A 288,358-nucleotide genomic window follows, 5' to 3' on the forward strand; every position below is an offset into this window, starting at 1 on the left:
TCCCGCCATCGGTCGGCTTTTAAAGTTCCAATGTGGTAGTGGATCTGTTTTATTCCTTATTCGCCTCTTACGACACCCACGGGAAGAGAGGGGGTAGCTATATTCTTTACTACCGTAGCCACACAGCTAATATTTTTAAAAATGTAGTTTTACTTAAATATAATATATTTATTATGCCTAACGTTAATTTACTATGTTTTATCAAACTTTATTAATGTTATAGTTTTTGAAGATAACAACCTCTTTGTTTCTTATCGCTTTTTATAGCTCAACCACTTGATCGCAATAAAAGTAGGTTAACATGTAACGGTAAAACGAATTCGTGATTGATGAGGAATTTAAAACGAACCGAAGCACTTCAATTTTAAGAAAAGAAAAAAACAAAATACAAATTCACCGTTCCTTAGAGATAGATAAAAAAAATACATGTAGTTTGAAACTTTACATAACTACAGTCCGTACATAATAATGAATCGAAATACAAAAAAGTTATTTTAGATAACAAGTCCATTTAAAAATTATGTTTCTGACAATTTTTTTTTATTTAATTTATTTAAAAATTGAAACACGCTAGCATAGTTTACAAAAACGAACTTTAACCATTACAAAGTAGGCGTTCAACACATTATCGATTATATTATAAGTTTACTGTTATCAAATAACTAATTAATATTCTCTTGGTCAATAACCAAAGCAATTAGCAATTACGCTAGATATATGTACATATAGTACGAGTATATCACAAACAGGAACAGGTATGAAAACGACGTTATAATGAAACTTTAATAGAAATTCTTGATTAAAATAAGGTTCTTTGAAGTGAATGTTCGAGATTTATTTAACAAAACATTCTTGTATTTATGTGCTATTTTCACATCTTAATCTATGGAAATATAACTATATGACACACAATATTTAATGAAAATATGTATTACCGGTAGCTTATAAAGATTATCTCACACATAAGTTGCTAATACACGTCACTATCTTTATCAGCAGTCATTAAGATAGAATCTTATTCAAGATGGTCCTGTCAATAGAACACGAAAGAATAAATCTTTGAGCTACTGCTTCCATTGAATCAACATTAAAATTATTCCCAAATTCGTGTCATCTTCAATGTCAAAGTATGAGAAAAATTATGCGTGAGTCTCGTCGGAAATTCCAAGGCAAGTTTATTTAGGCCTTTGTGGGAAATGAGGTGTTATAAGATTGATTGATTGAATCAGCTTGTAAAATACAACTGCTAGGCCTATACCTCTTTCTTCGTATAGGTTTAGGTTTGAAAGTTAATCCACCTGCTGCTCCTTTGTGGGCAGATGTGTTATAAATTAAACAGTAATTCAAAATCTTTGTTAATTTGAAGCCTAACTTAAGATACTTAGTGTTACCTTCACAAACTGATTTGGCGTAGAGATATAGAGTAATTAGTGGTGAGCAAAATCTGTTTTATTCAAGCGCATCATCCGTGTCGATAGGTACAGAAATGTTTCAAAACTGAAAACTAATAATTACAGTTGATTGTGCGGTGTTCTGTTTTAACGAGGCTCTAACTTTGACGCGTGTCCCGACTCTAACTAGACTTGATATCCATATGACAGAAATTTCGAACTCAAATTTTATAAAGTTTTCATCAGTTCGAAATTAAATTTGTGAACGAAAACGGATGTTATTAAAAGTTTGATTAATGTAAAATAGTATATTGCTGTAAAAGGACACAAATATTTTTTTCTGTAGTTGGTAATTATTAAGACATGCGTGATTATTGTAATTGGATATTGCTCACGGTCGTGGACTAAATTCTTAGTAAATGCTTGTATAGACCATATAATAATTAGAATTGAAGTCATAAAAATATTACAACATTTTCCACCAATAGTAAAAATATACAAAATAAGTATTAATGCTGTAAGTCGTCACGGTATGAATATGTGATGTATATGTTGCAGTCAGAACTCTTAACCAGTCAAAAGTACTATTGACTAGCGAAATCAGTCAAAAGTACTTTTGACTGGACAAGTTGGTCAAAAGTGGTTTTGACTGAAAATTATTGGTTATTAGTACTTTTGACTGCAAATTCGCGGTTAAAAATACTTTTGACTGACGCTCTCCGTCAAAAGTAGTTTTAACAGCAAAAAAGCGTCAGTCAAAAGCACTATTAACTCGTTAGATGTGAATAAATTTAGTTAAATGATCTTAATAAACCATAATAAATTTATGCCGCGATCTTCTTGCGACTGCACGTCAATCAGATCGACTTGGCAGCGGCTGTTCATTTCAGTGTGCAGGATCGGTTTCTAAACCTGACCCATCCTTTTCTTGCTTTTCTTCCTTTGGCATACTTCGCACATTGATAAATATATATTAATCATTTCTTTTGTAACATTAGCGTACTTTTTTGCCGTTTCATTCTTAAGTCTATCGCGACTACCATGCCCTATAGAAATATGAGCAGCATCAATAATGTCGTAGATTTCCTCAGCCGGCAAAAATATTTGACAGGTTCTGTGTTTGTAACTAATTTTTTTATACCACAAACTTCGGTGTGTGTTAAAGCGTTGTAGCCTACTGTACTGTAATGGTGTTTCCTTTTCATTAAATTTCGCGTCTTCCACATCCATTGCAAACTTTTCAAATTTTTCTTTTGTCATCACATTGAAATGACTATCTTTCATATCTTCCATCGCTAAAATTCTTTGCAAAAAGCCTTCTTTCTTTTCGTAGTCACTCATTTTTGTTCTAATATCAGCACGTTCTCCACTAATAATGAGTAATATAAAAGTTTATATGTGCGTTTGTCGTTATTTTTATCGACCACCTTAACTTTTTAAGGGTTTTGACTGATACAACCAGTCAAAACCACTTTTGACGGAGTCATTTAGTCAAAAGTACTTTTAACCAGCTCCATTGGGCAAAAGTACTTTTAACTGTTATTTTAGTCAAAAGTATTATTGACTAAAGCAAACGGTCAAAAATACTTCTGACTGATTTTGCTAGTCAATAGTGCTTTTGACTGGTTAAGAGTTTTAACTGCAACATATATATTATTATGGTTCAAATAATTTGTTTTCACAATTTATTTTTTATGTTATCGAGAAGTTCTCTATAAATTGGTGTTGTCTTAGAGATCACTACTAGTGATAAGACTGCCTTTGCACTTTTTAACCGACTTCCAAAAAAGGAGGAGGTTCTCAATTCGACTGTATTTTTTTTTATGTATGTTACATCAGAACTTTTGACTGGGTGGAGCGATTTCGACAAATTTTCTTTTAATCGAAAGGTGGTATGTGCCAATTGGTCCCATTTAAATTTATTTGAGATCTAACAACTACTTTTCGAGCTATATCTAATAATGCGTTTTTACTTGACGCTTTTTTTCGTCGACCTACGTTGTATTATACCGCATAACTTTCTACTGGATGTACCGATTTTGATAATTCTTTTTTTGTTGGAAAGAAGATATCCCTAGTTTAGTACCATGATAAGGAAACCAGGATCTGATAATGGGATCCCAGAGAAATCGAGGGAACTTCTTGAAAATCCGCAATAACTTTTTACTGGGTGTACCCATTTTAGTAATTTTTAATTTAATCGAAAGCTGATGTTTGTCATGTATGTGACCACATATAAATTTCATTGAGATCTGATAACTACTTTTTGAGTAATCTTTGATAACGCGAAGTTACTTGAGTATTTTTTCGTTGATCTACGTTGTATTACTCGTCGATGTAATTGAAGTCGGTTTTTTTTTCGTTTTTTTAAAGTTAGAATAAATAGTGATATAATAGGTGCAAAAAAAAATGCGTAAAAAAATGTCTGTAAGTTGTGTGATGTCCCAAATAAATGTGTTTCTTTCTTTCTTTTTTCATATGGTATCCAGTTGTTCATTTGTACAAAAACGTCACTTTTTGTCACAAAGGGAAATAATTGGCAATGTTTTATATTCGTAGACCTCCTTACAATGGCTACTGCAGCATGCAACTCCACTATACGGCTGTGCTTACATCGAAACTACGTTTACAGATAGATAAAAATTAATAGCACAGTGAGTGAAACAAGCAAACACACAATGGTGTACCACTGAATCTACAAGTTGTGATTTTGTATAAAGTAGTTTACCATTGTTAATCTAGAGTAGTAATCAATTTTAAAGAGTATCAATGAGTCCACAAAATTATTTTAATACTAGCTGCCGGGACAGATTACGTTCTGTCAAAAGTTAATAATATTTTTTTAATTTTTTTTTTAGTATTAAAACCTTCGTGGGCCTTAAGAAACATATAAAAAATAAATTAGCCAAATCGGTCGAGTCATTCTCGAGTTATGCGCTTAGCAACATTCATTTTTATTATATAGACTAGCTACCCGGAGAGACTTCGTTCTGTCAAAACTTAATAGTAAAAAAAATAATATTTTTTTAGCATTAAAACCTTCCGTGGGACTTAAGGAACATACAAAAATAAATTAGCCGAATTGGTCGAGCCATTCTCGAGTTATGCGCTTAACAATATTCATTTTTATTTATATAGATATAAGGATTTGTCTAACAGTCGTAGGACTAAAATAATAAATGACACAACTCATAAATATCTAAGAAATCTTACACTAAATTCGTTACGTTTTCCATTAAAAGCCTAAGCTTTAAATAATCCTCAACGTCTGCGATCACGGTGTTCAGATAGTTAATCTTTTAATGTACGGATTATATTTAAGGCAGGTGCTATCTCTTAGATCCCAGCTGAAAATATTGTGGGATCTTTTAGTTACGATGTCTTGATTAATACATTGTAAATATTTAATACATTGCGTCTGTTTTTTTAATCTTGAATGAAATTTACTTTAAGAATTATGTATGTACCAATATTAACCATGTAAAGAGGTCTAAAATAGTCAGGTAAGTCAGTACTAATTAGAGAAGTTTATAGACTTATGCCCAGCAGTGGGCCTCCGTGAGCTGATGATGATGATGATGATGATGATGATGATCATGATGATGATAGGCTATGAAAGATCATGCAAAATCTCACGGTGGCAAATCAGTTAAAAGCTCAAAAGTTGTTTTGTACGTTTCCATGATATTTTCGTATCTATAAACATAAAATAAAAATGTTAGAAGATCAAATTTGTTTTTGCTTGTAATATTTTGTTTATTTCACTTCAACAATCTATTTTGTGTTCCAAACGGGATTATTTCACGCTTGTATTATCAAACGTAGCGCTTTAAACTATTCCTGCTTAGTCAGATGTTTAGTTTGACGAATTGTTCAAATACTTCACGCCATTATGCCTTCAATAAACCTATTGCGTAAGATATAAAAATAATACAGTTTAACGTACTAAATCAATATGAAATACTGTAAGCTGTTATAGTAAAGACATTCTCAATCGAAATTTGTTCGACCAATGCATAGTAGGTAGTAGTTGTGTCGATACTGAATATCAAAATTATACACAATTTGATAATTAATTACTTGCAGATAGTAAATATTCTCTGTTTACCGATGCAATAAAAAAGGTAATTAAACCTTAATTTCATAAATATTTATTTTTTACATTGTCAGTTGTTCATACCTTATTTTTCCCGAATAAGTTTCTATTACAACCACGTGTGTATTAGAAGCGAAATCCCAATAATTTGAAATTATAGTTCCCATATTACACCGGTCAGCAGTTCGAAGGGCCAATAAATATGACGGCGGAAAATTGGACGAAATCTGCTTATTCTGCGCCATATCCGTACCAACGATATTACTGGTTAATAATATCAATGATTTAAAGCTCACCAATTTACGATTCCTTTTACGTAAAAAGGTATTTTTACGTTCGATTAAGTGACCTACTTTTTGGATAGTATTTCTTTACCTGACGGTTAAATGAGGATTACACATTTCCAGCCTGAGTATGCATACAAATCTTGAATCGATTTCTGGACTAAGCGATTTTCAGACTTTTAATATGGGTGTCATTAAATTTGTCACTGAATTGGATCCGATAATATTTTTATTTTTTGTTTGTTTTGTCTATATTTATATATTGCATAATTTATAGCAAAAACCTAAAGTCAAATAAGTGAATCAGGCGAAATTCATTCTAATTTCTTTTTTGAACATATCAAGTTTTTTTGTTTTATTTCTTTCAAATTGTTCTTGTCCTGATTATAAAGAACAAAATATATCTATAAATAAATAAATAAATATATATATATAAAAACTTTGGTGCAGTCGTTAGTGAGTTAGGCGATTATTTTTTATTAAAGCAGATGTTTTTTTCTAGATAACTCATCATCATTTCAGCCTATCACAGTCCACTGCTGGACATAGGCCTACAAAAATTCACGCCAAAATGGTGTGAACTCATGTGTGTTGCCCATATTCACCATACTTCTATCTAGATAACATATTCTAGATAACTCAATCAAAAATAATTTAAAACGATTTAAGGCATTACAATTACCCCTCTTTGTGTTGAATTTTTAAAGTGAACGAATTTTTCTATTGTTACGTCGGAATTAAAATAAAAAATAAACTTAGGTCAGTACAATACCTCTTTAATTAAGTTCTGGTGACTTTTATAAATACCTTTCCTTTGTAAGAAATTTTGAAAGTCTGCTTTTATCTTGTTGAAGAATATTAGGAGCGTGAAGAAGGGATTTAAAAGTTGGACTTAAAAACTTATTGAGATAACAGCGCCGTATTGTGACAGCTGATAAACTTCCTACTCCTGGACAGAGAGATCTACCATACTATTTTGATGGAGTAAGATGGATTTGTAAAAATATAATGGCGGTGTAAAACATAATAATTAGAAGCATTCTACATAAATTATTAAAATTTTATATTTTATAAGAAATCGAGTTGTAGGATATTTCCTATTATGTAATCCTTAGTTCATCTATATCATACCCCTAGTTTATTATTGTATGAAATAATTTTTTCGTCAGTTTAAATCTGTTTTTTCAAATCTTATCCAAAACAGTTTTTATTATCAATACATATAATAAAATGTAACGGGTCGCTGTCTGTACATTTAAAATTGACGAGAAAAAATATCATCGGGACCTTTCTCAACATAAATAGCAACCAAAATAATGTTTGTCAGAATTGTTGTCTGTTTGTCTGTACGGTTGTGCATGCTAATCTCAGAAACGGCTTGTCCGATTTAGATGTGGATTTGGTTGGTTAGATGTGGTTAATATATTGCGGCAAGCTTAGCTTAACATATAGTTTTTGTTTTATGTCAATAGGTTCATAAATAACAAAGTTATGCCAATTTAAACAATCACGTTGAACATGTAAAGTCACTATTCCACGCGGACGAAGTCGCGAGCACAGCTAGTAATAAATAAGTTAAAAAATATATAATTTTGTAAACAAAATTTAAATGTATTACGTTATGTGAAGTTAACCCACTTTCGGTTTTACTTACAGATATTTTTTTTTTTTTAATAACTCCACCATCACCCAATTTATTTTGTCGTGTCAAAGTCGTATCGGTGTAATTAAATTTTTTTTTTTGAATATTGAAATCACAATAAAAAAAACAATATAAACAATAATGAGAAACGATTTAAGAAAAAAATAAAGAAAATAATAAATAAATTTTGTTTATTGTCTCCATTAAAATACCGGTTGGGATATTCCATGTCGACTCTTGTAACATGATAATCTTTTCACCTTTTTTTAAATTTTTAGGATCTTTAATAAGAAAATTTGTAAGGAATAGAAAATAAATATCAAAATGACAATTACGTTTGATTTCAGTTATAGTTAATTAATTTAAGACACTTTTGCTTAGTTCACTGTAAAATTATTTTTACATAATACAAGACGTATTAATTAAGTGGTAGTTACAAAATTGTCTCATAAATTTTATTGTGTGTATTTATATTATTATAGTTGATCCGACAGACTGTTTTCTCATACAGACTGCTAAAAACGTAAAAATTTTTTAAATTTATTTCTATAACTTTAATTAATTATTTGAAATTATTGTTTTTAATATCGAGTTGCACTTAGTAACTCATTTAGCGATTCATTTGTATTTATATGTATAGACTAGTTATTTTGTCTGAGTTTACCTGTCTCATCAACACGTGTGAAAGGTCTCTTACCTAGTTTTCCTCTTTGAAGCGTTATCCCACGATAATTGCCTATAGCCCGCGGCGAATGCCTGAATGGGTTCAGAACGCTTTGTTGCTCACTGTAGCTTTACACGTTTTTGAGAGAAATTTTATTTTCCTACTAAGCATTGATAATAAGACTTAATAACATGATTTTATTTTTACCATAACTGAGCAGTCATAGTAAAAGAAAACCAATCTATTGCCAGGCAAAGGATTATTTAAACAGACAATTTGTTGGAGCTTAATCTGCTACGCCATGTCACTGCGGTTTGGTGCATTTTGTCCTATAAATAATAACGATTTTTTTATCAAGTGTTTGTTACAATGACTAGTAACTTAATTTAAATTGTTCATTTTTATAAATTAAAATTAAAACATTGCACCAAACAAGTTCTACTTTTCGTTTTGCGTAAAATTAAGGATAAAATTAAATATCCAATCTCTTTTTAAAGCTCACGAGTTTTTCTTTACAATGTAGCAACAAAATTTTCATCAACCCAACCGTATCTTATACAATCGTTTCATTAATATGAAAGCTAGATCTAAAACGTTATTATCGCAGTATCTCAATAGCTATTAGACCTTAACCGAATCCTGTAAGACACTAATCCACGTCGAGACTAATAACCGGCATCTCTAGAGAGCTCATCAGCGTCTGAGCCGTGCTCCCAAACAGTATAACCTAACGTAGCAAACATTTCAGCGTAATCTTGCAACTGATGAATACGTAGTGTATGCACTAGCTACATACGATACACTTCGTTAATGAACTACGCACATATAAATGTTCATATTGATATATTTATGTTTAATGTTACCGGGATTGTTTTTATTTTTTGGTGTGATTAAGATCTTTTTAATTTTTTTACTTTTTTTGTTTTGATTTAGAGATATCATTATTTAAATAATTAATAATAAAATATAACAAAGCTTACAAATGATAGCTATAATTATTAACATGTTAATTAAAACATTGATTTAATAATAAAATGGTATGGAATGTATTAATGCATCAAAACAATTTTCTAGTGTACCTTAATATATACTAAAAAATTTAAATCGATACTTGAATACCAAATACACGTTTGTAGATCACCTGTTACATCACATAAGCACCACTTAACGTTTCTTTACATACTCTTGTAAATGTGGAGGATGCCTGAGAGGAATTAATACAAAAGTCGATATATCGATAAGACTACCTTTTCGTATATCTTTATTCGTATGTTTTAATTACGCTCTTAAATATTCCTGTAATGATGATGTCAAGTTTTTTTGGAACGAAGTTCTTTAGAACAAAAAAAACTTGCATTTGGCTGGGCGACCGAACTGAAAAAAATGTGATACTAAAACCGTAAGAAAAATATATAACGGAAGTGACGTAATATCAGTCAAACGACTGTATAATATGACGTTTGTGAAACTAAAATATTACTAGTAAACTTTTTTTTTTAATTATTTATGTAATTTTATACTGTCGACAAAAATAAATAAAGACATATGTTTTTTTTATTTCACTTAATAGTTTGAATTATTATTTTGTTTAATTTATTTTATTTTACGGTATTTGTTATTTTCTAAAATACTAAATTTCCTAAATACTTTTATGTATTTAATAAAAACCAATCAACAAAATTAAAAAAAAATAAATAATCAAGAACTAGAAAATATATACAAAATTCAATATTTTTTTTTCAAATTATGTTGCTTCTATACTATCCGAAGATATATATATCCGAAGGAATTTCGTTCCTACCTGGTGTCTCTAGACACCACATAATTTTATTTATTGTATCGACTTTTTTTACCACGAAGGGGTTAAGCAAGGGAGCGGTGCTTCTGATAGTAAGAACAAGAAGTGGGGTTACCGTAGTCCATGAACGTCTGCTACGCCTGAAGCATCACGAGTGTATTACTGATTCCACCCTCGACTCTCCTCGGGAGCCTCAAACAGTCTTGTTTGACTGTAATATTTTGGACAGTTGAGGCATTTCCCCAATGGAACTCAAATTTTAAGTCTACAAAAATATTTCTTACTGTTCCCTACTTCAGAAATCAAAATCTAATATGTACGATTTTATTTTTGTGTTACCCACACATTAGGGATTCTAAACATTTTTTGAATATCATATCAAAAATTGACCGCTCCGAGTCGGTCAGTCGGAGACGCGGGTTCGAATCCCGCTGGAAATCTCTGGAATCAAAATCTATTTATTGATACGTCAGTGGGAGTTTTAAAATTTTACTATGGTTATTATTGGGGCAAAACTGTGTATGACAATAGTACTGTATCTCGATTTTTAGCACGACCAATAATTGGGTTAACATGAAATAAAATAGTCAAAAAAGGTACATCTGAAAAAAATACAACGTTACGTCAATTTCCAGTTTGGTCTGTTGTGGTTCTGTTTGCGTATCGGCCGCTCATCTGACAACAAACAATTGGCGCCTAACGAACCCCAATTAGTACCGTACGGTCAGCAAAACAAAAATAATAACCGTTGGTAAAATAGTTACCTATTTGTTTAAAATATTTGAGTGATTTTTAAGCATATGGTTAGATATTTTATTTGTTTAGTTGTATATTAAAATGTTTTTTTTTACATATTTGTGATATTGCTTTTTATCATATCTTTTATTATGTTATGTACTTATAATAGAAGTCACCTTAACTGTAACATACTAATTATAGAAACTTTATGAATTATTTTTAATCACGAGATCTGTTAGAGTTTAGAAATTACTTATGTTTTTGAAATATGTTATTGAAGAAAGTTAAAAAATACTAGCTGATCCGGCAAACGTTGTTTTGCCATATTTTATTAATCTTCTCATTCCCCCGCCCTCTTATAACTTAGGGGAACGAAAAATAAAAGTTGTTCGATTCTCAAACCTACCCAATATGCACACAAAATTTCATGAGAATCGGTCAAGCCGTTTCTGAGGAGACTAACTACAAACACCGCGACACGAGAATTTTATATATTAGAAGATTACATTACGAATTATAAAAGGGATCCGTAACATCAACCGTGATTATTACCTACCTTACTTTTTATCACAAAAAAAGTCAGAGTTCCCAATTTAAATAATATAAACGTAATTATTTTGGTTATTGTAGTAAAGTCTGTGTATAATAAATATACGCGACACGTGCCGACTCACTGTATACCATATACACATACACATGACGCTTAGTTGTGTACATTAGCTCCAGTGTGTACGCAAATACAAACATTGCTCTATTCGTAAACCAAAAATCACGCGTACTGTTGATACACCAAAAAAATTACTGATTATGAAATCTCTATTCTATGAATTGTCAAAACATTAACAATACTTGCCTTCTAAGCACGAAATCAGCTCATAAAATTGGCTGATGATCGATACGAGTTGGGAAGAATCATTTGCACATTGCGCGATCAAAAGTTACAGCTAATATGACCATATTTGCCGTCACTTTTAATTTTACCGCTGTTCTAGATCACGACATAAATATAGTCTATAGCTTCTGAGCTACACGAAATTATGTCCATACAAGTTTCACGTCTTCACGATCTGAGAGTTAGTTAGTAAACTAGCAAAAATCGCGAAAACTTAGAAGTGAAAGATTTAAACAAATTTTTATCTATACTAATATTATAAAGAGGTAAAATTTATAACTTTGTTTGTATGTAGGGGGTAATCTTCGCAAATACTGAACCGATCATGAAAATTCTTTCACTAACAGAAAGCTACACTATTCAGGAGTGACATAGGCTATATTTTATTGCAATTGAACAAAAAATTCAGTAAATAAGAAAAAGATTAAAATATAATATCAAAATGGTAAATAAACTAGCGCCATCTATCGCTATTAGAAAACAATTTATTAGTCTTTCGACGTTATTAATTTAGTCTTATTTTAGTCAATCGACGACATTTTCTCGATTTTTGATAGATGGCGTTGGAGCAACATATTATTTATTTAATTGCTACAAAATTTGTTCTTGAAAGTATCTTATTTGGTACTGTAATTTAAAATAATAAATACACGGGAGCAACATAATATTTATTTAAGTGCTATAAAATTTGTTCTTTAAAGTATGTTATTTGGTTAATATAATAATAATTCGCCCAACGAAGTGGGCACGGGTCGGCTAGTTATAATATAAAAACCAATTTTATGTAAATTATTGTCATTTTTACTCACAAGTCCATTTTAACCGACTCCCAAAAAAAGAAGAAGGTTTTCAATTCGATTGTATTTTTTTAATGTATGTTACTTCAGAACTTTTGACTGGGTGGACTGATTTCGATGAAATTTTTTTTAATCGAAAGGTGGTGTCATTTGGTCCCATTTAAATTTATTTGAAATCTAACAACAACGAGTTATATCTAATAATACGTTTTTACAGATTTTGATGATTTTTAATTTAATCGAAAGCTAATATATATCATTTAATCACATTTAAATTTTAACGAGATCTAATTACAACTTTTTGATTAATCTTTGATAACGCGTATTTACTTGACTATTTTTTCGTCTACCTACGTTGTGTTACTTCTCGATGTAATTGAAGTCGGTTATTTTTCGTTTGTAAGCAAACACAATTGTTATTTATATTCATCTTAATGAATACTTTTAATAAATAAACTACAAACTGTATTTTTGCAGGTACATATACTCGTAAATGACTTTCAACTAAAGTTTAAAACACAAAATTATCTTCAAATGATTATTATTCAGTTTCTTCTGGCTCTACTGCAAATAAGATCAATGTAATACAAAGTAAATAATAACACCCCTCACATTTTATCGACTTAGGGCACAATAGGAAATATTCTGTTTAAATCTGGAGCAGTGCGACTGAGAAAGTACCTCAATTTTTCACAGCAAAATTATGCAACTCTCAAATAGTGATGTGTCCTTTTGACGAGTAAGCTAGCTAGAGTTCCTGGGGAGGATCGGCGACGCAAGTGTGATTCTTTCGCGATAGTATTGTAGGCGTCCGTCGGCTACGGTAGCTACTTACAGTCAGGTGGACCGTACGCAAGCGTACGGTGCTCGCCACACTATAAGGATAAAAAAATATTTACAATGAAAATGGTCTATATATAAAAATTAATTAGAAATTGAAAGTCTTATAAGGGGTGTATGAGAATCGTTCATGACCTCTCTTTCTAGTGTCAATGATTAAATTTAAAATAACATCTGCCATATATCAAAACCAAATCACTAAGTTATCCAAATACAATGAATCCAAAATTGTATTACAACGTAACGTTTAAACAAATAGGTTGAAAATTGAATAACCTACAACAGGATCGTCCAAACTAACTGTAATAATATCGTACGGGGAAGTTATAAGGATATCCTGTATCATATTGTGGCACAGAAATGGTAATAGCTGAATAAATAACGGACCCTTCACTATATATTGTATCGTTGTATCTCTGAGTTAATTTCTGTACTTTTAAATTAAGGTCCGGTTAACCAATTTAGAATTGTGTTGAAAATTATTTTTTTTTTTTACAAATAAAATTGTCAGGTTTTATTTGTAACATAAACTGTAATATAATTGCTCTGCATATCATAGTGCTTAAATCTCACAGAAATATTCACAGTTTGTACATAGCTGTTAGCGGTTCTCATAAACAATAAATATTATTGTGTTACTGACTTAACCAAAGTAATAAATAAGAATGTCAAATAGTTTTACCAATCAGATGAAAAAATCCAAACCGTCTAGGCAATTTCCGCTGAGCTCATGGTTTGGTAACTCTATGTGGTACTAGGAGTAATTCACAGATGCTACGAACGCTACGAAAACCTACGCCCACACAGGTCATAAAACGCTTAGTAAAAGTGTTCTTAGACGGAGATCTGCATCAAATTAAAACGGTTCATGAGTTCTCATTTATATACTTATAATTTACCCGTAAAATAACTACCTCCATAATAAAATATAATAAGAATTTTCCAGTGAATCACGATTACCATTCCCTTAACGAAAAATTAACCAAAAATCTACAAAGATAGGAAATTTTTGAGTTTAAGGATTAGCGGTCCCATTTCAAGGTTCAAGTTATAGTATACTCCTGGGGGGATTGGGGATTGGGTCGGCAACGCACTTGCGATGCTTCTGGTGTTGCAGGTGTCTATAAGCTACGGTAATCGCTTACCATCAGGTGAGCCGTACGCTTGTTTGCCGACCTAGTGACATAAAAAAAAAACAGAGTAAAGTTGTTTTTGTATATTATTATTATTAATATTACGCTTATTTAGACGCGAGTTACGATTATTGCAGCCGCAGATGCCAAAAAAAGCAATTTACTTATAATAATTTATTAATTTAAATTACAATTAAACTTATAACTATAGAGCGGTGATTCCCTACTGATGTTAAGTAAAAGAATGATTAAATAAAACAAAGTTGAAGAAAGGTTTCCACGGTTTGGCTATCGCTGCGGTGGTCTCTGCGGTGGTCGCCTTCCGTTGCTTGCCATCTTCGTCCGAAATGATGATGAAATCTTGCACATGTGCCGTACAGTGAAATAAGGCTGTGGGCACACCTGGTTTTCTTATATAAAAAAAAATTATTTTAATTATCTTCGTATGAAGTTAAGTCAGAGGCACACTGATACCGTGGGGTTAGGCTAGTGTAATACGCGACATAACATACCAATACACTTTATTGTACACCAAAACATAAATCATATGGTTTATATTAGATTGATTTTAACAGAGTATTATAAGGATATATTTTCAAGATCAGTATTATTCACTTACCAGTTATTAGAAATTTGTCAAGAACTTCATCCTTACCCATTAAATGCATATCAATAAAGACAGTATTACAGTATTATTAAAATAGTGTCATCATTTCCAAAAACTTCGTAGGAAAGCTATAGCACAAGGATATAGTAATGATTTTCAAAATCAAATAACAAAGTATCTCTATTACGAACATTATTTTACCATCACGTCAATTTTGATTCGGTTCAGCTATAAAAACCTTTTAATACCATGCATAAAAATAAATCTGATCAAACGACACACGACACACCCATAAATGTTTGTTACGTTACGTACTTTCACGTAAATAGCTATAAACAATACGTCTATAAACCTTTTTAATTTATTACACTCATAAAGGACATTATTTGATTTTAAGCTTAATGTGGTAGGTACTGGAATTTTTATATTGCTCTTGGATTATACGGTTTTTTCATGAACCTTTTATTTATTTATTTAATTCTTTATTGTACACCACAAATATATTACAAACAAATCATAAAGATAGTTACGGACAGTGACATACAATAGGCGGACTTATGGCTAATTAGCCATTTCTTCCAGACATTATTATTATTATTATCAAAATTGGGTAGGTGTCGTAGATGTATAATAAACTAACATACAAATGGTTTTACCTTTGCTTAGGTTGTGATATTTTTATTAGCGAATTATAAGTCAACCTTACAAAATCTACTACGACGTACTGTACAAGTTGTCGACGCAGCTTATTTAGTTTTTGAAGAGATTCAGTATAGCAGTGCTGATTCAACAAGTCCAGTTTTTTGTACGAAAGCTAGGCCTAGTAAAGGCTAAGAAATCTTGCGTGATAATAAAATGTATATTAAATTGCTTTTATGAAATCGAAAAAGTAATTAAATTATTAATTTGACAAAGATTAGTCCAATCTCGGTATGTATGTAAAATATTATAACTCATTTTTATTATTTTTCATTCATCAGTATTGTAGTTCATACATATCAAATGAAAAATAAATATCATTTATAAAAGCTACTATTTCTCTATATGCTTAATAAAGATACAAAATATAATAGCACTACATAAGTACCGATTCTCTCTCACAATCTAACTCTTATACTGTATCAATGTAGATACTATATATATACGAGTATCTAGTTTTTCCTTAAGACTATCCAATCGTCAAAGATATATTAACTATCTTAATATATATTTCTTCTCTGCGTATGTTTGTCACTCAACTCCTCCTAAACAGCTGAACGGATTTGGTTAAAATTTTGTATGTATATTTCTATGGGTTCATGGACGGTTTGAAAACATAATTGGACCCAATAGGTGGCACTGCTATCGACATGCTAGCAAGCAAATTTCGTTATTGTATTCCGGGTAGAACAATTCTGCCGGGTCCGCTAATATACATAATAAACTTTTGCAACCATAGACTGATTTATAATGAATGTTGTACCTAGAACAATAAGTTAAACGTATTCATAGAACCTTATAAAAATTTTGCATTGTGGCATTTTAGCATCGTTATTAATTTTATCTACTGTTGCTCAACAGTATACATAATATACCGTCGTACCTTAAGGAATTTACGACTTTAGAAGCGATCTAAAATGCTATACATTATTATTGCGTGCACGTCGCTGAAAGGGTACTTCGCTTGCATTAGATATCTTAATTTGAATGAACTCGAGTAGTGAAAATATACTTTGTTTTACTATAGCTATTTCTATAACAATACTTCATTTAACGATAATTATCAACGTAGCCTTTAATAGATCGTCTTAAATTCGTCGAAGAAAATGTTAACATAAGTAAGTATACGTAATTCTTACATAGTTGTTATCGATGATATCAAGATTGATCGCTTTTAATTTACTAATAATAGAAACAATCATTGAAGAGTTCTGTCACAGTACATCAATATTGTTTTTTTCTACAGGTCAACTCAGTTGATATAAATTGTCATACAAAAATTGCCAATACGCCCAAGCATACAGAGCTAAGCGTCATTTTGAGGTTTAGTTTAGTGAATGTTTAAGCGTTTAAACTTTATTTTTTTTAATAATTTAAAAAAATCGAGATAACACAGGCCTTTATGACCATTAAAATACTTTAATAGCTACTACTTTTGATTTTAATTTGAGCTTTAATTGAAAATAGGAACATTTGACTGATAAACTGGAGTTAAATGATAAAAGAGAAAAAACGTCATAACTTTTTATCATCTGGATACCAACTAATACCACTTCAGTTTACACCTTTGACACCACCTACGATAATTATAATAATACAACTTGCTTTTAGCAGTATGATTCACATCTTTAGCTCGTTAAAACTGGCCAAGAAAACAGATTTAGCGCTAATATGATAAACAAACAGAAATTTCGATCAAACTACCGAAACTTAGACAAATTCACGTGAGGCAAGCAACGAAGTCTTAAGTCAATTTGCTGAACAAACACCATTTGTCTTCGAACGACAGCGCCGTAATGCAGCGTAACCGGACTGTGGAACTTCGACTTGGTATCTTGAATTAAATTTAGGGAGTAGAGTTTTTGATTTATTTTGTTATTTACAAAATTAAAAATCATCGGAAATTCGTTAAAACCAATTTGAAATATAGCTATATAATATAATCTGTATTCATTATACTAAGATTGATGACACTATTTGTATAAAGTCTATTGGATCAATTTTAAAATTTCGTATTTACTGCGATTTCTACTTCTATGAATTTTAAAAAAGCTTATTTAATCTACTCAAGTATGCTTCAAAATCACTTTTACTCATTTGACAAATAGAATGAAGTGAAGATACTATCGAACCTGTCCTACATGAAATACACCGCCACTGAAATTATAGATCCTTGTCGTCAATTAGTTAATTTAACTTTTATTATATTCACTTACTTATATACATTTTAGGTACCTATATTCACACTCCATAGTCTATCGAGGTGCTTACGGCGATGAAGTGTGGTTACGATAATTGCTGTATGGTTACGGCAATGAAGAATATAGCCACCCCCTTTCTTCCCGTGGGTGTCGTAAGAGGCGACTAAGGGATAACACAGCTTAACTACCATCTTGGAACTTAAAAAGCCGACCGATGGTGGGATAACTATCCAACTACTGTCAATGAAATACACAGGCCGTAGACGGGTAGCAGGATCTTCGGTGCGACAAAGCCAGCCCTGCGGTCACCAACCCAGCCCAGCGTGGTGACTATGGGCAACATACATGAGTTCACACCATTTTGGAAAGAAAGAAAGAAAGAAAGAAAGAAAGACATTTATTTGAGACACATACACTGCTTACAGACATACAACAAACACAATGAGAGCACAAATACATTAAAAAAGTAAAAAGAAAAAAAAAAGTCAAAATTAAGTAAAAATGTAACTAAAAATTTAAATATTTGATTTAAAATAAGAAAAGTAAAATTTTATCAAATAAAAAAAGAATTAAAATAAAAAATAAAGCGAAAAGAGTAATAATAAAAAAAAAGCAACAAAATTCATCTACCAAAGTTATTTACACCTGTACAGCAGTGCACCGTCACAAAAAGGATGGCCACTCAGCACTTGTGGAAATACGGGGACCATAGTAAGATCCCTAAATTTCACACGCTGATTTTCATTAGCCACCTCGGGTACCATGCGAACGACAGCGGCAGCAACCAATAAATAGCATCCAATAATTCAGCAAGACCATACGTAGTAACCAAACAACACCAAATATTATAAAGTACACATATAATAAATATACATCTATACACAGATACACATATAGATACATCATGTACACCCACATACACATTACACATCACACACTAAACATCCCTTTCAGTCGTTCTTTTATTTTATTAAAAATAAGTAGGTACCGGTGGTACAGTCGTTTATCATTAATCGGCTCTTACAAGTTCTGTACCTGTTCCTTAATTAGGTATTTTTTGTATATTGTTTTAAAATTGACAATCGATGATTTTGGCGTGAACTTGTGGAGGCCTATGTCCAGCAGTGGACTGTGATAGGCTGAAATTATGATGATGATGATGGCCTATCGAGGAAACGTACATACACATATTTTACAAAGTCAAAAACTTGAAGTTACAATGTCATCATTCTTTCTCTAGTTTAAAATAAGTTTTTCTGTTGTTTTTTTTTTTGTTAAAATATTTTAAATTTAATATATATTTGTATAAATAGACGAATTAATACTATTACCACACGAGTGCTACTACTCGTTATTTATTAAAAAAGCACCCTGAAGGATCTCCAGAAAGGTAAGCAGTAATCTTGACGCAGATGAGACCACGTGAATTATTCAGTTTATCTATATACCTAAAGGAAACTTTGCTGACCCTAAAACAACTTTCTAACTAAACTACGCAGCCAAATTATTCAATATTTATCACTTTTTATAATTTCGGGTAGGATTTACATACATTATTATTTATTGATGAACACTGAAAAGTCAGTTTACCAAGTTAATATATAGTGTAATTAACTAATTATTTTCTTTTCAAAACGTGCAACTTTTATATCATTAGCTATATTGCCTCTTTGACTACCCTCACATTTTGCAATTATAAAAATGTTTATTTAACCCTCCGTTGGTCGCGTGGGGTCTTTGAAAGCCCAGGTGTTACAGAAATGTAAAATTTTAACATTTAAAACCATCTCAGCGATTCAATATTTTGGGTACCCTCCTAATTTGGATTATACTTGCTGCGTATACCCATTAACTTCAATTCGTGCGTAAGTGCCGTGAGATACAAACGTGTTTTGTGCGTACGGGCTTTGAAAGACCCCACGCGACTAACCGCGTAAATAAAATTTAATTGATTTTTTTAGATTAGATTTTATTTGTAACATATTTTTATGTATTTTTTTGTTATTTTAAAATTTTATTAACTTGTAAAATGGACGAAGAATAACAACGTCATATATCAAGCTGGTTAGATGATGAAAATAACGATGTTTACGGTGGTAGTAATGATGAAGATGGTGAAGGCAGTATATATCCGGATAAAAGGAGTAAGCATAAAACTGATTCTGAGCAGAAATGTGAAGATGAATCTACAGAATAACATGAGGTATCTCCGGACAAACTGCTTGAGAATTGGGAATCTTTGCGTGAGCATCGTCAGGTTCTGGAATCGTTGGACGAACAGCATGTGTTTTTGGAATCGAATAAACAACACATACATTTGAAAAGTTCGTATAGAGATGATAATGAAGAGCCATTGATAAATATATCGTCACAAAAGTTTTTCATCGTCAAAAAGAGGGAGAGAAATGGGACCTACGAAATAAGTTGCAAATTGATTGATAAATTGCAGTGACATAAAAAAAATTGAGGAAGACACCTTTGCATTCATCGTCCAAGATCAACAGATCGAAAATTCAAATCTGTTTGCCATTATTGTAAGGGTAACATATGCCTAACACGTATTAAAACGGTCTACACCGACTGTGTCCAAAAAGATAATCGGTAAAAAAATGACTGACTTCAATTGGTAAAAGTTTATGTTTTTTTTTTGTTGGTGTTTTCCAAATTTTACGTAACTGTCTTTGTTATTTTAGTGTTATTGTATATATATTTATTAAAAGGAGAAATTCCTGCATTTAGTTACATTAAAACATTTTTATTGTGATTGTGATCTCAAGGAGAGAAATTTAGGTTCCTACTTTTAGATTGTAAGTTGAAGGCAGAAATAAAAGAATATTTTACGTAACTCGTTGTAGTTATATTGTAATTAGGTTAATTACCAATAATTTGCTAAGATAGTTAAGAAAATTTAATTAGATAGCTGTTTTTTAGGCTGTTTATTTTTGGGGTCTTGAGAGACCCCACGCGACCAACCGCGTAAACAAAAAATGCGCGACCGACCGAGGGTTAATATTAAATTTTATTGTAAAAAATTTATTGCCAAAAGCAAGAAACAACTTAAAATTAAACAACTATTATCATGTAATGTATTGAAAATAAAATAAAAAACGATTAAAAGACTAACAATAGACAATCGACGCTTAATTAATTTAAAATTTAATATTAAATGTTTCGCCTCCGATGGGGAACAACTATTGTTCACAAGCGGTTAAGAGATGTTTAACTCGACCTAAAATTTTCTTGAACTGTGTTGTACAAAGTTGAATCTTAATGACCGTATTCAAGCGTCGGCATTTAACGGTAAATAATTGTGTTTGCTCGCAAACGAAAAAAAAAAACCGACTTCAATTACATCGACAAGTAATACAACGTAGATCGACGAAAACATAGTCAAGCAACTACGCGTTATCAAAGATTACTCAAAAAGTAGTCATCAGATCTCGATAAAATTTATATGTAACCACATGATAAACATCAGCTTTCGATTAAATTAAAAATTATCAAAATCGGTACACCCAGTAAAAAGTTATTACGGATTTTCGAGAGTTTCCCTCGATTCCTCTGGGATCCCATCATCAGATCCTAGTTTCCTTATCACGGTACCAAACTAGGGATATCCCCTTTCCAACAAGAAAAGAATTATCAAAATCGGTATATCCAGTAGAAAGTTATGCGGTATAATACAACGTAGGTCGACGAAAAAAGCGTCAAGTAAAAACACATTATTAGATATAACTCGAAAAGTAGTTGTTAGATCTTAAATAAATTTAAATGGGACCAATTGGCACACACCACCTTTCGATTAAAACAAAATTTGTCGAAATCGGTCCACACGGGCAAAAGTTCTGATGTAACATACATAAAAATAAAAAAAAAAAAAAAAAAAAAAAAAAAAAAAAAAATACAGTCGAATTGAGAACCTCCTCCTTTTTTGGAAGTCGGTTAAAAAGGCGCCTTAGTCTCTCAGCTATATCTCAACCTTTAAGAAAAAACCTTTCTTTTTTTTCCTCTTTTGTGTTGTACAAAAAAGTGATGATAAATTCGCATACACTAAGTTGTTGTATTGATTTTCGAAGTTGGTATACAAATATATAGCTGTCATTCTTTTCATTAATTACTTTATTCTTGTAAATATGGCTTGTTATTTAACGCGAACTAGCAAATATTGATTTGTATTAAATTATGAATTGAAATCTGTACCCATAATATAAGCATTATATTACAGGTACAGATTCCATACCAATTGACTCGTAATGCACATGCCATATATACTTCACAGTTCTTGAAAAATGAAAAAATAACTAAGAGAGGATACCCTCTTAATAATACAAATGTCAGCGTCATCTCAAATGATAATTAAATTTGCCTTCTTTCTCCGAAAAAAAAAAATTAAATAAAAACCAAAGTAAATAAAAAATTGTAGGTATATAGAGAGTATTATATTTCTAAGAACATCGTTAATTTAATCACTTGAATAATCTAATATAATCTTCAGTCGAGAACGCCTTTGCGAGAATTCGCAATAAAAATGTAGAGATGTTAAGGTAATATCGATAAATAATTTAATTATATTATTAAAAATTTACGTTTACAATAATTTATAAATTCTTTAGAAAGTACTTTTTACGTAACTGTTTATATTTTTTGTTTTATATTTAGAATATTTCCACGAATATAAATCTACAGATTGGGTTAATTTTTATCTTTATAACTTTGCTACATTATATTTAATACAGTCTTTTAAATAATATGCAAAGGATGTGAAGTTGACTCGTTTGAAAAAAGAAATAATAAATAAATTATTATAAATATGATTTTATAAAAAACACAAATAACAATCAAATCGAATGATATAACTATCGACAAATCGACATCACTAGTGTCATAAGTTCGAAAGCGGAGCGTTCTAACATGATTAACTCAGTGTATATTACGCACTATTCTCTTGACACTGCAGACTACAGCAAGTAATTTGCATCGAAATAGTTAATTTGAATCTGCGTGTAAAATATCTACAAAATAAATTAACGTGTAATACAAGAATTAATTTAACAAGTAGTAATACAAGAATTAAATTAATGCAGGTGAATTTGAGGAATATTTGTATGTCATATTTTAATACACATAAAGAAACTTCAGAACAAAGCCCTTGAACTTTGTGGTAAAAATATTTTTTTTTTTAATTTGGTCAAACTGATATTTATTAGTATACAGCTGCTAGCTTTTATTATTTTTAATGACTTATTAAATGAAGCTATTCCTGTAGTATTTATATTATTAAATATGGCGTTTATTATCTGCTAAAGATATTATTTTCCCTTAACTTTTTTCCCTATGGATACATATTCTTACATAAATCAACTGATACTTTCATAAGGATTCATTGTTTGAGACCAAATATATATATATAATTTATTACTCATAAAATAAGGATAAGAAAACCCAAGGGATAAATAAAATATACCTTGATACACAGCACAACGAAATTGTAACAATATTACAGATACAACAGATAGCAAATATTAATAAGAATAGCAATTATTTCAATAAAAAAGACGCGTTTCCCTTTCCGCTAGCAAAATTTTCGCACATACTTTACGTGATATAAAAACAAAAATGAAACATAACTTTTCATTTAAAACTGTCCAATTAAACGGTTATCGTGTCCGACATTCAACATAATTTTACGTCAGGTCATCGCATCAACGTAATAAACGACCCCGGTGTTATTTACGCTCTACATAATTACATTATCATTTTATGCGGCGTAAACATGATCTAAATGCTTAACATTTTGTAATCCTGTAAAACTCTTTAATAATACAATCAATTTATTTAATCTTATTTGAAATTATTGACGTAGTTACAGCAGGATATATTCTGGTCAAAATCTTTAGCAGCGAGTCTGGTGAAGTAGCTCACAGAAGATCACAGCTAGAGAATACTAATCTCAAACTCAAGTAGTGTTGTATTTCTGTGATAAGTAGGGTGGTCAAAGTTCCTGGGGAGGGTCAGGGTTAGTGTCAGTAATGCGCTTGAGAAGGTTCTGGTGTTGCAGAGATCTATAAGCTACGGTAACTGCTTACTATTAAGTAGGCCGTACGCTTGTTTGCCGATGCTCGACGAATAAAATGTTTTTAAGTTTTATGTTTTTCAAATACTAATTAAAATTATACTATCGACAAGTATTGTTGAAGTTAATAGCACATCACTAGAAGGGGAAGTAGGGGCGAATGCGTCACTAACGCGATTAGCCTTGTATTTGTGTACGCAGAGCTCCCGTTTGGATGCGACACTGGTTTTATTCGAATTAGGTACTGTTGATTAGTTTTCTATGGTAATTGTGTAAAAATTGATTAAAAGGATAGATATAATTAGACGTATATACATACAATGATTACGACTATGTTAAGGTATTTTCAATATTGACTACAAAAGCGAAATAAATATAGCAGTAGTAAACATACTAGTTATAATTTTGTAGTGTGTTGTTACTAAATAAAAAGCGAGTAGATTCTTATTTTAACAATTTATGTTTTTGTGTTATTTGTATGGTTATCAAGATACGACTCTTAAGTTTAAGGAAACCATTTCCATCATAAACTATGTCGAGTTGTTGACAAAATTATTGCTAGATATATTTCCTTTATTACGCAATGCATCTTGCCTGAAATGTACGCTTGTAGGTTAAATTATGCTTTAAGCGTAGCTAAAGTTAGGTTTTCTATGCATTTTTCTATCATCATAATTAAGCAAAATTGCGTTAAATTATTAAAGTTAAAGTAATGGAAAATAAGTTGATTTTTTATACGGTTAATGTAATTCAATTTATTTGTAAATCACTTTAAAATGCTCTGACAAATAACCGGATTTAAGTGTACTATAAAAGTAAGTAAATTAAAATGAATTTCTCTAGACAAAGAAATTGTTTTTATCAATTAGACAAATAGCTTTTTTTATCAAGCAATAAATTTTGCCATTAAGGGTTAGGAGAGTTATTTATTGTTCTGCTAAATTTCTTTAACAGACGTTGTTGTCCTTATGTTTAGGTTTTCTTCGTGATCGTAAAATTTTCATTAATTAAACGCTTCACTGCTACTGTATTAAAGTACTGTATCGGGTACCGGACACAAATATTAGAAACGCACGAAACCCAATTTAAAGACTTCTGTGAAATAATAATGTATTTTTATAATTTTGGTATGTATGCTTAAAATAGGTACGTTTTGTCTTGGTTCTCAAATCTTTTAAGATTTTTAGTAGCAAATTTTGCTTCCGAAAATCATAGTGAAATTTATTGTATTAATAAAAAATTGAATAAAGTAAATAACCATACTATATTAGTACAGATTATTATCTAACAACGATTTAATAAAAAGCTATTAAGGAGACAGTTAAAGAGAGTAAAGTTGAACTCATCTTGACGTACTTTGCCTAGAGTGCGTCTTGTAAAACGTGTTTACACATCTTATTTGTATGCTACTCACGCACTAGTATTTGTCCGAGCTACAAACATTCTTATCTCCTTTCTGCGTGTTATAGCCAATAGACAAAAGTCTTGACATCTTGATGTTCAGATCTTACAAAGTATGTAAGCCTTCCATATTATTTCATGATGCATAGCGATCATAGCACTAGTTGTTGCGCTAATATTCACGTGTTCGATCCCCGCTCATAACAAGCATCTATACATATAATAAAATGGTAGGAAAGTCAAAACTGTACATTGAATATTTTTTTAAAATAATACTTGGGTGAGATCTACAATCCGATACCGAAGCCAAAAATATAGCTTTTAGAATTTTTGTCTGTTTGTCTGTTTGTCTGTATGTATGTCCGGGATAAACTCAAAAAGTACTGCATGGATTTACTTCAAATTTGGCACGAATATTATTAAGAAGTCGGGTCAACATAGGCTACAAATTATCACGCTATCACCTACGGGGAACGAGCAGTGAACCTTTATTTCTTCAACGTATTCTGTAACAACGTGTAATCTAACGACGCATATTTGAATGTTGTTATTATGTTAATAACCATGCTATAAACTAGCTTCATACTATAAATAAAGACATTGTGCAGTATATTTAGTATCAGCATTGCACCCGTGCGTAGCCGGGGCTGGTCGCTAGTTTATAATAATAATAATCAAATCAAACCAACTCAAATCAAAAACAGCTTTATTCAAATAGGCTCCAAGAGCACTGACGAATCGTCATTTTACAAATTAAAACTTTAAAAATAAATTATTATATTCATAATAATAAATTTTTATAAATATAATAATAAATTCTTTATTTCTATTTGTGTAGGCCATATAGGTGTTGGCCTTGGACTTCGTGTTTGTGCTTGTGTATTCTGTGTTTCAACAACCGCTCTGATGTAGTGGTGCGAGTAGCCGCCTAACACAGCGACGGTTTGCAGGTTCGATTCTCACTCAGAAAGGATAATTTGTATTTGTACAAATATTTCTTTCCGGTTTGGATGTCTGTCCTTGTAGATTATATCATAAATACCTCTTTACTGATAGTAGGCAACATATCCGCTGACCTGCAGCGGAGTAGCATTAAGCTCCAATTGTGGATTAAGCTCCAATCCTTCTCCTACACGGAGAAACGGGGCTATAGCCTACAGTGGTATGTTACAGGCTGAATGCGTATGCGTTTTCTGTGTTTTCGGACCCACAAACACTGAAATAAATTAGTTTATTTATAAACATTTTTTGAATATCATATCAAAAATTGACCGCTCCAGCGTCCCCGCTGGCCCGAACCCGCGTCTCCGACTGACCGTCAGTCATATTCAAAAATGTTTAGAATTCCTAATGTATGGGTAACACGAAAATAAAACCGTACTTACATATTAAAAATAGCATGGTGTCGTCTCCTGTCAAAGATTTTCATTGTAATATGAAACTTTGAATAGTTATACGGGTCTCTGTAAAGAACTCACTATAGACGGCGCCACGGTTCGCTTAAGCCGAAAATAAAAATCATCATATCAAAAATTTCGATCTAGCGGGTACATCGTTCCATCCATTCCTTGACACGGTCAGTCGGAGACGCGGGTTCGATCCCCGCTGGAGCGGTCAATTTTTGATATGATATTCAAAAATGTTTAGAATTCCTAATGCGTGGGTAACACAAAAATAAAACCGTACATATTAGTTTATTTATATTTATATACGGTGCTACTTTGATGGAACAGTGAAGAATAATAAATGAATTTATTAATTTAACTGATAGTTAGCATCAGATTATTTGAAAAAAGAAAGAAATATTTTCAACACACATTTTCATGCCTGCATTTTAATATTATTCCAAAGTGTATAAACCCTTTGTGTGCACAATGTGTTGAAACTGCAAATAGTATTAACAGTAAAGTATTATAAGCTCAGTAGCTATTAACATTTGTGGGTACTACATGTAAAATAGTTACGACTACTATTACTAGATCTAGACTACTATAGTATATAATTGCAGGCAGAGAGAATAACTAATAAAAATATCGTATTCTGTTGTATTCAGTCGCATCTCGTCACTTTATTTTTTACTTGTTGAAATATTTCCATTATTATATATTGTTGATCTTTTTATTACCATTATTTAGGTATGTACCGAATATTGCTTTATTCAAATTTTGATTGAGATTTAGGGTTACTTCGTTTATTTAACATATCAAAAATACCAAACCCTTTTTAAATAAAGTTGATTTGTAACTTCAAATATTTACTTAGCTCGAACGGTTACGTTCTGAAATTAAAACGTTTAAAAATATTAGGACCTGGGTGACCGAGCTTAGCTCGGTATTTTTAGTAAATTGTGTTTTTTGAAAATCATATTTAAATACGAATTACATATTGATAGAATATGAATAATATTTTTCGATTTTCTTTTTTTTAGAAAAAAAAAGAAAAAAAACGATAATCGATCTGGAAAACTTGAGGATTCGAACCATGATCTTTTCGGTCGAGCGCGATCGGCCGATTTCCCCTGAGCTATTACAACTTTATTGACAGATGCGAAATTTACCTTCTTATTCTAACGATATTGTAGCCATTTTTTCATTACCTAAAAACAGGGATAAAACGACATTTTCTAAAAATGAATCCTAGCTATATTTATTTATCTCCCCCGAAATCCCCTGCATACTAAATTTCATGAAAATCGTTGGAGCCGTTTCCGAGATTCAGATTATATAGATATATATATACAAGAATTGCTCGTTTAATAGTATAAGATATATGTACTGCTTAAACATACATTACATCAAATATTGTTTTTGTTTTCAACGTGTTGTCATAAAGCAACGAACATTTCGCTTAATAAAATTGCATAACAACATTACAATGTAATCACTCTTTTACTTTCTATCTCATTGTCTAATAGAATGAGATGTTCTGTATAAAAATATTTTTTCCACAATATGCGAAGTTAATAATGTTTACGTGTTAAAACTAAAAATATGTTTAATATAAACTCGTTACCAAACCACAAATACAACCGACCTCAATATACCATTAATTTTCGAATGATCGTAATAATCCGTAAGTTCTTGATATACTGGTTCACAACAAAACTGTAAATCCAATAACTATTGGTAATACAATCGTATGGCGGTTTTATCTCATAACGTATATGTCGGATGTTAAATCAAAATGACGACAAAAGTATTAGGATCAACTTATGCTGAAACGTAACACAAAATTATATACAATTAAGTTAGTATCGCGACTAAAGCGGCAAAAAACCTGTGTTTTTCACAGGGTTCAGTCTTCCTCTACATTATATATGTATGACCACAGTTTTAAGGAGTCAAAATGTTTACATCCTACATTTGTAGAATGAAAACAAAAAAACAAACAGTTACACTAAGTTAATCTTAAATTTGTAATACTTGTATAGATAAAACTGAACGTGTTTCGGTTCAACCCACGTTAAACAACTCATTTTTTTATTTAATATTCAAGTCAATAAACTCAAATTAAATCCAGGTCGTAAAAATATTATTACCTGCTGTGCTGCGCTGCGGAAAACTATACGTTTTATCCTACGTTCATCTTTACACTCGTATTGCCGACTCGTGAAAATAATATTGCATTATCTCGGAACACTTCGACTAATGCGATTATAACTCTTATGACGTCATCTGTTACAATAAAACGGCAATACACAATACGGCAATAACTGGGAATAACTCAGTCTGTTTTATTGTTTGTTACACAACCAGATTTTATTGATGTCAAGAATGGATCAATATTGTGTACGAGAACGAGCTACTAACACTGAAATTGTTTTACTCATTTCTTATCTGTATTTCATACTTATGATTTATATAACATTGTAAATATCATTGCTCATCTTTTTACTAGTACAAATATGGTTATTGTATTATCAATATAATATTATTTTTAGAAATAATCCACCTCAGATCCATTTCGTGGTACAAGTATAATGAAATTATACCATTAAACTAAATTTAAATTAAATGATATAAAATCATATTTTGTTATTTCCAGACTTATGAAGGTATACAAATAAAGACTAAATGAGTTTCTAATATATTAGTAGCATTAAATATCTCCTAATATTTTAATATCTTAAATAAAAAAGCGAATGTATTTTTAATCAGTTTGATCAATGATTTTAATACATTAGCAGAATAGAAAAAGCCTTTGAGGCTTTTTCTAGCTACAAAGAGAAAATTGTTTGATAATTTTGATATGTATAACTTAAATAGTATATATATTCCAGATAACCCGATAGGAAAAATGCTAAACGTAAAATATATACCCTATCCTAGTGACAATCGCCAGATACAAGGTCTAAAGACGACATAGCAAAAATCATGGCCTTCTTATTATATGTAAGTACAGTAAGTATACGTGATCCTTCTATAATACACATTTATAGTTTTTTAACAGCTAAAAGGTATGCTAAATTTTTTGATTAAATTTTAAAACCACCGAACATATTAGTTTGATTATAGAATTTAAAGTGTTCATACTTTTAATTATCACTGAAGAACCCGTAAAGTGGTTTGAAATATTATTATGTCCAAAAATCACGATATCTAAACGAACTTGCTTAAATATATACAGCCTCTTTAATGGACTACATATTACGAGTATATGCCTAAAGTGGCTGACTATTTTAAATGTAAATTAATCGATTGATTCTATTACTGGAATGTTTAATTTTAAACAACTTTTTATTATATTACTTTATGCATTACCTTAGTTTTATTTGTTGTACCTAATATTTAAAAAAGCCGAAGATATAACAAGAAGGTAATGTCTATCGAGACACTAGAATTTAGCGTTTTTTTTTTTTTTTGGAAAAAGATTTTTTTTATGTTCGTTTTTGGAACGAAGTTCCTTACGGCAGGCTTGACATTTGGCTGGGCGACCGACCTGAAAAAAATGTGATACTAAAATAAGAAAAATATATAACGGAAGTGACGTAATATCAGTCACACGACTGTATCTATGACGTTTGTAAAACTAAAATATTACTAGTAAACTTTTTTTTTAAATTATTTATGTAATTTTATACTGTCGACAAAAATAAATAAATACAAATGTTTTTTATTTTACTTAATAGTTTGAATTATTATTATTACTATTTTGTTTAATTTATTTTATTTTACGGTATTTGTTATTTTCTAAAATACTAAATTTCCTAAATACTTTTATGTTCTTAATTAAAAACCAATCAACAAAATTAAAAAAATCAACAACTAAAAAACATATATAAAATTCAACATTTGTTTTTTAAATTGTGTTGCTTCTATACTATCCGAAGGAACTTCGTTTCGACCTGGTGTCCCATGATACCACACAATTTTCGTTAAGTGTTTATTACACAATCACCTTATGACGACTCTAAATATTTATAATTTATTTCTATTCATTTCGTTCTTTTTTTGATATTAATAATAATAATAATATACTACACACATACAACTTTTATACGCAAGAAAATAAAATTATAACAAAAATAATATAACATCAAAATAATAGACCCAAAGCAATATAACCCTTAAATTTCAATAACGCTAGTATTAAAAAATAAATCGATTGTAAAATATAAAAATCAATGTCGCGTTAAATCCAAGCCGGGATTAAATCACGCGTCGCCCCATGCGGGTCAGAGGTCGCTCATGCTTAATCGAATAATCCGTTCGGTAGACAACCAACACCCTTCCAATCTATACTGACCCACCACTCCCCTTACTTCGAAAAAAACTTGAAGGCCAATTCATGAACCTCAGCCTGTTTTACGGGCTCAAAGTTAAATGGAAGAGCTTTATCAGGTCGTAAATTTGCGGGTATCTAGCCAACGTCAAGCCGTTCAAGGACCTTACAAAAATTTCACAAATAAAATAACGTATATTTTAGGGCAGATGTTTACTCTGTGCAATTTTTTATGTGTCTGGATTAAGTGAAATTGATAGGTCGTCTGGAGTTTCTTAAAGGTTATCTGTTGGATTAATATTTTGTTGCGCTTAATTGTGATGAGTAGCCATTTACTCAATAAAGCTTACATGGAGCGATTGCAGACGATGTTCAGCAAACAGAAAAATAAGAAAATAATTTTTACAATGTTCCTTTGTAGAAAACAAAAACGTGAATAAATGAAATCTTCTTGTGATTTTAACGGTGTAGCTTTAAAGCTAGCGGTCGCTAGTTCACTGCTCAGCACTATAAATGTAAGTATGTAATGTAAATGTATGGTACAATGGTGGTCATTGTGAATCAGCCTTTTATATATCAAAAACCAGAAGAGAACCGTTTATGATATTGATTAATTTCAGTTCCATTAAAATAAAATTATTAAGTAACGATTCAAGTAATTGACAATTATTATAAATATGGTAACGATTCGAATTCCATTGTGAATGAGACGAGAAAATAAATTTAAAAACAATAATTACTGCCTGCTTACAGCAGTATTTTATCATTGAGGAAGATTTATCGCCCATAATTTATAATGCTTTCCACGAGATCTCGATTAAAGATTAATTAGCTTAAGTAGTCTTCGATAAAATTCTTTTTGAGTTTCTTTCGATTGTGTATTTTATTTTGTATTTTCGTATTTTAAATCGTATTTTTAAATGAATTTTAAAAGAAGCAATTTCAGTCATATATTTTCAGAAAAATATTCTTTCCTCTTTAATTCCTTTCTGATTCATATATTATTGTTTTCTGTACAAACATAGAGTAAATAAAAAAAAAAAAAAACTTATTCTTACACTCCAAGCTTAATTTAAACTAAACTGGGTCACAAATGTTCGCACGCTTTGACAGCTGGTGTTCCAACTTTAATACTAACGGCAAAAACAATTACAATATATAACTCGAGGAGTTCTGAACTTGCGGTGGAGCGACCTTTATCATAAAATAAATTTTAGTTATAAATATTAACACTCATATGCTTTTGTTCTCTTTTACTTCCTGAATATTTTTAACATAATTGTAATTTTTACTTCTAAGCAGTAAAGTTAAAAAAAAACGAGTGTGGTTTAGACCATACGACTGCAGTAAAACTTCTTCAATCTCTCCCTCCATCTATGTTATGTGTATTACACGTGACTGGCTATGAGAGTAAGAGAGTAAGAAAATGTGTGTCCGCACCTCTCTCTCTCGCCCCTACATTAATATACGAAACTTAAATCTCTTTCTGTTTCTTTCTTCACTAATTTGTATATCTCTCTCAACTTCCGTTCGCCTCTCCTGATCACACTTTTCGTAACGCTCTCGTTACGCATTCACAAGCTTACTCCCCTAGTAAAGCGTGCGTAAAGAAGTATAACTTAAAATAATTAATTTTCTAATGATCATTTTTTAAAGAGGCTATTTTGATTTCTTTTTTGTGTGTACACCAAAAGTTAAGAGTAAAGGAGTATCGACTTAAATAATACTCGTATGTTTTTTTATTCTATTTTTTTATCAAAAAAAATCAGTTTGAGTTTAGTCGACACTTTAGCGCAATGGTCACAGCACTGGTTTATGGCTGTTGCGCTGGAGGTTGCGGGTGCGATCCCCGCACATGGCAAATATTTGTATTGGCATTTTGGATATACAGATGCAGATATAGCAAATATACAGATGTTTACCGGTAAAAAAGGTCATGCTTGTTTAAGTTTTAAAAAAAATATTTCAATCTAAAAAAATACTTTATAAAAAAGTAATATACTGTAGAATTTTTTATTTGTATCAATAGATGGCTGGCAAGCGTAACATTGAGTATACCGAAAATAAAAAGCTACTCTTTTATAAGCAATTGAATAAAACCTTTACACTTGTTTGAATCCATTTCATTTCTTTTTAAGTCTCCATTTCATTTCATACTTAAATTGTTTTTCCATTAAAAAATATATGTGGTCATATTAACATTACAAAGTGGGATCGTTTGTTTGATCGTTTTTTCTTTTTTTTAACCGACTTCCAAAAAAGAGGACGTTCTCAATTCAATGTATTTTCCTTCAGAACTTACGACTCATGACTCATTATAAAAAAATCAAAAAAAAATTAATAAATTAAAAACTGTACAGTATTTCATTATTTCAATCTTGAAAACGATTAAATTCAATACGAGCTTCGGAGTTAAAATACACTTTTGTTGTCACAATATACAATATTTTTATACAATATTTTCTGTAGCTCGGTGAATCAAACAGTCATTTCATACTCAATTTAGTTGAAATAAGCCTGTTATATCAACATCGAAATATACATTTTAGCTAAAGTCAATTTGAAGAAAATCGTAAACTTGAAAAACGAAGAGAGAAATAAAAAAGGTACAATGTATTAAACTAAAAAAAAAAGAAAGTTGAATTCAAGCCATTACTTATCATTAAGGAACAAGTGCGGTTGACATCGTTAGCGACCACTTTTGTAATTTGCCAACTAAAAGGGACCACAATTTATGTTTCACCTGTCTTTGTCAGACCCTTCGACCCTCCGAGCCCATATGGACCGGTCCTAACTGTTAGCACCTTTGTCAGTTTATATAACGGTGCTTTACTAAGGGTCCAGCTTTTTTAGACTTTTTCTTTAGAGGAATTGAAGAGAATTTTATATTTCCTCCCGTTATATTCGCTCCGTTGCTTTAATGATAGATCTATATATGGTGTACTTTGACCGTTAATAAGACTTTTTATAGGTCTAGATTTTTTATAATATTATTTATTTCATTATTTGATTTCGTTAATTTTCGTCGTTTATTTCATTGAATACGTTTTCATTAACGTTATCAAGTTGTGGTAGTTCACAGCTGTGACTCTTCTTTGTTTCTTGTCATTCCGAAAATTAATCCGTAGAGATACTTCACGCATAGCTTCTTCCGTTTTTGCTGAGTAAAGTTGTCTTTTTATGGGGCCCATTTTAAGCCCCATATCTAGCCCGCTAGCGTTTATGTCTCGGAAACTTAGGGCTATGAACACATGTACTGTTTTCAAGCAGTTTAATACTGTTTTCAAGCAGTATTGTATTCCTGTTGGCGAGTAAGGTGACCAGAGGTCCTGGGGGGATTGGGAATTGGGTCGGCAACGCGCTTGCGATGCTTCTGGTGTTGCAGGTGTCTATAAGCTACGGTAATCTCTTACCATAGGTTAGCCGTACGATTGTTTGCCGACCTAGTGATATAAAAAAAATGTAATGTTCGAAGACTTTCGTCTTTAGCTATTGTGGAATATTGATCAGTAAGATATCACTCAGTATTTATACATTACCACAAAAAATTATTTAATAGGTAGATCTTGAGATAGTAATATTGTTTGAATAGCGAAATTTTAAAAACTATTAGTGTTATTTATATTATCGTAGTAAAATATCGACAAAATTATGGACAAAATAAACAAAATAGATGCATAATTTCATTCGTGTTTATTCACAATTTTAGTATATAAAATAAAAAAATTAATTTTTTTAAATAAATTGAGCGGTCATTTCGAAACTACACGTTATTTTGTCTACAATGTTTTTTTTTTCTATTTTGCAAAGGTGAAATAAACATGAAATGTAGATATATAAAACGGAACAAAAGAATAAAAAGTTACAGTCCTACACAATCCAATCACTGAACATCACAGACTACAAAGAAATTGGAAGTTCTACATAAATATACTTTGTATAATATATATGTATCTACACGTATTTAGCGTTCGATTGCAACATAATATGCGATTGATGTTTTACTTACCTTATTGCAAATTTGAGTAACAAACTAGAATATTTTACATTTGTATTAAACTAGTATGCCCGCGACTTCGCCCGCACAGAATTTAACAAAAAAGTTATTGTTCAGTTCGCAGAGTTATAAAATAAATAAATTACTAAAACAAAAGTAGCCTAAGTTACTCCTTATTACATCAGCTATCTGGCAGTGAAAGTCCCGTCAAAATCAGTCCAGCCATTTTAGAGATTAGCTGGAACAAACAGACAGACAGACAAAAAATATTGTTAAAAAATGTTATTTTGCTATATGTACCGTGTATACATCCATATACATTTATTTAAAAGTGGTTATTTTAATAATAATAATAATAGTATATAAACGCTTCACACTCAACGGCCCCCAGTAGGATTTCCTCCTTGGGGGTCCGGAAACACACACAATACACAAGCACAACGCCCAGACTACGACAAACATCTATATGGCCGATACAAATGTCTGTCACAAGCGATAATTGAACCTGCGCCCACCAGCACAACAGCCAGTGCTATGACCGCTGCGCCAATGCGTCATCAATTCTTTTAAATATTACAAACAGATACTCCAATTTTATTCATTTGTATAGATTAGAGGTACTTTTCTTCGTAATATAAACTTGCTCTTATCGCAACAAGCTGTTTTTTTCAGCAAAGGTATTTTTGCCGGACATACATCCAATTCTGCCTTAATCTGCACGTTCCGAAATTTATTTGCTACCATTTCCACCCCACTCTGTTCTACGTTCCGAGTATTGTATCTGTATTCCGACAGAATGAACTAACAATTCAAATTAGACAAGGACACAATGGACTCGTTCAGATACAAACTCTAGCGCCCATTGTTCACGTTCGGTTGCAAACTATGTTTCCAATGAAGGTGAATTATCTCATCTATATTCAAGGTGGATTAGATTAGAGAGCACGTAACGAAATGAGGATCTACGAGATTTTGAGAGCAGATTTTGTGAGAGCGCATGAACGAGGAATGGAATGAATAAAATATATGCATACATACGAATGCTGTGTACGATGAATGTGAGTGCTGTGTGGCTACGGCACTAAAGAATTTAGCCACCCCCTCTCTTCCCGTGGGTGTCGTAAGAGGCGACTAAGGGATAACAAGGTTCCACAACCACCTTGGAACTTAAGAAGCCGACAGATGGCGGGATAACCATCCAACTGCTGGCTTTGAAATACACAGGCCGAAGACGGGCAGCAGCGTCTTCGGTGCGACAAAGCCAGTACTGCGGTCACCAACCCGCCTGCCCAGCGTGGTGACTATGGGCAAAACACATGAGTTGACGTTATTTTTGGCGTAAACTTGTGGAGGCCTATGTCCAGCAGTGGACTGTATAGGCTGTAATGTATGTATGTATACATACGAATCCTTTTCCTACATGAAAGAGGCCTGTGCCCAACAGTGGGACGTTACGGACTAAATACGATACGAATTCAAACAAGTCGATATCTTCAATTGTTAAAATAATTATAATATGGACTCGAGTCAAATATATTGCTTCACGCACTTATTGACTGATATATATATATATATTTACGTCAAACAAGTGTACGACACAACTGGTGGTAAGCGATTACCGTTAGACGTCTGCAACACCAAAAGAATCACAAGCGCGTTGCCGATCGTATCCTCAATTCCCTTAGGAGTTCTAGTCATCTTACTCACCAACAGGAACAGAACACTGCTTGAAAATAGTATTATTTAGCTTTGACCTTCTATAAGGTTGAGGTACTACCTCATTCGGGCGGCTCCATATTTTGAGCAGGAAATTTCCTGCTCTGCTTAGTTAAGTTGAATATCTTCCAAATTTGAAAAATATTACATAACAACTTTTATCTTCATTAAAACTTATAATGGTTACTTTTGCTTGTTACTCATGAACTCTTAGAGACCTATCAGACTAGTAATGATTAAATTTTATGACAGATTTGTTTTTTTTTTTTATGTTGCGTATTTTTATTGGAAAACCATTCGTTTTTTTTTCTAAGCAGTAAACAAGAACCTTGCATCAAGTAGTAGAGAACCACAGTGCTCTCTGTTACAGATCATCATCGTTAGGGAATTTCACACAGAAAGCGATGTGGCCAGGTTCCTGGGAAGCATGCGGATTATATTAAATGTTTTACTGTCAATACGGATAATGGTGGCGACTTTCATGTAATTCACATGTTATTACATAAATAAATATGAATGAATAATACTATATACGATAGACGTCGAGTTGCGGAAAATGGCCCGTTCATCACCTATCACCTGTAATCTACTATATACGAGGTCGTTGCAAAATTTACTATACCTGTACCTATAGTAGTGTACGAAGTAGAGATCATAATAGTAATTACTTTACTTACTACCTATTAGTGTAATATCCTAATTTTACAAGGTAAGGGCTATTCGATAACCAATCAATTAAATATAGTTAGGCTGAAGCCACAACTGATTTGAAGCGTATACACTGTTCTATGTATGATTATCTGAGCGCGTTGGCATTATCTATGCTTCGTGAGATGTCATATTCTATTGTAACAGATATAATAAAATATTTGTCGAAATAAATATAAAGTCTTATTACATACAGACTTTGCTAAGAGAAATTGTAAAGAAACTGAGCAGTTACTCGACTTAATTATTACATACATAATCGTATTACACCCGGGACTGGACCCCATGACACAGATAATCCTATTGTGGGGACCAGGGATATAGTTTTTTTTTAGTGACTAAGTATAAATGATGTAATATGTGTTTATGTGATGTACTAATGTTTGAAGGGATAAAGATTATTATTATTATTATTTTACCGCGCGTCGAAGCTAGCATTACATTATACTACTTTTCGCTACAAATATCAAAATGAAGAAAATGCTCGTCTCAAAAATATTAAAAAAAAACCAACGAATTCTCATTACATGTTATAAATATTACTTATCACTCTGTATCGTATTGACGATAAAGAAGCAAAGGAACGACGCGTGGTTCATTCCCATTTTTTTATCGGACACATTTTCTTCAACACTCAGATCACGTAGCGTGTCGCAGAAACAATATGAGGTCGGCAAATTGCAGGAGTGCCATCACTGTGAATTAGTTGTTTTGTCTCTTCGAGTTTTCTTGCTGCTTCTCATATTGTATTGGCAAAGTATTTTGTATTATTATATAGCAGACATTATTTATTTTTATTTTTATTGAAAGTTACTTTTAATCGCGAAATATATTCAACCGCCCCCAGCCGGATGTCAATTTGTATAGGAGGCTTAGAAACACACACACCAACCACAAGTGATCACAACAAATATCTGTATGGCACAACTGCACCAAAGCGTCGTTCTCGACTTCATATTTGATCAATATAATCGAAATGCAATAAAACTTATAACATTATAGAAAATAAAATTTCCTATGATAAGTTTTCCTCACTTAATATTATAATCTGGTAGTGTATCAGAGCACATAATTTTCTGGCGATAAATAATTAGCACTTATTTCAATGCCGATCAGTTCTAATTCTTTTATCGTCTCAGGTTTACACCTAAATCAATAAAGTGACCTTGAGATACCTTGAAAAGACAGCCACCGTAAGCAAGTCCAGTTCTACTAAAGATATAAACTGGTTTTATGTATCATAAATACTTCGGATTTTAAGTGTTCCCAACTTTATGTCTCGAGTAACGTTGCTCATGTTTTATTAACAAGTAAATTTCTATAATCTTATAAGTTATAACCGCTGTAGTGCTTCTCAAACTATCCCAAACTCGAAACTTTAAAAACGATAATCATGCCGTAAACCTGGAGAATCGAAGTTTCGAAATTCTTCGTCTAAAAGTTATCATGTAGTAGTTGGTGAAGCTTAACTTAATCATCCGATAAAATTGAGGTATTTTAAAACTGCTTGTAAGTTAACACTGTATTATAGTTACTATAATTATGGAGTTATTATTTAATTAAAAAAACAATTTCAAACTATTGCAGGTTTCGATAGACTACGGTAACCACTTATCATAAGGCGAACTGTACAATTTTTTGCTGATCTGGCCTTATAAAAAAATTTAGTGGTAGTGATGGCATTTTGTATTTAATCGTTCAGGAGATAATTTAGTTAGAAGAACAGATCATTTTAATAAAGTTTAACAATATATTTATATTAAATGTAGATTATGTTTTGTTTCAGGACAAAGATCAAGAAAATATGGTGTGATCAAATGCAGTGACCAAGAAGTGCCACAAGATGGTTGTTATCGCTATATTATTGGCGCTTCATTTAGCGGTCGCATCTGCAGGAAATTGTACTACGTAAGTATTCTAATGCTTTTAATTAGTATTGGTAGCCTGGTGGGTCGTCCTCAGTAATTCCAAATCCTGAAATCCTGCAGCATTGTGCAGAATTTTGCCCATTTTCTATAAAGCATCTAATTTTAATTGCTTGGAGTAGTTTGTAGCTCTTTTGTAGAAGAAGAAAATAAAAATATGTATTTTCGCAAAGAAAAGTTATTTGACCTTGCTACTGCGCCGATATCAATCCTCTTATACGCGAATCACAACTGTTTTAACTCTTTTGTGTGGGGGCTTTCAAACAATTTAATATAGACATTCATTTCATAAGAGACTAGCTTTGACCTTCGATAATACATAAGTATGTAAAATTTTTCAATTTAAAATTTAAATTATTTTAAAGTACATAATTCCCTTTTCCCTTTCATTTTTGAGTTCCAAATAAAGTCGTTCTTAATTTTAAATGTACATTATATTTTAAGCAATATTGAATCCATTTTGCTTATATAACTGTATTAAATAGATTACAACTTGAAGGCTACAGAAAGTGTTTTGTAACAGATTAAGTTAAGAGTAATCCGAAACTACAGAAGAAATAGAAAATGATTTTGAAATAACATAAGGATTTTTCCAGAAAATGTTTTCCGTTTTATTTCGAACGATATACTCGTAAAAGCTATACTAATATTTGATGAGACAAAACACAACCTTCAATTTGATATATTAACAAATACAAAAAACAACTATTAAAGCTCGCTTCTAATTACGTTTCACGTCAGTTATGTACTTGATTTAAGATGAAGGTGGTTCCGCCACATAACTTTTTCAAACTATATTCGATTTGTTCTACAATTATATGAATATATCGTCGCCTTTAATCGCAAGATGAAATAAAAACACGTACCTAACACGGTTCTAAATAAACAACCTACACGGAACCCTCGGAAGGGGTGGTAACAATAGAAAAAAGTTTATAGGGGCACTTAAGAGACCTTTGAAACGTTCTCAAAGCAGTCGTCAAGTCACTTCAATTAAATAGATGACTTTCTGAAATAAATCGACTTCCCTTTCCTTATTCGGCCTTTGAAATTTTTTTACGATAATAATTTGTGTGATTTTTCAAAAATAAGGTTTATTGTCAGTATGAATTCATAGGCTTTTTTACGTACAAAAATGTGCATAAGAATTAATACCCTGGTCACAAAATTTATTTGAAAAATAAAAGCGAGTTATTGAGAGTTTCTTTTACAAGTTAAGGCCTGTAATTTATACTGATAATACTAACAATGAAATTACGACAGTATCATAACATTGCTTTTCAACAAAATATTAAATCTTATTAATATGGAAAGCGTTACTTACGTTAATTACGTTTTATGTTATTAAATATTTTTATAAACTTTTCTGGCCTCGTGCATTCAAAACCTACATTATATTCCTGAATATACTTAATAAAGCGTTTTTGAACGTAAAACTTTCTTGTTAAATAGGAAAAATTCATGAGATGAAGTAATTGACGCCCACATTCATATATTTGAAGTAAAACTTCTTTAGAATCGTTGTGATCTAAGATACGACGAATCGAAAATGCATCACGATATATAAAAAAAAACGCATAAATGTACAGGAGAGAATGTGATAGAATACGTTACTGTTAAAACGCGTAAGCGACGCGTTTTGCATGGCGTTTACAACCTTTTTTACGAGATCGTGAATTTTGACGTCATAGAACATATCGCAACGGCCTACCTTCCTATGACTTTCAGAAATTTCACTTCTGCCGTGAGAGCATTGCAAACATACACACACTCACACTCAATCACACACACACACACACACGCGCGCGCACACACGCGCGCCCACACACACACACACACACACACACACACGCGCGCACACACGCGCGCGCCCACACACACACACACACACACACACACACACTCAATTAATTATTTACATGTGGCCGTTTTATGTAGCTTTCTGTGATATGGCATAGTGGAACCCTCAGACACGAGTAAAATACATTACCCATTAAAAAGTTCTGGACTTTGAGTGCGTCATATACACCATGTTAAGGAATAAAGTAATGTTTATTATTTAGTAGCTGCCCGGACAGACTTTGTTACGTAAAAACCTTCCGTGAGCTCTTAAGAAACATACAAAAAAAATAGCCGAATTGGTCGAGCCATTCTGGAGTTATGCGCTTGAAAACGTTTATTTTTATTTATATAGATTCATTTGTACGTTCTTATTTAGTTATGTTACTTGTATATTACGTATACTACGTGCTATATAAATAGTTTGTCAGTAAAATTTATTTCCACACATTTATTCTCACAGTACTAATAAATTCCAGCACAAAAATGAACAAAAAATAACAATAAATCTCATGTAAGTGACTCAATTTTAAAAACGATTTTATATTTATTTTGGTAAAGCTTGTTTAAAACAGATTGTGAAAAAATGACTTTACAATATAGTATTTTTAATGGGGTAGTAACTCGACCTTACAGAAGATCAAAGCTAAATAATACTGCTTTTATGTCGTGTTGTGTTCCTGTGGTGAGTAAGGTGACTAGAGCTTGGGGAATTGAGGGTAGGGTCAGCAACGCGCATGTGATGTTTCTGGTGTTGCAGGCGTCTAAAAGCTACGGTAATCACTTACCATAAGGTTGCCGTAGGCCTGTTTGCCGATCTGATTGTATAAAAAAAAGTTTAATTAAAAAATTACTTAACCGTGTTGTAAATAAACTTTTATTTAAAACTCTTTAAACATTTGCTATAGTAATACATATTTTTTTATTCACAACTTGCTGTTCGGACAGACTTCGTTCTGTCAAAAATTAATAGTAATTTTTTTTTTCTGTTTTTGTTTTTTGTTTTTGTCGTATTAAAACCTTCCGTAGGCTTTAAAGGACATACAAAAAGGTTAAGGGTAGGGTTCACCGGATGTGGATAAAGTTTGACTTACAGATAACTTATAACGCTTCAGCCTTTAATATCCCACTGCTGGGTATAAGCCTCTTTCCCCATGTAGGAGAAGGGTCGGAGCTTAATCCATCACGCTGATCCAATGCGGGTTGGCGGATATATTCCCTACTATGAGTAACGATCGCTATCAGGTGTACATGATAACAACCGGGACAGACGGCTTAACGTGCTCTCCCAGGCACGGTGGGGAGCACCCACAAGGACTGCACAAACACCCAGACCACGGCAAACATCTGTATGGCCAATACAAATGTTTGTCATGTGCGGGGATCGAACCCGCAACCGCCAGCGCAACCGGCACAATCCATGGCTGTGACCTTTGCGCCAACGCGGCGTCGTAGTATAGATGATTAAAAGCTATTAATCTATTTACCAAAATAAAGACACTATTTTAATTATTATAGCCTCGAAGTCATTAATAATGTTAATTGGGACAGCTATTAAAAATAAAAATAAAAAAATTTACTCATTTTTCTACTACCTACGATTTTTTTTTAAATTTACGTTCATCCCTGAAACTTAAAAACTTCCCTAACTGGGTAAATTTTTATCAAAGATAAAAATGTCAATGAATTGTTTTCGTGTAAAATTTAAAGCTATAAATATTTTAATTTGAACTTTTTTGTCCAACTTTTATCGTTTTCGAGTAATTGCGAAAAAAACTCTTTTTAAGTTTATTTTTCAACCCTTGCCGGGGGATGCACACACGGAAACCTTCACAGATTGTTTTTGTATCATTAAAACTACATTATATCAAAAATGCAGTTTATTTAAAAAAAAAAATTAAAAATGTATTTTGATTGGACTAATAAAAAATGACATAAGGAAATAAAAAAATGATACGAAAGAAAAAATGATTGAGAAGTAAGAAAGAGATTATTTCACATAAAGCGAGAGAGATTTGTAAGCTCCTTAATATTAAAGCTTTGGTTTATTTTCTATTCTTATTTCCATTGTACCAACGCGCCTTTTTGTTGAAGTCGCATAACGACTCTTTTATTTTGACGAATTAACTTACAGTTGTCAAGCGCATTCTTTAACAAAGACGTCGCTAAAGCGGCAAATGTCAAGGTCGTTATAATGAGAGAATAAAGTGGAAATGTTCCAGAGGCTGGTATCATTAGCAGTGTCCATCACGACTGACTTTAACGAGACGTACAGATAATACAATACAGGTACTCGTTAAGCTAACGGAGAGTTTTTATTTTTAAGGACTACTGTTTTCTTTTTGTTTACGGAGATTAAATTTAATCTTTCAGCTTTAGATTTTAATAAGGTTTGATAGATTTTATTGGTTGAGTTTGAATGGCTGTTAAATGTCATGATAATCCTAAAAATGCACTCATGCCTTCAAGATTTTTATAACAGCTTATCTTTTAGATCTCCTTTCCTATTCAAATATTACAAAATCACAATATCAGGACAATCTTGTTTATCTGATGACCAGTTTATTATGGGATTGTATTTGTCGAAGTTAGGTAAAAGTAGGTAAATATTACAAGTATAGAATGTACATAATAATGACTGTTAAAATTAAAAATATGTTTCGTGATGAGATAGTGTGTCGTCAAAATAAAATATTCAGTTGGCTTGAAATCAAATTAAGTATTAAATACAACGTAAAATATTTTAAAAATATATATTTTTTAAACAAACACAAATATTGTAATAATAAAAAAAAGAAAAACTATCCGTATTTTAAGGTAGGTAATCATTTCTTAAAAGTCTAGTAAATGAAAATAACGTAAAGTAACGATATTAGATTATACCTCGTAATCCAGTTGAGACACAACAAGACTCAAGTTAAGATGTCATTAAGGGAATGACTTTTCAGAATAAAATTAGTCCTTTGAAGAAACCATTGTTTGCAAGTCGTTTTACAACACCCCATGGCCTTTGAAAAATGATTATCGTCGAAGTTTCGCAGCCATCATAAAGTTTTAGGGTGCCCTGCTTAATGAAACCAGTTTGGTTGGAACTGTAAGTAATGTTTGTAAAAACAAACAACACCACGTAAGAAATATAGTTAGTAACAAAAATATCTATAGCTTGTATCAAGACAAAAATGCATATACATACGTACTAGGTATATGGAAGGTATGTTGTGCAATATATCAAACATTTTTGTATCTCTTCATACTTACTTTGTTATAGTGCTACATATCTTACCTGTTTCAGTAAAAAGAATAAATCATCTAAATTAAATAAAATATCTATTCTTGTCAATAGTATTTTTTGCGCAGTAGTAGTATTATTTTTGTTGTATATGTGCATATGTAGAAGTATCAATACGTCAATAACAAGAACATTTACAAATATCTGTGTTCCTTTTTCAACGTTAAATGTTCTATAATTTTTAACTTTTCGCACGCTTATTAATTCAACCAATGCAATGTCAAAATATCGTCTTAAACGCACGCTTGTGTAATTGACCAATGATAGCGCCCGAATCACAGGCGCGCATGCGCAATCGAACTTCACGAAGAAAGCAGCGCCCGCGGCGGCCAACAACAACAACAACATCTTTCACCTAACGGCACGCGTCGCTATTGCGGCCGTTGAAACTAAAAATTAAACCTGACTGTTCTAAATATAATCCCACTTGAGTAAAATTTGTGTGTGGCGTGATTAGTGGACTATTCATACATAAAACGTGGCCGGCCGGCATATATCCTAAAAGTCGCAACAATATTATCAAGAACCACTCCGTCTTCCGTTCCTGCTGAGCATGGTGAGTTGTGCATGTTATCTCTTGTTCATCTATTCAAGTCGTGTACCGTTTATTTACCGCCGAGTGTATATTTATTTTCGATCCCGACTGTACGCAGATTGACATTGCATTATTATAAAAGAACGATACCTATACGTTTGCGTACTACCTGTATACGAACTATGTGTAGGTAATGAGATTTTAACCTAAACTAACAGATGCAATTTGTAGATAAAAGATATTTAAAAAAATATGTAAGACAAACTTTAAAAGCCTACTTACAAAACACCATCCTAAGAGACTCACTGATACAACATCACTGAATCAAGAAAACGATTTAACAAAGTATTTGAGTTTAAAGGCATTAAATGGGAGACTAAATTTTACATCATTACAGCCTAATACAGTCCACTGCTGGACATAGGCCTCCACAAGTTTACGCCAAAAATAACGTGAACTCATGTGTTTTGCCCGTAGTCACCACGCTGGGCAGGCGTGTTGGTGACCGCAGGACTGGCTTTGTTGCACCGAAGACGCTGCTGCCCGTCTTCGGCCTGTGTATTTCAAAGCAGTTGGATGGTTATCCCGCCACCGGTCGGCTTTTTAAGTTCCAAGGTGGTAACGGAACTGTGTTATCCCTTAGTCGCCTCTTACGACACCCACGGGAAGAGAGGGTGTGGCTATATTCTTTAGTACCGTAGTCACACAGTACGCGTAGCCACACAGTAAATTTTACATGAAATATTACTATAATTTTATAGTTTATTACTTAATATTTTGGATACTTTATTACTTTATGAATTAATATATACATTTTAGTATACTATTATATGCATATTTAATCGAAAGACAGAAACGTGGGTAGTTAGTGAACAAATATGTTTTTTAGAAGTTAATGCATGCCCTTTTTTTTACGTTGTTGAGATTTGTGACAGAATTTTTATAACATTCATCATTAAAGACTTGATCTATGAAACATTTTCATAATAAGAATTTAAGGTGGCTCTACTTTAAATAATTTTCTATATCATATTATACTCATAATATGGTTTAATTTAAAAAAAAAAGTATATTGCAACAAAACACAAATACGAAATAATTAAAATATTAATCGTTAATGCAATAGACTAACTTTATCATTCATACGAAAACGATATTTAAATGAAAGTCTCGCAGAGTTTTTAGCAAAGCAGCTGTATTTTCACTCACACTTGACATATTTTCACTTTCATCTTTCGGTGTTAACCCGGCGTTTTTCATACAAGCGTCTTTCATATTAAAAGCACGGTTTCTCTTTTAAAAGGTCAAGTGTTCTGAATCTGAGCCGTTTAAAAGTAAAGTTACTATTGACGCGAGCTTCAAAAGTATTTCGTTGACGAAATCCGAGCAAGGTCATGAAATGCTTTGATATTCAAATGTTTGGAGACTGAAAGAACTTTTGAAATTCAAGTTTAAATAAAAATTTCACTATTCTCTCATTTCGTTCATTCTAGTTTTATTTGAAAACGTAAATTACATTAAGTCAATAACTATTAAATATTTTGATTAAAATAAATTATTTATTTATTTTGATACAATAGAAAACAATCAAACTTATAGTCATTTAAATTTTACAGCTTAGACTATAACTTTACTACTCTCAAAGGTACAACGTACGTTTAAATTACAGACTTATAATTACAGAAGTAATTGTAGGAAATAAGTATAACAACTTTATAAAATAAATTATTTTATAAATGTTTTAAACAAAAACTGTTTAGACTTAGTCGTAGAGTTGTATTTCAAAAATGAGTAACTAAATGTTAGCATTTATTTTTGTACTTGTCTGATATGTGAATATTGTTATTTGTTTAATACGTGAACCAATAAACATGGCGACGTATAAAAATGGCGACACCGCTTTTCAAATGGTTATTATTAATTTCTGATTAGACAGTCACCATCTTGGTTTTCTGATTTTCAGAATTGTTGCTCTATAAATATTGTTATCATTTAAATTTATGCTTCCGATAATTATGAAAATATTGAATATTATAAGATTTTATTGTTCTTCCTGTGTCAGTCACCATCCTATAACTATTGCGCGTCTAGCGTGGTTATTCGATAAGTGATATATGTACATATAAGTAACATCATTAGGGTGACAACTTATTCAATGCAATTTAAAGTGTGTATTGTGAATAAGTAATATGTACATTTAGAGTGAGAAATAAGTGTTTTATCGAGTATTTCGGTCGTATTTTACATAATGGAAAGGCAATGACAACTAAAATATCGAATTGCAGTCATTTGAGTTGATATTAACAGGCGGTGAGCGCTATCTCCGATACCAAACGTTGTGATGTGACGGACTTGTGACCAGAATATCACACTGAAGCATGACCTATTGTGAAAACAAAAACGGCTTTGTGGATAGAACATATGTAATTGATTTTTTGGAATTGAGTTTTTGGATCGTATTTAAATATCACACCATATGCTAGCGGTCACGGGTTTAATTAACACTTATGACCTAGGTAGGTATAGCGATAGTCTTCGAAATAATCTTAAAGCCAAAAATTGGATTTCTTGTTGACTTAGAATACAAGGGAAAAAACGTGAGTAGAAACATCATATATCGAAAATTCGTTTACATTTTATCAATATGTGTCCCTAAACAAATCTTAGACGAAGAGAAAATATCATTCTTTAAGGAAAATTTAGGGACAAACCGTTTTCTCGCATATCACGTCTATAAAACATTTACAATATACGTTTTATCCACACTATTCTTATAATAAGCACGTAGAGAGCACGTGACGTCATCTGTTCGGTTCCCAACGATACCACAAATGTACGCTAATAGTAAGATACGTTTTGACGATTATTACTATAAAATACATTAAATCCCTACTGAACCGTTCAATTCGATGGTCAAGATTAAACTAATTATTTGAACTTACATTTCTGTTGAAAACTTTGATTAGTTCAATCAGTTTATTACAATTTTATTATTCATACTAAAAAAATATTTCGTAAAATAATATTCTAAGTAAATTTTTGCTTAACACAAATTTTGACTAAGATTTAATAAATTAATATCGTTTGCATTTTTATGGTCTCAAAATTGTATGAAGGATAGAAAATAGCAATAAAAAAACACGTTTCTCATAAAAACCATACAAAAAAACGGGGTAATCCTTTATATCATAATTACATACCCGGTCTCATAGCTTGGCTTTATCCGAAGAATCTTTCCTTGAGAAACCCTTCAGGCAGCCCATAGAATCTGTACCCACTCGCCCGCGGCTCATTATGTCTTAATAAATTATTCATGTACGAGCCAAGTGACCCGGGTTTAGCCTTTATCGACTGCCTGACGTCATCTTTTCGTAGCGTGTACAAAAATTCTTTTCCCAGTCTATACATTGGAACATTTTTTTTTTTTGAGTAGAATTACGAATTAACTTGAATAACCGATTTAATTGTGATTTAGGTTTATTGAACTTACATTTAAACTGATCTCTAAAAGTACTAAGATGCTTCAAAATTATTTTTTAAAATTCAAAAAACTTCTGTTCGTTAATAATAATAATAATTAGTGAAATACAATAATTAATTAAATATACAAAATTATATGATGAATGATGATCAAATAAGCGCGTAATGAAAGTAGAAAATTTTGCTTAGAGGTGAAAAATTTAAAGGAAATACCAAAAGTAGAGATTATGACTGTAATAGCTCAGTTTTAACCAAAAAAACAATCATAGAATATGTGTGCGTCTAGTTAAGCCGCAGAGAAACCACAAAATCTTAAAATTTTGTGGCTTGTAGTAGTAGATAAAATGTGTGTTCTACGTTAATTCTCCTTTTTTTATCCTCTTTTTCCTTCTTCTACCCAGAGTACATTGAAAAAGTACCTTTTAATATGTATATGTACATGTGTAGCTGTGATAACTTACTGGTGGATAAACCACTACTTTGAAGTAACTATTTTGTTAAATAGATATAACAGAATATTCCATTGGTATCAATAACTTTTGCATTTATTTTATTAAAAAATCCCATATCTATGACAAAGCAAAGCCAAGCATCACAATATTTTTATAACTTTTAGTGTCCACAGTTGCGGTTTAGCCTGAGGCAAAACATTGTCGATATAAATCTAAAAATTTTTAAAAAGTTATTATATATATTTTAGCCTCGATAAAACTGCGGTTGTGGATATTAGAAATATTCTGCATCACATTAAAAATACTGTTTGTATTTATAGTTTCCATAAAAAATTACCAAATGTTTCTATGAAATTACCCATCATTGTTGATATCATATCCTGAAATACCTTCTCTGCTATGATTAACAAAATCTTCTTTGATATCTTCAAGGAAAAACGTGGTAGATATTTCTAGAGCTAATAAATCCTCACACGTATTCATCTCGACTTTGCCGTGTAACCTAGTCAAGTGTGTATTGAACTCGAGTATTGAACGACAAAATGAACTCACGTTTATACACTTTTCTGGCTCTCTGTAAGCATGTATGAAGTACATAACGCTGGAAATAGGTCATTTTCCTCAGGCGATATCGGAAATTTTCGATGACCACGCTTATCCAATATATATAAGGCGCCTGTTCGGTAAATATTTTAAGATGTAGGGATTCAAAATTCAATTATATTTTGTGGCTGTTGCACTGGCGGTTGCGGGTTCGATCCCCGCACATGGTAAACATTTTTATTGGCCATACAAATGCTTACCGTGGTCTGGGCGTTTGTGCTTGTGTATTGTGTGTGTTTCCGGACCCCCGGAGATAACCCTACTGGGGTCCGTTGAGTGTGAAGCGTTTATTTTATTTATTTTATTGTGGTCGTAATGGTAATTCGACTAACATTACTAAAGTTGCGATAACCCAAAATATTACTAAATGATTACAGGCAAGTTAAATTTAGATAGTTTTTAACCTTAAAAAAAGTTGCTTCGTCCCTTTTTAAATTACATATTGCAATAAAACATAACTCTTTAAACAAATTTGTGTCACATAATTTTTTTTTTGTTTTTTAATTTAATCAGGAAATTGTGAGATTATTGTAATAAAAAAAGATAAACTATTCGTCACTTTGTCATATTTCACATAAAATATTTGTCACTAAAGTATTTACCAAGTTTTTGTTATTTCATCCCAAAAGACTTGTTAGCTTGTAAACAAATCGCTTTTAGATTTTTCTTTGTTAAACTTTGTAACTAGTCATCCTGCATAGAAAACAAAGGTACAACCGATCATGTCAAATCTTAGAGATTTTCTCTAATGCAATGTTTTACTGTCTTTTCTGTTACCACGATAAGTAACACGGGAATATTTTGTGTAATTTTTACACAATTTATTGGTGTAGCATAACAATATAGGCCATGATTTAGACACCCTTTATCGGTTAGTAATTTTTTTTAAACTTAAACTGCAATAAAAAATATGAGCAGCTATTTACCTAACACGCTAACTTTTAAATTTCTTTATTGAATGTAACAAAATATTCAATGAAGAAAGTTATAAAGGAGAGAAGGTCAAGGGATCAACTATTTGTTTGGTATATTCATCACTGATCGTTCTGGTAGTAACGAATGGTACACCAAATGTATCTGTACAAATAAAAAGTCGGAGCATAAATTCAAGAAATTGTGTAATTATTTAATATTATTTATTTTAATATTCTAAATTAATGTTACAGTTATCTTTACTTAAGATGCACAGCAAACAATAAACAAGCACAACTTAAAGTTGTGTTTCAAAACGGTTTCAATGGATTTTATACAATTATTTTATATTATGTTCAGTATAATAAATTCATAAAGATTACTCTAGAATAAATATATAATATAAATTTACAGAATAAAGAAAATATAACCTCCTAGAAGTTATAATCGTGGGGTACCACGATTATCCACACGTTTTGTTCAATAAACCATTTATGTAGCTTTATAATTTCAACTTCATATCAACTAAAACAAATATGTATATTGTATACGCTGGTTTTAATACACAAGTCTCGGAATGTTCTCGGACAAAAAAAAATTATCCTCGAAGGATATTGATTTCGAGATAAACTTGGCAAGAGTCCATTTGTTGAGAAATTATTTTATACGCAATCGCGGTTTTGTTACAGTAGCATATGAATGAGTCTCATTTAAGATCACAATGTACATTTAAAGAATAAGTTCATGTTTTAATTTTATTTTCACTAACATTAACTGTATTGCTCATAAATGCATATTTCATTAAGTTTACAAAGCTTGACTAAAGTTTCGTCTGGCGAACTGTAACAGTAATATAAGTATATTATATAATATAATTATATAATGATCCCTTATAAGTATAAGGGATTCAAGTATTAGGTAAGCAGAATTTTAGTAATTTTTATCCCTCTCTACACATTTGATTGACTTTACTGACAGTAGACCAATATTGTAGTTTATACAAAACGTAACAAGTTACGCTAAATCAATTACTTGGCTAAGTCAGGTTATAAATAGGAAAACGTACATAGTTGATTCTTTTATACGCACTTAGTGAAAGCAATTTGGCATTGAGCCACTAGGTAATTATCGTAAGACTTCTTTTAGTTACATTACATAAATAGTATATACGAATACTGTAGTATCACCTCATAAAAAGTAACCTTTTTAGTAGTAAATTTTGAGAGGGTATTTACGTATAATATTCATAAAGTAGGACCAAATAGACCACCTTGTGAAATGCAGTACTGAATTTGAGTTGTTAACAGTGAACTTTTCAATTATTACTTGCTTTAACTGTTCGCTTCAGTAATTCTGAAAAAGAACAAACATACTATATTTAACGACTAAGATTTGTTAGTTTTTCATAAACGTTTCCATGAGGACACATTTTACTAAATCCTTATTTTGTACCAAGGCCTTTTTTTAGATTAAGAAAAAAAAAATCAAGAGACTTCACATTATTATCGATACCTATTCATGTGACAGAAATTCATATTATAATTTACGAAACCTTACGTCATTCAACAAAAATCACTATGTATAAAAGCATATTGAAAGTATACCGACTATTGAAAAACATTTAATTGTTGCAAAAATGTTTAAAACCTTACTAAAGGTTCACAGCTTTTTCAAAAAAAAAAAAAACTATGGAGTAACGACAGTTTTCGGAAGTTTTTTTGATTAAAATTAGTTTTTCTTAAATATCTACCACACATATACGTCTGCTCATTACAAATTTTTCACATGTGTACAGATAAATTCATAATTATATTCATCATCATCATTACAGCCTATACAGTCCACTGCTGGACATAGGCCTCCACAAGTTTACGCCAAAAATAACGTGAACTCATGTGTTTTGCCCATAGTCACCACGCTGGGCAGGCGGGTTGGTGACCGCAGTACTGGCTTTGTCGCACCGAAGACGCTGCTGCCCGTCTTCGGCCTGTGTATTTCAAAGCCAGCAGTTGGATGGTTATCCCGCCATCGGTCGGCTTCTTAAGTTCCATGGTGGTTGTGGAACCTTGTTATCCCTTAGTCGCCTCTTACGACACCCACGGGAAGAGAGGGGGTGGCTAAATTCTTTAGTGCCGTAGCCACACAGCACATTATTATATTATATTACTAAAATATAATACAAATAAGATTTTTTTAGAAAATTGTAATGTCACACAAGAACAAAGAGGGATTATTCTTCTTTCATATGGCTATTACACCTTTACGAATTATAAATGTGGGTCTTATTTTAAGCCCGGATTAAGCCGGATCTGTTGTCGGAATCTTTACACAGACGAGCTGTACATCAAATAAAACGTGTCAAAAATTACGTGATATTCGCCACCTTTCACAAAGAATGAAAAGTAGACTTACGAATTCTTTATTTATTAAAATTTCTGATATTTCGCAAAAACATATGTATGTGTATGTATATTGAGTGTTTTATAACATATGCCTTTATTATTTTTTAATCTGGTTTATTATTAAATTCATTAGTAGAAAAAGGAATATATCATGGTTCTTTTACAGAATATGTTAGAGTATGACCCAACAGTTAACATTATTTAACGCCTTAATATGTAAAACAATTTGAATAAAGTTACTGCATCATTATTTGCATTAGTGTTCTCCTAAATTACAAAGCTTACTATTTCAACTAAGTAGCCCTTTTTGAATTACCTAATATAAAGAACTCTTGAAGATCACTTCTTAACCTTTTAAGCATTTATTGTTAGATTTATTTTTTCAATGATTTTCTGAGGGACGCTGGAGGATCGCGGATCTAAGTAATAATAATTCATATAATTTAATTTTTTAGTCACCAATACATTTCAACCTAAGTTTAATTCACATTTTACGTAAAAATTGTTCAAGTATAATCGTTATTTTTTTATTAGCTGAGACGTTTAAAACGGATGCTTAAATAAATTTTGGTAAATGTTAACTAACCATAACGTTAAGAATACGTTATGGTTAGTTAACATTTACCAAAATTTATTTAAGCATCCGTTTTAAACGTCTCGGCTGATTTTATGTTTACTTCGAGAAAAACAATTAGTGATTTGCTCCTAGCAAATGAGATACAAACAGCTAGTTAAGCTCGAGGCTATAATTAACATACATTAAGAACGGCGCTGCTAACGATTCCCCATTCTCAGTGAATCTTAATTGATTCCGTGAGATTATTTATTCAACGAATAGAAAGGTATTTATTTCGAGGAAATTGATCTGGGTGTTGTGAGATCACTCTATTTCTGAAGCACCTAAGTGGTTCAGAACAAATGTGGCCACTGTATCAATCACTCCAATTACTCACGCAATGAACCTGGAATTATTTCCACTCTGGTTTAATCCGATAGTGTAAATTGTTTACGCTATTTTCAACGAAGGAAATATTACCGTCAAGTCTCCATTTTATCAACTTCAAGTCTATAGTTTTTAATTTTTATCGACATTTTTTTTTATATTTAGAAGAAGTAGTGAGTTGTGAAAAACAGTATCCTTAAAAATATTTTTGTTTTTGGTCTCTAAGAACAATCAATATTTGACACCAATTTTTTTTGTATATTGTATTTGAATGTATTAATGTTGTTATGTAATATCATATTTTATACGGACAGAAAAAATAAATCTATGCAACAAACAAAACTTTCAACATGAGTCTTTGAGAGTACTCAGATAGATAACTAGATACTAGTATCTAGTTTTTGACAAATGAGGGCCCAATACGCAGTATTCCGAGGGTCACTTTGATTCTTTATGACGACATCAGATATCCAATATTGCTGACAAAAGACAGGAAATTCTCAGAATACATCAAATTATTCCCATTTGTTGCTCATGTAAATTTTAACGCATTAAGTTTTGATTAGAGTGAATATCATACCAATATATATTTTTTTGCATAATAAAACAACCAGCTAATATCTCAGTTATTGTTAAACAGATGGAGGGTAAGAACTTACTTCGTTATAATATCCAATGCAAGTTGTTGGATAATAGACTTATTAGAACGTTGATGTATGTTTATTTTGTATACCTACTTACTAAAAACCGATTGACCGAATTTCAAAACACAGTTATAGAGCTATTTTTGTTTATACATGGAATATGTACATTTATAAAGTAAGAAAGTATAGCAATAATACCATCAAACGACACTGATAAAGGATAAACGCGTGTTCAGATAGAGATAAAATCCGCTAGATGTATAAATCCCTTACAAATGTGTCAAACTTGCAACCCTCGTCAAATGGAGACATTATGGAGCTATTTGTCTTGCTGAATGACTTCATAGGGTTCCTCAGTGAAATAATCAAATTAAAACTATTATTATATTTACGCTAGTATTTTGGCGTAACTGCTGAATAATAATTAACAAAGATAACTAATGCTAATGCTAAGGTGCTAAAAAATTGCAGAAATTATATAATCATTTATTAATATTCATTTCGGTTTATATTATAATAGAGATCACCTACGACATTGTCTGTTTAAAACCCCAACTCAAGTCAAACTTTCAACTTCCGTCCACCTCGCCCGATCACACTTTTTGTAACGCTCTCGTCACACATTCACCAGCTTTCTCCCCAAGTCAAGCGTACGTAAAGAAGTTTTAATTCAAAAATTAAGCGAACTTCTTTATTTTACTTGACTTTTGTTCATATTTTATTGAAATGAACTTAAAATCAAATTTAATTTAACATAATTTGCTTCTAAGGTAGAAAGAAAATGAATCCAGTTCTGGAACCCGGTGAAATTATTGTTTAGTCAACAGCAAGCAGATCAGTCACAGCCATGTCCACAAAAATGTTATCCTAATTATATTATGATTAAGCCTTAGTGAAATAACGGAACTTTAAAAGCATAATAGAAAGAAAAATAAAAAGTTAGTAGAAAATAGAGCACTAGTAATTAAATTTTAATACACGAACATCTTTTTCAATTTACGGAATTTATCCGCGAACAAACACGGAGAAACTAGATCAAAAACCAAAGTAAACACCCAAATCGGAATTGTTTTGAAAGCACTTAAGAATCGCGCCACAAACTATCACCAGCGTAGAATGTTGGTTACATTGAATAGATCCGACAATAAACTCAATAATTATTTGCTTTTGGTGGAAATTCGTTTATTTACTGCGTAGTGTGATGATTATATGCATCGTATAATTTACTTAAAGAAAAAAAATGTTTGATGACCATTGCAAACCTGTGTTGTACCAACGTTTAAAAACAAAAGCTTAGTAAAACCATGTTAACAGATGAAAATCATCCTTTTTTTTCTCCATTTGAGTAGGCCGTATTAGCACACACAGAATCCTCTACAAGGTCTCGTTGACTATAAATAACTCATTGCATTTATGACTTTTTTAAATTTCTCTTAAAATTAACTATATATTGATTTTGAATGTGACGTTAAGTGACAATATTAACCTGTATGATATATTTACATTGCACATTACATGCGAATTTCTGTAGTCCTCTCTCTCATCATTTAACACTAAATTAAATTTAAATTATGTTCGTATTCGTTATCTGAACAATAGATTTGTACAATCATTCAGTGATAGTGTTTAAACGAATTCGTACAAGAGTACGTCAAACAGAATTCCGTATTCCGTACACATGAAGGAAATACAATAATTTGAACGTGTCCATACGATTTGTCGCATTGCAGCTGTCTGAAGTGGATTTTTCAATATTCGACTATTTCATATTTTGTGTTAGTCATTTTGTTGGCTGCGTGTTTCTGGTTACAAATGTATTCTCATTTAATTTGATGTTTGCTGGCTTTCCTCTTAGATTTATTTTTCTATTCATCGATGGAATATGAAATTCTAAAAACGTTCTCTTCAGAATTGTTTTTTTTTTTTTACTTTGACTTTTTCATGTATGCTTATAGTTTGTGTACTCATTAATAAATGTAATAAAAAAAATTAATCAAAAAGTCATTATAGTTTCTGAACTCCTAAAAACTGTTTCAACAAAATTTACCTGTCACTGTGTTATTTAATTTTATGAAGTAAGAATATTTAATCACTCACTTGTTACTAGCACTAATATTGTAAACGTTTTACACAGTCACTGTCCTCAGTTGAATGAAATACTGTATCGGATGAGAAACCGCACTCAATCCAAACAAAAACACCCAACCTTAGATAAACATATTTATGTACGCCACTTATCAACAGAAACGATAGATGATACAATGAATAATTTTGTTCACAGGGGTTTCTCAGTGGTAGCACCAGAAGTTGCAGTACCAGGAAAAACAACAGCTGTCCTTGTCACTCTTCATGGCAGAGCTGAGGATGGCACACTGGACCCCCTGAACGTAACCGTCAGACTGGAGACTCAAGATGAGGATAATGATGTGAAACTTTTAACCACCGCCAGTCAGATGATAACAGGTAGGTCAAAGCTAAGCTATTGTTAAGTGTTGGGTTGTATCATTACATCATAATATGGCAGCCATGATTTTCAACAAAATAATGTATTTGTATAATCATGATCGAGATACTTTATGTCTCTTATACTTAGCGACGCTGTATTTCATGCAAAAATTATTTTCAAAAGACTAACTACGGAATTTCTTGTTGATTCTTTTCTGGTAAAATCTACATTCCGAATCGGCGGTAGATTCACTTTTAAAAATAATAATTACTTAAAAATCTTAATTTGCAAAATGACGACTCGAAGATGCTATTAAGATAAAAAAATTAAATAAATTTTATTGGTAACAAAAAACTGCTTACGTAAGATAAAATTCAACAAAATTCAATCCCGATACTACTCGTAAAATACAAAGCTTTACAAAAAAAAAAAATATTAAAAATAATGAATTTGTGATGTCACCAATCGGACGCCCACTCAATATTACTGAGACATCGTTGCCCCAACACTGATTTTCAGTGAGCACTGTATATGTAGACACCAAAATTATATACTACTGAAGCCTATTTGATTAAAGTTATTTTCAATTTTGATTTTTCACTAAGACCGGTACCAATAATAAAATCTAAATAGTCCCATATTCTAATTACGAACAGAGGTAACGATGAATTAGGTAGGTACCTTAACTTCGTATTAATATTAATAGAACAAAACTACAATTTATGTATCAATCAATTAATTTGTAAGTATAAACTTAAGTTCAACCTAAGGTTAAGTTCTTGTAAAGTAATATAGTGTGAGCTGCAGCCACACGTTCAAGTTTACTAACTCACTTAGTCGATCGTAAATAAAACTTCCTCTGCAGATATACGACTACTGAATTAATATTACGATCTTATTCATGAAATAAATTCGTATCATATTATCTTTAAAAACCATTTCTTAACAGAATTTTGACATTTGCTGACTCAGTAATTTCATACCGACATTTTGTTTATATACAAACTTTGTCTTGCCTATTACCAACACATAAACACGAAAATGTCAAAAAATGTCTAATATGTTGTAGTCAATTTACGCGCACATAAATTGATGACATTATTTTTTATTTATAGAGATGACACTAGCTGACTCGGCAAACGTTGTCTTGCCGCTAAACGCTATTTAAAAATAGGGGTTGGTGGTAGAAGAGTGAAAATTTAGGGTTGTATGTATTTTTCAACGCCAAATCATAATAAAATAATGAATAAATAATTTATCTAAAAATTAAAAAAAAATTAGAGGTGGACTACCCTTAACATTTAGGGGGATGAGAAATAGATGTTGTTCGATTCTCAGACCTACCCAATGTGCACACAAAATTTCACGAGGATCGGTCTAGCCGTTTCGGAGGAGTTTAACTACAAACACAGCGACACGAGAATTTTATATATTAGATTATTCTGACTACGTCATTTCAGCCTAGTCCACTGCTTGAAGTAGGTCTCCTCAAGTACGTGCCAAACATCCCGGTATTTCCGCAATCCTCATCCAGCAGCAACCGTCATTCATATGTAGATCTGCCTACTTATTTGGTTTTTATTGTGATGAAAAAATCTACGTTACTGCAAATGACTTGAAATAGACAATATCTTGAAATAATGTTTATATAGGCAGTAATGTTAGAGGTAGTAATAGGATACTACTAATAATACTACTCTTATAAACAATAATTAAATATATTATTTTTGCGTTTGTTTACAATCCCATGTTTTTATAACAGTAAGCGTGATGTTTGCCGATATGGATTCTTTTTCTGCCACTTCAAATTATCACATTTAATTAACTACCATATTAAAAAAAATGTAGTATACAGTTTATCACGAAAGGATATAGCTATGAAATTCCTTAGAAATTAACCTGAACAAAGTATCATAGAAATCATTATAATAATAAGCAACAAAGAAATTAACACAAAGCTCAATGCTCCTCAGTAGAATGAGATCCTATGTCGGATATACTGAGAAAACAATAACAGATACAACACAACATCGCAAGTTGAAAAGACCACACTACATCAAATTTGTATATGGCTATAATTATATGACCATAAATATTTTATAAAGTAAGTTTTAGTAAGTAAGTTGCATGGTTTAATTGTCACTTGAATTATTCATCCTTAAGTAAAAGCTACATAAAGAAAACTTCTTACACATAGATATTGAATTAAAATTTCGTCCGAAAATAAAACTCCCCTAAACATCTGAAAACTTTAACGAAATAATTTTGCATGAGTTATAAAGTTCGGAAGAAGCGAGCACCGTAAAAGTGTTTCCAACAGTAAGTTGTGACTTATTGATGTGAAAGTTTTCAGGAAAGCGATGATATCTATGTTATGTGAAGTTGTTTGTGATCCTGTTTTTTAAAAACTTAAAAAAAAGATATTTAAAATTAATATATTTTTTTATTTATTCCTTGTATCAATTTTCTAGCCATTTCAAAATTGGTTTTCTTACCTCTTCAATAAATTATTTTTCTAGAAATGCGTTAGCCTTAACTTGGTAATACGTCGATGTGCCAAAAATCAGAATCTCAAAATGAGTTCAAAACTAATTATTTCCATCGTGTCAAAAGATAGTTTCCTTAACAATTATGCCAGTACATAATGTATGTAGTAAGTAATATTTTATAATTTAAATTTATATATTTTTTACAAATTTTTCGTCAATGAACAGTACCTTTCAAAATATTTACTAAACCGTCGAAAAAGGAGTTCAGTTTGCTACAAAGTCTATACATATATATAATACAACATTTACAGACATTTATTCATATATTATTTAAAGTGATTCTTTCCATTACCAAATATGAAAACTATTTTTATGTCTTCGAATAGTATGCGGTAATAGAAATATTCAGAATAACAATTTACGACGTCGCAGGGAATCATAAAGGCATTTCGTTGTCTAGAAAACTTTAGCAGTTTTGGTATCTCTGAGCGATCGTTAGAAGTTTCTTGAGTTCCGTTTATGTTCCAGTTTTAAAAACCTTTGTAGTTTGTGTCCTCTCATAGTCTATCACCGATTTATAAAAAATATTTTAATCTAGATATTAAAAGATTGAAGTTAATCCATTATAAAATAAAAGCATTGTCTGTATGTTACATATAACATGATAGTAAAATAAAGTAAAAAAGTAATTGGAGATGATATGGTTAATTTATGGCAAAAAGTAATAAAAAATTAATAAATTAAATTGTCAAAACTTAATAATTTACCTAATAATGTATGTATTTTACTATTATTTATTACCTGTGAAAAAAATAAAAAATTTTATTTTTATATTTTTGAGAGAATTCAAATACGGAATCAAAATTAGTACATTCACGAAACATACGTACGTAAAACGATGTGTTCATTATATACGAGTTTCTTAGTTTTTAAATTTTTATCTAGAGTCTCCATTTTCTCTCTGCAAGTGGCATACCTTGAGATTAAGGTAATCTTTCACGAACATTCATCAATGTCCAGATAACATCATGAAGTCCTATGTTGTCTAGCTGGATTTTACTCATTGACCTCAATGTTCTTTTTTATTAAAAAAAATTCGTGTGTCTTAATACATGTTTTATATTTGTTCTATGATTAGTGTGTATATTTTCTAAATGAAAAGAGCTTTCGAGACTCTAATATAATTTTAATAACGAAATATATATATAAAAAATAGTTGTCATTATAATTTTTTTTTTTATAAAGGATTTTTTTTATCAGTGATGAGTCTCTGGTGATGCTGAAACAAGATAAGGTCGTATTTATTTAGTTCTGATTATCTGTTTGTTATAAGTGTATATTTACTGTTCAAAATCAAATGGTGTGATTCTCGGTAAACTTAATAACATAAATGTGCTAGTTTATTTAGCTATTTTAATTTAGGTTCACTGCTTAATATTGAGTTGAACGATTGAGTCAAAATTATGGATTAAATTTCTTTATAAAATTATTAACCTCTTTTTCTAACTATATATTAATGTAATTAATAAATATAAATAAAACGTAAATTAATAAAGAAAAATTAAAGTAATCTATTTATGATTAGTTTAAGTCTTATCGAAATTTACCATCTCCGTCAAATACCACTAGTAAAATTTACCTCTACCTATGAGGATATAGGTATAAATAAATCAATCTTACCCCAGCAGGAAAGTCACAATCACGCGTATTTACCTTGTGGTAAGTACTCTCAGTGTTGATTAAACGAGCAAGGGTACGTTCGAGCGCGTTAATATCTCAAAGCATGCCTCAGCATTCCTAATGATTGAGGATCGAGTGATTCAATCAACGCGGTTCTAAAGTGATGCTGAATATAAGTGTATAAGTAATTTTGAGTTACATTACCCCTGTAGTTGTAAATTAAAACACTTTTTTATGAAGAATAAATTTATTAAGAAACTAAACATAACCCAGTTAATAACAGCTACACAACTGTATTATTATGTCCTCCGTTAAATAGTGTAGAAGTGCGGGTGTAATCTTTGCAATTTATAAAAATGAACCGCAAAGTATGCTGAAAGAAAATGCAAAAGTAGAGTGCAGCGATTAGGCATTTTCTTTTAATTTTATTTGTAGAATGTTTTAATGAAGGAAAAATTACGAAAATTGCAAAGAAATTTGGAAAATTTGATGGTTTACAAGACAAGACAATATCTGTTGAGTCGGATCGTAAGTCAACAAAATATGTTAAAATTAAAAACTTAAGATACTACCAGTATTACCAAATCAAGCAGTACGCCTAATTAGATATAAATTATCTATATATTAATACGTGAAGCAAAAACTTTGTACCCTTTTTTACGAAAATTGCGCGGACGGAGGAGTATGAAATTTCGCACTCGTTATACTCGTTTCGTTCGTAAGAAAAGAAGTTCGTAAAGAAGGAGTGCAGAATGCTAATATGTTTTTTTTAATAATGCATAAAAATACACTAAATCATTATTACAAAAACTTTACACACACTACCACGTGTTTGACACACACTTGTATATATACTCTTTTGTTTATATAGTATAAGTCTTTGACAACAGAACCTCAATAATGCTCAAACTTATAATTTAAATTAATTATCGTCAATTTCGACCAGTAGACGACTGCTAGTTAAAATTAATATGACAAAATGTGTCACCTGTTTTATTTGTCTAAAATAAATAGTATAAAAAGTGTATAATTTGACTAAATTACTTTTCAATCACTAAACAAATGGATGACAGGCCTCAGGGAATTTTGTATGCTTCGCAAATTATTATTTGCTTCTAAAATTAAACATCAAAGATCAATCAATTACTTATTATTCATTGTTTTATTAAAACTTAAGCAAGTAATTATAATTAAATTTTCTGAAGCTTATTAGCTACATTTTGGCATTAACATTGTTATACTTTTCATCTTGTTATGCTTTTTGTAAAAAAATACAGGCATTAACTTGTACTTTTTACTAACCTTAAGAGAAAAGTCCTAACTATATTACGTTCTCTACTTCTTTGTACCACAGTGGTTACACTAAATACGCCCCGCTGTTCCATCTTGACTTGCCCGTGGGCGCAGTTTGTAGTGACCCTGCTTTCTCCTGCGAGGGTTGTGGGTTCGATTCCCACCCCGAGTTTGGGTTGTAACATAAATATTTATTTATATATTTGTATATGTATTATTTATAAGTATGTATATCGAAAAAAAAATGTAGCTATACCGGTCGGCTGTTACCTATAACACAAGCATTAAGTTGCTTACACTTTAGGGACAGACGACGGTGTGTATTGTGTGCATATTTTTTTATTATTATTTATTATCTTAAGTTGATGGATAAGTTGCCAAGAGTAAAGTCCTTTAGCATTAACTAAAACACACACACACAACACAAACGAAACACGCATACACAGACAAACACACACACTCTCACACAAATGCAGGTGCATCTCAACACAGGCACACACACGCGTGCACACACACACACACACAAACACATACACACATACACACACACACACACATACACACACACATAAAAAGCTGCGCTTTTATGCTCACGCGTACAAATACGCGAACAAACAGAGAGAGACAGCTAGACGTGAATGCGAAATCCCAAAGGAGTGCTAATGATAGTAATTGCTAATTCTATCGAAGGAATCCGATTTACTCCGTGTCTAACGAACCGAGCCGTCAACCGGCAGATGAAACGGAAAAATTACATCTCGCAAAAGGAGGATCTTCTTGTTAGACGAACGAGTAAATATGGATTCTGTTTGCAACGCTAACTGGTTGGATTTGATGATTTTTTTCGTACAATTTTTTAAATTTTGCCAAAATGAACTGTGTTTTCAACCGATATTACAAAAGAAAAAAGGTTTCAATTATATTGTTTCTTGATTTTTTATGTTAGAATATAAAATAGTTTGTATATTTATGTAACGATGAAAAAACCGATCACTAGTAAAGTGTACTTGATATGGAAACAAATTTACAAGTGCATCTCCATAAAACTCAACAAAAAATACTGTAATCGTTAAACTCCATCGAATTGATAAAATACTTGTGAAATATTTTAAAAGATGATATTGCATACAATAACTAACAAAATACAAAGCTGTCTGACGTAAAACAAAGAGTAATAAACATATCAAAAGTCGTTTGAAAATTTAACACAAAAGCGCTTACACAGTGAAGATAAAAACGCATTCAGCATTAAAAAACTGTGCGTTACTAAGTGGTACTTTAAATAATTTTCATATTATTCCATTCGGTATATGAATATTTCAATAGTGCTTTCTAGAAATCCTTTGAATGTTTACGAATGAAGCCAATCCTTCTATGCAAAAGGTTCAGCAAAATATAACATAGTATTTTGTGTTATCGTCAGTGGCATAGAGAATAACAAGTCAATTTGAAACTATGGCGTCTTTTGAAATTTTTAGTTATAAGCACGGTCTCGGTTATTTTACTATACACGAGCAACAAAGGACTGTGTAGTGAGAATTGTTTTCATCTACATATATAATAGAATGGTGATAAAACGATAGCTGAACATAATATGTTCATATATAACAAATATTAAAGAATTCTTATTAAAGAATTCTTTATGAAAGTATTGGAAACTATACATTTTTTTTTTTTAATATATGAATGTTTCAGGTATCTTACGGTAGAAAATATCTTGCAAAAAATCTGAAGCAGCTTCACTGAAAATCTAATTAAATACGGTCCCATCCCTTCCCGGTCCCTTTATTCAGTGCTACCATAATGCCTAATATATCCACAAACTAACTGACAGCGAAAACATGACATGGCGCGTAATTTAAACATACCAGGTGTCGGTAAATATTTTGTTCTAGTATTATCACAGTGGGCCATTACTCCAAGTCTCTGTTTTCATACTTGGGCCTTCACTGCAAACTGATTTTGTCCTAGTATTATCACTTTGAACCCCAGGAGGATACAGTAATTAACGCTGCAGAGTTTGAAATGGTGTCAAAAGTATAAAAAGACACTGATTGCCTTTCTTGAAGTAGAAGAAACTTAAAGTAACCAAATACTCAATATATTTATTTGTTGGAAAAACAAAAGAAAAACACGGTAAAATTACACTTTTCATCGTTTTATACTCAAACATATCAGGAATATCGTAACTAATTTACTAAGTGAAATTTAACAAAAGCAAATAAAAAACTTATACTCGAGCATTTTCAAAATATTTCTATGCAACTAAATATTCCTTCGTTTAATCAAACTTCTGAGTGAAGTCATCATCTGTAACATCACTTTTAGTTTGTGTATTCCTCCAAAAGTTTTTTTTTATATATGGGAATGACCTTAGTGAACAATTTATTACAGTAAAACACGAGAGACGGGTTTTATCATACAAAATAGCAATATTTTTTTTAAAAAATAACAAGTTTATAAATATAGTTTTTTAGAAATAGAAAAATAACAAAAGATAACAAATATATTTATTGTACATATCTATAGTGATAATAAATAAAAAAAGATTTTTCAATACAGTTACTAAAACCTCAAAGTAAATGGATATTGTTATGGCGAAATCGGAGTAAAGTGCCCAAGGGAAAACACAGAAAAAAGATTATGAAATATACTTCGAAAGTTTTCGATAGTAGAACGTGCGCGAATTTACGATTGCTTGAATGGGTGTTATTTAAAGGTCAAAAGTTCATAACGTCCTCAGAGAAATGTTTAACGATATCATAAACACTGGAATTATACCAATATAATATACGGAGTCATAATTCTGATATTTTAGAAGGGTATAAACATGTAATGTGAAACTACCGTCATATAGACCTGTTTAACGCGTTTAAGGAATATGAACAGTATTAAAATGGATTGAAGATACTAGATATTCTACAGATGCACGTCAACCCAATGAATAGGTATTAGGTACGTCTTTGTAAAGATTATTACGAAATTGAAAACTATTGTTATATAAGCCTGTCGTAAGAGATTGGCTAGACATTGTGAAAATGGATCTAAGAAACATTAGAAGAACAGAAACATTGAAGAGGTGGGTTTTCGTAAATATTATTTTGAGGTCGACCACATCGCATGAAAACATGTTTTACAGTAGGTAAAACAACAAATATGGCCATCAAATGATGATGTAAATATTTCATCCAAAGTATGTTCTTTTCTCTGAAATACTTATTCGTCGTTTTAATCTATACAAATAAATAAAATTGAAGTGTCTGTTTGTAATATTAAAATAACCGGTTTTTACTAAATGCATGTGGATGTATACATGGTACATATACCAATATAACATTTTTTACAATTTTTGTCTGTTTGTCTATCTGTCTGTTTGTTCCGGCTAATTTCTGAAACGGCTAGACTGATTTAGATGGGACTTTCACTGGCAGATAGCTGATGTAATAAGAAGTAACTTACTCCGCACCGTGCCTTACCATTATTCGATTTTTTCATAAACAAAGAGATATAGATATAGTTAGAGAGTGTAAAGCCTTAAAAATCCAATACGTTCTAGTTCGTTAGTTTTTTAAAGTAAAAAATTTAAGCCAGATTAGCTGGCAGGCAATTTTAGTTTTTAGCCTACCCTTTATCTCTATTGTACGGGTAATTTTCACGATGAATTCTGTACGCATTTGTATTGTATCAGTGAATGTAAAAGTTCATTTTTCAAAGTATTAAAATATTAATATTTCTTACTAAGCGGTAAGCCTTTGCAGAAATAAGCAGATAGAAGTATGGATTTCTAAACCATTTATATGGGACTTTAATATTAAAATAAACAACGTCAAAGATTTTTATTTAATTTAACTTTAATTTAATTCATTATTTTAACCTTTCTATACCCGTGTTAAAAAGTGTAACACATAAGATACCTGCGTACGGTCTGTGGGACCGAAAGTTTTGAATACCGTTTTAATAGATTGTATAGTAAAATATCATCATAAATGCAGTTTCGATATAGATAGTAGTAAAACAAAGGTTTATACAAATTATTTACTTTTATCAACAACTAATAGTCATTACTACTTGGAAAAATTTATAAAAATCTTGGTAGCTATAAACTTCAACTAAAATGTACTTATTTTTGTATAAATCTAAAAAGCTCTGAGAAAAAAAATGATTTACACCACTTCAGACGACTCAACAGGGTGATCCGAACATAATCATAATAGTGTAATCCATACAAGTGTTCTTTTTTTACAATTGATGTAACTATATTGAGTCTTAAGATTGTTTTATAAGCAATCATAATTTTGTTGTTATTTACTGCCACAGTTGTCTCAGAGCCACATAACTTGTCATCAATTATTTGCCTTATTAGTCTGAGTAGGCAAGTGCTCTTCTAGAACGTTCTTCATCCATTTATAGGTTAAATTATGTAATTTAAAAAGAGTTTACGAAAATGTAGCATGATAAAAAATTAATAGTCATGAAAAAAGAACAAAATTAAAAGTCACTAAACTTATTATGAGTAAATGAAATTGAGGAACATGGTCGTTGATCTTTGTGTGAAGTTTTGTCATATTGTTATTATTATTATGGGTGATGTAAAGGAGGTCGTTAAATCATATTCAAGTAGTAATTAGTCTGAAAAAGGTTCGAGAATTGGATTTTAATCTTTCTGAGGAATATAGCAGCTTTATAATGTGTTATAAAGTACCTATAGTAGTGTATATAAAGATGATCGTCGGTCATCGTCAAGTTGACAAAGTCCCCTTAAATAAAGATTAAAAAAAATTCTTAATAGAGAGGTTGTAGCGTCAGTTTAAGCAATAAATTAAAATTTTAATTCGTAAGACGACAATTTGAAGGTACGTTTGGAGCCTATTTGTCTAGTCTTACTGATCCAAATAAAAAATATATATAAAATGTCCATTTCATCTTGCATTTTGTGTAGCGCGGCTTTTATCAGAGAATTTTGTAGATATTTAAATTATTCAAAACTATTTAAATAAAGTTTGAAAAGTTTGCCGCGCTATCAATCAGTTTCGTCCAAGTTTGTGCACTCCCGAGGGGAGTGATGACTATCGTTCAACAATTTCATTCCTTTATATTTAACAATTTTACTTACACTTAATGTCAGTTTTATTTTGTAACTTCGGATATTTTGAAGACCTTACAGACGCCATTGTCACAGTCGACCAAAATGACAATTTTTAGTTTTTAGTTTAAACAATCAACCTTATATGTAAAATATTATAACAATAGTAATTAAAATGCCATCGGAAAGAAACCCTAAATGAACTCTCTTCGTCTTTTTATTTCCAAATATTTTTTTTTTTGAATTTATTTATATAAATAAATATATTTTAACTGTAAGTTCCCAAAACCATAATGTTCAGAATCACTATACTTACGACTGAACTCATAAACTATGAAATACATTTATTACCGATGTCTTAGTAACTGTTTCATTAAATTATCATTAAAATTGTCGAAGCGGGGACTTATGTATTTCATAAAGGAGCCCTCAAATAGTAATCTGTCGAAAGCAGTGTTCTTGAGGAAAGCCACATTTGATCCCCCCAGAAGGCGACGCTGAGGGAGAATTAAATTCCCTTGACGAAACTTTAATTGAATCTACTCAGATCGATGGATACTTTTATAATTACAAGACGTACTATGCCAATCTGAGACATGGCAAATTTTGGAATTTCGACAGATTATTCAGCAATTTTTGATAGCAAATCGTATACTAATGAGTATAAAAATTACTTGCTTTTCTGATCCCAATATTAACGTAAATATTAGCATTTTAAAGTTAATATATATATTACTCTGTAAAGTTCATCTATATTATAGCAAAATATTGCATATAGCTCAGTATTTTTTTTAATTCTCTCGTAACTATAAATAGTGAATCTCGTCAAGTGTACTGTATCACTGACCTATATAGGATGTCAGCAATACATTTTAGAATACGTTCTCGTATATTGTCTCCAATAGTTTGACATACAAAAATATACAACATCACGAATACAAAATTGCTTACAACTAAAAATTAAGTTTCAAACGACCGCTTGGAAATAAAATTTTCTATTACCTAATGCTACGTCAATCACATAGCTTTATAGCCATTACAGATAATCTTATTGTTACAAGCTAAGCACATAGTTTCTTTTAAATGTCTAATGACTAGCATATCGAAGCCTAAAATTCTATGTAATTAATATTTAAAAAAACACACACACAAAAATAAATAAGAGACCTAACCAATGTTTTTATGTTTCTGTACCTCAAGACTTTCCACACTCTCTTGATAACTATTTTTGAACACAAGTATTTTAATTATTTTGTGTTTAGCGAACAGTAAATATTTCATTAAATTAGATAAGTATTTATTGAGTAAGTAAATAACTAGTTGTTTACTAAGAACAAATTTGAAAATCCTTCGATTAACAAATAAAATTAAATATTCCAAGCTTCCGAAGACTACAACCAATTTAATTTTAAATGAATCGAGTCGCCTAACGAACGGAATTTAAATATATTCTTTAAACACTCCAACTTAATAACACCAGTCACTGAGATTTGTTTAAATTTTAAAAGATGTAGACTAAATATTAAATAAGACGAAGATGGTAGTTCGTCCGTGAATAAAATGGGTTTGAATGTTTATTCTATTACTAAATATCTCAAGTGACTTTGAAATATCGGCTGTATTGTAGAGGCAACTGAATCGGAAAACATGGAAAAAGTTTTCTTCAAAAGAGGTGATAGCGTTACTTCAAAATATACTCGTATAAAGATCATAAATACGAATATGTCAAATGACAAACGAGTCAAGAACATCAATCCGAAAATAAAGGTAAAAGTAAGGCGAGACGTACTTATTATCTAGTCTTTATCGTACGAAATTCCCACAATGATAGCACTTGTTTTTTAAGCTTAATAGAAACTCCAAATTATTAATTCTTACCGAAAAAGTTGTTTTCATCAAAGCCCTGAAATCGAAAATTATGAGTAATTTAGGTGTATAAATAAATTACATCTAAATATCATTAATTTATTAAAAGTTTTAAAATTTAAATTAGTAAAATGATAATTCATTTTGTGCTTTTGAAGTCTACTTAAAAAAATATAAAAGTATTAAGAGATTAAAATTTTTAACTATACAATTTCATTAATTTGTTATAAATTAAGAAAGAAAACCTATTTATAATCATGTAATTTTAGATGCGTTACAGATAAACTTGAAGATAAATAAAGTATACGTAAAATGAAAGTCAACATTTTGTAACAAATGTGAAATGTGTCTAATCTGACTAATTTCTCTTGACATTCAGTCAATCGAAAACTTAAAGCAAAAATGATGTCATTTTGACATTTTAAATGCAAAAATATTCAAACAGTGCTATTCATGCGGCCGCTTAATGAAGCAGTTTTAGGGACTAATTCGCTAAATTGTGTACCGCGATTATTAAACATGAACTACGAATATGAGGTACAGGTTCAGATTTAAAAATTCAAAACATCCATTCTGCTATAGTACAACTTTCCTAGTGGTTATTTATTATCTTTCATTCTTGATCTGTTTAATCATGATTGTTAAAAAATCACATTGATATTGTGCGTGTCGTGACAAGTAATCGCACACACACACTTATATATTTATAATTATATGTGTCTCAAATCGCTTACGTCACATTTCAATATGCGACATAATAATTTAAAATAAAGGCAAAAGTAATCAAATTCGTTATCCCATGGGCCTAGAGCTAATTATTTAAAAAAAAAATGAAAAAGTGACAGAGGAGATTCACATTTACCAGGGGACTGGTTTTTTAATGAAACCTCTTTTTACGTAGTCTAAATTTTATCGTTTGCTGTCGATTAGTATTGCGGAAAAATTAATACAATATCGTAAATTGGTTTTTTAATTAAACCTTTTATTACGTAGACTAATTTTCAACGTTTGCTGTCGATTAGTATTGCGAAAAAAATAATACAATATCGTAAATTTTTGTGTTGACCTTTTTGTACGTTTAATTATCATGTGTTTTTTTTTTAATTTCTAAATTACTATTATTCGATGTACGAATATCATATGATTTCACATAAACATAAATTTCATTTGGTTAAAACTTTACTATATTAATCAAATGGATTTATTTATAAAACTATTCATTATATAAAATAAGGAGAACAACTTTTTTAGATTTTTAAATTGTAGATGAGGATATGAAACTGTGAAAAAGCTCCTCATTTCCGTACCTAGAGAGAACGGAGTATTTTTTAATCTGCCTTTAGAATAAAATAAGAACAAATGTTTGAATCGAGGTCGATTATCTATAGAGTTTAAATTTGCGTTAATTTTTGTTTGATAGTAAATATTCAGAAAAAAATATCGAGGTGAAATTGTATTCAGTCTGGAAGTTAATGTTGAGTATGTAAATAATAGATAATAAACACCGCATCCTCAACAGTTTCCACTAAGATTCACTCCCGTGTCGGCGGTCCGGTAACGCACAAAACGTACTGGCACAAACACCCAGACCACTCAACACATCTGTATGGCCTATACAAATGTTTGCCATGTGCGGGGATCGAATCCGCAACCAGCGGAACAGCACTACAACACTAAGCCAGTGCTGTAACCGTTGGGGTAACGCGTCATCACGTATATAGTGATTTGGGACTATTACCATACAGTTTCTATATCTATCATCTAGTATTACAATGTTTATCATATTAATAATCCTTCAATAAATATAAACGAGAGAGCAATAGTGTAAAAAAAGCTCAAAAGATTCACTTTATGTTTTTTTTAAGCATTTTAATTTTTTTTATTGTGATCAGGTGCATCCCAAAAGATAATACACAAGATAACACAGATATAAAAGATAGCACACGTATAACTTTCTGTTCGTCCTCCAGCCCGCTGGACCGACAATCTACGTAAGATTGCCGGTGTAGGCTGCGGAAAACCGGGATGTCTGGCGCGAACTTGACTCCCCAAGTTCGCGCCAGACATCCCTGGATAGACTGCAATAGGCTGAACTGACTGAATGAACTTTCTGTACTACTCTTTGTAAACACATCATACTTTATACAAATATACTTTGCAGTATAAGTTTTTGAAAAATTTATTGTTTTTAATTGTAATTATACCAATCTGTGTTTGCACTTTGTTTTAGTTTCTATGAAAATTTGCGACGAATCAACGGAGCGTATCTTTATCGTTAAGAAAGAAAAGAATTGTGTCTTTACATTTAATTATTAATTACATCATACATCAAAACTACCACGTGAGATGCCAGTTTCACAATTATAGAAGAACTGCCTATCAATATAATCAGAATTAAGGAGAGTGATACAATTATGTCTAATATTATATACAAGCTGTGTGGCTACGGCAATAAAGAATATAGCCACCCCCTTTTATCCCGTGGATGTCGTAAGAGGCGACTAAGGGATAACACAGTTCCACTACCACATTGGAACTTAAAAACCAACCGATGGCGGGATAACCAACCAACTGTTGGCTTTGAAATACACAGGCCGAGGACAAAGCCAGCCCTGCAGTCACCAAACCGCCTGCCCAGCGTGGTGACTATAGGCAACACACATGAGTTCACGCCATTATTGGCGCGAACTTGTGGAGCCCTATGTCCAGCAGTGGACTGTGATAGGCTGAAGTGATGACGATGATTATATACAGTAAAAGTTTGTTTATTTCATACTGTTTGTACTGTGTGGCTACGGTACTAAAGAATTTAGCCACCCCCTCTCTTCCCGTGGGTGTCGTAAGAGGCGACTAAGGGACATCACAGTTTCACTACCACCTTGGAACTTAAAAAGCCGACCGGTGGCGGGATAACCATCAAACTGCTGGCTTTGAAATACACAGGCCGAAGACGAGCAGCAGCGTCTTCGGTGCGACAAAGCCAGTACTGCGGTCACCAACCCGCCTGCCCAGCGTGGTGACTATGGGCAAAACACATGAGTTCACGTTATTTTTGGCGTAAACTTGTGGAGGCCTGTGTCCAGCAGTGGACTGTATAGGTTGTTATGATGATGATGATACTGTTTGGAAATAATATATAAATAGAAATATAATATTTAGGCCCAATACGCCATTCATCGCTTAACAGTATTACAACATAAATCTCAAATTTTTTTTCTAAATATGACGATCTGTTTTTCTTCGCCGTAAAGGACCATTAACTATATAGTTTTTATTCGTACTAGGCAATAATTTGATATAGCTATTCTGTCCATTCACTCAGACTGGTACAACAGGACGTTAACAGTATTATTATGGAAAAAGAACGGAACTTCTCAACGCACGACAGTCTCTCGTGAATGTGTAATGCAATATCTGTTAAGTGAACAATATAGTTTTCAGCGGCTCTATCGATCCTTGTTAAATATTTATTATAAATTTTTTTACTTTATTCCTAAAATGTATGTAAGATTTAGAAATGTTTTGCCTACATTGGTATAAGACTAATAATTATATGTCGTGTAAATGTTAGAGATAGTAATTTTTATAGTCAAGATTGCATTAAATGATCCGGTTAAAGATATTTGCTATACAATGCATTAACTTTATAGATATAAAATAAAATATAGGTGTATGAGTATTTCTCAATAAAGTCTAGTTATATGAACTTACTCAAGAGTGTTGAGGCTTAAATATCGACAAGTACTGCCGTAATTTGTTTCTAATAATTTATAAAACTTGTGTTCAGGAACAAAGGAAATGGTTAAAAAAAATGGTGGAAAGGTTAAAATAAAAATATAGTTTAAAAAATCATAAATCGTAAATAGAATCTAAGAAGTCAGTTAAAAAGCTGTTACCATAACCTCTAATATTATTTTTAGTTTAACCTTCGTTAGTATAAATAGAGTTTCAAATAGCTGTATCGAAGAATATCCAGTTAAGTTTCCTATCCTCCAGTGATTATAACGAAGATGCAAGGAAATTGCTTCAAACCGTGCAGGCAATTGTCGTCTTTACGACCTCCATTTTGTGCAATGCTAATAACACTATCGTGCGGAGGTTGTTACGGGTCACAATGGGATCTGATTTAATTAGGATTCATGCTTGCTGCTTGGAAATATCGTTTTTCACATACAAAAGCGTTATTTTTATTACTACAACGTCCGTTTATAACAAAGATGGAGTCGATTTTGAACTCTTTTATAAAAATAATTTGTATTTTCTTAATACTTAAAATATATCATAGTATTCAATAATGATAAAATAGAATATAAAGACAGCTTGACAGCAGTGACGATATTAGTATAAGGTAATTCAGATGATTGTTGTGGTCTGGGTTGTTGTTCTTAAGTATTTTGTGTGTTTCTATATGCCCTCAGTAAATCCTACTGTAATGTAGTACTATCAATGAGTGTGAGAATTTATTTATTTATTTTTATTATTAATTTATTATAACTAGTGGTCGCCCAGTGGTCGAAATTCGAACATAATTATTTTAAATTATTAGTGTAAATATTATTAAGGTTCTGCTGTCAAAGACTACACTTCCATAATAATAAACAAAAGAGTATATATGAAGTATGTTTGTGTGTGTCAAATATATGGTAGTGCGTGTAATGTTTTTTTTTTTGTTGTTGATTTAACATATTTCTTATGAATAATTAAAAAGAAAATATTAGCATGCTGCACTTCTTCTCTATACAAACTGTAAGTGTGCCGAATTTCATACTACTCCGTCCGTGCAATTCACGTAAAAAGGAGTACAAATATTTTGCTTCACGTATTAATGTATAGATTAATAATTGAGTTAAGTAAAGACTACTCAGTATTAATCTAATTATTATATCAGCTCGTGTGTAACGACATGTATCATTTAATGCGGTAATTAATAATTCAATACAAATATTCCTATCTTATGTTTTGTAGAAACCAAATACATTGCTCATTCGAGATTTCGAAGTCATACCTGTGTTTGAATAAATGAATAAATGTTACGAATATTGTTTAGTCAAACTTAAATTATTTTACATAACTACTAGCTGACCCAGCAAACATTGTGTTGACTTAACTTAGGGGTATGAAAAATAGATGGCTGATTCTCAGACCTATCCGATATGCACACAAAATTTCATAAAAGTCGGTCCACCCATTTCGGAGGAGTATGGTAACTAACATTATTGTATATAGTTTATATTCTAGAGCTATTTAAATGTAAACTTCGTCATGTATAGTATATTTACTATCACACTTAGTAGGGATTCAAATCTATACTGTAGATGGAGATATGAAAGTGTTTTTACTTAAAATTCCTTCATTATAAGGTGAAGAAGCCATTACCTAGGTGTTGAACGGTGACAAAAATCTTAATATATATAAATCTCGTGTCACAATGTTTGTCCTCAATGGACTCCTAAACTACTTAACCGATTTTAGTCAAATTTGCACACCGTGTGCAGTTTGATCCAACTTAAAAGATAGGCTATATTTTATTTTGATATATTATGTTATTATTATATTTCAGAAAAAAATAAAGGTGATACGAAGTTCGCCAGGTCAGCTAGTATATTATATATCAGTCGACTGTTACCATAGTACAAGAATTATGTCAAACAGGAACAAACGGCCGTCTCTGTATATGTAAAAGATTTATTTGTTTATTTATTACTTATTATGTTTATTAATTTTTACCTATTATTATTTATATATTTTTCATAGGCGGCGATCGAACTAGCAACCGAAAATAATATCTTGGTCAAATTAATAATGGAAATAAAAATTATATACGCATATACGTATATAAACATGCGTTAAGGAAGTTATAAATACAAATGAAAACACCAGAGTCACCGTTCCTGTTATCATCCTTATTAATATGTAACAAAGTCTGCGTATTCGTTTGAATTTCAAATGAAATTGTCAAAGAAAAAAGTGGCATTACTTATTCCCATAAGCATATTTATTTATACTTACGTGTGTTTTAAAACGTCGGTTTCATATACTTACATAGAGGCATATTATATATTGTATGTTTCGTTGATAAGGTTGAGGAGATTATTACGTAGCTTATAACTTTTATTAAACATTTTATGCAAAGGAATATACAAAGGAATATATATATAACAATAATTTTATTAAACATTTTATGCAAAGGAATATACAAAGGAATATATATATAACAATAATTTTATTAAACATTTTATGCAAAGGAAGGAAAATAAATAAATTATATGTTTAATACGTACAAATGATATTTTAATTTTTCATGTATATTCTTATATAGAATTCTTTGAAATTACGTAATTAAATAAAATAAAAATGCCACATCAGTATTTAAGATTATGATCCTTACTTATCATCTAAAAATCATATTGAAAATGAAAAAAATGTCTTCTAAATTTATGACTATTAAATACTTCATGTATTTAAAAATAAACAAAAGATTAAATCCGGCAACGAAAAATGTCCAAATGCACGATCAACAACTATTAAATTCGAAAAAGATTTTCGATATGAAATAAGTTTCACAAATCGCTTTCCCATTCTAAGATATAATCATTCTTACCTTTTAATAGTGTCTGGTTCATTTGAGTGGTTGGCGAACGTTCGAGAAATTTCTTCGACATCTTTTCCATTTGGAGGTGCTCCAAGGTCTTTTATTGGTATCGAAGTGTCGAACTTTACTTGGATTTTAATGGAGTACCACTTCTATTCTATTTAAATATTATTACGCTTAACTTAGTGAGAGAAATAACAGACGTAAACTCTTAGCAGATAATTTTGTCTTGGAGACGCTTAAGTGGAAATAACGATAAAATTTGACCTCAATGCTTTTATTTAATACTAGAATTTCCAAATGATTCTACTCATATTTAAGGTTGCCGCTCAATTTCTATTAAACGAAATTACAATTTTAAGCTCTTGTATTCTTATATAATACACCTAAGAGGACATCAGTTCAGTGATTTAAAAAATTAATGATTAAAACACATAAAAATCGCATTCTATTTTCTAGTACTAGAATAGAGAAAAGAGCCAATGAATCTAATCATCAGGGCATAAATTTAGTTTCCTTTTGTTCTAGGCTATGGAATCATTCCGCTCAAAATACCGTCATCACCGGCATCTCACTGCACTCTTCATACAACTGTCGGCTGTGTTGGTAACGACGAGTGTACAGCCAAGAGTCACAGCGTCATCAGATTACTTGGACCAGTTCGAGATGTAATCGTTCGACCTGCCAGACACCATTATCGACCTGGAGAGACAAGTAAGTTGTTATAATAAAAAAAAACAGCATCAAAGTTGACCATAGTCAAATAAGATTTAACAGCACCATTGGATCGTCGTTTTACAAATTTACAATAGGAGTATATAATAGTTTTTAGTTGTTAAAAGTGAATGTGAAGCTCTTCACCATTTGTAAGGAAAGTTCTATGTATATTATTATTTAATTTATTATTTATAATTTAAAGCTACCAGTAATTCAGAATATAAAATCTGCTTAGAAAAAATGGCGAGAAATTCAAAGATTACTTTTTAAAAATACATATTAATACTTATAAATGTATATAGTTAACGTTTTTGTGACGATAAATCTTACTAGAAAATATCTCATACTCATACCTCATTAAGAATAAACTTCAAAACAATCTGGGAATGACTGAATAAATTATGCTTTGAATTAATCAATTCATTGCTCTTTCAGATTTATTTCGTTTTTGTATAAAATATTCTCAGATTCCTTTTTTCCAAGTAAATATTTTTCTCGTAGATGCTTAAGTCGCTAATAATATTAAAAAATATTAATAAATTATTTTTAAGGCGGCTGATTGAATGAGCATCTATTATGTGCGGTCTAAGGTGAACGTTATTGGGCGTAATTAATTAGATTTTCGATTGCCCTGTCAAGATGGCGATTGGCGGCTTCTTTCGGCTAATAAATTTTGTTTGAAATAAGTCTTCACTGTCAACGATTTCCTTACTTTTATTGAAAATACGCTATTTAATTTCCTGGAAATTCCAGTGGCATCGTTATGCGGAAAGACAATTTTTGCTAAGTATAACAAAAAGAAAAATGCTAAATTTGCTCTTTGCTATATTTTTTTTTTGTTGTATAACAAAAAAAATGATGATTTTATATTCACCCTAAGTGACCGTGGCGCCTTCTATAGTGATCATCATATCGAAAATTTTGATCTAGCGAGTAAATCGTTCCATAGCTTAATTGGCTAAAACACGGTAAGTCGGAGATGCAGGTTCGATCCCCGCTAGAACGGTCGATTTTTGATATTATATTTAAAAAATGTTTGGAATTTCCTAATGTGTGGGTAACACAAAAATAAATCGTAAGAATTACAATTATAATACTGCTAAATAACTATATCAATAATTTCCCATTATTGATACTTAACTGTGATAATTTGAATTGTATTTTAATTATTATTTTTTTTATTAAATTTGTTAAATATAAAATAAGTAATAGTCGTTTAAACAGTTTGTGCTAAAAACTACTACTACTATTAGAGCTTATTCCTTATCAACGATTCCATAATTATATATTTAAAACTTAAAATTCAAATTATAACTAATTAAAACAACAAAACTCTTAATTTTCGTAGAGCTAAAATACGTAACGGCCTCACAAACGATCTAAACAAAAATGGTTATGTTGTTAATTTGGCTAGGCAGGGCGGGAAACTTGAGCAGTGAAGGTGAGCGTTGATGCGCATTTCAAAGGGGCCTCCTTAAACCTACACCTAGGTCGCAAGTCCTGGGAACTGCTCTGAGTTTCTCCTTCTGCCACACGATGGACCCGGCACCCGCACGGTGAATCCATGGAATACTAAGAAGTTGTTCTCTTAATACCCTTATCATCATTACAGCCTAAACAGTCCACTGCTGGACATAGGCCTCCACAAGTGTACGCCAAAAATAACGTGAACTCATGTGTTTTGCCCATAGTCACCACGCTGGGCAGGCGGGTTGGTGACCGCAGTGCTGGCTTTGTCGCACCGAAGACGCTGCTGCCCGTCTTCGGCCTGTGTATTTCAAAGCCAGCGGTTGGATGGTTATCCCGCCATCGGTCGGCTTCCTTAGTTCCAAGGTGGTAGTGGAACTATGCTATCCCTTAGTCGCCTCTTACGACACCCACGGGAAGAGAGGGGGTGGCTAAATTCTTTAGTGCCGTAGCCACACAGCACGATACCGTATCAATTGACCTATAACTTACTACAAGTACTAGCGCTGTAAACCGGTACCCACAGCGTAACTCTTAGCGTCACTTTCCAGCGTTACTGCTGTTTCGTTATTTTAAATTATTTCATTCTCCGTTTTTTGTCGTTTCTTAAGAAATAAACACCAAAAATCATCAGTCACGCGTATTTTGGAATACTTAGGCCAACTTGGTGAACATTTCCAACTTTCTGTTCCAAGTTTGAGCGTAACACGACTTGAGTAATTAATAATGGGGCACGGCTCATACATTACTGGCAACTGTTTTAGCTGGATAAATTGTCTTTGAACTGTTTCACGGGGATTTGTGGCGTCGTTTTTATTGATGACTTAACTTAACCGATGAACGAATTGCGTTACGCTTTATGATTTATTTCTAGACAAATTTTTGGTTAAATATTCGATTTTTTGGTTTGCGTGTAGTAGTAAATTAATCATAAAATAAAAAAATAAAAATAAAATAAAAAGCCTTTATTCAAACATTAGATTTACAATTATATACATATATTATACATATAAGACATAGTAAAATTATTCACAAATACGGTGTTTCTTAACTTTCTGTAAATCCGTTTGCCAATTGACAAAAGCCTCTTCCAACTTATTCCATTCTAATCTCTCTCTGGCATCCCTAGTCTATGTTATGCCTGCAACCTACCTGATATCATCGTCCCACTTTTTTTGTTGTCAAATTTATCATAGAATACCTTATATAATTATATTACCTGCCTATATATAACTTTTCTGTAATACGCACATTTGATTAAATTGTTTTGAATTATATCAAAATAGCAAGGATGTCTCTGCTAATGTCACGTTGAATGGAAAAAACACTTCAACAAATTAAATTTTGCTAAATATTAGAGGCATCAATATTGAAATTTGAATAAATATGAAGATTTTCACAAGCTAACGGGTGTAGCTCTTAACAAAAAATAAGAGATTTAGAGTTTTAATTGTGAAATAAAATATCTCAATAATAAAAGATTTAACCTTAAGTGTACCTACTTGTGGGTAATAAATATCCGCTCAAACAAAATTTCGTCCTAAATTTATTATTTCTTAAAATTTCCTGCAACGTTACGTCTTGTTGCTTTCAAATTATTTTACCCTCGAAACAACAGAGCTAAAATTTAGTTAATTAATTAAACAATTTCAAGCTGATTATACTGTTGGTACAATTTGTTATACCTGTAATTACATTATCCAATATTATTAATGTGTCATTTAACTGTTAGCAAACAATATTTTGTACCTTAAACATATTTCAATGAAACGATAGAGGTTTATTTTGGAAATATTACTTTTAAATAAATAAAAATAGATGAAAAGTTATTTTTTAAACCTCTTTTAAGTGACAATTTTACATACATTAAGCAAAACAAACAATATTTTGTAACTTAAACATATAATAATTATAATATAATAATGACTTAGATGTTAAAACAATGGTGGCGAACAACGACGTACTTTTTTATAATCAGAGGAAAGAGTTAGAAATACAAATCATTCAATCAATTCAACAGATTACAATGAGTATTGAATTACTCTACAACATCCCCAATAGATGGCACCATTAGTTTCATTTGATGTTTTATTTTAACAACATATTTCAATGAAACGATTGAGGTTTACTTTGAAAATATTACTTTCAAATAAATATAGATGAAAAGTTATTTTTAAATCCCTTTTAAGTACCAATTTTACGTATATACATTAAGCAAATTAGAAAAACGGCATCTGCTTTCGAATCGTACAAACAAATAAAAAACGATAAGTGCTATTCAGATTAATGTGAGTATTTTATTAAAAATCAGGTAATAAATAAACCGGGGTATAAAATATCGATAATTTTTAATAATTGATTTATTAATATTAGTTCAGCTTATTGCAGTCCACTGATGGCCAACCCAAGCTTGCACCATTGCCATGGAGGGGAAGTCTGGCCTTTTCACCGAGGCCAGCCTATCGCTGGTGGGATCCTGTTGCCTGCAGATCTGGGACCCTCCAATTAAAGCGGTTGAAGGCTCCCGCAGGGTTTTTGATCGGTATTGCACCCTCAAGTGTTGAAGCCGACATACGGTCTAGGAATGCCTACCCGGGAATCCTGGATATCACCCGTAAATGGGTTCCCCTGCGATATCAAAAAAAAAGTTTGCGCCAGACCCGCTTTTTCTTAATTCTCATCCAGCCTACACCGGCAAACTTATCGGTTCAACGGGCTGGAGGACGTCCCACTCTGTAGAATCTACATTTCAAATAAACGGTAGCTTCACTTTGAACTAAAATTTTAATTTGTAAAATGACGATTAAGAAGTTCTTTTAAAGTCTAATTGAATAAAGTAATTTTGATTTTGATTTGATTTGATATTTATATTCCTACGCTGGGTAAAATTATCGACATCGATAAACTTTCACCCGCATATCCCTAGTAATGAAAAAGTTATGAGAGAAATATATAATCCTCCATACGCAACGCGCTGTTTATGCCTTTTATAAGCAGCTTATCGATTATTTATTGCGTTTATCATTCATAATATATTATGGTATTTTTATCACTGGCCAGGATTCTGCTGCGAATTTCCTCATTTTATTATTTAAAATTTTCACACTGTCTATAATATTTAAGTAGTGTTAAAATTTATTTAACCTCCGACGCAAAAAGAGGGGTGTTATTTTGTAAAACTTTATGATTGCACATAGGTACAAAAATTTATAATGATATTTTTGTGTTTTTTTCCATACTAATAAATGATTAACTTCAAAAACGAAGAGATCGTATAATTCTTTCTATGTTCAAGAATTAATATTTATGTATCTGCTTTGTACATGTTTTTTTTTTCTTTGTTCCAGTAACATTCTGGATTCTCGCATTGGATCATGATCTTCGCTTAGTTCGAGATGAAATAGCATACGTGGCGCTCAGCGATCCAGCGGGAACGAAAGTGGCGATATGGGATCAACTGACTATGGACGAAGGTATGTGTATCAGACTATCAGCTAAATAAAGACATTGAAGCTCTTTCAATTTTTCTCTATAAGCTAAGATTCTTTGATCTCTCTCTTGACTTGGTATGCTTGAGATCACTTATTTACGTGAAAATTGTGTAATTAGATAAAACATAGGTACCTGATTACAAAGTTTATACGCACTATTAACCCTATCACTTAAACAGAACATATCGCGACTCTAAATAATAATCGCCGTAACTTTAGATTAAATGAAAATGAACCAGATTTTGAGTTACCTACACCAAATTTTTATTCAAAATTTATATTGCACACACAAACTTATTTGTTTTTATTGATTATAGATATATATATATATATATATATATATATATATATATTTATATATATATAAAAGGATAGGTTTTAACATTAAAAAGGCGTCTAGTAATATTATAAGAGCTAATCAGACTATTCATTCAAAAGATCAAAATATTATATTAAGAGCTAGCTGAAATATTAGCGGTTATTTATGGGCACAGGTAAAACGTTGAATAACTACGGCAATGTCGTTGTTTCTTAAAACTTTAGTTTTGTATTTTAAGAAAATATTTGCATTTTTAGATAAAATTAGTAAGGTTTGATTGAAATCTATTCACAGAATGGCAGACCTAAACAATTTTATTTCAATAAAATACCGAAAAGACGAGATAAATACGTATACTAGCTACTAGTATTTCAAATTCCCAATTAATATTAATAGTATAGAAGCTACGATCAATCGTAACACGCAAATGAATAGACTGACAGACGCACAAAGGAGCGCCGAAGCCTCACTGTCAAAGGCTCCTTTTTTCGTATAATGTATCAATAATCCATCAATTTCAAATAAAAAAAGATCTATTAATATAGAAAATTAGTTTTTATAACGAATAAGCTAAAAAGATGTGCTCAATAACGCTTTTATTTCTTTTTATTTAAACCTTTAAAAATTTAGTAAAATTTTGATGTTTTATTAACTTACATTTGATTGGGCAAAGATATAACTTGTTTGGAAGATAAATCATTAGAGACTAATTCATAATGCTACTCCACCAAAGCCAGCAGAAATTTTTTCAGCCATAAATATTTTTTGTTTTTTGTAACACCCAGGACCAACAGCTTTACGTGTTCCTCAGGGCTCAGCGTTAGATCGGAAACAATATTTCTATCACAAATCTACCCGAGCTAAAATCAAAACTATAACAGGCGTTACCATGGCTTTTAGTCACTTCAATACTCTCACTAATACACCAAAACATTTGTATGCATTCATCACAGTCATCATAGCATCTCTAAAAGTGGAAAACTTACAAACGCAATAGTCTGTCAGAACACACACAAAATCCATAATTCACTTTAACACCGGTCCGTAGATTAAAATTTAACTTACCCAACATGACTCGTACGTCACTTTGTCATAGAGTTAGTATGTTTACCATCTAAAAGGTTTTCTGTGTCGCATCAGCAAGGATCAGCTCTGACAGATTCAATTTCCGATTATAAATAATCTTAGGATCGAGACGGTGTTGGAAATCAGAGATGTCGAAAAAGGTTCACTGTTACAACACTTAACGTGATGTAATGATTTTATGTACGTGAACGAAATTCGGAAATTGATTTGAAAAATTCATTTAAGAATTCAATAGATGATAAATAGTAACATAGTAATTAAAAAAAAATTCACAATTTTCGTATTAGATTCAATATATAAAAGATATTAGATTTATAATTTATCAGAGAATAGGTTAAAGATATTAAATATATTTTAAATCTGAGATGTCTAAATGATTCAACTCAAAAAAATGCTTCGTCTAAAGAAAGTGTTCATCGAGAAAGTTATAGCCCATAAAACAACACGCAACGGCACTTAGAATTAAGATAGTAAACTATTTAGTCACTCATCATTACTTTAATAACATTTTTGGTACGATCAATAAAATAAGGATTTCATGGAATCTCGTACTATGTATGGCTTGAGGCATATCTTGTAGTTTTAATCAATCAAATAACAAAAATAATTAATAACGCTTAACTAAACCAATCAGTTTTTAATTTCTTACAAGAGAGAAATATTTAAAATCGTAATTTTTAATAATCATGACCAATTTATAAGAACATATAATTTAAAAAAAAAAACGAAAAGCTTTCGTTACTTTCTTATATACCTAATATAATCAATATTATTTTAATAAATAAACGTATATAAGATATACATGGTTAAGGGAAATTTTTGTCTACCAGCGTAGCCGATTTAGCTACCAATCCACCTTCTTAACGCGAAAGAAGGATTCCACAGCGACCATTCGGAATTTATAAAAAATTCGAATCTAACAATGCGAATGTTTTCATTCCTGTATACACGATAAATTTGCTAATTGTCAACTGTTTTATTTAATTTCTTGTTATTTATTTCCACAAACAACCTTTTTGGTGTAGTGGTTGATGCGTGTGCCATGTACAAGCCTAAACATCAGCGGTTTCTGGGTTTGATTCCCGCTCGGGATGGAATTTTATATTTATAGAAATGTCTTTCTGGTTCGGTTATCTATCCTTGTGGGTCTTCCAACTGTACATCGGAGAGTATGTTAAGCTCTCAGTTTCGATTTTTCTCATATACCTCTGATAACGATCATTACTCATAGTAAGGAATATATCCACCAACCAGCAGTGGAGCGGCGGCAGGGTGGTGGACTAAGTTTTAATTCTTAGTCTTCTCCTACACGAGTATAGAGATATATGCCCAGCATTGGGATGTTACAGATTGAATCATATCATATTTCCACAAATGGATCATTCCATACGACAATAAGTTTTAAGTTAGCAAAATAGTCAATCAGTCAGTTCAGCCTATTACAGTCCACTGCTGGACATAGGCCTCCCCAAGTTTGCTCCAGACATCCCGGTTTTCCGCAATCCTCATCAAAATAGTATTTACATCTTTTTTTTTAATAAAATAATACAAAAATAAAAAAAGACCTATGTGAGGAAACTAAGAATAGTTAAAGGGAAAGTGACTTAGAGTTAATCTCTATTAACTTTGGCACGCCGCAAATGAGCTAGACAAGTTTAGGAACTATCAAAGCAAACTGTTCCTTGTCATGCTTAGATACCTTTGCAACTTTGAATTGCTTTGAGTCTAGGAGCAAATCCGCTCGCAAAATTAGACAAACAGTAAACTTTCTAGTTATGCTTGGACATTTTATCTAGAAATTAAATTAACACTTTTTCCTTTTTTTAGCACTTCAGATTTAAGATGTTTTTTGCAAATTTCGAGTAACTTTAATAAGTAATATAAATACACTTAATTACAGTGACCTTTCTAAATCTTTTTAACTTTATTCACATTCAGTTATCGTACACAATAGAAGAACTTGCGTATCTTCAGCGACAAGCCCCTATAATTGTGAAGTAACTTTGTTATTGCTGCTCTTCCTGGCTCCAAAACAGGGCTGGATCGAGTAATGCAGGAGCCTTTTAGTAATGTAAGTCTCAGGGCACTTTTACTCTATGTTAGTATTCAAATCTTTTATAATAAAAATTATAATAATTCGTTCCAATATTATTTATTATATTTGGTATATAAAACGAAAATAATACATAGCAAAGAAAGAAAGATTTTACTATATCATTAGGTACAAAGGGCAGCCTTATCGCTCAAAAGAGATCTCTTCCAGACAACCTTAGGCAAAGGAAAATGGTCTAGCGTCAGTATAGGTGTACAAGTTACAATAAACTTATAGTAAATATTCAAATAATTAAAAATAGACGTACATATATATACTCATACATACATATAAATACATAATTATATACTTATAAATTAGTTATTTATTGTTGAGTTTCAAAAGAATGCTTCCTAAAATTCTTTTTAAAGTTGCAAGTGTTTGTATACGTCTAATACTTAAGGGCAAGGTATTTCAAAAGCGAGAGGCTTGAAGTGTAAAAGATTTATGATAAAAAAGAGGAGGAGATAAATTATGGACAGTGGAGTGAGAGTATATTTGGAGATCATCTGCATAGAGGTAGTACAACGAAGTTATCTATCACATTACAAATAGAGTTTATAAATATTGAAAACAAAAAAGGGGGATAGCACGTCACATTGCGGGACACTGGTATTGGCTATTGACCAATTTGAATATGAGTCATTCAATTTAACTCGCTGCCGGCTATTCTGCAAATAACTTAGAAATCAATCAGCAACCTCAGGAGATATGATGATGATGATGATAATAAATGTATATGTACGATTTTATTTTTGTGTTACCCACACATTAGGAATTCTAAACATTTTTTAATATCATATCAAAAATTGACCGTTCCAGCGGGGATCTAACCTGCGTCTCCGACTGACCGACTCCGACTGACTCCCGACGCGGTCAATTTTTCATATGATATTCAAAAATAAATGTATAATTATTTTTTAATCCATAAATTATTTGGGATTAACTAGCCTATAGTATTTATTTTCCGATTGATTTTCTGAATTAAATGTTAACTTTGAAAAGAAAACTATCAATAAAAATGCTCAAATGTAGTAAAGGTGTAGTACACAATAATGCCATTATTATTTTGTGATTTATGTGACCTTTGTTACTTTTTGCGTCACGGTATCTTAGGCATCTTTTTGACATCATAAATTAACTGAATCATACATAATTGTTATTATTAGACATCGCATGGCACAACCTAACGTGCAATGTCTTTGTATTTCCTCTAGCGTACAGCCAAAATAATATATTAATATGAAATTGTAATTTTATAAAACTTTCTTAGTCTTTAGTTTACTTTAACCACTCGCCTCTTATTTAGCCGTTGGTAATGCCCCAATGACAATCTGGCCCTGCTTAGAAGTTACGACCAATAAACGAAGTACTCCATTTTGTTTCGCTCGAGCAAGGAAGTTATTGGACACTTTTATATTCGCTAATCCGATATTGGATTCGAGTATTTTTGATGTTTTCGTAGATAACATCTGCTACTGAGATACGGTGTGAATATTGTATTAAGTGTATAATTAATAATATTAAATATAAAATACAAACAACAATAAACGAAACAAGGTATTTTATTATTTATTCATAAAAGAGATTTTTGTTCAAAATAACCCCAGACAAAGAGGATCAATAACCGTAATCTTCACTAGAAATATTTTCGTATAAATTATGTGCTAAAACTTAATTACGTTTTTTTTCTTACGAAAATCTTATAAAGCGTTCAAAATAAAACTTATTTTAACTTCCGATTTACCGTCAAATTTTCAGTCGCCAGAGCAACGGGTGGGCGTTTTCGTAAAAGCCTTTTCTTGTCACTTGCACTGTAACGAGCGTCAAAATTTTGATAGATTGGTTTCGCCTTACACCCCTCCGACTTAAGAGTATCTTTGACGTATTGAAATTCTGTTATCAATTATTCTTTTTTATCACACAGATAATATACTTATACTTATACTTTTTTTTTAAATTCTTTTAAAAAGTTATTATTAACTTCTTAGACGGTTGGTAAATAGATAACCGATATAAATAAAAATTACTCGCCAAAGTAGATACACAAATCAACTTTCAAAAGACTGTGCTAAATTGAACATTACATTTTTTTTATTGTCAGAATAAGTTTTGTATAAACGAAACATGCAAAAAATATATATTTTTTTATTTACGAAAAAAAAAACATATGACGGTACGAAGTTCACTGGGTCAAATAAAAAATGGCAAAAAATGGCAAGACTCCATCTACAAAACAAAGTGTTCGAGTATTATTATTATATTTTATTAGAATAAAATATTGTTCATCATCTGTTAAAAAGGATTAAAGCCAGTCTTATGGGTTTATGATAAAGCTTTCTTAATTGTAACGATATTTAACAAGTAGTAGTTTATCATACATTTCTTTTACTAAATAAATGATCATATTTTATACACCCAATATTTATATTATTCCCAGCCTATGACTTATATAAACCTATAAAATATAATTCTATATAAGTTTTGTTAGTTCTCTGTGCATTGAACTAACTTTACTGCTTTGAACTAATTTAGGGCTTCAACCACTTCCACTAGGCAACACAAATGCCTTTATCGAAATATAATCTTATATAACACAAAATCATGATATTCTAATAAAACTCATATTTCCTGTTATTTGTTTCCACAGCAATGGATTTATCATAAAACCGTCATAATGTAACATGAGAATTCTTTTACGTAAGCAAGGGATCAAGAAGCTACACCTGACATCAGTATGGGCTCGTGTTAACATTGAAAACCTTTTCGGTATTGTTTTGTGTTAGTTTTATTTGACGTATTATTGACAGGGTATGGGGTATCAATATAATGTCTGGGAAAAGTCTTTTCGTATTTCCTGGTAAAATTTACGATAAAATCTTCTCGATTGTATTATTTGTAACTCGAAGCACGTTAAATATATATAGAAATATACAAATATAAAACCAGACTCAGGTGGGAATCGAAACCGCAACTCGCGGAACAGAAAGCAGGAAACTACAAACCCGCCAACGGGCTGGTCAAACATATATATCATAATTAATCTTAATATTTTATCTAAAATTTTGCCTTGAATTTTTTTTATAAAAGACGAAAAACTTTTTTCCCGACCTTATATATAAATTACCAATTGTTTTGTTGGTTATGTAGGCTGTTACTTGGGACAAAAAACTTTTAAAATCGTTTAAAAATAGGTATAAACCTATTTTCTAAATATTTTGAGTAAAGAATCATAGGTACCTAGCAATGAGCAATTTTCACATACAATATAATTTGGGCCAATAGGTCCAAATTACTCATTTACACAACTTACCGAAATAACAAGTACAACTTACTATTCTGAAATAATATTTTACAAAGTTCAACAAATCTGTTAAAAATCAATATAATAGAAACTCAAGTAGTATTAATTTCTAATAATATAAATAAGAACAAAAAAAAAATACTTTAAGCAAAAAAAACAAGCCATCAAAAGCGAAAATACACAATCATCCGTTACAATGAACGTTTTAATAGGCATTATACGCGAAAAAAGGATTTTGTTAAACAAAATCAAAGTTTCATCAGAGTAATTTCCTCTTGTTTTGATACATTAATAATGGAATGCGTCGTGTCTCCCTGTCACCGAGGGTTGAGGTTTGATTAATTATATTCGTCAACCCTTGGAGTCATGTGTCATATCCTCCAGCAAAAACATCGTGAGTACGGCTCGACGCGTGTCATTGGGTCGAGAGCTGGAAAAAGCGAAAAACTTTGTAAAAGATTTTGTTTTTTAATACGAATATTTAAAACTGGGTCGATTTTGTGTTGCTACTTTTATGTTTTTTTTTTGTATATATTTTAAATTATAATAAATAAGGCCTTAAAATTTGATATAGTAAAAAATGAAAAGTAGGATAAATATTAAAAAAATAGATAGATTATAATTAGATTAAAAGTTGATGCTGCTGAACTGATTTTCGTAATTGTTTTGTCTGTAAAAAACTATAAAACGTAACATTAATATTAAGTTTTCCACGCTGTTTATTCATTGTACACATACAAGTGTACCTAAGTAGTTACATACATAGCGTGCGTGGTATTTCAGGTGAAATGTCAACTGACAATCTTTACAAATAAACCAAGGGATATATATGTATAATGTAACATGAACTTTCCGAATGCTGCTTCAGCCTGTAATATTCCACTACTGGGCATAGGCCTCTTTACCCATGTAGGAGAAGGATCAGAGCTTAATCCACCACGCTGCTCCAATACGGGTTGGCGGATATATTCCCTACTATGAGTAACGATCGCTATCAGGTGTACATAATAATAACCGGGACCGACGGCTTAACGTGCTCTCCGAGGCACGGTGGGGAGACCCACAAGGACTGCACAAATACCCAGACAACGGCAAACACCTGTATGGTTAATACAAATGTTTGTCATCTGCGGGAATCGAACCCGCAACCGCCAGCGCAACAGGTACAATCCATGGCTGTGACCGTTGCGCCAATTCTGAAGGCTATTTTTAATGAAATATTGAATTTTTGAAGTAAAGCTTCTGTACACGCGCTTGACTTGGGAAGTAAGCTAGTGAATGCGTAACAAGAGTGTTACGTAAAGTGTGATCCGGTGAGGCGAACTGAGCTAGAGAGAGCGAGAGGTGCGAGCACACATTTACTTTCTCTCTTCCTGTCATAGACAGTTACGTTTCGTATATCTAAGACACAGTGCAGGCCAATAGGCCTGTGCACAATAGTGCAGGCTTATTATTAAAAAAGAATTACTTCAGTCGTGTGATCTGAAGTACACTCGTTTGTATTATGTTTATCTTATTATTTTGACATTTCATATTCTTATGAAGAATAAAGATGTTTAAACTTAAAATAACTTCTTAAAAGACCTAACTAAATAGAGGTGAATACGCATTCCTAGATTTGCCACGTGATCGTAACTAAGACCAATCACCATTAATATTTATATTTACTTGTCATCAGGTGTCCGCAAACTCAGTGCAATCCTGGCAGCCGGTGCACGCTCAGGTACCTGGCGTATCGAGGCCCACTGCGGTGGAGGGTCAGCTCGGGTGGACCTCAACGTTGGGACTGGACTTGGGAGTGCCAGTTCAGCGACCCCGGCCGCTGAACAACATTACGTGGAGTTGAAGTTTGCTGATAGTATGCGCAGGAGATACAAACCTGGATTACCATTTGTTGGCAGAGTAAGTACATATATTTTTTTATAGAATCTTTTCTTAGTAGTACTAGTATTTGTAATAAGTATATTTTCCTGTAAGAATAGAATCTAAATGACTTAGGGCATAGGAGGAAATATTCTGCTCAAAATCTGGAGCAGCCCGACTCTATGGGAGATCAGAGCTAAATATCACTGCTTTCGAGCAGTGTTATGTTCCTGTGGTGAGTAAGACCAGAGCTCCTAGGGAGAGGCATTGAGGGTAGGGTCGGCAACACGCTTGCCTTGCTTCTGGTGTTGCAGATGTCTATAAGCTACGGTAATTGCTTACCATCAGATGAGCCGTACGCTTGTTCGCCGACCTAGTTGTATGTATATAAAAAAAAAGGCTCAAGGTGTGGAGTGATACGAAATATTAAGTTTTAATTCAGCACGACACAATATTAAGTAATTTTCAATTTACTATCTCGATTTGACGTAGAGCTAGGGTTTCCATCTGTCAAAAAAATTATCTTTCTAATCAGTCCTTCAAGTTTGTTCGAATGGTTCATTAAAGTGCGTTTAAAATTATTATGAACCAAATTATATTACCTTTTTATTTTACTTTACATTTATTTTCTTTTATCTAATTTTTTTTTTAATTCAATGACCTGTTTTACTCTTTAAAAATAACATACACATATCGCTAGCAAGGTTATTTAAAAAAAAATGGAAAAAAACAACGTAAAATATTTGTAAGACCTCATACCATTGTCATGGAAACACTGCACTAGCACTGAATTCGGGTTAGGGAAGTCTTACGGTATTTGTGTCGGAATGACAAAACGTGAACATAAATTCATGTGGAATTTAGAATGGGAACAAAAATAATAGTACTAAATATTCGAGACAAGAGATGTTATAACTACAATTTACATTTATGTATATGAAAGTTAAACCTGCTATTAAGGCAAATATAATGTTTCCATCTACGAAACGAAAACCTGATTTCTTTACCGTGTGGATGATTAGAGTATCCTTGTTTGATTTATTACTTATTGTTTCATTCATTTGTTAATTCGTAATATTATATTTGTATGTATCGCTAAAAGAAAAAATGTGTTGATAAGAGTCGGAGCAAATTGAATTCGCTATATTACATATCATACCGGCATCTATTTATTTCTTTGATTTATTACTCATTAAATATTTGCTCTTTTGCGCATGATTCAATAAAAAAAAATAACGAAGTATCTCGACGTAGCAAAATGTGTCTAAAATGACACCATTGCACCTCTAAACTTTCCCCATCCTAAAATCGTATATCGCATGCAAATCATCCTTATCGGCCATAAAAACAGTAGACAAAAACATGACAGTATATTTAATATATTCATACATTAAAACATGAAACGAAGAACGTTCACAGCTTACATTGACAGTCTTGAACAGTTTCAAGTTTATACTTCAAACGAACATGCATCTATTGTATTCTATTCACAAACTCGAAATTAGTATGCATTATATTTTAACAATTACATTAACAATGCAAGTTTTGTTAAAGTTAGCTCAAAGCTAGAACAAAATCATAACAACTTAACTAAAACAATTAGTACTAGTCACTATTCATATATTGTGATTTAAGTGGAAAAGTTTCAATGCTATGTAACTTGCGCTAATTTGCCTCGTTTTTGTTTAAAATTAAAATTATTCGCATGTAGTTTGAAAAGTACGAGTAGTTGCCATTCAAATATTTTTAAATAGTAATATAATAGGAAATTATTTTGAAGTTATAATAAGCAGCAAATATTAACACTTATTTATTTACACAAGCCTGAGATATATCATTAGGTATTGTAACTATAGACTAGCCTATTGGTGCACTGTACAGTAATCCTGCTTTCTACTCCCAGGTTGTGGGTTCGATTCCCACCCAGAATCCGGGTGTGATATATGTATTATAAGTGCATCGAAAAAAAAGCTATAACAGTCGGCTGTTACCTATTACACAAAAATTAAGCTGCTTACTTTATAAAAAGAATAGTACTAAAATTGATTAATAGCTAAAATTAAGGCTACTTAGTTGATTCATTAAGTCTAATTGAAAACTTTGAGTGCTTTTTGATTTATTTTAGTCCGAAGCTTAAGCTCAATTAATATAATGTGAGTTCATAACATATTCACAATTTCAGTAGAACATTTTTTTTTGTTTTTTGTTACATGCGTACTTTAAATATGTTTATGTATATGTTTGTTATATTATTAATACGTTACCTAATTGACTATTTTTGTTTCATTTATAATTATTGAATAATACCTACTTGGATACGTTTGTTCTATTATTTATTTTTAAATATTAAAAATAAAAATTTATCGTTTGACACCCCAAAAAATGCTCATTATACTCGCATTTATATTTTGTAAATAGATTTAGATACCAATACAATTTCAGTAAATTACTTAAATAAACATGATGACGAGGTCTATGCTCAGCGGAGGGACGTTACAGGCTGTATCATATCGTAATTGTACTTAAATAAAAATTACATAAATGACACGTCATACGTGCAATCATACTAATAAATAAGATTGGAATGTCTGTTTGTAATATAAAAATAACCGCTTTTTACTAAATGCATATGGATGTTTACACGGTACACATACCGAAATATCATTTTTTGCAATTTTTGTGTGTCTATCTGTCTGTCTGTTTATTCCAGCTAAAATCTGAAACGGCTGGACCGATTTTGACAGGACTTTCACTAGCAGATAACTGATGTAATAAGGATTAACTTAGGGACTTAACTTACATTTATTTTAGAAATTTATTTATTTTATAACTCTGCGAACTGAACAATAACTTTTTTGTTAAATTCCACGTGGACAAAGTCACGGGCACAGGTAATAGAACAATATAGTACAATATAAATAAGTACCAACCCTTCACGCAGTCATATTTCTTTTATATCGGCGCAGTTCTTCGCACGTGGTTACCCACTACCGTTAACATAGAACTCATATACATTATACTTTAACGTCTCGAATAACGAGGGAAATGTCCTATGAATATAACATTATGTAAGTGACGAATTATTGTAAGGGCCTGTTTACCTGGTTACTGATAAAATTATATAACAGATAATAGTATCCAACATCTAAAATTTTGTGATATGTGCGGTATTTTTATCGAAAATGTAAAACCGAAATTTTTAATTTATTCGGTGAAATGAGTCTACAGTAAGGGTCGGTTATGCTTCATATGGATATAGTTTATATGAAATTTACGTGTGAGATAAACTTTAGTATCATTCAGTGGAACAGATCCTAAATAAAAATAACCGTATTATGGCAAAGATTGGTCAAATATAAATTTTTATTTATTTTTTGTTTTAAATAAAAATGAGTATTAAAGACATTTTTAGTATGGTTATCGAAAGAAATTTAACAAACTATTTTTTTTTTCACAACATTATTTTAACATCTTGGTATAAAATATATTTAAATATTTTCGCATTTCAAAAACCCCAAAGATAGCACTGTGAAATTCAATTTTACAACAAATATGTATTCAAATTTTATAAATCTGAAACACCGATATCACGGAATAACACATTGAGTAGAGCATCTTGTGACGGTATGCGAAACAGCAACGCTGAATCGGGGAGGTGTCACATATATTTGTTTCATATATTTGTTTTATAATATTTTCTCTTCCGAAACTGTAAAATATTATAATTTTACTGTCGTAAATGTGAACTTGCAGCACAACGGCGAAAAAAATTACAATTTGTAATTTATTTATTTTTTTCAAATAAATACGTCGCTCTCAGTCATCTGTCAAATAACCTGATACGATATATACAACTGGCTGACGTTTCAAGTGTAAACGTATGTACATATGGATCAATGATGCCAGTACAAAAATTAAAAATCTTTATAAGATATTTAAAAAAAGAATTTAAGAAATTCGAAAAAAAAAAATGATATGTTATCCTTATTCGTTAAATAGCGTGTGTAGCGTGATGTCGTACCGTATGGCATCATAACTTCTATTGCAGCAATCATAGCTCTGGTTTATGGTTTTTGTGCTGGCGATTCCAGGTTTCCTACTCACGACAGACTCGTATCTGTATTGCACGTATAGATGATCGTCGTAATCTAGGCGTTTGTGCTTGTGTGTTGTGTGTATTTCCGAACCCCTGAGAGAGGAGAAAATCCTCCTGGGGGGCGTTGAGTGTGAAGCGTTTATTTGTTAGGCCAATAGCTAAATCTAAAGAACGATGTCTGACTTGAGTGTGTTCTTTAAAAATAATAGTGTATAAACTCAAAAGAAGAACAAAATAGGTTATCATCGTCCGTTAACTAACGTGTCGCAGTTCGATGCCGTTTCGTATCACGATGAAAACAACTTGGTAAAATAACCAAGTCGATGTAGCAAGCAAAAATATATAATTTCCTTACAGTAAATATTTAGAATATAATAGGATCAAAACCACAAAGAAAAAAGTAAAAAAAAAGGAAAACAAAATAACAACACCCTTACATCGATTTGTATTCTTCGGCGTGTTCCCTTTTATTCTTTCTTGGCAACGTTACAATATAATAAATTACTGGCTGTCTAACGAAGAGGCTTTATATCATGATCCTTTGTTGCATAACTCTGTTTTGAATTAGTGTAACTATCGTGTTTTTGTGCTTCCATGATTGATTGTCTCATTACTCGCAGAGTTTCTCATAATACTGGGTAATTTGAGCGATAAATCCACAAGTTTCTGGATTTAGTATATTCTAACGTTTTTTATACTGTATTATTTATATTTTTTGAATACTCTTCTAATTAGTATTCAAACACAATCTTTTTTGAGACCCTTTGTAGCATGTATGCATAACATTCTTCATCTTGATAAATGTTACTACTTTTGTCTGAAATTATTTAAAAGAAGAGGGTCTTGAATTGGTTCCTTATGATATGAAGAATTAATAAAATAAATAACTTTTGAATTATCCCAATTAATTTACTCAACCTAAACTGATTCAGATTACAGATAAAAAAATATTCAACTATTTTTAGACATTCAGTATTCGTTTCGAAGCTACTTGATAATGTTTAATTACTTCTCCTATTTCATAACAAGACTGTCGGCAGGTTTTGGAGCTAAGCCAGGTCGGGTCGACTAAATGACTTAATTAAGCCTAAGTCTGCGACGAAATATCGTTCACATTTTAGTAACGACGGCGGATTATTTGACGGAACAGGAAGTTAGCTGTGGTTAGAATTTCATAAATATAGCTATTGCTGAAGTTCATTTTGATGATTACTGTGACATGAATATTAAGTTCCGTATGATTTAAAACGAACGTGAAATACATATATTTTATTGAAATAAATTGATTTATATATAAATATCATAATACAGTAAAGCAGTTTTTAACCAAAAATATATATACGTGTGTCGTAATAAATGCATTCAAATAAACAAGTATGTCGTAATATTGAGGTCGAATTAGTTTTTGAATGAGTCAAAACTATTCCAATTTATTTAGTTTACTGTCAAACCAATCCAAATCAGTCTTCTTCTCAGATAACGAGTATGTGCACTAAATGGTATCAACTACATTTTTAGTTACTAAAATTTTGGAGTAATTAAAAATGATGTGCTCGCTACGGAACAAAACACATTACATTTAGAGATCCGAATTGAAATGCTGAAATATTTTCAATTCCCATAACCCGTGAACCACATATCTAGTGGATCTTCTGTTACACTATGTATGTGATACACTTTTTTTACTAATAGACATAAATATATTAAATAACGTATTTGTGTATTTACTATTTGACACATCAAAATTCATGTAACATCATTAAGTAAAACCTCTCATAATTTTGATTTATTAAATATTACAGTCTAGACAAAATAATGCCTGTTCACTTTGCCTCAATGTCAAACGGCTTAACATCTGAATAGTTTAAAACACTTGTTCTATAACAATCGGATTTAATCTGTCGCTCTTATCTTTGTAATACCACGAAACAGTTCACGTACGACTAGTAAAATATAATTATTTTGTTAGTTATTTTATTCCCCCGGTCGAAACGAAATTTCTTTCGATTTTTGGTAGAAGTTTGCTTTACAGTCATAATTTATATTGTAAAATATCAAGTTAACAGAGTAAAACTGAAAAATTTCTAATAAAATATATTTATTTAATGTAAAGAGTAAAGGATATTTTGTAAAAAAAAAACACAAAGCTCTACATGGATTAAATAAATAAATTAAAATAAAACAGTGATAAAAATTAAACTCTGAATTATGGAGCATAATTAAGTGAATAACAAAGAAAAATTTTGGAACTATATAAATGTTATTTTATTACTATTTTTTTTTAATTTTAGAAATAGATTTTAATTATTATTTATTATAAAATAAATCTAAAGTTAAGATGTATAATAATAATTTTCAATCACACTAATAATTGCTGTATTGTAACTAAAATATGACAGATGTTCGAAACCTAATTTTATACTATAGCAAGAATTGTTGAGAAGAAGTCTTGTGACGCTTTTTTGATCTTGCTCCCATCCCGCTCAGTGCGTGTACCGCAATAAGATACTTCGTTCCAAATTGTGACTATGCACCTAAAAACTTTATTGTTGATAGTAAGAGTTGCCTTAGCTTAAAATAATTTTTAAAACATAAAAACGAGAAATCTAAATCAGTTTTGTTATATATCCTAGTACATATCTACCCATCCATTTTATGTAATATATTTAACTTGGAATAAAATTTATTTTAACATACTCCACTAGAGATTAAAGATAATCATGTCTTCGAATTTCTATGATGTTTGGATGTTTATTATTATGTGATAAGATTGAATATACAGTGGTGTTAAAATATAAGTGTAATTATAACCTTTAAATATTTTGTCATAGGTGGAAGCAGTGAGCACGGAAAAGAAAGTTCGAGTTCGGGTGAAACTTTACGATGACAAAACGGACATCTACAGTCAAGATATAGACATGTCCACTGGCGAAGGAGGCTTCATTGTACCCACTGTGATGGCAGATGCTCCATTTGTTAATTTACAAGTTAGTAAATAATAAAACCTAAATTATATAAATCCATAAAAGAACTTGTTTAGCGTTGTCTTCGAAAAATGGAAAAGACAGTAGGTATATGTATGTCGTTGGTTACTAAAATAAAAAGGTATCTTTCATAAAATTTCATACGATAAACTTTATTTTTGTTTAGTTAAACTTAAGTATTACTTAAAATGTACTTAATGAAAAATATGTGATATAAATTCGAAAAAAATATTAAATATTTGAACTTGAACAATATGAAGCAAAAACGAAACGTTTAAAACGGTAAAAGTAAGTACCGTACACATTACCCTTTCAAATCAACAAAATAAATTCCAAACACAGCAAACTTCTACCCATTCGGATCCAAAAAGTAATTAAAGTAATAAAATCAATTCCAACTTGAAATTCGGTGTAATTTTAAAGTTCTGGATCGAATCGACCGCAATGTGTCACCAACTGTTTAATTCGGATCAGATCTATAAAGATCACTCCACGTCCGAATCGGTCGTTCGCGCCTCCGACCTAATTTAGTTTAATCGCCTCATTAATAGGGCTAGGGACTTGTGAAACTTCAATACCCCGGGATAGTAATCGTGATTCTAGTACGGAATACAAATGGCGATATTTTCGTCCATTAAGCCAGCTCGGTATCGTCTTTGCGTTAATCCCGGCGGTTAAAGGAGTGTTGACTGGGATTAGGTTTTGCGGTATATTGACTGAACCTTTAATGATCATTACTTTTTTCTTTATTGGTAGGATAAAATTGAGATTATCGTGTCTTTTTATATTCAATAAAAACAAATTCTACGGAGCGAACCGTAGACTGTTAATGTTGATAACTATATACATATCTACTAACTTCTTCCATAACATTCGAATTTCGAAACTATTCAGTTTAGCGTCAAACTGTGAAGTTTGACAAAGGTTAAATGTTTAACAAGTTAGGCTTTTGAAAATGAAGTTGTGGTAAACCTAACATGAAGTCTCTTTCGTTTAGTATCAACGCAATTAACTGACATCTACAAAACAGGTACCGTTTTTGTATAATTAATTTTAAAATGACGTCAATTCTACAATTCACATCGATAAGACATCAATCTTTTAAACTATACGTCTATATTAAAATAAGGAAGAAGACTCAAATGTTCCTTGAATACTTTGATTCGCCAAATATATTTGCGTATTACATTAATCTTTGCGAATTTTCCCTTTAATCCTCCCTACAAGACACAAATGGACTCTTGAGGAATAGACAGGTATACCCGCAGACAAAATCTGCATTTTATAATATTCATAAGGATAAAGATTATGCTCAAAGATTTGAAAGATTTAACGAAATGAAAAACGCTTGTCTTTATCTCAAATCGCCGCTGGCGAAAAGTAGCCAAATATGTTAACATATTTCTTGGAAATTCTTACATCAAAACTTTGCAACTTCTGGCCCTTATAATGGAGATTTAATTAAGCAACAAAAAAGAGGAATTTGCTTTATTACATTTTACATGATTCAACTTAAGATTACACTCAATTCTTAATTTTTCTTTAATTTTAAGGTAGGTTTGACAACTTTTTTTCTAAACGTAGTACAGGAACTTAATGTAGTTATACATTTATAATAATTGAAAGTTTTTTCAAAAGAGTAACTGCGGAGTTTTTGACGATTTTCCTCTGCATAATCTGCATCCGAATTGGTGGTAGCTTCACACTATTTATAATTAATTCCCAAAAAACAAATACAATTTCGGATAAATTAATTTTTAGTTTTGTTTTTAAAAGACCTACAATACGACTTCCAAGGAGTGAATTGGCTTAAAATTTTTAATAAAAATGCACTACTCGTACAAGCAATTTTAAAATCCATCTTTCTAACGTCACTCTAGGAAAGCAATTACTGAGTCGGGAGTGGTTATGACATAGTCATCATGCAAATACATCGCTGCTTGAACGGGATTGGCAATCCGGCTAAAGTGCTTTTAGTCCTGATAACTATCTTATGAATTATTTCACTAAACGCGATGATACAGATACCATGAAATTATTATAAGTTTGTTAAAATATCAATGCGAAATAAACACTTATGCGTTAACTGACTGTTGGTTTGCACTTCACAACACACTGATTCGTCTTAGGGTCAGCTGTGACACAAGCATTGTCAGAAACAGTACTAAGAATAATGTACCAGACTAATTCTTTGACATATCCGTACTAATTCAAATTTCAATTCAAATAATTAGTTGACGCCCCGATTCATCTTTAAAATAAAATAATGTTGTTTCTGTTCACCCTACAATAAACAAACACCATACAATTACTTATTGTTACAATTATTTATTATATGGTAAGAGTACAAATTGTGCTTATGTTAAATCCAAATACGTTACTAAATTTTATAGAGTAAAAATTTTATCTTTATAGATTATGCGCTTTATTGTCAGTTAAAAGAGAACATTTTACTAAATAACTGTGTTTGCTGACAAACGAAAAAAATCCGACTTCAATTACATCGACAAGTAATACAACGTAGGTAGATGAAAAAATAGTCAAGTAAATACGCATTATCAAAAATTACTACAAAAGTTGTAATCAGATCTCGATGAAATTTTAATGTGACCATATGATAAACATCGGCTTTCGATTAAATTAAAAATCGTAAAATCCAGTAAAAAGTTATGTGGATTTTCGAGGATTTCTCTCGATTTCTCTAGGATTCCATCATCATATCCAAAGTTTACCACACTTGGGATATTTCCTTTCCAACAAAAAAAGAATTTTCAAAATCGGTTCATAAACCACGAAGTTATCCACGAACATACAAATATACATATATGGTCGAATTAAATAACCCCTTTTTTTAAGGTAGGTAAAAATATGTATGCAGAATAAACATCAGAACGATCTCTTCCAGATAACCTCAAACATGAGAATACATAAAGTTCAAATATTAAATACATCAATCAAGTGTACGTTAACGTATTAGCTTTGTGTTCATCTCAATTAGCATGGTTATTAGCAGTTAAACGTGATAGAGACAGTGGAGATTGGTTTCAATTACAGTGTTAATCCAGAGCAAGGATAACCAAGTTTCCCGGTTATTCGACGCCATTATGGTCCTACGACAGGTTTCCTTATCTGTAAAGTTACCACGTAAACATATTATAACAAAGATCGCTAGTTTGATTAAAGTTTTAGGCCTTATTGCTTAAAGATAAGATTCATTTTAGATTGTTTCAAATTATCTTGATAGTTCATTGGTACGTTATTTATTATTGGTGTTACGAGGTGATAAATAGTTACTGTTTTAAAGGTATAGCTTTATCAACAATTTGAGAAATCCTGGAGATTTTTGATGTAATTTAAAACAGATTGCAGCTGGTATTTCTTTACTGAAAATTTAGAAGTTGTTTTTGATTTTAATTTTGATTTTTTACTGCTGTTTCGTTGTCAATGGTATAATGTCAATTGTTATTATGCTTTTTTATAAAAAAAAATGGTCCTAGTTTTTTCCTATCGGTTCAGAAGTATATTATTACAATTTATTATTCCCATGGTTTGTTCATGTTTCTTTGCACCTGTTCCAGAAAATTGTTTTTGTGTTTTATCGACAAACATTTTTAAAGAACTTCCAGAACAAGTTCCATCGACCAGATAAATTATGCCAAGCTAAAGTCAAATAATCCCATGGTCCATTAAATTTGTTGAAAGCGCACGTCTTAAAAAATCAGTACTAATATTTTTATATATAATCTTTTTTAGTTTTATGTAAGGCGATCTTAAAATTCAAAATGTTTAATATCTACCATTTTATTTTTGTGTTACCCACACATTAGGAATTCTAAACATTTTTGAATATCATATCAAAAATTAACCGCTCCAGCAGGGTTCGAACCCGCGTCTCCCTCCGACTGTCCGTGTCGGCGCTCTAGCCAATTAGGCTATGGAACAATGTACCCGCTAGATCGAAATTTTTGATATGATAATTTTTATATTCGGTTTAAGCGAACCGTGGCGCCGTCTATAGTGAGCTCTTTACAGAAACCTGTAACTATTCAAAGTTTCATATTACAATGAAAATCTTTGACAGGAGACGACACCATGCTATTTTTATGTTTCTCTTTTTTAATCAGCTTCATTCAAAATTCTTATTTATGTTAGAAATATTATAGCATCGTACGCAAAACTGGCACAGAAAGTTTTATTGCAACATAAGCAAAAACTTTATAGGTCAGCCACAAAATAACATCATTAAATATGACGGCCCTTAAGTCGGGAGTTATTCGTTGATCAGCTAAAATCTGGAGCCAACGTCGAAATGCGAAATTTTGGCAACGAGAGCAGTCGTTCACTTTAAATAAGTCCATTATTGGATGGTTTCAGAACTTTTGAACACGATCAAATAAGATGGTTACCATTAAAAGAACTTTCTATCATCAAATTTGACGCCCGTAGGGGTCTAATTATATCGATCGAACTCCATCAGCCTAATAGCCTTTTTATTTTCTCGAATATCGACCTAAGCGAGTTTTTTTTCTCGTATTTCTGAGAAAGTTTTTACCTTAATTAAAGGTACGGTATATATCGTTTTTTTTTTTTGTAATTACTCTTATTGAAAATAATTATAATAGCATTGGTTACATGCATTTTATTTAAAGATTGCAGCTTAGAATTGATTAAGTAACGTTTTATTCTGAGTACCAGTTTATGTGTCTTTATAACTCCTTCGTAATTAAAATTATCTGAAATGAACCCTCTTTTTAGAAAAAAACAGTCAATAAAAATAAACTATATTTGTTTGGGCAACTTAGTAAATATTATAAAAATACCGCAGGTTAAACTTCTTTAAAGATTTTTGATTTTGAGGTTAAAACTTAAGTGAATAAGATACAATAATGATATACTTAGGATACAATATATTGTATGAAATCTTCATTTCCCGTATAGAAAAGTTCATTTCGCAAAGTCTTAAAAATCTCATTAATATTAACAGAAAATTGTCTCTTAAATGAAGGCGATATTCATTACAAAATTTCTAAAACAAATTGAATATTACATAACAATTTATCAAACTTGCTAATAAGAACTGTTATTGGAGTGTTTCGTTTCATTGAAAACTAATCTCTATAATTTAATTTGATTCTCGTCGGAAAACCGACACGTGTCTCAAAGAGTTAGCTAAGCTGAAATTTAGTTGGAAATCAATTCATTTCGTGGATTTTCAGACTGTGGTCTAACCACGGGATCATTAATTGAAGTTGAAGATTCACTTTGAACGGACAAACTTGTTTGTCTAATCCATTACTGAACATGTGTATAAATTTAAAGGTATTTTCTTTTATATGTATATCATAAAAATCTCATTCGTTTATACTAGTTTTCATTTTGTTAGTATTTTTTTATTATTATTATTAGAGTCATAATGATATTTATGAATAACATTTCTCTATGTTTCTTATTCTTCATTCCGATATTAAAGATTTGACAAATATTAATTTTCTTAAGAAACAATATTTGTCAAATCTCTAATATCGGAATACAATAATATTACTATGAATAATATTATGCTTTGTATTTCATAAAGAAGCAATTTAAGAGCAACAGTACCAGCAATGATATGTGATGAATATTTCATGTATGAATTAAATAGAAATGCTCTGGATAGTCGACTTTAGCTAAGCTTGGGGATTAATAGAATTACTCTCAGGGTGGAACTTTGTACATGATGAGAATTATAATTAGGATCGACACATCGAAGAAGTTGTGCTCGTAATGTTAAAATAGGTTATATGCTTATTTTCGCTATTTCACAAATCGATCAAAATGTCACAAAATGGCAAAAGATTCTATGTAAGATGGAAAGATGTGTTCGGCATGAGCATCGACATCAACTCAATAAATAACAAAGACAGCATTAGTTCTTATTATTAATTTTATAAGAATAATTCTTAATTTAAAGATATCAGACTCATTTGAACATAAAATTACCATATCTGTCTACCATAGGTGATCCACAATAAGAAGATATATTCTTCCATAACTCCAATTCCGTTTAAAATATGTATAATTATAAATCTATCTATCTATACTAATTAATGGATAGCCGGTTTTGTTCGGTTAGATTGCGAAAACTAATAAACCGATTGGAATACATGATATATGATATGTTGGTGATAACTTATCGTGTAAAAAAAATTTGGACGGACAGAGGTCGCTAGTCACTTATAAATCAATATTCTGATTCAGTTGAATTGCCGTAGTTGTAAATTCGTACATGGTATTACTTTAGTACAGTGTTCTATTGACTATGATACTAATCTCGTCCAGCTCACGAGATGTTCGTAAGATAACCGCAAGCAAGTTTGCTGAATCGGTCCATGCCAGACTAATTTCATTAATCTACGCTGATTGGATTTGCTTAGCCGAACATTCAAATTACGTTTCAGGCTTCCAATGTTTTATAACACTTTTAATTTAATTTTTAAGTTTTTATTATATTATGGTAAGAAAAATCCATTTAGATTATTTTAGCCTTTCTTTGAAAGATATTTATTGCATAATATAACAAGATCAAATTTTACGAAAAAAAATCTACGAAAATGTTTAGTAATCATTGCTTTAAGGATAGTCATTTGAGTATGGAACCATACAAACTATAACTACACATTGTTTTAAGACAATTTTAGTCGAAATGTGATATAACCAAGTGCGAAGTCTTATATTTTAGATACGATATAGTAGTTTACGTCTTAACAAGTTTTCGAATAGTCCATATCTCCTGCAAGCATTTGTGGAGAGTTTAACTGCTTATACAAGAATTAATGCCAGACACTCCCCTAAATAATTTGCAATTTGCTAATGACCACTTAAAACTGATTTATTAGTTAAATTATAGCGAATTAATTCAGTTTCACGGACTTGTGGCTAAGTTTTGAAGATATTTTATTAACTTCGTACATTTATGTTAGGAAATAAAAATTTCGCTAATAAACTTTAGTGTATTAGTTCAACGTAAATTACGGAAGTTAGGTAGTTAAAAAAAGAACTTAAAATAAAATAGTTTACGAACTTTTTAAGTGTGTTTTTTATTTCTTTAAATATGAAAGTAAGAGATACACAACAAATAAATAAATAATAAATATTTCATATCAACCTTCATTGCAACCTTCTCCTGTTTGGAGAAAGAGAACTATGCCCAGCAGTGGGATGTAACAGGCTGAATGCATAACATACACACGACCATATGTTCGTACAGTAAGCAATTTAATTCTCGTACTGTAGCCGACTGACATCTCAATTTTTTTTCGATAAACCTACATATAAATAATGCATAATATACAAATAAACGTGTTTATTACACCGAGACTCAGGTTTGAATCGAAGCCACAACCCCGGAGCAGAAAGCAGAGCCAAACACTGAGCCACCGGGCTAGTCATAAAGTAATACAGATATGAACACAGTTTTAAAACAATGAAAACATTACCCGTCGAATGTAAATGTAATTTCGAAAAGTTTGCCAAAGATTGAAATTTTATCATCGTTTGTTATGTTAACAAAATTAATAAAGAAAACGAATTTCAGTTCCGCAATACCACTTTTCTTGGCTCACGACCAACACGCTGCTACGTTTCAACGATATTTTTTTTTAATTTTAACCTTTTTATAGGCAAAGCGTATTCATTCGCTTCACAAGAATAACGTTTTAAAGTACCTGCTTAGTTCTACATTTTAAGCTGTTGTAAAATTTTAAATATAGCTATCAATCGTACCTATCTCCTTAATTTATTTCTTTCCAATTTTTGAAAGGCTTGAGTATGAAAGTTATTTCAAAATCGTTTATTTAGTCTTATTTTAAACAAGGGTACATACACATTGTATTTATAACCTAAAACTCACGTTTTTATCTGTGTTTTTTCACATCCCACGGGGATTTCGGATCTTGTACTATCTACGAATACCAAAATTCACTGGAGGCCATTCTGTGTTTTTACGAGCAAAAGTGATATATATTTTTCATACACCTGCACACCTTCACATATATACTTTTAATAGGTGATAGGATTCAATCCATTTGAATCAATAAAAAAAAACATAAAACGGAAAATTCGATTTAAATCATCACATAAAATTTATTGAAAATAAAATTTGTGTCCGTTACATACGTGTAAGCTTAGCTAATGTTATCAATGGCGTTCACATGCGTTTTCAATTGATACTTCATTTACAGAAAATGTGCACTATTCTATAGAATAACGAGCAGATTTTACTCGTAAAACTACAATAGTTGTGTTTTATTGCCAGTGTGTATAAAGTTTTAAAGTTGGCGTACGCTCCAAGCTTTAACATGGCAAGTTCGGTCCGTACTTGGTAAGCATATGTGTTTTCAAAAGGCGTAACTTCTCCTTGCATATAAATTAATGTATTATTTTCAAAAAGTTTCTTATACACTTCAAAATACTTTGTAACAGGAAACTAAGACTTCAGTTGAGTTGTAATTGGTTACTAATCCGTAACAGATATGGTTTTAAAGTTACATTAAAATTTCTTAACTCAGGATGTAGGTGTTATTACATTTCATTTTTAAAATTAAATTACCGTGTTTTAGGAATATAAATTGCATAAATTGCATTGTCTCTGAATACAAAGCCTGTACTCACAGTTATAAATAAATAATAAATAAATAAACATCTACACGATACACACACGGTCGTCTGTTCCTAAAGAAAGCAACTTAATGCTTGTGTTATAGGTAACAGACGACTGGTATAGCTACATTTTTTTTTCGATAAACATACTCATAAATAATACATATATAAATATATAAATAAATATTTATATTGCACCCACACTTGGGGTGGGAATCGAACCTACAACCCTCGGAGCAGAAAGCAGGGTCACTAAAAACTGCGCCAACGGGCTAGTCAACCTAGTTGCCTGTTAGAAATCGCTTTTAGTGTTTGTTATAAGTCTTTACAATGATGTTCTTCAAATAAAAATTAAGTTCTATTATTACTATATTTCTCTGTTTGTTTATTTTAACTTCGACTATCGGACCCGTAGTTTTTATTATTCTTAAAAAGAGATTTTTAAAAATTGTTATATTTAAAAGTTGTGATGGTGGACCAAAAACTTTGTGACTCTCTTTTAATGCAATCTCACAACCATCGACACGTTCTGAAATTTTTATTTTTATTTTAGTTCCATCACTCTACTTCTAGCACAATGCTTTTAAAAGTCTGAAAATCTAAAAACGCGAGTAAGCGAACGCGTATCGTCTAGTCGCTGAAATAATCATTCATTGGCCTGACCAATCAATGAAACCATAACATAATTGAGATATGAGACATGATTTGACGCTAAATTGCATTTGTACGGTTCTCTATAGTTAAGGGATCAATCTGAACATCCCTGACGTCACGAAATTTAATCACATTTAATCAATATCGTGATACGTGACTTGTGACAAATTGTCATTAGCAAACTCACCGACTTACCGTCACAAACGATACGATCCTACAGTGAAGGTAATTTCGTGGTTGTTAATATTGTGACATATAAACATATCTCTAATTTATGATGGTCTCTTTTACTATTCAGGTTTATAGCTTTTGATTTGCAATGATCCTTCAAATTATAACGTCAAGGATTAGGAGCGAGAGAGCGGTCGCGGTTTTGTGCTTGTATTGTTGTGTGTATTGTTTGTTGTAACGTTTTTCTCTCAAAATAGTGACTTAATTTTTGTAGAGATATTCAGAGGCGTTTTTGTATGTTTGTAAAAATATCCATTTCTATACTACGTGTATGTCCTTGTGGATCTTCTTATCGAGCCTTGAATAGCGCGTAATCCTGTCAGTTGTTATTACAAAATCCTAATAAATCCACAGTAAACGCTTCAGCCTGTAGCATTCCACTGCTGGACATAGGCCTCTTTCTCCATTTAGAAGGATCGGAGCTTAATCCACCACGCTGCTTTACTGCGGGTTCACGGAAGCCCATGAATCCGCGAGGTATTAGGAACAATAACATTCCTATGTACCACTAAAATGATTTTAAATATGGAATAGATAATAATCAGAAACAAGCTGATTTTTATACTATGTTACTATTCATTATCTAAAGGATTTAATACTTGAAAATTTTATAAAACTACGGCAGTTCACACACAGTTCTTATTTAATTTTGTATTAGTTGTACTCAGGGAATACCCTGAATCATCTTTGTAGCGCCTTTAATATTATGAACCGTGAATAGCCTTTGAAGCATATAAAGAGACATTTTAGCACAAAGTATACATACGTGTACACAATAGCATCGTATAACTAAACTTGTATATATATTATGTTAGCCTTTGTGTAAATTGTGCACAGGAATATTTCGAGCATACGTCGCAAACTAGTTGCGATGCGGTTTAACATATTGTTGCATAATTTTAATAGTTTGGTGACGTTGTTTTAATGAAGCTTTTATTATATAATTGAGTTTAAAATATTTTAATTTATTTTAATAATAAATTTTCTTCAGTTATTAAAAATTATGACTAAATCAAAGAAAACTTTTGTTACTATTAAAAATATATTTCTATTAATTCTATATAATTTATTTACTTACCAAAAGTAAATAAAAGTTAAAACTAAAATAGAACTTGAGTCTCATAATATATATTTGTCTTTTGTTATTACTTTGATACAAATATTTATAAGAAAATTAAATTAATAAATCTTTATTCTAAAATTTTTAATAAATTCTTTTACATTTTTACCAAATATACATTTTTACAATAATTATATACATTCAAAAAAAAGTATATATAGATATAATTATCTGTTGTATGTTATATTAAATAAAATATTAAGCCTGCCTTACGAGAAGTAGACCGTATTTTTTATAGGATTTTTTTTCTTTTATTTATGTCGGTATATATAATATAACATTAAATATATCACAAAGATTAAAAGTCACGTTAAAGTTTCTATCCGGTTTCATTCAATACACCGCAATAAAGTCGAAGTGAAGATTAAAGGCAAATGACAAATCAAATGACAAGTTACTTTATTCAAAAAAGCTTGAAATTTTTGTGTACGTACGTTAAAATATATACTTAAACATTCCTGGTTCCAAATTACCCTAATTTACTAAAGAGGAATCTTAAAATTCAAGTCATTAGACTGACGAGATTTCGAGGAGTTACGCAGACTCTTTTTTAAAACTTCATCACCTTGGAGTAAGGTGAAAGTTAACGTGATTAAGCCGAGGGTAGGTACGTTTATATTGAATTAATTTGTTATTTTATGTTGTCATCCATGAAATAGTATGAGTGTAAATTAGTAAAAATTAACGTGTATTTATTTAAAAAGATAAGGTGAAATAATATAGTATAAAATAATGTAGACTTTCAAGTATTAGATACCTTGCTATCGAGGGAAATAGTTTCTAATTATAATAGATTAAACAATATGTCATTACAATGTTGGGGAATGTTTGTTAAAATAGAAAATAAAAATTAACATTAAAAATTGCTATTCAATATTAATGTCAAGTCGGTTTTAGTGGGTTAAAATATTACTATATTTTTATATTATAAATATTATATCATAATTCAGTTACGTCCTTAGTTACCGGGTATCTTATGAAAAATTTCCAGCGTTAACAAAATATTACTCGGCCGCTGGCTTAACAAGTGAATGAAAATAGTAATAGCAGTATTTAGTTTACTTAATTTACATTATTATTGTTTAACCACACGGTTAATTAATCACATAACAAAATAACCACATGCTTTGAGTAAAATAATCGACATTCTTTATTTCGTTATGATTTATTTTCTGATATATACATTTACAGAAGAAAAGCATAGCACGAACTCTTTGATAAAAAATTGCAACAGCTCGATGGGCGAAGTACTTAACTCCTATAGAAAATCACAGCCAAGTCGTTACTTTGATATATAAAATACCCATGGTTTCTGAGAAGAAAAAAAAAGCAGCTATCCAGCTCTTATAGTTTAATTACAAAGCGACCTTTAAGGTCAAAGTTTACAGATTAAAGGGGCAATTACTGAAAGTAAAATATCTTAAGTTCGCTAAATGACAAAATAAGTCTTCTAATTTTATACAAATATATGAAGGCTACTTCAGTACCGTACTGGGAATTTCTAATTTTGTTTTTTTTTGTTTAATACACCAAGTTTGTTTTGTTACTTTTCTTTTCAAGTTTATCCTTGCATCATATATTCTGCTATTAACATACATATAAACTGTTTGTTTTTTTTTACATTTTGGGATAATATTCTTAAGCAATAACAATTAATTACACTAATGTAAATTGAACATCTTATCTGATCCTTCTCCTACATGGGGAAAGAGGCCTATGCCCAGTAATGGGATAAACAGGCTGAAGCGTAAATTTAACATCTTATAGATAAAATAGCAAATTATATTTGCCTAATTTTCTTTAAATGGTTATTATTTCATGACTAGAATGTCTAAATTTCCTGTAAATAATCTTACGTATTGAATAATGAGGACAAATACTGCCTATTTTATACTTGCAACAAATGGATTCTAATAAAATGTACTATTATAGATCCGCTGTGATCAGATCTTCGAAATGTAAATATCAGAAAAATCCATCCTATACAAGATACGGGCTTATTGGATGACACAGTGAGGGGACAATAGAAAATCAATGTAGTGAAAGTTACTCACTCCCTGAATAATCCCAGGGTCCTGACGAACAAAAATAAGCTTTCCTTAATCCGTGAGCAAAATGACTTAGAAGTTGATAAGACTCGAGCTAATGAGCTAAGAATGTACTTATTCAACTTAGTGAAAAGTTTTAATTTTGTTACAACTCTTTGTACTTTAATGTTTATTTTCACGTATTTACGTTCGGGGAATATTTTCATTAGTAGGTGTTATTCAGAAGTTCACGATTTCGTACTGATTAATTCAGGAAATAAAATACATAATTAGTGTTGAAAATAACAAGTATTTTTTTATGATATAACAACGCGTTTTTGTTGGTTTGTGGCTGTTGCGCTGGGATCGCGGATTCGACACCCGCACATGGCAAATATTTGTATTGGCCAGATGTTTGCCGTGGTCTGGGCTTTTGTGCCCGTGTATTGTGTATGTTTCCAGACACTCCCGACACAGCAGTTAATCCTAGTGAGGGCCGTTGAGTGTTAGGCGTTTATTATTATATATTTTACGTAAATGGTTTTAACGAAGTCTAATATATATATATATATATATATATATATATATATATATATATATATATATTATGTATATGAATAAATTTGTTTTTAAAACAGAAATTAAATCAGACAAGCTCTGCTGCAAACGAAGGTAAAAGTCTCAAAGATTTGACTCTCCTTACTTTATTCTAATATAAACTCATTCCATAGGCATCTTCGCTATTTCCTCTAAATTCGGCCTTGAATGGAATGTTCTACCGACTTAATCGAGACGAGTTGATCTAAATTCACTTGATGAATCTGATTATTGAAAGCGATACCTTAATTTGCAAACTTATACACTCGTAGAATACAAACTAAGCATTTATTATACTCCAAATAATATTTAAATTTAAAATTGTTTTTAATATAGCGTTTTATTTGATCTTAGCTTTTTTATGCCTATGTGGGCATAAGCAGTAGAATGTTACAGGCTGAAACGTATTAATATACTATATTTTAAAATTATAATCAATATGGTGGTCAGTAAGGAGATACCCGTTCTATTGTAGTAACATAGATAGATATTTAAAGCTAGATACGGACTTTGTACTATTGACGATTTGAGTGCTAATGAAAGAATGTTTATGATTAACTGACTTTCATCTTATAGCGTGAGTAATGTGAATAAAGCACAGCTTACCAAAATACCACCTTTTCCACCAATATCACGTTAGATAGAGCAGCCACAAAGAAGGAAATAATGTATATTCAAATTATAATGTATTAAATAAATATCTTGTCATGAAAAATTAAATTGTCACCCTGAATCATTAAATGGAAACAAATGATTTCATTATCCACTTCATTAATCATAAGAAAAATGACTTACTGATTGTCTAATTCATTTGTGGCATGGCGAAATTTACCGCACATTTACATCAATTAGCCACATAAATCTGTCAAATATTTGTCTATTTTTGAAGATTTGATTGTTTTAAAAATTAAAATAGTACACCATTTTATAGGTATCTATATTGATTTGATTACTTGTTAGTCTTAACGTCCAGCAATGGGGTATTACAGGCTGAATTAATCAGTTGTTAGTTCAAATTTCTTAACAAGTTGCATATACTCAAAACAGCCAGATGAGACATTTTTGACCTCTATAAAATACAATAACAAATTATCAAATCACTGCTTCTGACAGATAGAAGACAGAACTTATTTTAAACAAAGTTTTAAATAAGTACATTAAAACTAGTTGACAATAGAAACTTTACTGAGGGCTAAGCCCTTTTCCCATTGACCCTAATATCGATCATAATCTTTAAGACTGAAATTTCATCCCATTTGCACAAGAAAAGATCTTATGAGGACATTTATAGGATTTAGTCAGTCATTTTATACTAACTATACTGACCACAATAAAATTTCGTACTCCCCTTCCTAAAAGTGATTTCTTTTACAGTAGACTTCCAGTAAATTTGGCACGGAACCCGTTTGCTCGTATTTGCTTTGAGGAAAGATGAACAGCGCTGTTTCATATTCTTTTTCGGTTTTCTATTTTTGCCTGACTGAAAAAAAAAGGTTATTGACCTAAAAATGCTGATGTTATTCATTTCTATTTGATTTTATGTTGTTTTCCATTTTTATTTGAGATTTAAATATGTTGTTAAGAGTCATTTATAAATCGATTAAAAAATAAAGATATAGTTTTATACAAACTTGTGTTGTAATGTACAATGTTTAAATTGAACTTAAAATCTGAAGAAATTAATTAAAATTCTAATGAAACATTAATTAATATTTTGAAGTCTTGACACATCACAAGACAATAATATTAACAAATGAAGGTATGAAAATTATTTATTTAATTTTATAATCAATTTTAAAAATAATTTTGCAGCATTCAACAGTATGTTTTTATATCCTTTATATATGCAAGTGAAACTCAAAGAATATTCAGTTCAATAAATGTAATAAACATAACATAGAAACATGAAAATATTATAGAAATTTTGATATTAAAAACCTTATACATATTAATAGTGCCTCAAGTATGAGAGTCTATTTTATATTTCCACAGTGTCATATTAAAACGGTTAATATATATTTACCCGTCTTGTAATATTAAACTTCTTAGAATACAAATTTATAACTTTAGCTTTTAGCCTTCCGGAATTCGTTACGCAGATAAATGTAAACAACAATAAACTTGAGATACCTAATAGATCATCTTTGAAATCAAATTATTTTCTAAAATTGCCAAATAATTAAAAATTACTTTCGTCAATAACTTTGAAATGACAAACAGTCAGCAATTAAGGATTAATAATAATATAGGATAATTGTACGTCTATTGGCCATACAGAAGTTTGCCGTGAACTGGGTGTTTGTGCAGTCCTTGTAGGTCTCCCCACTGTACCTCGGAGAGCACGTTAAGCCATCGGTCCCAGTTGTTATCATATTTTTTATTTTATTTTTTATAGAAGAAGGTAGGGTAGGATATCATGTACAAATGATAGCAATCGTTACTCATAGTAGGGAATATATCCGCCAACTCACTTTGGAGCATGGTGTTGGATTAAGCTCTGATCCTTCTCCTACATGGGGAAAGATTCCTATGACCAGCAGTGGGATATTACAGGCTGAAGCGTTAAATTGTAACTGTATAACAGTTAAATTTAATTCATTAAACATAAAAAATAATACACAAACAAAAAATAAATAAAATAATAAACAAACCCCATCTTGATATTAAGTAATTCGAGACTAATGAACTCTTGAAAATTAATATATGTTTTAACAACGAAAATAAATAAAGCGATCTTTAATAAAGACTCTATAGGAGATAGAAAATATTTTCATACTCTAAGAGAACGTCCTCTCGATAGAGATGAGCCAATAAACGTAGAAATAAAACGTAATAAAACTCTGTATCAGTGGCAAGCACGCGACTCGAGGGTAACGCCTTAATATTTACGAGTCTCAGAGAAGGATTCGATACACTTAGTGATAAAAATAGATTTAATAAAATGAAATTATTTTGGTGAAACATTAAAAGCTTATTTGTGAGTACTCCTTAGTAGTATGTATTTCTATTATTGTATTATAAAGGTGATTAATATAATTGTTTGCCCGCAAACGAAAAAAAAATCGACTTCAGTTACATCGGCAGGTATTACAACGTAGTTATACGAAAAAAATGGTCCAGTAAATACGCGTTATCAAAGATTACTTAAAAAGCAGCCATCAGATGTCGATGATCAGTCAGAATGAATGTGATCACAAAACGCATCAGCTCTCGATTTAAATAAAAATGATCAAAATCGGTACCCCCCAGTAAAAAGTTATACGTTATAATATAGCTAAGTGGCTACAGCACCAAAGAATTTAGCCACCCCTGTCTTCCCGTGGGTGTCGTAAGAGGCGACTAAGGGATAACAAGGTTCCACTACCACCTTGGAACTTAAGAAGTCGACCGATGGCGGGATAACCATCTAACCGCTGGCTTTGAAACACACGGGCCGAAGCTGGGCAGCAGCGTCTACGGTGCGACAAAGCCAGCCCTGCGGTCACCAACCCGCCTGCCCAGCGTGGTGACTATAGGCAACACACATGAGTTCACGCATTTTTGGCGTGAACTAGTGGAGGACTACGTCCAGCAGTGGACTGCAATAGGCTGGAATGATATAATATAGCGTAAATGGAGGAAAAAATATTCAAGTAAATATGCATTATTAGATATAACTCAAAAAGTACTTGTTAGATCTCAATTAAATTTAAATGGAACTACATGCACACGCAACACCTTGCAAACAAAAAAAAATCATCGAAATCGATCCCCCCAGTCAAAATTCTGAGGTAACATAAATAATGAAAAAAATACAATTGAATTGAGAACCTCCTCTTTTTTTGTAAGTCGGTTGAAAAGGTGAAAAGTTTGTTTGTTTCTTTGAGCGTGCTAACGCGGGAACTACTGGTTAGAATTGATTTTTTTCGTGTTTGATAGTCTATTTTCCAAGCAAGGTTATATAATATTCTGGTATGTTTTTTCCTCAAATTAACGGCGATGAAACCGCGGGGCACAGGTAATGATAAATATGACCTTTTACACCTTTATTAAAAGTACCTGGGTGACCGGTATTTTTAGTACAACGTGTTTCTTGGAAATCATATTTAAATACGAATTACATATTTATAAAATATGAATAATATTTTTTTACGACAATAATAAAAAATATAAGCAAATATAAAAAAAAAAAAAACAAAAAAAAAAAATAATTAAAAAATTATAAAGATAAAATATGAATAATGTTTTTCTATTTTACCGATATAATAATAAAAAATAAGAACTGGCTATTTAAATAAAAAATAACGAGTGCAATAAGAAAAAAGAAAGAAAAAATATAATCGATCTGGAAATTTGAGGATTTGAACCGTGGTATTTTCGGTCTATCACGACCGGTCGATCTCTCTTTCTCTCCGAACTTTATTGACATTTGCGAAATTGACCTTCGTATTCTAACGATATTGCAGCCATTTTTTCATTATCTAAAAATCTAAAACTTTATTTGCTCCGAAATTCCTTCCATACTAAATTTCATGAAAATCGGAGCCGTTTCCGAGGTATTTCTCGTTTAGTATAAGATATGAACTTTATGAACTTTAAAGTACTAGTTATTTTTCTCGATTAAAAATTTAAAGACACGTACTATATCAGTCAAACCGCATTATGCTCTTTCTCCACAAAAAAAAGAGTCCAATAACAGTAAAGTAAACTCAATGTTATAAAATAGTATCTCGGATCACTTGCTCTGTGTCTCAAAATTAAGCTCCACTCGACTGTGAGAGAGTCATAGGATAATTTAATTTGAATACAGATTATCATTGTTAATATTTAACTATATACTATTTCTCAATAACAACTATCGATAATTTACATACACCTAAAACAGCTTGATACATTATTTTTAAGTAGTTTCAATTCGCAGTAATATAATTAGGAGAACATTTTATATAGCTATTGAAAAATTATCAATTCTACAATCAGTCATTACTGGCAATTTCAATATATCATATAATCAATAAATATTATCGATTTCAATTTTAAAACTTTAATTTATGACTATAGGAATGATATTAAATGCGACTGTAAAATGGCGATTATAATAAAATATACTTCGATTTTAAATTTTCTGTTATAAATTTTATGTACCTAACAATTTTGAAAACGTGCATTCAATTTTATTCGTACGACATTTACATTTATGTTATATGGTTAATTCCTTCGTATACCACAAGAGTACACTTCTGGGATATCTAGGGGCTATCTTAGGGAGGAGGATGTTTCTGTTTCGTCACAAATAATCTGTAATTTTAGTATTTTTGATTAGTTTTTTTTTTTTTTTTTTAGAATTCTTGTGATTTGAATTCAAAACTCAATTAAAAGAAAACGTCTCATAATAAAGAAACAAATACATAAATGTATAGGAGAGAATGAGATAGAATAAACTACTACTCAAAACGCTTAAGCGACGCGTTTTGAATGGCACTTACGATCTTTTTACCGAGACGGTGATCATCAACGATAGAACAAATCATAACGGCCTACCTTCCTACGACTTTTCAGAAGTTTCACTTCTGTCGTGTGTGAAAAGCACACACACACTATTTATTTTTGTAATTTTTTTTATTTTTATATTTTTAGTATGTAGCATTAAAACTAATAACTTAATCATCTCTTTATTAACAGGCGGAACTGGTGGCCGTCGAAGGAAAAGAAATAGAGACCCACTACGTATTGGCTCGTGAGCGTATCCGACGCTGGAACTCAACTTCCAAGTGCTATCTACTCGTCGAGAACTTACCAACTCCGCTACAGGTAATACTAATCTAACTTAGAAATGAAATGTCTTTAGTTTTCGTTCGTGTTCATAGTTCAAGTGATATACTCTGACGTTTTAGTTAGTTTAAGGCGCGTATCGTATTTGAGTTATTCGTTCTTCATTCGTTCGTTTCTCCAAACCTTCAAGTTTTACTTGTACAGTACTATACATATGGCATATTTGTTGCGTAACTTATATATTTTTATATTGGGAAACTTTCAATTTACAGTAAGGTACGATCAGCAACTAAATAAGCCTTAATTTGAAAATTGTAAAACGTTAGAGTTTGCTTAAAGTAATTGCATCTGTATCGTTAATTATAGCATTATATATTTTAGAGATATTTTCACATGAAATGTACTTTGATTGGAAGAATCTTATTAAATTATACATCTGTGTGTGCATTGGACTTATAAATTCGCATTTAAATTCAATTGTGTGACATTAGTGTGTGCATAGAACAGTAGATAGAAATAAAATGTAACTTTTAAATAATTATACTTTGTATTTAAATTTGGAAAAATGTGTAATTTATATATTAAAAATGTATCTTAAAAAAACGTTTTGGCTCGTTCACCTGACACGAAATGCAGTCACTTTATATATATGTATATATATATAGTGTATATATATATATACTCTATATATATATATATATATATGACGGATTATTACTATTATTTAAGTTTTTAGAAAGTGTGACGTCAGCATTGCTGACGTCACCATTATTCACGTCACTCATAATCAGCAGACAATGAAATGAAACAACTATACACTTACAATACACTCTGTTTTTTAACTTTCGTTTTATAATTATCACTTTACTTAATTTATAAATTTAACAAAAATCTTAAGTCTACCCTTAATTTATCTTTTAAACAAAAGCAACAATAATTCCAATAGCACAGTAAAATAATTCAGATAGCAATTATTTAAAAAGCACTCACCAAACTACCGTCCTCAGCAGACGTCGCGTGAAAAGTGTGTCAACAACATGGTGGCCTCCCACCATGTTGCTTCTTTACAATAGTTTTTTAATTAATGGTTTTAATACGAATATTTCGTTACAGTAATACGTGAAATAATTTTAAAAGATTATTTAAACACTTATAAACGCAAATCATTTCATAAAATTACACGTGGTTTTTATCACTCATCGTTCAACACAATCTCCAATGAACATTCAAAAAGCAACTATTAAAAATCAACTTAAAGAATTATTAATGATTAAATTTTGAATGTATTTTGCAAATTAAAGATTTGATTTATAATTAATTTTCAACCTAACTTTGTAATTTAAAGTTAACTTTTTGAATGTTCGAAACTTCTAAGGAAGTAATAACAAATGTTGACAAACTCAATTTATAAATTATTCGATTTAGGTTTAAAAATGAAGCTTACCTATTTCATTGGTAATAACATAGGTTATAATCAATTATCATTATTAAGTAGACATAAGTAATAAACCTTAAAATCTAATATAAAAGATAATGTTGAGTGTTTTTGCGTCGACACGGCCATTCTGCGGGGCGGTGCGCGCTCTGCACCAGCCTCGGTTTCCTTTATGTTTCAGTTTCTGGAAATAAGAAAATGCTTTTGACTAGGTATCTGTGTGCATAGATACTCCAGTTGACGATGTACGGTTTTATTGAAAATGTCTGGTATTTGTGCTTATGCTCATACATTAATTTTGTTTGTTGCATTAAATGGTGAAAATAATGAATATAATAAATTTGTTGTAAAATAAGGGAATATAGGAAATTGAGCGTTTCTTTGTAATTCGTGCTTATGCTCCACGCACTTCACACGTCATATTGAACTTATATTATGTAATGCAAATGCTCCACGCATCCTTGCATTTTATCAATGTACTCGTAGACAGGAATGTTGCTGTGGTGCTGGGCGGTCTCGTACGCCGTGGTCCACAGGGGCTCTAAAGGATATGGGAACTAGGTCGACGCTGTGGTGCTAGGCGGTCATGAACGCCGTGGTCCACAGAGGCACTAAAAGGAAGATTTTTATCATTGTGGTTCTGAGCGGTCTTGAACGCCGTGGTCCACAATTTTCATTTATTTATAATTATTGTTATAATTATTATTTACTTTTGTATAAGCTCAAGTGAATGTTGCTGTGGTGCTGAGCGGTCTCGTACGCCGTGGTCCACAGGGGCTCTAAAGGATATGGGAAGGACGATGCTGTGGCCTAGGCCTTTTTAGACCGTGGTCCACAGAGGCTCTGAAAATGATAGGATAGGAAAAGGATTCTAAACATATTTTAATTTAAATCGATTCAATATTGTGCGTGTGTACAGATGTTTCCTTATTGGATTCAGTGGCAAAGGTAACCTAAATGGTTTGCTTTGATTGAAGCTTCGTTATTATCTGCCTCAAAGCAGTAAGAGAAATCCTACTGCTAAAAATAAAATATTAGTTTACTATGGAAGGAACTCACCATTTGTTACAGATTGTGATGGCATTGCAGCATGAGACGTGGATGGCTGTAACTCCTCGTTGTCGTCCGTCGACATGGTCATTTGCTCGCCTGGTCGTGGTGCTCGGCGCAGCTGGTCATGAGCTACCTTACGAGGTCTTCCTCTGCCAGTAACCCGCTTCACGATGTACCGGTCATTATCAACGACTCGTTGAATTTCGTAAGGTTCGCTATATTTGAGATCAAGGCATGTCTGATTTCGAGGATTATTCTTAATCAGAACGTAATCACCTCTTTGTAATGACTGAATCTTGGCTTTGTTCTTGTCAAACCGTTGTTTCTCGTATTCAGCCGCAGTCAGCATTTTTTGATGTACTTGTTGCTCTAGTAGATCAAAGTCGACAGTCTCTTCATCAATATTCACTAACCTCAGGAGCTCCGGCGGGACACAGTGTTGACGACGTGTAAGGAGTGTAAGAGGTGCTACTCCAGTCACACGGTGCGGAGTACAGTTGAATGCTAGTTGTAATGCTTCTAATGCAGTTTGCCAATTTTCGGTCTGATAATTTTTGATCATAGTAAGTGCATTCTTTAACGTTGCCATAACGCGCTCTACTTGGCCATTAGCTCGGCTGACTCCTGGCGATATTGCATGTATATTGATGTTGAAGTTGTCGCAGTAGTTTTTAAATTCTCCCAGGAACTCTCTGCCACCATCGACGACAACTTGAATAGGCGTACCAAACAAGCGTATAGTGCGTTTTAATGCTGCTAGGCTGCTGCTTTGACTCTTATCATTTGAATAGCTCAGGAGCAGATACTTTGTGAAAGAATCTATGGTGACAATTACATATTCATCAAGACCTTCTTGGTTTCTTGTACCGAGTTTTCCCGTTATATCCATATGGATTACTTGGAATGCGGCTGTAGGCTTTTGAATAGGATGGAGTTGAACTTGTGTGGCTCCAGATGACCCCTTTGACGTCTTGCACACGATGCAATTGTCCACGAATTTCCTGACAACTGTGTTCATTTTATCAAACCAGTATGATTCTCTTAATTTCTGTAAAGTTTTCTCCCATCCGGGGTGATGTAGTGCTGTGTGATAAGAGTTGATAAGCGTCCATTGATATGACTTTGGTACAACAATTGCCTTACGTGTTCCCAGTACAGGGTCTGTCAGCCGCCGCTTAAGTACACCTTCATCTAAGTCATACTTATCTACAGGATTTCCATTTGCCATATTGTTAATCAATAAACGTAAGTTTTCGTCTCGTCGCTGCTCTATTTGTATCCATTCAGTGTCTCTGGTCATTAGGTTGACGTTCGTTATAGGATTTCTACTGAAGAAATCGGCGTGTTGGAGACGTTCACCCTTTCTGTACTCTACCTCGAAATCGTAGTTCTGTAAGAATGCCCACCAGCGGTGGATTCGAGGAAGAAGATCCTTCTTATGCTTAGATGCCTTGAGAGCATTACAGTCAGTGATAACCACAAATTTTCGCCCATACAAGTACTGCCGGAAGTGTTTTATGGCTCTAACTACCGCTAGGGTTTCGAGCTCGTACGAGTGGTAACGGCTCTCGGCCTCAGTAGTACGTAAGCTCATATAGGCAATAGGATGACGCCGTTTATCTATTATCTGAACCAACACAGCTCCGTAGCCGAGACTACTTGCGTCCGTGTAGAGCTCTATGGGTGCTTCTTCCTGGAAAAGTGCAAGAGTAGGCGCAGTAGACAAATATTGAACAATGTGATTCCTAGCTTCTTCATGTCGGGCGTTCCATTCCCACTTAGCATCTTTCTTAGTTAATTCATATAGAGGTACCATGAGACGTGAAAAATTGGGAATGAATCGCCGAAAATAGCTAGCCAGACCGTTAAATTGTCTCACTTGCTTTACAGTGGTAGGTACAGGAGCTTTCGTCAAAGCCTCTACCTTTCTTGGGCTGGGACTTACTTTACCGTCTGATATAATATTGCCTAAGTATTCAATAGAGCGCTTAAAGAAAGATGTCTTCTCCACATTAATCGAAAACCCAGCGCTTTGAAGAGCGATGAGTATTCGCTCAATGTGGGAAAGTCCCTGGGAAAAGTCTCTACATTTTGAAAGAACATCATCGACATAAACTTGACAAACTTGCTCTACCGTGTTTGTTAGAGGTCCCAACGCTCTATTTATGCAGCGTTGATACACTGAGCATGCATTACTTAGCCCAAATGGCATGGCGAGGTATTCATAGAGTCCATCGGGTGTAATAAACGCCGTTTTCTCTATTGAGCTCTCTGTGATGGGAATCTGATGAAATCCCGCCGCCATGTCAAATGTAGAATAGTAGAGGCCCCCTGCTAATTGGTCAATTTGGTCCGAAATGATGGGCAATGGATAGTGATCTCTCAAGGTATTTCTATTAAGTTCGCGGTAGTCAACGCACATGCGATCTTTACCATTTTTCTTTTTTACTAAAATTATCGGGCTAGAAAATGGTGATTTGCTCTCCCTAATAATCTTATGATCTAATAATTCATTAACAATAACTCGTACTTTCTCACGCTCTAGAGGACTTAGTCTGTACGGCCTTCGCTCTACATATTTATTATTATCTTTAAGTCGTATTTCGAGAGACCCAGTATTAACTCGAGTGAGTGGATACCCCCGAATAAATAAATGTTCGTACTTATTTAAAAGGATTTTTAACTCATTTATTTGTTGATTATTGGTTAAATCACAATCTAGATTATCAAATTTTTCGTTATGAGATCGCATGTGGCAAACAACTGGTTGGTGAACTATTTTAACACCCTGAGAGGTCACTAGTACGCTAAGGTTTGTGTTATCGACAAGGTCAATACCGATTAATAGATCCGTATTTATTTCATAGTCTGAAACTACATGAAATTTAAGTTCTACGTGTAACTCATCGATAACACACACCGTTAATATTGTCGTTAATGATACCACAGTGAATTGGCCAATACCCTTCAGATACTGAACCTCATTAACCCTTCTACCCGGAAGTTTAGCAGCCACCGACTCACGTATTACGGAACACTCTGCTCCACTATCAAATAAAGCAAATATTTTCATGTTACCAATCATGACAGGTAATAGGGTACGTTTTAACGTACCCACACAATTTATGTTTGAAACTACTGCGCGTTCGCGCTTGTAACAGGTCTCATATGTGTGACCTACTCTGGAGCAAAATGTGCATGTCCGTTTGTCGGTAGCCGCAGGCGGATTCTTTTGATCTTGACGCGGTTGAGGTGTATCGATTTTGTTATTACTAAAGTGACACTCACGGGTGTCATGATTCGTTCTCTTACATATTCGACAAAATAAAGAAGGTTTATCCGGAAACCTTGAGCGTTTACTAGGTCCCTGTGAGTTTACATTACTAGGTGGTGGGCGTTTTACTCGCCGTATTGACGACGCGATGGAAATTAATTCCGGCACCGATTTGGCACGCGCATTTAGTAATTCTATACGCAATCTTTCATCACCGATACAACCTATAACAGCCTCGACCGCGTCATCGTTCGACAATTTATCTTTAGTGATACGTTGCCATAATATCCACGCCTCAGAGAGGAATTGCAATATATCTTTGCTACTGTCATAAACGTGTTCCCTAAAACGAACTATATCGCGTGAGTACCTATTTTCAGGTTCAAAAGTTGTTATCAAAATATCACGTAATTCCTCCCATGATTTCGCAGATACCAGCCAGCTATCAACCCACAACTTGGCGCGTCCTTTTAACAAACTACCCACTTTCATTCTCACATCATAATCGCTCAAGTTGTAAGTTTCAACTGCAGTGGTCACATGCTTACACCACTCACGTATTCCTATATTAGAATCAGGATCGTAGGATGGCAAGAAAATATCATTAATTTTAACTTGAGAAACCGGAACCGCCATACGATCCGTCATCTGTTTCATCATCTGCATCATATGAGCGAAAAACTGGGTCGGCACACCGTTTACAGACGAATTATCTAATACATCAGAATGACCGGCAGAAGAGGGATCTGATCCCACTTCTGATGACGGATTATTACTATTATTTAAGTTTTTAGAAAGTGTGACGTCAGCATTGCTGACGTCACCATTATTCACGTCACTCATAATCAGCAGACAATGAAATGAAACAACTATACACTTACAATACACTCTGTTTTTTAACTTTCGTTTTATAATTATCACTTTACTTAATTTATAAATTTAACAAAAATCTTAAGTCTACCCTTAATTTATCTTTTAAACAAAAGCAACAATAATTCCAATAGCACAGTAAAATAATTCAGATAGCAATTATTTAAAAAGCACTCACCAAACTACCGTCCTCAGCAGACGTCGCGTGAAAAGTGTGTCAACAACATGGTGGCCTCCCACCATGTTGCTTCTTTACAATAGTTTTTTAATTAATGGTTTTAATACGAATATTTCGTTACAGTAATACGTGAAATAATTTTAAAAGATTATTTAAACACTTATAAACGCAAATCATTTCATAAAATTACACGTGGTTTTTATCACTCGTCGTTCAACACAATCTCCAATGAACATTCAAAAAGCAACTATTAAAAATCAACTTAAAGAATTATTAATGATTAAATTTTGAATGTATTTTGCAAATTAAAGATTTGATTTATAATTAATTTTCAACCTAACTTTGTAATTTAAAGTTAACTTTTTGAATGTTCGAAACTTCTAAGGAAGTAATAACAAATGTTGACAAACTCAATTTATAAATTATTCGATTTAGGTTTAAAAATGAAGCTTACCTATTTCATTGGTAATAACATAGGTTATAATCAATTATCATTATTAAGTAGACATAAGTAATAAACCTTAAAATCTAATATAAAAGATAATGTTGAGTGTTTTTGCGTCGACATATATATATATATATATATATATATATATATATATATATATATATATATATATATATATATATATATATATATATATATATATATATAGAGTATTTTCATTATCACTTTATATAAAATAGAGTATTTGCTTAAGACAGCACGGTAGAAGTGAAAACTTCATTGGCAAACGCAATAAAGCAATAACGCATTAAGTCCCGAGTTCCGATCGAGCCTTTAACCATTCAGCAGCGAAGAGCAGCTGTCTGTATCATTCTCGCTCGGGTACACTCGGCGGTCCCGAGTTCACCCGATCGAGCCTTTCACCTCTGAGCGTGAGGGATCAGCCTAACTTACTACCTACGAAAAAATGTGTGTGCGGTGCGCCAAAAGAAGTTATCACTTTAAAAATGTATGCATTCATAGCAACCAGTGTGTAAATGATGTTACAAAATAATATCAGATTTAGTAACAATTATATTAAGCTTGTGATCGGTTGAGTTTAGAGAAAAATTTTAAAAAAATGAAAGTAATTTAGCGTGATATTAAATACCTATAGATAATATTAATGATAAACGAAAGCCGGAAAATCTGACAGAGACAAATAGGCTACGTTATAAGTTAGGATGACAATGCATAAAAACCTAACGCTTAAACTTTATAATAAATACTAGCAAGTAAACTTTGACAGGAAAATGGGCTATCACGCGATATTATTTTATTAAAATCATTTAGTTTTATACTTTTATAATGAGTAAAATGAAAAAAAAAAAACAGAAACATTAACAAATGTCAATAATAATAATCAGATTAATTAAATTAAAATGTAATTTATTCAAGTAAGCTTTAACAGCGATTTCGTATCATCGTTTTGCTATAATAACTAATGCGAAACTACCTACAATACTAAATAAGTTTTACAGAGAAAAACTAGCAAAAATGTAAAAATTATTTTTTTAGGTGTCATGACGTCATTATGTTTTTCTGTACTCTTATTATAACTAAGTATGTTTTGTACCCTATAAAAATTTCTCACAGTATCAAAAATACAAACTGTATTACGAGTTAAATCATTTTAGGCCCACAAGTTCCAAAACTAATATAAGTCACATGCATCACACTACGTATTAAAGTCGTTAAAGTCTGGGCATTGTGACAGTAACAGAAATATACGCGCGTAGACGTTACAGGGAAAACGTATGTATGACATTATTAGACGTGCAATGAGATAAATAGCAAGAAAAGAAATTCCAACCGAAATATAAGTTTTATTATACTATTTGACGTGTCTTTGTTCCATTTAAATAATTATTACATTAGGTATAAACAAGAATTGATCATTTATGAATGTCACATTATTTTTTACTAATAACAAACAATATTCGTTTAAGAATTTCGATCAAAATAATAACAATAATTTAAATATTATAAGTGTGACTAAAATAGTCTTTTAAAAATTATGTTATTCTACTACTAAGTATACGTAATACCCATTTGTCTAAGTCTATCTACATAAAAACAAACGACAAAATGTATTTTAACTACATTCATAATATAATATGTCCATAGGCTGGTGGTATTGCGAGTGCAAGTGTGTGGTCATCCTGCGGCTGTCGTCAAAGGTTACTGGCAGCTGTTACAAGTGGCGGTCGCGCTGTTCACTGGGCCGCTGTTCCTGCACCTAATCCCGCTGTTAATACAGACCTATGCCGTTTCAATTACACGTAAGTCACAGTAGAAATTGAAAATATTAATTATTTTATAATTTATCTGCAACGATTTCCTCAACTTTATTTTGACCGGTATCTTTGTTAAAACGAATGTTAAAAGTATGAAATGAAACACAAATTATTACAGTTTGTATTTTTTATGTATAAGTCAATATTTTTGTGAATTTATGACAAATTTACAATATTTAATCCAATATAGCCAACTAGTCTTTTTTTTAATTTTGACCACATGGTTGCTAAATAATTGGACTTCGATCTTATGATAAAAATAAGTATAACATAGTATTATAATATACGTAACAGACTTGTAAATTATATAACGAGAAACTTTGGTTGAATAACAGGCCCTTCACAATAAGATAGTCATCACAAATGTCAGGATTTTAATTACTAGTTTCGTGGTTCCAGTTACGCCAACGCACACACAGGACCCAATTTACTTTGGGCTATCTTCTATCCTAATGATTTCTTTTTTATTTGGTATATTCATTACCTTTGTCTTCTGAATCGAAAAATTATTTAACGTTTTCTCTGTTAGATCCTTTGGCTCTGTTCAAAGGGGCTGCTTCAGGTTGCTAGAGACTTATTTTGTCTTTGTGTCGTTTTAAGAATGCATAATGATAGGAAAAGTGTGTTATTCCACGCTGTTCCTGCCATTCGCTTAGTGTGATTGAACGAATGTGAAACATTATTCATCTCAGCGACTTCCAAGGCCAATCCTCTATCCTCGTTCATTGTCTAACCAAACATGTGCTATTTAGCACCAAAAAGTGATTTAATAGAATACCTTCAAAATCGTCACTAAGCTAAGTTGATCTTCCCGTTTTAATTTCAATAGCCTCACTTGTATGGCTTTTGTCCAAATGTCACAAAAATAAAGTAAACACTATACGAAATATAAGGGTCGTCCGATTCAGTTGGCGGTCCAATATACCATACTTTCCCTTGTATATTTTATATATAGTTATCGCGAACCTAACATATATGTATTTAAAATATGCATAGCTTGATGCGTTCTTATCTCTTGGCAAACATGTTGCATGCTTACGCAATTTTCTGGCAGATGCTATCATATGTGGCCAAAGTATAAAGCCTTGTCACTGAAACCTTTGTTGCAAAGTCTGATAGCAAATATACATATGTATATGTACATATTTTGAAACGTATATTAAAAGAAAAACTGGTTAGAAAACCCAAAACCTAAAACATTTAAATGATGTACTCATATTGATTCATTCTGCTCCAGGGGTCGCGAATCCCGCCCCGGTATGCGTGCAATACATATTAATTTATACATGTATTATTTGTATAGACATTTATTACAAAAATATGTATCTGTATATCAGCCGATTGGGCTGTTACCGAATGTTCCGAATTAATTTATTATATATTATTTTAATACTTGATACAAAATAAATAAAAATTAAATAAGTTGCTTTCTCGTCTATAGACAAAACAGAATCATGTGGCTTGTCATAAAATTTTATTTTTACAGCGCTCGAAGCACTCGATAGTACTAATTAGTCGCTTGAAATTACTTTGTATGAGTTATAGACGAAAAAAAGACGTAAAAAACACCTTGTAGTCATTAAGAGCAGCTACTTTACTTATGAATGGCAAGGAAGGCGGGAGGTAATAATAATTAAGGTCAGTAACATAATAAATATATTGTATTGCTTAATATAATAAACCACACAGATTAAAATGGTGAAAATATAAATAATTATAATCGCCATGTACAAAACAATGTATATTAGTATTTTAAAATTAAGTTGTACCCACTCGGGTGGATACACTATAGTATCTGGCAGAATTATATCAATTATATTTATAACTGCTGCAAATTATAAGACTAAAATACATATTAAGTTATAACTAACTAAATTAATAAAACCAGCTTTAAAAAATGAAATCATTATCAATATAATTATTCTCAATCAAGATCATCTAATTAATCTGTTTATACCGTGCACCTACTAAAGCAAGGCACCCTTAATATATCCCTTTGCAAAGAAATTTTGTACATACGAGACTAATTCGTAACAAGTTATACTCATAAATAACATTAAACAAATTTTTCAATAATTTCTAATGCAAACGTATTTTTTTTTTTTTTTTTTATATCTGATATGTGTTTGACTGACACCTGAATTTGTCATCACTATCTGTCCAATAAAACAAAAAAAAAATAGCATATATGTATATTTAGCGGAATTCATACGTGTACTATATAAAATTTACAGTAAATGTATTATTTAATCAAAAAAGAAATTCAACAAAAACATTAACATCACGATGGGTAGAAGAGTTGGTGACCGCAGGGCTGACTTTGTCGCACCGAAGTTGCTGCTGCCCGTCTTCGACCTGTGTATTTCAAAGCCATCAGTTAGATGGTTATCCCACCATTGGTCGGCTTTTTATGTTCCAAGGCGGTAGTGGAACTGTGTTATCCCTTAGTCGCCTCTTACGACAGCCACGGGAAGAGAGGGAGTGGCTATATTCTTTACTGCCGTAGCCACACAGCTTAACTGCTGACTATGGGCAACACACATGATTTCACGCCATTTTTGGTGCGAACTTGTCGAGACCTATTTCCAGCAGTGGACTGTGATAGGCTGAAGTGATTAAGCGCTGTGTCGCGATCTGACGACAGTACTCGGAGGGGACTTGTCACTGCTGAGCGTCACCACCGCGATGCTCGGCGACGAAGAGTCCTGGAAGGCGATGGTCTCCTTCTGCGAGACAGTAATGTCTCAGAGAGAATGACGAGCAGATGAGAGAGAAGGCCGCCGACGAGGCCTCCATCCACATGCGACGAACAGGGGTGCGTAGGAGGCGCTACTTAATGCGCCTCCAGTAACGCTACCGTGCCCGTGTAGGGCCGGGATGGGACCCAGTCCTGCTTGACATGGCGTCGTCAGAATTGTTCAGAGGTGAGCTGGACGGTTTGGTCGGAATTGCACCCCCAAGTGCTGAAGCCGACATCCGGTCTAGAACTTCCTACCTGGGCGTCCTGGATATCACCCGTAAATGCGTTCCCCTGCGATACCAAAAAAAAAAGAAAAAAAAAGGCTAACGTGATTAACATCAACACCAATTAATTTAAACTGATAACATAAAATTAATCATATGGGTAACGCGTAGTTAAAGTAAAGTTTTATAAATGACGTTAACAAACATTAATCGGTGTAAAGTAACTCCAATATACTACAAATTCGTACTGTTACAAATAAAAGTAATTAAAATGAAAATATAAACGAAATATATTGTCCAATACGTACGTCATACGGAAACAAGATTATGTGAATGATGAATGCGCCTCCCGGGTCGCAACCATACGATTGCACTTGTATTGCTGATATATATACATCGTCATATCATACGTTAGCGTATACATAAAAATGTATATAGACATTCTATCAGTTCAATGAACTTTACAATGAAATTTTGTATGAAATATAGTGTAATATAGTGCAATTAAATATATGTCACCGTTTAAAAAGTATTATAAACATTATTTTTTATTTTCTTACTATGGAAAAGAGACAAAGAGAGGATTTAAAAAACAACAAAATTTTCGTACAAATAAGTAATATTTTTATTTATTTTTCATACAAAAACATTCGCATCCATCTACAATATTTATTATCTAGTAATTGTATTCATCTAGTTTTTATTGTGTTGAATTATTCAGTATGTTACTATACGAGATTAGAGATTTATTAATAATTCTACTGCGATCCTCATTCTATTACTCAGGGACTTCTTTTGATTATTTAGGATTACCTTATTTAAGGAATATTTTTTATATAATTATATTTACGTATACTTTTATTTCTTTACTAGCTTTGTCCAGGGCTTAATTTTTTCTTCCAAGTCGACAATGTCGATTTTAGGGATTAAAAGTGTCCTAGTTCGCTAACTAAAAGCTGCCTAGCTCTTACAATGAACTTAAATAGTACCTGGTATCATTAATATTTATTTACTAGATCTATCTTGATGGGCGACCAAGTTATAAACAAAGAGAAAGACAACAAAAAAATGCGTGCGTACAAAGTACACATGTCACAATTGAAACTTCTTTGGCAAACTAATTTTTAATTCTGACAAAAACGTTTCCGTTTCATCAAAACGTTGCCGTTTCATCAAAACGTTGCCGTTTCATCAAAACGTTGCCGTTTCATCAAAATGTTGCCGTTTCATCAAAACGTTGCCGTTTCATACGTAAAAAATTTACCCTCATGCGCCTAAAGATGTTTCACCTCAAAAATGTGAAAGAAAAAATAGTTTTGGCTTCAGTATCGATAATAGAATATTCGAAAAACAAAATTTCAGAAAACTTCAATGTGGTTTTTTGTATGTGTTCATTTTATGGTCCTTTATAAATCTATATTTATTTATTTTTGTATTCTACCTTAATTTCCAAAGTAATAATTTTGAACCTATTTTTCTTATTTCATAATTTTGTGCATATGAAAGTGCTTATTGAAAAAAAAATATAAATAAATTCTGTCTACGTGTACTTATATAAATATACAAATCATATACTCGTATATATTCTCATTATTACTATAGCAAACAAAAATAAACATCAAAAAATTACGTACACTTTAGCTAGTTATTATAAGTATGTATAGCTCAGTAAACGAGATTCATTTAGAAGGAAGGAAATTAGGTTACTAGTGCAGATCAAAGTCACACAGCAGAGACATGTTTGTAGAAATAGGTTACCTAAATACAAGGTAACTTATACGAATATATATAACATATAATCTAGTAGAGTACAAGGATTTTAGAGTAAAAACCGTCTCATTGAGTGGTGGAATTTCGCAAATTGTTGCTAACTCTTTTTAATTTATCTTTCTATTAAAAACTTGATGACCACTTTGGTGTAATGGTGCATGAGCCGAGTCGACAGCGCCTAAACATCGAACAGCCACGAGTGGGATTCCTACTCGGAATTTGTGTTTATACAAATATTTATTTCCGGTCTGGTGTAGTCCTTGTGGGTCTCCCCACCGTGCACGTTCTGCTATCGGTCCCGATTAATATATATATAGTAAGGCGTGCTGTGTGGCTACGGCACTAAAGAATTTAGCCACCCCCTCTCTTCCCGTGGGTGTCGTAAAAGGCGACTAAGGGATAACACAGTTCCGCTACCACCTTGGAACTTAAGAAGCCGACCGATGGCGGGATAACCATCTAACTGCTGGCTTTGAAATACACAGGCCGAAGACGGGCAGCAGCGTCTTCGGTGCGACAAAGCTAGTACTGCGGTCACCAACCCGCCTGCCCAGCGTGGTGACTATGGGCAAAACACATGAGTTCACGTTATTTTTGGCGTAAACTTGTGGAGGCCTATGTCCAGCAGTGGACTGTATAGGCTGTAATGATGATGATGATATAAGGAAGGCTCTGGCGCTAGTAGTCAATTTTTTTTAAAGCTCATATGGACATTTGGCATTATTTGAATGTTTGTATTACTACTGTGTATGTTCCTGCTCTATTTATTTTGTTTCTCATCCTACTGAGTATCAAGTATCAAGCGCTTTATATAACATAAAAAATTATAAACAAAATATAATCATTTACACGTACATACATTTATAAATAGGTTCAATTCTAATGTTCAAGTATGCTAGCAGGTGTTAGGGGTTTTGTCATACAAAAAAACAACCTCTTTTTTGTTGTATAAAGAACGGAAGATTAAATTACAACACGTTTAAAATTAATCCACTGTGACAGCGTAAAGGGGACATACTAATGAATCAATGTAATTCGACCCCAGGGGTATCGTTTGCTGACAGGATACAAATTGTTTCAGTACTAGAACGCTTACATTATTGTGTTACAAGGCTGTATTTTAGATAGGCGTAATTAATTGTTACGCTTAGCAAACAATTCATTTTAATGCATTCGAGTTGTTCAAGTAGTAAATAGGAAATGGCAATAGATTTTTTGTGCATTTATTTTAGTGTTGTATGGTTTATTATTAGTATTATATTAGTATTTATACGAAAACAACTTATCTTTTTGATTGATACATCATTACATAATTTAAATGTTATTTCACCATTTTTTTATTAACAACTTGTTTGTATTTAACTAGCTGAACCAATAGATGTATTCTGCTTCAGGATCTGTCAAATATGTGAATAAATAATCGTAAATTATTCCCAAATTTTCATTTTTCTTTGTAATTTTCTTAGTTTTGCATTTCATAAGAATTGTCTACAAAATATTTAAAAAAAAACTTAGGAAAAAATATAACTACAATTGGTAAATTCGTTCTCAAGTGGGTCTCAAGGCGTGGGCAAGGAAAATAGGGATGCACTTTTATTGACATCGATTCAAAATTTGAAATATACGTATAGTATTTCTATTTTTAGATATTTTCTTAAAAAAGTTCAAAGCTAAAAATTTTAAAATTAGCGATGCGTCACAAAGTAAACAAAGTAATATCAAGGTCAAAGATATGGAAGAAAAAAGATCTGTCTTAAGACAAGCATAATTCATAAGGCGGGATGGAGCATGCCCTCGGGATCGTTTCATCTTCTGTCCGTCTAGTAAAGATTATTGGATCTTTTTTACAAGGAAAATATTCCGTAATATATGAATATTGTATATGGAGTGAAACCATTCTTTTGTGAGGTTATAATATTGGTTTTTGCTTTAACATAACCTTTGTTGTTGTTGTTGTTTGTTTTTGATATGATATTCAAAAATGTTTAGAATTCCTAATGTGGGTAACACAAAAAAATAAAATCTTAGATATTAAAAATAGCACGGTGTCGTCTCCTGTCAAAGATTTTCATTGTAATATGAAACTTTGAATAGTTACGGGTTTCTGTAAAGAGCTCACTATAGACGGCGCCACGGTTCGCTTAAACCGTAATTTAAAATTATCATATCGAAAATTTCGCTCGAGCGGGTGTATCGTTCCATAGCTTAATTGGCTAGAGCGCCGACACGGTAAGTCGGAGACGCGGGTTCGAACCCCGCTGGAGCGGTCAATTTTTGATATGATATTCAAAAATGTTTAGAATTCCTAATGTGGGTAACACAAAAAAATAAAATCTTAGATATAACCTTTGTTGTTTTTTTAACAGTTAGATAATTCTAAACCTGCCAGTAATATTTTTTTATCAATTTTTTTCTATCAACAGTAAAGAAACAGTAAAATTAAGTTTTATATTATTACAACGAGCTTTTTAGGCATCATCAATATTTTATATATGATGTAGGTTCTACTATTAGTTTCCATAACTATGTTGAAATTTCAGTATTTAAATTCCCTCGTTACAATAATTATTCTTAATTTAAAAATTTCAAACAAAGTTAAAATATTTACACACTAAAGTTTGTTACACTATATTTATCACTGTACTGGAGTCGAGTCAGAATTCGTAAAATGTGAATTATTTCCATAGTGCAAAGTTACATGTAAACCATTAAGATTAAGTTTGATATTGTTGTCAGCTGAATATATTTCGACTTTCTTTTGTTTAATTTGCTTATTTCTTGTAGCCCTTTTGGCTTTCAAAGCACTACTAGAATGAAGAAGTGGATAGTTATTAGTACCCTTAACCCAACTGATAAACTATCAGCCTACGTATGAGCTAATGAACATTAGTGGTGTCATAAAGTGGACAACAGATTTCCAATTCTGGGTCCTAGGAAAAAACCCTAATAGAAAAACTGTTCCTTAAAAAGCTTATGTACGAGAAGTGGAGTTTTAGTATTAAGATTCAATTGGCATTTTGTAATTTGTAAATCACAAATTATACGTATTTTATAATCTCATTCTATGAAATGATTCGATTTAAAATACATTTAGATTTCCAGAAAAAATCTCGTGATTTGGACATTTTCGATAATCACTCCGCTCCTTCACTGCGCACCGCAATTTATAGTCGCCAAATTCAATTTATATCACAATTAAGGAACTATTCATTTAACTTCAAAAGTAATTTAAGTTAAAGAGACGTCTATAGGCGGCTCAGGCCGTAATGGGGAAAGTTAGCCGAAAGGTCGATAGATCATTATATAAAGTATGTTTATTGCATCTGACGAGTTTGTATTAGAGGCCACTTAGTTTCTTGAAAGTACTTGGTATGATATGACAATAACTTTTCATTTTATCTTTTAGATTAATAAAAAAACGCTTCACATTAAACGGCGTTAAAGAATATAGCCACCAACTCTCTTCCCGTGGGTGTTGTAAGGGGCGATTAAGGGATAACACAGTTCAACTACCACCTTGGAACTTATAAAGCTGACCGATGGCGGGATAACCATCCAACTGCTTGCTTTGAAATACACAGGCCGAAAGAGCCGTTAAAATTAACCTCGTGTTTGGCGGAGAATGATGAAATCGTCAAATTTTTACATTTAAAATTGAATAGTCGCCTCTCTTTTTAACATAAGTAAAAGGTAATTGATCAACAGAAAGATTTTTCTAGAATGTTCCAGTGTAGTACAGTACCCATTCACTTTCTAAAGAGTACAAACCCTTAGTAGACGAATTCAAGCGAATGGATAGCGAAGTCTTATTTATAGAGTTCCGATTTTCACTTTTGCGTAGGGAACCCTGAGATAATCGGTAATACCTACTCTCGATAACAGATACTTTGATTCTTTAATTATACATGGAATCTGGGAATAGAAAATTGAGAGAACCAAAAGACCGCACAGTAAATTCGATTCAGATTAATCCGGTAGCTATGGGCGTAAGAACTAACTCCCACTACGGTGCGTCGAATTTGTGCTACAATTTTTAATTAATGAACATAAAACTCGGCTCTAATCATTTTGCAAAAAAAAATATCGTAACAATTTGTACCACAGTGTACGTGTATTATTTTAATGAAAAGAAAGTTGCAAGATATAAAAAAAAAATCCAAAGATAGTAATGATTTCAAGGTACCTAATATATTTACCGCCAAATTTATTATTTTTTTACTTACTTTCCCACAATCGATTTTGATACTCGTAAATTTAATTGCTTTCCTAAAAACATACCTATGTGGTTCAACAAACATAAACTTTTGACGTTCGTAATATTGCTTCAGTGTAAAAACTCATATGCATTAAGTATAAAATTACAAAATTTTAATTGGTAAATATTTCAAAATATCTCATTTTAAATCAACAGTATTATCTAGAAATTGCAATAGTTCGATATGAATAGGCTATTGCCTATTCCTTGCTATTGCCTTGTAGTAATATGTAACAGAACATTGTTCAGAACGCACTTTTGTGCTGCGCTGCTATGATCCGTTTTCCCGGGGTGACAGCCGATACAGCCTCGTCACTCGTTTGTGACGCCATAACGTTGTCCTAGTTTTTTTTTCTCTTTTTGTTCCCTCTTGTGATATTTAAAATTTTCAGCTTACAACTTTCTCAGTTCAATAAAAATTTTGTTATCAGCTTTTTGTGTGATCACGTTGTTGGGTTATTTGATGAAGTTACACAGTTTTACTAATTTAGTTTAATTGAAGTAGTTAGTATTAGTGATTAAATGAAACAAAAATTAAAAAGTAATATTTTTATTTAATTACAGGATATTATTAAACACAGTTTGTAATAAAATAAATAAACTTAAAAAATATCTAACTTTATAGCTAACATAATAATACAAACTTTTACAACAGATATTTGAGATAAATTTTAAAAAGATGTTATATGTCTACCAGCAAGCCTGAAACACTACCAACTAAGAGAAATTTAACGAACACAATAAAACACGTCCGTTTAACCCCAGGTTCCCCGTGACAGCTGACATGGCGCCGGTCAGTTCCCTGCTCGTCTACTACGTCACAGAGGCTGGTGAACCTGTGAGTGACGTTGCCAGCTTCCACGTCAGACTCCTGCATAAGGAGGTAAGTCTTAGAATCGTTAAAATATGGTATTTTTATTATTATACTAATAAAAATCTCAAGATTTAAACTAGCTTACCAAGTGACCTTTGTACCGAAACTTTTTATTGACTGTTTAATTTTTTTTTTTTCTTTTATACCAGCCTTATTCTAACTTATTGAATCTTTGTACCGAAACTTTTTAGTGACTGTTTAATTTTTTTTCTTTTATACCAGTCTTATTCTAACTTATCCAATTTGGTGCAGTTATTTGGAAACTATCCACTAACATACATTTCAGATATAATTTTTTTATGGATTCGCTAATCTTAAAACTACTTTTCTATCATCTCATTATTAAACAAAGCGGTCATTGAGGATGGTTATATATGTATTTTACGTATGTTTGCGTGTGTGCGTGTATTTTAATATATTTTTAGACTTCGTCCGCGTGGAATTTAGCAAAAAAGTTATTGTTCAGTTAGGAGAGCTATACAATAAATAAATTCCAAAAATAAAAGTAGCCTACGTTACTTCTTATTACATCAGCTATCTGCCAGTAAAAGTTCCATCAAAATCGGTTAAGCCGTTTCAAAGATTTGCCAGAACCATCAGACCGACGAAAATTGTAAAAATATGTTATTTTGGTATATGTACTGTCATCCATTTAAATTTCGTAAAAAGCGGTTATTTACAAACAGACACTCCAATTTTATTCATTTGAATAGATATTAACTTAATGTCTTTTCTTACTCTTTTAAGTTTGCCTGGGCAATAGACTGAGTAGCTTTTAGACCGCCTTTTGTTTAAATTATTTCATTATTGGTACAATTCAAGTGAATAAGAAGTTATTTGAATAAGTTATAAGGCCAGTACAATTATTGCGTTAAAATGTGAATGTTATTGCTCGGTATATAAGCTACGTTTGAATGAAAATATAAATTGAAATAATTATGTTCAATGAATTCAGTTAATTGTCTTCGACTAGTATGTGAATCAGTTCTGATAAAAAATTCTGTGCCATTGTTTATTTATTGCTCACTAGATGGCGTTAGGTGCAATTGAGGGTTTTCTACTTTATGTCCACAAGTATCTATGTAAATAAAAATTAATTGCCGAAATACGTATGTACCCACATTAATATCGAACAACTGAACCAACCAAATTATTATTTTTTGTAAATTTATCAGAGCAAGGTTTGTATAAAACAACGAGAGATATTATATTCAAGACCAAAAATTTGGGATACAAAGTTCGTTAGGTCAGGTATTAAAAAAAAACTCTTAACACTAAAATGACCCATAAATACAACAACACTACGCGCTACGTCTACGTATATGTGACATAATGAATTAATATCCAATTGTGTTACTTATACCCTGCCGCGTTAATGTTTCCTGTTGTGTCGCATCACGTTACGTCACCTAAAACAATCCTGAATGACCAATCACGCACAGCCAAAATACATATCTTGCTTTCACCTTTATCGAATTTATATCTCTATACTCTATCTAAGGTTGCCAGGAAATCACCATTTTAGCGATAAGGCCGCCTTTTATATATTTTTTCTTGTAGCTGTTACTTTATCTTCATTTGAATTAATTTTGATGTACAATAAAGTTTATATAAATAAGAAAATGAAGTGAGCTTTAAGTAGCTTTAGTAAGCTTTAGCAGTCGAATCAAAAAGCGTTCCAACTCCTCGGTGGTATCTATATAATGTAACATGAGCTCTAAGAAAAAACTTTGAAGGCGATATTTTATAATTATGAAACTGATATCATGATAAAAATGATGGCCCTAGTGATGTTTTGAAGGAACGTTTTTTTTTTAAGAATTTTTCAAAACAGACGAGTTTAATACTAGCAACAGTTACGACAATGAGGCGTTGGCGCAACGGTCACAGCACTGGTTTGTGGCTGTTTCCCTGGCGGTTGCGGGTTCGGTCCCTGCACATGACAAACATTTGTACCGTGGTCTGGGTGTTTAATGTTTATGCAGTCCTTGTGAATCTCTCCACCGTGCCCTGTTCAGCCGTCGGTCCCGTTTGTTATCATGTACACCTGATAGCGATCGTTACTCACAGTAGGGAATATATCCACCAACCTACATTGGAGCAGCGTGGTAGGTTAAGCTCTAATCCTTCTCCTACGTGAGGAAAGAGGCCTATGCCCAGCAGTGGGATATTGCAAGCTGAAGCGAACAGTTACAACTCCTATTTTTTTTATTACTCTGAAAAATCTAACCAGAGATCACGACCGCTTGCTGAATCCTTTGCGTATCTAAAAAAAACAACATTACATAACATATGAAAAGTATCACTACTCTTTTTTTGTACCATAATGTAAAATAAATAGCCTTTATTCTCGATCACAGAATTGTTTTCATCTAATTTTAATTTTTTTGTCGGAGATCGTATTTTTATTCTTTAAAAATACGAGCGTTTATATACTTAAGTTAATTGCGTTTTGCCCCTTCCTCTTAGAGGTACTTGACACATCGATTCTTATTATCTGTACGCTCGACCTATTTTCCTCAGAAGGTATGCATCCTAGATCCCTGACGATACCAAACCTTCTTCTTTCTTAGCATTATTTATTTTTGCATTTATTCACCCAACTCTTAGATCCTTTCTACAAGTTTTACTTAAAAATATTAGATAATAAAAGCATTATTTAGAAAAGGGTAGGAATATTCAACGGTTTTAATATTATGGGTACATAGAACACAGCACAAATCATTAAAGTAAGAACACGAGGGTTTAAATCGAGACTAGTATTACTGTATTTTGAAGTTAAAAATTTGTTTAAAAATTCATTCCATGGACGAACAACAGTAAAAGAAAACATGCAGAGAATATGCGTGTATGAGAAAAAAAATTCTAACATTTTATACGAAATTTATACCTTTTCAGTACAATACTAGTGATAGACAGTTACAGAAGTTTGTTAATTTGAACATGCTCATTTTGAATAAACAGTTGATTAATAATCTTATTAAATTATAATCAAACACATAAGAGCAGAGCAATATAACTATATACTTGTACATAAATGTTAAGCCTCTTGGAGTATCGTCAAATACATAATATGTAAATATATGTAATTTAAAGCAAATGAAACCTTATATATATATATATATATATATATATATATATATATATATATATATATATATATATATATATATATATATATATAGGTATATATATTTATTTAAATAAGAGCCCCTAATGTAATCATTTTAAGTGGATTCAAAATTGAGGAAGAAATTTAAATTTGTTGCAACGTCAAAATAATGATGATAAACTTATCAAAAGTTGTCAGTAAGAAAATGGTCTAAAAAACGCCAAATGAGTAAATCTTTAGTTATATTTTTAATAATTCAACTCTTTCAGTCGTAATGGAAAATATGTTGAGAGTAACATGCATGTGTAGGATGATTTTTACCCTTGGAGTAATTTCAGTAAAAATATGTGAAACAAAAAATAGTAATCAGATGACTTAGAAGTATCTAGAACAATTCCTGTCTGTATTCCCATTTTATTATAAAAGTGAAGTTTTAATTTAAAACCTAGGTTTCGAATTGGGGAATACACTTATTTACATATTTTATTCTTAAATGCAATAAAATGCAAATTTTTCCTATATTTTATCGTAAATTCAAATTCGAAATAAAAATACGAAGAAAACAATATGCGACATTCTCTCTCGCCGATTGTAAAATTAAAATGTTGCGGTTTTTACTCTGGAATGTATTTTTGTGTGAAATTGTTTGGAAAATTTGGTACAAATGAAATTTTGGATACTGTGCCAGTAACAAATGCGTTTTAGTCCGTACCTAACATTATGTAGGAATACACAAATATTATATTCTATATTGCACTGGATTATCCAATACTGTAAAAAAAGCATTGTAATATGGGAAAAGAACTTTTATTGTAGCAATTTAAGGATGAAAATAAAAAATATAAATTTTACATAGATCAACATACTATCGGTCATAATATACATATTATATTGTAAAACTAGCTGTACTCGCGACTTCGCCCGCGTGGAATAGACTTTACATGTTCAACGTGATTCTTTAAATTGATATAACTTTTTTTATTTATGAACCAGTTGACATGAAACAAACTCTAAATGTTAAGCTAAGCTTGTCACAATATATTAGTGACCACTACATCGGATAAGCTGTTTCTGATATTGGCGTGCACAAACGTACAGATAAACAGTCAAAAATGGTAACAATTATTGCTTTGGATGCTGTTTACGTTGATAAAGGTCCCAATAATATTTTTTTCTTATATATCTTCCATGTACAGACAGCGACCCGTTACATTTTTATTATATGTATTGATTGATGTGTTGTTTATATGTATCTATGTTTATCAGAAAAAAATGTATCTATACCAGTCAGCTGTTACCTATAACACAAGCATTAAGTTAAAAAATGTATCTATACCAGTCAGCTGTTACCTATAACACAAGCATTAAGTTAAAAAATGTATCTATACCAGTCAGCTGTTACCTATAACACAAGCATTAAGTTAAAAAATGTATCTATACCAGTCAGCTGTTACCTATAACACAAGCATTAAGTTAAAAAATGTATCTATACCATTCTGCTGTTACCTATAACACAAGCATTAAGTTACCTTAACAACAAATGACCGTGTGTGTACGTTGTAGATATTTATTTATGTTCTAACCGACCATTTTTCTTTGCGGGCCAGTGTAGAAATAATAAATTAAAATTACAAGTAGGTAATGAATCAACCGTATAAATAGGAAACTAAGTTACCTAAAAGTAGCTCCTGAATCTAATTATATATAGGTATTTGTTATAGTAAATAATAAAAACGATATAATTCTTCCATAATTTGTAAACAAAAAAGTTGAAATTTCTGAAGTTAATGCTTGAATGACGTCAGCAATCAACCAATTCGCTATTTTTAGATTCAGCGTACAAAGATGCTTGCGTTATTTCAATACTATTTTATATAACGTTAAAGTTATGTATCTACGCTTAAAACTAATAAATGTAATTGCTTCGTCGGCGATTACGTTGAATTTATCAGAGGAAATGGCCTTTCCAAATACGGCTGAGCGACTATTAGTGTTAATTAAAAGGGACATACCAATTAATTTTCATCCTAAACATTTTATTAACATCGCCATTTTACGTAAAAATAATACATTTTTTGACCTTAATCGATTTTTTTTAATCCTAAAATAGTTTATTAGTTTAGTTATATTCAGTTATATTAGATTATAAAAAAATAGATATAAAATTTCAACAGGCACTGTAACAACAGAAATAGATCACAAGTAATGTGTTAATAGACCATTAGAATAATGCTCTTAACCTAACTGGCAGTTATCGAATGGGCATCTAGGTTAAACATGTATTATCTATAAAACATTTTTCAAAAAAAAAAACGTGATAATAAGTAAATTATGATCACACACAATCAGCCCATTAGCTCGGGGCCTTCAAAATTCTAGGACCCGAGTTGTTGTTTTTGTTGAGAGGTGAAAAAAAGTTGAGTTTAAACCGTAACTTTTACAAAACTTTTAATAATTCATTGTAGTTTAATTTAAAATACAATGGAGTTTATAAATGTCAACACTAATTAAGCAATGTAAGCATTGGCTTAATTTCACGACGGACGAACCTGAAAAGCCTTATAATTGGGATAAATATTAAACAAGGACGAGGTTCTCAGTTTAAATTCGGTCTATCTTGAAGATTTTTGCTCGCTTAGTTCAACGAAATTTAGTTAATATGGCGATTCGCTTTGTTTCGAAGTTATATTAAACTTGATTTGTGAAAATTTTTATGAGCATTTCAATATGTATTGTGCCTGCCTATTTGCCTTTTCTAAATTATTTCTGTAAAATTGTAGCGACTCTAATGGCTCTATTTTGTAGCGAAACCGTAAAGTAGATAATCTATAAAAATAAAAAAATAAAAAAATAGAGCGTGTACCAAAATAACACTTTTTACAATTTTTGCTTTTCTGTCTGTCTGTCTATTTATTCCAGCTAATCTCCGAAACGGCCGGACCGATTTTGACGAGACTTTCACTGGCAGATAGCTGATATATCAAGGAATAACTTAGGCTTTTATTTTATATTATAAATTTATTTATTTTATTACTCGGCGAAGTGAACAATAACTTTTTGTTAATTTCCACGTGGACGAAGTCGCGGGCACAGATAGTACAATATATAATATGTATTTATTTACCTACCAAAGTGTAAAATTATGGGGGTATATACGTATACATACACGTTGCAGTTTCACAATAATTTCTAAAATAATACGTAATAGCTGTGTGCATGGACATACCCAGAGTTTTATAACGATGGGGCCAAAACAAATATATAAAAATTCGATCGAACTCGAAAATGTTTTCTGGTTTTTTATCCTTAAAAAAAAATTAAAATTCTAACTTATATAAAATCCCCGGTCTGTATCAACATTTGAATATGACAATAATATACATACTTGGGACTACTCGTTAGAAATTTATTTGTTATTTTACCATTTGACTGTGAAGCATTAATTTATTTATTTTTTACAGACTTATTGCCTCAAATTCAAATTAGGGGGCATTAATTAAGCGAATTATTAAGAATTTAGAGTATAAATAATCAAGAAATTTCTAATGAAATTGGTACTTTTGTACTATTAAGGTTGTTTAGGTATTTTTATTACATATATATTATATTTATCTATAGGTAGCAGTAGCGGTAGAAGAACGACGTTGGTGGTATCCCAGAGCAGCGCTGCAGTTGCGGGTACTAGCTCCGACGGACTCTCTGATGTGCTTGATTGGCGCCCGCGCACCGCCTGATTCACGGTTCGATGTTCATCAAAGGTACCTAAATCTTTATTATAATAATTCACAGTTTTTTTAACTGTTTGTTTTCTTATCTGTTCAAATTGGCCAAATCTAAATACCGAATCAGTGGTTACTCAACATTAATTATAAATCATTTATTAGAAATAAACACGTCACAGCGCTGACTGTTGCGCTGGCGGTCACGGGTTCGAGCCCCGCTCACGACAGACATTATAGGGCATATAGATGTTTGTCGTGGTCTAGGCGTTTGTGCTTGTGTATTTTGTGTATTTCCGGACCCCCGACACTAGAGAAAATCCTACTGGTAGACGTCGAATGTGAAGCATTTATTATTATTCATATTTTTTTCGTATTCCTTGTCAATGACTGTACCTTCTGTCTACAAGATTTTACTTTTTTTAACTAGTTTTCAATATTACAGCATTTTGCTTTCGTTGTAAATTGATAACCGAAATAAATACATTTTTTAAAGTCAATTTTTAAATTGCATTACAATTTTGTATGGTTAATATTATTGAAGGCATATGGCAAAGTAAAATTATTACCATCATATCAAAATATATGATAAAGTTATCTTAGTACGGAAAAGATAAACATACGTCTCCAAGGCGCAACGCGTAGTCATAGCAAGTAAGCTATAGTACTTACTGAACAGCAGTGGTCATCTTTTAGACGTGTTGACCGACGACAGAGTTGGCACAGTAACAAAGCTTTGAAACGCGTCGAATCTGAAAAGAAGATCCAGAGATATTTTTTGTTTTGCATGCGCCTTGGATGCACGCAAACATACGGGCACGTTATTTTTCTAGGGTTAAATAAATATATTATATAATTTTTGAAATGATTCAAGAGTACTTTAAAAGCCTACTAATGAAGTAAATTTTCATTTGATTTCAGAAGATGACAAATTGTAGACCCTGTTTTTTTTTCTTCTCTGTATCTCCGCTGAAATGGTTTTTACTTTCCATATAATAACGTAAAGAATTTTACTTCATAAAAGTAATTGGTATAATTTCTTAAATGCCAATTCCATTAGACGCAATTTACAATATTACAAGATAAATTTTCCTTATTAGTGACGTTTTAATAACTCAGCTACTTAAGAACTTTCTAAGAACGCCGTTTTATATTAAATGTATTGATTTTCCATTTTTCTTTCAATGTTTTTAAGCTTTTACTAACTTATAACGATATAATAAATATTAAGATAAATTGTCTTGGATTATTTACTAAAATATTTGAGCAAAGTGAAATAATGCCAAATTATAGCTTACGTTATTAATACGCTTACTTAATAAAAATATAATTTACATTATAACTTTTTTTAAATATTTGTATTTTGATAAAAATTTTCTATTTCAAATTTAGATACATAACCCTATGTTTAATTGACTTAGTATATATAAAGTATTATTAACTTTATAGAAATATCTGAAATATATACATAGCAACCAAAATTTATTAATGCACACAACCGCACCATATTAATAGCAAGTAAAGACGGGCTTAGTATAACACATCGCATATCACGTTAGTATCGATTCTCAGTTAATCATTCAGAAATCCTTCACAAAGATCCGATCATTTATCAGCTAGTGCGAAAATAACACGTCAAACGTTGATAAATTGATAATTTTATATATTTGATAGATGGAATAAAATGTGTATGACTGTGTCTGTATAAAAAAAATGTGTGTACAGACGATTTCACATTCATGGTCAATAAAATTATATATTTTACGCAATTATGATAATCTATATAATATACGTGAAACAAAAATTTCGTACCCGTGAAATGTTACGAAAATCGCGCGGACCGTGGAGTATGAAATTTCTGTCACTTCTAGTTTATACAGGAGTGCAGAATGCTATTTTTTTTTAATTGTGCATAAAAAATACATTCAATCAATGAAAAAAAACATTTATGTATTTGACACACACATGCATATATTCTTTTGTTTATTGTTAAAGTCTGTGCTTAAATTATGGTCGACCATTAGGCGACCACTAGTCTTCTTAATTAATTAATCTAAAAAATTATAAGTAGGAAATATATATAGAATAAAGAATTTTCTTAACATATCTATTTTCATCCAGTTCAATTGATCACGAGGAACAGCCAGGACCAGAGTTCGTATCAGCGGGTGTGTCTCTATTCGTGGGTGGCGGAGCGTGTGGTGGTGGGGTTCTCTACCGTCAGAAGAGCGCACCAGCTCCAAGAGCCCCAGCTCATCTTGTACCACCGGCGACGCATGACAGACTGTGGATGTGGAAATGCTTTAACTATACGTAAGTATCTTATTAAATAGATATAATACGAAATTTGTATGTTAAATAAAGGTATATCCATACAAATAACAAGTGGAGTAGGTGTATCAAAATTAAAAAAAAAAACTAACAGATTAATTTTTTTTTAAATAATTATAATGCCACAACTAAAGAGTTATGACAGATAAGTTTTTTCAAATTCAAAACAGAAAACGTTTAAATTTTTGTAACATAACATAGCCTTACTTTTCTTTTAGAACATTGTAGTAGGTTATATGAAAAACAAAATTTTAGACCCGTGTAATAAATAAAGTATGTCCATAAATCCATGATCAGCCGAATCATCCGATGGTAATGCGCTAACCGAATGACAAACTGCCCGACGGTCTGGAATGTTCCATTGAGGCAAATTAAAAAGCTACGTGACGTTTTGATAAAATTATGGTCTACGGCGATGTTGAATTGAGAAACGTTTTATATATACTATGTAGATGCTCATACTATAAAGCATAGGCAATAAGACGGATATTTTATATATTGGTTATACAATAGGTAGATTAAAGCGAGAGGAATTAAGTTAAACCATTTACAGGACGTACGAATTTTAATCGTTATTAGGAAAGATCAGTTAAATATATGCAGTAGCTTAGATTATATATATCATTGAGGGTCTCATCATTATGCCTCGAAAAACATGATAAGCCGTTGGTCTTTGTTGTTATCATAATATTATGACACCTGATAATATTCGTAAAAGATTGCAGAAAAAAAAACTTCCGAAACCTTCTCCTACTTTATAAGTTGACTTAGTTCAGTTATTATTATAAACTAGCTTCTACTCGCGACTTCGTCCGCGTTCACTCCGCTCTTATTTGTCTTAGCGTGATGATATATAGCTTATAGCCTACCTCGATAAATGGATTATCTAACACTGAAATAATTTTTCAAACCGGACCAGTACTTCCTGAGATTAGTGCGTTCAAACAAACAAACAAACTCTTCAGCTTTGTAGTATTATTATGAATTCCACGATTTAAATACGCAGAAAGCGTACATCGCGAAGATAAAGATAATGATATATTACTTTAGATGTCTCGTCATTTTGAATGCTTCACTGGTTATTTTAATAAGGCGACTGATCAGACATTTTTATCGATGAATAATGTTATTCCATTTATCACAACACTTTTTAACAAAACAATATTAGTTTAAATACGAGTATTATTTGACAACTAAGAAGCTTAAGGACCTCTATTGTTATCATGTGTAGGGATGTAAGTGGTGACTACATAATTGTATTTACTTGATAACGAATAATTGTGTTTGCAGGCAAACGAAGAAAAACCGACTTCAATTATATCGATAAGTAATACAACGTAGGTAGACGAAAAAATAGTCAAGTATTTACTTGATGCGTATTTACGCATTATCAAAGATTACTCCAAAAGTTGTAATCAGATCTCGATGAAATTTTAATTGTGACCACATGATAAACATCGGCTTTCGATTAAATAAAAAATCATTAAAATCTGTACACCCAGTAAAATGTTATGCGGATTTTCGAGAGTTTCCCTCGATTTCTCTGGAATCCCATCATCAAATCCTGATTTCCTTATCATGGTACCAAACTAGGGCTATCTCCTTTCCGGTTCATAAACGACGGAGTTATCCCCGAACATACATACATTAAAAAAAATATTTATACACGGTCTACTTAAGTAACCTCCTCCTTTTTTGAAGTCGGTTAATAATAAAATCCGACTTCATTTATGTCGACCGACGTAATACAACGTAGTAGGGAAAAAATAGTCAAGTCGCAAGTGAAAAAATAGTCAAGAGTCAATACGCATTATCAAAAAGTAGGTACTTATCAAATCTTGATCATATTTAAATAGGACATGACAAGTTTTCGTTTAAAAAATAATTATCAAAATTAGGTCACTTAGTAAAAATTTATGAGGTATATAATACAACGTTGGTCGACGAAAAATAATCGACTTAATATCCACTAATAGAAATAACTGAAAAAGTTCTTTTATATCTAGATTAAATTTAAATGAAACCACATGACAAGCATTACCTTTGGATGAAAAAAAAATCATCGAAATCGGTTAACCCAGTAAAAAGTTCTGAATTAACACACGTAAAAACCATCGAATTGGTAACGCACTCTTTTTTTTTGACTTCGCTTAAAATGATTATATTATTCTATCCTTCACTAACGCCTGAATGAGATCATCGTTTTAGCGATAATGCCTTCTCTTCTACACCTATTCTTATTATTTGTTTTGGTGTCTCCTTATATGTAAATTTTTTTCGCGTACAAGAAAAAACATAGTAATAAAGTTACTATTTCATTTTTATTATTTATCTATAAAAAAAGAATTTAAGATTGGTAGAATAAGAGAGCAATAAAGTTTTACAGACAAACTGCAGCAATTGTAATAATCACAAATGAGTTAATATTCATAATTACTTTTAAAACAATAAATTCAGTCTCGATTATTCGATAAAAATATTTCCATATTGTTTACAATTTCGAACGTATCATTTAAGCTCATCAAATCTGTTTCCGAAAATTGTTTTTCGATAAAATCATTTCATTCTGCTGTTTAATTATCATACAATACCGGACTGGTAACATGCGTGTATTAAATTATCGTAATACCGTGTTTAACAATATCCACTGTCCGTGTACATGATGTTTGGCATGAAATAGGGAATTATTTAACTAATATTTTAAACCAGTTTTCATTTGCATGTTAACGGGATTTGACAGTGAATATTGTTTTCGACGAAAGGGGAATAATTGTTAAATTAAAAGTTATTCAACTATTTCCCTGAAAATCTATCTATACTAATAAATAGAGACCTGGTTTATTTGTTTAGTTATACTGCGAAAACTACTGAATCGGTCGAAATAATACATGTACCATAAGATGCAGCGTGTTGCGGAGAAGGTTTTAATACATGATATGTTGGTGATAACTTATCGTGCAAAAAAATATGGATGGACAGAGGTCGCTAGTAATATATATTCTATCTACAAAGACAAAATTGACTTTTGTTTAAATTTAACACTTGTCACTTTTATAGTGGATGTCGATTTTTCTGAACAGTTATATCATCCATGTTCACAACGAATTGGACGCGCACGATTGATATATTTTGTAAAACATACGCTATAACTGAGTTATTTATATTTTACTTATAAGTTACCATTGTATGATAAAACTTGGACACAAATCTATATATATAATTTCATAATAGTTTACTATCGTAATAAATATCTCAGAACCAGACATTTGTGAGATTGGTTTTGTGAGTCGATTTTTCAATAACGGTGAGGTTTGTTTACATTGCAGCTTTATGAATTTCAATAATATTTTATAAATTCAAAACTTTCTTAATAAACTACTTATCAAATAATAAAACAACTTCAAATCAGACTTATTCTTGAGTGCCTTCAAACAAATTCCTTACAACTAAACTTCATAACAATAAGCGATCAATTCAGTATTATGCTCCCCACTTCTAGACACAGGCCTCCCAAAGTTTGCGTCAAATATTCCAATTGTCCACAACCCTCCAATCCAGCTTAACGAAGGATGCCTCATAGTTTGTGATTTTAATACAAATATATCATCAAAAATCATATTTGCTACAGGACTCAATTGTCAACTGATGGAGTAACAATAGCAGCGCCATCAGAAGCTGGTCGGTGGTCTCTTTGGGCGTTGTCACTCTCAAACCGTGGTCTCCGATTCTCTGCTCCAAGAACCATCAACGTCTTCCGACCGATCCAGCTTGACTTCTCTCTGCCACCAGCACTGAAGGTCGGAGAAACTGTAGAAGTTGACGTCAAGATCACCAATAATATCAATAATTGTATGGATGTAAGTATTTTTAACGTTTATTTCTCTTTTATCAACTGACCTTATTTATATACAAAACAAAAATCGATAAATGATATTATATAGTATAATATATTAGTAATTTCATGTTTTAATAAGCGTGTAAGGACAAAGAAATTATGAAACAGATTGTATTTATTTAGGACGCAACGTAATACACGGCATGTCATGTTTGCGTTAACTGAAATCATATCTTTACAAATTAATTTGTTCTTTGCTACTGCGTCGGGAAAATTGTGCAAATAAAATGAGACGTTAAGGCATTTATTTGAAAGTCCTCTTTTCCTTGCAGATTTAGTGTTTATAGTGCTAAGTGTAGCTATTATTTATCTTATATATGTATTATTGTGGAATATCTGCACAATATTTCGGAGGTATATTTGCACAGGTAAATGGGGTCAGAGATACACCAATTAGAATAGAATTACAATTAAACGTGTCGGATTATCTTGTAAAATATTTCCAGAAGACGGTAGAACGAGAAATTCTAATTAAATCTGGTTTGAAATTATCGCATTATATATTGTGTTATTGCTTTTAAGACATTATTATTTGCGCAGTTAAATATTAATACTTGAAACTAATATAAACGATGTGACAATAGATTTATTTGTGGTGGACCACATACAGACAGAGTTTTATATATTTATATTATTAATCTGGATTTGAGAAAATTTTAGAAACTTAGTTAAATTTAGTTTTATTACTAATTAAATCATAATCTATATCTACCTATATAGGTCTTTATCACATTATTATTTCATATTTTTATTTGAAAAATGCTGTGTTACTTTTACATGTGTAGATTTCGTATCCAAAGTAACTTTTGTTTTCTTTGGGGAATCAAGAAATGGAAATATTGATGTCAATAACATTAGACTATTTTTTCCTTATTCGTATTACATTAAATAAAAAAATACGTATATCTGAGCTCACAACATGAACGCAAATACTGAAAAAAATATTGCAAAAAATTGCTGAAAGTTTTATAGCTATCGATTACTTTAACTTTAGGCATACATGTGTAAATCTATTTGTATGATACGATAAATCGTATGATATAATGAAAAATAGTAGAATATAAAATTTCATGATATACATTATAATAAAACTTTCCTATAAAATAAATAAATGTCAAACCTTAACATTTTAAAGAATTAATAAATAAGTCTATCAATAGTTGTAAAAATAATAAGAAATCAAAGCTAAATTTTGTCTTCTTTGGGTTCAAATACTCATAAATAATTAAAAAGTATTACATTCTAATAATTTGAACTATGTCTTACTACTTATATGTATAAATATTATATAAACTCACTTTCGTCTAAGTCTACTTTCTAACGTGTGTTTCTGATTTTATGAAATCTATTTTAATTTGTATGTAGGTATGTATTGTAATTTTAAATTTTTAGTTTTAAATTTAGAACACATTTGTTTTTGAATTTAACTAAAGTGTTTTAAACGTATAAATTGGTAAAAAACGGCAATTATAAAGTTAAACTTAAAACATTTTTTTTTTAATATTATTACTATCGTATTCACAAAATATCGTGTTCCATTATATAAAAGATACGATAGAGCACGTGCGTTAGCAATTTGTTTGCGATCGGCGTCGCTCATCGAATCCCAATTGGGGATTCTGAAATATCCACCGACATCCAGCTGAGGGAACGGAATGAAAGACAATTCTTCCTTATTGATCAATGCATATGGATAAACTGTTTGATTCATGCAGCAATCAGTATTCAGACGATTTTGTTTAAGCAAACTGTATTATCATTTGAATTCATTGGAATAGTGATAATATCATCATAATTTTTATAATACATTGTACTTTACATCTATTTCCGAATTTATAAATAAATATAAAATAATTTTTACTGCTGCATCTTTTACCACTTACACACGAAATCTGATTTTTTTTTTAACAGTGACACTCTTGTTGGGTATGTCATTAACATCTGTAACATCTTTTTGAAAACTAGCAAAGGTTGTAAGACTTCTAGTTAATACACACTAATTTAAGCACAATATAATAATTTTATTATTTTAATTCTTTTTTTTTTATTAAATGTTGTCATTGCGTAACTTACAATATTGACATTTTTGCGCCTGTGTATTTATGACATTAAATAACCTTGATTTATTTCTAAATAAACAAAATAATACGAACAAAATTTAATCCGTCTCGTTGTATAAGACCGAAAACTTTTCTTATATCTCTGTTAGCATATAATTACGAAGTCCCGATTGTCTGTAGATGACAGAGGGTACACAGACTCGATAAAAGTTTTAATTTTACAAAATACTCCCTCGCTTCATCGTAGTTGTAATCAAGCGGACTTGCCAACTAGTTTGCATTGTCCCAGTTCGAATGTCTCTCAGGGGTGCAAAATTTCAACAGCTTTACTGAACACTATACATGGTAAATTTATTTAGGTATATAAATTCACGTAAAATATGCTTTCGTTAACTATATCTGGGATATACTACAAATTATTTAAATAATAAATATACTTTTGTATTTATATTCATCATCATCATCATCATCATTTCAGTCTATTGCAGTTCACTGCTGGACATAAGCCTCCACAAGTTCGCGCCTCAATGGCGTGAACTCATGCGTTTTGCCCATAGTCACCACGCTGGGCAGGCGGGTTGGTGACAGCAGGGATTGCTTTGTCGCATCGAAGACGCTGCTGCCCGTCTTCGGCCTGTGTATTTCAAAGCCAGCAGTTGGATGGTTACACCGCCATCGGTCGGCTTTATAAGTTCTAAGGTGGTAGTGGAACTGTGTTATCCCTTAGTCGTCTCTTACGACATCCACGGGAGGAGAGGGGTGGCTATATTCTTTAATGCCGCAGCCACACAGCAAAATATTTATATTGTAACTAAGGAATAATGAAAGAAATAAACAAAGTATTCGGGTCCTTTCTCTTAAAGAAGAACATAGTATTCCTTATATTAAAAAAGGTAAATTTAGTTATTTTTTTTATTTATTTTATTCGAAAATCAACTACTGGAATGAAATAAATAAAGTTCGATTATTTTTTCAATCAAATCACGTTTCATTAAAAATATATAAACTTAATGAAATAAATTAATAAGAGGTTAACTATGAGCAATGAAATATATAAACATTACAAAAATCTGGTACAAATGAAACGCGGAGAAAGTTTCAAACTGATTATAACAAAATTTAAAGTTGTACTGAAAATGTACTGTATTTTGAGATGGAGTTTTTACTTTAATTCGTGATTGCTATTGTTTAAATAACTCAATGTTATCATATTTAATTATGACTTTAATTTGTTAACTTTGACTTGTTTACTACAATAATGTAATATAATTTAAGTTTAGATGATTTGCTGTTGATTGTATTATAACTATTAATTCGCTCATTGACGCTACTAGTAGCAACACAGCTTTCTGCTTCTGGTTCTAGACTCGATTGTCGCCGTACAATAAAAAATGCACCCAGCGTGGTGACTATGGGCAACACACATGAGTTCACGTTATTTTTGGCGTGAACTTGTGGAAGCCTATGTCCAGCAGTGGATTTTATAGGCTGTAATGATGATGATTAAAAAATATATCAGTTAGATGTTACTATTGGAAAATAATAAATCCAGCACTGTTATTTCAATATTATTTATTTCACACAACACTTAGAACACTTGCTATTCTCTTGAAGACCAAAACGCGAGTGTGTCCAGCAAAGAGTATAATAATATATAGGGAAAGTGTCCAGCGACATTCTCTTTTAGCTTCGCTCATACTCTCCCCACCATTTAGTTCCCCTACTAAACGGGTAACAGACCCGTTTAGTCAATTCAGTCTCTTTTAATTCAGTCTTCACGAAAATAAAAAGATTTAATATATATATTTACATTCAACAATAGATTTTCATTACATTTATCGTTATTATTACTAATATAATTGTATAAACATTAGCGTTTAGTATAATATTATTGCCTGATTCTTACAAAAGTTACGATTTAACCTTAATTATGCTTACAGCTCGGCCATCAGACAAATGATACGTCCTCGTATCTATACATGTATTTATTTAGTAAATTAATAACCATTATTTACAACGAAAAATAAAATTAAATTAAACTTACAATATATAATCAAGCTTTGATACTTTACATTTTATAATTCTATTAATATCATAATCTAGAGTGCAATCAGTACAATTATTTAAATTAAATATAATGATTCTTTATTGAAATTACATAGAAAGATAATTAACAATAGAAAGGATCTTACATTATTTCGAGAAATATCAACTAAAAATCAAAATACTAGGTTCCTAAAACAACATAACATTAAATTTATTCATTTGTCAATGTGTCGATTTGATTGTCGCAGTCACTGTCATTGTCATTGTCTGTAGAACTGTTCAGGTCAGTATTAAGGTTTAGCCATGGGCGTATTTTGTCTATAGCTACTATGGACTCATAACGTCGTTTAGTTTTTTGTGTTATGGGCGTATCTTCTATCAAAAATCTATCATTAGGTAAAAGTTTAGCTATACGGTAGGGTCCTTGAAATTTGGGTAAAAGTTTCTTTGACTTCCCATCATTAGAACAAATGTCACGTTCTACGCGTACTAAATCGCCTATTTTATAGCTAATTCCTGACTTCCTTTTTCTATTAAATCTCTCACTATCTTTTTCTTGTTGTAATCTAATCAGTTCCCCAGCCTTTTCCCTCATTCTATCTAATTGTTCGGACGAATTTACTTTAACTGTGTCGCTTATCGCATCATTCAATATACCTTCCGTAGTATTAATTGCTCTAAAGCCAAACAATAGTTCGGATGGACTTTTTTGTGTGGTTTTATGTACAGATGTATTGAGACCAATTTGTATGTCAGGTACAAATTCATCCCAAGATTTATCGTTTTTGCCGTGGGTTTTGGTTGATAAAGCATCTAAAATTGTCCTATTAAAGCGCTCTACTTGACCATTTGCTCGTGGCGTTGCGACCGCGTTAAGTATATGCTTAATTCCTGTTTCTTTAATAAACACTTTAAAAGAGTTGCTAGTAAAACACGATCCCCTATCGGTTATTAGTCTTACCGGAACCCCAAAGTAGCTAATGTGTTCTTTGAGCACTCTTATAGTTGTAGCGGCTTTAACGTTTGTAACAGGTTTAATATTGACATATTTTGTAAAGCTATCTACTATAACCAAAAGGTAACAATTTCCACGTTTACTTTTCACAAATGGGCCTAGGTGGTCAGCGTGAATTGTATGAAATGGCTTATCAACTTTGGGTATGGGGTGAAGGAATCCTTCACGAGGCCCACCTGATGCCTTATGGTGTGCGCATTCTAAGCAAGCACTGACGTACTTCTTTATAAACCTACGCATTTTAGCAAACCAAAAGGAATCTCTGACTCGGGCTAAAGTTTTCTCAAAACCAAAGTGGCCTAAGTCGTCGTGATTCCTCTTGAGAATTTGCCACCGCATTGGTTTCGGTACCACCCACTTAAGACTGCCATCAATTTTTCGATAAAGTCTGTCATTCTTAACTTCATAATTATTTAAAACATCTGCAATATTTTTACTCTCCGGATTTTTGAGAATATTTTTAATAATTTGTACTTCCTCGTCTACTAATTGGGCAGTACTCAACCAGTTATCAGACTCCACATTTAAAACGTCCGAAATATGTCCTTCTACGATTCCCGCGTCAACAGGGTGCCTACTGAGCGCGTCAACATGGGCCATTCTATCACCAGATCGATATTCGATTTCACAATCGAATTCCTGAAGTTGTATCCACCAACGCGCTATCCGTGGGATAAGATCTCTTTTCGTGAGAGTAGTTCGCAGAGCGTTACAGTCGGTATAAATTTTAAAAGGGATTCCTAGAAGATATACTCTAAACCTATTAAGTGAAGATACAACTGCTAGGGTCTCCAGCTCGTAGGAGTGCATTTTTTGTTCGTCCACTGTAGTTTTTCGACTATAGTATGATACAGGGCACAAAATACCATCTTTATTTTTCTGTAATAATATGCCAGCTACGCCTAACTTACTTGCGTCAGTATGTAATTCCGTTGCAGCTTTTGGGTCATAAAGAGCAATAACGGGACGTTCAATCAACTTTTTCTTAATACCATGAAATGCGGCGTTTTGTAATTCTGTCCATTTCCAGTCGCAGTCTTTACGTAGAAGATCTGTTAACGGCCTTGCAATTATAGCAAAGTCCTTAACAAATCTTCTAAAGAAGCTCGCGAGACCCATAAACTGACGCACCTCGTGTTGGTTCTTTGGCGTCGGAAATTGTGCCACAGCGTCTGTTTTTCTGCTACCAGGACGAATACCACCTGAACCTACTTCAAAACCCAGAAAATCAATGTTTTTAAAGAAAAAGTTGCACTTACTCAGGTTAAGAGTCAAACCACCACTTCTTAACAGCTCGAGTACCTCTCTCAATCTTAAAAGTCCTTCCTCGAAATCATGTGCTGGAATGAGAATGTCATCCATGTAGATGACTGCATATTTAATTTTTGCATGGGACAAGATTTTATTAATTGTACGCTGAAAAACTGATGGTGCGTTAACTAATCCAAAAGGCATTCGAAGGTATTCGAACTGACCTTCGGGTGTAACAAAAGCCGTTTTGTGTCTAGACTCTTCAGCTATTGGAATCTGGTAATAGCCTGATGCGAGGTCTAGTGAAATAAAATATTTATGTCCAGCAAGGAGATCGAGTTGGTCTTCTACTCGTGGAATAGGGTAATGCTCTTTAACTGTTTTCTTATTTAGGGCTCTATAGTCGACGCACAATCGCTTTTCCCCAGTTTTCTTTTGTACTAAGACGATAGGACTCGCATAAGGCGATGTTGATTCCTGGATAATATTTGCGTCAAGCATCTCCTGAACCATGCCTTGTACCTGACTTCTATCTATGTGAGACAAGCGATAAGGTCTATACACTACGGGATCAGAGTCTTTCAACCTAATTTCCATTTCTGTCACTGTGGTAAAACCCAGATCTTTAAGGCTAGTAGAGAAACAGTTCCTGAACTCTTTTATTAAAGACTCTAGCTTTTCCTTTTGCACAGGAGTAATGTCGTTGCCGTGCTTAATTAAATGTTCCGATTGGTCCCAAAATGTGGATACTTTGTTTACATCAACGGTCCTCTTAGAGGGCAAAGCGCGAGTTAATAATGAATCTTTAGCTAATTTTAAACGATTGGTTGTTAGATTTTGTACTAATACATTACCTGTTCCATTTAGAACCGTATATTCACCCGGTAGTAAATAAAATTGGTTCGTTAAATGCCCTCTAACAGTACCGTTGATGAATATATTTCCAGTATATTCATCATCTGTACTAACCGGAATTGCCCTAGTGCCTAGTGGGTCAACGTGAATTTCGTCTTTAATTATTAAAAACAATTTTTGTTTTTTCTTAATGGGTTCAAATAATAGCCGAGTTGGTGTTTTTGTAATGAGGATACCGGGTTGCTCAGTGAATGTATGCCCAAGCAGTATGGGATACTTAAGTATATCATCATTAACTATAATAAGCTCAATGGATGGAATAGCTATCCCCTGTACTTCTATTTTAGCAAATGTTTTACCAATAGGCGTAACAGGATTACCCCCTAAGCCTTTCATCAAAGGCAAGTTACTAACGGTAATCGGTAATTTTAACAATTTTGCATCAGAATGACGTATAATGGAGCATTCGCTACCGAGATCTATATAACAAGTTAACGGATTGTCGTTCACTCTAATCGTCATGATGTATTTGTCATTGGAGGAATCGGTCCTATTAATTTCTCTATGGGTGTAAATGTCTTGTTTCAATAATTCAGATGTAGGGGTTTGGTTATTTTGTTTTTGCAAGTCAAGTTTAAGTATACTTTTTTCATTATTAGTTACATCCTTAATTGGAGTTTGAACTCTCGACAACCCTGGACATGTTACAACCTGGTGTCCTAGTCTATGACAATTGCTGCATTTCATAATTGGCTTGGGGCATTTGAAGCTAACGTGCCCTTCTAAGTCGCAGTTAAAACATTTAATAGAGGGCTTTTCGGTACAACCTTGTGCAGTTTTGTTAAAATTAGTCATCTGTGATCGTCTGTCATTTCTAACCCTACCAGCAGAAACTGTAGTAGTCTTTATCTGACCTACCATAACCGATTTCAAATACTTTAACACTTCTTCCGGCGACTTGAATTGAACCGCTTGAGCACCTAATTTTATAGCTCTGTCTTCGATGCCATATAGAATACAATCTACTGCTTTCTTACCGGTTATTTGACAACGGTTGAGGAGGTTCAACTTAGAATAGTAGTAACGTTCTAAGGGTTCTCCGTATTTAACTCTTAAGGCTAACATCTCAGTCAATAACTCGGCATAATTATCACTACACGGGAACGATGCTGTGAGTTTAGTTTTCCATTCAACCCAAGAGAATTTAACGCTAGAAAGACTTTCATACCACAATTTTGCTAATCCTACTAATTTGGGCAAGGCGTAATGTATAACTTCACGTTCGCTCCATTCGTAGATTTCCGCGCATTCGTCTACTTTAGCTAACCAGTCAGTTATAGTCTGATTTTTATTCATAGGGTCAAATTCTGGAATTACATTATTCATAGAATTCAGCTTGTTTCCACCACTATTAATACATTTTAAAGCCTCTAAAAACTGATTAATCACGTGAGAAGATTTTTGACACCCTTCTATAAACTTATCGCGGTCCGTATCTTGCCTAGTGTCTGAAACTCCTTGTCGGCGACTGGGTGTCGTTATCACAGAGTTGCGGCTGTCATGTCGGATAACTAAGTCACGGTTAGTAAATTCATCGTGTCTCAACCTCGATCGCTCACGATAATTATTAATCGAACGTCGCTCAAGCTCATCGTTCGAGTAACGATAGTCGTTAACCGAACGTCGCTCAAGCTCACCGTTCGAGTAACGATATCTAGAGTGGGTAGGTCTAGAGACTGGCCGTTGCTCGAGCTCATCGTCCAGTACTCTATCCCTACGTCTAATATCTCTGATCAAATCATCCCTTAAACGTTGCTCGTGCTCATCGTCATCAGGGGTTGGGGTATGCAAAGATCGCTGTGCAGACTTACGAGTATAACTACGTTCAGGCGCGAGCGGCGCCGGAGCACGTCGTCCCTGTCGTCTTTCACAAGGCAGCGTAATACTACGGCTCCTTGACCGTTCACGAGAATGCACGCTTATCGCCCTTGTCCTCGAAAGACAAGGTTCGTTTGAGCTGCAGCCGGGCTGCGTGTCCAGATGGTCAACCTGAAACTTACAATTATAAGTGTGAAACTGCGTCAATAAATACTATCTATTGTTTATGTATACATACACATACAGTCACATTAATACATCAACGTGGGTATAGATTAATACTAACTATCAAAAAAAAATTATTTACTTTAGAAAATAAAGTTCGAAGGTGTAGGTACAGATTCAATTAAGCTACATACATACAACGACTACTAACTAATAATTTAACTTTCAAGAATGTAAATTTCATTTTGTCGAACATTAGATGATGATATACGACCAAAAGACAACGTCGGTACCTTAAAAATCATCTTGATAATTAGTAAAATTATCACTAATGCTATTCAGTAACAGTCACGAAAAATAGTTAATTATCGCCTCTGGTCTACGAATATATCTACCACGTTGCATTTTTTTTTTTTTAATATTACCCACATATTTATTCAAATAGTTAATCAATTTATAGTATTTAAATTCCGCTCCCGGAAAAAATTCAAATGTGTACAATATTAGGTTATAGACTTAATTTAAATATTTCGTAATGAACGTATTGCCAAATTAAGACTATTGACAAAAGTAGGTATAAAGTAATTTTTTCAATTCATTTCAATCATACTATTACATAAGTATAGTAAAGGTAAGAGTTAAAATCTAAACGATATACAGAAAAAATAAATTCTTTTGTATTATGAATACAACAAAAGTCATAGCAGCGAGGGTAAAAAGCAAAAAAAAAAATTAAAGAAATACTTGTACTTACATTATCCATGTTACGGGCGCTTAAAGATTCTTGCCACTTCTGAAGATATTGGAAAATAATAAATCCAGCACTGTTATTTCAATATTATTTATTTCACACAACACTTAGAACACTTGCTATTCTCTTGAAGACCAAAACGCGAGTGTGTCCAGCAAAGAGTATAATAATATATAGGGAAAGTGTCCAGCGACATTCTCTTTTAGCTTCGCTCATACTCTCCCCACCATTTAGTTCCCCTACTAAACGGGTAACAGACCCGTTTAGTCAATTCAGTCTCTTTTAATTCAGTCTTCACGAAAATAAAAAGATTTAATATATATATTTACATTCAACAATAGATTTTCATTACATTTATCGTTATTATTACTAATATAATTGTATAAACATTAGCGTTTAGTATAATATTATTGCCTGATTCTTACAAAAGTTACGATTTAACCTTAATTATGCTTACATTACATATAAAACAGGCAATAATTTGCTTAGATTAAGAACAGACGATCGAACGACGAACGAAGAATGTATGATAAACGTATTTATTTATTTACTAGCGTCCGGACAGACTTCGTTCTGTGAAAAGTTAATAGTAAAAATTATTTATTTTAGTTTTTGTATAAAAACCTTTCGTGGGCCTTGAGGAATATACAAAAAAATAATAATAAAACAAATTAGCCGAAGTGGTCGAGCCATTCTCGAGTTATGCGCTCAGCAAAATTCATTTTTATTTATGTACATTAGATAAGCAGCAAAAGCTAAGTTTACAAAAATTAATTATCTAATACTATTAAACGAACAATTCTTGTATATAAATATATATATTGAGTTTCCTCCGGCCGAATTGAGTAATCTCCTCCTTTTTTGAAGTCGGTTAAAAAAGACTTCATCCAAACCGGCAGCGAATCATTTTAACTCTTCTACTACTAATCCTTCACGATTTACTAAAAATACCGAGCTGAGCTCGGTCACCCAGGTACTTATGTATTTAAAAGACAAACTTATACTTAAAAGAGCATGATGTTTTGTGACACGTAACTCTTTTATATAAAAGTTCTCCGGTAGCCATAAACACCGGTACAAGGTCACATGGCAAATGCTTGTGTATTGTATCCGGACCCCCGACAGAGGAGAAAATCCTAGTGTGAAACGTTTATTTATTTAAATTATTTAATATTTATTTATTTAGCTGTGAACTCTCTTTGTGAATAAAAAAAACTATAACCTCATTATAGTTAAGAAATGTTCTGCGATATATATATATTTTTTTTACTCGATACTTTCAGATGTTACTACGATACTTCGAAAAAATAGGCAATGATCATTCTACTTATATTGTAACTAAGAACCTGAAATAAGAATAAAAGAATAAAAAAATATATACAAGTATTTTTTTATAGTTACAGATATATCCTTGTTCATTGAAACGAGTAGTTACTTAAGCATTAATTTACTTCGTAGCTCTGACATTTACGATGCCCGAGAGATATCCTAAACTTGCAGAGTTAAAGGACCGACTGTTTATGATCCCCTGGAACGTTATCGTAAGATTGGTTAAGTTTCGAATATGTCAAACATTGAAACTTATTCGCCTGTTATTATATTAAGAAAACAAATTACGCTGCTTATAAAGTGGTATTCGTTAATGAGTGCTTATTTACTAATTAAAAAAAAATTAACGTTCCAATGTTCTAACGTACTTGTCGAGCTACTCAGCTTATCATTAATGACCTGAATTAACAAAAAAAAAATTGTTTCACCCATATTGGTATGATAAAAATAATATCTTTATATATTTCTTGTGTGCGTGAACTCATCCTAGACGGCTGGACCGATTTTGATGAAATTTTTTGTGTGAGTTCAAGGGGATTCGAGGATGGTTTAGATTCACAATTTGCTCCACTGGAAATTGTTATGGCAAAACAACGTTTGCGGGGTCAGCTAGTATGAATATCTATTTGTGATTGGCAATATTGTAACATTTATGTTCAATTTTGAAAATAAATTTACTATAATAGAATCAACCAGAATAACGTAGGCTATAATTTATACACACAGAGCAGTACAAATAAATATCATCTTAGATAAAATCAAGCGTACTTACGATTCTTGCAAAATAAGCAAAGTTAAATGAAAATTAAAATAAAATTAAACTTTTTTTACAAAGGTTACAGCTCTGTTAGCTTTAAGCGCTGGTGCAGCATTCGCGAGTACAGGAGCGCTCTACGTTACGGAGAGATTAAGACTCGGACCTCGCGGAGGCACACAACTTGTTGTACGGGTCGCTGTCAATACACCGGGCAGGAAGAATATTACAGGTCAGTATTACCTTTTGCGTCTTGATTAACCTGTTGTGCTTAAAGTAGAGCAATATAGCGAACAAAGTTTCAACACACAGCAGATTTCCACAGTAGATTACGTACCTATCTTATGTTGTCAAACTCTTTTTAATAATATCAATATCAACTAATGACCAGCATCAAAAAAGGTTTCTCCTGTTCTGTAAAACAACTTTGTCCAGCCCTTTTTCATTGAATCATATCATCATATATAATAAAACTAACATTTACACGCGGCTTCACATGCATTGTTTTTTTTTTAATAGAAAGTATCCTATGTTACTTTTAATACCTCCTAAAATACGTGTACAAAGTTTCATAATGATCGGTTAAGTAGTTTTCGCGTGAAAGCGTAACAAACTAACTTACATTCACATTATAATATTATGTGTGCATATTTATTTAAACTGGTTTTCGCCTAATGGTCGAAATTCACGATAATTAATTTAAATTATAAGTTTGAACATTACTAAGGTTCTGTTTCCAAAGACTAGACCTCTAAAATGATAAACAGAAGAGTATATATTCCTGTGTGTGTAAAACGCATGATAGTGTGTGTAATGTTATTTTATTGATTTAATGTTTTTTTTTTTTATACATAATTTAAAAAAATATAGCATTCTTTACTCCTTCTCCACCATAAACTACTAGCCGACCCGTGCCCACTTCTTTGGGCGTTAATTATTATTATATTAACCAAATAACATAGTTTAAAGAACAAATTTTATAGCACTTAAATAAATAATATGTTGCTCCCGTGTATTTATTTATTATTTTAAATTACAGAACCAAATAACATACTTTCAAGAACAAATTTTATAGCACTTAAATAAATAATATGTTGCTCCAACGCCATCTATCAAAAATCGAGAAAACGTCGTCGATAGACTAAAATAAGACTAAATTAATAACGTCGAAAGACTAATAAATTGTTTTCTAATAGCGATAGATGGCGCTAGTTTATTTACCATTTTGATATTATATTTAAATATTTTTCTTATCTTCTATTTTTTGTTCAATTACAATAAAATATAGCCTATAGCACTTCTGAATAGCGTAGCTTTCTGTAAGTGAAAGAATTTACATGATCGGATCAGTATTTGCGAAGATTACCCACTACATACAAACAAAGTTATAAACTTTACCTCTTTATAATATTAATATAGATATGTATGCGAAATTCCATACTCCTTTGTCGGTACAATTTTCGTAAAAAGGGGTACAAAGTGTTTGCTTCGCGTATTAATGATTTAGATTAACCTTAAAATAATAAAAAACAAAAATATTGAAATTCAAAGTTCTCCTCTAGAGTAAGGACTAAGACCCGACACGTAAGCTGCTATTTATTAGCAAAATGAGTAGCAAAATAGAATAACGACAAATGGTCACAAAGATTTTATAAGTTTATAATTACAACCGAGTAAAATTATTATCCAGTTTATTTTTATTATAGTTAAAACCTTATAACGAATCTCATGTCGCTTAATAATTTAGCTAATTAAAACTTACTTTTTTACTCTTAACCTAAATCTTTTGACAAAATCGTGAGATTTTCAGCAATTAATTTATTATACTCATTTACCCGCATTAGAATAAAAAGTCCTACGTTTCGTAAAAGTTACTTATCAAAAGACAAAGCATTTTCATTCATTATCCTCAAAGAAATTAATACTCTTTGGAACAAAATATTTTAATTAAGTTCATAATAATAATATTCCTCAGCTTTCATATAGCCATTGTTAAATCAAACACAAGTAGTCTCTCGAGGGAATATTCAGAAGGCAAAGCAATTGAAAGGAAGAGAAGGCATGATTTGCAGCGTCGACTTGTAATGAGAAGGAATTTGCGAGTATATGTAAGGATTGTCTTGTCGTCATTCAGTTTTTATTTTTCCCTTTTTTTCTTATACAACTAGATCGACAAACAAGTGTATGGCTCACCTAATGGCAAGCTTCTACGACAGCCTATAGACGCCTGCAATACCAGAAAAATTGCGAGTGCGTTACCTACCCTACCCCGAATCCCACCAGGAGCTTGAGGTCACCTTACTCATAACATGAACACAACACTGCTTGAAAGCAGTATTATTTAGCTGTGATTATCTGTAAGATCGAGTTACTGCCCCAGACGAGCTGCTCCAGATTTTGAGCAGGGTAATTCCTGCTTAGCCCTACCTCAGTTTTTTTCTGCTCTCATAACAAGAATTCCTGAGGATATTGAGATGTTTCTAGTGTTCCTGGCGTCCATGATAGGCTACTGAAACATAACCTTTGCTTTCTCTAAACTTTTACTCTCATTCCTAAATTATAATCACAATAAAATATAGATCACAGCTAAACATTACTGTTTTCAAACAGTATTGTAGTCCTGTTGGTGAGTAAGGTGACCAGAGCTCCTGGGGAGGGATTGGGGATTGGGTCGACAACGCGCTTGCGACGCTTCTGGTATTGCAGGCGTCTGGCGTCTATAAGCTACGGTAATCTTTTACCACCAGGTGAGCCGTACGCTTGTTTGCCGACCTAGTGATATAAAAAAAAAAACTGTAAAATGGTAGAAGTGAAATTAAATCTTTATAGGTACTCCGTACTCAAAAATAAAGTATTCTTCAAACCTCAACCCTTTTTACTAAGCACCTTTATTTGTTATCCATTTTCCCAAATGGAAATCAATTTGTAACAATTTTATGTTGTGTCGTATTCAATCGCAATTTTTTAAATATCTTAGCAATCATACCTTATACTACATCTTATAATATAAAATATATTTTTTTTTTATGCTTTGTTTTATAAATAATTGTGTTTGCTCGCAAACGAATAAAATCCGACTTCAATTACATCGACGTGTAATACAACGTAGATCGACAAAAAATAGTCAAGTAACTTTTTTTTTTTTATATCACTAGGTCGGCAAACAAGCGTACGGCTCACCTGATGGTAAGCGATTACCGTAGCTTATGGACACCTGCAACGCCAGAAGCATCGCAAGCGCGTTGCCGACCCAATCCCCAACCCCCCCAGGAGCTCTGGTCACCTTACTCACCAACAGGAACACAATACTGCTCGAAAACAGTATTATTTTGCTGTGATCGAGTAAGGTCGAGGTACTACCCCAGTCGGGCTGCTCCATATTTTGAGCAGGAAATTCCTGCTGTGCCCTACCTCAGTAACTACGTGGTATCAAAGATTACTCAAAAAGTAGTTATCAGATCTCAATAAAATTTATATGTGACCACATGACAAACTTCAGCTTTCGAGTAAATTAAAAATATCAAAATCGAAACACCCAGTAAAAAGTTATTGCGGATTTTCAAGAGTTTCCCTCGATTTCTCTAGGATCCCATCATCAGATCCTGATTTCCTTATTATGGTACTAAACTAGGAATATCTTCTTTCCAACATAAAAAATAATTATCAAAATCGGTACACCCAGTAAAAAGTTATTGCGAATTTTCAAGAGTTTCCCTTGATTTCTCTGGGATCCCATCATCAGATCCTGGTTTCTTTATCATGGTACTAAACTAGGGATATCTCCTTTCCAACAAAAAAAGAATTATCAAAATCCGTACATCCAGTAGAAAGTTATGCGGTATAATACAACGTAGGTCGACGAAAAAGGCGTCAAGTAAAAACGCATTATTACATATAACTCAAAAAATAGTTGTTAGATCTCAAATAAATTTAAATGGGACCAATTGACATACACCACCTTTTGATTAAAAAAAATTGTCGAAATCGGTCCACACGGTCAAAAGTTCTGATGTAACATACATAAAAAAAATACAGTCGAATTGAGAACCTCCTCCTTTTTTGGAAGTCGGTTAAAAATAGCTTTTACCCGTTTTTCCGCTGAATCCTCATTCATGACACCAATTCAGTTCTTTGTTTAACTATGTACTGTTATAAAATCAGACAAAACACATAAATATTTATTAAGTTGAGATTAAACTATTTCTAGACAAAACCAAAGTTAAGACTGAACGAAATCTCGTTACAACAACAGCGTTCCTACAAAGATTTTCATTCTTTATTGCATAAACCCGTTGGAGCTTATTCGAAGCAATTTTCTCATATATTTGTGTTAGTGAAATACTCGCTAAGATGGAGTTTACTCTGACGACATTTCGATCTGGGTTGCCACATTGCAATCCTAAAACTAGCTTCAGTTTAAAAAAACTATGCTAAAGCTATATTATTTTAACGTAATGAGCTATTTTCAATTATAGCTTTTTTTTAGAAGTTCTAATTATTTGTAGAAGCTGTTCACTGAATTAAAATTTTAAAAAAATGCGCATAAAATTACAATATTTTCAAAAAATTAATAATCAATTAAAATTTATGCGTTTGAAATTTCGCAAAACAGAACTTTTTTTGTCAGTTTAGCTATTTAATTATTATAACTACAATTCTATACGAGTTTATTTTAATAGAACAGCACTATAAAAGGTCTTCCTGCTTTGCTAAGATACGGAAGATAATTAAAGTAGAAAATAACATATTTTATAATTAAAGACGACGACTACCTTGTTTGCACAGAGAATGCCATATGTATTTTTAAAATAAAATACAGCGACTTTGCACTGAGTTTCTAACAACGAAATATTTTTGAAACTAAAATACACATCACAGCAAAAGTAATATGCCTCTGAAGACTTTGCTGTTGTGTGCAAACGTAGAGATTACATTTTATTCACATTGTTGTTTTGTATGTTGTTTTGTAGTACACGTAGAGAATTGCAAAACTAAGGTTTTATTTCTATTAACATTTATTTGTAGACACTGCTTTTGCCCTAGATGTAGTTTGATAGTTAACATGCTCAAATAGTTCTTTAACAACATGATAAACTTATTGAACTATTATTTTTTATCTATTAAATTACTAATATAAAAAAATCATTGTTGTGTATTTATGTGTGTATGTTACACAATGTGTGCTGTTTTAATTAAAATGCATAAAACTATCCTATCGTCATGAAAACATAAACTGCATTATACAAGATTTACAAATATTCCGTCTTCGGTGCGCCACAAAGTCAGCCCTGCGGTCGTCAACCTGCCTGCCCAGCGTGGTGACAATGAGCAACACACATGAGTTCACGCCATTTTTGGCGCGAGCTTGTGGAGGACTATGTCCAGCAGTGGACTGCGATATGCTGACGCTATGATGATACAAATACATCGTAATGTGTTAATTACATTACTTCAGCTAAAAATACGTTTCAATTTGAAAATGTCCCTTTTCAAGATAAACCGGAAAATGAATATCCTTGAAACCTCAATGATAACAATTTTATAATTGAACACTATTTAATCTTCAATCAGTTAAGTCTAACACAAATGATAATTTAAACACTATTTCGAAACTAATATATTATGGTGAAGCACTATTTTGACCAATTTATTGTGGTGTCGCCGATCAGAACACAACTATGCCACAACCGAAATGACTTTGACTTCACTAATAATAAACCACATTAAAGGGACAAAAAGTCAATGTTACATAATTGTGTTTGCTCGCAAACGAAAAAAAACCGACTTCAATTACATCGACGAGTAATACAACATAGATCGAACGTAGGTCGACGAAAAAAGCGTCAAGTAAAAACGTATTATTAGATATAGCTCGAAAAGTAGTTGTTAGATCTCAAATAATTTTAAATGGGACCAATTGGCACACACCACCTTTCGATTAAAAGAAAATTTGTCGAAATCGCTCCACCCAGTCAAAAGTTCTGATGTAACATACATTAAAAAAAAAAAATACAGTCGAATTGAGAACCTCCTCCTTTTTTGGAAGTCGGTTAAAAATATGATTAATTAACTTTACACTAATTTGTATCAATCGGAATAGTAATCCCTACAAAATATGTTTTCACAGTTATTATGTTCGCAGTAACAACGACACGAGTTTAATTTCCTTTGCGTTTTTCTCTATCTTTCTTTCATTGAGGTAGGGCACAGCAGAAAATTTTCTGCTCAAAATTGAAGCAGCTTGCCTGGGGAAGTACGAGTACTCCAACCTTGCACAAGGTCACAGCTAAATAATACTGCTTTTAAGTAATGTTGTGTTCCTGTGGTGAGTAAGGTCAGAGTAGAGGAGGGAACGCGCTTGAGATGCTTCTGATGTTGCAGGCGTCTATAGGCTAAGGCAAGCGCTTGCTGCGAGGGCCGTAACCTTATTTGTCACCATAGTATTAAAAAAATCTTAAGATTGTCTGGAAGAGACCGTTACTAAGCAATAAGACCGCCTTTGTAAGTTACTACCTGTATGCTTCAATGACAGTTCGATGTAAAATAATACATTTGATGTTAATATAATTAATTCTATTTTATTCCATTATCTATCAACTTAATACTTATATACAACATAACTCATCCCGTAATTAATTTAATACAATAATAATCTAACACATAAATCGTAACGTATATCTAAATTATATAACCGAAGCGTTCAAATTAACATTTATTACATACGTCAACACAATCACGTTTAATGACGTCATTACGTGTATTATGCAAATGAGAAAGTAATCACAATTTGAGAATGTATCGATCAGCGCTATGTTTAAGCTATAATTGTTATTTATCTATTTAGTTCGGAATACATATTTTGGGCGTATTTTATTGGTTGCCTTCTCACCCTTTGAGTTAGTACTTCTTATGATTTAAATAAGCCAAAGCTGTAGGAAACGTAGAGCTTATCATTATTGTTAATATTAATTAATTAAAGTAAACATCATTACAGTATTTAACCTTAACTTATCAACTAGTTTCACTTTTACTCATCACTCATCATCATCACTTCAGCCTATCGCAGTCCACTACTGGATATAGGCCTCCACAAGTTCACATCAAAAAAGGCGTGAACTCATGTATGTTGCCCATAGTCACCACGCTGGGCAGGCGGGTTGGTGAACGCAGGCTGGCTTTGTCGCACCGAAAACGCTGTTGCCCGTCCTCTGTGTATTTCAAAACCAGCAGTTGGATGGTTATCCCGCCACCAGTCGGCTTTATAAGTTCCAAGATAGTAGTGGAATTGTGTTATCCCTTAGTCGCCTCTTACGACACCCTCGGAAAGAGAAGGAGTGACTATATTCTTTAATGCCGTAGCCACACAGCATATATACTCAATAATAATCAACTATATACTCGTAGTACTCACATATCTTATGGCCATATTATAAGTTATGTACCTAATGTTATCTTATCTTAACAATGTTACCTCCACGTAAAAACAAGAATTACAAAATGAATAATTTTTAGATTGAGCCTCAGGGACCACGTAAATGAAGGGTTAGCATTAATTGAATCTAATTCCATGAAACGCTGAGTATTTTCGGGTCTTATAATTTGAAAACAATAAAAAATGACTCAGTGTTTTTTAAGCTCTACCCCGGAAGGGGTAAAATGTGAATTATTTTTATAAGTGAATTATTTCTGTAGCAATTAACATGAATTAACTACGAATTTAGGCCATTATTTTAAAATTAATAGTCACCCATTTCATTGTTTAGTAAATCCCATCCCCAAAGGTATATGAGGGGATTTGTATATAATTTTCATTATTTCTAAGTAAAAAGTGTAATATTTTAAAACACACATGTACTGTTTGGTTAACGCAAAGATAACTTAATTGACCGTTTCCTTAACGACTATAGGTTAGACCTCCATTCAAAATATTTCAGCATGTTGAATTGTTTTTATGTCAACTTTTTTTTTTTTTTGATATACAACCAAAATCACTAATTGTTGGCTACCAAATATAACAAAGATGGTTGAAACACGTACTATATGGGTTTAGATTCGATCTGAGCTTGTGCCGGTGTATTTAAGGTACTTGAAATAAAACGAACTATTTATTGAAAAATATCTTTCTAATTACTATATTTTTATTATTTATACTTATCTGTATATTTTTTTTATAAGATATAAATAATTGTTGACGGCTTGTTAGCGCAAGAATAAGAAATTGATACGCTATAGGTTTCGGGTTCGAACCAATCGGGGTCGATACCAACACGTGAGAAATATTTTTATAAGAAATACAAAGGTAACTTTTGTGCTTGTATATTGTATTAATTTCGGAACCCCGACACATTCTACGGGGCCGTTAAGTTTGAAACAACAAACGTAATGTATAAAAAATAAGAAACAAAAAAAAATGTTTTCCTTTAATATTCAACCATATATTTATTCAATAGTATTGGTAGAAGCCTTTTAGATACTTAATAGAATATATGATATATACGAGTACATGAATAAGTAAGTTACTTCATAAAAGCTACTACAAAATATCAAAAGAATATTAAATTCCAAATTTATTCACAATATGTTCTATTTTTAAACAAAAGGCTATTTATATTTTAATGCAAGGACAAAGATGATTATTTTCCAAGCGACTATTGCTTCTCGAACAACATCGTAACATGGCAATAAACCCACTGAAATTCCATTACAGCGGTAGCTCCGTCTTGTTGCGGTGCTCCTAATGTCTGGTCGGTGCAATTTATGGAATGAAGCGGTTACAAAACGATATTTGTTGAAAAAAATCGCAACCAAATTTCACTAGAAAAATTATTCGGTATTAAATCTTATATACAAATTGCTTTAATCTCATTTTAATGCCTTATTTTCAAAAGATATAGAGAGACATTCGATCTTTTATCAATCAGACCAATTTTTATTTTTAGTTCTCTTGATCGTGAGTAATCGATCTTGTTTACGTTTTTGTACTTGTAAGACTGTAAGGTAAATCGTTTTGCAGGAAAAATATATTTATTTGTAAAATTCATATGAGGCAAGAAACAGGCAGGCAGAAACAGGCCATGAAATGGCTTTATTAAATTTAAGTGTTTAAATATTGTAACTTTTTAATTTATGATGGTTGAAAAATAAGTAATATTAAAATATATTATTAAATAAATATAATTTGAGAAATTAAACAAAATAAATTTATAATATCTTTAAAATTAAACCTGTCATTTATACCAAAAAGATAAGCAGAGTATATGAAAATATCTTTTCACTCATCTCTCCGCACCATTAAAGTATTATGAGTATTATGGTAATAAAAAGATTCTATATAAGTACCGTAGTGTCAGATCAGAATATAGGAAATAAAACGTTATGTTTGCCGTGACTAAAATAATTCATGCCATAAAAGATTTCGTAATATATTTTATAGATACTTTATTATACGATTTCGGTTCTCAGTCATTTTGTACCATTGATGTATTTATGGTATTAAGGTAATGGGTCGAGGATATTTATTCCTTACACACGATTACGTGGATCTACTTAAATATTAATACGTTAATAAGTAGATGTATTTGGGTTATAAATCTTTGATATAAAAATAGATCATGAAAGGATATTAAATTTGTGCGATATATTTTCGTCAGGGCTCTTTAAATGTATAGAATAAATATAAACTATATTTATAAATATTCTACTACATTTATAAATATTAAAGTAAAAACTATATTTATAAATATTGAATACATAAAAACATGTAAATATTATTGTTACAGATAAGCGATTCAAAGCTTTTTTTTTCTACTGTCGAAAACTTATAACTGTTTAGAAATATACGTTTATATACACACTACACTTACACACATTTCACTACACACACACACTTAACTATATTAATTTAAAGAATAAACGTTATCATAGTATAAGTTTCTTAATTTGTGTTTATTTTATTCCAGTGGAAGTGACAGGATACAGCGCTGACAACTGCTCCGTGTCTTACACCTCCTTCAACAACGAGACTCTAGTTGGGTCGGTCATTAGATCAGCCAGCGTATTAGTACTTCCAGAGGGCTTGCATAGAAGTGACACGCAAAGCGCATACTTCTGTGCTAATGGTTTGTAAACTCTATGCAATAATTCTGAAAGTAAGAATGTTCTCTTAGTTAGTATACTGAGTATCATTCATAGAAAATGAAGGAAGAAAAATGAGTGTGGAGTGAGTAAAGAAATGAAGAAAAAATTGCGTTTAAGTATATCTTTAATATCCACCAACCCGCATTGGAGCAGCGTGGTGGATTAAGCTCTGATCCTTCTCCTACATGGGGAAAGAGGCCTATGCCCAGTAGTGGGATATTACAGGCTGAAGCGTGTATCTTTAATAGTTTGTTGAATTTGATAAATACACGAAACAACGTGATATCAAAATTATATTTAAATCTTTTAGAAATATGGTATAATAAATATAAAATTTCACTTACAAATTTTGTAACACAATGGTTAAATAATAAATCATAAAAGTATGTCTCACTACTTCGAAAAAGTATAATTCAAGTAAATTTCAAAAAAAAAACAAACATTTTTTCCAGTAAAATTCCTAATTTATCATTATAAATGCTGTAAGCTATAAAATAACGTTTAAATGAAATATAATAACGATTCTCACTAAAGATGAGACCGCTATTGATTACTATTTTTTTTTTTTTTTTAATTATCATATTATTTTATTTATGTAATAATGAGTGTTACATTATAACAATTATAATTATTACATACACAAAAATGTATTTTAATAGGACGATTCAATGACTTTATTTATACAAAATATTATACATATTTACAATTCACAACTTAAGAACTAAATTTTTACAGATAGTTTTGGTATAAATCATCATTACAGCCTAAACAGTCCACTGCTGGACATAGGCCTCCACAAGTTTACGCCAAAAATAACGTGAACTCAAGTGTTTTGCCCATAGTCACCACGCTGGGCAGGCGGGTTGGTGACCGCAGTACTGGCTTTGTCGCACCGAAGACGCTGCTGCCCGTCTTCGGCCTGTGTATTTCAAAGCCAGCAGTTGGATGGTTATCCCACCACCGGTCGGCTTCTTAAGTTCCAAGGTGGTTGTGGAACCTTGTTATCCCTTAGTCGCCTCTTACGACACCCACTGGAAGAGAGGGGGTGGCTAAATTCTTTAGTGCCGTAGCCACACAGCACGGTATAAATCATGTCCGCGTGGAATTGTGCCAAGAATGCTGACAGCATTTCCCCGTTGAATCGCTATGCCGATTCTCTGGGCAAAAAATGCACCAGCCCTCTTGTCACCAGTGGAGGCAATAAGGCGAGATGTTATCTCATTTAAAAAAATTTTAGCACTGTTACTCCAAGGTCCAAGTGTTTCGACTGCAAACGGCACAAAGATGTAATTTGGAATTAGTGACGAATATTTGTGTCGTTTAGTCGTTTCAGCTTTTTCCGCTGCAGCTCCCGCTTTTAAGGCTGTTTCCCTGACATGAGACGGAGCAAGTGTGTCAACGCAGGTTGCGTCCCACAAAAGCGCCCGTCCCCTTTCCCAGGGAACCAACGTCAATCCATCAGGTCTCTTGCCATCATTGCGACTAATTCCAGTTGGCTCGATAAGAGCAGGAACGTCGATGGTGGCAAGAGCTCTTTTTATGGTATAGTTTAGGGAGCCGTGACGGGAAAACCTACCTGAACTCTTGTTACAGGAAAGGCCGTGTAGTCCGAAAGAATTGACCTTTTTTCCGCACGGACATTTGTGTTCAAAGCACAGTGGAGCTCCCAACCGGAGACCGAGAGCAATTCTAAAACTTTCATTACTATTATATTTGCATTTAATATATCCTCATGTTTTCTATTCTTTCAGAACACTTAGCCGTCTCATCCCGTGGTTCATGGGAATGGCAATGGGTTGCTGCTCCTCGTAACCGTGCGGGCTTGGTGTTAGAATTAAGAGCTCAGGGCGCCGCTCATGTTGCCTTATCATCAATACGAGAACCTTCAGATGACATGTATAGAGTTGTGTTTGAAAAAACACGTGTTTGGATTGCTAAAGGAAAGCATGGTAAGCTGTATGTGTACGTTAGTACCCTGAAGCATACTATTTAATTTTATTAAGTGAAATATTTTTACAAAAAACCTTAGTGGTAGTATCATGACAAAACTAGTACGAAAAGAGAAATTGACAAAGCATGCAGTGTGAAATTAATGAGCATTTAGACCCGATGTAGGTAATCGAACTAGTAGTTAATTGTGCTATATTAGGTTAATTGACAATTGTTACGACAAAATGATCATTTTTAGTATTTAAACCTATCTTATAAGTTCTTCTTTAAACGTAACGAAATAAAATTAATATTAAAAAAAAAATGTTTCTAGGTTACGACGTCCACCTAGCAAGTGCTGAACAAACGGAAAGTGACGAGGAATGCGCCGGTGCGGATGCCTGGTGCGCTTGGTGGGTCTGGTGGGAGGGAGGAAGGCTATCAGTGGGGAAAGGTGCCGCTCCATCCGAGAGAAGACTTCTGGTTTGGCCATTGACCTCTGATATGAGAATCAAATATGTGGGCTTTAGTGCTTTGTGGGGAGATAAAGCCGATTTTAGGTAAACTAAGTATTGTAGTAGCTTTTCTAGATTTAATTTTGAAACATGTATGTATAATTATTTTCACTACTTCTAGGTTTAAAATAAAAGAAAACATAAAGATGAAATTAATTGCTGTCTTAATTTTTCCATTGAAAAAATAGTCGTTTTTCCTAACACTAAAAATAGCAAACCATTTATAAGCAGTAAATTTATATATTTTATTTTCTGTAACATATTAGAGTATATTTATATATTAATTAAAAATATAACAATTTGTTTTTCAGAATATGGAACTTCAATGAAGAAGCTGGTTTCTCCCAAGTGTTAGAGCTGGGTCTTCCTCACGGTGTTGTTCCTGGTTCAGCCAGTGGAACTTTACTCGTTTCTGGAGGTTTACACTTACCGCTGTACAGTTTCCAATCAGATATTACTGATCAGTGGGCTGATGTTTGGAAAGACTCACAATTATCCGCTGCATCAGCAAATTTGGCCCCGTTGTTAGCGCTTGATCATATCCCGCATTTAGTGGATGAAGCCGAGAGAGAGAGGATCTTAAAGAAACTACCAGAACAGGTAAATTTTATTTGAAAAAAATATGTAGCTTTAAAAGTTCTGAGATTAAATCACAAATAATATCACATGCAAACATCGGAATACTTATCATTTACACCTAAAAAAAACACATCTGGATTTTTGCTTCACAAAATATTTTAATTATTTCAGGTTCAAATTCTTCTCTCCTTCCGGAAAAGCGATAATTCCTTTAGCGATCATCCAGCCATAAGCAGCCACTTATCTACTATTAAAATCTTAGAAATCCTTAACAAAATACAATATTATTATCCAATCGACCCAAATCTACTACAATCTATTAAAAATTGGATACAAAAGAGACAAAATCCTGATGGATCTTTTACACCCTTAGCAGCTGACAAGGAAGTTGATTACTATCCAGTTGAAATAAAGAATGTTAATAATACTGATAAAGAAGTCGATGTAAATGAATATTATTACTACGATAGAGATGGTAATATGACACAAGATGAAATAGAATGGGAACGGACAGTTGAGGTCACTGCTGAGACTTTAGTAGCTTTGCTGGAAGTTGGTGTGGAGAATCAAGTGAGTTTTTATGTAAAAGATTTGCATTTTTTTTTATTCATAGTGACTAATAATTTTATTACTTCCTTAGAAATAATACTGATTTCGAAATTGTCTTACAATATCTGTATAATTTTCAGTTGGATGCGGATATAGCAAAGAAAGCTCAGAAATATTTAGAAACCAATATATACAATTTAACATCTCCCGCCGCGTTAGCAGCAACAGTATTGGCTTTAGTTTTAGCTCGGTAATTATATCTTATTATATTTTATAATTAAAAAAAAAATAACTATGCTACGTGTAATATAGTCCAAAAGTATAAACCACTGTTTGAAAAGCAACTTTTTTAAATAGTGAGTGATGAAACCCGTAAAACTAATATATTAAATTACAACTATTGCAGAAGTCCGATTGTTCCTGAAGCTCTTGTCATACTACGAAATGCGTCAACTACTGAAGAAGGTGAATTCGGTTGGCCAGCTCCGAGAAAAGATGCCGCTGATTGGCTATTGGAGGAAACTTCCAGAAATATTAAAACAACCTCTTATGGTAAGTATATTTGCTGCATTAGTACTTGATTGTTATTCAAAAATATTTGCAAGTAACTTCAGTGATGTTATGGTAAGTCAATGTAAAATATATCCTACATTTTTGTATTTTACAATGTCTAATACGGAAGATTGTAAATATGGAACGAAATACAGAAACGGAATGGAAATACGGAAGAAGGAATTTTTATAAAATATTGCTTTGTTCCTCAAATTCCTCACTGCAGAAAATCTATAGTTTTTGGCATTTCGAAATTTCGTAACTAATTATTAATATCCTTGTAGCAGATCTTTCAGCCTAACATAGATTTCTAGGGCTATTTTTTAAACAGTACAATAATGAAACTTATCTATCACAAAGGAAATTACTCTAATAAATACCATTTACCTGTAGAAGCAGGTACGTGACTGGGGTCAGAATGCACTATTACTTTGCACTATGTAGTGTCTTAATTTTTCATAAACATAGAATTAATTTCAACTCTAATATTATAGAATAAAGTTTTTTTTTTTAAATAAATCTTCTTTTATCTGTAGAAGCAGTAACAATGGAACAGTACGTGGCTGGAGTGAGAGTGTTACTGGCCGCTTGTGCTCGAGGCGCGCTCGCTGAAGGGGAAGCCGCTGCGAGGTTCCTGTACTACAGAGCGTCTACACTTCAACGACACCCGAGCCTCGCTTACAGCGCTACTAAAGCTGCAGCACAATATGCCGCGTTAGCTCATGATAGGTAGGTACTTAGCTATAAAATAACTTTATTTTTTTATTGTTATTATTATTTATTCCATAAACGCATCAGGACAAAAACACAACCTTAGTTGTAAGCCAGTTTATCTACATACATTACAGCCTATACAGTCCACTGCTGGACACAGGCCTCCACAAGTTCACGCCAAAAATAACGTGAACTCATGTGTTTTGCCCATAGTCACCACGCTGGGCAGGCGGGTTGGTGACCGCAGTACTGGCTTTGTCGCACCGAAGACACTGCTGCCCGTCTTCGGCCTGTGTATTTCGAAGCCAGCAGTTGGATGGTTATCCCGCCATCGGTCAGCTTCTTAAGTTCCAAGGTGGTTGTGGAACCTTGTTATCCCTTAGTCGCCTCTTACGACACCCACGGGAAGAGAGGGGGTGGCTAAATTCTTTAGTGCCGTAGCCACACAGCAAGTTTATCTACAGTCTGGCAAAAACTTACAGTAAGCTTGTCATTTTTGTTTTTTTGTCATTTTTTGGATCAAAATGGAGGAGGGGCATTCATGTTTTCTGTGTATATAGGTTTTATAGGATTCTCATACTACTGAATGTAAAATATTTATTTATTTTTACATAGTTGTAATATTCTTAGAAATACTAAATAAAAAAAATTAGTATGAGTCGGATATGCATATATACTGTTCCGTACTACTGTGTAACCGTTAACAAAAAAAAAATGCAAAAATGTGGAACTAAAAAAAAATAACGGAAACAATTATATAAGAATCAGATTCTTCGATCTCGTTTATTTATTTGTCATATATAATGTATGCTACGGTTATGCTACGATACATCGTGTTAAAATTCTTAGTGTACGATTTATATTTTTGTGTTACCCAGGAAATTCTAAACATTTTTTCACAGGGTCGCTTAGACCGAATATAAAATCATCATATCAAAAATTTCAATCTAGCAGATACATCGTTCCATAGCTTAATTGGCTAGAGCACCGACACGGTCAGTCTGAGATGCAGGTTCGATCCCCGCTGGAACGGTCGGCTTTTGATATGATATTAAAAAATGTTTAGAAATTCCTAGTGTGTTAAAAATCATTATCTTTCACAGACATCGAGCACTCACAGTATCACTCGCAACAGCCGGTATGGAATTAACTGACACATTAGAATTACGGGCCAAAACTCCCCCAAGACCTCTACAACTTCCTGGATTGCCTACAAAAGTCTTTGTTTATGCTACCGGAGCCGGATGTGCTACAGTACAGGTACATCGTAACAATATTAAATAAATAAAATAAAGCAATTTAGCCCAATTAAATTAAAATTAAAGATAACTTTATTCAAATAAGATTCCAAAACACCTTCCAATCGTCATTTTACAAATTAAATTTTAAGTTATCGTTAAATGTGAATCTACTGATTTAGAATGTAGATTCTGTAGAGAATAATCGGCAAGAAACTCCCCAGTAACTATTATAAAAAGAACTATGTTTTAATATAAAATTAATAATAAAGGTAAAAAGTTAAATTTGAAATAGTGGTTACTATTATTATTTATTTATTTAGATACATAAAAGAAAGAAGATAAATTACAAATATCAGTATGATGCCACATCGCTTCAGCATCTAATATTCCACTACTGGGCATAGGCCTCTTTCCCCTTGTAGAAGAAGGATCAGAGCTTAATCCACCACGCTGCTCTAATGGGGGTTGGCGGATATATGCTATCAGGTGTACATGATAACAACTGTGACTGACGGCTTAACGTACTCCCCGAGGCATTTAAGTTTTACATTCTTCAATTTATTTCAGGGAACCATATCATATTCAACGTATACGCCAAAACCAGAGAATGCCCTGCTAAATATTCAGTCTGCTATTATTGAAGAAATACGTCCTGAGAGAAGTAGCATTGAAGACTTACAAGGAAACTTGCCGACGTTGATCATCAAAACTTGCTTTAAGTAAGTAATTATAAAAACAAATAAACAAAGTAAGTAACTAACTATTGGAAAGTACATATTGGGCATGATCAAATCACTCAATAGTAATAAAAGAATCGAAATTAATCTTACATCATCTCATTGTTTGCACCATAAACATTTGAGTACTTGTTTACTAGTATATTAATATTTAAATAGTTATCTACTTCTACATGCATCTAGTAATGTTGTGTCCTATTTAAGGTGGAAAGGTAAAGAACGTTCGGGCATACTTCGTCTTGAAACTTCACTTTTCTCTGGCTATGAGTTGCACTCGGTCAATCCAGTAGTGCTAGACGGCGCTACATTTGCTGACCTGCATTATGGTTCAAGAGGCGAATCTGTATGGTTCGTTTTCACTAACGTGAGTATTTATTGATTATTTAAAAAAAATATATTATATAAATTCTGTATATTAGAATTCATTTTAAAAACTTGAACATATAGTGCCACTTGACATTACTTACTAGAAAATAACTAATATTACTTCTAAAATACAGTATAAGCTTAATACAAGGTTTCTAAACATTAATTAATATTTTTCATTTATCACATTTCATACCGTATGCAAAATGTATAAATATTTAAAAATAATTGTTTATTTTTACAGATTAGTTCAACGTGTCCGGTTTGCGCAACCTATGAAGCAAGATCTAAATTTGTTATTACTAGCTTACGTCCAGCATTTGCTAAAATATATCCTTCTAGTAGACCAGACTTAGCTGTCGAAACCTTCTTCCACGCAAGACCTGGCAGTCCATTACTTCGAGGAATTACCGACGATGACTTTATAACTTGGTTTGATAAAACTCAAATCGCAAGCCTCAAAACTAGCGCAAATATTGATAACATATGTGAATGTGGGCGAATTTGTAGCAGAGATTATGAATTCAGGAAAGATTATGAAAAGATGCATGAACCGAAAACCACTAAAGCAACTAGTACTACAACTGATATATCTGCGTCAACAGAATCTATAAATATTTCTGATGATATTTCAACATCAACAGAGCAAACATCATCGCACTTACCAGCTCACACCGTTACCTCATATGATGTATCGGTTTCTACGTCAGTAGAGTCGGTGACTAACAAAATTACAAGTGCTCCGCTGAATTCATTCTATGAAAATAACACATCCGTAACAACAACCGCAATGCTGAATAATGAATTATCAACAACAACAAGTTCAGATGAGCCAATAATTATTCCAACAGTTACATATGTTAATGACTCGAAAAGTGAGAATATTGATAATAATATTCAACCTAATGTTCCAAAAATAAACGGCGAATTAATAATTCAAAAAATACCAGTGTCTAAAATCTACGTGAAGAAGCCTGAACATAAAAAGCCATTGCCAAGGCGAAAAGGTACATTAAAAGCCACTTATGGTGATAAACATGACAAATTTTTCATCAAATCGAAACCAATTGAATCTACTTCAATAGAAAATGTGGCAAATAATTCCGTACAAAATAATGGAGTAAGCACAACCAAACCTTTGAATGTTAAAAATAATGAAATTACGACACATGAACCAGTTATTTTACGACAAGAAAAGAAAAAAATAAAGTCCGCTAGTAACTCTAGTCTTGATTTACCAGAAGATGAACAAAACAAAATAATACAAACAACAAGGTCTACTGACACAAAAAACAATCCCGAAACTACATCTATACCTCATACAATAGCAGCGATAACCAAGAGCAATATTAAGACAATGCATTTTAGAACAAAGAAACCTAAGCCTAAAAATCAAATCAAAAAGCCAGTCACGCATTCAGATCAATCAGAGGAAAAACGTGTCGATGATAACAAAACAATTAAACCGGATATAGTTGTGAACAAAACAAAAATAAAGGTTATAACTGATAAGTATGAACCAAAACCATTGAAATCAATAAACAAAGAAATTCATAAAATACCATCATCACCTGTTTCCGAAACATCCAAGTCATTTAACAATCCTGTAAAGGTAGACATTGCCCCTGAAAACAGAGGTGGTTTTGAGATATTGGATAAAAATAATCTTTGGGAATTACTAAAAGAAGGCACTGATCATAACAGCTCGAAAATAGATGATAAAATTCAATTTCATAATAGATTAAGTGATGTGTCAAATTTAACACAAAATAATAATAGTCGTTCTTTATAAGCTTCGTTGTTATGTAATATATAAGGCACAAAGACTTCAGCATATTTTTGTAATATTCACTCCCATATTGAAATTGGTAAAACCTAAAATAAAATTCAGATTAAAATCCTAATAGCACTTTTATTGTTGATTGTTAGATCGGTAAAGTTGCACTAATTTATTTATAATTGTTTAGAATAATGTGTGCTGTAAATAGTCGAATGTTTGCGTAATTGGATGAGAAAAATAAAGTTATGCGCTGTGACAGTTAAGATGTGTGTCTGTCTGTAATATTCTTATGCTCAAAGCCTGAAATATATAAAATAGTATCTAAGATTACAATCTCGAAAGGAAAGAAAAGTAAGCTTCTAAAATGTTGAATACAATAAATGAGTAGAAACCTTTAAGCCTTAAAAATTAACAAAGTTTTAAAGTATGATTCATGTAAAACTAATTTAAAGAAGATAATTTAGAAAGTGCTAGATTTGCTGATTAAGTATGTTATCTAAATAACTTTTTTTCTTTAAAAAAACTATTGTAATTTAAGATTTTATTTTAAACATTATCTACAGTATTTTACTAATAAGAATCTTCGACTGCATAAGTTCAATGGTTGTAAAGATATTTAATTTTTAGTATAGACTAATCTCGAATCTAAGGTACGTTTTGTACATACCTTCCTAGTTGCCAAGCCCGATTAATATTAGAATTTTTTAGCTCTATGTCTTCTTAGATAATATTCGTATTTACCCTCTAGAGTATAACGTAGATTTTAGCATAATTATGCGATGCCCCAGAATTTCCATCCGTCTAATCTATTCTTCTGTATCTATTGTATGTAATGTAGACTCTTAATCCGACGCCGGACCTCCGCCGAACCAAGGCAGGGTATTCTCTAATATATACGAATACTCGCACAAACTTAAAATTCGTCGTGTAGGTAGATGACGAAGATTCGTAAGATCTCACGATTTTCACGCGTTTTTGCTCCATAGGCGTCGGTATAACTGTAGCTATTCGTAGATGTTTATGTTGTATTTGTTAGATTAGAGTTTTCATCTGTTCCTAGTATATACTATCTACCTTAACCTCTTAGAAATTCTTAATCGAGTCTTTATAGTGTTTACTGTAGTCTTCGGATTCCATCAAATTCTGTCTTTCATCGTATTTTTATATAATTATCACCCTAATATTTATTTATAGTTTATTGACCTCATATCGCATTTGTATTTAAAATAATAATGTTTCTAAAGAACTTATTTTAAACTTTGAAAGTTAACATCTCACACAATCTGTACTTGAGAAAATAAATATATAATGTCATTTCGATAACATTTATGGCTTGTATTTTTTCACATAGACATATACGTAAGTGACTAGCATTAATTGATAATTTTAAGTGTGATAAATTATAAATCCATATAAATGTACGGTTGTATGAAACTAGGTGCTTGAGCGGTGGATTCTTGTCAATTTAAAATGTAAAAAAAATTGATGCATTACTATAATGATATAGTTTTAACGTTTTAATTAATTTCTGTGCTTACTGGTAAGATAGTCACCTATTTAATAATACATTGATGTACTGACACAGATTAATTAGAATGGATAAAGGATACCACAAAATGACTTTCTTTTATTTGATTTTGTTTCATACCTAAACATTAAAAACAAATGTTCAACACAATCGCAAACCCTATAAAGACAAGAAACGGAAATTTCCGTTCTTTCACTTTTACCTTTATTCAATCAGTGGCAACATAAACTATTTTCTTTTTATTGATCACAATTTTTACTTAGAATATTGTACGTAATAATACAAATGAAAATTTCTAAACTGTATTACGAAAAGGTTAGAAATATGTATTAGTACAAGGAGTCATTACCTAATCTATTTTCATAAGTTTGAAGCTAGTTTAAAAGGTAGAGTGTGAAAAACTCAACTACAGTTTTTATGTGTTATTAAATAAATTTTGGACTAAAACTAACGCAATGGATTTGGTATAATAATCAGATTAATTTTTCCTTGACATAGCGAATGTGTTTAAGCTGGGATTGCTTAATGCTATTTTGCCTAGGATTCAATGTCCGATTATGACATATTTGAGTGGGGCTTACAAATGTTTTTCGGAGTCTGGATTGGATTTATAATTATTTTGTATCTGTATACCTAACTACTTTAGTTTATATCAATTAAGTATGTTTTGAATGATTGTTCTAAAAACGTTAAGATAAAAAAATTAAATAAAACAACATATTAATATTACGTTTTATCAATTGCATGTATTTATAACATTATAATGATTAATTGAAATGGTACAATTAATGTCATTAACTAATTATATCTATCGATATACAATATGATTTTATATACCTATTCCAAGGGATAATACTTATATATAAGAAATACTGAAGTTAAATTTCTTTGAAATGAATATTGAACACAAATTGGTAAAGTTTTATTCCAAAAAATAACTAGTGGACTAAAGCGTGATAAAATAACGAAAAAGTAGCTATTGTAAACCATTTAGTGCTGCATATGATTACATTGTTAATTTAGTGAACTCCTTGACGTTGCGCCCCTCATCTCCTGGCGTAGGCCAGCCACGCTGGTATGTCCGGCTTCTGGAAAGTATATTTTTTTTAAATTTATTTAATCTGTATTTTAGTTTTTTTTTTATAAGGTTTTTTATAACGTCGATTATACAAACGTTGTTCTTATTATGACAGGAATAAAAAAAAAACAAGATTTAGATTTATTAGTTATCTAAAGATATGAAAAGGAATATCTTAATGCAATTTAATCAAATCCTGATGTAAGGTTATTCGAAGATTAGATGTATAGAGGTATCTGCTTTGGTGAATAAAATATTTACATGGAATCAATAAAAGGTGAATGGAACACCTAAGAAAATGTATACTAATATAATAAAGCTGAAAAGTATGTATGTTTGTCTGTTTATTTATTTTTTGTCCTGCAGTTCACACTATGACGCGCAGTGCAGTTTGCATATGCTAATCTCAGGAACGTTTAAATATGAGGACGGAATGTTCAGGATTGTTCGAATTTAATTTTTTTTCTTCTGTTGGATAGTTCATTATACAAAGAAAGGCTATTTTTTCCTTAAATTAAAATGGGTAAACCGCGGGGCAACTATTTTTTGCTTACTATAGGGTAGATACAAATGTCTGTCATGTGCTGGGATCGAGCCAATCGATCAATTGTCTGTGGTTATTGCAACAAGTCTTCGTCAATGTAGTGTTTTGACTTTTTAAAATTAGATCAGTAGTAATTATTCATTTATAGAATAAGCGATATTTTACGTAAAACAAATGTCATTTTTTTTTGTTAAGGACTTCAGTACTCTTTTAAAAATTGAAATTTATCATTCTCAAAATCATTGAATCTTCTTCAAAATCATTGAAGAAGTTTAATACCTAAAAAATGATTTAAACTAAAGTAAAGAAAATTCATTTACGAAATTATCGTTTGAGTTCGTATCGACAAACTAATCAAGTTTATCTTATTAAGATAAAGACTTGATTAGACAGAATAAATGCTAAAATGATTATCACAGAATTAATTGAATTATGTAAAATTTAAAAATTTCATTTGTATTGAACTTTAAATTTAATTTTTCATTTAAACAAAGTCTTAAATAAATTTTATTTTATCCATGTTTATAACTTCTAGGCATTAGATGTTTTTTTTTTCTTTTATGCGAAAGAAGTAACAGCATTTACAAGTGAGTTTTTATTTCCTATTCAGGTTAAAACATTTCCTTTTTAAGATATATTTATTTATTTATTCACACTTCCGCACACCAATACAAGGTTTTTAACAGTATTACAAATGATTTATAAAAATAGAATTTGCATCAGTTGCAACAGGCGGCATTATCGCTAATACAACGATCTTTTCCAGGCAACCTTTGGGCAGAGGACTAAATACGGAATGTGGGATGGGGCGCAAAAATGTTATGTAACATACAACGTGAATATATTATACTCATATCCGTACATATACACCACATATATATACATACATATACACATGCACACATACGTATACATAATATACTTGAAATATACTTTTTATCTTTGAAAAAATCATTGTGTTTCAATAAAAGCATAGCATTATAATTATTAGAACTACTCATATACAAACTCTTAACAAATTATATCATAATATAATTATTAATTGCTGTAAACGACCCATTGCTGGACAAAGATTTCATCTCCTATTAGAACAAATATTTTTACAAATACAATCGCTTCAAAGTTAACCGAATCTGCGGCCGTCACTGTTATATTATGAGTATTTTCGTCACGAAACCAAACCACAGCGTTACATATTAAATTGAGATGAGGTAGTGCACAGTGGGAAAGATCTTATTCGAAATCTGGTGACTGGGGAAGGACCTCAACCTTACATAAAATCACAGCTGAATAGTTCTACTTTCAACTGGTGTTGTGTTCTTGTGGTGAGTAAATAACCTGCTGCTCCGAGGTAGGGTAAGGGGTTAGGGTCGGTAACGCGTGTGTACTGCTTCTAGTGAAGCAGGCATCCATAGGCTACGGTATTCGCTTACCATCAGGCAGAGCATACGCTTGCTTACCACAGACTTAGTATAAAAAACAAAATCCAGTTAAATAAAATTCATCAATAACAAATACCATAACATTAAAAGTATAACGTCTAAAGTAGCTAAAGACGATCAATGTCAAAGTCTAACTCAAGAAACTTCATGGCACCCACGTAATGCGACAATATGATAGTATGAAAAATTATATTCTCCTACAATATCAATAACAAAGCTTATCGCATCTGACGTATCTATAAAATTATTACCTCAATAACAAAGAAAACGTGACTGTATTACAATAAATATTTGAAGTAAATCCTTGTTCGCATAAACGACTGGCGGATGCAATATCGGTTATATTCAATGCGAGCTCATATTGTGGTCGTAAGCTATTTTAAAATCCTTTTGAAATGCAAGTAATGACATCATACGGTATTCATATAAAGGTTTGATATTAATTTGATAAATGCCTTTGCGAATGACATATTTGCAATTTAAACGTAATCAATATTTATATATTACTTCATAAATAGATGACTCGGTTAAATTTACTTAATATCTCGCTATTATTATTATTATTATTTTATGTCACTAGGTCGGCAAACAAGCGTACGGCTCACCTGATGGTAAGCGATTACCGTAACTTATAGACACCTGCAACACCTGAAGCAACGCAAGCGCGTTGCCGACCCAATCCCCAATCCCCCCCAGGAGCTATTAGCGTAATCTTCTGCGTTGCATGATGATATAAATCATAGAAATGTTTTCTTTATTTTCAGCAAGATATTCCCCGATGTACCCGTCTCTAATATACACAAATATTCATAATAGCTCATTTTAGAACGGTCGTGTTAGATAAAAACAATATATTTAGTAGGTAAAAATAATATCATTCCGGGATAACATTATTTTCCCTAAAAAGAAATATTTTGTAACGCATCGTCAACTTTACGACGATGTGTACTTTAGAAAATTAATTTTACTTTGATCCGAAATATTATTCTTAATTTTCTTCGTGTCGTGAAACTAAATTAAATTTTTACACGCCTTACTTAGGAAATTACTTAATTTTTTTGACATTATTATATCATACAAGTACAAGTGGATCCGACAAACGTTTTCTACTTCAGAAAATTTTCTGCTTTAGTAATTAATAATTGTGTACTTGCAAACGAAAAAAAAACTGACTTCAATTACATCGACAAGTAATACAACAGAAACATTGACGCAAAAATAGTCAACTAACTATGCATTATTAAAGATAATTCAAAAAGTACTCGACAGATATCGATTAAATTTGAATGAAACCGCATAAAATTTATTTATTTATTAAGTTTAAATGGTGTATTTTTATTTTCTTTTTTGTGTAAGCTTTAAACTAAGTCTCTGTACACTGTCTGTTTTCCAAATAAATCAAAAAATAATAATAATAACAAGCACCAGCTTCTGCTGAAAAAAGATTAATGATTAATCAAAATCAACAAACCCAGTAAATACTTCTGTCGAAATGAGAACCTCTTCCTTTTTTGAACTCGGCTAGTAATAAGATTATGATTAGTAAATCATCTATTAGTATGAAATATACTTTACGACCATTTCGACACCAACAATTTATACTACGCCAACTCAAATTTTCGATAAGTTGGTTTTCTTAATGCAACTTGAATAAATGTGTTTTTTTTTTGTAATAATAAAAATTGTGAAATTGCAATGAATAAATTAACTATTAAAGATACCAAATTTCAAATAAGTTTCTTAATTAATATAAAAGGTATCCACGTTTTTCCCTTTTATAAGCCTCAATTGTAAAGTTCACTTTTATGAGTTAGCTTAGTATAAATTGCTGGTGTCGATTTCTCGTATCTATCGAATAAACAAAAAAATAATTATAAAAATCGTTTGAGGCATTTTGGAGGAGTGCAACACAAACATCGTGACACGAGATTATTATTTATACCATATATTTCAAGTTATAACAATCTATCTAAGAAATCTATCTTTAACTCCATTCTATAAAAATTCAAATTTGGATCATCACAATTAATTCGAAATAAAAAACAATTCACAATTTTAAAAGATTTTTAAACTTTAAATACTCTCTCAATATCGAAATCCATTTTCCGAGTTAAAATAATTGTTATAAACTAAATATAAACATGTTACTGTTAGTTACAACAACTAACTAAAATGTTTTAGTTTGTAATAGTTTTAAGTCCGTGGTTCCAATTGCTTCCGTTCAGTTTATTAACACCTTTTTAATAAGATTTAGAAATGATACTTTATTTTCGTTCATATCACAAATCTATTACATTCAAATAATCGAACTGCATATACTGATTACAATTATTAATAAATTGTTTTTCTATTTTTTATTCTTTACAAAATAATAAGTTAATTTATATGATTATTAAAGGATAAAACGAGATAACGGTTATTTTTATTGTAGTTATTTACACTTTTATTTTTAGATCAAAGCTCTTCACCCACAGAATCAATTAGCAGATTAAACGAACGAATTTTAATCGGATTGTAATAAATAATGTATATATTGACTCTATAAAAGATTAATTCTGGGCGTGGTATATTTATAAAAAGAATAAAAAAAGTTAACAGTTTAAAAATAAAGTCCGATCATAATATTAACGTAAAAAAGATTATCGTAATTAAAGGTTGATTTTTTTTTGCCGCCATTCCCCGCAGACACGATTTGTGTACCTAATTAAATTTTATAAATACTATATAAAAGTAGTAATATATTTGTAAGTAATATATTTGTTATGTAAATATAAATAATACCGAAATTTTCGTTTCATCGGTAATAAGTAATTTAAGTAAAATATAGATTTTATTCTCTGTTTCTTTTCTACAAAATTTCTATATAACTTGTTCAAGAAGATCCAGTCAACGGAAACAGTTCATTTTAATAACGCCCAGGATTAAAATGAGGACTGTTAATCTTTAAACTTCTTAGTACTTATTCCTATATTAAATCATTTAGTAAACAAACCTTCACATCCTAGGAGAAACTTTTAAACAATATTATCTTTGCAAATTCGTGTCAACGTAATGCTTTTAACATTGCCAAATTATGTACATCTATCGCAAATTGCAAAGTTGTGAGTGGTCTCTATTTGTTCAATAGTTTCATACTTCAAATCCGAACCGAATTATGATTAAATCATTTTTCTGACTAGGAACAGATAGAAGTGTACAAAATAGTTTTTATTAAGACTAGTTTATAATTATATCTGAAGTAATATATCTGATATAATTTATGTTGGACAAACCTTTTTTTATATTACGGTAAAGAGTTTTTTTTTTATTTATAAAAATACAAAAGTAGTTGTAGGGTTACCTAAGTAAAATAATCATCTATACTTACTTCCAGGTCCTTAGCCCAGTTCGAGAAGGCATCAGAGCGCTTACCAAACCTGTGAACAAAATATTTTTATAATAAAATAACTTACATTTTATTGTATAATATTAAATATTTCTATATTATAACCAATTCACATAAAAATGGTATCATGAATTATTTAACGTAACTTTTTGATATCTCGCCTTCATTGTAATTTGCCAATGTTAGTTATTATCTTTACTTCGATAAAAATAAATCCATATTCTGAAATATTTAATTCTAAAAGAAAATAAAGTCACCTGAGACACCAAAATATTATAAAATGTGCTCGTATTATTGTGATTTATCATAATGTTGTGAATTTCCGGATTACTTAATTATTCAAATCATTAACAAAAATAAGTAAGAAATAAATGAAGAATTTTTTTTAGATGTACTCTTACAAATAAAAATTGATACATTCATTATATATTAAAGATCATTTTAAGGTCGTTTAAAAATATACCTATATAACCTTTGTTACACGTTAAGTTTTTATTCATTATAAAGTACCTTTTACATTTCGTGTAGGCGTAGTTGAGACCTACCTAATTAACCTGGAGCATCGAACAAGTTAAAGTAAAAGAAGTAGAGCGACTTTTATTATATGTTGATGTCAGTTATATAAACGGCTTTTATTTATATTAAATCGTTTTCAATATTTGTACTTTGCTCATTATTTTTTAATAATTCATATTTCGTACTTTTTATACCGTCGTAGACATATATGTATGTATTTTTGGAGATATTCATATTCGGTTTTTGTTTTTTAGTTTTTATACATTACAAGTGTTATAAGCACACTGTTAAAATTGTGACAGTGAATAAATAAATATGAACTGAAAGTGAACTTCACACATCTGCTTAATGGACACAAATCAAATAATTATCATCTTCAGTGTGTTAAAAATAAATCACGAAAAAGTTGGCTAGAAAATTTCTGGCCAGGTTATATTGTATTCGGCAACCGACATTCAAACCAGAGTTTTAGCACGCAACCCTATGTCATCGTAATCACTATTAAAAAGTGCTCATTTTGATGTAAGATTTTTTTTATTAATCATGTTTTTTTTTATGTCACTATGTCGGCAAACAAGCGTACGGCTCACCTGATGGTAAGCGATTACCGTAGCTTATAGACACCAGCAACACCAGAAGCATCGCAAGCGCGTTGCCGACCCAATCTCCAATCCCCCCAGGAGCTCTGGTCACCTTACTCACCAACAGGAACACAATACTGCTTGAAAACAATATTATTTAGCTGTGATCTTCTGTAAGGTCGAGGTACTACCCCAGTCGGGCTGCTCCATATTTTGAGCAGGAAATTCCTGCTGTGCCCTACCTTAGTGAAAATCCTCATGTTCGGGAAACTATCTATAACAACATATAGTTATATTAATATACCTGTTTATTCCTGCCAGTAGTAGTCGTATGTTAGGAAAATAATAGACAACCCAACGTTTGCATTTTCTTTCTTTTTGTTGGTAGAGATTCAAATTATTCTTTAAATACGTGCGTTTAAAAATTTTTTTTTTAATAATTTTGGAATTAAATATAGCCCGGCCAGGAATTCAACCAGCATTTTCGTGATTTTTTTTGTCTAATATACTAAAATATATATAAAATATTTTCATTTAGTACATGGAAAAAAGTTCGTCCCCAGTTCGTATATTATTATTAGTACCTGGGTGACCGAGCTCTGCTCGGTATTTTTAGTATATCGTGAAGGATTAGTAGTAGAAGAGAGAGTTAAAATGATTCGTTGCCGGTTTGGATGAAGTCTTTTTTAACCGACTTCAAAAGAGGAGGAGGTTACTCAATTTGGCTGAAGGAAACTCAATATGTATATATATCGCACCTTCGGTCCAACAAAGTCACAATTCAGGACACTTTTAACCGACTTCTAAAAAAGGAGGAAGTTCTCAATTCGACTGTATTTTTTTTTTTATGTATGCTACATCAGAACTCTTCACCGGGTAGACCGATTTCGACAATTATTTTTTAATCGAAAGTTGGTGTGTGTCATTTGGTTCCATTTAAATTTATTTGAGAACTAACAATTACTTTTCGAGTTATATCTAATAATGCGTTTTTACTTGACACTTTTTTCGTCGACCTACGTTGTATTATACCACATAACTTTCTACTGGATGTACCGATTTTGATAATTCTTTTTTTGTTGAAAAACGGATATCCCTAGTTTGGTACCATGATACGGAAACCAGGATCTGATGATGGGATCCCAGAGAATTCGAGGGAAACTCTCGAAAATCCGCAATAACTTTTTATTGGGAGTACCGATTTTAATAATTTTTAATTTAATCGAAAGTTGATGTTTATCATGTAGTCACATATAAATTTTATCGAGATCTGATAACTACTTTTTGAGTAATCTTTGATAACGCGTAGTTACTTGACTATTTTTTCGTCGATCTACGTTGTATTTACTCGTCGATGTAGTTGAAGTCGGTTTTTTTCGTTTGCGAGCAAACACAATTATTTTGTTATGTCTTTTTTTGAAGTTTTTGATAATTTAATATAAGATTTTTAAACTATAGCAAAGAAAGTAAACTATTAATTTTATAACGATTTCAAACCTACTATAAATAGTAATCCAGAAATGAGGAAGTAACAGCGAAAAAGAAATTAGAAGTCTTCTCCTGTAAAATTAAGAAATGAGCTGTTTTGACTTTGTTGCACCGAAGGTGCGATATATATATATCACTATCACTACATAGTATAAAACAAAGTCGCTTTCTCTGTCCCTATGTCCCTATGTACGCTTAAATCTTTAAAACTACGCAACGGATTTTGATGCGGTTTTTTTTTTAATAGATAGAGTGATTGAAGAGGGAGGTTTATATGTATAATAACATCCATTAAATAGTGGAGAAATACTCTCATTTTTGAGGTTTCTAATGTGATGTGATTGTTGATTTAATTAGATCTATATGGCCCTTTACAGCATATAATTTAAATGAATATTTTTGAAGATATTATAGATTTAAAAATTGCGGTACGTAGCGTTTGCGGCAGTTCCGGCCGGCTTTTACTCTAAAGTTAACGCTTGCGGGCCACGGGCAGTAATGAATAAATCAAAACTACTGGATCGATTTTAATCATTTTTCAGTGAATGACATAGGCTATAATTATATTTTATACCCGTGCGAAGCAGGAGCGGGTCGCTAGTATATATATATTTAATGTATGTTCGGGGATAACTTCGTCGTTTATGAAAAGATTTTGATAATTCTTTTTTTGGTGGAAAGGAGATATCGCTGATGTGGTAGCATGATAAGGAAATCAGGATCTAATAATGGGATCCTAGAGAAATCGAGGGAAACTCTCGAAAATCTGCATAACATTACATTAACTACATAATACTTAACATACTACTGAGTGTACTGATTTTGATGATTTTTAACTTAATCGAAAGCCGATGTTTATCATGTGGTCATATTTCTTTGAGATCTGATTACAACTTTTGGAGTAATCTTTGATAATGCGTATTTCTTGACTATTTTTTCGTGTACCTACATTGTATTACTTGTCGATGTAATTGAAGTCTATTTTTTTTCGTTTGCCTGCAAACACAATTATTAATAATGAATTAATGCAAAATAAAAATAAAAAATATCGATAAATTAAAAATTGATATAAAATATACAATTACAAAATTGAGAGTAATTGCTTCTTAAAACTGATAGGCGCTCCAACAAATCGTGTTTGTTTTGAAAATCATATTTAAATACGAATTACATATTTATAAAATGTGAATAAAAAAATTTTTACCGACAATAATAAAAAATATAAATAAATATAAAAAATCAAAAATAAAAAATAATTAAGAAATAATAATGATAAAATATGAATAATATTTTTCGATTTTACCTACATAATAATAAAAAATAAAAACAACCCATTTAAATAAAAAAATATCGAGTTCAATTAGAAAAAGAAAAAGAAAAAAATAATTGATCAGGGACATAGGGATTTGAACCATGATCTTCTCGGTTGATCCCGACCGGCCGATTTCCCACCGAGCTATTGTAACTAAATTGACAAATGCGAAATTTACCTTCGTATTCTAACGGTATTTTTTTCACTCCCTAAAAACAGGGATAAAACAACATTTTCTGAAAATGAATCCTAGCTAGATAGATTTATCTCCCCCGAAACCCCATATATACTAAATTTTATGAAAATCGTTGGAGCCGTTTCCGAGATCCAGATTCTATATATATATATATACAAGAATTGCTCGTTTAATAGTATAAGATAAAGATAAGGTCTCGATAACCATTTCTTTTATTTAGCTTTCTGTCTCTCCATAGAGTTTACTCATAAGTTCAGCCTTTATATAATATTCGGCTGTGAGCGATAAAAAAATATGTGAAAAATAAATATTACTATCTGTAATAGGTACTTGTTACATAACTACTAAAAATACTGGCAAGCGGAATAGTTATCAAGAAATGAACAAATATATTTCTCATATATATATATATGAGAAATATATTTGTATATATATATATATATATATATATATATATATATATATATATATATATTTATTTATTTATTTATTTATTTATTCTTAATGTACACCGAAATACAGACACATGTAAAGAAAGATACAATAGAAGATGTACAAAGGCGATCTTATCGCTAAATAGCGATTTCTTCCAGATAACCTTTGGGTACAGGACACGATACAGTAGCAGCGGTTAAGGTGTGCACAAATTAAGGAGTAGAGATCAATTATAAATAGATAAAAACTACGATATGATAAACTTACATAATTATTAAAAAAGAAAAAAGAAACCTATAAATAAGTAAATATTTTAGTATATAATGTATGAAACACATATATACACACATACATACATACATACATACATACATATAATATACACATACATAATTACATTGAGGCATACATATATCTACATAGTAATATGCATAAAAAACTAATTAGATACATAAAATATACAGTAACAATAATTATTTACAAATAATAATATATAAATATCATATAAATAAATGTTATTAACGATATGTAGATAGAAAATGTTTTTTAACACGTCGTTTAAAAATATCAATCGACTCTGCTTGGCGAATGTCTCGCGGGAGGGCATTCCACAGTTTTACGGCCTTAACACAAAAAGATTTGCTGTAACATTGACTGTGAGATATAGGATGTTTAAGTCTGTTGTCACCCTGAGAACGAAGGCCTAACGTACTGGGCACGTCCGAGCCAAGAAAAGTAAAACATTTTTTTAGGTATGGGGGAGTAGTGGGATGGAAAAGGATAGAGTAGAGAAAAGATAGAAGATGTAAGTTGCGGCGTTCTCTTATTTTAAGCCAGTTAAGCTGTGCTCGATAATCTGAGATATGATCGTACTTTCTTAAACCAAATATGAATCTGATGATCATGTTTTGAAGGCGTTCAAGTTTATTAAGGAGAGTTTCAGACAGGTCAGAATAGCAGACATCAGCGTAATCAAGAATAGGGAAAAGAAGTGTGTGGGCAAGTGATATCTTAGTTTTGATAGGCAAGAAATTTTTCCACTTTCTCAATGTGCCGATTGCAGCATATATTTTGCGACTGATCTCAGCAACTTGAGGTCTCCAAGAAAGTGTGCTGTCTAGAATAAGGCCTAGATTTTTGATACTACCATGAAATTCTATTTTCGAGCCACCAAAACAGACAGGAGGAAGATAGGAAACATCTACTTTGGATATCTGTATAGAATTACCTATTATGGAAATTTGCGACTTATTAGGATTTATCGACAGTCCATACGATTTACACCAAGAACATATAACTGCAAGTTCCTGGTTAACACGACCAATTGCTGTGGCCAGATCGTCAACAGGAGTTGTCAGATAGATCTGCAAGTCATCAGCATATAAATGAAAAGGAAGAGCAAGAATATAAGTTAAAGAATTAATAAATATGGAGAACAGAAGAGGGGAAAGAACACCACCCTGAGGTACTCCAGCTCTGAGACGGCTGCATGAAGAGAGCTTGTCAATGGTTCGAATTCTTTGTGCGCGATCATAAAGATAGGAACGGAACCAATTAACAACATCTGGTGAGAAATTTAAGTTTTCGAAAATTGCGAGGAGAATATCATGGTCAACAGTGTTAAATGCGTTCGAAAAGTCTAATAGAACTATAATTGTGACCTGCTGCTTATCAATCCCAAGCCTCATGTCGTCACATATTTTAGCAAGAGCCGAAACAGTGCTGTGCCCAGGGCGGAAACCAGACTGGAAAGGACTGAGGATATTATTGTCATGTAAGTAGTGCGTTAGTTGCTTATGAACGATTCTTTCAAGAACTTTGGACAAGAATGGTAGCACGGAAATCGGTCTATAATGAGTGTGTGAGGAGGGGTTGGAAAGCTTAGGAATAGGAATGACATGAGCAAGACGCCATAACTCAGGAAAAGTATTAGATGAAAGAGAATGATTGAAAATATTGCAAATGATAGGAAGAACTGTGTTTATAGATAAAGTGATCATTCGTCGGCTTACTCCATCACAACCAATGGCATCCGATTTAATAGCCTGGACATGCTTGTAGACATCCTCTATATCGACAGAATGAAAACGGAATGGAGTATTATTTATTTTTGACCGAAGAGAAATTTCAGCAATAGTATTGTCCCTAACACTAGGAGTCAAAACATCAACAGTGGTGAAATAGTTGTTGAGTGTGTCAAGATCAGTTGATTTACAAATATTATCACGTTGCCTCCCAATCCCTAATGTGTTCAGAAACTTCCAAACATCAGAAGTACTTTTGTTGTTTATGGAATTATTTATAAAATTGCGTTGTGCATCTCTACAGATTTTATTGCATCGATTCCGTAGCTTTTTGTATCTAGTGAGATTATCTTCAGTAGGGTTAAGCTTAAATTTCGACTTGGATGTGTTGCGTTTAACCATAAGTGCCTTAATATCTTCGGTTAACCATGGTGCAGGGAGATGTTTAAGTTTGACTGGACGTAAAGGAGCATGAATATCAAATAATTGAGTTAGAAGAGAATTAAAAATATTAAGTTTATCACTTACGGCTGGAGCGCTTAAAACACTAGTCCAGTCAATGCCGCTCAAGTCACGCTGAAAAGTCTCAGTATTAAAGTTCTTAAAACTTCTTCGCATCACAACAGTTGGCTTTGGTTTGGGTGCACGAATTTTATAAGATAAGTATACTAAGTCATGATACGAAAAACCCTCGGCAGGAAATTGACCATGTAAGTGCACTCGTTCCGGAGCCGAAACAATCATCAAGTCCAATTGCGACGGCACACAGTTCGGAAAAAAATGTGTTGCGTTGGTAGGGAGAAGACAAAGGTTCGCACTGTTAATAATATTTTTTAATCGATGTGCACGGTGATCATTTCTTAATATACAAGTGTTAAAGTCACCCATAATAATTGTGTGATCTACACATAAAGTATACCTTTCCAACAAGCTCTCAAATGTATCAAAGTAGCTAATATGCATAGAAGGACTATAATAAACACCAAGTAAGACTTTGAGATTACCAAAAAGAATTTCAATAAAAATATGTTCAGCAGATTCAGAGTACTGTGATGGAGATTTATCAAGAATGGAAAATGAAATGTGACTGCGCAAATAGATCGCAACCCCTCCGCCACCCTTTCCAGTTCTATCGTTTCGAATTAAGTGAAAGCCTGGCAAAGCATACGAGGTAGAAGGCAAATTTGGTTTCAGAAATGTTTCAGAAATTAGTATAGCATGTATATTCTTGACATTAAAGCTTGCTAAAAGATCGTGATAGTGAGAGGGTATACTTTGCGCGTTTATGTGAACCAGGTTAAAATTTTTGGAAGAAGTAGAAAAGGTAGAATCTAAAAGTGAATCAAGAGACAAAGACATACTATGGAAGCTATCTTCTGTTGTAGTGGATGCACTAAGGGATGATACGCTATCATTAAGATTACTAATACAGTCATCAATAACATTCATTATAAAAAGTAATATAATAATAAAATATAAATGTATATAAATTTATATATATATATATATATATATATATAAATATAATAAATTAAAATAACAATAATAAAAATACTTTTATAAGTTAATATACCAAAAAAAAAATCAAAAACAGAACATTGTGTTACCTACCGGCAGTAAAAGTACTAAATTCAACTAATTCTAAATAGTACAAAAATAACATGAAAAAAAAAAATTCAACTACCAACAATATTATAAAATAACAAAGTGAAACTTTAAAAGGAAAATTATATATATATATATTATGTTTATTTTATTTAATTATATATATATATTATGTTTATTTAATTATATATATATATTATGTTTATTTTATTTCTTTTTATAAAACTTATAAAATGAGAAAAACGATACTGTCAATACTTTCAATTTAATGAATTAAATTTTTCTTTGTATTTTGTAATATATTTTAGATTTTATAATTTTTGTTAAAAATTAATTAATTTTTGTTGATTTCCGCTCCAGATTTCCGCCCGAGACTAGATGTCATATTTATTAATGTGTTAAGGTTAACCATATAGACATTTGTTACATAAGTATTTTAGTATCTACGCTATTACCTAAAACAATGACATTTACTAAGATAGGCAACCTAAGGCTAGCCGTGCGTGAATGTATATCAAATAAAAAATATTATACATCGGTCATGTAAATTCCGACATCCAATTAATCTCCTTATATTGTTATCTCAAGAATCTTTGTAGTTTATTTGATATAAGCATAAATATAATAATTTCAAACATAAGAACATCATTCGGTATCAAATTTATTGATAAATTAATTATTTATATTAATTAATGTATAACACCGAGCATCGTCTCAAATTTAACTAACTTATGTTGCTAATACAGCCGTTAGAATTTTAATACTAAGCTCATTATTAATATTAGTTAACAGATGCCAGAGAAATGAAAATACCTAACACTTTAATAAATAATTTACGCATAAATACGTTTTTTAGGTGTGCAAAGCGATTAATAACTTTTTTTTTTACTTATTAATACGTAGTAGCCTAATACTCTAGACACAAACATATTTAACCTGTACCTATATTATTATGAAAAACAACTTATCTTCTGCTAATGAGATTTTAAACAACCATAACAATAAAAACGAGTCATATAACATCCATCCTACTACAAATGTCTTTGAGAAATAGAATTAGTGATGAGAACGAACGAGGAAGGTCGGGAAACATCGATATCGTACCTTGGTCGGGTGTGGTAGGAGTAAATGCGGTCTAGTTTCTGCAGCTGGAGGAGCCGCACGGCACGGTCTAATAGGTCTGGGTCGACACGGTCCCCATCCGCAACGTCGCGGCGGTCAATCCTGCCAATATATCGATATCGATATGACATGTGATCACAACACTAACGACGACCAAGATACGATAACGATTTCACATCGTTAATTAACATTGTTTTTTGAAATAAGAAATTTGCATATTGTAATAATTTCCCCTACATGGAGTAACGGGCCTATGCCCAGCAGTGAAATGTTACTGGAAGAATAATCGTGAATCATCAATTTGTATGTATAGACTGTCGGGTTAAAATATATAAGAACCAAAGAACGGCTTTCCTTTAAGAGAGTAACAAAAAAAAAAATTAACAATAAAAAATTTTTGCAACATTTTATGCGAATCTCCGCTCCTATCGGTCGATCTTTAATGTTATATAAACTATACATAAACTTTGTAGATAAATGATTTTTTATACAGTAAAAAAAAATATTAGAATCAGTAGCTATTAACAATATTACGTACAAACAAACTGCTGCATTTTAATATTAGTATAGATTCGTCACGGCCTCTTTAACCATTTTGTAATAATGTTTAATACGAGGTTGTTATAATCTAATCAAAACACTGTTAAGTCGAATGCATACATTAATTACGATAATATTATTATCGTAACTCACTATCGATATATTGCTTATTAGAGTGATACTTCACTAACACATTTTACTCATTATGAATGTGAACTTTAGGTGACAGATGTAAGAACATTACAAATGTTGATTCTGAATTCGGAAAATTCAGAATATAGAGAGATTCTTAAGAAACTACACAGTCACTCTTTTAAAAACCTGTCAATAACCATAAATTTAATATTCTTTGTACTGAAAGCATTCGAGTTTTGCAACGCTTTCATTTCCGCTTAATACAATTTTTTCACTACAAAACATAAATTATTTTCCAGTGGTTATGCTACATCCGATCTATAATTAATGGCACAAGTAACTCGCGCTATATTTAATGAGATTTTTAAATCACAAATAGTACACGATTTCCTTGAAGAAGCTAAGAATGGTAAAGCATAACATCAATATTCATTTTAAATGAACACATAACTTTTAATCTTATTAAAGAAAAATTTCCAAACTGCAAAATTCCAAATCGTATAATTGCAAAAATTAATTCTATTACATTTTTTTTTAATTTAATTTTACACTTAAGTCTTAATAATACTCTCAATTATTATTAGAGATAAGCAAATTTGATCCTTTGCAAAGAAACATTACAGTCCAAAATTAAATGTAAAAAAATATTAATGACAATGAAAAAATTAACACGGTTCAAAAAGTTACTTTATAAAATAAACCCAGAATAATGAGTTTTGAAATACTACAAAAAAAAAAAGATTAGTATAAGAATTGGGTTTTTTTTTTATCATGACCTTTTGATTGGATTACTTAATAACCAGCGATTTTGATAACTATTAAGATCAGTATATACTAAAATAAATAGTAATAAGTGTTTTGGAACTAAGTTCTAAATTATATTTTTATGTAAGATAGTCAACAATGTCTTCAAAGGATCCCCTACATACCATATTTACGCGGTGCACATCTTTCTAGTGCTTTTACTTCGCTTTCTTTTACTGTCATCACAACGACGTATAACCTTATTTGATGTTGCAGCCTAGATACTGAGATGAGTTTTTACATCTATGATATATATGTCATAAATACGTGTCAAAAATACTAACGTAATTCCAGGTTTAACTTTCAAATGCGAATTGTACATCAACTTAGTAAGCTTATGGCGAAGCATAAATCAGTTATTAAAACTGTTTTTCATATAAAAGTCTCTTCCGGAAGACGGCTACGACTAGGTGTTATTTATTTCTTCCTGCACATATTGCATAAACTTTAATGTGTAAAAAAAATATTTCATATTTTTTACACTTATTTCAAAATAATACATCAGTACGATATTTATTAATATTGGATATACTTTTAATCATGTTCGTTACTGTAGAATGAAAATCATGAAAGTTTTACATTTTTTTTGCATAATACATTTACTGGTAAAGCCTTTTACATCTTATTTTATTCCTCTTTTATCATCAAATAAATTTAATTTCGAAAAACTCATAAAATATTTCAAACCTTTACTTCTTTTCATCATTACAGCCTATACAGTCCACTGCTGGACATAGGCCTCCACAAGTTTACGCCAAAAATAACGTGAACTCATGTGTTTTGCCCATAGTCACCACGCTGGGCAGGCGGGTTGGTGACCGCAGTACTGGCTTTGTCGCACCGAAGACGCTGCTGCCCGTCTTCGGCCTGTGTATTTCAAAGCCAGCAGTTTTTATGGTTATCCCGCCATCGGTCGGCTTCTTAAGTTCCAAGGTGGTTGTGGAACCTTGTTATCCCTTAGTCGCCTCTTACGACACCCACGGGAAGAGAGGGGGTGGCTAAATTCTTTAGTGCCGTAGCCACACAGCACTTACTTCGTTTAGTTCCCAAAAATAGTCATTGGAATGTTTTCAAAGTCGTAATAAACGAAACAATATTTCTTCATTTGTTTTTATTTTTAACAAAAATTTTGTCGTTAATAACATTTAGAAATTAGATTACGTAAAGATATGTAAAATAATTTTCCAAAAGGCAACTTGAAGTTCAACATTCAGAGGGCCAGAAACTTTGTAAATAACATTTTGATAATTGAGTAACTGAAAATAATTATTGAATAAAGTTAGACCCAATTAAGAGAGTCAATTTCGCGCTCCCGATATCATGATACTTGTGTCAATTATTATTTTTTTCTTTAATTAAAAATTCTCCACGCATCCAATAAAGCTTCATACAAAGTAATGTAACAGATTTTAAAGCATTCATTGAAAGTTTGAAAAACTCCGCTATAATATGGTTTAAACTTCAGGAGATAGCAAGTTAACATAACAACATTAATTGCTAAAACATTGAAATATATTTTCGAATACATAATTTATAAAATAGTTCTAATTATTATAACTCGACGATTTTTTTTTTGTTCATATAATCTTAGATTTACTATAGCGCAAATTACTTTCTTGTATCTTTAAAATAAGCCGATTTAAGTTATAATATAAGCTTTAAGATATCACGCTAAAACTTATACATATACTAGCGTCTCGCCCCGGCTTCGCACAGTTGCAAATACTATCAGTGTTCCTCTACTATATTATGCACTTATTATACATATAAACCTTCCTCTGGAATCACTCTATTTACTAAAGAAAACTGCATCAAAATCCGTTGCTTAGTTTTAAAGATCTAAGCATACAGACCGCTGTCTGTTGTTGTTGGAAGCGACTTTGTTTTATACTATGTAATGATACATATAAGTCGTCATTTTTTTTTCAGACCCAAATTAATATTAGTTTATTTATTACTACATATAATTACTTCTCTTTTGGACTTACTTTTTGTACATGACTTAGAAGTGGGAAGTAGCATATGAGGTTCGATTTAACGCCTTCGCTTGCTTTCAGTCTGTTTATACATCATCTTGTTTTAAAACGTCATATTTCAAATCTTCATGACATACATTTCACAACATTACAGTAATAAAATCTTTTAACATTTACCGCTTATAACTTGAGACCACGACCAGGCGTAACCTTTCGTAATAATACATCCCATTACTGCGTTAAGTGATTAGACTACAAAATTGAAATGTACCTCCGAATAGCAGTTTAGTAGTTTTCAACTGAGGTAGGGCACAGCAGGAATTTCCTGCTCAAAATATGGAGCAGCCCGACTGGGGAAGTACCTCGACCTTACAGAAGACCACAGCTAAATAATACTGTTTTCAAGCAGTATTGTGTTCCTGTTAGTGAGTAAGGTGACCAGAGCTCCTGGGGGGATTGGGGATTGGGTCGGCAACGCGATTGCGATGCTTCTGGTGTTGCAGGCGTCTATAAGCTACGGTAATCGCTTACCATCAGGTGAGCCGTACGCTTGTTTGCCGACCTAGTGACATAAAAAAAAAATAGTATTTTTTTTATGTTTTCAGTATAGGCATTATTAAATAATTCCACAACTTGCCGACGCCGCATTGGTGCAACGGCCATAGAACGGGTTTGTGGCTGTTGCGCTGGCGGTTGCGGGTTCGATCCACGTGACAAAAATGTGCCTCGGAGAGCACTCCGTGTGTCATTACTCATAGTAGGGAATATATCCGCCAACCCGCATTGGAGCAGCGTGGTGGATTAAGCTCCGATACTTTTCCCACATGGGGAAAGATGCCCAGCAATGGGCTAAAGCGTAATTCCGAAACTTATATTTCTTAAAATGTCTGCAAAATTAAAGTAAAATAAAAGATACTAAACTTTCTACTTCGGTTCTATAACAGCCTGTTAGAAATAATTGATTTTTTATTTGTACGTCTTTTAATGTTTCCATTTATTTAAATACTAATATTTTCAGCAATGCTTTACAATGAAACGATATCTGTTTTCGAAATTTATAACTTCAAATACTCATATTTTATAGTAATGTTGTATACATTGTAATGCAAGAGCTATTAAAATATTTATTATTTTTATAGTAGTTACCAGTAGAAACTGTTTTACTTTGACTATTTCCTTTTATTTTCTACTAACTGACCCGGCGAACTTCATGTTAGCGTTTTTGTAAATATAGGTACCTATCCTTTTTAATTTTTAACCGACTTCCAAAAAAGGAGGAGGTTCTCAATTCGACTGTATTTTTTTTTTATGTATGTTACATCAGAACTTTTGACTGGGTGGAGCGATTTCGACAAATTTTCTTTTAATCGAAAGATGGTGTATGCCAATTGGTCCCATTCAAATTTATTTGAGATCTAACAACTACTTTTCGAGCTATATCTAATAATGCGTTTTTACTTGACGCTTTTTTCGTCGACCTACGTTGTATTATACCTCATACTACATAACTTTCTACTTGATGTACCGATTTTGATATTTCTTTTTTTGTTGGAAAGAAGATATCCTAAGTTTAGTACCATGATAAGGAAACCAGGATCTGATGATGGGATCCCAGAGAAATTGATGGAAATTCTTGAAAATCCGCAATAACTTTTTACTGGGTGTACCAATTTTGATAATTCTTTTTTTGTTGGAAAGAAGATATCCTTAATTTAGTACCATGATAAGGAAACCAGAATCTGATAATGGGATCCCAGAGAAATCGAGGGAACTTCTTAAAAATCCGCAATAACTTTTTACTGGGTGTACCGATTTTAATAATTTTTAATTTAATCGAAAGCTAATGTTTGTCATGTAGTCACATATAAATTTCATTGAGATCTGATAACTACTTTTTGAGTAATCTTTGATAACGCGCAGTTACTTGAGTATTTTTTCGTCGATGTACGTTGTATTACTCGTCGATGTAATTGAAGTCGGTTTTTTTTTGTCTTATACGAAACTTGCTCTGCAAATAACGAACACACAAAAAAAAAATTTCCAGCTTAGTTGGGGCAGTCGTTCGAAAATTATTCTCCTACATATATTTCGACAATTAATTTTTATATAGATAGTGATAGAATATAACATTTTCATTAAAATCAGATAAAAACACTTTAGATATAGTGGAATGTCCTTTCCCTTTAAATCTGTCTTCCTATCATCAAATGCTTCATATATAGTTATCAAATAGTTCTGATAACTGCAATTGAAAAAAAAAGTCGTCATCGTTGGACTACTGATTCCGATTTGTAGTTTTAATAATAAATCTCCTGTGGTATGCATTATAATGCATGTTTAACAAAAGGCAGGGGCATTTTAAGCCCGTGGTTGTTTAATTTAAATAAAAAATAAAAAAAAAATTGTCAAAGTAAGTTTGACATAATAAATTTAAATGCCATTTGAATGATTCATTTAGTAAAATTTCAAGTATGAGTTAACAAAATAGTGAAAGCATTAATTTGTTAGAAAGTAAATGTCAACTTGTAACAGTTTAATTGAATCAATATACCTAATTCAAATTTAAAATTCAAATTGAATACTCGATGGAATTTCTGTATAAAATTTTCAGCTAAAATTTTCAGAATACCCTCAGTTTCGAAAATGGAATCCAATAAAGAGGTAAACAAATGTTTCTAATATCAACAACAACGGAAACACAATGGTTAAAGTTTACTTGAGAGTCCCATTTACAAACCATTCGAATTTAAGTTTTAAAAGAAAAACTTTAATTTTATCGTGTTCAAGTAAGTCGAAACTAGCTGTGATAATTACAAGCTTTGTACTTGTAAATATTAAACATATATTGTATGTATACTATTTGTTCCGATAGACATTTTCATGTCCTACGGACCGTCGAACGCGTGATGTTTTAAAATGGTCGTTTTTAGCGTTATTTTCTTAATTTTTCCATTCGTATGAACCATTCTTAGAGCATGGAAAAATAACATAATTAATAACATTCCAGGGGACCCTCCGTTTCGAAAAGGGAATCCAATAAAGTAAACAAAAGTATTAAATATCAACAACAACGGAAAAATTATGGTTAAATTAAAAAAAAAATGAACGGTTCAGCGGTTTTTGAATTTTGCGCTTATTTATTTCAGTACACGTTTATACATAATAAAACTGGTTTCCGTATTATTACTGGGACTATAATAAACATTCTTCTTAACTCTAGAATCTATAACATTCGAGTTTTAATAAGTCTTCGGGATGTTCTAAGCTACAAATTATCATGCTAAAAGACTAATAATGGATCGGATCAATATCGACGAATTTCAACTGATTGCATTGGTCATATTTACCTTGTATATTTATGTGATACTTTTATATAATACTAACTAATTAAGCGACCTTCTTACCACCATGTTTAGGTATATTTCTGTGAATAAATGGATTTCGTTATTTATTTTCTTATTCACTAACTTTTCCTCAAAATAACGATTAATTTTCATTTTTGAAGATAGATTAGATGTATTTTTATAAACTTTGACGCTTTGTTGAATATATCTTGATTATTATTGATGTAGGTCAAAACTTATAAAAAATTTAAAACTTTGTGTGAGATCTTAAAATTAAAACTTATTTCATACCATTTGTAACTTTTTTACTATAAGTATTTTTTATTTGTTTATTATTAATTCAAAAATTAAAATATTTCATATTTTTCATATACTGAATGAAGCTAAATTGAACTATCTTACATTTTCGTCAAAAATACTTTTACTTATTACTAAATACTGGTAAATTAATAATTTTAAAAAGTTATTTGCCTATTTTAGCAGATAAATGCAGAGAGTAATAATTAGATTTAGTTAAAACTTTAACCTTACAAAGTCACTACAGAATGGTCGTTTGAAATTGACAAAAGGTTTTTTAGGTCGCGTGGGGAGATGCGGGTAAAAGTTAAACTGTAGAGTGCAGGAAATTTTTCAACCCGGAATACATTTTATTCAATATACCAAAATGTACCAAGTTGTATAAACATTCAATTTCGTTGAAAGAAAATTCATTATCAAGATATAAAAAACCTTGCTGTCATAACAGATACTAAAATTAATATTAAATCAATAATATTAATAATGAAAATATTTATTATTAGCGTACTAAATATAGAATAATATTGTATGCTTGTAAAACGTGATTAAAGCAACGAATTTTAAATATAAATTATAAATGAAATGATTATATGAGCGTTAACTTTTAAATAAGATAATTAAATATAATCACTCAATACAAGTCTGTAATAAAAAAAAATAAAAATATTCTTGTTCAAAGGTCAATCGAAACCAATTGTCTCATTCATAGAAATGAAACAAATAAAAAAGTCTATCATACACATATCTTCATAATCTTTCATAAAAACATAAATTCGAAAGTAAAAAGAAAAAAAAATTCTACAAAATCAAGCAAAAAAATAGATGACAGCTGAAATAACCGCGCGTCTTGTATTTCTATTACAATTTTCCCAGTGGACAGTGTATTCGCGAACAGTAATTTTCTCCTGTCTGCCCTCTCGTCACGCTTTGGTCAGTGGAATTACTGTATATTTCACATCACGTTGGAGTACTACAATAAGTCATCAAATCATAATTATTTCACTGCCTACACTGAGAGCTTTTGTACGCAAATAGCATTTATCTATACCCACGACATCGTAGAGTTTCTTTTAACTTATATAATGTGCTAAAAATATGCTACGTTTTTAATTAAGATTTCATTCCATGAGTCAGTTTTGTTCAAGTAAATATATCTATGAGGCAGCCAAGGCAGCAGTGAAATCCCAATAAAAAAATATTATTTAAGCGACGCTTCTTTTTAGAGCACTGTATTATGTTTAATATTAATATTACGAAATATACTAGTGTAAATTTAGTAGCTTTTATTTTATTTTGTACATCAAAAGATACATAGAAGTATGAAATTATAACTTATTTTTAATGCCGTAAATATGAGACTTAAATATAAAAGTGGAACAGTTAAACGGTGCCTCCGCGTGCTACATCACGTCAAAAAAAAAAAAACAAGTGTCTGTGACTACTAATGGTCTGGGAATACTCAACTATAACATTATACAAGATTTCGAAACAACAAAACATTATTTAATTTTTATTTATCAAGGAACGAATTATAATGAATTAAGTTATCAAAGAATATGCGTATAAAATTTTAGACTTAGATTCTATATTGTGTTATTTCAACCTTTTCAATTTTCTATACTATTATATAAAACTCTCAATTGAAAGTTGATGCCTAATACCCTTGTTAGCGGTGATTATTGTAGCAATGTACCGTACAAACATAAAAAAATTACTTATGATTAAAAAATGTCTGTAAAATAGCCATATACAGATGATTACCAAAAGTAGTAATAATAATTTAGCCTTTATTTTTATTTTTAATCCATGTATATTTTTAACCAGTTTTTATTGTTATTACAATTTTGGTATATTTTACCGATATTAAATTAAAAAATTAGTATAAGTACAGACTATTATTTAATTTATCATTATCAAATCAAATAACTGAGGTAGGGCACAGCAGAAATTTCCTGCTCAAAATATGGAGCAGTCCGACTGGGGTAGTACCTCGACCTTACAGAAGATCACAGCAAAATAATACTGTTTTCAAGCAGTATTGTGTTCCTGTTGGTGAGTAAGGTGACCAGAGCTCCTGGGGGGATTAGGGATTGGGTCGGCAACGCGCTTGCGATGCTTCTGGTTTTGCAGGTATCTATAAGCTACGGTAATCGCTTACCATCAGGTGAGCCGTACGCTTGTTTGCCGACCTAGTGACATAAAAAAAAAGGTTTATAAATACTTTTTATTTTATTGCTTATTTATTTATTAATGTTTTTATGAACTGACCAATACTCGTATGATTTGTTTAAGTATTATAACACGACCTATAGAAAAAAAATATATATAAACTTAAAACTTTTTAAGGGTAAAACTTCTTTACGCATGCTTGACTTGGGGAGTTAACTGGTGAATGCGTGACGAGAGCGTTACAAGTTAAAAGTGTGATCGGGCGAGACGAACAGAAGTTAAGAGGGAGATATAAGTTAGTGAAGATAGAAAAAGAGAAAGCTACGTTTCGTAAGTTGTACTTCAGTCGTGTAGTGGAGTACACTTGTAAATTTAGTCGTCAATATACAAGTAGTACCCTATATGCTACTTAAATTATAAGAAAGAAGTTTAATCAATATGAAATTTATATTCATAAATAAAAGTATATTTTTTTGACCCATAACTGATGCGACCAATGCCGCCCGAAGCAGCTTATAGTTGATAAAATATCATCATATAACTGTACTTTTATATTATATTGAAGTCTGTGCCCCTATCACAACGTAGCTCAAAGTAAAGGCGAATATTTCTCTTTGGCTAGCCCGCATCCCATTATCGTATCGCCGAAGTAATTTTATAGGGAAACGGTGATGACAGTTTTACCGTAAAAGTTATTAAAATAGAAATGTTGAAACATATTAAAATTTAAATGTAATTTTGTCTGTTAGAATTATATATAAGTGTATAAATGTTGAATTTGTTTTCCTAATATACATATCATGTCTTAATTTATAATTATCCTTTGTATATTAAGGTGAACAATAAAATTATAATTGAGTTGCTCTGACAAGAGAAACAACATTTAAAGCTATTGTTCAACCAAATCACAAATAAAATATACTTTATAGAAATAATTTTATCAGATTAATATACAGTACCTGGGTGACCAAGCTCCGCTCGGTATTTTTAGTAAATCGTGAAGGATTAGTAGTAGAAGAGAGAGTTATTGATGATGAAGTCTTTTTTAACCGACTTCAAAAAAAGGAGGAGGTTACTCAATTCGGCTGAAGGAAACTCAATATATATATATATATATATCGCACCTTCGGTGCAACAAAGTCACGATTCAGGACACTTTTTTTGTTATGTCTTTTATTAGGACTTTTTGATAATTTAATATAAGATTTTTAAACTATAGCAAAGAAAGTAAACTATTAATTTTATAAAGATTTCAAACCTACCATAAATAATAATCCAGAAATGAGGACGTAAAAGCGAAAAAAAAAAAAAATTAAAAGTCCTCTCCTGTAAAATTAAGAAATGAGCTGTTGTGACTTTGTTGCACCGAAGTTGCGATATATATATCACTACATAGTATAAAACAAAGTCGCTTTCTCTGTCCCTATGTCCCTATGTATGCTTAAATCTTTAAAACTTCGCAACGGATTTTGATGCGGTTTTTTTAATAGATAGAGTGATTGAAGAGGAAGGTTTATATCTATAATAACATCCATTAAATAGTGGAGATATACTGTTATTTTTGAGGTTTCTATTGTGATGTCGTAAATAATTACAATTTTTCCGCTTACATTGCAAACGCAGCCTGAACCCTACGAGATTTATCAAAATAATGTACTAAATATTTAACACATTGAAAAGTTCTACAGAAAACTCCGCTATGGTATATATGTCTATCTCTTATGAATATCCCACAATAACATTTTTTTGTCATTTACTTTTTACGACAAATAATGGCTAATTTTGAAAGCGATTTTAATCAATACAGAATTAATCCTTATCTAATTAAATATCTTAAATACATTGTTGATTTAATATAGATCTATATGGCCCTTTACAGTATATGATTTAAATAAATATTTTTGAAGATATTATAGATTTAAAAATTGCGGTACGTAGCGTTTGCGGCAGTTCCGGCCGGCTTTTACTCTAAAGTTAACGCGTGCGGGCCACGGGCAGTAATGAATAAATAAAAACTACTGGATCGATTTTAATCATTTTTTTTCAGTGAATGACATAGGCTATAATTATATTTTATACTCGTGCGAAGCGGGAGCGAGTATGTTCGGGGATAACTTCGTCGTTTATGAAAAGATTTTGATAATTCTTTTTTGGTGGAAAGAAGATATCCCTGGTGTGGTAGCATGGTTATGAAACCAGGATCTGATGATGGGATCCTAGAGAAATCGAGGGAAACTCTCGAAAATCCACATAACTTTACATTAACTACATAATACTTAACATACTACTGGTTGTACTGAATTTGATGATTTTTAACTTAATCGAAAGCCGATATTTATCATGTGGTCATATTTCATCGAGATCTGATTAAAACTTTTGGAGTAATCTTTGATAATGCGTATTTCTCGACTATTTTTCCGTGTACCTACATTGTATTACCTGTCGATGTAATTGAAGTCGATTTTTTTTTTGTTTGCCTGCAAACACAATTACTAATAATGAATTAACACAAAATAAAAATAAAAAATAACGATAAATTAAAAATTGATATAAAATACACAAATACAAGATTGAGAGTAATTGCTTCTCAAAACTGATAGGGGCTCCAACAAATCGTGTCTTTTGAAAATCATATTTACGAATTACATATTTATAAAATATGAATAATATTTTTTTTACCGACAATAATAAAAACTATAAATAAAAATTAAAAATCAAAAATAATAAATAATTAAAAAATTATAATGATAAAATATGAATAATATATTTCGATTTTACCGACATAATAATAAAAAATAAGAACTGCCTATTTAAATAAAAAATAACGAATGCAATTAGAAAAAAAAAGAAAAAATAATTCATCAGAGACATGGGGATTTGAACCATGATCTTCTTGGTTGATACCGACCGGCCGACTTCTCACCGAGCTATTGCAACTGAATTGACAGACTCGAAATTTACCTTCGTATTCTAACGATATTTTTTTCACTCCCTAAAAACAGGGATAAAACGACATTTTCTGAAAATGAATCCTAGCTAGATAGATTTATCTCCCTCGAAACCCCCTATATACTAAATTTTATGAAAATCGTTGGAGCCGTTTCCGAGATTCAGATTATATATATATATATACAAGAATTGCTCGTTTAATAGTATAAGATCAAAGAATCTGAATATTGATCTGATAAAATCAAGTCGATTTTATAATTTTTTGTTACTTTTTGAACAAGTTTTATAAAATCATTCGCGCTCTGGGTTTATGAATGACAAAATATAGGTGTAACGAGTAAAGTGATCTACTAGAAGATGTAAATATTTTTTGGTTGAACGAGCACCACCATATCTTCTCTATGGTATCTATAGACACTATTTTAAACGGATAAGTAGCGGGACATAAGTGAGACATTAATCCAAACTTGTATTTTCCTCTAGATTTATTTTTTATACAGACATCACAGTTTTCGCAAAAGTTTTTTAAATTGTCCAATAATATTTAAGCATGATAAAATGCTTAAACATTATTGGACAAACTAAGACTAGATGCATTTGTATTGGCCATACAGTCCACACCGACTGCACAGTTTGTGCAGTCCTTGTGGGTCTCCCCACCGTGTTTCGGAGAGTACGCTAAGCCGTCGGTCCCGGTTGTTATAATGTACACCTGATAGCGATCGTTACTCATAGTAAGGAATATATCCGCCAACCCGCACTGGAACAGCGTTGTGGATTAAGCTCTGATCCTTCTCCTATATGGGCAAAGAGGCCTATGCCCAGTAGTGGGATATTACAGGCTGAAGCGTATGATAAAATAATATTGTTTTCCATTTGTTGTCTTCCTGTGACAGTAGTAGTAATTATTACAGTATTCCTATGTGACACACTGTTTACATACATTTTTAAAACAAGGTAATTAAATAATTTATAACACTACTTTAATTTACAATTTTCTATTGTAATTAATTAATATTTCGCATGTAGATGCAATGAAAACTCATGCAAAGATACTAAAATATTAAAATAAAAAAAAATTAAAACTACATAAAATAATTGTTATTAAACTATAAATTAAAAAAAAAAACTTAATATTAACCATTGCATTTAATATGACAAATAACAAAATGGCAAAGTCTATTACCGAATAATCTATTACCGGTGCTTGTGTAAAGAATGCTTAATGCGGATATAACGAGCCTTTGACTACGATGCTTTGAAAATTGTATTACTATTAGGCGACACACCACATATGACCTTAGCGTTTAAATTTTAAAAATTATTTTTATGTAAAAAACCAAAAATAAGCGCAGTATTTAATTTATTTTATAGAAGAAAAGGGATTTTGCTATAAGATAGCAAGTTGGTAGTAGTAGGTGATACACAGTTTTTATGAAACTAGGTCGGCAAACAAGCGGTACCTGACGGTAAGCGATTACCGCAGCTTATAGACGCTTAAACACCAGAAGTATCAGAAGCACGTTGCCGACTCCCCAGGAGCTCTGGTCACCTTACTCACCACAGGAACATAATACTGCTTTAAAGCAATGTTATTTAGCTGTGATCTTCCTTAAGATCGAGGTACTGCCCCAGTCGGGGTGCTTTCGATTATAAGCTGGATATTTGCCTACTACTTTGCCTTACCTCAGTAAATTATTATTAAAACTAAATAAAATAGAAAAGCTGTTATAGTTAATAGTACATCACGCTAATTAGTATATTTATATATCTAATAATATTATCATTTGATTTTAAGCTCACCTTTGTGACCGAATAAGATAATAACTAATAGTATATCCAATTAAGAAATAACTATTACTATATACTACTGGGTAGTCGGGCTTTTATTTCGAGGATTGACTGGGCTTCTTTACCTCCGGTGCTCATCAATAACACTTCCATACCATATAGTAAGTGCGTTAAAAATCTTGGCGTTTACATGGACGAGAATATGAACTGGACAACGCAGATTAAAGAAGTGAGTAGAAAAATGTTTTCAACTTGGCATTCGTTAAGACGCTTACAATACATGCTACCGACTTCTACTAAAATTGCACTCGCGGAATCTCTTTTCCTGTCTCATCTCGACTATGCCGATGCGTGCTATCCTGACCTTACTGAGCAACAACTGACAAAACTTGAGAGGCTCCAAAATTTAGCTATTAGATTCGTATTTTCTTTGCGAAAATACGATCACATATCCGATTTTCGTAAAAAGCTCAAGTGGTTGCCAATCCGCTTTCGCCGGAATACTAGAATGCTGTCGCTGCTTTACTATGTGCTTAAAAGTCCCCGGGCCCCAGAGTATCTAAGAGAAAAGTTTGTAGTGCATGAATCTGACAAGGCACTGCGCTCGAATGATACAACTACGCTGTACATACCTATCCATCATACTGCTTTCTACAATTGCTCTTTTACAGTGCAGTCAATCATTCTGTGGAATGCTTTGCCTAAAAGTATTAGGGAGGCTAAAACTCTTACATCATTTAAGAAGCTACTTAAAGATTTTTACCTAAATTGTTAGTGAAAAGCTGGTCTGTGTTAGTAAGTTTACTCGTAGTTATTCGTAAATGTGCTGTCGATAATTATTCAATTTTATATTTATGATTAACTATTTTCTACTTGATAATTAATGTAATAGGTATGTATTTATTTGTGTATTTAACTGTTTATATATTTATAATATATACTATTTATTTATATATTATATATAATGTAATGGGTATGTATTTATTTGTGTATTTAATTCTTTATATGTTTGTAATATATACTATCTATTTATATATGTATGTATATATGTGTGTATATGTATATATGTATATATATATGTATATTTTATTGTATTATTAGATTGTAGGATCTACTTTGTTTTTTTTTTTTTTTTTTAATTTTCTGTTTTGCCTTTTGATAACCCTACTCTTTTTATTTTAAAATCTCCTCTACCCCAAGGTTGTCTGGAAGAAATCGCTTACCTAGCGATAAGACCGCCTTTGTGCATAATATTGTTTTGCAAATTTTATTTTTTAAAGATGTATGTTATGTTGGCTTGTAATATGCACAATAAAGTATATTTCTTCTTCTTCTTCTTCTTCTATACTACTATCCCGTATTGTAAATATTAAAGTGCCATGTCAGATAAAGTCGAATTCAATTGTTTTAAAAGTTGCATGCCTGTTCTTCTAAATAGGATTCTATTATATTTTCTAATTATATACATTCCGAATACGATCATTTCTTTTTCTTATTAACTACGCTAAATTATTACAAATACCTAATCTAAAATTACTATTAGAGCCTTCTTAAACTAAGTAAATTTTAATTTAATTCAATTATTTTGATTCAGTTCAGCTTCTGCTCAATTCACTTAAAAAATAAAATAGTAAGATATATACTACATATACTGATACAATTACACCCTTACTAATTTCATGTTCTTAGTAAGATTACGCTAAGCATTCGTAATTGAATATTCATAATTCATAACGTTAAACATTTTACGTTTATAAAAACTATAACAGAAACGTAAAGAAAAAATTAAAAAGCCAAAATTAAAGTTAAATGAAACCGCGCGTAAATAAAAGAAAATTAGAAATAAAATGAAGCAAGTCAAATACTCTTCTGAATTATTCACTTCTTTCTCTACTTTATACTTAATTATTTTTTTCTTAAACCGTTGAAATACAGGTGGGTTATGTTAACAAACTTTGATTAGATTTTTTAACAGTATTCCTAATTCCCGTTTTATTCGTAATATAATTTTAAGAGCTTGGCCGTAAAATATACACCAAACGAATAAATTACTCCTAAAAACGAGATTCTTATTCAGACTTTAAAACAGTTGTTTCTCTTGATATTCTCTCTATTAACTATCTTGCTCTGTTCTTTTAAAAAAATTCTTAAATCGATATTTAATCGTTATTAATAATTTAAGCTAAAATTTAAAAATTGTTGTTCCAATTGATATGAATTCTTATTTACGAAACATTTATTCAAAATGTATCGATTACATAAATGCCGCTGCTAAAATGTATTGATTACATAAATGCCTATCTGGTGTTTTTTAATTATATTTCATTTAACTTAATCCGAAGAAAACCCCTAGTATATTGTATGAACGGCGTTAGTACAATTACGTATTTTTTTTTTTTTTTAATTTCAATAAATTTTCGCACAACATATTGAACAATCACTTACATAACTATATTAAAAGACTACTAAATCAGTCTTTTTAAACAACGTACTATATATTGTGGTACTACTTGAATAGATGACTAATATAAAAACATATACTAATATAAAAACTAAAAAAAAAAAACGATTTCCTGAAGGCGGAAAGATTTTCAGGAGTTTTTTTTTGAACTATTGTCTTGTACAAAAATAATATTGCTTTCATAAAATAGGTCCAATGATATATTTTAAAACTCCAATAATATAAGAAATGAATAGGTAAGAAAACTTTACAAAATCAATTAATAAGGTTAAGGAACCTTTTACCTAAGCACGACATTATACTCATAGTTCTTTGAACTGCTTCAAGCTGACTAAGGACACTCAATTGTTGGCTGTAATCCAAACGTCATTATCAGCTAATCTCCCCTCGATGATGATCCGCGATAATATTGGGTATGTCAAGCAATTCTTGTTTGCGTAACTTATCAACAACACTAAAAAACTTAACACGTGATATGAAAGCTTTACGTTATAGAAGCTCTTCAACACCCCCTTCCCCTCCTGAAGTGCAGTCAAGTTCAAGAAACAATGAAAAATATATTTTAATGTATTCAGAACATATTTTTCTGTTCTTAATGTTTCCCTATAATATCTGTGAAGGCATTAATTTTTTGTATGATATAGCTAATGATGATATAACTAACACGTTAAATTAAGTTAACGAAAGTTAATAATGTAAATTTTTTTTGTTACTGCAATACAACAATCACGCAAATTAAAACAGAGTGGTTATAATATTAATCATTCTATATGTTTTCACTTACCTTTAAAAGTATTATAAAAATAACTAACTAAAAAGCTAAAATATGCACCTATGACAGGTAAGTACTAAAGTAAGTAACACTGGCTGAGGTTAACGAGTCCATTATTCTTAAAGTTTTGGTTTTAGCTCGAGGTGGCATGTAGACAGGTATCAAGTAGCACTAGACTGTATTCTATCCATAAAAATATTATAAAAATAAAAGATGTATCTGATAGTCTGACTATCGTTTAATGTCACTGATGCCCAAACCAGTATATGTTTTCTAATTATTGAATTTTACCACAAAAACCATTCGTGTATTAGATATTAAAAAAAATAAAAGATTAATCGATTAATTCCTACATTAAGAATTTGGAAATACTTATTTATTCTTTTGGTTAAAAACAAAACTTTTAATATGATTTGAGGAAAGAAGTAAGTCGCCAGCACTAGTTAATATTAAAAATATGTTTAGTTTATTATACTTTTAAAACATACCTTGGTCTAGCAGCTTGGGTGTAGAGACGATCCAACTCTTGAAGCATGCGTAGAGCATCAGCCATTTCATGAGGTCCTTCCTCACGAGCCTCAGCGAGGCAGAACATGGCCAACACCACGGCGATAGCAACAACAATCTTCTTGTTAAACATTGTATCTAGCCAGAACAGAAGAATATATTTAAAGATTATAAAGTTAATAAAGAATAAGTACAGAACTGTTATAACGATTTAACAAAAAAAGAGTCCACTTGATGGTAACAGTTACAACAATTTCAAGCATACTGCTGACCCTACCCTCGGTTTTATCTAGAATCTGTAGCTACCTAACACAACACTATCACTTAGCAAGATATTTTCTGCTGTGCTCTCTATTTTAATAATGAGGTTCCACGATGACGATCAAATATTCTTAGAAAAACTTGCGGCCTTAAAAATCATTACCTTTTCGAAATTTGATAGTCTGTGTAGGAAATTATATTCAGTCAGACATTTTTATGAATTTCGACTTTACTTCTACGCAGTATGTAGCATAGTGCTAAGTGACATTGAAATGGTCACAAATATGTTGCTATAGGCTTAATGGATTGTAAGCTTCTCCTTATCTTCTACATGAAATAACAATACCACCAAAAACATTTTCATGTAAAATGTTGCCAAGACGAGATCATATAGGTCGCACTGTCGAAAAGTTATCTGATCTCATGTAGAGCCAAGCTTCTAACTCTACAAGCCCTAACTTCACAAACTCTACACCTTAGTCCAAATATATATATATATATATATGGCTTGGCCGTTTCGCTACCGTCACGTGGGTGTAAGGTGAAAAATTTATTCACTGTTTATTACTTTTCAGTTATACAATAGTTCTATTAAATAAAAAATAAAAAGAAGAAGAATAATTGATATACATATAATACAAATAAAAATAAAAAGAGAATATATATAAATGAGACAGGAAAGTCGTCATCGACAAGATCGGCAGCTGGTAGTAACGAAACGGCCAAGCCACATATTTTGACTAAGGTGTAGAGTTTGTGAAGTTAGGGCTTGTAGAGTTAAGGCGTGTAGAGTTAGAAGCTTGGTTCTACATGAGATCTGATAACTTTTTGACAGTGCGAGCCATATGATCTCGTCTTGGCAACATTTTACATGAAAATGTTTTTGGTGGTATTTCACTTCTTTTTGTAAGTTGCTTATAACAATATTATAGCTGCATTTTACCTCCGACACATTTTATGCCATAAATATCATCCAATCTTCACCATATTCGGTTTAAGCATGCTGTTTTTGATTTTATGTTGAACTGATATGCAAATGGGACCTCCGCCAAAACTTAAATACCAAAATTACAAAATGTAAATTTTCGACATAAACTAATAACTGATTTTTTAGTTTTTATGTATTTTATTATTATTATTTATAACAAGGAGTAACAAGGAGTCCCTATATCAATTTTCAGACCTCTAGCATCAAAATTTGCGGAAGTCTCATACAAACTTCCATCCCCTAGTTTAAGGGGTTGGGGGGTAAAAGTTCCAAGTTTTAGAATTTTTTTGTTGTTTGTGTACTAATACTAACTTACATACCAAATTTCAGCTTTCTGGGACTTCAGGAAGTACTCTAAGAATTTTGATCATCATCAGTGAGTGACTAAATCGGGGTTTTTTAGATATCAATTAAATCTAAAGTATAAGAGCTATGCGATTGAAACTTTATATGTTTAATAAGTTCACTATTGACATCATATCCCGAAAATTTGTTTATCTGGTAAAATCCAAACCCAAGCTATGAGGGTTCAAAAAAACGACGAAGCGCTTCGAGAAAAGATAGGTAGTGCTTTTCGTTTTTTTTTTGGCTCGTCTTGGCGGGGACACTACCGTGCCCCCAGATTTGATAAACTCGTCTTAGTTAATTTAAATAGCTTTATAAAACTTTAAAATTCTCCGTTCGAAAAAAATTGAGTTCCGGCGACTTCTTAGGATTGTTAATTGAATTAAGCTATAAAGTGGGGTAAAAAAGAAAAAACGAATAAACAAAAATTAAAATTCACGGAGCATTATCTGTTAAGGTATCCGCATAATAATAATTTTCTAACATTTTTCTAAGCGCAAATAAGTTTTGTTAAAATTAATTGAGTATAATTTGTTAAATTTACTAATAAATACAAAAATTTTGAGATTTATTCAAAGTTAAGGTGATATCATTATAGGATGGGTATCACTAAAATTCAGGGCTGTCAATTCCCATCAATGAATTTTACGGTAAAATGAACAACGGTGACCGGGTCCTGGGAATTATGCTGACACTATTCGTCCTGTCCATATTATAATTCCATATCAAAGGAGTCATATAATGTTAAATTTGTAGGTATATGTGTGTGTGTGAGGTCATGTGTATGTGATTTGGTCATTGTAAAGATAAATTATATACCTTTACCGTGTACGATAATTTTTTAATATATAAAATGTAATACTGTGTTTCGATTATACGCAGTGGTCAATACAATTCTTTATACGAGTATATATTACATCATCTAATATATAAAATTCTCGTGTCATGGTGTTAAACATTGAACTCCTCCAAAACGGCTCGACCGATTTTAATATTTTGTGGGCATATCGGGTAGGTCTGAGAATCGGCCAACATCTATTTTTCATACCCCTAAGTTATAAGGGGGGGGATTAAGCGGGTTAACAACATATATGGCAAACCAACGTTTGCGGGGTTAGCTAGTATTCAAATAACTTTTGAATATATATTGAACACTTTTTTTTCTGTAGATAAACAAGTTTATTCCACTTTCATTTAAAATTTTATGGTTAACGCTACAATCTCGCTCACTTCTGTTCCGATCTAAGAAGGTTTCTTTTTATAGGCTTGGCGTTTTTAAAAGGGAAGTATAAACCATTTGTCAATCGCATCAATAGAGCTAAAAAAAACTATATATTTATTGAGGTAGGGTACAGTAGGATATATTCTGGTCAAAATCTGGAGCAAACCGTTTAGGGGAGTACCTTAACCTTTCATAAGATCATAGCCAAATAATACTGATCTTAATTAGAATTGGGTCCCTGTGGTCAGTAGGGCGCCTAGAGTTCCTGGGGTCAGTTTACCATATATGGCAGTTTACCATATATGACAGCTTACCATATATGACAGCTTACCATATATGACAGTTTACCATATATGATTGCTTTATAGCGCTTCAACATATCTGATGGCGGGAAAGTAGACCGGCTCCCCGTGGTCACCGGCTTACTTAGTAGCTATGGACCTTCCCAGGGTTCTTTTTCAGGGTTAGGCTACGGCAACTGCTTACCATCATGTAAGCTGTACGCTTGTTTGATAACCTAGTTGTATAAAAAAATTACACTAACCAGACCGCCACTAACCAAATGTTAACGTATGGTCAATAGTAACGTTTTATAAAATAATTCTTTTCATATAAAAAAATCAACTAAATATATAAAATTAGCTAACAAAGTTTATAATGAACGACGAACAAACTTACGAACGCAACTACCTTCATATCGGCTAAATTGGTAAAGTTTCTGTTCTTCTATGTTAGTAAATCTCTCATTGTTATAAAGCGGTAGATATTAGTAACTGGGGTTATTTAGTTTGTTTATTACATTTTATACATGAGTTAATATGTTTTAAAAATCATAAAATGCTGCTTAACTATATCTAAGATTATCCCTTCAAATGTCTTTGATAGTTTCAGTACAGTGACAAACTGAATAATTTAAAAAAAGTCTTATATAGAGTTTGGTAAAAAAATTTGGATAAAATCAAGTCAACAAATTAATATTCTTTTCTATTTATATTTGATGCCACCATCTCAAATCGAAAAAAAAAACGAAAATTACTACATGAAAAAAAAAAAACTAATACAGAAATTGAAATCATATTGCCTATTTACCATTATGAACCCATTATAAACGCACGGAAATTTTTTAACGTCAATCAATACCCCATGTAATAAGTTTGTCAAAAACCTAACCGAACAATGTCCAAACTGGAGTTATAATTTGAGTTTGGATTACTGACGAATACAACCTCAAACTTTTTTCGTATTAATAAAAGTTAAGGCTTAATTCATTTTAAGTACTAACACATACTGTGACTACGCATCATGAAAATTCATTAAGTTTTTTTTTATGCACCACACGAACAGTAATTGAATACAAAATTGTGAAGTAAAAAAAATGTACTATGTGGCGATATTATCGCTCGGTAGCAATTTCAGCCAGATATCCAATTTAGTGAAATAAAAAAAAAAAAATATTTCGTGTAGTAAATTATAATGGATTTTAAGCTGTTACACAAAATACTTGTAATAATTTAGTGCAATATACAGAATCACAATCATACGTAAACATTTGTAATCTTTTTTTAAATAGTGGATTTGAATCAAAAAGAATTCATAATTGCTTAGCAGACAACTCAAACTAACCTGGGCACTTTAAAAACCGAACATCAGTAGAGTCTGTTTTATATGTAGGATTATTACGACAGTTATTTTCTGGATTTTATCCATTTAGAATTTGGAACATCCTAGAACTTATCAAAAAAATTGTAAATGTGTGTATGTAACACGTTAAAGAACTGATCCGTGACAAAGAAATTGTATCAATTGTGTCTTAGGAATTGTCATAAATTTTTTGACACAAATCAAAAAATTAGTAAACACGGAAGCCTTCATTCTAAGTGACTAAAAAATAATTAAAGATTAAATCCGCTTTACTATTGCTAAACTTCAAACAAACGACTAACGAAGTTAAAACGAAGGTGAAACTACCGGATGTGCAAAATAAATACGTTTTAACAGAGCGAATCAAATAAACGCGTTAAACAAATAGGGAAATAAGTAAATTACTACCATTTCAGATCAGACGTTAAGGGGAGGTATAAATTAATTAGGATAGAGAAATGCAATTCCTTTAGCGAATACGGATTAAATAAATGTTGAGCGTAACACGTGGGTTTTAAATGTCGTTAAGTGTAACAGCTCTTGATCTACATACATTGTTTATTTAACTCTTAAGAAAATTAAGTTTTGCTTTACTATGCTTTGAGCTAATAATGTTTTTGTAAATACTTTTTGTTAAAAAGGACAGTAAACGTGATTATGTACATAATTTTAAGATTCGAATTTCGTATTGGCGGAATCGTCACAGCAACTGGTTGATCTCCGCACGAATTTGTATAGTCCATATATATAGTCCATATGTTTGCCGTGTTCTAGTTGATTTTGTTTACTTGTTTCGTATATTTTAGGACCCTATGTGTGATTTATATTCATTAGTTACAAATACTTTTAAATCTTTTAAATTTTGTCATCTAGCTTAAAAAAAAATTGAAATAAACATCTGATAACAAAAAGATCTGTTGTAAAAATATTCATCGAAAATTTCAACACATAGCCTATATTAAACAATTGACAGTCACTTATACTAAATTGGTCACTATTTTTTTCTATTATTTTATTTGTTATCTATTTAAAAGGACATTGACAATATCTCTGTTAAGTCTTTTCAAGTACTTATGTGTATTTTACTATATACTCTGTATTTATCTATTTTTATGTAACTTATATAATATGTAATGTGCTGTGTGGCTACGGCACTAAAGAATTTAGCCACCCCCTCTCTTCCCGTGGGTGTCGTAAGAGGCGACTAAGGGATAACAAGGTTCCACAACCACCTTAACCATCCAACTGCTGGCTTTGAAATACACAGGCCGAATTCGGGCAGCAGCGTCTTCGGTGTGACAAAGCCAGTACTGCGGTCACCAACCCGCCTGCCCAGCGTGGTGACTATGGGCAAAACACATGAGTTCACGTTATTTTTGGCGTAAACTTGTGGAGGCCTATGGCCAGCAGTGGACTGTATAGGCTGTAATGATGATATATAATATGAATAATAGCCGTTAATGCACAATCAACCAACTAAGTTTATCCATTAATATACTACTGTGCTTATGACGAACCCTATTAGCTCTATACACGAGTATTAGATGTATCATTCCGAGTAAGTACATAGCTTTGAGACAGCCTAACACTGACCAAAAGCAATTAATTAAGGACATGCATATATCTAATGAATTGCAATAGTAATGCTTCGTAAATAGTTACCCTGTGTTACCTGTGTTTGTAGCTTTTGTGACGGTATAAAGAGTCGTTGTGTGATGTTTATTAGCCTATCTTTGTTAAAATTATATTTTTTATATTATGTAATATATATTTATATAAGATTTCAAATATTTTTTACTATTTTTTTCTATCTATACATCTATAAAAACTCTACAAAGAGTATTTACTACTCCCACTTCCCTAAAATTGTCTGAAAGAGATCATTACATAGAAATAAGACAACATTTTGTAAAATGTTTTAGTCTATGTACAATGTCTTATTATCAATTAATAAATTGATCTTTTAGCTTAAGGAATTAGTGAAGACAATAAGAAAAACAAATCTTTACTCTTCACAAGATAACTTTACTAGAATAAGTGAAATCACTCGTCCATAAATAGTTTTTCAATAGTTCTTCCTTTTGTAACAACCAAATCGTACTTAATATTCCGTCTTGGATATTTTTTATTTTATTTTATAACTTAAAGATTTAAATATTCAGCATGTTCTGTGCCACCACAATATACCAATAAAAGGTCCCATTAAGTATGTACGTGATAACGTTAAGACAAAATGTTACAGAAAAAAAGAAGGATAATAATATTGTATTACGATCTTATGGTCATATATGTTGTTGTTGTTATGTTGAGGAAAATAAACATTTAAGGGGTTCATTGTGATGTAAAGTGATGAAGAGTAAAACATTAATAGAATAAATTTCAATATCCTTATTTTGGATTAGTTTAATCCTGATTATTTTATGTACCCCTTAGCAAAATTAAAAAAATAATATAACCTAACCTAACATTAAATTTAAATTACTTCTTAACTTTTAGTTTATGACTTTTACAAATCATAGCATTGCTTCGATAAATTAATACCTAATCCATTTCTAAAACAAATTCAAAAACACAAAATATAGCCAATGCAACCTAGAATATTATTAATCCTTCTAGGGATAGTAGTCTGTAGTAGACTGTAAACTATTATTAACAGATCCATCGCTCCTAAGTATCCCCAAATAACTGTTAAAAACCGTCGTCTAAAAGTTACAAAATATCATAAATAATATCAACACAATGCTATAGTTGTAAATCTTATTTTCTCCTGAAGGCAAGTGAAACGGACTTTTTAGTATTTATTTGTACGAAAAAATATTAAAGTATCCTAAGAGATCCGTGATAAATCACGATATCAATAACTTAACGCATTATATATATATATATATATACTAGCAGTGCCCGCGGCTTCGCCCGCGTCGAAATCAGTGTTTCACAAAGTTTTACCAGCAAACTTCCAGTGAAACTTTCATCAAAATCGGCTTAGTCATTCCGTAAACCTTCCTCTTGAAGCACTCTCTCCATTGGTGAAACCCCATGAAAATCCGTTCAGTAGATTTTGAGGAAATCGACCACATACGCTTTTGGGGACTTTGTTTTATAATACACTAACTGTTGCCCGCGACTACGTTCGCGTGGTTATGAAGATATGCATTACTATTAAGATGTTTAACGCAAACTATTTTTTTATTTCAGTCACTTGAAATGCTTATCATACTGAGTAACTTTTTAAAAGGCACAATTTAGTATAATTTAATAGTTATTTTTATAAAACCTCTCTATACACCACATTTTTAGCTTTATTTTCAGGCTGCAGTATAAATAACCTATCAGGCGAACTTATAGCTGCTGTTCATGTTTCGTACAAACTATAATTCCCAATTAAACCCTCTTAGCGGTGGAATATCGCAAAATCCGTTCTTAGCAGACGTCTACTTACTATAATCTACCTACCTACTAAATTTTATCTTTGTCCATCCTGGATGGATTAAAAACCACTGGATGGTCCCAGCGTTTTTGAGTTCTCGTGATGAGTGAGTCAGTGACCTTACTCTTTTATATATATAGATTACGATACATTATTTGAACACCTTCTCACCAAGCATACATTTTAAATTTCAAGTCTCTTGCTCAAAAACATAGTACTTTCATATAAACTTCCAACCCCCGTTTTATCCCCAAGGGTCGAGTTTCGTAAAAGCCGGTCTTAACAGATGTTTACATCCTATAAGAAACCTACCTGCCAAACTTCAAGTTTGTGGCTATTATAGTTTCGGAGATTTCGTGATGAGTGAGTCAACCTACCATCCCCCATATTAACCCCAAAAGGGAGTTTATTTCTAAAGATACGTTATTTGGATGCTTCCTCACTATCTATAGAGCACACATTTTAAATTTCAAGTCTCTTACTTCAAAAACATAGGACTTTCATATAAACTTCCAACCCTCGTTTTACCCCTTTAGGGGTCGAGTTTCGTAAAATCCGTTCTTAACGGATGTTTACGTCTTATAAGGAGCCTACCTGCCAAATTTCAAGTTTGTGGCTATTATAGTTTCGGAGATTTCGTGATGAGTGAGTCAACCTACCATCCCCCGTTTTAACCCCAAAAAGGAGTTGATTTCTAAAGATACATTATTTGAACACCTTCTCACCATATATAGAGCATACATTTTAAATTTCAAGTCTCTGACTTCAAAAACATAGGACTTTCATATAAACTTCCAACCCCCGTTTTACCCCTTTAGGGGTCGATTTCCATAAAATGCATTCTTAGCGGCTGTTTAAGCCCTATAAGGAGCCTATCCGCCAAATATCAAGCTTGTAGGTGTTATAGTTTCGGAGATTTCGTGATGAATGAGTCAAACTACCATCCCCCGTTTTAACCGCAAAAGGGAGTCGATTTCTAAATATACATTATTTAGACACCTTCTCACCATCTATAGAGCATACATTTTATATTTCAAATCTCTTACTTCAACAACATAGGACTTTCATATAAACTTCCAACCCCCGTTTTACCCCTTTAGGGGTCGAGTTTCGTAAAATCCGTTCTTAACGGATGTTTACGTCTTATAAGGAGCCTACCTGCCAAATTTCAAGTTTGTAGCTATTATAGTTTCGGAGATTTCGTGATGAGTGAGTCAACCTACCATCCCCCGTTTTAACCCCAAAAGGGAGTTGATTTCTAAAGATTCATTATTTGAACACCTTCTCATCATCTATAAGGTATACATTTTAAATTTCAAGTCTCTTACTTCAAAAACATGGGACTTTCATACAAACTTCCAACCCCCTTTTTACCCCCTTAAGGGTCGAATTTTATAAAATTCGTTCTTAGCGGATGTCTACGCCCTATAAGGAGCCTTTCTGCCAAATTTCAAGTTTGCAACTGTTATAGTTTCGGAGATTTCGTGATCAGTGAGCCGACGTACTATCCCCCGTTTTAACCCAAAAAGGGGTTGATTTCTAAAGATACATTATTTGGACACCTTTTCACCATCTATCTATAGAGCTTACATTTTAAATTTCAAGTCTCTTACGTCAAAAACATGGGACTCTCATACAAACTTCCAACCCCCATTTTACTCCCTTAGGGGTTGAGTTTCGTAAAATCCGTTCTTAGCGGATGTCTACGTCCTATAAGGAGCCTACTACCAAATTTCAAGTTTGTAGGTGTTATAGTTTCGGAGATTTCGTGATGAATGACCTTTCGCGTTTATATATATTATATATATATATATATATATATATATATATATATATATATATATATATATATATATCTATAATATCCTTTCGCGTTTATATATATTATAGATATAGATATAGATATATATATATATATATATATATATATATATATATATATATATATATATATATAAACATATATATATATATTGTTACTTAATTATTTTTATTACGATTAGACTATCTACATTTTTATGAGTGTATATCATACTTTAATCAACATTCATTACTCAACTGCGAAATCATTGAAATGTTGTTATGCAAAAAAAAATCATTTTATCATTTCATAAAATAAGGACAGTAACATCGTAACTAATACTTTTCCTTGTGAGTGTGTAAAATGCGTACGTACATAGTACACATGTCAGAAGTGAAACTTCTTTGGCAAACTAATTTATAAGTCTAACAAAAACGTTGCCGTTTTATACGTAAAAATTTTACCTCATGCTCCTAACGAAGTTTCACTTCAGTAACATTTTTGCGCCCACCCTCACAACTTTAATATCGCTTTTTAGTAAATAATTAATACTTAAAGTATTTACATACAATTAGACACGTAGGTATATATGAACACAATGTGTGAAAACTGTGTTCAATTTATAATAAATTGATAAATACACAGTAAAAGATCAACTGTTTTTCTTTTATTATTACAGTGTAAATGTTTTAATTACACTCCACGGGATTTTATATCGCCTTTTGTATTACTCGCTTCGAACAAATACGAGTTTTTACATTCATTGTTTTCCAATATTTACTTTTAATCTTTGACTTAGAACCTGTTTTCAATATGAATCCAGATTTTTTTGTTGATATTTTATATATATTTTAACGCATAGCTTTTTGTTAAGATATTTCTCAGGGTTTTTTTATTTTTTGTTTTATAACTAACCGTTTATGTTGGCGATGACGACTTTTTTATTAAAAATTTTCATAAAGACTAATTGGTTCAATTAACCTTAGCTTTCTATAAAAATAACTTTGGAGTTATATTTAGTTATATAGTAACTTAAAAATTATATATCTTCCCTCTATATGAACATACAGTAGCTATTTTGACTGTTTTCGTTATAATCATATCCGTCCGTTAAAATAAACATCTAACGGATGCGAATTTCTAATGTATAGTTACGTCTTCGTCTTTCTAAAAAAGATAGTTAGAAATGGACATAGTAAGAAATATCGATTAGTTTGTCAGTCAATCAGTCACTTCAGCCTATCGCAGTCCACTGCTGGACATAGGCTTCCCCAAGACATCCCGGTTTTCCGCAACCTCCATCTAGCCTACACAACGATTTGTTTACTTCAGAATAATTTTTTTGTCAACTCCACTTTTTATTGCAGATAGTTTCTGAACATATTTTTACGTATCTTACTTTACTTCTAGTTTAGTTCATGTGTTTGTATTTACATACATTGTTTCTAAAATAGGCAGAAATTGAAACTATGAATTTTTACTTTACAATATGTTGAGTATCAAATTTGAAATATTTTTTTTTCTCTATGACCGAAATTTGAACGTCAATTTCGTATTTCGTCCTTTAATCACGAACGAAAATAATGGATCTTTTACACATGCAGAAAGTTATTTATATTTTAATAGGAATTCATATACAAATTGCTATCTTTAATTTTAACAAACAAACCCTTTTATAAAAACATACAAAAACGAAATACACGTACCTTATATTACAAATATAATTACAACAATTATCAAAAAAGGTTTCACTAGAATTAAAATAAAAATATATTTTTTAAGTCCCATCACCATTTTTTTTACATAGGGTTACAAATATTGAGGACATCATAAAAGGGATATAACCCAATTTCCTGTAAGCTTTTCATCAATCTCATATACAATAAGTGTAACGAACCAATCAGGAGACCTTATTATTTACGCTGAATTTGTATTGAAAGTAAAATACTATTACTGTGTCCAAAGGTTGTTAAATCAAGCAAAAAAAATATAACCTAATCGTTTGAAGTCAAGTAACCGTCATATGTCCGTAGTGTATTTATATATAGATATATATGTTTACTACCATATTGTTACCGCCTGCAATATTTTCTGTTTGGCCTAAAGGTTGGCTGGGAGAGAATGCCACTAGGCATAAAATCCGCCTTTTGTTACAACTGTTTATAATGTTGGACAAAAAAGTATATAAATAAATAAATAACCGCTATTATTTAATAATATTTAATAATACAAGTGTAGACGTCGGGTATTGGGAAGACAAAGATGTGGTAAGTTTAAAGAAAATGAAAAAAATTAAAATTAAAAAATGAAAATATTTTATATCCAACTCAACTTAAACAAATAAAGTCAGTACAAAATGTAACAATGACTGAAAGATACCACACTACTTTTTTCTCTTAAACTTTTCTTTCAAGTTCATATTTGGCAGGTCTGTAGTTTTAATTATTTATTATAAAATAACAAATAAGCGCTACATACTCAACGACCACCAGTACAAAGCGAAGCCCTTATCAGAGGTCCAGAAATACACAACATAATCAGACACGCCTAGGTCATGATAAAAAAACTGTAAGGTCTGTACAATTAATTGCAATGTCAAGGACTTAATTAAAGAATTACTGTGACCAGTGATTTTACCAGATTTGAATATCATTACATAGAATAAAACAAAGTCGCTTGTCTTGTTTGTCCCGCTGTCTGTATGCTTAGATCTTTAAAAGTACGCACCGTATTTTGGTGCTGTTTTCTTTAGTAAAAAGAGTGATTCCAGAGGAAGATTTATATGTATAATGCATGCATAATATAGTAGAGGAACGCTGATAGTTTTAAAGTTTTCTAATGTGATGTCATAAATAAACACATTTTTTCACGCTAACATTGCAAGTATTTATTTTATATTATATATGTAGTATCAGCATTACTCCCGTGCGGAGCCGGAGCAGGTCACTAGTGATCTACCAAGTATAAGCTATGACGCACATTTGCTAAAAGCTTAGAAATATAATTATAAACAACAATAAAATGTTGATTTTTAAGAACGAATGAGGTAAAATACGCAAACAACATAAATAAACATAGTAAGCACCTAATTGTTAAAACTCGATACAAAACTAAACACGTGAGTACAACATATATCGAATTACATCTGACAAAATAATTACGTCTAACAACGGCTTAATTATCTCCCAGTTGCCGAGAAAACTGAAACAGTTCCGAGAGATACCGAAAGTACCTTAAACTAGGAAATCTTAGAATCTCGTTTCTAATGATGCTCAGGTTACAGGAAAAAATAATGTGTTAAGCTAATGTATTATTTAGTTTATGTTTTTTTTTTCTTTGACATATTTAAGTTAGTACATTAGATTTTGGTGCAGTTAATGTACAATCTAATTTTAAAATGAGAAATAGAGATCTTGAAGAAAGTCCAGAGTGTACATGATATGTAATCAAAATCTATAAACAAAGATATATATATATATTATATGTTCAATACCCCTTTTTCCTAATTTGTAAAAGTACAACAACCAAAAAATTACTCCGTTCAATTACTGATTAGCGGAACGTCTCACAAATTTATGTAAATATGAAGCAGCCTCACAGATTTCTTAACCCCACAGAATATGAGATAAAAATACATAAAATTATAGGACTTGAAAACTCGACAATAATAGCCTTGGCAGTAACAGCCTTTACAATGACCAGTGTGCCTTTTGCGGCAATGTCTGCATTTACTATTATAAATACTGAAAATATCCCATCCCTTTTCTATTCTATTGAAAAATAAACCATAAAAATTGGCTAAGGAGTCTACATATTAAGTCATATCAAGTCATATTAAAAGAAAATAAGTAGGTACTTTTTACCTATAGAAGTACCAAGTATGTATTCTCACATTTTCACTTCAATGATTCTCAACTTTGGATTGAATTAAAATTATCAAGATCGAGTTGGAAAAAGCTGACTACTGGAATCTGAACAAATGACACGTTTCACGGTTGCTCATTAACACCCGTCTACCGATTTCCGATTTATGCACTAACGTACATGCATATTTTTTTATAATTTTTAGCTTTTATTTTGTTGATTATCAGATTACTAAATTGTGTTTAATAAAATGTGAAGTGTTTAAGAATTGGTATGTGTCTTTGAGAAACTGAAATTAAAATGCTAATATAAAAAATACAAAAAATTGAAAATATTATATTCAACATGAAAATGACCACGTTTTTTAACCTTAACGCTTAATCCTATACACAGTCGAAGAGGTAATAAAACAGAAGATCAGACAATGTGATTAATTAATTTTTGACTTTTGAGTTATCATTTTATTTAAAAAAAAATAAGCTGTGAAATCATCTTGTGAGTTAAAACACATGAGGCCTAACGAAGACAACATGACATCTTAATACATTTAGATACTAGATATATAGATAGAAATACTAAGCATAGATTTACGACAACGCATTGGCGCAGCAGTCACAGCGGGTTCGATCGCACATGACAAACATTTGTATGGGCCATACAGATATATATAGATTGTCGTGGTCTAGGCATTTGTGCTTATGTATTGTGTGTGTTTCCAGACACGGGAGAAAATCCTACTACCGTTGAGCATGAAGCGTTTTCGTATATAAGCAAGTAAGAAAAAAAGAAGTAAGGCTTGTCATAGAAATATAAAAAGTGTACATAAAAGAGAAGACTGTATGCTTTCTCGTACAATGATTGCTCTTAGAAAACTTCATGTCAGAGGAACAACGTGATGAAAAGATGATGAGCACGTAATCAACGAAAATTACTTTTAAACTAAATTTCAAATCAATAAAAACGAAAGGACATCTCAAAATTATAACTGAATTTTTTACTATAGCAGTAGCCGTACTATAAACCTTAAGGGAATCAAATTGAAAAGGTTGGAAGAGGCCTGAAGGAAAAGGTGTTATTATTGGTAAATTAGACTCTCAAAAAACTTTTTACAGGGATGGTAAACGGAAATTAGACGATAATATCCAGGTCTCATGAAAATAATATTTGTAAAATGTTTAGTATAAAATTCTGTTGTAGAAATATAAAAATATGTCACTTTTAGTGAAAGGGGTAACTTTAACATCTAAATAAATAAATAATATATTTTTGTCAAAATTTTTTTAAGGCAAACATATATTAAAACGGGTATCCAAAATTATTATTAATTTAAAACTGAAGTATTTTTACTAAAAAAAATTAAAGAGTAAAATAAATCACTAATTGTAAGTATGTACTAAATAATTTGCAAATATCAAAACTCAAAACATGTACGTGATACCGCGGGAGACATATAATACAATTAAGGTATAATTTTATGCTAGCTTACTGGGGTTAAAGAAAAGCAAATACTTTTATCCCGGACAGTGTTATTATGGAATAATCTACAAAATTACATCCTACGTCCATTCATGAAGCTCGTAATATAATAAAAAAAACTCACACTATACTAACCTATTTTACAAGAACAAAAACATATTACTTTACTACATAGATAAGTTATCATTGCGATAATCTGTGCTATTATTTTGTTTATGTGGAGCGTTGTAATCGTTATTATTTAAAAAAATAATGGAATCATTTTCAATAATAAATGTAATATTTTACTGAGGTAGGGCACAGCAAGAAATATCCTGATCAAAATCTAGAGCAGCCCGACTGGGGAAGTAACTCGACCTTACAGAAGATCACAGCGAAATAATAATAAAATAATAATAATACTCTTTATTGTACACCATCAAAAGAAACAATTAAAAAAAAAAACATAAAATAAAGGATGTACAAAGGCGGTCTTATCGCTGAAAGAGCAATCTCTTCCAGACAACCTTTGGGTAAATATTCTGCTTTCAAACAGTGTTATGTTCCTGCGGTGAGTACGGTGACCAGAGCTCTTGGAGGGGTTCTTCGATGAGCAAGCCCGTTGCGGAGCAACAAACGCTCTGGTAAAGTGCTGCAAGTAGTCGCCTAAAACACCGACGTTTTACGGGTTCGATTCTCGCTCGGGATGGTTCTTTGTATTTGTACAAATATGTCTTTCCGATTTGGATGCCTGTCCTTGTGAGTCTTCCAGTTACTGTGCCTCGGTGAGCACGTTAAGCCGTCGGTCCCGGTTGTTATCATAAATAACTGATAGCGATCGTTACTCATAGTAGGGAATATATCTACCAACTCGCAGTGGAGCAGCGTGGTGGATTAAGCTCAAATCCTTCTCCTACGTGAAAAAAGAGGCCTATACCCGACAGTAGGATGTTACAGGATGAATATGTAGATTAGTTGTATATAAAAAAAAATTATGTGGTGTCATGGGACACCATGTAGGAACGTAGTTCTTTCGGATAGTATAGAAGCAACACAATTTGAAAAAAAATTTTGAATTTTATATATATTTTCTAGTTCTTGAGTTTTTTTTAATTGTATCGATTGGCTTTTAATTAAGTACATAAAAGTATTTAGGAAATTTAGTATTTTAGAAAATAACAAATACCGTAAAATAAAATAAATCAAACGAAATAATAATAATAAAAATAGTAATTCAAACTATCAAGTGAAATAAAAAACATGTATCTTTATTTATTGTCGACAGTATAAAATTACATAAATAATTAAAAAAATGTTTACTAGTAATATTTTAGTTTTACAAACGTCATATTATACAGTTGTGTGACTGATATTACGTCACTTCCGTTATATATTTTTCTTACGGTTTTATCACATTTTTTTCAGTTCGGTCGCCCAGCCTAATATCAAGCCTGCCGTAAGGAACTTCGTTCCAATACGTGTTTTAGTAGGTAATCTTTGTTTTTTCTTTCTTATTAAACTTTTAATGTTATTTTCATCAACATGTTTGCAGTCACATAATGAAGAAATATCTAATTATTTATTCACAACTAAATTTTATTTTCTTGTTTTGCTATACCAAAATAATTAAAAAATAATTATGTTACCACGAGTATTTAACAAAGATATGATCTTCAAATATCTTCGAAAGAATTAATAAATCTACACATACCTACCTATATTTTACTAAACCTCAAATGTGTATTATATTTTTATTGATGTAAAGGTCAAAAATAATTTACTAAGCGGTACATGTAACAGCAAAATTGATTTTCAATAGACGCAATAATCTTTATTTTTCGTGCTTCGTCAAATATTTACGTACATTATTTCCGATACTTACGTATGTTGTTAGAATAACTAAAATATGTAATTATTTTAGTATATTTTTCCACAAATGAGTAATAATAATAATAATAATAATAATCATCATCATCATCAATATAATTATAATAATGAACTTTATGTTTTTCCCAAATAAAAAATTTACGTTTGTACTTAAATGTTACAAAGCAGTTTCTCAGTAATTATATTTAGGATGCTTCTGCTGCCATACTAGGAAAACCTGTATTACGTCATGCAGTACCGTATTATAGTTAGTTTATTTCGTTATTTTTTATAAAAAATATAAATTTTAATATTTCTATCGCTAACTAATGTACTAAACGTGTACTTATTAGTTCCTTAACAATGTAATAGGTGTACATATTTGTGCCTTTTGTGTGTGTATGTGTGTGTGTGTGTGTGTGTGTATAAACGTATGTTGTGTTAGTGTATTATCAAATGACATATTATTATGTAAGTGAATAATACTTTCACTACGTACAAAATGAATATTATACCGATTTAGTTCTATATTTTTTTAAAAATCTGATTTCAAAAAGTCGTACATTAAATCTTCTTATAGATAAAAGAAATTATATAATATATTCAAAAAAAGTTTTTAAGAAAAAACATTCTTATAAAAATTTAATGATTTTAGATAAAGTTGTAGAAAAGGCGTTTAAAAGTTATATTTCTTCTATTTAAAAATCACATATAAATATTCCAATCTCAAACTTTTTTGAAGTTATGACAACTTTTGTACTTTTATATTTTTACGTTTATTTTTTCAAAGTATGGTTATTCATAAATTCCTTTAAATAAAGGTAGCTGTTTTATTAAAGAGTACTTTGCACGCTTAATATTATTAAATTTATTTTCTTCATTGCGTAAACTAGATATTTTAATTATATATATTTAAAATATATAAAAATATATCGTTTTTGTTATTATAATAGTTTGAAAATGTTGAACTATCTATTAGCTTACAAATTATAAAATTTAAAATATTTCAGACTTCATTTCAAATAGATAAAAAATACAAACATTAAATGTAAGATAACGTCCATTTTAATTTCTGAACCGGTCATATTTCTGACGTTACCAATCGCATAGCATTAATATTAATACTCGAAAAAAGTAAACGACTTCCTCTAGATAACCCAAACAGTATTTTTAAATATTACTCACCAATTTTAATAAAATGTCATTATTATTACAAAATTATCATTCATTTTTTTTAAAGGGGTTATCATTCAAAAATAAATGAATGATGAAATGATCTACAAATAATATAATAAAAGGACATGTTAGCAAATAATGAATTAAAAATATTTACTATAATTAAGGTTTTCATATTAATTAAGGTTTTCATATTTATTAAGGTTAAAAAATTAAGGTAAAAATATTTATTAATATTTATTATAATTAAGGTTTAAAATATAAAGTTGATTATTTTTCTTTTTTTTTTTTTTTGCTCTTTTTACGTTAATACTTTTATATGTGAAGTATTACTCTAGTCGTGAATAGATTTTTTTTTTTTAATATTCGAAGAAACGAAAAGTTTTTAATTGTATTAAAATTATGTTTTCCTCGCAAGCAATAAAAAACTGATTGATACATACGTCTATAATCTATAAATTAAATAACGAAGCTATTTATTTCACTTGAATATTTTGTATTGTTTCTTTTTACCGACTTACTATAAGCAAAAATATTAATTGACTGTATTTCATATTTAAAGCTACGTAGAGTTATTTAAAATATGTAACATTTGCCAGGGGATTATTTTTGTGTTGTATGTAAATTATATTATATATTCCACTTTTAATTTAACATTTCTAGCCTCTACTAGAGTTCAAAACTCTTAACAACTAAGTTGTCCTGATTATGTTACAACTTAAAATGCCCTATATTTTACTGAATAATTTATTTAAAAATCTCGATTTTACTAACATCTGATATAGTTATAAGAACTCATGTTATTTATTAAGTATTAAAAAAACACTATATTAGTTACAATTTCTTTTTAAAAAACTTGAAACTTCAAATATAGACCAGTATTTAAATTCAGTTTTAAATTTAAAAAAAAAAAAACTTACCTCGAAGTATTCGTTCGGGAGTGAATTCGAAAGTTCGGAGCGCGTAGTGCAACAAGTTCTAGTTTGACTGAGGCGCTCCAATTTATAGCGAGCTGGGGCGGGCTTAGGGCGGAGCTACGCAGGCGTAGCTGGAGTCAAGTGGCGTTAATAAATCTTGGCTTAATGTGCTACTGGCTTGATATTGATGGGAAATTAAAAAATATATAGTTTCATAAAAGTTACCTGGTTAACTTGTTCTTTTCATTTTTTTTTTGTGCCAATTGCTGTAGAAATTTGTATTTTCTTTACCATTTTTATAATTGATTATGGTTCAGAAGTGTATCTGTGCGATTAAAAAATATTGTATGTGTTATCATTTGAAAAAAAAACAGATATATCGACATTTTAATAATCTAAATTACGTTTGCTTACTGATGTAGTCATTTCAATTTTTTTTTCAAGAAAAATGTCTCCACATCATTCACTAAAGAGGTAAAACAACAATATGCATATAAGTATGAATGTTTATATATATAAATAACTACACCATTGTTACCCATTCTTGACATACTTATTTTGTAAATAAGCTGCCAGTCACCCCTAAATCAATCAAGACACATTACCCCGCTTGTAACAAGGATACTTGAAATACTGCATTTAGGTATCTTATAGTCTAAAACTGCATTTAAGTCCATAAAAGTATTTATACTGTAATCGATCAATACTTCCCTCTTTGAGAGTATTTTATACACAATATCATTTGCAAAAAAAAATTTTAATAAATAAAAAAATCAGAATAAAGAGAATGCTTTTTAATAACAGTTTAAGAAGATATACGTTATTTGCAATTTGAAAGAATTTATGGATGTTTCTAATAAATTAATTTATGAAATCCACTTAGAAGTTAATAGATGTGTATGTATACATAACTTATATATACCTACTCAAAAATATATTGAAAACAGTAACTTCAATTATATTTTAGACTATTAGGGCCATTGAGTTAAAGTTACAAAATTTGTAATGAAATATCATCATTACAGCCTATACAGTCCACTGCTGGACATAGGCCTCCACAAGTTTACGCCAAAAATAACGTGAACTCATGTGTTTTGCCCATAGTCACCACGCTGGGCAGGCGGGTTGGTGACCGCAGGGCTGGCTTTGTCGCACCGAAGACGCTGCTGCCCGTCTTCGGCCTGTATATTTCAAAGCCAGCAGTTGGATGGCTATCCCGCCACCGGCCGGCTTCTTAAGTTCCAAGGTGGTAGCGGAAATGTGTTATCCCTTAGTCACCTCTTACGACACCCACGGGAAGAGAGGGGGTGGCCATATTCTTTAGTACCGTAGCCACACAGTATTGTACTGTAATGAAATATGTTATAGTACATTTATAAATACATAATATTATACATTGTCTTTTATGTCATTTATTTAAAAATATTGATATTACGTCTATGTATATACAAGTATAAATATATTTTCAACTTCCATCAGAAGTTCCTAATCATCACAGTTAATAATTGCCTTATATTGTTAAACTAACAGTTATAATCCTGAACAAATATCATGAGTTATGCAAAGAGCTTAATATAGAATCATGTAAGTTTGTATGTAAATTAAGGTAATAGCACCTTAATATATCAAACTATATTTAAAAAATAATGTGAAATTTATTCTAATCATACATTGAGAAATACTCCAATTCGGTAGGGAAAGTGTTTAGTTTACTTTTTGTATAGTGTCACACTATACAATATAAAAAAAGATTGTATAGTGCAAAGATTTGTATAGTGTAGGTAACAGTTACTCATGACCATGGGTTGACTGGAAGAAATCTCTTTCAGAGATAAGTCCACATTTGCCATAAACCTTACTATTATTTTATGTTTCTATATGTATTTTTGACTGCAATAAATATATAAATAGTGTCGTTAATTTCTCATGTCTGACTGTATATTTTAATTAGACGTATATATTGTTTAAACCTAAGTCCGACCACTCTGGTGTAATGGTGCGTGTGCCATGTCAGCGGTGCTTAAACGCGGGTTCGAATCTCGCTTGGATTGAATATTTATGTTTATGCAAATATTTATTTCCGGTCTTGTTGTTTGTCCTTGTGGATCTCCCCAACGTGGCTCGGAGAGTATGTTATGCTCGTTATCGTATAGTCATCGTTACTCATAATAGGGAATATATCCGCCAACCCGCAGTAGAGACACATGGTGGATTAAGTTCTGATCCTTCTCCTACATAAATAAATAGGCCTATGCCCAGCATTGAAATGTGTGATGCATGACAGACTAAATAGTAAACCTAAATCATAATCAGTCCTACTGTGACTTGAGTAAGCAGCGAAAGCGAAGCATCATAGTGATTTAGGTTTGGTCCTTTGTCCTATATGGGCAAAGAGGCATTTACCCAGCAGTAGGCTAGGGCGTAATAAGCTAATTGAATAAATTCAATTAAACTATGAAAACTGCTTTTTATTGCCGAACACAACACGAATTGTAACTAAATTTAAACTTTAAATTTTAGATCTGGTTTTGCTACTTTAGATTTGAACTCGCTACAATATTTTTTTTCCTTTAATTTTTTTTTCTTAGATCTACGTCCCTTATTATTTCGCTTTTGTTTTTCTCATCATCATCATGATAATTACTTCAGCCTGATACAGTCCACTGCTGGACATAGGCCTCCACAAGTTCGTGCCAAAAATGGCGTGAACTCATGAGTTTTGCCCAAAGTCACCACGCTGGGTGGTCACCGCATGGCTGGCTTTGTTGGCTTGTTGGCATTGGCCACCAAAGAAGCTGCTGCCCGTCTTCGGCCTCTGTATTTCAAAGCCAGCGGTTGGATGGATGGCTATCCCGTCATCGGTCGGCTTTTAAAGTTCCAAGGTGGTATTGGAACTGTGTTATCCTTTAGTCGCCTCTTACAACATCCACGGGAAGAGAGGTTGTTTTTCTATTTTTAGTAATTTAGACTTCATAACAAACTCATAAGAACTTCGACTTATCATTTGTATGCCACGACTCGCATTGCTTTTATACCGTCATTAATTAGTTCTTAATGTTAATAGTCCGTACTAATGTAGCTTACATTCGTACTCCCAACCAAAAGTATTTACCAGCCAACTATTTATAACATACATATAGATTCTGTTAATCAATACTGAAGCTAAAAATATTAAATTTTCATATTTCTCTATCTTCACCCGCGGATGACGCTAAAACTACTGAATGGATTTAAATGAAACTTGTTATAGATTATAAAAATGCATAATAATTTATACAGAAAGTCAAAATCAAAAATAACTTTATTCAAGCAGATCGTTATTTTAAAAATAATAAAAGATTCAAAACTCGTTACATAATATAAAAACTTAGACGAAATTAAATGTAGCACGGATTTATTTATACCATAACAAGTACTAAATGCTTTTACGAGTTGAAAAGTTCGACCGTTCTGGAGTAAGTTTCAGAATAAGTTACGATGTTTAGACACACTGTGGCGGTGGGTACGAACTTCCGATTACGATTTCCATTTAGCGCACAATGCGCACGGTGTGTTGTTTCCTTCGTTTAAAATATTTGTCACGTTCACTTTTGCTTCAAAACATTCAAGAATACCAAGTATCGTAAAATATTTTGTACACATTTATTGTATATCAATTTATTTATTTTTTTAATATATATTTGGTACGTATGAGAATGGGTTCTTAAGTATGTTTTATACCGCTAGTTAATTAGGGTGTCATTATAAGTTTTAAAATTTCAAGGTTGCTATGATGACTTTTGATTCCCGTAGGGAATTACAGTAATTATTATTTTGAAACTAACAGTTGTCCGCAGCTTCCCTCGCGTAAAAATTGATAAAATTTTCAAAGAGAAGCTAAATCAGGGAGTCTTTAGACCACCTTAAATCAATCCTGTTGCGAAATTTGTTTTAAGTAGGCGTTTAGAAATTACTAACTATCTCCCTGCCAAATTTTAAACAGCTGACACAAAAATGACTTTCATACAAAATTGCTCGAGCCCACTTCACTTCAGCCTATTGCAATCTACTGCTGGGCATAGGCCTCCCCGAGTTCTGCATTTGTCTCCCCAACTCCTGTGTCTTGCTCATAGGCAAGCGGGTTGGTGACCGCAGGGCTGGCTTCGTCGCACCGAAGACACTGCCGCCCATCTTCGGCCTGTGTATTTGAAAGCCAGCAGTTGGATGTTATCCCGCCATTAGTCAGCTTCTTAGGTTCCAAGGTACTAGTGGAACTGTGTACAGATAACAGTACTACTAAGTACAGATTTTGTGACAGGACCAGATTAAGGTGGTCTACGTGCTCGAGCAGTAAAGAATATAGCTACTGCCTCTTTTCCCGTGGGGGTCGTAAAAGGCGACCGAAGGATAAACCTCGCCCAAAATCATCAGGGTCCTGGAGAAGGAAACTTCATTTAAATTTCACAATAATTAAATGACTTAACGATTTTATATACAGAATGTCCCAGAAAGAATGAATCATCCTGGAGCGCCTAATATCGTATATCAGGCACTCTAATAAAAATACATAAAATTATTTTTTTCCAAGTGGTGCCAATAATATGAGGTTTTTAAAAAAAATACGTTTTATCATATCGATATACGTTATTTGCGTATTATCTTTTTCCTTATAGACTATACTATTAGAAATGCAGTAAAGACTATGATTATCTATAGTACTTTTTTTGGAAAAAAAAATCAACAACAATTTTTAGCATGAAATTTTCCTTTTCGAATTTCGATTCAAAATTTCGAAATTTTGCCTTTCGTGAAAACAAAAAGTATGAAGACCTAAGCAGCCAACTACTTCAAAAATATGCGCAGTTAATACAGATTACAAAATGGTATAAAAAATAATTTTATTTAACGTTAAGATGCAAAAAGAGTAAGCTCGACTGAAAGAAAAAAATAATATTGGCTTAAATTATTACAATAAAAGCGTTAAGTTGTATATGAAATCTTTATTTCATAACAGGTGTTCGAATTTTCCGCCACCGACTCTGATACAAGCTGACCCTAAACAAGTATTACAGTAATCCTATTTTCAGAATGATTTTAAAACTTTCAAAGTCATTTAAGGAGGACATCAATAAACAAACAATGGTTTATACGTCATTTAATTAGGCTTACGTTTATTACAAATATTGTTATATTTTTACTGTTTTTAGTTAACTTCTGCATATAATATCAGCAATTTATTAATTTGGTAAAAAGAAAGTAGAAGTAAGCGCTCTTTTTACCAAATATTTTATAAGATTTTTACTAAGAGATCGGATAGAGGGTAGGACATTTTTTGGAAGGGTTACGTCTAACATCCCAAAAAATTTATTTTTTGAACCAGAATTAAGTTTTTTTTTCTTTTTTTTTTACTACGTAAAAGTGTTTGACTATATTTATGCAAGAAGTAATAAATAAATAATTAATAAATAAATAAGTCTTATCTAATACCAAATTAATAAAAAGATAAGGTTTGTCCGATAGTCTGTTAGTTTGAAATGGCTGATTTATGGAACTAATGAATCATTATTCCTTAGTATTATGGGTTATATTTCAATTTCCGAATAATAATAAGCTTGAACCAGAAAAAATTACAAATAATCCATTCTTAGACTCATGAAAGCAGATCGTAATCGTTAGTATTCAAGCAATATTAAAACTATACACGATTTAAAACTCCCCTTGGGACTTTCTTATAGTAATTATTAAGCTTAAAGTCCTTGGACCTTTAATAAGGGCCTTCTGTCAAGCCGAAGAACTGTTACAAAATAATACACTTACATAATAATCTAATAAACTCTAATTACACACAGATTTGTTTAATATTTATTCAAATATAAATTTTCCATTTCAACTATTCTTGTTAAAATGAAACTTTCACTTGTAATGTCCTTTGAAATAATCTCACATTCTTCTCCTGGGATTAACCTAAAAAAACCAATTTGAGTTTCTAGAGTTTTTGATCGAAAAAGTAATTCTGTTAAGTCAAGTAAATAATGTCATTATACAACCTTTAGCACTAGTCTAGTAGTTAAATACTTATTTAACATAGCGTTAATGAGATAATTTAACCAACGCGAAAGAAACTTTGGTAATTTTGTATTTAAATATACATAATTTTGTATTTATTTGACAATATTATAATTCTGTCGTCGTGATCACTGAACCAAGCTTAAACACGACAAAAGTCACTCTTTGCTTATACTACTTACTATTTTATGTATTTGTTTTAATATATTATACAATATTCGGGTACATATATATTGTATAATATACAAAAACAAATATCGTATATGTAACTGTGAAAAGTAACATCTGTGGAATGCTTAAAACATACGGAACTCCATTAAATTCTTTGGGTTTGTAGAACATTCCCTTTTCTTGAGTACCTTAAGTGTGTCACCCAAATCCACCCTTGTGTGAACCCAAAATGCACAAATGTATTTATTTTTATCATTTTTTAAGTTTAAGCATCAGTTGATTAGAGCATGCATTCCTATTCAGTTTACAAATTTTAATTAAATAATGTAAAATAATTGTGTTTGCTCGCAAACAAAAAAAAACCTACTTCAATTACATCGACGATTAATACAACGTAGATCGACGAAAAATTAGTCAAGTAACTACGCGTTATCAAAGATTACTCAAAAAGTAGTTGTTAGATCTCAATAAAATTTCTATGTGACCACATGACAAACATCAGCTTTCGATTAAATTAAAAATTATTAAAATCGGTACACCCAGTAAAAAGTTATCCGGATTTTCAAGAGTTTCTCTCGATTTCTCTGGGATCCTATCATCAGATCCTGGTTTCCTTATCATGTTACTAAACTAGGGATATTTTCTTTCCAAACAAAAAAAGAATTATCAAAATCGGTACACCCAGTAAAAAGTTATTGCGGATTTTCAAGATTTTCCCTCGATTTCTCTGGGATCCCATCATCAGAACCAATTGACACACACCAACCATCTTTCGATTAAAAAAATTGTCGAAATCGGTCCACACGGGCAAAAGTTCTGATGTAATATACATTAAAAAAAATACAGTCGAATTGAGAACCTCCTCCTTTTTGGAAGTCGGTCAAAAATTATAGTTACTGTTAAAGAGAACCCAAATACCCTCTCAAAACTTGTTTACAATTTAATTTAAATATTTGCGTTGACTTTAGTAAGAATTTAACGAAAATACTTACAATTTCTACGATCGTTAGAAATTTTTAAAGGTTGTATCGTCAAATGCATACATCAATCTCCATCTCGTCTTCTTTAATCTGTGTGATATTAGCGGAATGTGGCCTGGTCCTAGTGAAAATCATTGATCCTAATTTATAATGTTCTGTGGAAGTTTACAGAAAACCGTCCACAAACACTTGTTTTACACATAAGAAAAGTCAAAAATAAAGGGAAGAAAGTGTGCTTGGAATTTGAAAAGCACATCATTTTTGAGAGATAGAGGTTATCTTAAAACAATTTCTTATGAAGTATATCTAACACGTGTTTCAACGATTCCCCCGAGATATGCAGGTTATTGATCACCTAAATAAGAAAATAATTTGGTAATATATTGATAAGAAAATTGGTGAGACATTCATTGGTAATGACGTGAATTTTATTTTATTATAAGAGGTCTATAATAAATAATAGTATAAAAATTAAATTATTATTCCTTCGTGACGTTGCCTGCCTATTTTTAACCAATTTTAAAAACATATAGTTCTCAATTCGTGGGTGTACCGATTTTAATGATTCTTTTAATTTAAAGCTGATTTATGTTGTGTGGTTCCATTTAAATTGAGATCGACACTTGGAAAGTATTTTTTTGAAGTAATTTCTAGTAAGGTGTATTTTATTGAAGTTTATTTGAACCTACTTTGATATTAGTTGTCGATGTGTGTACCGTGTTTATTTGCGAACAAACAGAATTATAATATGTCTGACCACGTGGGTTCCGTATTTCTTATATCATCATACTCAAAACTTATAACTATATACGTAGGTAAAGTATATGTCTAAGCCCTTTTTACCTCTATCCACTCTTCCTTTTTACGTTTTTGGGTTTTAGGAACTAACAAAAGCGTGTGTGTGTATACTTACTATGACAATATAGTTGAATAGACTCTAAAGAAAAAAGTTGATAATTCAAAAGGTTAAGCGGATGAAGCATAATGGTTACAGTACCAACTCGTACTTATACATGAATACAATCAGTGTAAAATCTTATGTTTAATCAGTAAAGAGCATCCGTTAACGTTTACTGTAACACCGAAAAAGATCGTTAATGTAGAACTTTATTTTAAATGTTTTTTTTTTTTTTTTTTTTTTTTTTGTAGAAAATGGTACCACGGATCTTTTCTTTATTAAAAGATGCTAATATTAATATCGATGATATGAATATTCCTGTCGATAAAATAATAGTAAAAAAGAAATGGTAGTTTTGATTGTAGTCACAATGCATGCTAAATAAATGTTTGCATAGACCATACAAATGTTCTAGGTATTAGTGTTTGTGTTTCGCTTGTTGCCTAATCTCCGACACAACACTTCATCCTATTGGGGGACGTTGAGAAATAGCGTTTTTTTTATATCTTCAATTAGAAAACGTCCTAATTATTGTTTAAGAGACTTTAATGTACGGGTGAAAAACAATAATGTCTTACCAGTTCTTTAATTTTCTATTTGTGTTTTTTTTATTAAACATTATTAAAAAATAAATAAATAAAGTTACTATCATTATTTTCTAGAATACATCAAAATCTATAGTTTATATTATAATCTTATAAATAATTATAAATAACCACATGCCAGTGATCACAACGCTCTCAACAGTGCCAAAATATTAGCAAATGAAAATGATACTCAAAAAATATCAAATTTTACGTCTTCATGGTAGTTTTCGTGACCATTAATGCTTAAAAACGTATACGGTACAAATAATCCTAACTAAATGCTACTATAATCCACAATAAATCTAACGTTAGCTTATGAATATAAGAATAGAAAAATTCCCAAGAGCTCTTTCTGTCACTCCACATGTCTGTCATATTACGGCTACCCTCGCTGAGAAAACTGAAACACTGAATTGGTTTTTATATTTTTGTTAAACTTTATACATGTGTTTGTACAAAAACAAAAGTTTGAAGATTGAATAATTGAATGTTTTATTTTAATAACTAAATTAATTAACGTTTATTTTTATTTAATATTATAAATTTTAAGACTATTGTCTGCAACTAAATAACCTCATCAGATATTCTGTTAGATGCTTCCACTTTTTACTTATCTTTATTGATAAGGAAACCCGACGGCTTTTTTATTTTCAGATTTAAATATGACGTAGTATAATTATAAACCGATTATATGATGTCACCACAGATTAAAAATGCCGTGAATGTGTCACAGGAAATTATATTAAATCGAGAACCGATAGTTATGCTCTGATGCTCGCCACCCACTTCGTTACTCGTTTTAATTAATCAGCTATACAAAACGTGTTGCGTTTAACTGCGATTCGCGATCCTAGAGGAATCGAGAACACGTTTATATTATATGTTATAGCTATTTATAAAAGTGTTTTTAATAAAATGACTACTTGCCTAATTCGGGTTCGCCATACAGATGTTTGCCATGGTCTGGGTGGTGGGTGGTGCAGTCCTTGTGGGTCTCCCCACCATGCATCGGAGAGCACGTGATCGAGATCTTGTACAACTGATAGCGATCGTTACTCATAGTAGGGAATATATCCGCCAATCCGTGGTGAGTCCAGCAGTGAACTGCGATAGGCTGAAGTGATGAAGTGATGAACGCGCTTTACAATCAATGGCCACCAGTAAAATGAGAATCATTTATCGGCAGTTCGAAAACGAGAAAACCACTATCACTCTGGAACCGACAAAGATTTATGTAATTTATACGAACATGTGTGTACTGTGTGGCTACGATACTAAAGAATTTAGCCACCCCCTCTCTTCTCGTGGGTGTCGTAAGAGCCGACTAAGGGATAACACAGTTCCGCTACTACCTTGGAACTTAAAAAGCCGACCGGTGGCGGGATAACCATCCAACTGCTGGCTTTGAAATACACAGGCCGAAGACGGGCAGCAGCGTCTTCGGCGCGACAAAGCCAGCGCGGTCACCAACCCGCCTGCCAAGCGTGGTGACTATGGGCAAAACACATAAGTTCACGTTATTTTTGGCGTAAACTTGTGGAGGCCTATGTCCAGCAGTGGACTGTATAGGCTGTAATGATGTGTCATAGCGGGGATAGAAATAGCGCGCAACACAATATATTTCAGACTCATTATTCATAATTACCCTGGAATTCTAGAAATCCTTCCATTTTAGCAGTATATAAGACTACTTCTGGTGTATGTTTTTTCAAACAAAATTATTTCCATTAAAACAGATCAGTTTGATCGAAAATATCGCTAGAACACTCTTATTTAATAATTCCGTAAGAATATATTCTTTAAACAAAAAAACATCACCTATGGAGGTAATCCTAAGAAGATTTTTAAGTGTTGTCTTCTATTTAACATCTTTTATAGATTTTTAAGCCGTGTGGCTGCAGCAGTAAAGAATATAGCCACCCCCTCTCTTCCCGTGGGTGTCGTAATAAGCGACTAAGGGATACCACAGTTCCGCTACCACCTTCGAACTGAAAAAGCCGACCAATGGCGGGATAACCATCCAACTGCTGACCAAAGGCCGAAGACGGACAGCAGCGTCTTCGGTGCGACAAAGTCAGAAGCGGTCACCAACCCGTCTGCCCAGCGTGGTGACTATGGGCAAAACACAAATGAGTTCACGCCATTTTTGGGGTGAACTTGTGGAGGCCTATGTTTAACAGTGGACTGCGATAGGCTGAAGTGATGATGATAATGATGATAACCAGTCAAATGGAATAAGATAGAAATTCAATGTATTGAGTAATTTTCTACTGTGACTGATACGCAAAAAGGCATGACTGGTTATACTCGTAGAATAAATTACTCAACATGATGGATTTTTATTTTCTTAAGACATGGAAAGTATTTATTGTCATTTACTATAAATACTTTTTGGTTGGATAAAGTTTTTTATCGTAAGTCTGTTTCTGCGAACCATGATGGACAGTAGCTTCAGTATTACATTAGTATATGGTAGACTATATAGCCTTATATGCCGTGTGGTGTCGGCCGAGTAGAATAGCACTACCCCCTTTCTTCCCGTGGGGGTCGTAGAAGGCGACCGAGGGATAAACCTGGCTCAAAATCATCAGGGTCCTGCAAAAGAAAAACTTCATTTGAAACCCGGAATGGGGTCTCCGTTAAGCATTCGTGACATAGCTCTAAAATGCGAAAGACTCCTGCAGCCAAACTGGCTCCACACGTATTGACCCGTCGTTCCTGTGGGCCTAGCTATTGCGGTCGAGAGGGTGGAGCAGAGCTTAGGTAACTCTGCGTTTTCCTGAAGAGTGTCCTAGGCGACACAGCGTCTGTTTGACACTATCTAAATCGTCTGCAATAGACGGACTAAGGCCAATGAATGAAATATAGCCTTATGTACTAATTTGGCTGCTGGAACTAATCAGATTGCCATTAATATACATATACAAGGCTGTTAATGTCAATCAGGAAAGGAGACAATCCCGCATAACCCAAAGAAAAACATAACAAGCTATATTTCAAAGTCGTGTGAAGTATATCGTAAACATAAAGTTGTTTTTGTGATATATTTCGGAGTCTCTACTCAGGTCTGAGGTGACAGGGACAAGACTAAAACTGTAGGTGGGACCAACCATCCAAAGGTGGCGTCGGGTTTTTTTAAATGATTATCAACTTTATATAGACACAACAACTCATCCATATAACAGTGAGAAAAAATTTTGTGCAATCCTCCTAAAAACGTATGGCGTATTGATAGCTGACTCTCTCGCCTTCCGAACTGATATATTTTTTATAAATGAGTTCTATAGTAAATGTTAGGCCCGGATAAATTTAGCTTAGGTAGGTATGTAGATCGCAGTGTAGTGATCTACAAAGTCACTCAAGAGGCGTTTCATTTCAATGAAAAACAGGCCTCTTATTTTTATATCTATGATATGAAAAACATATACCTAGATTTTACAAACAAACTGACGCACATTTTCAAGCTTTCTGGCCACTATCGACACTTTTACTTTCGCCTTTTCTGTTTTTCGGCCTTAACCATGGAGTCTGTAACTTTGTCGAAATATCGACAGTTTCAAAATGACAATCCCGGTAAATCCTTTAATAGGTGTGTTGTGGTGACAACATTATTGAAATGAAAACTTCTTTTGGTGCACCGCACACACATTTTTTCGTAGGTAGTAAGCTAGGCTGGATAGTGGATACATCACGCTCTGAGGTGAAAGGCTCGATCGGGTGAACTCGTGACTTACTGCGATATTTATTGATTGCGATTGCCAATGAAATTTTCACTTCTACCGTGCAGTTTTAAGCACACACTCGCAGCTTTTTTTGTATAGCTTTGAATTTGTAAAACTTATTATAAAGCTAGACTTTTAGTTATAATACTTGATTTAAATACTCACTACTGTAAGACATTTTGAAAATAAACTCTTTTGAGCATAATAAATCTGTTCCCTTAGTGTATCTACTTAGTATTTGCTTCAAAGAACACACATCGTTAACTGAACCAATAATCGTGTAAATTAATTAGTGCATAAATGATAGGCTACATTTAGAAATCTAGAAATAGATTTCTGCGACATTTTCTATTACCTTTTACTACTAAAATTAAGTAAATTATATAATTAAGTAAGATTATTTGACTGTAAAATACATTGAAAAGATTCAAATTCTGGCTTGTTCTTAATCCTTACTCACGTATTAAAATTATACGCTATAATCAAAATTTATTAAAATATCTTGTGTTTAAATGAAGTATTTATACAGTCACAACTAAGGCGTTTAGTCGATAACCTGTCACTAATTCAAAATAATTTTTAAATACAGTTTTCAGTTGTATTTCTTTTTTAACTTCGTTCTGTTTTAAAATACAAAGTTTAACAATTAAGAGATGACTTGGTAGTAACAAATAATTTTATATATTTTTTTTTAATACCACTAGGTCGACAAACAAGCGTACGGCTCACCTGATGGTAAGAGACTACCGTAGCTTATAAGTGCCTGCAACACCAGAAGCGTCGCAAGCGCGTTGCTGACCCAATCCCCAATCCCCCCAGGAGCTCTGGTCACCTTACTCACCAACAGGAACACAATACTGCTTGAAAACAGTATTATTTAGCTGTGATCTTCTGTAAGGTCGAGGTACTACCCTAGTCGTGCTGCTCCATATTTTGAGCAGGAAATTCCTGCTGTGACCTACCTCAGTTGTATTGTATTTAACTCAATTTTAAAATTTGTACAACTTGACTCTAATCTGGGACCTAGACTATAAAAATATTCAAAATAATCATTGAATTATTAAGTCACTCATTCAAAATGATTCAAATCCAGCAGTTGGGTGGTTATCCCACCATCGGTCGGCTTTTTAAGTTCCAAGATAGTAATGGAACTGTGTTATCCCTTAGTCGCCTCTTACGACACCCACGGGAAGAGATGGGGTGGCTATATTATTTGATGCCACAGCCGCACAGCATTTTGATATTGAGATGACATGATTGAGATTTTTCTATAGAGTAGTAAATACATACACGTTTCATTACTAAAAAATGCAACGATACATTATATATTGGTACTTCACTTTTTATTAAGTACTTGTTAGCTTGGTTAATCTGATAATAAGTAGGTACATATTAATGTAATTATTGTATGAATAATTATTTATTTCATCATTACAGCCTACACAGTCCACTGCTGGAGATAGGCCTCCACAAGTTCACGCCAAAAATAACGTGAACTCATGTGTTTTGCCCATAGTCACCACGCTGGGCAGGCGGGTTGGTGACCGCAGTTCTGACTTTGTCGCACCGAAGACGCTGCTGCCCGTCTTCGGCCTGTGTATTTCAAAGTCAGTAGTTGGATGGTTATCCCGCCACCTGTCGGCTTTTTAAGTTCCAAGGTGGTAGTGGAACTGTGTTATCCCTCAGTCGCCTCTTACGACACCCACGGGAAGAGAGGGGGTGGCTATATTCTTTAGTACCGTTATTTATTTAATGTCTCTTAATCTCTATAGCTAACTTGTATCTTACAGATACAGGACATAAAATTTATATTTTTTTTTCAAAATGGAGTTCTCATCGTTTATTCGCTGTTGGCAAACAAGCGTACGGCCTAGCCTAATGGTCAATGCTCACCGTAGCTTGCAGACATCCGCAACACCAAAAGCATCGCAAGCGCCTTGCCGACCCTACCCCTGAACCTCCCCAGGAGCTCTGGCCACCTTGTTCATCACAGGAACATAATACTATTTAGGACGCACTTTATTTAGCTGTGCTCTTCTTCAAGGTTGAGATACCTCCCCAGATAGGCTGTTCTAGATTTTTAGCAGGATCCTACTATGCCCTACCTCAATAAGAGAAATTTTAATAAAAATATTTTCTAGTAGGTACTCATACAAATAAAATTTATTTTATTTTAGGGTAAATAGAATATATGAATCACAGAAGTAGGAAATGGTGGTCTATAAAATTTTGCAATTGGTACTGTTGGAGTATTTGGAAAACCGACGTTAATTTTTGTCGACAATTAGTATAGTAGATACAATACAGATTATTAGGGATAATTAAAAATTACTAGTCAGATCTAGGTCATATATATCGGACTATACGATAGTAACCAGCTTTCGATGGAAAAAAAGAATCATCAAAATCGGTTCACCTAATAAAAAGTTGAAAGATAATACATATAAAAATACAATCGAATTGGAGGCCTCCTGCTTTTTCGAAATTGTTTAAAAATAGTTAAATTTTTCATATTTTTTTATAGTTAGCTATACAGTTTTATAAAAATTTCAAGCCTTTTATTAGCTGTAGCGCCATCTAGCTTGTAGTTACTGTTATGTAACAAATTTTATTATGAGCAACTTAAAATCACATGTGTACTTATGTACAACAGCTAGATGGCATGATAAACTGTTCTTATAAGTAACATTTATCTTTTCACGATCTTAAAAATAGATGAAAACTAACAGTCTAATGTTGAAACCCTTAATATTTTTTATTTAATTGCATTCAGAATACTTCAAATCGTTTTTATAATCTTTCTTAAAATCTATAAACCAACAAACCAATGATTAAAGACAAAAAGTTCATGTTTTATCTATGCAACAAACTGGCATCACTTGTCAATGTTTGACGTTGACAATTTGACATACGTTTGAAATTTCGAATTCGAAAATAGAACACAAGAGTTAACGAATTCGAAAATTAACAAAGTTATTTTCTAACTGTGATATTTTAAGTTTTACTAGAAATGAATATATTACAAACCCTGTTAGAAACTTATCCAAAATATAATATTGACAAACAAGCGTCATCTAGTTATGTGGAAATGTATACAAAAGAAAAATCTGACATAGTATTAGTATACGCCAAGGTTTTAATAATTTAATTGAAGTTATATTATATTTGCACGAAATTATTTCAATATTCTAATAAATATATATTTATTTCCAGACAAAACAATCGAATACTATATGTGATATAGGAAGCAATAAGAAAAATGAAGCAGGTTAGTGAAACACTTAAAACTAAATAAAAATAAAAATTTATGAATATATTTTAAACATTTTGTGGCTTTTAATAATATAAAAAAAGCTAATGTCCATTAGCTACAATTAAAAAATATTTGAATATAGAACATACTTGATGTACGCAGATATAACAGATTTTTTTACTCAATTATGAGTACCTTTATATAAGCATTACGTTTTCAAAAAATAATAAATAAAAACTAATATTCATTTGCTGCACATTAAAAAGTAAAATAAGATAAGATCAAATAATATACACATTTAATAAAATTTATTTTTTTTCCAGAGGAGTTAGAACTAACAGGGTCACCTCTCAAACTAGATTTAAGTCTACATACTATACTGGATGATACCATGGTAAATGATGAACCTCAATTGTGGAGAAAAGAAGAAATATTCCATGGACCCATTGATATAGATACATCAAGGTTTTTTTTTCTATTTAAATAATGTTACATGTATAATTTTTTAAATGTCTGAGTGGAGTCTTGATAAGATAGGATTTTACATGGAATTATTATGCTAAAGATATTCTAAGAAATATTAATAAAATTACAGGAAATAGGCATTTATATATTCATCATCATATATTTAAAAATGTACAATGAATATTGCTATAATTTCAAATATTTTTTTTTTTTTTTTACTAAAGGCAAATAGCAAACCTCTACAACAAAAGTCTTAGTGACTCTACTAAAGAAAATGCAACACCTCTATGGGTGCTATGTAACCCCAGTTCCGCTGAGAAAACATTGTTGATTACCGTCCAGTCTAATGAGAACTGCTTTGCTAGGGGTATTGTAACATATGAGGGGTCTTCAACACTGGATGAATTAGATATAGAAAAATATGTAGATGATTATGTTGCATATGAAAAAATTCCTGAAGAGGCGGTAATGCTGTTTTTTCTATTTGTGTTTTTCTTTTCTTTAAAGTAAATTATAAATGTTTAATATCAATATTGAGTATCAGAATTCTATTTTTGAATTAGTTAATATGACAAATTTTAGATTAATTTCTTGCAATAGTAAGATTAGTTATATATTGTGTATTTGCTTTTAATTAAGTATTAAACAATTAAAACAATTTGAATAATTCTTTCAGTATTAGAAAAATCATCTGTTACATTAAAAATTCATTCGATGATAAAATTTGTAACAGCTTTTGCTACTGCTAAGATAACATAGATAATTTCACTTATTTCATAATTTTCATTTTAGACAAAAACAAAGTTTCTGTGGAATGTAATATTAAACATTACGCAATAAATTTAATAATTAAAATTATAAATTCCATTCAATTGTTTCCAGATAAGTTTAAACGTAGACTGTAAATACATAGTATCAGGAATATCATATGATTCTTTAACTATGGAGGAACAACTGAATGCTCCGCATGGTGGTGTCACCGAACTGTACTGTGAGTGGACATCTAGGACTCTGATCACTCCATTTATCAGCTGCAAAGTACATTTTGTAAGTAATTTCTGTATGTAGGATTACATGTGAAATCTCAATGGGATAATATTTACAATGCTTATTTGAATATCTCTGTTTATATGTAACTAATATACAGCACTTATAATTTATATACAAAACTTGATGAACATAATATATTATTGAAGGTAAATAAATTGCTTTCGTTTTGGTTAAGGCTTACTTTGCCATATTTATTAATTCGTAATATACATATTTAATTAAATGTAATTTGTAAATAAAGTAATAGAAATTGTCCAAAAGCTTAATATTAAAATATGCTGTAAGCTTCGAAAGTACCAGTTAAATTTTAATTTCAAAAATAAATAAAAAGGAGTACAAAATAAAATGTACTGTGTGGCTACGGTACTAAAGAATATAGCCACCCCCTCTCTTCCCGTGGGTGTCGTAAGAGGCGACTAAGGGAAAACACAGTTCCTCTACCACCTTGGAACTTAAAAAGCCGACCGATGGCGGGATAACCATCCAACTGCTGGCTTTGAAATACACAGGCCGATGACGGGCAGCAGCGTCTTCGGTGCGACAAAGCCAGCCTTGCGGTCACCAATCTGCCTGTCCAGCGTGGTGACTATGGGTAAAACACATGAGTTCACGTTATTTTTGGCGTAAACTTGTGGAGGCCTATGTCCAGCAGTGGATTGTATAGGCTGTAATGATGATGACAAAATAAAACTATCATGATAGATACAAACACAATAGGTATATGTCTTATATGGGTATTTTTCTTTTTTTACTCATTATACTATTTCTTTAACAAAAAAGATTAAAAAAAAATAACTTTTTTCATTTCTTTAATAGTTTATAAATAACATACTCTTGTTTATTTTATTTATTTTTATTTTTTTGAATACATTTCAGCAACAAGAAGTAACAATAGGACATTTAGCGAGTCCCTGCAATGCTATATGGAAATCAGTTTCCTCTCTTCATAATATAAATCAGTTACTTGTGGATATGACAGCAGCTGGCATGAACTCTGTTAATTTAGAAACTGCTGTAATAAGGTAGTAATTTATACTTTTTGATTAATATTAATAATAACCTCATTTGTCTTGTTTTTTAACCGATTTCAATTCTTCTTTTTTTTTAATGTGTGTGTGTGTGTCTGTGTGTGTGTGTACTGATTTTTATGAACCTTTTTTTTGAATTGAAAGCCAGTGTTTGTTGTGTAGTCCCATTTATATCTAACTAATAATGAGATTTCATGAGCATTTTTTGAGCTATCTCTAATAATGTGTATTTTCTTGACTATTTTTCCGTTTTATTTAGATGATGTACTTGTTCATGTAATTAAAGTATGTTTTGTTTGGTTTTGAGCAAACACAAGTGTTTAGTACCAAAATTTACCGAAATACAAAATAAATGAAGACTGCACTCGGCCCTCAGTAGGATGAAAATCACATGCATGAGTGGACATGTTACACACCATTAGGACATCAACTATTTGCTCAATTATTTCATATACACAACCAGGTCAGCAAACAGCAAAGCAGGATAGTAAACAATTACTATACCTTATAGAAACTTGCAACACCAGAAGCATCAAGTGTGTTGCCGACCTTACCCCCAATCCCCAAAGAGCTCTGGTCACCTTACTAACCACAGGAACACAACATTTCTTTTCAACCGCTTTTCTATGCGCTGTCCTATACCCAAAGGTTGTCTGGAAGAAATCGCTCTTTTAGCGATAAGACCGCCTTTGTACATCTTCCTCAAATTATACTACTTTTGTTTGTATCTTTTAATGGTGTGCAATAAAGAATATTATTATTATTATTTCTTGATCGCATCGCAGTATTATTAAGCTCTGATCTTCTGTACAGTCAAGGCACTTCCCTAGTCGGAGAAGACTCCAGATCATAATCTGGCAGGATATTTCCTAATGTGCCTTTCCTCAGTAAGTCTCTATCTAAGTTTTCTAACCCATACATATTTTACACCATTCCAGAAACATAATTCCCGGTATGAAACGTCTAAATAACTCGAAACGTATAAACAATCTCCTCAGCGAAACTGAAATATACACATATACAGCAGAATGTCCCGCTGGAGGCTGTATCTGTGTCACGGATGACACTACAAGCTTGAGGGAATGTATGAATGCAATGTGCTCTCAAGGGTCTAGTAATGATTTTACTTATAAACTTTGGGATATATTGCGAGGTGAGTTTTTAGTATTTTTAGTTTTTAGTATTCTTTTATTTTTGAGGGAATACATTTGTTTAAATAGGTCTGAATCTTGTACGGTATTGATAATTGTTTGTTCTACTTTAACCATAGAGGGTATAAAATATCTTGCTTATAACTTAACGTTCTCAAAGTTTACAAGATAAAGTTTTATGTTATGTGACCGTTTTTTGATATAGGTTTTATGGACTAGTTGGATTCTATTATTTTTTAAATAATTTTTTAATTGTTCAGCATATTAAATGTACTCACAAACTTATTTTTTAAATGTTTAATTGTGTCAATCAAAAATATATAGAAATTTTTGTTGTTTTTTTATTTTCAGACTGTGAAACAGCAGAAGAACTGATAACATTATTAATTCAAGCTCTGAAGTTCATTTCATCTGGTAAAATAAGGCCATTTGTAAGTAAAATTAATATATTTTTAACATTAATTGATGACTTAATGTCCAACTGCCTTGTCCAATGCCTTTTCTGGTAACGAGAACGATTGAAGAACGATTCGCCATATTTTCCACTGTTATACTGGTAGATCTATACATCTTATTCTTTTCCCTCATGTTTTAATGTTGATTGACCTTAATGTATAATAACAAATATTATTTTTTCGGTAGATAACACAAACAACATTAATGTCTGATTACAGTGGCATTCTAATAATATTGTGCAAACCTTTAATTTAAGTGTATAATTGTATAACTTGTGGTAATGTTTTAATGAATGAAGTTGTTTTATGTACTTAATTGGTATGCCTTTATTAAATATAATAAATAAGTAATTTTACATGAAACGTGTATCCTGACAGTAAAAAGCACTTCAGTAGTCGTCCATTACTCATATGATGTATTTTATAGCAACTTTTTACTATGGTCCTTAGTAATAATATGTGGTTAAGTAATTACACTACTTACTATCTCACGCCCAATTATTACGTGTATTTTTTGGTACAACGTATATTAAAAATTTTGAGAATATAATCTTGAACTCTATATAACTCTATACTCTGATCGAATTTTAGCAAATTAAGCATTGTGATAAAAGTGTCAGATTAAGGTTGCAGTGTGTTAGTTGTTTGTTTCATTGATTTAGAAATCTTGATTTTAACGAAAAATCACACATGATATCTCATTACAGCCTTCAGGCCTCACATGATTAATTAACCCCTAATTACTCTACACCTTGCTGAATAGAAGATATATATAAAAAAGTGTGTGTATCATCTCCGACGCAAGTCTGGAGTTTACTCCTTCGGATCGACTGTCTAAATAGGCACAAAAAAGGCTTACAGTCTGAGAAAAAGATTAATACCATATCAAATGGTAAATAAACGAATCAAATGACGCCATCCGATAGATGGCGTTACGAGAAACGTAACGAAGTCAATTGTTCAGTAGATCATACTTCTCATATTTTTTTCAGACCAGAGAGTAAACTGTAATAATAAGCATTTAAAATTTAATAGTATGGGTTTTGGATATCAGTAGTATTAATAGAATATTATAAATACGGAATATTTTTAACTAATTTTATAATTAGCTAAAACTAAAAAATTTCAACAGATCGACGTCAACAACAAAACATACCTATCGAAACTAGTACTGAAACTCTCACGAGGTCACTCTCAAACCGCTAAAGTACTAAAAAACCTAAGGTCTAGTCCACCACAGGCATTATCTCTCGTCGCTCAAGTCGGGATAGAAAAGTGTATGTGGGAGTACACTAGGATTATGTCGCTTCTAGAACATTCCTTCTTTATTGCTGGGATCTGGAATACTGATGCCAAGTAAGTATTTAATTATGTTGTTTTTTTTCCAGCAGCTTGTACATTTATGTCCCATTGTTAGGCTGGGATCTTTTCACCTATTCGGATTCGCCTATTATAAGAATTTCGATTTACCACCAAAAGTTACGTCTTAAGTGAATCATTTTAATACACTATAATCTTGAAGCTATTGAACAGACTACAGAATTTTTAATATTTAAATATTTGCTCAAAAACTTTAACCTTGATAGATTAAAAAAAAAAAAACAACAGCGGTAGTCTAAATTTAAATACGATATCATTAAGGAAAAATGCTTACTATCCAGTATCTCAAGTAGGATCACAATTTTAAAAATATTAAACTAACCACGTCTCCAGAAATATGTATTTCCTATGCTGTTCTATTGCTTATTTAAATTGAACTTTCTTGTCTTCGAACTTTTATCTGTAATCTTAATTTGATACATGTAATTTAGTATGTAATAATTGAAATTTTATTTGACAAGTAATTTTTTTTTAAATCATTGACTTGGAGCAAGGATGAACATCACGCGGCCCGAAGGTCGCAAGTGGCCCGTTTAACATGCGTATGCGGCCCGCCAAATCTTTACTTTTTTTTTAATTTTATAGTTTTTCAAACTAATATTTATTATAAATAAAGTTTCGTAAATTATTAATAAGAGTTAAAACTAATTGCGGCCAGCCAAAAAAAAAATTTTAATTTTCATTGGCCCATTGATTAAAAAGGTTGCTCACCCCTGACTTGGAATATAACTAAACTGCGAAAAACTATATTTTTATTTTATATATTTTACAAAATATTTCAAGGTCGCACGAATCAATCGAACAAATAAACCAGACGATCAACGATATGACGATGGGCGGAGACTTCACACTGAATCCGTTCGAAAGTCTAACAGGCACCGACCACTCCATAAGACTAGATACTGAGTCGTTTTGCATTGAAGACTGCAATGATTTGACCGTTGACGACTTCGCTTCTCTCAAGAAACACGGCTTGGTTAATGAAAAGAAAGATGTTAATGAGGTAAGTCAGTAATAACAAAGAAAATAAAACTTTATAGAACATTCTAAAAAGGCTTGAAAGTTTATAGATATGTCATATTGGGCTCATTTGCTAGTATAATAGAAGGGATTAAGTAAATGTGAAGATTTTGTTATTGAAGCAAAAACTCTTTACGCACGCTTGATTTAGAGAGTAAGCTGATTAATTCGTGAAGAGGGCGTTACGAAAAGTGTGATCGGGCGAGGCGAACGGAAGTTGAGAAGGTGATATAAGTTAGATGGAGCTGAAGAAGTTTTATTTCAGTCGTGTGGTCTAAAGCACACTCGTTTTATTATTATATTGTTGTTATAAATTTTCTATACTTTTTGGCAGGTACCCTTAATATCAGATGAAATAGACATCAGTCCATGGAAAAATCTTCTCATGAAATTCGCTCAAGTTCATGTCTGCTTGGAACACTTGTACCGCGCTGAGACGTGTCTACGAGCTGACTTTGGTGAGTATTAAATAAAAGTAGATTGTTATAGATACTATCATCATCATCACTCCAGCCTATCACAGTCCACTGCTGGACATAAACCTTCAGAAGTTCGCGCCAAAAATAGATACATACTTTAAGTATTATATTATTATATATATATTTATAGTAAGTGATATTAATGTGCAATAATGTGTTACGTTTGTATGTGATTGTATATTTTTCTACTTCTAACTTGAATCAGTGTATGACATACATTTTTTTTGTATTAAAACTGAACTAATTGTGTGTTTGTGTGTGCGTGTAACATGTACGTGTTTATTTTCACATGCGTGTGCGAGCGAATGTGTATTTCCACGTGTGCGTTTGTTTGTTTGCAATTATGAAACCATGTCAAAAATACCTATCAATAGGTATACAAAAATTTATTGAACATTTAAATATTCTTTTGTTTTAGCTCAACTAAAACCCATGGCATCGAAATTGTTAGAACACTATGTATCAGACAGATCTCCGGTAAAAACTGTTGGACAATTGCTAAGCGACCCCGTTCAGAAGATATGTATACCAATTGCTAACAGTGTTGTTCAAGATCATTTAAAGTAAGTACATGTATAATTAAACAAAACTGCAATAATACTAGCCAACCCCAAAACTAACACCCAAGATAATACTGTAAGAATTGCTATCACTTAAGATCAAGAGTAATGTAGAGGCCAATACCTTTAAAAAATCAAGTTTAAAGATTTTATAATGACTGCGTTAAAACTAACTTATCAGTTGATTCACTAGTCCGATGGAGCAGTTTGTAGTGGCCCTTCTTTCTGTTCCGCGGTTTGCGGGTTCGATTCCCGCCTTACTCTGGGTGTGATATTTGTATTTATATATTTATATATGTAGTATTTCTGAGCATATTTATAACAAAAAAAATTTTTTTTAGCTAAAGTAGTATGTTACCTATAAAGCACTAAGTACACAAGGTATACAAGCACTAAGTTGCTTACCATAGAAACAGACGACCGTGTGTGTATGTTATAAGATTTAAAAAAAAAATACATTTGTAGGCATTTAAGTTCGTGCATATAAAAGCAAATATTAGCTTCAGTTCAAAAAAAAAAAAAAAAATACTTAAAAAACTTTATAACTTTTAAAAAATAACTGTTAAGTGTGAGGCGTTTAATAATTATTTATTTTATTTTTCAACAGAAAACCCGCCCTTTGGTACAGATTGGAATTGAAAAGAAAAGAAGAAACAGAAAAGTTAGTGAGAAGTTCTAAAGTCACGTACGTTTTCTCTCAAATGCCAGTGTTCCCCCCACAAGTATGGCAGAATTTAGGTAAGTTATGAAATTTATAATACATTAATGTTAAAAATTTATAATACATAAATTTATAATACATTTGTTCAGTGAACTCTTTGTTTATAAATTTGAAAAAATGCAATGTAATAACTTTTAGTAGGAAGCGTTTTTGTATAAATTATTGCTATAAACTGAATGGCGAAGTGTTATCGAGGGTTGATGTGGTAAGAGATCTTGGAGTTATTATTGACTCCAAATTACTCTTTGATGAGCACGTCGATTATGTAGCTAACAAAGCCTATCGTATGTTGGGATTTGTGCTCAGGATATCCGAGGAGTTCAAGCATGCTTCCACCCACACACTTTTGTATAATGCATTTGTTAGACCTATTCTAGAGTATGCTTCTACTGTTTGGAGTCCTCAGTACGGGTGTCATATTTGTAAAATCGACCGTATACACAACAGGTACCTAAAGACTATAACAGCAATCTCTTCGGAAAATTTGAATGTTATGATAAAACCTATGTCGGCCGTTGACCGGCGTTTTCAGCGGGATCAAGTTCTGTTGTATAATATTGTGAACCAAGTAATTGACTCGTCATATTTGGTTTCAAAATTAAATTTTAAGTGTCCACGTTTAAATTCTAGACATAAAATTACATTTGACATCCCAGCTGCAAGAACAAAATTTTATAAAAACGCGTTTATTAACAGAAGTTGTGCCCAGTACAATAATTTGTTTATAAATATTGACATTTTTCATCTCTCTCTCAATCAATTTAAATTGCATGTGATGAATGCTTTGATTTAATGTCATCATTACATCATTACAGCCTATACAGTCCACTGCTGGACATAGGCCTCCACAAGTTTACGCCAAAAATAACGTGAACTCATGTGTTTTGCCCATAGTCGCCACGCTGGGCAGGCGGGTTGGTGACCGCAGTACTGGCTTTGTCGCACCGAAGACGCTGCTGCCCGTCTTCGGCCTGTGTATTTCAAAGCCAGCAGTTGGATGGTTATCCCGCCATCGGTCGGCTTCTTAAGTTCCAAGGTGGTTGTGGAACCTTGTTATCCCTTAGTCGCCTCTTACGACACCCACGGGAAGAGAGGAGGTGGCTAAATTCTTTAGTGCCGGAGCCACACAGCACATTTGATTTAATGTATCTTTGACAGATGTTATGATATTCGTGATGTTCTTCTTAATTTGATTTTATTTTTTGATTTTAATTTAATTATGATTTTAATTGTAGCTTTGATCCTTAATTATTTGATTTGTGATTTTTTAAACTGTTTTTTTTTTTAATTTATTTGTTTCATAATGCCCGTAATGATTTTTGAATTTCTTTATTGATTACTTTTTTTTCTCTCAATGATTGTTAATCAATTTATGTTTTTAGTATTATTATTAAGTTTTTTGATATTGAACTATTGTTGTGAAGCATCTCTTCTGAACTATGTCATATGTTCTTTTTTAATATCGGAAACTATTTTTGGTTAAGTGATACTATTTTGTTGTGTATTCCTGTATATTTATGTAATACCGTTTGTTTCCAAAATAAAGTAAAATAAAATATAATAAAAAATTAATAAATTCATACTAGAGACTCGCCCTGGCTACATACATCCGAGCTCCGACTTACCGTGTCGGTGCTCGGTGCAGGTTCGATCCCCGCTGGAACGCTCGATTTTTGATATGATATTAAAAAATGTTTAGAATTCCTAATGTGTGGGTAATACAAAAATAAAATCGTACAAAGTACATGCAATTTTATTACTGATACATACTATGTAGACAGTTATTTTAGTTTCAAAAGATTTAACATGCAATCAACCCTTGTATGTGTAATATTTGTTCCAGAACCGCCAACAGAAGAATTAGCAGAAGTAACAACGATAGAAGAATTAAAATATAACTGCACTAAATATATTAATTTAAGTAATAAATTAACAAGAAAATTAGATTTATCAATGAGATAATTAAAAAAAAAAATACCATTTTTTTATAACATTTTTAAAAGATCAAGCTTATAATGTATTTAAACGTTTAATCTTTTTTAAAGATAATCTTTTAACGCTGTGAATAAACCGATTTTATTAAATCCAGATTTTCTTTAATCTCTGTTCATTGAAACGGATTTGTATCTTACTTTGTTATGTGTGCTCATCGGCCACAAGTAGTATAATAGTATTTTTTAAGTAAAATTTCTCTACGCATGCTTGACTGGGGGAGTAAGCTTTTGAATGGGTGACGAAGGCGTTACGAAAAGTGCGATCGGGATAGGCGAACGGAACGATAGAGCCAGTTGAGAGTACACATTTTCTTTCTCTCTTTCTCTGTCAGGCAGTTACGTTGCTTATATCTAAGACACAGTGCAGGCCTATTGTGCAGAAGTTTCACTTCAGTCGTGTGGTCTAAAGCACGCTCGTTTATTTTTTATTTATTACTACTTAAAAGTAGGAAGGATAAATCCTATTTTAAAACTTTATCTGATATATAAAATTCTCGTGTCGCGGGGTTTGTAGTTAAACTCCTCCGAAACGGCTTGACCGATTCTCATGAAATTTAGGTAGCATATTGGGTAGGTCTGAGAATCGAACAACATCTATTTTTCATCCCCCTAAATGTTAAGGGTAATTCACCCCTATTTTTTTTTTTAATTTTTAGACGAATTATATATTTTTTATTTTATGATGATTTGGCGTTGAAAAATACATACAACCCTAAATTTTCACCCTTCTACCATCAACCCATATTTTTAATTAGCGTTTAGCGGGAAGACAAAGTTTGCCGAGTCAACTAGTTTTAATAATATAAAGTTTACAATCCACAAGTTTGCTTAAGGAAGAACTGGGTATCTTGACAAAGTTACACTTGAAAATATGTCTCAATAACACTTTCATGTATTGCGGAGTTCATATGAAAAATAATTTTCTTATTTTCATATTACTACTCCACTTGTACGAGTAATAATGCACGCGTGCTATTTTTATAATCTCAAGAAATAACTGTCTAACTAACTTTCCAGTTTTTTTTTTTTACGAAATCAATAATTTGTGTTAGTTTAGAATTTGAATTAAAAAAAAATATATGACTTCTATAAGCTTCACAAACGTTTCTTTTCCAATAGAACATCTATGCTTATACAATTCGAATGTTAGGAAATGTTGACAGCCGTACCAAATGCAAAAATAGAAAATCTAATAGAAAATCTTGAGCAGCCCGTCTGACGAAGTACCAAAACCTTACAGAAGATCACAGCTAAATAATACAACTTTCAAGCAGTGTTCTGTTCCTGCGGTGAGTAAGGGAGCTCTTGGATTCGATCGGGGTAGGGTCTGCAAAGCGGTCGTAATGCACCTAATATTACTGATGTCCATTCAACAGTAAATATAAAGCTCCCTACCAGCTATGAATCCATTTGAACGTAGATTTAAAATAACAAGACGCTAATATAGCTCAGTGGCTTAAGTCGAGATCGTTAATATCAATTCGGTCAAGTACTTCTACATACACTTCAAGCGTTTAAGGATGTGTTTGCAATTATTATATTTATCGCTAGCTGCCCGGACAGACTTCGTTCTGTCAAAAGTTTATGTCATTAGTTTTTTTTTTTTTTAATTTGGTATTAAAACCTTCCGTGGGCCTTAAGGAACATAAAAAAAATAAATAAAACGAATTGCTTGAGCCGTTCTTAAGTTATGCGCTTAGCAACGTTCATTTTTATTTATATAGATTTTTTTGCATCACTTTATCATCATCATCATCACTTCAGCCTTTCGCAGTCCACTGCTGGACATAGGCCTCCCCAAGTTCGCGCCAGACATCCCGGTCTTCCGCAATCCTCATCCAGCCTACACCGATTTGAATAAGATTTTTTTGCATAAAGTTTTAAATATATTTTACATGCGTTACTACCATCACATTTGTGGTTTCAATTTATATGGTTACTATAAGACATGGTCTGCTCTAAGACATTCAAATTATCAGATTTTAAATACTTAATAAAAAAATGAGCATTAAATTTTTTTTGTGCAAAATCAAATTCGAAAGAAAATTATGATTATTCAAAAACAATAAATTTTAGTTATTAGTCTCGCTAATTTATAAACGCCAAGCTAACATACACAGTGAACAGTAGATACCTAAGTGTAAAAGTCAACCAGTCTGGCTATGAAAAGCAGGCAAACCACCAAAATCAATACACCATATACCCTTAACACGACACAAGATTTAACGAATCTATTCACCCAAAAAAATAACACTTATTGAGTTAAATAAAACTTCAAAGCTAATGCATTTATAGAGCGTTCAAGAGAAACCATCAATAAACACGTACACAGTAGGCAGGTACCTCTTTGATGTTCGGTTAATAAACAGAAGCGATTCAGTTCATCTGCCATTCGATGATTTACGTGTGAATATATATTTTGTATTTCGGTGTTCGGTTTGACATTTGTTTTACGTATAGTTCGTATTGTTTGTTTCGGCATTTCTCTCTCATTTATGATTTATATCCTTACACTAGCTGTCCCCGCGACTTTGTCCGCGTGGAATTTAACAAAATAATTGTTGTTTAGTTCGCAGAGTTATAAATAAAAAATAATAAGCCTAAGTTACTCCTTATTACCTCAGCTATCTGCCAGTGGAAATCTCGACAAAATCGGTAAAGCCGTTTCAGAGATTAGCCTGAACAAACAGACAGACAGAAAAAAAATCATAAAAAAATATTATTTTGGTATATGCAGCGTGTATACATACATATGAATTTAGTTAAAAGCGGTTATTTTAATATTACAAACAGACACTCCAATTTTCTTTATATGTATAGATATCTCTATGTCGCTTGTATGAAACTGCTGTCAATTAAGTTATAAAATTGGATACGAATCCCGATAAACCGATTTTGATGCTTTCGCTTCGAAGGAAGACAGCCAATAATAACAAATACAAAACTTCTTCAGGTTAAAATGACTTCAATAGTGCCAAATGAGCACAGATGATTTCGCCAATGTCACGTAGATCAAATACAAAACTTACAATAATAAAAGCATGACGGATGAAGTTTGATAAATTATTCAGTGAGAAGAGCATGAAATCAAATGAAAGATTATAAAAAAAAAAAAAAATACAGTATCATGCCATGCATAAATATATATTAACCATAGTTATATGAAACATTTTAAAACTAAAATAAATCTAATATTTACAGAAATTCATTAGCCGAAAGCTAAAACGAGCTTGAAAGAATCAGCCGCGCATGTGTTCTCGTACAAAATTTCACCACGCATTGTTTCGCGTAATGTAAACTTATAAAACAGCTGAATGAACCCGATTAGCATACCATCGTAAGAGTAATCAATAGCTCGAAATGCGCTCGCGCATCGGGCCATGTGCTCAACATTAACGCGCGTTCCTTGTTATATATTTAAAATTCTTTAGTATTACCTTTTCTTTATTCTGTTTTATAAGGAAACTAATTTTTAAGATGCGTACTTTTTAATAACAAAATAACATGAATAAAAAAGATATTATTTATATACCTAACAAATAAAACACTTATATTTATTTATAACTAGCCGTACCTGCGACTTCGTCCGCGTGGAATTTAACAAAACAGTTTTAGTTCAGGCCGCCGAGTTATAAAATACATACACTTCTAAAATATTTCGCAGAGTTATAAATTCAAATTAATAATTCTAAGTTACTCCTTACTACATCAGCTATCTGCCAGTGAAAGTCCTGTCAAAATCGGTCCTGCCGTTTCAGAGATTAGCCGAAACAAACATACAGACAGACAGACAAAAATTGTAAAAAATGTTATTTTGGTATAAGCACCACATTCACCATCACTATGAACACATTATTCTAGGGGACTTACCTAGGTACTGCGATTGAGATTATTAAACACTCGATATTTCAGCAATACATCGCCAATCTTTTCTAATATCCCTCTTCAGTATTATTAGTAGCCAAATTACAAACATCGACTGTAATAAAACCTACCTACCCAGACTTGGGATTAAAATTTTACTAGCAACCGTTGAGTGTTGAGTTTTTATGGGCGCTTATAAACAGAAAGCTTATAAGCAGAAAAGTTGCAGAAACGGTTCATACAAATGTATAGAAATATTGACAAATGAATGATGACCAGTTTCGTAGTATGTACCTAATTGTTTTCAAATTAAAGTGTTATGTTACTACGAAAAAAGTCTTAAAGAAATATTTAAGTATACCTATCGTGTTTCAGTTGGTTTCAGTTATTAGTTTTGACTTTTTAAATACATTCCAACTCACTTTTATTCGCGACATCTGGCTTTCAAAGTGTAATGTTAATAACGTTATGACTCGAAACATCAATGCAATAAACACGACGTTCATATTCGAGCCACTTTGTTTACAGCGAACGTATTATAAAGTCGGTTATTTTGAGTAACCGCGCTACACGTGTTGAATCGACAAATTGAATTATAAATATTATATGCAAAGGTACACATACTCCTGCCCTCATAATCTCAATGCCGGATTATGATGTATGACGGATTTGGTGCTGAAGTTTATTAAAATATACGGACAGCAGAACAAAATAAAAATAATAAAAATTGCAAATCAATTATATAAAAATTATAAATATAAAAACACACTTTGTTTTGGATTTACGTGTTATAAATTAAATAAATTAATAATTAAACACTTCACAATTGCCCGCACTAAGCATTACTCTTATGTACGTGTCTGGAAACACAATACGAGTACCTATACTTACAAGCACAAACGCCTAGCCCACGGAAAACCACTTGTATGGCCTATACAAATGTTTGTGATGAGCAACCAGCCAGGACTATAACTGCTTCTATATTATGTCGTCAAATTGCTAATAGGCACATTTTTTAAAACATGCAGTTTTAATCTCGGTATCAACTTTAATGCTGCGTTCACCATGAATGCTAACTAATGCGAACTTGTAAACGCAGCGAAGTGCACGTTCTGTATTGTACTGGAGTGAGAAATACAAAGATTACAAAGAAACATAATTAAGTATAATAATAATTATGTATGTTCGTATACGAAATATAAAACGACTTCAATTTACAATTACTCAGGAAGTAGTCCTTAGATTTCGATCAATTTTATACGGGACTACAAGACAAGCATCATGTTTGATAAAAAAAAAATCATCAAAATTACTGAAAAAATTATGCTTTATAATACAATATAATACAATACAACGTAGGTCGACGAAAAAATAGTCGAGTATATACGCATCATTATTGAGAATTCGAATAGCACTTGTCAGGTCTCAATCAAATATAAATGGACCACATGACACGCACCATCTTTCGATCAAATAAAAATCATCAAAAAAAAATACAATCGAATTGCTCCTGAAAATCTGCTCCTTTTTTGGAAGTCGGACTTTTAAGAAATTTGTGTTGTGCAAATAATCGTAGTAGGAATTGGTCGGACATAAAAAAAACTAAGAAATTATTCATTTCTTAATTTTAAATTGTGTAAATTCGACACAAATCAGATTGACAATGTCAAATGTGATGAGAGCATGGAGCATAGAGAAAGATAAATATTCAAGATTCTTTAGTGCGATATAGAATCCAATTTTAATTAAATTTTGAAGTCCTTTTATATAGTGTTAATTATTTCAAACTTAGAACAACTTTACAACTAAGTTTTCAATACAAATAAGTAAAATAACAATCAATTGTCAAGGTACCTGTCATATCATTTTCAAATAACACGCCTTTGTATTATAGAGATAATCGGAATACTTGAGTGTCATACAATATTAATCAACATTCAATTTAGGCAGTAATTAAACTAAACTGACGTTGCATGTTAATAAACTGAATAAAAAAAAATAGAATGAAACTACAAGACGAATCTAAAAGGAAAATTTTAAACAATAAATCTATAACTTTGTATTTACTTTATCAGGGAATCGTTATTTCAAATTATTCAATAAACGGGCTTAAAAAACGATCTAATTCGTGCTTTATTGATAGGTACCTAATATTTTTCATAATACCCGTGGATTGTTTAATTTTAGGAGCAAAACAAAAGGAACATCCGAACAATAGTCGTAAAATTTCGATTGTTTGAAATAACGAGTTCTCCTATCGGTATCCGTATAAACGGTGTTTACTCGTGGGGCCACGTGCGCTAATTAGCCCCTTATTACTCAATCTTATGGGCTATTCGTGGTCTGTTTCGATTAACTTGTGCCTGGGTTAGGATTTTGTAGGATGCTAATTGAATTTATAAGTCATTAAGTAGTGAATATGAGGCTAGAAATAAAATTAGGATCAAATTTTTAAAACATTTAATATAAATGCCAAAAAGCAGAAACTAGATACAACTGATGAAAGGCGTGTTAAATATGAATTATATTGTATGTCGTCACAGATAAAAATACAAATATAAGTTCAAAATTAGTTATGATTAGTTATTTATAGACAATTTTAATTAATGACGAGCCAAACGAATTTCGAATTTAGGTTCAAAGAAATACTTAAGAAACAACAGTAATGAACTCAGTTAAAGCAAATTGAAAGCAAACTACAACTATTTGGAAAAAGTCAACTCAAAACTAAAAAGTAGATAGCTAAATCTATTAAAGTAGTAAGTAAATTCAGAGATAGAGCAGAAACTGGCCGTAAGATTGTAAAAAAAATGCAAACTATATCCAAAAGTGCAAATAAACGCAAATATAGATTATACTTGGGTAAATCAAATTAACACAATATTAATTATAGTTTTCAATTTAAACTTAATAATATTATACATACGTCGGTAAGTAGTTTGATAATTATAAAGTAATTTGACCTATTATAAATATTCACTTCAGCCTATCGCAGTCCACTGCTGGACATAGGCCTCCCCAAGTTCGCGCCACACATCCCGGTCTTCCGCAATCCTCATCCAGCCTACACCAGCAATCTTACGTAGATCGTCGGTCCAACGGGCCGGAGGACGTCCCACACTGCGTTTGCCAAGACGCGGTCTCCACTCTAGGACCCGTCTACTCCAACGGCCATCGGTCCTGCGACACAGATGACCAGCCCACTGCCACTTCAACTTGCTAATTCTGTGGGCTATGTCGGTTACTTTCGAGATTCCGCAATGCTTGAAGACAAAAGTTTTCGAGCAATGCGTCCTGCCTGTGTTAACATACGGAGCCGAGACGTGGACACTGACCAAGGGACTGGTCCACAAGTTTAAAGTCGCTCAACGTGCAATGGAACGGGCTATGCTTGGGGTCTCTCTCAAAGACAGGATTATAAATATTAATTTTCCAATATTGTTATAGGTATTTTAATTCTTACAGTTAGTCAGCTTGTGGTTAATTTAACTAAGCGGTTATAGTTACTAATCATTGTAATACCTAGGTATACCTAGATATTTTGCAAATTCTATAACTCAATTATGCATATACATATTATAAATATTTTATAATAAATAAATATTATATTATATGTATGTGCTTCGTATTTTTCATTTTAATTCAAGATTCGCGCCCTTTTTGATGGAGGGCGTTTCATTTATTCTTACCAAGCAACTGAACATTCCTTTAAGACAAGAGTCTTCTTTATTGCATCTACATACGATCTTATGAGTATACCACGTCCTCCCTCTTTATCCCAATCATTACTTTAATCTGGCCACTGCCTTCTGTTTTCATCGTGTCAAACTTATAAATAATCTTGATGCTTATGTAAATTCCATTACAAATATGCGGATTTAGATGCCATAATTATTTTTCAGCACAGTAATTTAGCAGAAGATTAGATCTAGAATAGCACAATACCCTTCCTTCTGAATTTTATAAACTTCGCGAAAAGAATCAGGGCAGAAAGCTAGTTATAGCAATTGTATGTTCTAAGTAGACCTAAAATAAATACCTACGTCAGTAAATTTAACTAATAAGGTTTCTTAACGACAAATCAATCCTTGTAGTAAAGAATTTCACGCTCTAGTTGTAACAGTACTTTAAATAATGATAAGTAATTTTGTCCTTTATTTAAAATATCACACATTTCCTTCCCTCCGACCCTTAAGGACATAAGGGACATAATAACTTTAATCCTATAACTCCACAACGCTAGGCAAGATAACCATTATATGTAATTGTAACAATGTTATAAAACGAGCCAAGAGGGCTTAGTGGATGGTATACGGGAATAATGATCTTAATCAAAAGGTTTAGCGTTCAAATCCGGCCTTTGCTTATCTATAGAATATACGATTACTGTTGAGCAAATTATACAATTTCTACCATAAAAACTTAAATTAACGTACTTTGATTGCTTATTCTCAAAAATACCTATTCAAACTTTTCTTGCCTAAGCAGATACAAAATATGCAGAACAACACAAATTATTGTATTTGCTCGCAAACGCAAAAAAGCGACTTCAATTATATCGACAATGACAAGTAATACAACGAAGGTAGACAAAAAAATAGTTTAGTAAATACGCATTATTAGAAATAAATCAAAAAATACAAGTCAGATCTTGATCCAATTTACGTGACATGACAGTGCAACTTTTGACTAAAAAAATAATTATCAAAATCGTTACACCCAGTAAAAAGTATGTTATGATTACACAACGTAGGTTGACGAAAAAGTAGTGAAGTAAATACGCATTATTAGAGATGGCTCAAAAAATACTTGCCAATCTCAATTAAATTTAAATGGGATCACCTTTCTTGAACTCGGTTAAAAAAAGTTAAGTGACGTGGCAATCACGCACAATACGTAGCGTACAATACGTAGTCATTTATGATTATTTTACAAGGTTTTTATATGAACTATTTTAAGTAAGTTTTTTATATTATATCCTGACAGAATAAGACTTACATAAATTATAGCCAAAGTTGTACCACGTGTTCAAGTGCAAGTATCAAGTGTAGAAAAAGTTAAGTAACTTTTGAGACATCTTAAGAAACTGAAGGTCTTCATAAATTATTAAAATAAAAATATTTTTTACTTTATATTTCGTTGAATTAATTTATCAGTTATAAAAATACATTAATTACATTCAGTATTATTATCTTGCATAACGCTTCAGCATGTAATATCTCACTGCTGGGTATAGGCTCTTTTCCCATGTAAGGGAAGGATCAGAGCTTAAACCACCACGCTGCTCCAATGCGGTTGGGTATCTTGCAACACACATAAACACTATATAATAAATACCTACTACACTAGTTATTACGGTATATAATATAGTGAAATTCTGTCTTTCGTTTTTGCACAATGAATTGCGATGAATTTTAATATAGTGTAAGTTAATGTAATGATATCGTAATAGGAAGATTAAGGGAGGGCATAGGCTTAGTATATGTAGTAGTACTAATAATACACGACAAAAATATCATAAGTAAATAATCTATAAATAATAGCAGTAACAAGAAACACGTAATCCTAATTATGCAATGTTTATTTTTTCTTTATTATCGAAAAGAAAATCTGCAAAATATTATTTAACAATAGGTAGATAAGAAATATGCAAAATTTTCCTACAGTAGGTACTAAATAAATCAATAATAATTTAAAATATTCACATAGGATGCTAAGAGCATTACAGGCGGGTCACCCATTGCGTCAGCGGTCACCTCTGAGCTCTGACTGATCTAATTACGCGCAGAGTGGATAATAACGGGCAATGAGGAAAGGATGTCTAATCTAAACTGTCTTACTCAATCAGCTGTAACATACATTTAAAAATTAAATATCTGCGCCCAAGCTCGGTCCATTTTCGCCTCTATAAAGCCAAGAACTCATGGAGCAATATGTAACTTTGTCAGCAAAGTAAAAAGTAGTCCATCTAGTAGAAATGTAATAATGATATGCAAAATTATGTAACAATTTTCACTTTTTTTGCCTGTAACTCTTTCGAAGTAGGTACTCCCAAACAGCGGTAATTTGACTTTTTTCAGAATGCATTCTCCGTTAATGGGAAATTAATTTACTATACAAAAACAATTATTGGAATTTGTCCCTTGAGTTACTTTTTCCATCGTAGACCCAGGTGTCTGCACAAACACGCAACACGATATAGAGAATGCTACAATATCTTTCTCTGATTTCCTTTAAAATTAATGTCATTTTTAGTGCTGAAAAGGGGAAAAAGGTCGCGAGGTTACTACAAGATGGAAACACACAGCTGAGCTGAACTGAATTTGGGCACACGCCTCTTCTACGTATAAGAGAAGGGTATTAGTTTAATTGGTCACACTGCTCCATTGCGGATTGGCTAAAATTTTCCCTAAGATGAGCAACGATCGCTGCCAGATCAGAAAACTATCGGACTATTTACTGAGATATGCATATTCCTCAAGAAAATAATCGATATAAGCTTCAATCATTGTTTCCAGGACAAGTGGACGTAATCCGGCTATAAGAAATTTTTCTTCACGCTGATGTAATAAGCTATACACATTTTCTTTAATCTATTAAACCTTAATTGAAACCTTGACCTTTGACCAACTTGCTTACTAATTCTACCGCATAATACCGTTTAGGATCAATACATTTTTATTCTTTCGTAATAGGAACTGGCCATAAAGTCTCTCGTTTACTAAATTGAAATAATTTTTAGTGGTAATATTTAACGTTTTTCAAAAAAACCGGTGTTGTAATTTTACGTATCTACGCTAGCTACATTGCAATAAAGTAATACTTATTTTATGATATTTAAAAAAAAAAGTAATTTTAATATTATACAACTTGTTTAAAAAAGATCTCATTACATTATTTAAGCTGTTATAAATATTAAAAATGGCGCGCCCTTGAACCCTGAAACTGGGCGTTCCACAAAAACTTGGTATAAAGTTACTTTACATCCCCTAAATTGGCCATGTTGATGAAGCCATATTATTTGTGTTAATAGCGGTTTACGGTTGTATGAATTACTCGGTTTAAAATGAAATTTAGCACCCTAATCCACATCGCAGACAGTCGACTTATCGATGTTATATGTTATCTTATAAATAAAAATGTAAGTATATTCCACTTCTGACGAAAGGTCATTTTTGTTACTGTTAGGTCAATAAAATGATATCATCACTGCGGTAGGGCACAGCAGCTCACTGACGTAGGGTACAGCAGGAATTTCCTGCTCAAAATATGGAGCAGCCCGACTGGGGTAGTACCTTGACCTTACAGAAGATCACAGCAAAATAATACTGTTTTCAAGCAGTATTGTGTTCCTGTTGGTGAGTAAGGTGACCAGAGCTCCTGGGGGATTGGGGATTGGGTCGGCAACGCGCTTGCGATGCTTCTGGTGTTGCAGGTGTCTATAAGCTACGGTAAACGCTTACCATCAGGTGAGCCGTACGCTTGTTTGCCGACCTAGTGACTTAAAAAAAAAAACATTTGAATTATTTTTTAACCTCAATTGCATTGTACCCTAAGAGTTTTATCAATCCACAATATATATATATACTAAGTTTCCTGGTTTTGAGTGTGTAATAAGAAATTTTTAAATACGCTTTAGTCTGTAATATGCCACTGCTGGGCATAGGCCTCTTTCCCCATGTAGAAGAACGATTGGAACCTAATCCACCACGCTGCTCCACTGCGGGTTGGCAAATATATTTATATTACTTATTATGAGTAACGATTGTTATCAGATGTACACGATAACAACTGGGACCGACGGCTTAACGCGCTCTTCGAGACACGTTGAGAAAACCCACAAGGTCTAACAACAAGACCGGAGATAAATATTATAATACATATAATAATAAGAGTTTGAAGAGTTCCTGTCCAGCAGACTTTTTCAAGAAAGGCACCAATAAGTTACCACTACATTGGCAAAAATGCATTGATTTCATGGGTAATTACTTTGAATAATAAAAATAAAAAAATATAGAAAAAAGTGCGTTACTTATTTTTACTTTTTACGAAAATTGCGCTGATGGAAGAAAGGGGTCCTAATGCAAGTCCACCCCTCATTTTTTTTATATATTTTGATAATTTACTTTATTTTATTTTTTTTTTTTATTATGATTTAGCATCAAAAAATACATACAACCCTAAATTTTCATAATATATATAAGGCAAAACAGCGTTTGCTGGGTCAGCTAGTAAAAATATATTATTTGATACACACACGCATATTTGTTGATTGTCAAAGTCTGTAGTCAAATTGAAAAATTTAAAAAAGGTTTTTTAATTTCATTATATTTTGGTTTTTTAAATTAAATTTTTTAATTATGGTCGAATTTCGAGCACCGGGCGACCACTAGTTTTTTTTTTTTTTTTTTTTGTACCAGTAATTTCATCTAAGTCTTAGAGCTTGGAAGATTATATTTAGTCAAAATGCTTTAATCGCCTTAATAATATAGTTAAAAATATATAAATAATTTATAAAAAGGATCAAGTAAGATCACAACATAACAAAAAACAGAAATTCAATCACATTCATAGTATAAGTATAGATTTTGATTTGCTTGCGGTATTAAGGGCTTTAAAAGGTCCATCCCTTTACCGAATACCCGATACCCATTCTCTGAAAAAATAATTTGATTTAGCAAATATGATGATGTGGTTACACGTATGTGTATATTGTTTAGATATGTATATTCTTAATTCTTTGTTTTCTGAGGTTTTATATCAACAAGAAGCTACTCAACCTGCCAGTGGTGACTTAAAAGTTTGTGATACCGAGAAATAACTTTTTTTTGTACCATTTTTAAGTGGCTATAGCGAAAGAACAAAAGAAGGAAGTAATCTTGGAAAAGGTTGTCAACTCGAAAGTATATTTTTGAAGTTATATTTCTTTTGGCGCGTCAGGGAAATATTATGAGAAAAAATGTTTACGATGCGCGCGCACACCGTCACGGAAAAAACCGACACCCTGAAGTTAGCTAGTCAACGAAAAAGAAGTTAGCATTGTGATGTTAGCTAGCCAATAAGTATAATTTGTAACTTGCTTACATAAGTAGGTACTCACACACTTTTTATGTATGTTACCTAAGAACTTTGGACTAGGTGGTGGACCCATTTCGATGATTTTTTTTAATCGAAAGGTGGTGCGTGTCATGTCGTCTCATTTAAATTTAATTGGCATCTGACTCTAATATTGTGTATATACTTGACTATTTTTTTGTCGATCTACGGTATACCCGTATTATCTCTGAGTTGGTACGACTAAAAAAAAAAAAAATTGTATTTACTCGCAAACGAAAAAAAACCGACTTCAATTACATCGACAAGTAATACAACGTAGATCGACGAAAAAATAGTCAAGTAACTACGCGTTATCAAAGATTACTCAAAAAGTAGTTATCAGATCTCGATAAAATTTAAATGTGCTCACATGATAAATACCAGCTTTCGATTAAATTAAAAATTATCAAAATCGGTATACTCAGTAAAAAGTAATGCGGATTTTCGAGAGTTTCCCTCGATTTCTCTGGGATTCCATCATCAGTGTTAAAAATTGAAAGAGCCCAACTGACCTTACAGAATATCATAGCTAAGGAATACTGCTTTCAAATATTACTGCTTTCAAGCCGTGTTGTGTTCCTGTGGTGAGTAGGGTGACCAGAGCTCCAGAGGGATATTGGGGGTAGGATTAGCAATGCGTTTGCGATGCTTCTGGTGTTGCAAGCGTCTATAAGCTATGGTTATCGCCATCACAATCACCATCAGGTGAACCGTATGCTAGTTTACCGACCTAGTTGTGTAAAAAAGGCGTTGGTTGGTCTAATAAACAAACACTTATTTAAACAAAATAAATAATAAGTAAATGGACATAGTTTTGGCTTTTGTGTCTTGTAGCTGATTTTTGTTATAACAAAAAGTTATAACTAAAAGATAAAAATTTTATTTTATTTCTGTTACAAGTAATACATAAAATTAAAGTAAATGAAATAAATTAACGAAGGAGTTCTCGATCATTTTAGTTTTATTAAAATTCAAATGTCATAAAACACAATACATAGACAAAAACATCGCGACAAACATTTAAATGGCGTATTAAACATTTCTAATGTTAATGTGACATCATGTTACTAATAATGATTTACCAATAATATTTCGACAAATAATAAAAAAGTATTTAGTCTAACGCCGTTAAAATAAATGAAAATAAATACTCGATTACAATACTTTGTATAACAATAACTATACTCTGTATTAACTTAATGTTAAGGAATTAAAAGCTTGTTCTTAATAAAACTGCCCATCATTAAGAATTACCATATAAAGACGCATATCTACTGAAAGCGTGTCGATACAAAAACTATTTTTTATTAATTAATAACTCTAAGTAAGCGCGGTCGTTGTGGTAACGAAATTACATTGACGCCGATGTTTGAGGGTCTGATTCCCGCTCAGTCTGGAACTTTGTATAAGTACAGTCTGTTTGTTATTATAAATCTACATAAATATAGTATCAGTTCGCATTAAAGTGTCAGTGTGAACTGCACTTAAATATTATAAAGTTTTATTACACTTTCCAGTAAAGTGTAATAGGGTTGTTCCGACTACTTAGTAGCGACACTTCCAAGGATTCTCCGTCTTTTGTTGTATTTAATTACACTTAGCTTGAACTTTTTTATTTCTTAGAAGTGCATGCACGAACGCGGTACTCGCGAACAAGCGACACTGTAGACATAAAGTTTTAAAAATTCTTAGATAACCTCTTTATTCTGAAATAGCTTTATTCAAGTACAGTAATTGTTTTAATAATTTAGAAGGCGGGATTGTAGATGAATTTTTATATTAATTAAAATCTTAAGTAATTTTATTTGACGATGAGTTGACGCAATGGTCGCAATTACTAGCTGGTGCGCATTATACTCGAAGACTAGAAATAACGATTAATTTTAATTTTAGGCTTTATTACGAATTATAAAAAAACACAAGTACGTAGTATTATTTTGAAGTAAATCGAAATCAAGTTTGTATTTGTAAAAGAAATATAACCTTAATCCGTATTTTAGAATAAATTTATATTGAAAGCAATACACACTTCACACACACACACACTTCAGCCTAATACACTGCTGGACATATGCCTCCACAAGTTCGCGCCAAAAATGCCGTGAACTCATGTGTTTTGCCCATAGTCACCACGCTGGCCAGGTGGCCTGGTGACCGCAGGGCTGGCTTTGACGCACCGAAGACGCTGCTGCCCGTCTTCGGCCTGTGTATTTCAAAGCCAGCAGTTGGATGGTTATCCCGCCATCAGTCGGCTTTTTAAGTTCCAAAGTGGTAGTGGAACTGTGTTATACCTCGCCTCTTACGACACCCACACACACGAATACAAAACAAAGAACCTATTCTTAAAAAATTAAAAAATAATTGTGTTTGCTCGCAAACGAAAAAAAAACCGACTTCAATTACATCGACAAGTAATACAAAGTAGATCGACGAAAAAATAGTCAAGTAACTACGCTTTATCAAAGATTACTCAAAAAGTAGTTATCAGATCTCGATAAAATTTAAATGTGACCACATGATAAACATCAGCTTTCGATTAAATTAAAAATTATCAAAATCGATACACCCAGTAAAAAGTTATGCGGATTTTCGAGAGTTTTCCTCGATTTCTCTGGGATTCCATCATCAGATCCTGGTTTCCTTAACATGGTACCAAACCAGGGATATTTCCTTTCCAAAAAAAAAGAATTATCAAAATCGATACATCTAGTAAAAAGTTATGCGGTATAATACAACGTTGGTCGACGAAAAAAGCGTCAAGTAAAAACGCATTATTAGATATAACTCGAAAAGTAGTTGTTAGATTTCAAATAAATTTAAATGGAACCAAATGATACACACCACCTTTCGATTAAATTTTTTTTGTCGAAATCGGTCCACCCAGTTAAAAGTTCTGAAGTAACATACATAAAAAAAATACAGTCGAATTGAGACCCTCCTCCTTTTTTGGAAGTCGGTTAAAAATACATATTTACATGACTTAGGTTGTTTTTACTAATACTACAGACATTACCTTGTTAGTGAAAACTTCGGTTTGTTTTGTTATAATTCATATCTATATAACTATTTATCGAATATACTATATGTATACAATTTACATATTACGATATCAAACTAATTTATTGATATATTTTACCAAATATCTAGAGACGCCTAATAGAAGAAGCATATTAGTAGTGAAGCATGAAAGCTTCAGATTACATCCAGTAAAAATGTTCAGTCATTAGTGATGTAAAATTGTACTGCATGAGAACGCTTAAACTAACAGGAAGAAACGTGATCTTTTGGGAATTCGATATTACGAAACGCGGAGTACATATTCTCATTAATATTAAAAATAAAGTCGAACAATTTAAAAAATTAATTTTAAAAAAATAGTAAGAATTTCCGTGAAATCGATACTTAACTAACACTTTAAGCAATATTATTTCAAGCTCTATTATTATTCCAAATGCATATTTTGTTACGACTTGATGCGTTATTTCTGAAATATATGCAGTTGGGTTTATATATAAACGATGCAATATCAAGGGTCAAGCAACAAAAATATTTTTACAAGCCGTACAGCCGTAATTATGCATTTTACGGAACACTGGATTTTCGTCCTATTTGGAACGACTGACTGCTTAAATTTATTTATTGATTTATACGTATTATACACGCATTATCTGACATAAAAAACCCTTTAAAATAAAATAGAAAAAAAAAGTTTTAGAAAATAATAGAGCAGACAAGTATGTCATATAAAGTTTAGGCAAAAATAAATATGATATATTTCCAAAGTCATCGTTCTATACAAACAAATTTCTAACATAAATATCGTCTGGAACGTTTAACATTTTTTCGTCCATAATTTTTAAATCCGTCTAAGAATAACGCTTGATTCGCGTTTTTTTCCCTCTGAATAAGAAATGTAGGCAGTACTCGAAGTGGATTCAATTCGGGCTTACAAACATTCCAACTTTTTATATATAAAGTTTTCTGACTCGTTCAAAACATTTTCCCTGCATTAAGCACTCTATCGAAGTTCGTGTTTATGTATTTTATGTTGTTAAGTGATGAATTTGTTATATACTTTCGTCGTTGTAAATTTTTATGATTTAGAATAAGACAAATAAAGATCTTTTTTTATCAGATCAAACGAAATGTTCGTTTAACTTTATATCTTGAAATAATTAATTAAATTTTACTTATTTTTTCTTATCTTCAAATAGTTTTTCTGCAATTATTAAAAAGGGTCAGGTTTTCAAACGGATTCTTTTAAAAAGTAAAATAAATAAAAATAAACGCAAACTGAGGGCCATTGCCACCAGTAGGACATTCTTCTGTGTCGAGGATACGGAAAGCCAACGTAAAACGCGCCTTCGTAAAAAAAGAAGTTTTCATACAAACATATTTACAAAGTTAAAATTTATCCTGTCGATACCAAGTAATAATGTTGTCTGGAAGAAATGGCTAATTAGCCATAAGTCCGCCCATTGTACTTCACTTTCTGTAACTATCTTTATGCTTTGTTTGTAATATATGTGTGGTGTACAATAAAGCATAAAATAAATAAAATAAATAATAATGTTTTTACCAAAACGTGCATATAGTTTGTATATATTACAAAACGTCATATTATATTACGAGTATACAAAGAGAGAGAGATTCTATTGATTTGTTTGGCGTTAACAGCGGCTGTAAGATCTGCAACGCGCTTACAATGCCCTTAGGTAAGCTTACAAAGGCTACGGTAACGGCTTACCAGCAAGTGAATCTGTACGCCTATTTGCCGCAGTAGCGTTTTAAAGAAATTAGCCTTATTTTATCAATTTTAATGTATGTAAAAAAAACTCATAAAAAAGAAGTTTTTGAACAAAAACAATAACTCATAAAATTGAATTTCGTTTCGGATACAAACAAAAAAAAAACGATTGTTCTTTAGACCACGCGACTGAAGTAAAACTCTATCTAACTTATATCTCCCTCTCAACTTCCGTTCGCCTCGCCGATCACATTTTCCATAACGCTCTCGTCAAGCATTCACCAGCTTACTTCCCAAGTTAAGCGTGCGTAAATAAGTTTAACTTAAATAAATCCTTTCTAAATATAACATTCATAATGTTTTACTGTAAATAATACAGTTTCATATAGACAACACAATATCGTCACGTTGTTTCATCTCAAAATTCACCCGATAGTTCTGGCGTGATGAATCCATTTCCACGCCTCAACAACTCAATTACGAAGAAACTTTTATCTCGATGTATGTATTATTTCTCCCGGGATAGACGGTTCGATATTTCATATTTTATTGTCTGAAAAGGTGTTTATATACATAACGAATCAACCATACTCGATGGTAATATGTAACAATTTACAAACAAACATCTCAGATAAATAAATGAATAAATTAAGTAGTAGCTTAATTTGGTCTTTTATATATTTTTACCAGAATCTCGAGTAGAGCAAAATTGACACGAATAAAACCACGAGTTTAACCAGTGTTTAATAATTTCCAAGTTACATATTTTAATGTAGATTATTTCATTTTTTTTTTGTTCGTTTGTGTTGAAATGAAACTCGCGAATAATATGAAAACTTAATTAGAAAGCTCTAACGGTATGGCGTGTGACATTCGGATACCAGAGTTTTTTTTAGTATTGTCAACTTTTACGTACCAAAAATAAAAATAAAAATCAGATTTATGTTTGCTTCGGCTTGTCTCTGAAAGAGTTACAGCGATATTTATTTGACTTTTCCAAGTGTAATCTAGCCGCTTTTTATGATATATTTTATTTTATACTTTATTGTACACCACAAATATATTACAAACAAATCATAAATATAGTTACAGACTGTGAAGTACAATAGGCGGACTTGTGGCTAATTAGCCATTTCTTCCAGACAACCCAGAAAACCGTATTATCTAATTCTTAAATTAGTATCGCCGAGATAAATTAAGTTGATAAAACAATTGTATTATTATAAACATAGTTTTAGCATATCTATATGTAGTGATGTGATATATATCTACAATCACATCACTACGTTTAATTATTTAAATGGTATGTCGATAACTTTTCAAATGAAGCGGATTTTTACTTTTCGATTTTCAATATTGAGATTTTAAAATTTGTCATAATATGGTTTCCATTTGTTTGTAATGACTTTGTTCAGAAGACATACGGCTAACAATAATACACATTACTTTTAAATTAGTGACGAATCCATACAAGTTGTCCGTCCTTAGTACGGTACGGTAGTTTTAAAGATTACTACAGATTACAAATAATAAATGAATCTCGTCTAGTAGCGCAGTAGACAGTGCCCTTGCTTTTCGCTCTAGAATATAGGGTTAGATTCCCACCCCAAGGTATTAAGCTACTAAAGTTAGAAATTAGTTATATGTTGCTGTAGGGCACAGAATTAATATGTTATTCAAAGTTTTGGGTAGACCGCCTGGAAAAGAACCTTACCCTAATATTACAGAAGATCAAAGCTAAATAATTGTGTTCTCAAATAGTGTTATGTTATTATGATGAGTAAGGTAGCCTGAACTCCTCGGGAGGATTGGTAGTGGGATCGGCAACGCTTGTAAAGCACCTGAAGTTGCAAGCGTGTATTCGCTAATACCAGGATGATCGCACACTGATTTGCAACCCTAGTGATATAAAAATGATAAAAGGTTTATTTTTATCATATTAGTATTATTAAACCGAGTAGACCGTGTGTGATACTAGAAATATCTCTGTCCAGATAGAAGTCAATTTTAAATATCACCGCTATATGTGCCGCAGTTTTTTATATTTTTTGTCTCAAAACGTAGGCATTAAGTCGCGTCACAATGTACAGAACGAGGTCGGAGAGACGTTGAACGTTTTCAACTAGTTACTTAATTAAGGTTTTCCAACGTTCGCTATTAATTCGTAAAGGCCTTAGAATTTTTAGATTTCTTTTACGAATATTTTTATACTAGCGACTGACCGACACTATGTCAGCGATTTATTTTGTATTAAATAGTATTTTTTCAAGGACAAAAATGTAACAATCATTCTTTAATTTTTTCATAAAATCTAGTTGATACCTGATTCTGTAAAAAACGCATAAATTCTTCATTTTCCTGAATTATAAACATTGCGGTTCTAGACTATAATTTATTTCTGTTCGAATTAAATCAAGACCTGCTCAACAGTTCAGGCAAGATTGCCTTACAAACATCCATTCAAACTTTCGCATTTATAATTGTAGTAAAATGTTTTTTTTTTTTTTTTTAATATTTACATTTCTTTCCTTTGTTCATTTTCAAAGAAATGATTTCAATTATTCAATTATTTTTATATTGTGTTCTGCAGTGAATAAACTAAAAACATATTTTTTACAATGAACGATCTTTTTTACTTAGAAGGTTTTACTATAATTTTAATTGAACAAGATTCATTCGATGTTTTTGAAGGTAATTCTGACAAAACCAATTATTTTATAAATATTTATTGTATGTGTAAATGAAAGTTCTTTCACGGAGTTGGTTTCGTTGTTTAGACATTTAATAATATTTCTTTCATTTGTAAATATTTTAATTTTTTTTATGTATTATTAAATATAATAATAAATACTACATATATATTACCAATTTTTTAAAATATAACTTTAAAAACTAAATTCTCGCAATTTCAAGTGGCATAAATAACAATTTCAAAAGTCGAAATTTGATTTCCTTGACGAAAAAGGAAAAATATATTTGAAACTGTAATAATAATGAAACTTCACACATTAATGAACAAAAAAAAAAGAAAAATAACATAATTAAAAATATAAAACAAAACAGCAACAAAACAGAAAAAGAATATGTAGTTAATATAATTTATGCATATATATTAATAGTCTAATGTAGTAGTTCTAATTAGCTTACTGCTAACCTACGAGTGTAGCACTAACCTTAGCACTATTATTGTAATAATGTAGGTACATTGAAATGATCAGTAAAAAAATATATATTAATTTCGTATACTCTATGAATAAGAAAAAATAGAAATTTATACACTTATATATACTTTCATACATTTAACAATGAATAATAAAATAATTATTTTGACACACTTATAAAATCCGGACGTAAGCACTTTTATCCGGATTTTCGTGTCAAATAGGTTACAATAAAATATCGTTCCCAGTTTCTTAAGCCAAAAGATTTTTTTAACCTAATTGTTGAATGGGGACAAGCAACGACAATAGAGGACGCCTAGGGAGACCAGTAGCTTGATATTTCTAGGACTGTCCTATTTTAAAATAATTGCGCCTTGCAGTTTTACCCGCACAATTTCCAATACTGTGGAAAATTCGATATGATATATAGGCTATGTTCTTTAAGATTTCCAAATATGTACCATTTTACTTCTTAATCGATTGGGTTTGGTGTGGAAAAACTAAAGAGGATCCTCTTTAAGTTTCGCATTTTAATTAATATTTGTTGATTAACTTATTTGCAACATTAATTAAATATTTTTAGTATATAACTATATCTACTTGTCAATGTTCTAAGTTGAATCTTTAAAATGTCATAGATTGTTAAATGTTGTTTGAAATTTTAAAAATAATGGTCATCATACTATTATTGAATTGAGCCAGTTTTGGCGATCGAAGTTTTAAGCACAGATTGAAAATTATTGGAAGTCGCATCGCAAGAAAAATTATATTTAATAGTTAAAATGCAGCTTAAATATGATTCCGTTCGTGTACGTATCTATGATATTTTATGGTCGGAAACGTCATATATTCTATTATCATCATGATAATTGATTAATACAGAGATCTTTAAGACTGCAAATGCTCACAGCACTGACTATTGCGCTAATGGTCGTGAACACGATTCCTACTGTAGTGTATCAAAGTAAAATTAAGTAAATAAATATATAATTTATTTCTTACACAATAGAAAAATTAAACTAAATATAAAAATACAAAGAGTTGAGGCATTCAAAGAATTAATTAATTTATTTGAGGATGTATGTGAATCCTGCTGATATATGTAAACATGTCTGTTGACGCCTGCTGTCTCGGCCGAGCACTGCACCATAACACGGAAGTGAGTGGTGGATTTGGACCAAAATCAAGAATATCTTGAATCGTTATCTTACAAACCAAAATTTTAGTTATCATTAAAAGTGAATTCCTGAAGAGAAAAATTGGAAAGAAACTTGCTTTAATACGTTAAAAGAAAATTGCTTCAAATCTGTCTATATAAATAAAAATGATTGTTGGTAAGCGCATAACTCGAGAATGGCTTGACCAATGCGGCTAATTTATTGTTTTTTATGATCCTTAAGGCCCACGAAAGGTTTTATTACTAAAAAAAAAGAATAAAAAAAATAATTTTTACTATTAATTTTTTACAGAACGAAGTCTATCCGGGCAGTTAGTTTGCTTATATATATATATATATATATATATTATATATATATATAAAGAAAATTGCTTTAATATAAAATTGGTAATAGCTTGCATGAAATTCAGCGTCACTCGTCAATCGACACACATCTTTATCATTTATGTAATCCTAAACCGAATATAATTTCACTCAAACTTTAAATTTTATTTTCAGACAATCAAAATTACTTGTGAGATTTTATTTATTATACATGCGAATACCATAGCCTAGAAAGAAGACGTTAGTTTTGCACAGTCGAAAACTAGGAATAACTATTTCATCATTTTCACTCGTATTATACTGCGATTATTACTATTTTGTATCAAAACAATATTGAAGTTGAGTCAGAAACGTTTACTTAGTTCATATACATATTTCTCTTTAAAGTCAATGAACAGTAGTTTATTAAATGTATCAATCTTTCTAAAATTTATATCATTTCCAATAACATTTATTCTAAGTAACACTGCACTGTTTATTCCGCACACGTGGTACCAATGTTTAGACACAGTCGTAGTCTGATTTACTGCTCTAGGCTTTTGTAACTATATTTGCATAATTCCAGAAATTGATGAAACTTTGTTAAGAATTAAATCAATTTTCATGTAAGTTTATAGAGGATGAATGTATGGAGGAATTTTTTTTAGAACATAACAATAATAATAGTAATAAATACCTACACAATGCACACACGTCTGTTCGTAAAGTAAGCAACTTTATGCTTGTGTTATAGGTAACAGCCGACTGGTATAGCTACATTTTTTTTCTATAAACTTACCTATAAATAATACATATATAAATACACAAACAAATATTTATATTACACCCAGACTCGGGGTGGGAATCGAACCCACAACCCTCGGAGCAGAAAGCAGGGTCACTACAAACTGCGCCAACGGGCTAGTCACTCAAAAACTATCAAATCGATCGATATAATACCTTAGCTTGAGATAAAAAAACATATTAGCTATTATATAATGATAACTACTCACACTCAATCAGCTCATAAAAAATTCTATATTGAAATAGTAACAGTTCTGTGCAGCAGTCAATTTTTCAGATGTAACAACTAGGAATATAATAGAAAGGGGGAGGTTTTTTTTACTTTCACTAACAAGGGGCCTCCTCCTTGGTGGTTAAAAATTACTAAAATTCAGCTTACGTAATACTGAATGATCCTAATACTTACTGCAGCCTGTTTTTACACTAATGATATTGGCTTCATTTTCGATTCACAATTTTTTTTTAATAAAATGTTTACAGCACCAGAGGAGCCATAAATTCAATATTATGGTAAAAAAAAAACAGGAGGCTCCAAAGATGAGGAAAACGATGGTTTCCGGACCGTACAGCTCTACCGTAATAAATATTATTATAAGTATACCATCCATTTATAATATGTGTATAGGTATTTATGTTATATTTGTTTACTATCGAATTAATTTCACAAAATCGTTTTATCTATGTATAAAAATATTAATTGATTTGGAATATCAATATAATATTTTTGGCAAAATATAATCTTATGTTAAATACATTTACCACCAATAAGTCACACCAAACAAATTAATATTTTATTTTCTTGGTAAATAGTATGTTATTTTACTTTTACTATAAAAAGGATCCGCTGGCCAGCAATTTTATTGTTACTTTAAACATAGGCTTTAAGTTTGTACAGCAGTCTCTTACGTAGTGTTCCCTAATGAATACGTACTGATTCTGATAATAATTAAATATATGTAATTAATCATAACCACCTAAAATAATATTATAAATTAAACAAAGGTCCATAGAAAGCAACAGAATATTAACTTTATTAAATTAATATAACAAAGAACGTTACTTCAAGTTCAATACTTCGTTATATTCGCGATATGAGCACGGATTACTTCGCCAATGTCACGTACGTCTTTACTTTATTCATATATTTTAATAATATACGTTTTTTTTTTGCTTAGCAAGACGAAGAAAATCTATACACTACCAATCAGTTAGATAATAATTAATAAATAATAAAAACACATATTTAAAACACAAGTAATGTAAAAAAATTAAAATATGATCTTCGTATTTAATGTATATATCTAATTATCTATATAATTATGAATGATGTATACCTAATTTATATTTACTTTAACGTCAAAACGATAAAATAAACCATAGCCGAACCATTAAAACGATGAAATAAACCATACTTCTTTAAAATTTCATCATATCTATATAAATTGAAAAAAAAATGCCGAAACGTATGTACGCCTTACTACCGAACGACTGCAAAAAGATTTAATACGTATAAGAAAAAAAATCACCATCTCCAATTCACAAAAAATACGGTGGCTCAAATTTCCCTTGTGATATAAATTAACGCCTGAAACTCAAAAACCAAATACAACACAAACGCGGTAATATTCGTAAGCAAAGTAGTCAATAAGGCCTAATTTTAAGCCGCTAAATAATTTTAAACTGTGTAAAAAAATTACCGCTATAAACAACCTTTTCAGAATAATCCAGAATGTATCTAAAATATCTACCGCATTCACTGCAACAGTTAATCTCATTCCGTGAAATGCGTCAGAATGTTTATTTTAACACATAATAAGTCAATTATTCTATCTGCGCGTGTATTATATTATACAGTACATAAATGTGGCTTCAAATAACTCGATTTGCTAGCGTTCTACTGAACGTAACCTAGTAAGGTTTCCTTGGAGGGAAGACGTGAAATTTATGTATTAATATTACTGATGCCGGAATTTTGCTTTCGTATTTGATAATACTAAATAGGTTCAGAAAAAATTTAATTGCAGAACAAAACGTTTTTTTTTTTTTTTTTTTGTAAAAATATAACTTTGTCTAAATGTTCACAGTACTATATGATAACGCTCTTGCTCTGTCCCTGAATCTTTAACTGAATCTTAATAGTAAAAATTAATAACTGAATTTTCAAACAAAAATCTATTAACGTAATCAATATTTTGAATAAAATAATAATAATAAAATTACATTTTTATAATTTCGTTGAATATTTATATTTTTGAAGATATATAAAAAGTTTTTGAACATTAAAAAAATATTTATTCATACTGTTAATATCTCCATCGAAAACTTCGAAACTTGATCTCAGCTTACTATCAAAGTTTCACCCAGTTAATTCAGGTACAATATCATGTCGTTCTTAAATAAATTTATTTAACTAGACCATATCGTTAGCAGTGTCGTTAAGTTTGATATCCATTACAGTACATCTACAGTATATCTTTTATAGTCTGCCTGCTGTTCTTATCAATGCGAAAGTAATCATTTCTCTACATTACAACTCTAGCATATTGTTACGTATTATATTTCATATTACGTACAAAAATGTGGACCACAATTCGCAAGGTTTATTGACATGAAAATATTGAAAATACTTTGAATAACCAAGAGAGGGCCAAACCTTCGTAAATATTGCTATGAAGCTGTACTTTACGAAAGCAATTTGACGTACTAATTTTATGGACAAAAATTGTTAAAATGTATGAAAATCCGTCATCTAGGATCTATATGTAAAGGTTTTATGTTGATTGACAGAGTAATGTCTGATATAAAAATAGTTCTAGAATTGTCCTGTCTGTCACTACCGCGATGAGGTTGTCAATTTGTTGAAATAATAAAACAAAGATTTAAGTAATAAAAGCCTGCGGCTTTGCTTACTCCTTAACGTTAATAATTAAATGTAAATAGAGAATAATTATGACTATTAACGAGCGATTAACTGCTTATTGCTTAACCTTATGTCTCTAGGTACGCTCAAACCTGAATTTAATAGGTACTGACTGAATTGTATATTACGCTATCATAATATTTCTACTCTCACGTAAAGGTTCTATATGTTTATATTTTATTAAAAATGATAAAACAGGGTTTCTTTCACTTCAAATTATTTTAACTTTATGACTTGACGTAATAACCAGACTTTTTCGTAAAATGTTACATACCATATTATTCTTCTAAGTAATATGGGTAATGAATTGAGAGAATAAGTTCTATTTATTTGTTTATAATAATATTTGTTTGTTTTTTTTTTTTTTGTTTTTGAAGTGAAACTCCTTTGCGCACGTTTGAATTAAGGAGTAACCTTGTGAATGCGTGACGAAAACGCGACGAAAAGTGTGATCGGGTAAGGCGAACGGAAGTAGAAAGGGAGATATAAGTTAGTGAAGATAGAGAATTTTGTTTCGTAAGCTTTACTTCAGTCTTGTGGTCTAAAGCACACTCGTTTTTTAACCGACTTACAAATAAGGAGTAGGTTCTCAATCCGACTGCATTTTTTTAAATGTATGTTAGTCACCTCTGAACTTTTGACTGGCTGGTTATTTTAATCGAAATGTAGTTGTATGCCGTGTAGTCCAACTTAAATTTAATTGAGATCTAACCAGTACTTTTTGAGTTATATCTAATAATACGTATTTACTTGACTATTTTTTCGTCAACTTACGCTGTATTATATCACATAATTTTTTACGGGGTGTACCGATTTTGATGTTTCTTATTTTAATCGAAAGCTAATGCTTGTCTTGTGGTACCGTCTCGATCTCGATCAAATTTAAAAATTTGATCGAGATCTGATAACTTATTTTTGAGTAATATTTTATTATTATTGGGATTAATAGCTTTCAGTTGTGCCAGAGGGCACTGTTGATTTCGCCAGTGTCACGTGGGATAGAAAAGACGCGAAGGAGAATGATCAGTGTGGTTGAGATTGTAAGCTACAGATTGATTATTGCAGACAGAAAAAAAATTGTCAGGCTTATGTTGTTAAACCACAACCTGAAACAACAGACAATAACATTAAAAGTACTACTAATATTTTAATTATATTATATATTATACACACTAGGAAAAGAAAAACAGGACGTTCACATAGTCTACCTACAATTTAATTTTGTTATTATCTATATATTTACACAAAAAGGCACAAAAGGGACTAAACACAAACATTAACAAACATTCAACATTACAACATAGGATGGAGGAGTTTGGGACAGTTGAAGAGAATGTGGGACACTGTACCTTCGTCAAGGCCACATTCACACAGCGAGTAGTCGCGAACTCTTATTTTTACCAGTTGGACAAGTGAGCATGTATATCCAAGACGTAAATGACAAATTGTGGATGTGACTCTGCGGCTAGCATGTCTATAAAGAAAGAACCAAGGACGTCTTGAATGTCAGGTTGTATTAATGAGTAAAACTTACCCCTCTCCGATTTTGATGAGTTCCAATGTGAGTGCCAGGATTTTTCCATCGAGGATTTAGCTAGGGAACAGAGGTCTTGAGAGGAGATTTCAAAATTTTATAACGTGTTATCTTTTATAACGGATATTTACTGAACTATTTTATCGTCTACCTACGTAGTAACGATAAGTGTATCGTAATTGGAGTCGATTTTTTTGTTTGCGAGCAAATACAATTATTTTCAGTATGAATATCTTTGTTCGTGATTCCAAAACAATAAATCATTGATCTTTACTTGCAAATATTCAAAAACTTATAGCTGTACGTTATCTCCATCTATTTACCTTATATTTTATTTTTAAACTTCAATAAAGAATTACCGTATTCACGGCTTCTTTGCTAAGTTGAACTCGGAAGTTATAAAAGATGATCGCAATTTCAAAAACTGTCTTTAGCATCGGAGCTTGCACTTTATAAATACGACTATTTATTATAGAAGATGGTTTTCTATCGACTGGCAGGAATTTTCATATTTCTTAAAAACTAAATATTTGTTTTTATGTATTTTTACCACATTTCTTTTTACTGAGTGTACCGATTTTTTAAAATTAATTTGAATTAAATTCCAAAAAGAAAATTTTGTTTTTTTTTTATTTTATGTTATATTTTATTTTATATTTTTATTAACGCCTACAGGGTATGAATTTCTATGAAAATATCTATTTTATTAATTATTTTTTATTTCTTAATTCAAATATCAAAATATAATAACAATTCTATTTGTAATTCACTAGTTGCGTCTCACTTATCTGCAAAATTTGTCCTGATTATATGATATCCTGCAAAATTATTCATTATTTATAATACCATTTAAGAATTTTGATAAAATAACGTATGTATTATTTTAAAACTTCAGTATAAGGACACTAAATTTTATCAACGGGCGTTCAATTTTTTTGAATGATCAACTAACAAATTTTCATCCAAATCTACGCGTTTGTAATATTAGTAGGATTATTCTGATTTATACCTACTACGAGTAACATTTACATACATATAAGTAATATTTTTTTTGTCTATTTTATCTCCATTGACATGGGCTGTCTGTAAGATATCACTATTAGTAATAACTACCTTTGTACTTTTTAAGTAAGAATATTGTTATTTTATTTTTTTTTTTATTCTGAATGTGCAATAGAATAAAATAAAGAATTAATGAATTGTATTTTATAACCTTTAACCTAACATAATTTATTTTGTGATCTCCAAAAGGACTCAGAAACAAGATTAAGTCAAATAACAATTCGTTAAGAACTATAGTTTTGTG

General features: G+C 31.6%; 3 protein-coding genes and 1 long non-coding RNA gene across 5 annotated transcripts; 2 read left to right on the forward strand and 2 right to left on the reverse strand.

The window, feature by feature from the left end:
* The first annotated feature begins 56,683 nt into the window (after window positions 1-56,683).
* Window positions 56,684-179,647, forward strand: LOC123657627 (C3 and PZP-like alpha-2-macroglobulin domain-containing protein 8). Its single transcript, XM_045593149.1, has 25 exons — window positions 56,684-56,885; window positions 76,400-76,585; window positions 81,403-81,528; window positions 90,026-90,249; window positions 97,138-97,293; window positions 116,218-116,346; window positions 125,231-125,385; window positions 135,155-135,272; window positions 141,994-142,133; window positions 144,216-144,407; window positions 148,054-148,282; window positions 160,506-160,656; window positions 170,384-170,542; window positions 172,313-172,510; window positions 172,825-173,050; window positions 173,317-173,605; window positions 173,756-174,154; window positions 174,274-174,383; window positions 174,540-174,685; window positions 175,222-175,414; window positions 176,503-176,659; window positions 177,208-177,359; window positions 177,582-177,741; window positions 177,988-178,400; window positions 178,482-179,647. Exons 1-25 carry the CDS (start codon window positions 56,684-56,686, stop codon window positions 179,533-179,535), a joined length of 5,664 nt encoding a protein of 1,887 aa, XP_045449105.1. The 3' UTR covers window positions 179,536-179,647.
* LOC123657752 lies at window positions 117,755-118,850 on the reverse strand. Its single transcript, XR_006743758.1, has 2 exons — window positions 118,802-118,850; window positions 117,755-117,926 (listed from the first exon to the last, which is right to left on the reverse strand). It is a non-coding gene; the product is annotated as an uncharacterized LOC123657752 (long non-coding RNA).
* A 2,124-nt stretch (window positions 179,648-181,771) lies between the features above and the next one.
* Window positions 181,772-233,559, reverse strand: LOC123657859 (neuropeptide F-like). 2 transcript variants are annotated; one of them, XM_045593360.1, is made up of 5 exons: window positions 233,491-233,559; window positions 214,506-214,662; window positions 196,762-196,881; window positions 187,483-187,531; window positions 181,772-182,139 (listed from the first exon to the last, which is right to left on the reverse strand). In XM_045593360.1, exons 2-5 carry the CDS (start codon window positions 214,655-214,657, stop codon window positions 182,098-182,100), a joined length of 363 nt encoding a protein of 120 aa, XP_045449316.1. In that variant the 5' UTR covers window positions 214,658-214,662; window positions 233,491-233,559; the 3' UTR covers window positions 181,772-182,097. The 2 variants fall into 2 exon arrangements, with proteins under 2 accessions (XP_045449316.1, XP_045449315.1); XM_045593359.1 differs by lacking the exon at window positions 196,762-196,881.
* A 15,247-nt stretch (window positions 233,560-248,806) lies between these two features.
* LOC123657797 (protein zwilch) lies at window positions 248,807-259,396 on the forward strand (the record flags this gene model as incomplete). The annotated part of the gene is made up of 14 exons (XM_045593304.1): window positions 248,807-249,023; window positions 249,104-249,154; window positions 249,469-249,608; window positions 249,833-250,073; window positions 250,491-250,655; window positions 251,535-251,680; window positions 252,625-252,839; window positions 253,189-253,268; window positions 254,425-254,648; window positions 255,456-255,675; window positions 256,027-256,150; window positions 256,590-256,734; window positions 257,339-257,469; window positions 259,296-259,396. Coding segments are annotated over exons 1-14 (2,106 nt in total), but the record flags the coding sequence as incomplete, so codon positions are not given.
* Between the last annotated feature and the right edge of the window lie 28,962 nt (window positions 259,397-288,358).

Source organism: Melitaea cinxia, chromosome 11 (assembly GCF_905220565.1).
Source record: "Melitaea cinxia chromosome 11, ilMelCinx1.1, whole genome shotgun sequence".
Classification (NCBI taxonomy): Eukaryota; Metazoa; Arthropoda; class Insecta; order Lepidoptera; family Nymphalidae; genus Melitaea; species Melitaea cinxia.

What these genes read in the sequence shown, in the direction of transcription:
- LOC123657859 (XM_045593360.1), bottom strand. Translation starts at nt 214,657, where the DNA reads ATGTTTAACAAGAAGATTGTTGTTGCTATCGCCGTGGTGTTGGCCATG. An exon ending in TCCTACCACACCCGACCAAG is followed by an intron (nt 187,532 to 196,761) that starts GTACGATATCGA and finishes TTTTGTTCACAG; the next exon opens with GTTTGGTAAGCGCTCTGATG. An exon ending in ACTGGGCTAAGGACCTGGAA is followed by an intron (nt 182,140 to 187,482) that starts GTAAGTATAGAT and finishes TATACTTTCCAG; the next exon opens with AAGCCGGACATACCAGCGTG.
- LOC123657627 (XM_045593149.1), top strand. Translation starts at nt 56,684, where the DNA reads ATGAATAATTTTGTTCACAGGGGTTTCTCAGTGGTAGCACCAGAAGTT. An exon ending in TTATCGACCTGGAGAGACAA is followed by an intron (nt 76,586 to 81,402) that starts GTAAGTTGTTAT and finishes TCTTTGTTCCAG; the next exon opens with TAACATTCTGGATTCTCGCA. An exon ending in AAGTTGGTGTGGAGAATCAA is followed by an intron (nt 174,155 to 174,273) that starts GTGAGTTTTTAT and finishes TATAATTTTCAG; the next exon opens with TTGGATGCGGATATAGCAAA.